Here is a 286,306-nt window from a genome sequence, read left to right as displayed (position 1 = left end):
ATGTTTTGTGTTTTCTACTACAAAACTGCTTCATTAAACCTCTCTGATACATACCCTGAGAGAGAAAGGAATGTATTTATACATACACATATAACATTACTTTAATGTTTTTATTATTATTTTTTGAGATGGAGTCTCACTCTGTTGCCCAAGCTGGAGTCCAGTGGTGTGATCTCGACTCAGTGCAAGGTCCACCTCCCAGATTCTAGCGATTCTCCTGCCTCAGCCCCCTGAGTAACTGGAACTACAGGCACACACCACCAGCTAATTTTGTATTTTTAGTAGAGAAAGGGTTTCACCATGTTGGCCAGGCTGGTCTCAAACCCCTGACCTCAGGTGATCAGCCCTCCTCGGCCTCCCAAAGTTCTGGGATTACAGGCATGAGCCACCACGCCCGGCTCATTAATTTTTTTTGAGACTGGGTCTCACTCTGTTGCCCAGGCTGTAATACAGTGGCATGATCATAGCTCACCTGCAACCTTGAAATCGTGAGCTCAAGTGATCCCCTTGCCTCAGCTGCTGCAGCATGGACTACAGGTGCATGCCACCATACCTGGCTAATTTTTTATTTTTGTAGAGATGGGATCTTGCTGTGTTGGCCAGGCTGGTCTGAACTCCTGGCCTCAAGCAATCCTGCCTCAGCCTCCCAAAGCACTAGGATTACAGGGGTGAGCCATTGTACCTGGCCAATGTTACTTTTAATAGTTTCATAGTATTTAATTATCTTCACTCAATCTCCTGTTGTGAGATCTAAAGTATAGAAGGAGATATACCCAACTATTAAAAGTGCTTATCTCTGTATAGTGGGATATCAGGTGACTTAAAAAATTTTTTTTGTATTTTTAATTTTCTTCAATGAATATCAATTATATAGGTAGTAAGAACAAAGATTGAGTGATATATATATATACATATTTATTATTATTATTATTATTTTAGACAGAGTCTTGCTCTGTCGCCAGGCTGCAGTGCAGTGGCGTGATCTTGGCTCACTGCAACCACCGCCTCCCAGGTTCAAGTGATTAATCCCCCGTCTCAGCCTCCCAAGTAGCTGGGAATATAGGTGCGCACCACCACGCCCCACTAATTTTTTGTATTTTAATAGAGACGGGGTTTCACCATGTTGGCCAGGATGGTCTCGATCTTCTGACCTCATGATCCGCCTGCTTCAGCCTCCCAAAGTGCTGGGATTACAGGCGTGAGCCACCGCGCCCAGCCAAATGATATATTTTTTAAAGGATCAAACAATGTCTTAAATATACATTCATCTCCAACAAGAAGGCTCATGTCACTCCTAATATACTAGCATAGAAGAAGTTTAATAATAAGATTAAACAACTAGATTGCCAGTCAACTGTAACTATAACTTCATTAGAAAGCTACTCACAAGGGACAGTTTCTCCTGGCTACTAAATGGCCATCTTTATTCAGAGATGGCATGATGGTACATAAAACAGACCCTTTCACTAGGCAGTTTGTGACACCAGGCAAGCCACAGTTTCTCTGTGCTTCAATTTTTTTTTTTTTTTTTTGAGACAAGATCTTGCTGTCTTGCCTGGGCTTGAGTGCAGTGGCACAATCATGGCTCACTGCAGCCTCAAACTCACGGGCTCAAGCAATCCTTCCACCTTAGCCTACCAAGTAGCTGACACTATAGGTGTGCACCACCATGCCTGGCTATTTTTCTTATGTTTTGTAAAGATGGGGTGTCACTATGTTGCCAAGGCTGGTAACTCCCCTCAAGTGATCCTTCTGCCTCAGCATCCCAAAGTGTCCAACTGCTTCATATGTGCTTTATATGTGCTTTCAATTTCTTCATATGTAAAATGGGGATAATAATAGTACCTACATACATCTTAGAGTTGTTATGAAGATCAAATGACTTCATAAATGCAAACTATTTAGAACAGAACCTGGCACAAACACTACAAAAGTCATGTGACCCAACTTAAGCCCTGGTTTTTCACTTTAAAATACTAGTTCTTTCCTTTGTATCCTCTCCTTACTGCTGTCACCAAAAACATATTATCTAAGGTCAAAGAGTCTCAAACAGCTTGTGCCAAAAGACCGTAGCAAATTTTCTTTTTTCTTTTGAGACAGAGTCTCTGTCACCCAGGCAATGGAGTGCAATGGTGCGCAATGGTGCAATCTTGGCTCATTGCAACCTCCACCTCCCGGGTTCAAGCGATTCTCCTGCCTCAGCCTCCTGAGTAGCTGGGATTACAGGCCTGAGCCACCACACCCAGCTAATTTTTTTATTTTTAGTAGAGATGGGTTTTCGCCATGTTGGCCAGGCTGGTCTCGAACTCCCGACCTCAGGTAATCCACCTGCCTCAGCCTCCCAAAGTGCTGGGATTACAGGCGTGAGCCACAGCACCTGGCCCCATTCTCCTAATTTTAAAACACCCTGAATTTCAAAGCCAAATATTTTAATTGCTGATTGTGTTAAACTTGTTGGATCTCTTAAAGCTTTTTCCAACCTTTCTACATCTTACTGCTTTTTAGACAGGAATAAAATTATGTCACTAATATTTGCAGTATGGTTAGTAATCGAGAGACAGGAAGTAATAACCCATCAAAACACCATTTCAGATACAATCTTTACCCATTGATTCCTCATTAGAACTCTTGAGGCAAAAATTCAGTGGAGTAACAGCAAGAGTAACTTCCTCTTGACTTGATGTAAAAAGAACAATGGCATCAGCAAGCAATCTATAAAATGTAAAGAACAGTATTAACATTATTTGAAAAACAGAAAGACATACCTTATTAAATGGGACTCAAATCTCTAATCTGGAAATAAATAATTACTTGGCCTGGGTTTAGAAAAATTTACCCAAACTCCTACCTTCTTTCTTATACATAGCTGCTATATTTTCAGCATATTTTAAAATTATAACTTCATTTGAAGGCCAAGAGAATAGCAAAATATATCCTTAGTAAAACACATGAACGCTGCAGTACAAACAAAATTCCAGAATAAAATATCTTTAATTATATGTTTTTGTATGCCCAGTTACTTATGCCCTAGATCATACTGTAAAGGGAGATACTGGAAAGTGAAGCTGTTCAAAAACAACTCAGGTGAATTATGCTGGAGACCTAGACGTGGGGGCAGAGGTTTCTAAGCAGCCTGCTGCCTATATTCTTTCCCTTTGCTCCTTTCCTCAACTGTTACCTGTTGCTTTCAAGGTTCTCTTGACATCCCAAATGCCCTTTTATTCTGGCTCCTTTTTTCAAAAACAGTTTTATTGAGATATAATTCCCATATGACATAATTCACAGATTGAAAATTGTTTGATTTGCATTTCCCTAATGACTAATGATGTTGGGCATCTTTTCAGGTGCTTACTGACATTTTCTTTGAAGAAATTACTATTAAAATCCTTTACTTATTTTTTACAGCTGGGTTGTCTTTTTATTATTGTATTATAAATTCTGCACTCCTTTTGACATTGAGATATTATTAAGATAAAAATAAAATTCTTAGAATTTATGTAATCTTGGTGTTAATCTGATGTTAGACATTGGTTTAACGGTGTTTCTTGATATCAAAATGTCAGGAACACCTACAAAATTCATTTGGGAACTTTTCCAGTGTTAAGCGGGGGCAGTTATACAAGATACCAAATAATTTGATACAAAAAAAATGACAACATGAATGTGCAATTCAAAAAGGAAGGGAGGAAGGAAGGAAGCAAGGAAGCAAGGAAGGAAGGAAGGAAGGAAGGAAGGAAAGGACCAGATGTGGTAGCTCACGCCTGTAATCCCAGTACTTTGGGAGGCTAAGGCAGACGGATCACTTGAACTCAGAAGTTTGTCTCAATCAGCCTAAGCAACATGGCGAAACCCCGTCTCTACAAAAAAATACAAAAATTAGCCAGGCATGGTGGCTTGCACTTGTAGTCCCAGCTACTCGGGAAGCTGAGGCACAAGAATTGTTTGAACCCAGGAGGTGGAGGTTACAGTGAGCCAAGATCACATCACTGCACTCCAGCCTGAGCGACAGAGGGAGACTCTGTCTCAATAATAATAATAATAATAATAATAATAATAATATAAAAACAATATGGATAAAATATCATTTGGCTCACAAAGTAATGTTAATTAATGTTTAATGCTACAGCTGAACTGAAAACTGGATGCACTTTCAAATAACAGGTTTCAAGTTTCAAATTTCAAGACATATATGCCTTACTCATTATCTAGAGGAAAAAACTGTTAATACTTAGGGCCAAAATCATTTCACATAAAAAATGTTAAAATTTCCTCAAGCTCTGTGTTTTAAGATTCAGACAAGAACCATATAAATGCAACTTGATATAGAAAGCCACTGATGGGGTGTTTTTAGAACTTTCTTGGGTCACTAAATTATTATAGCTACCATTAGTTATTATCCACTATTATCTTTAACAAAGTTTCCTCTTGTCCCTGTATGGTGATTTCTCCAAGTCAAATTTCAGCTTAAAAAAAAAAAAATGTACTGGCCGGGCGTGGTGGCTCACGCCTGTAATACCAGCACTTTAGGGGGCCAAGGCAGGTGGATCACGAGGTCAGGAGATCAAGACCATCCTGGCTAACACGGTAAAACCCCCCGTCTCTATTAAAAATACAAAAAAATTAGCCGGGAGTGGTGGTGGGCGCCTGTAGTCCCAGCTACTCGGGAGGCTGAGGCAGGAGACTGGTGTCAACCCGGGAGGCGGAGCTGGCAATGAGCCAAGATCGCGCCACTGCACTCCAGCCTGGGCGACACAGCGAGACTCCATATCAAAAAAAAAAAAAATGTGCTGACTGAAAAGCTCTAGGGCATTGATTCTTCACTCCAAGATCATACTGTATTCAGGTGAAAAAAACTGACAACAGAGAACTCATTACCTTGGTTGAATCATTAGCGTATTAGTACAAACATTCTTGTCAAAAATAACTTGCAAAGGCTGACTTTCTTGAAAACATATATTATGAGTTCTTTTAATACCTTAAAAAGAATAAAGCCACCTCTTAATAATTTTAAGTACAAAACTAACAAATTAAAGAAGTCTTTAAGTTTCACAGCCAAATTAAAGTAATAAAGTAACATTTACTATCTGGCAAGTGCATATACCTTGGAGAAGCACTATTCCTTAATTAAATGTGTTTATCGCTCCCTAGTGGACACCAAGCAATATGTCATACCTTCTGACCAATCAGGCAGGAGAGTTCCCAGATTCCTTTGAAATACAGGAAGTTTCCTTCTTCTCTTTTTTTGTTAATATATTTTTATTGATACATGGTATTTTAAAATATTTACGGGGTACATGTGGCCAGGCACGGTGGTTCATGCCTGTAATCCCAGCACTTTGGGAGGCCAAGGCAGGTGGATCGCTTGAGGCCAGGAGTTCAAAACCAGCCTGATCAACATGGCATAACCCTGTCTCTACTAAAAATACAAAAATCAGTCGGGCATGGTGGTGCATGCCTGTAATCCCAGCTACCTGGGAGGCTGAGGCACAAGAATCACTTGAACCTTGGAAGCAGAGGTTGCCATGAGCCAAGATTGTGCCACTGTACACTCCAGCCTGGGTGACAGAGTGAGACTCTGTCTCAAAAAGAAAAAAAAAAAAAAGGCCAGGCACAGTGGCTCACGCATGTAATCCCAGCACTTTGGGAGGCTGAGGCGGGCGGATCATGAGGTCAGGAGATAGACACAATCCTGGCCAACATGGTGAAACTCCTTCTCTACTAAAATATAAAAAACTAGCCGGGCGTGGTGGCATGCGCCTGTAATCCCAGCTACTTGGGAGGCTGAGGCAGGAGAATCACTTGAACCCAGGAGGTGGAGGTTGCAGTGAGCCGAGATCATGCCACTGCACTCCAGCCTGACAACAGAGCGAGACTCTGTCTCAAAAAAAAAGAAAAAATGTATGGGGTACCTGTGACAGATATTTTGTTACATGCACAGACTGTGTAATTATCAAGCCAGGATATTTGGGGTGTCCATCACCTCAAGTATTTATGATTTCTATGTGTTAAGAACATTTTAAGTCCTCTCTTTTAGCTACGTTGAAACACAGAATACACTGCTGCTAACTTATAGTCACCCTACTCTGCTACCCCACATTAGAACTTATTCCTTCTACCTAACTGTATGTTTGTACCTACTAACCAACCTCTCTTCATACTCACCCACACACCATTACCAGCCTCTGGTATCTACCATTCTACTCTCTACCTCCATGAGATCAACTTTTTAGCATCCACATTGTGAGAACATGCAATACTTGACTTTCCATGCCTGGCTTATTTCACTTAACATAGTGACCTCTAGTTCCATCCATGTTGCTGCAAATGACAAGATTTCATTATTTTTATGGCCAAATAGTATTCCATTGTGTATATATACTGCATTTTCTTTATCCATTAGTCCACTAATAGACACTTAGGTTGATTCCGTAACTTTGCTATTATAAATGGTGCTGCAATAAACACAGGGATGTAGGTATTTCTTTGATATATATTTTTTTCCTTTGGATAAAGACTCAGTAGTGGGATTGCTGGATCATGTGGTACTTCTATTTTTAGTTTTTTAAGAAATCTCCAAAATACAGGTAGTTTCTTAAATTGCGTGTAAAATAGTGATTGCAGACTACAGATCATATCTCTACTACTCTCTTTCAGTACCCTCCATCCAGGACTGATATTTCTAAACAGGACTTTTGACAGATTTCAACATCTGGTTTGTTAATTCTTTTCTTTTCTTTTCTCTCCTCTTCTCTTCTCTCTTCCTTCCTTCCTTCTTCCTTTCTTTCTTTCCTTTTTTTTTTTTTTTTTTTTTTTTTTGACAGGGTCTCAACCTGTTGCCAAGGCTAGACTGTTGTGGTGTGATCTCAACTCACTGCAACCTCCAACTCCTGGGCTCAAGTGATCCTCCCATCTCAACCTCCCCAGTAGCTGGGACTAGAGGCGCACTCTACCACACCTGGCTAATTTTTGTATTTTTGGTAGAGACAAGGTTTCTCCATGTTGCCGAGGCTGAATTATTGTCCTTTTAGAGGAAGAGGAGAGGTAGCAATAATGAGTATGAACCTATGTGCCAGGAACTGTAGCATACATATTACATACATTCTCTCTGATCCTCACAATATCCCTGTGGGGGTAGCTAGGATGGCCTCACTTTCATGTCTGGTGCCTCAACTGGGACAACTGAGATGGCTAAGGCCTCTCACCTATTCTTTAATCCTCCAGAAAGCTATTCCATGCTTGTTCTCATGCTGGTGGAAAGGTTCTTAGGGCAACAGTGGAAGCTGACAGGACTCAGCTCGGAACTCACACAATAACACTTATGGTGCATTCTACCGGTATCAAAGCAAATCTAAGGCCGGGTGAAATTCAAAATGAGGAAACATACTCCAGGTATTGAAGGGAGGGGCTGCAGATAATTGGTGACAATTTTTTTTGTGATCTACCACATAAGGGACTATTTTAGGAGGTGGAACTAGCAGAGAACAAATCAGACAAAAATCTGTCTTCACAGGGCTGACATTTTACAGAGGGGAGCTAGATAGCAAGAAAATAAATGAATAAAACAGTAGGCAAGGGAGCAGGGCATACACCCTGAGGAGGAAACATGCCAGGGCTTCTGAATCATGGAGGATCTTATAGGCCATTCTGAGATCTTTGGCTTTTACCCTGGGTAAAATGGGGAGCTACTGGGAGAGTTTTGAGCACTGAAGTGACATAATATGACCTATTTTAAAGGGATCACTGTGACTGCTGTTTTGAGAAGACACAAAGCTCAAAAGATGACATATTTTACGTATTTAAAAAATATTTTCAAGTTACTTTTGGTGGAATAGGTAATAGATGCACATGGGACAAAATGCAAAAGATATAAAAGAACAGTGAGAGTGAGTCACCCTCCATCCCTGACTCCTGCCACCCTAGAACCTACACAGAAGCAACTACTGCTACCAGTTTCTTAGGTGTTCTTTAGAAATAACCTATGCATATATAAGTGTGTTTATACCTGTATAACAAATAATTGAATCAAGTGAATATTGGTATTGCTGAGGATGTGCAAGCTGAGAAGTGTCTTTTCTTTGTCATCCCCAATGCTCTATTCTTGCTACTTGTTTTCTTCCCTTTTTCTTATAAGCACACACTAGACACCCTCAACCGGTATTTTTTCACACTTCTCCTTCATCTTAGACTGCCATCCCAGGCTGGGCATGGTGGCTCACACCTGTAATTCCAGCACATTAGGAGGCTGAGGCAAGAGGACTGCCTGGCTCAGGAGTTTGAGACCAGCTTCCGAAACACAGTGAGACCTTGTTATCTATTAAAATTTTTTAAAAAATTAGCCAGGTGTGAAAAAAAAATTAGCCAGGTGTGGTGGGCATGGTTGCTCATTCCTGTAATCCCAGCACTTGGGAGGCTGAGGCAAGCAGATCACTTGAGCCCAAGAGTTCAAGACCAGCCTGGGCAACATGGTGAAACCCCATCTCTACAAACAATATAAAAAATTAGGGCCGGGCGTGGTGGCTTATGCCTGTAATTCCAGCACTTTGGAAGGCCAAGGAGGGCAGATCACGAGGTCAGGAGATCGAGATCATCCTGGCTAAGAAGTTGAAACCTGGTCTCTACTAAAAATACAAAAAAAAGTTAGCCGGGCATGGTGGCAGGCGCCTGTAGTCCCAACTACTCGAGAGGCTGAGGCAGGAGAATGGCGTGAACCCAGGAGGCGGAGCTTGCAGTGAGCTGAGATCGCACCACTGCACTCCAGCCTGGGCGACAGAACCAGACTCCGTCTCAAAAAAATTAAAATAAAAAAATTAGCCAGGTATGGTGGCACGCTCCTGTGATCGCAGCTACTCTGGAGGCTGAGGTAGGAGGATCACCTGAGTCTGGGAAGTCAAGGCTGCAGTGAGCCAAGATCACGCCACTGCACTCCATCCTGCTCCATCCTGGGTGACAGAGTGAGACTTTGTTTCAGAAAAAAGAAAAGAAAAGAAAAGAAGCTGCACCCTGGATCAAACCATGGCCGTGGCTCATGCCTGTAATCCCAGCACTCTGGGAGGCCAAGGCAGGAGAATTGCTTGAGCCCAGGAGTTTGAGACCAGCCTGGGCAACATGACAAGACCCTGACTCTACAAAAATTAAGAACAAAAACAAAAACAACCATGCCTGTGACTTAATTTTGAATTTTTTGTTTACATGAGCCAATACTTTATTTTTTAAGCTAGTTTGAGTTGCACCGTCTGTTTTTATTTGTTACTTGTAACCTAAAGCATAGTATCATATAACTACCCTATAAAAACCATTAAATAATTAACCAATCACAAATACTTACTGGACATGATTCAAGTAAGCTACTTGAGAGATACTGAATACCAAGTATTCACTTTCTGTCTAAAATCTAGTTGGAGATAAGGAAAGAGGATAATTATAGTAACAGCAATCACTAACAAGTACTCCCCCTGGGGCAGGTACTGCGGTATGTACTTTACATATGTGATCTCACTTCATCCTCACAATCACCCCGTAACTTGTGGGTAGGCATGATCATCTCCACTTCACAGTAAGGAATGAAGATTCAGAGAGCTTATGCACTGTCCCAAAACTAATAAGAAGTGGAGAAGAATTTACACCCACATCTTTGTGATGTCAAGGCTTGCTATGCTTTTAATCATGCTCTTTGAATCATTCTGCTATTAAATGAACTGAAGTTCAGAGAAGGAAAAAATAATGTTAAATTATTAGTATTTTATAGGAAACAATTTAAAGACTATAAATATATGCTGAAATTAAAATATATTATAATAAATGTAAGATTAAATTAAGAAATACAGCCAGGCGCAGTGGTTCACACCTGCAATCCCAGCACTTTGGGAGGTCAAGGCCGGCAGATCACCTGAGGTCAGGAGTTTCAGACCAGCCTGACCAACATGGTAAAACCCCATCTCTACTAAAAATACAAAATTAGCTGGGCATGGTGGAGCATGCCCGTAATCCTAGCTACTCAGGAGGTTGAGGCAGGAGAATTGCTTGAACCCAGGAGGTAGAGGTTGCAGTGAGCCAAGATCATGCCATTGCACTCCAGCCTGGGCAACAAGAGCGAAACTCCATCTCAAAATGAATATATATATGTATATATATTATACATTATGTATATAATATTATGTATATATGTATACATATTATGTATTATGTATATATTATACATATATATAATATATTATATTTAATACATATATAATATATTTAATACATATATTATATTTAATACACATATTATATATTATATTTAATACATATATTATATATTATATTTAATACATATATTATATATTATATTTAATACATATATTATATATTATATTTAATACATACATTATATATTATATTTAATACATATATTATATATTATATTTAATACATATATTATATATATATAAAATACACATATATATTCAAGCAGCTAGTAAATTTTAGAACAACCAATTGCTTGAATTCATACGGATATTTGAAAAAAATTAGGCTGTATGCAGGCAAAGCTTGTGCCAGTGACAAGTCAAAAAAATAAATAATACCGATCATCTTACAGTACTTCTACAGTGACAGGTAAGATAATACTTCAGGCCAGGTGCAGTGGCTCATGCCTGGCTCAGGCCAGGTGCAGTGTCTCATCCCAGCACTTTGGGAGGCCGAGGCAGGTGGGCAGATCACCTGAGGTCAGGAGTTTGAGATCAGCCTGGCCAACACGGTGAAACCCCGTCTCTACTAAAAATACAAAAATTAGCTGGGCATGACGGCAGGTGCCTGTAATCCCAGCTACTTGGGAGGCTGAGGCGGGAGAACTGCTTGAACCCACGAGGTGGAGCTCGCAGTGAGCTGAGATGGCGGCATTGCACTCCAGCCTTGGCGACAGAGCAAGACTCCATCTCAAAAAAAAAAAAGGATAATACTTCAAACTGCCCTACCACTTAACTACACACACTCTAAGCAATAATGTAACGAGAAATCTTGACATGAAATATCAATGTTCTAAACGTGAAAACTATTGAGAAAAAAACACAGTATTTTAAACCACTTTTAATTATACCTACCATGTCTGTAGAAGAATTGAATAACTACTTTGCATTTATCAGATCTGGTGAATATTCTGCACTTCTCTATATTTCTTTCAAGGGAATTCAGACATCTAAAGATGGGCAAAATTGACTGTAACAGAAATATACATATTAAGCACATACTTAACATGGTTGATTCATTTTAGAAACAAAAGTATATGCATTCATAAATGAACAGACTTGGCCAGGCGTGGTGGCTCACGCCTGTAATCCCAGCACTTTGGGAGGCAGAGGTGGGCGGATCACGAGGTCAGGAGATCGAGACCATCCTGGCTAACACAGTGAAACCCCGTCTCTACTAAAAATACAAAAAATTAGCCAGGCGTGGTGGCGGGCGCCTGTAGTCCCAGCTACTCGGGAGGCTGAGGCAGGAGAATGGCGTGAACCCGGGAGGCAGAGCTTGCAGTGAGCCGAGATTGTGCCACTGCACTCCAGCCTGGGCGACAAAGCGAGACTCCGTCTCAAAAAAAAAATGAACAGACTTGGCCAGGTGCACTGGCTTATGCCTGTAATCCCAGCACTTTGGGAGGCCGAGGTGGGCAGATCACTTGAGGTCAGGAGTTCAAGACCAGCCTGGCCAACATGGCGAAACCCTCATCTCTATTAAAAACAAAAATTAGCCAGGCATGGTGGCACACGCCTATAATCCCAGCTACTTGGGAGGCTGAGGCACGAAAATCACTTGAAACTGGGAGGCGGAGGTTGCAGTGAGCCAAGATTGCACCACTGCACTCCAGACAGAGCGAGACTCTGTCTAAAAAATAATAATAATAATGAACAGATTTGTCCTGAATGCCATTTAAACTATTAAGTATAGAATACAGGTTATGTCCTATATAATGAATATTTCTACAGAATAAGAGAAAACCAGGGCCACTTATATTTACCTTCATTCCCAATTTGCATTTTAAATTCAGTGTTGTGTCAAGTTCATTTTCACTCATTTTCACTAAAGCTGACCATTGATAATGTTGAAAAAACACAGGAGAGAACAGGACACATCCATATGCTGACCGAGAAGAATTCACACATCTTAGAGCAAGCTAGAAAAATAAGATAAAAACTATTTAGGAGAGGTTGCGCATGGTGGCTCCCATGAACCTGTAATCCAAGCACTTTGGGAAGCCAAGGCAGGAGGATGGATGGAAGCCAGGAGTCTGAGACCAGCCTGGCCAACAGAGCAAGACCCCACCTCTGTTTTTTTATTTTAAAAAAATTTAGGAGAAAATAAACTTTCTTTAAATAATAGCTTGATTCAGAAAACGTCATTATGTTTAACATCACAGTTAAATGTGTTCAAATAAGAACATGGGATGTTAATTATGGACTGCCCTATATAGTCTGTATTGAATTTGCATATATATACATATATGTACACCTATAATATATACAGGACATAACCTGTATTCTATACTTGATAGTTTAAATGGCATTCAGGACAAGTCTGTTAATTTATTATACACCTATATATATATACATACATATAGGTGTACATACATGTATATATACATGCATGTATATATAGGTGTATACATATATGTATATTATATTGAATACATATATGTGTTAAATCTAAAAGTTTACATGTTGAAAACATAAAATAGTAAATGCCTACAGGGGCCTTAACTTTCTTTTAATTTCTTTTTTACTTTTTTTCAAAAAACCAGCCTGTTGGCCAGGCTGGAGTGCAATGGTAACATCGCAGCTCACTGCAGCCTCCAAACCCCTGGCCTCAACCAATCCTCCCTCCTCTCAGCCTTCCAAGTAGCTGGGACTACAGGCACACAACACATCACCCGACTAATTTTTAAAATTTTTTTGTAGAGACAGGTAGTGTCTTGCTTTGTTGCTCAGGCTGGTCTCGAACTCCTGGGCTCAAGTGACCCTCCTGTCTCAGCCTCCCAAAGTGCTGGGATTACATTTGTGAACTACCACACCCAGTCATGAGCCTTAACCTTAATGTGTGAAATGGCAAAAGGCAATATATAAGGGAGTTACAGCATATTGGCGGTCTCACAGCTTGTCTAAGGGGGGAAACCATTACTCAGTTTCAGCCAACTACTTCCACTTGGGAATGAATGCAGTCCCAAAACTGTCAGGTCTTCTGAATTTTCAAGAGAAGCAGGAAAAATTTGACTCAATTTTTTTTTTTTTTTTTTTTGGGGACGGAGTCTCACTCTCACTCTGTTGCCCAGGCTGGAGTGTAGTGGCACCATGTTGGCTCACTCACTCACTGCAACCTCCATCTGCTGGATTCAAGCAATTCTCCCACCTCAGCCTCCTGAGTAGCTGGGATTACAGGTGCCCACCACCATGCCAGGCTAATTTTTATATTTTTAGTAGAGAAGGAGTTTCACCATGTGGACCAGGCTAGTCTCAAACTCCTGACCTCAGGTGATCCACCCACCTCGGCCTCCCAAAGTGCTGGGATTACAGGCGTGAGCCATCGCGCCCGGCCTCAATTTTTAAATGTTGGAAATTATTTCAAATTAAAAAAAAAAACAAAAACAGTGCAGGCCAACAAACATTCCTGCAGACCGTAGCTAGTCTCTTAACTACCAGTTTGTGACTTCCAGTTTAAATCATCAAGCTTATCTGCATATTTTCAAATTTACCATGCTCTAAGTGTATTCAGATATGTAAAATAAAGATAAACAGTGAAAGGGATAATTACAATTTCTGGATTTCCTAGTTAACATTCAATCCGGACTGGGATCTTTAAACATCTCCTCTTGCCTTGATACATGATCTGTTAACTTTCTTACTTACACCTTTTTTAGATGGGTCTAGCCAGAACTCGTCACTAATTCGTGATAGAGCTTGAACTGCTTTCCCAAATACTATGGAGAAAAAGAAAGGTGATGCTTATATTCTTTCCCTCTAACAATAAAAACAAATCACAAGACTAGTTCAGCATTCAGAGGACTCAAGAGAAATTCAAAAATAACAGTATCTTACAGACTAATGCTACATTAATACAGTATAATACCCTTGGCAAAATGCCAGACACATAGTCAGGGCTCAATAAATTTGTAGTGTGTGAAATGATAAAATTGACCGAAATTTGTCCTTGTATATGTTTACAGTGTTGCATGGAGCTACTGTGGCAAACCAATTTCCATACTAATGTATTTTACAACTTGATTTAGATAAATGTATTTGACCCCCCAAAAACTGTGAAAACAGTGCATGGAGAAGATAATCTGAAGTGGTTTTAATAGCTTGACAGCCAAGTCACAACAAGTCATGAGAGAGAAATTAGGGGTATCCAACATACATCTCTGATGTTTGAGGGCAGCCAGATTTCCCCACCACAGAACACATTTAGGGCTGGAAAACACACTAGTCTGATCCCGTGTGACACTGTTAATGTTCTTTTTATTTATTTATTTTTTTTTTGAGACAGAGTCTCACTCTGACACTCAGGCTGGAGTGCAGTGGCGCGAGCTCAACTCACTGCAGCCTCAACCTCCCGGGCTCAATCGATCCTCTCGCCTCAGCCTTCCAAGTAGCTTGGGATTACAGGCGCCCACCACTAAACCCGGCTAATTTTTGTATGTTTAGTAGAGACGGAGTTTCATCATGTTGGTCAGGATGGTCTCGAACTCCCGACCTAAGGTGATCCACCTGCTTTGGCCTCCCAAAGTGCTAGGATTACAGGCGTGAGCCACTGCACCTGGCCTAACTTCCATTTTGAAAGCGCCGTTTACAACACTAATAGTTCTTGTACATTCCATCTATTACTGGGCTCTTTACACGCATTTCCATTTCATTGCCTCCAAACAAACTCTGTGACGAAGGTGCTGTCATTACCCCTGTTTCCGTTTTAGAAACTGAGCCCCAAAGAGATTTAGTGACTTTTCCAAGTTCATACATTTTTAAAAATGGTAGAATCTGGGAAAAAAAAAAAAAACAGGTTAATGCTGTTCTCTTGGCACAAAAATACTTTTACTGTCCAAGCATTATTTTTTTCTCTCAACTCTTCCCCATGCAGTCCTCAGCATCCCGAGTTTGTGGCCCGACGGTACAACTCTATTTCCCGGATACCACCCATATTACATCTGCCTCTAAGTAACACGAGATGGATCCTCATCCTCCCCTCAGAAGTTAGCAGGGACTTGAGTGGGTGGGGCTGTGGCCAGGGCGTGCGTCCTCAGTCCTTGCGCATAAAGGCAAAGAGGAAAAATTAGACAATGGTAGGGACGACCTATTAACGTCTGCTTTTCTCTCTGCTAAATGGGAAGACAACAAAGGCCGCTCCACCTTTCACCTGACTGCCGCTCATCACGCACTTCAGCATGGCTGCCATCCGCCCTAAAAAGCAGGCTCGGAAGGCGCGCCTCAGCTCGACGGCCCAGGTGCCCGGATGTTGCCCGCGCTTTTCAAAGCTTCGCGATCTCGTCTCTGCACTCTACCACCCCGCCTCCACAAGTTCCCAAACGGCTTTACGGCGGAGAAGGGTCCGTGCGGGCCTCCGTACGGCAATTTCTGTCTCCCTCTGCTCTCATTGGTTGCGGTTAAGTGGGCGGGTCGCCGAGGAGCCTGAGGAAGAGGGCGGCGACGGTGGTGGTGACTGAGCGGAGCCCGGTGACAGGATGGTGAGGGCTGCAGCTGCGGCGACCAAGGCCTGGCTCTCGGGTGGGGTGCTGCGTTGTTGGGAGCCGTGGGGAGGCCCAGGGCGAGGAATTGGGAAATCCCGGAGGCCTCGGCGTCAGGGCCCAGGCGCTGGCCTGGGAAAGGCCCAGAAGAGGTCTAGGGAAGGAAGGGAGCGGCCACCTCTGGGTGCGGCTGGCCTAGGTCTCGTATCCCGGCCCCAAGGGGCCAGAGGCCATCCAAGGGGTAAAAAGGCCCCTCTAAGCTGCCCGACCTGTCACGAGACACGCACGCCCGAGCCAGGGAAGGCCTTTGGTCCTATACCTCGAATGTTCCGGGGATAGGGACACGGTTCTCCGTTTCCAGACGTTTCCTACTCGTTTCCCGCAAAAAGCACCTCCCGCTGGTTGGGGTGTAGTGGTGGAAGCTGGCCTCTCGGATGCAGAACAGGAAGTAGCGAGCAGAATTTCGTACCCGTTTAAGTTTGCCATCTAGGGAAAGGGAATAAACCACCCTCCTCGCTCCTGAAATAACATCTAGCTGCCATTGAGATGAGCAGGTGTGCTCTCAGAGGGCGGGATTTGGCGCTTGCAATTGCTGGAACTATTTCTTTCCACGGGTTGCTACGCCTCTTTAGGGTAGGATTCCTTAATGATGTGTGAACTCATTGAAACTGTTGGGAAATTTTTGTGAATATACAAATTTTTCTGGGGAGAGTGCCGGTGTTGGAGACTTGCCTAGTCTCCCCCAGCCACCTTCAAGCAATCACCCCTTCACCCCCAGTAGTTTGGTGCCCCTCAGACCTTCCTACATAAAAACTGGGGGCCTCTACTAGAGAGGGCTCAGAGCTGTAATCATATTTTCTTTCTTTCTTTTTGAGATGGAGTCTCGCTCTGTCGCCCAGGCTGGAGTGCAATGCCGCGATCTCGGCTCACTGCAATGCCGCCCGGGTTCAAGCCTCAGCTCCTGCCTCAGCCTCCCGAGTAGCTGGGATTACAGGCGCCCGCCACCAAGCCCGTCTAAATTTTTGTATTTTTAGTAGAGACGGGGTTTCACCATGTTCGTCAGGCTGGTCTCTACCTCCCGACCTCAGGTGATCCACCCGCCTCGGCCTCCCAAAGTGCTGGGGTTACAGGCGTGAGCCACCGCGCCCAGCCTGTAATCATATTTTCAAAGATGCCTTTGACTCTTAAAAAGTCAATTGTTTGGGGCAACCCACTCGGGTCTCCTTCCACCCTGTGTAAGCTTTGTTCTTTCGCTCTTCACAATAAATCTTGCTGCTGCTCAAAAAAAAAAAAAATCAATTGTTTGAAATGGAGCTGTGATTATCTTCATATTTGTGTTGATGGAGGTTGGCTGTAAAGGGACGTCTACCTCTGACAGGCATTTATTGCATTCTTTTTTATTTTTACAAGGAAACCAAAGAAGCTATGCATTTTTAAGATTATTACTATTGCATGACAAACAGCCTTTTCAAGAGGGGGACTTACAGACATGGCAGCCAGAGATTTATGGTGCATGCTTCTTTAAAATCTTTAATCTCACTTTTAATTTTTGCTTCTAAACAGACTCCAATTTAAAGTAATCCATTTACAGTAATTTCGAGACACCTATCCATGGGAGAAGACATAATTACTTGCCATGGTTTCAAAATATTAATGTTTCTCAAGTTGTTTGAGAAGTGATCCCTCTTATTTAGGGTAGTTGTACTGGAACATCATTTTTCATATGAAATAGAACTGGGAAAAATTTAGCATTAGCCAATTCTTTCATGATTAAAAGCATTTTATTTGGCAAAGGATACAGACGTTCAACACTCAGTACAGTGTCCAGAGTCTGTGGGCAGCAAATTCAGGTGTGGGAAAGGTCCAGTTTTACCTGAATAAATGTGTTTGTTTTTATTATTTTGTCTTCACCTTTAGTTGATTTGTTCAGCACTTGATAATGTATTCATGGTGCTGTGTTGCATCAGCTACAAAAAATCACCTAGCCACAGCATAATTTTCCAGCTACTAGAATTTTGAATGTAAGATAATTAAGATCCATATACTTGAATAATTAAACCCTACGAATCCAGAAAATGTTAGCCTTTCAGCTATTACTGATGATAAATTTTCCAGTGTCTTGTAGAAATCTAAATTCATTATTTTATAAAATCTTATAAAAATCTAAACAGAATGGAAAACAGAGATGGAAGTCGATGTACAGAACAAGATTAGGAAAAGTAGGAGAAACTGACAAGACAAATTTATTAAAAAGTGTGCGCGTCATTTTCAAAAATAAAGCAAATATTTATTTTGGTATTGTTTTGAGCACAGCTGATTTTTAACATTTTCTTTCATAACACTCAGAAATCATTAACAATTGTTTGCTCATTTGGTATGGGTTTTTTGTTCTCTTTTTTTTTTTTTGGTTTCTTTTTGTTGCTTTCTTTTAACATTGGTCATGTTTCACCCTTTTTTTTTCATCCCCCCTGTCTGCAATCAACTTCTTCATTCCACTAAGGCTGGGCACAGAGTAAGTTTCTTCACTTAGCTCCTACTAGCAGTGGTGGTTGGGTGGCTGTTTACTGACTGGATTTTTTACCCTTTTAAGGTCTGTTGAAAGGAAGTAACCGAATTCCCATGCTTTGATTGGGTTGGCTCTTTATTTCAATTTAATAAGACTGTCATTTCCAGGATCTTTTGCTTTCTTAAAGGACTCTATCATCTATGTCTATCCCAATTTGTCAAAGTGTGGAATTTGGGCGGGAACATGTTTCAAAGTATGACACATGTTATGTAACACTATTTCCCCATAACTTTGTCATCAGCAGGAAACCAGAGGATTCTGTCCTAGTAAGGATCCCTACTAATTTGAAATGATTGTGTGGTCATTCATACAGTTATATCTTTAGACTGCTAATAGTCTTGAGTCTTGGAGATAATCCACAGTACTTTATAGAATTAGGTCATCAATCATTATAAAGTACCATGTCTTACTAATGTTCTTTCTGGTACATTCAGATTGAACAGCTCATTCATTATTAGTACCAAACATTTCAACCTGTTGTAGACATATACCCTTTTATGAGTTTGGGGTGGTGGTTGTTCTTCTTCTTCTTCTTCTTTTAAATATAGAAATCTATTATTTTTACCTTTTTCTCAAAGCAAGATTCCCATACTAACTATGTACTTCAATCCATATCAGAAGGAATCCCCCTCTAAAATGAAGATTGTTCTATATCCAGGTACTTTTATGTTGATTACCAGTGAGGGTGGAAACTTCATAGTGGTTTTTAGTTTTACAGATGTTTTGTCTACTGAGATCTGCATTGAAACAATTAATATAGGTCATACAACAAATACCTGCTGAAACTAGTCTTTATAAAGAAGAATCTTACTTAACAATTTAAAGTGTGCTAATTTCATAACCTTGTGTTACTTTGAGATTACAAACTATGTCCCGATAACTCTGTGTCCTGGTAACAGTTCCTTTTCTTTGCAATAATTTTAATTTTTGTTGCAAGATGAATCAAGCTTCTTTTGGTAATCATTTTAATTTCACACATTTTGTTTGTTTGATTAATTTTCATTTACAAAGTCTGCAGTGGCAAAACTATTTTGTTTTATCCTATTAGCTATTTAATGTTTTCTTTGATAATACTAAAGAATAGTCATGCCTTTAAAAGCAGTTAAAGGGCATGTACATTTATGCATGCAATATCTGTAAAGGAAAACATTTTGTATAGAATGAAGGTGCTTATACTGATCAACATGAAGAAATTGATTCTGTTGGGCTGGGCGCAGTGGCTCACGCCTATAATCCTAGCAGTTTGGGAGGCCAGGGCAGGTGGGTCACCTGAGGTCAGATGTTGGAGACCAGCCTGGCCAACACGGTGAAACCCTGTCTCTACTAAAAATACAAAAATTAGCTGGGTGTAGTGGAGAGCGCTTGTAATCCCAGCTACTCGGGAGGCTGAGGCAGGAGAACTGCATGAGCCTGGGAGGCAGAGGTTGCAGTGAGCCGAGATTGCACCATTGCACTCCAGCCTGGGCGACGAGAGCAAAATTCCATCTCAAAAAAAAAAAAAAAAAAAATCGATTCTGTTGTCCTTTGGAGGATAGATACTATTTGTTTGTTTGTTTTGAGACAGAGTCTCACTCTGCTGCCCAGGCTGGAGTGCCAGTGGCATCCAGTGCCAGTGCCAGTGCCATCTCAGCTCACTGCAACCTCCGCCTCCTGAGTTCAAGCAATTCTCCTGCCTCAGCCTCCCAAGTAGCTGGGATTACAGGCGCCTGCCACCGTGCCCGGCTAACTTTTGTATTTTTCTTTTTAGTAAAGACAGTGTTTTACCATGTTGGCCAGGCTGGTCTCGAACTCCTGACCTCAAGTATTCTGCCCACCTTGGCCTCCCAAAGTGCTGGGATTACAGGTGTGAGCCACCGCACTCAGCCAGACAGATACTATTTTTAAATGATCTTTCTAACAGTATTCTGTTAAATGGCTAAATTAATGTTGTTTCTCAAATCTTGAAATTTTTAAATTAGGCCAGGCGTGGTGACTCATGCCTGTAATCCTAGCACTTTGGGAGGCGGAGGTGGGTGGATCACCTGAGGTCAGGAGTTCCAGACCAGCCTGGCCAACATGGTGAAACCCTGTCTTTACTAAAAATACAAAAATTAGCTGGGCATGGTGGCACATGCCTGTAGTCCCAGCTACTCGGGAAGCTGAGGCAGGAGAATCATTTGAACTCAGGAGGCGGAGGTTGCAGTGAGCCGAGATCGCACCACTGCACTCCAGCCTGGGCGACAGAGTGAGACTCCGTCTCAAAAAAAAAAAAGAAAAGAAAAGAAAGAAATTTTTAAATTAAAATTTTACAGGATTGGGGTTTATATTCTTTAATATTTAAAAGCAAAATTTACTTTTGTCATCTGAGACTATGTTGCAGCTCTAAACCACCTTATGCTAAATTTATCACTTAGTTGATCTCTTTTTTGTTTTAATGCTCTAATATACATGAAAGATTGTGAAAATGTTTTCTTTTTTTTAAGTTGGGGAACTATACCGAGGATATATGAGCAATTTAATCCAGACCATAAAAATATGACAGTGAGGACTTCTAATAATGAAGGAAAGTGAAGATATCAAAGATTATAATTCAAAAGCACACATTTACCTGATGAAACTGAAGGCTGTTGTATATCTCTGTAACGTACACCTAATAGTTTGAAGTAACAAAAATATCAAATTTTGGCTATTATGCTTGCACATAGTTGTCAGTCTAGTACAGATAAATTACATAATTAACTTTTTTCTCTATTAACAATTTCCTTAAATATTTCTGGGATTAATGTATCATTTCATGTTATAACTGCAGAAATATGAATTACCATATCAGTCTTTAAAAATGCCAAATTCTATAGGGCCCAGTAGTATACTTTACATTTTGTAATTTTTAAAATTCAGTGTATTTACAGGTCTCTAAATGAATCACTTTAGAATGCTTGATTTCACTCTTGGTAAATAGAATGATTACCTGTATTTTATATATGCAACTGTTTACAACCAAAATAAGATTGATTTAGAACAAAGTACATTACCATAAGTATGTCTGTTTAAATTGTCATGATACAATCAATGATGAAACCTATCCCAAAGCTGATGACCTGAAGAAAAATACATACAGATTCAGCTTCTGAGATTAAATAGTCATGATAGGAACCCTATGAATAATTTCTGGGATTCGGGATCTCTTATGAGACTTAAAAGGGGGCTTACAAGAGGAGACTGTTTTGTTTTGATATTGTGTTTAACATTATGCTTTATCTCACCTTGACACTTTAAAGTTGGTGTTGGTATTAGGAGATCTGCACATCCCACACCGGTGCAACAGTTTGCCAGCTAAATTCAAAAAACTCCTGGTGCCAGGAAAAATTCAGCACATTCTCTGCACAGGAAACCTTTGCACCAAAGAGAGTTATGACTATCTCAAGACTCTGGCTGGTGATGTTCATATTGTGAGAGGAGACTTCGATGAGGTGATGTATTTCCCTTTCCCTTCTCAAATATCTCCCTTTCTTGATTATTACTTACATAAGCTTTATCTTTAGACCAGGGTTTCTCAACTGGTAAGGTTTTTTTTTTTTTTCCCTTTTTCTTTTCCAAATGTAAAATTACTATACATCATGCCCCTCCCTTACTATTTGAAAATCACTGATTTAGATCACCTAGTAAACATTAAATACTTATTCTAACTAACTAGATACTGAATAAAAGTGGCTTTGTTACTGTTTTATGCTGTCATTTAATTTATAAAGTTTTTTTTGTTTGTTTTTGTTTTTTTTGAGATGGAGTCTTGCTCTGTCGCCCAGGCTGGAATGCAGTGGCACAATCTTGGCTCCCTGAAACCTCTGCCTCTCAGGTTCAACCGATTCTCCTGCCTAACCTCCCAAGTAACTGAGACTACAGGCGCACACCATCACATCCAGCTATTTTTTTCTTTAGTAGAGATGGCGTTTTGCCGTGTTGGCAAAGCTGGTCTCGAACTCGTGACCTCAGGTGATCCTCCCGCCTTAGCCTCCTAAAGTGCTGGGATTACAGGCATGAGCCACCACACTCAGCCAAGTTTATAAAGTTTTTATTATGAACTTTTCACCGGCGCTACCTCTACTAACTTTATTCCAAGCCACCGTATCATTTTCTTGTATTCCAACTTCCTAATTCTACCCTTGCTCCTTCCAGTTTATTCTCCAACTAGCAACCAGCGTGATCCTTTTTAAGTAAAGTAAGATCACATCACTTCTCTGCTGGCAACCCTCCTGGTAGGCATGAGGGAGTTTTGAAGGAGTGATAGAGCTGCTCTGTATCTTTAGTGTGGCAGTGCTTACACAGCCATGTGCATTTGTCAAAACCCATCATTATACATGAAAAAGTAAGATTTTACTTTGTGTAAATTATGCCTCAATAAACCTGACTTTAAAGAAAAAAAGTAAGGAGTTCTGGGCCGGATACGGTGGCTCACGCCTGTAATCCCAGCACTTTGGGAGGCCTAGGTGGGTGGATCATGAGGTCAGGAGATCAAGACCATCCTGGCTGATACGGTGAAACCCCATCTCTACTAAAAATACAAAAAAATTAGCCAGGTGTGGTGCTGGGCGCCTGTCGTCCCAGCTACTTGGGAGGCTGAGGCAGGAGAATGGTGTGAACCTGGGAGGCGGAGCTAGCAGTGAGCTGAGATTGTGCCACTGCACTCCAGCCTGGGCGACAGAGTGAAACTCTATCTCAAAAAAAAAAAAGTAAGGAGTTCTGGAGTTCCCATTAGTTAATAATGGGATTTTTGGCAGATCACTTCCCCTTTCTGATCCTTAGTAAATATGACTGGAATGGATGATTTTTAAAACCCCTGCCAGTGCCAACATTGTATGGTGTAGCATAATAAACTTGATTCTAGTTTGAAAATTTTATTTTTGGCCGGGTGTGGTGGCTCACGCCTGTAATCCCAGCACTTTGGGAGGCCAAGGCAGGTGGATCACGAGGTCAGGAGATCGAAACCATCCTGGCTAACATGGTGAACCCCCGTCTCTACTAAAAATACAAAAAAAATTAGCTGGGCATGGTGGCGGGCTCCTGTAGTCCCAGCTACTCGGGAAGCTGAGGCAGGAGAATGGCGTGAACCTGGGAGGCAGAGTTTGCAGTGAGCCGAGATTGCGCCACTGCACTCCATCCTGGGAGACAGAGTGAGACTCTGTCTCAAAAAAAAAAAAAAAAAAAATTTATACATATAGTATTTCTGGGAATATAAGATTTTCATCAATTAATCTTGGTTTGTGTTATTTAATGGGGTTCCTTAAACCAAACTGAAGGGGCATACTGTCTTTTTATTGTATTTTAAAAAGAGTTTGGATAAATTTAAAGGTGGCATGGAGGTGAAAGACGGGGAGATGAAAGGACAAACAACCTCTTTGCCTGTTTCATCATCCATAAAGTGGGGATCATAATAGAACCTTCTAGGATTGTTTGTATTAATTAAGTTGATATTTGTAAAACCCCTACAGTAGTGCCTGGCTCATACTAAGTACTATGTAAGTGTTAGCTCTCATTATTTTAAGCTATCTATAAAAGTATTAAGGCTACATTAAGCTATAATTTGAACACACCCTAACTTACATGCCTTAGGTAAAGGAAAATCACAAGTTTGGGGGGAATAATTATTTACAGCATGCGCAAAAGAACCCATATTCTATAGGAATAAACACAATAAAGGGGTTGCATGATAAATTCAATATAAACTTACTCAGTTTATATTGAGTAAGTTATGTTTTAAAATATAGATGCAGCCTTAGAGACCAAGAAGAAATAAAATATTTATAAATGTGGGGTGGGCACAGTGGCTCAGGCCTGTAATCCTAGCGCTTTGGGAGGCCAAGGCAGGTGGATCATTTGAGGTTAGGAGTTTGAAACCAGCCTGGCCAACATGGTTAGACTCCGTCTCTACTAAAAATACAAAAAAATTAGGCGGGCGTGGTGGCGGGTGCCTGTAATCCCAGCTACTTGGGAGGCTGAGACAGGAGAATTGCTTGAACCTGGCAGGTGGAGGTTGCAGTGAGCCAAGATGGTACCACTGCACTCCAGCCTGGTCAACGCAGCAACACTCTGTCTCAAAAAAAAAAAAAATGTATAAATGTGTGTGTTGTGGGGTACTACATCAAAACATCCATAGGAGATTGAATATTTAAGCAAACTGATTTTTTTAAACATCAGTATCTCTAAAATACATATTTTCTTATGTATCTTTCTTATGTTAGAATCTGAATTATCCAGAACAGAAAGTTGTGACTGTTGGACAGTTCAAAATTGGTCTGATCCATGGACATCAAGTTATTCCATGGGGAGATATGGCCAGCTTAGCCCTGTTGCAGAGGCAATTTGATGTGGACATTCTTATCTCGGGACACACACACAAATTTGAAGCATTTGAGCATGAAAATAAATTCTACATTAATCCAGGTTCTGCCACTGGGGCATATAATGCCTTGGAAACGTGAGTAGTATAGAATTTGGGAATTTGGGGGCTTTAGTAAAATAATTGCATGTGTGACATTTCGTAAAAGAAATGTGGCTGGGCACAGTGGCTCATGCCTGTAATACCAGCACTTCGGGAGACCAGGGCAGGTTGCTTGAGCCCAGGAGTTTGAGACCAGCCTAGACAATATGGTGAGACCCTGTCTCTACAAAAAAATTTTAAAAATTAGCTGGGTGTGGTGGTGCATGCCTGTGATCCCAGCTACACAGGAGGCTGAGGTGGGATGATCACTTGAGCCTAGGAGGTTGAGACTGCAGTGAGCCACGTTTGAGGCTCTGTACTCCAGCCAGGGTGACAGAAGGAGACTCAATAAATAAATAAATAAATAAATAAATAAATAAATAAAAAATAAATGTGACTTTTTTTTTTTTGAGACAGAGTCTTGCTCTGTCACCTAGGCTGGAGTGTACTGTTGCAATCTTGGCTCACTGCAACCTCTGTCTCCCGGGTTCAAGTGATTCTTGTGCCTCAGTCTCCCAAGTAGCCGGGATTATAGGTACCCACCACCACGCCTGGCTAATTCTTGTATTTTTAGTAGAGATGGGGTTTCACCATGTTAGCCAGGCTGGTATTGAACTCCTGACCTCAGGTGATCCACCCACCTCAGCCTCCCAAAGTGCTGGGATTACAGGCGTAAGCCACTGTGCCCAGCCACATGTGACCATTTAAATAAATCTAGCCATTTTGGCAATCTTTTGGTAACTGTTCATGTGATATGTAACAGATTTCTCTGAATCCAAATAGTCGTCTTAAATTGAAATTTATAGTGCTGCTGCTTTGTGCTACAAAACACTGACGTTATTTATTTTTTCTTCTAGAAACATTATTCCATCATTTGTGTTGATGGATATCCAGGCTTCTACAGTGGTCACCTATGTGTATCAGCTAATTGGAGATGATGTGAAAGTAGAACGAATCGAATACAAAAAATCTTAAAGCCAGGCCTGTCTTGATGATTTTTGGTTTTTTTTCATTGTCCTGTTGAAATCAAGTAATTAAACATTTAAGAGCCACAAAATTGTATCACTTTTATAATATTTTGCAGTAAAATATAATACCATCTTCTCTGTTAATACATAATTGCTCCAAGCTTCCTGTAAACTATAAGAAAATATTTAGTTTACAGTATATGGATTCTATGAAAAAATGTCCACAACACAGTAATTGGTCACTTGTTAAGAAAAATTTATCCTTGTAAGTATCTTCAAAGTTGATATTTGGAACTTTATTCCAAAAGTAGTGCATGTGGAGAAAGAATCTAGACTTCCTTGTATACATTTTTCTCTTCTCCAGTAATAAACAATTACCTTTCATTTATACTTTCTTGATAACCTGTATTTAATTTTTAAAAAAACATAAAAATGAGGAACCAAGTGAAACTACGGATATAAATATTAAAGTGGACGAGATGACCTTTCAGAGCTCTTCTCTTATATTGTGTCATAATGTTGGACTCAGATTTTATTTGCTAAATAATATACCATGCCGACATTAACAGTGATTCTTCAAACTGTTGCTATTTCCATTTTTCAAGGTTTAATAAAAGTTTTAAAAATACAAGTTTAGGGGCCGGGCACAGTGGCTCACACCCTAATCCCAACACTTTGGGAGGCCGAGGCAGGTGGATCACCTGAGGTCAGGAGTTCAAGACCAGCCTGGCCAACATGGTGAAACCCTGTCTGTACTAAAAATACAAAATTAGTCAGCATGGTGCTACATGCCTGTATTCCCAGCTACTCGGGAGGCTGAGGCAGTAGAATCACTTGAATCCTGGAGTTGGAGGTTGCAGTGAGCCGAGATCACACCATTGCACTCCAGCCTGGTCAACAAGAGCATAACTCCGTCTCAAAAAAAAAAAAAAAATACAAATTTAGCAAGGAAGCATATTAGAGTAATATATAACGTAAAGAATCCTCTTGTTAGTGTAACTACTCCCAACCTAATCTAGTCCGAGAGTCCCAAGTTATTTATGTGGTAATTTCATAAGATAGGGAAAATGTGTATTTACATTTTAAAGTTGTATTCAAATAGCAAATATTTATTGATCACCTACTTTGCAAGTCAGAGCATTATCTCTGTCAAATGCTGTTCTTTATCTGGATATTTCCAAGCTTCACTTAGCCCAATCAAAAAAATACTTGTAGGATATTCTTTTTTTTTGAGACGGAGTCTCGCTCTGTTGCCAGGCTGGAGTGCAGTGGTGTGATCTCGGTTCACTGCAACCTCCGCCTCCCAGGTTCAAGCAATTCTAATTCTCCTGCCTCAGTCTCCCAAGTAGCTGGGACTATAGGCACACACCAACATGCCCAGCTAATTTTTGTATTTTCAGTAGAGACGGGGGTTTCACCATGTTGGTCAGGCTGGTCTCGAACTCCTGACCTCATGATCCACCCTCCTCGGCCTCCCAAAGTGCTGGGATTACAGGCATGAGCCACTGCGCCTGGCGTTTGTAGGATATTCTAATATTGCTGTTTTAGGACTTACTATGAACACAGAAAGAAGAAATACGATGCATTTGTCAGATTTAAAGAAAAGTAATTCAATATTGAATGCAAGAAAAGTTTTAATTGTATCTAGCTAGAAGTACAAGTATATGTTACATGTAAATTTTCTTACATAACTATCATTGGTACATGGAACTACATCAGACCAATTACATTGTTTTAAGTTTCTGAACAAACCAAAATTACTTAATGATTTAATAAATAACAATACCATCCTAAACATACAGGACACAACTCACAACCCCTTACCCTCACCTTTGGCACGAATTCAATACACGAGACAAGACTGTCAAGTTAACATCAGATGTTCTCCCTGTTCTTCAATTGACATTGATTGCATAAACTTATTTAGTAAATCTTCTTCCTTTTTTTCTTCACTCATGTATGATTCAGAATCATCTGAAGAAACTGAAGGAAAAATAAGAATTCACAATTGTCTGTTTTGGAAATAAAGCTCTAAGTACAACTTTCAAAATGACCTGGCTTATTAATAAGCCTGTAGTAAAGACAAATTGCCTGCAATTTTCAAGGCTCTTTGTCACCTCACCCTTCCCCCAAGTTTCTTACTCTTTAAGATACACAATACTGTATTCTAGCCAAGTTACTGTACAGCAAATTCTCTTGTTACTAAGTTTTACCATTGATTTTCAAAATCTTTCGGTTGGGGGAAGTTAAAGTGGTCAGTTACATCTTCAGAATCTCTGCATTTTCATTTAGTTCCTTCTCATCTCTTCTACTGGGGACCACAGGGACTCTCCTCCTACAGTTTCCGCTGACTGTACCTTTTGGAACCTGACTTACCCCTTCTCTCCTGCCCTTTCCCTCATTTCTTGGATAGGCATGGTAACGATATTTACAGCAAAGCTGGCTAACACTGTCATACAGTGATGGGATATCAATTCAGAAGGCCTAACTTCCCTACTTCTGTTTTTTTTTTTTTTTTTTGGAGACTAGAGTGCAGTGGCGCGATCTTGGCTCACTGTAAGCTCCGCCTGCCAGGTTCACGCCATTCTCCTGCCTCAGCCTCCCGAGTAGCTGGGATAACAGGCATGTGCCACCACGCCCGGCTAATTTTGTATTTTTAGTAGAGACAGGGTTTCTCCATGTTGGTCAGGCTGGTCTCGAACTCCTGACCTCAGGTGATCTGCCAGCCTTGGCCTCCCAAAGTGCTGAGATTACAGGCATGAGCCACTGCACCTGGCCAACTTCCCTACTTCTTACCCACCTCCCTACTTCACTATGCTGATAACTAGGAAACTACTTAACATGATTTAACATTATCAGTTCTGCGGAATACTTCTGATCATTCGGTCTGTCTTCCCTTTTTCATTTTGCAGTATTTTGTTCTTGTGGTAGAAGGATCCTTTATGCTGATCCTTCCAAAGTCTGGATTTGTCTGAGTTGCAGCTGTAAAATTTTGATAATATCACCTCCTTGGCTTGCCTCCACTGTTTTGTTGAATATCAAACAAAATGGTATACAGAAGTCCCTCCTTATCCACAGTTTTGCTTTCCAAGGTACAGTATAAGATATTTTGAGAGAGACCACATTCACATAACTTTTATTACAGTATATTGTTATAAAAATTGTTCTATTATTTATTGTTGTTAATCTCTTTATGTGCCTAATTTATAAATTAAAACTTTATCATAGATATGTATTTTTTAGGAAATAACAAAGTATATATAGGGTTCAGTAGTATCCAAGATTTCAGCCACCCACTGGGGGTCTTGGAACATATTCCCCATGGATAAGAAGGGCCTACTATAAGAGATATAGCACTTTGTAAACTAATAGATGCTATACAAAATATGTTCATCCAAAAATAGCACTAACTCATAAAAGAAGTGCTGTTGCTTGAGAAAGTCATGTTTGTGGTTCTGGGTTCTGACGAATTCATTCTCTACTAAGTCTTTGACCTTGATATTGTAAGTATCTTTAGCATTAGAAATACCTTGAATCTTACTCTTTTGAGCAGTATGTTCTTTTTTTCTTTTCTTTTCTTTTTTTTTTTTTTTTGAGATGGAGTCTCACTCTGTCACCCAGGCTGGAGTACAGTGGTGCAATCTCAACTCACTCCAACCTCCGCCTCCCAGGTTCAATCGATTCTTCTGCCTCAGTCTCCCAAGTAGCTGGGATTACAGGCGCCTGCCATCACGCCCAGCTGAGTTTTGTATTTTTAGTAGAGATGGGAGTTTCCCCATGTTGGCCAGGTGAGTCTCGAACTCTTGACCTCAGGTGATCTGCCTGCCTCGGCCTCCCAAAGTGCTGGGATTACAGGCGTGAGCCGTGGCGCCTGGCCCAGTATGTTCTTTTAATTGCAAGCATAAACTATATTTTATGTTTGGTTTTTTATTTGTGACAATAAAAGCAAATCATATTCTAAATTTGTTAATATCTTCATAATAGAAATGAAATTGTATTTGGTTTAGTATTTTTAAGCATAAGATCTTTAAAAATGCATATTGTTAAATTTCCACATTTACCTGTTTGCATGAACAGTTTCCTTGGTCTTCTAAAAATCTTCAGTGACTTACATCTTGTTTTAGATGCATATCCAGTTTTTATCCTATAAGAAAGGGAAGTATCTTAGTTGGAGCCAGCAAAGTGAACAGCTGCCTAGGGCATGTGGAAGACCACACAAATTTGTTTTATTAGCTGCCAACATCACCAAAAAGACCCTTTCAACACCCAGATTCTCCTGTAATTTCTTAACCCTGACATGTAAAGCTGCTGCAGTGGAATTTCAGTACTCATGCTGCTTAATCTTTTTCCTCTCCCTGTTATATAGTATTCCCCTGTGCATAACCAACCATATTCTTCTCCTTTTGAAAGTATTTGCATTATTTTGAGGTTGAGTGGGAATTACATTGAAAAGGGCAGTCATCCATAACTCTATCTGATAAAGAAATTTTTATAATTCCACAAAATATATTCTAAAAGAAGTGGCATATTCTTATCAGTGCAGTAAAGAAAAAGTATGAAAATATCTCTCGGCTAGGCATGGTGGCTCATGCCTGTAATCCCAGCACTTTGGGAGGCCAAGGCAGGCGGATCATCTGAGGTTGGGGGTTCAAGACCAGCCTGACCAACATGGAGAAACCCCGTCTCTATTAAAAATACAAAATTAGCCGGGCATGGTGGCGCATGCCCGTAATCTCAGCTACTCAGGAAGGCTGAGGCAGGAGAATCGCTTGAACCCGGGAAGTGGAGGTTGCGGTGAGCCGAGATCGTGCCAGTGCACTTTAGCCTGGGCAACAAGAGCGAAACTCGGTCTCAAAAAAAAAAAGTATCTCTGCTTTTTAACAGTCCAGCCTATTCTGAATTTAGCAAAGTGAATATATTAGGGAACACAAGCATTAATATCACTTAGCTACCCTTCAAAAGAGATGGGGAAGGCTGGGCACAGTAGCTCACGCCTGTAATCCCAGTGCTTTGGGAGGCGGAGGTGAGAGTACCTTGGCCAACATAGTGAGATGCTTTCTGTACAAACAATTTTTTTTAACTAGCAGGGCATGGTGGTTTGTGCCTTTAGCCATAGCTACTTGGGAGTCTGAGGCAGGAGCATTGCTTGAGCCCAGGAGTTTGAGAATACAGTAAACTATATCACACCACTACACTCCAGCCTGGGTGAGAGAACAAGACCCTGTCTGAGAAAAAAAAAATTAAACTGAGATGCATTCCCCCCCCTTTACACTAAGAAACAGACCCTTCTTTGTTTCTCACTGGCCGCCAAAGGGAATGCTGTATGAGCATTTCAGGTGCAGATGCAGCTGCGATATCAGAAGACCCCGAGTCCTCTCTCTCCAGTTGATGTCGCCATGTAGTGCAAGGGTAATGCTGTTTCTGTGAGTAACGGGAGCTAAGGCGGCTTCTGTGATGAGTGAGGACACCTGTGATACAAATCACCTGTTAAAAGACCCGCTCACTAATTGTAAAAACTAGTGAAAAGACAACTGGAGGTGCACCTGCCTGGCTTTTGTGAGCTGTGCTGAAGTACGTGCATGTACTGCCTCTTCATTAACATCTTCAGATAGTTTGCATTATAGATTTTAGCAATGCTGCACAGGTAACGCTTCTGGCCTGTGGTGAGGTCTGGATGCTAAAAGACAGAATAAGAGGATTTATAGTCTGCATTGTATTATAGGAGTTGGCAATATTCCTTATCTGAAGAGATGAATGTTCAAGAGAGTTGTGCCAACTGTATTTTACTTTAGCAAATTCAACTACGTTAACTTGACAAAAGAGAAAGAAATGGCCAATTAAACAGTGCAAGTGGCTCTGCTTGCCATTCCACTCAGGTGATTCAGATGCCCTTTGAAGTCTGAGAACCCATTGCTCTAGATGAACAAGGAAAGAGTGAATCTGCTGTTCTGTCAAGTGTTACTTGCTATGCGCCTCTCAGGGTGGGCATCTTGCCTTCTCAAAATGATTTTTGAGGTATAACATGGTACCTAAAATCAACCCAATTACTCTACTTAGTCTCAACTGAAGAAACATTCTTTTCCAGCACCAGAAGAATAACTGACTGTGTTGGACATTCTGAGGGATAGTATGTTAGTCTCTAAGTAATTTTGACTTGAGATTTTCATTGCACTTGCTGATTTAGAAGTTAATGTTCACTTAAGATGTATGATTCCACTATATATACAAGATTTACTTTACTGAATACATGGTAAGTTCAAAGAAAATGCAAAATGTTAGAAAAATTTACCCTAATTCACATTGCTTTAGAGATACTTTTAGCAGTTATGATCATTAATGGGATACAGGTAACCATTGTAAAATCCTTATTGCCATTTACTTTTATTTATTTTTCTTTTTTTAAATCCTACTTGCAAGCTAATTACTGCCATTTTCTTTACCTGCTTTCTTCTTAATTTTGTAGTCCTTGAGTAAAATATGTGTGAAGTTGGGTTTCTGTTTTCAAGAAAAGATGGAACTTTTCTTGAGCATCTCTGTGGTTGGGGCATTAAGCTTCCCCTCAGTAAAGATACATTAGATATGAAGTATCATAAAACCCTGAAATAACTCTTATGATAAAGAATGTATAAATCTTTACATTCATTCATGAGTTTACTCAAAGATATTTATTGACTCCTAGACAATTATACTGCATATGCCTTGTCATCTGCAGTATCTCACCCTCTAAGCAGCTGATCTTCACTAAAAAGTTCGGCTCTGAATACAAAGAGTATTGGTATTTAAATATGTCCCTGTTAGCATACCTTGAAAAAGGACGCCTCCATCATTGATTTAGGGAGGTGGATTGTTTGATTTTGGGGAGTTTTCCATAACTCTTGCAGCTTAGCTATGTGTGAGTTCAGTTTGTATCCATCTTTGATTCTATCTGTAGGCAAAGACATCATGTGAATTTCAGAGGCAAAGATCAGTTCAACAAACTGAATTATTAAGATCTAGATATTTAAGCCAGGTGTGGTGGCTCACGCCTGTAATCCCAGCACTTTGGGAGGCCGAGGCGGGTGGATCACGAGGTCAGGAGATCGAGACCACCCTGGCTAACACGGTGAAACCCTGTCTCTACTAGCCGGGCGTGGTGGTGGGCGCCTGTAATCCCAGCTACTCGGGAGGCTGAGGCAGGAGAATGGCGTGAACCCGGGAGGCGGAGCTTGCAGTGAGCCAGGATAGCGCCACTGCAGTCCAGCCTGGGCGAAAGGGTGAGACTCCGTCTAAAAAAAAAAAAAAAGATCTAGATATTTACATGTGTCAGTGATTATCCTGGAGTAGTACTGAATATTTTCACTCAGACTTAAATTTGAAGAGACTGTATGATATGCCATTTGGTTTTAGAGCAAACAACATCAAAGATACTTGTAAATAAATATTTTATGTATATATAATACATTATTTTGAACTCAGCTAAGATGCAAAGTGTTGACAGTAACATTATCATGTCAGAAACATACTAAAGAGAAAATATACACGCAGGATTTGTGCTTTAATGATTTACAGTAATATTTTATTATCATTTAACTTTACTATATAGTTTTTTTTTTTTTTTTTTTTTTGAGACGGAGTCTCGCTGTGTCCCCCAGGCTGGAGTGCAGTAGCGCGATCTCGGCTCACTGCAAGCTCCGCCTCCCCGGTTCATGCCATTCTTCTGTCTCAGTCTCCCGAGTAGCTGGGACTACAGGCACCTGCCACCATGCCCGGCTAATTTTTTGTATTTTTAGTAGAGATGGGGTTTCACCGTGTTAGCCAGGATGGTCTCGATCTCCTGACCTCATGATCCTCCGCCTCAGCCTCCCAAAGTCCTGGGATTACAGGCGTGAGCCACGGCGCCCGGCCTAACTTTAGTATATAGTTTTTTAAATCTTTTTTTAAGAGATGGGATCTCTGACGCCCAGGCTGGAGTGCAGTGGCATAATCATAGCTCACTGCAGCCTCAAACTCCTGGGCTCAAGAGATTCTCCCGCCTCTGCCTCTCAAGTAGCTGGGATTATAGGTGTGAGCCACTGCACTCGGCCTTAAAATTCTATTCTGTATTAGACTAGAGTAACAAATTTTATCCCTTTGGAGATGTAGTATTAACATGAAAGACTGCAGAAATTTATCAAAATTTATTTTTACATAGTTTCAGTTATTTCATTTTTTGTTGTTGATTTTTGTTTGTTTTTGAGATGGGGTCTCACTCTATTGCCCAGGCTAGAGTGCTGGCACAATCTCAGCTCACTGCAACCTCCACCTCCCAGGTTCAAGCGATTCTCCTGCCTCAGCACCCCATGTAGCTGGGATTGCAAGCATGCACTACCAGCTAATTTTTGTATTTTTAGTAGAGATGGGGTTTTACCATGATGGCTAGGCTGGTCCCAAACACCTGACCTCAGGTGATCCGCCTGCGTTGGCCTCCCAAAGTGCTGGGATTACAGGCATGAGCCACCATGCCCAGCATATTTCATTGTTTTAAAAACAGTTGTGGACAGCATAAAAGAATAACCTTTTAGTAAAAAATAAAAGTTGAAACATATTCCCAGAAGAATGGGAACTGGTTTTCAGTTTCAGACATACTGAGACTAGTAATTTAGGGTATAAGCTTCACTAGCAGTTTTGGGAAAAATAGTCTCTGACAATTAAATCATGAAATGCCTCTTTTTTTTTGTTTTTGTTTTTGTTTTTTGAGAAGGAGTCTCGCTCTGTCGCCCAGGCTGGAGTGCAGTGGCACCATCTCGGCTCATTGCAAGCTGCAAGCTCCACCTCCCGGGTTCACGCCATTCTCCTGCCTCAGCCTCCCGAGTAGCTGGGACTACAGGTGCCCGCCACCACGCCCAGCTAGTTTTTGTATTTTTAGTAGAGATGGCGTTTCACTGTGTTAGCCAGGATGGTCTTGATCTCCTGACCTCGTGATCTTCCCGCCTTGGCCTCCCAAAGTGCTGGGGTTACAGGCATGAGCCACCGCACCCGGCCCCGAAATGTCTCTTTTTATAATAATACATCCCTCTTCCCTGCACACTCCCTTCTCCAGGCAACCACTGATGTGCTTTCTATTACCATAGATTCATTTGCATTTTCTTGAGTTTGATATAAATGGGAATACACAGTATTCATTTTTTGTCTGGTTTTTCACTCAACCTAACGATTTTGAGATCCACTCATGTCACATGTAACAAATAGTTCATTTATTTTTATCATTGGGTTATCTTTTTTTTTTTTTTGAGATGGAGTCTTGCTCTGTTGCCCAGACTGGATTGCAGTGGCGCCATTTCGGCTCACTGCAAGCTCCGCCTCCCAGGTTCATGCCATTCTCCTGCCTCAGCCTCCTGAGTAGCTGGGACTACAGGCGCCCGCCACCACGCCTGGCTAATTTTTTGTATTTTTAGTAGAGACGGGGTTTCACCATGTTAGCCAGGATGGTCTCGATCTCCTGAGCTTGTGATCTGACCGTCTCGGCCTCCCAAAGTGCTGGGATTACAGGCGTGAGCCACCGTGCCCGGCCTGTTGGGTTATCTTCTATTGTATATATGTTTACACTGTTATTTGATTATGTACCTGTTGATAGACATTTGGGTGGTTTCCACTTTTTGTCTATTACAAATAAAGCTGGAAAGACACATTTTAAGTTAAAAGTTTGTGGCCGGGTGTGGTGGCCCATGCCTGTAATCCCAGCACTTTGGGAGGCTGAGGCGGGCAGATCACTTGAGGTCAGGAGACCAGCCTGGCCAACATGGCAAAACCCTGTCTCTACTAAAAAATATATAAAAGTTAGCCAGGTGTGGCAGCATACACCTGTAGTCCCAGCTACTCAGGAGGCTGAGGCAGGAGAATCACTTGAACCCAGGAGGTGGAGGTTGCAGTGAGCCGAGATCGCAACACTGCACTCCAGCCTGGGTGACAGAGTGAGACTCTGTCTCAAAAAAAGAAAAAGTGTGTAGTTAGTTGAATTCAATAAGCACATTTTTGTTTCAATATTATTAATAACAGGCTATTTCAGTTTTGTATTAAACTTTAAATTTAGTTATTTCTTCAAGATTTTGGCAAGTTGGATACTACAGGTAAGGACTAACTAGTTGACCAAGAAATGGAAAATCATTTGGAAATTGTATTATGACCCTTGAAACATAACTTATAATCTGTAATAATATGAATGCCAATTTAAGATTTTTAAAAGTTTTTTGTTTTGGAAATCCTTTTTCAAGTTGTAAACAGAGGCTATTTATATAAGAATATGTCTTGTGTCCTTAATAAACAATATTTCTGAGATGCATATTATATTTTGGACCAACACTTAATTTCTCAATAGCTTGATAACATTTCTTTACACAAAATGAAGCACTTAAAAATAAATAGGCTGGGCATGGTGGCTCACGCCTGTAACCCCAGTACCTTGGGAGGCTGAGGCAGGCAGATCACCTGAGGTTGGGAGTCGAGACCAAGCCTGGGCAACATGGTGAAACCTGTCTCTACTAAAAAAGAAAACCACACGCACAAAATACTTAGCCAGGCATGGTCTCACACCTCTGTAATCCCAGCTACTTGGGAGGCTGAGGCAGAAGAATCACTTGAACCTGAGAGGCAGAGGTTGCAGTGAGCTGAGTTACTGCAACTGCACTCCAGCCTGGGTGACAGAGTGAGACTGACTCAAAAGAAAAAGAAAAATAGTATGGCAGTGCCTCGAACATTTAAACATAGAATTGCCATATAATCTAATAATTCCACTTCTGATCCAGCAATTCCAAAAGAACTGAAAGCAGGGACTCAAACAGATTATTTATCCATGCTCATAGCAGCATTACTTCATAATAGCCAAAAAGTGGAAGAAACCCAAGTATCCATCAACAGATGAATATATAAACAAAATGTGGTATATACAAACAATGGAATATTATTTAGCCTTAAAAAAAAAAAGAGAATTCAGACACATGGTACGATATGGATGAACCCTGAAGACATGCTAAGTGAAATAAGCCAGTCATAAAGGACAAATATTGTATGATTTAACTTTTATGAGATACCTAGGAAAATCAAATATATACGGAGTGAAAGAATGGAGGTTGCAAGAGGTCAGGGGAAAGGAGGTATATAGGGAATTAGTGGTTTTTTATTGTTTTTAAATTTTCTTTTAGAGACAAAAAAAAATTAAAGTTAATTTTATGTTGCCCAGGCTGGTCTCAAACTCCTGGGCTCCAGCGATCCTCCAGCCCTAGCCTCCCAAAGTGCTGGGATTACACACACGAGCCACTGCGCCCACCTGAGAGTTAGTGTTTTATAGGTACGGAGTTTTAGTTTGGGAAGATGAAAACTTTCTGGAAATGGATGGTGGTAGTGGTCGGACAACAGTGTGAATATACTTAATGCCACTGAAATGTACACTTAAAAATGATTAAAATGGGCCAGGTGCAGTGGCTCATGCCTATACATCCCAGCACTTTGGGAGGCTGAGGCGGGCAGATCACTTGAGTCCAGGAGTTTGAGACCAGCCTGGCCTACATGGTGAAACCCTTAGGCTGGGTGCGGTGGCTCACGCCTGTAATCCCAGCACTTTGGGAGGCCGAGGCGGGCGGATCACGAGGTCAGGAGATCGAGACCATCCTGGCTAACATGGTGAAACCCTGTCTCTAGAAAAATATAAAAAAATTAGCCAGGCATGGTGGCGGGCGCCTGTAGTCCCAGCTACTCAGGAGGCTGAGGCAGGAGAATGGCGTGAACCCGGGAGGTGGAGCTTGCAGTGAGCCAAGATCGTGTCACTGCACTCCGGACTGGGCAACAGAGTGAGACTCCATCTCAAAAAAAAAAAAAAAAAATTAGCTGGGCATGGTGGGGGTGCACCTGTAATCCCAGCTACTCAGGAGGCTGAGGCAGGAGAATCGCTTGAACTCAGGAGGCAGCAGTTGCAGTGAGCGGAGATCGAGCCATTGCACTCCAGCCTGGGCAACAAGAGCGAAACTCCATCTCAAAAAAAAAAAAAAAGATTAAAATAGTAAATTTTATATTATGTATATTTTACCACAAATAAATAGTTAACCAACCCAAGAACTTTTGAATATACTGCTTGGACTATATGCCCTCAAACAAAAACAACTCTAAGCAAATACTGATCTCTAATTAATTACTAGGCTTTTTTTGTTGTTTTGTTTTTTGTTTTTTTGGTTTTTTTTTAGATGGAGTCTTGCTCTGTCGCCAGGCTGGAGTGCAGTGGCGCGATCTCTGCTCACTGCAACCTCCAACTCCCTGGTTCAAGTGATTCTCCTGCCTCAGTCTCCCAAGTAGCTGGGATTACAGACACGCGCCACCATGCCCAGCTAATTTTTTGTATTTTTAGTAGAGACAGGGTTTCATCATGTTGGCCAGAATGGTCTCAATCTCCTGACCTCATGATCCACCTACCTCAGCCTTCCAAAGTGCTGGAATTACAGGCGTGAGCCACCGCACCCAGCCTACTAGGCTTTTTTTTTTTTTTTTTTTAGAAGCATGTGTTAGCACTTTAGAAACTACTTTTTTATACATCTTAGGACGAAGCAAATAATATATTGTAGTTAATAAGAAGCAGGTCTCACACTTTTGGAGACGAGTTACCTATTAATATGGAAAGAGGAAAGCACAGAATAAACCCTGTTTGTTGGATTGGAATTTGGAGTTAGTAGACATATTGAAATAGATATGTATGGGTATGTATGTGCTCACAGGTAAATGCACACACATTTCTTTCCCAGCACTGTCCTCGGAGAAAGTCTAGAAGCAATGACAATATATTATAAATAAGCACACCTAGCACCCAGATCTTGGTTTCTACGTACTCTTCTCTACTTTAAATATGTAATTTTTTTTTTTTTTTTTGAGACAGAGTCTCGCTCTGTTGCCCAGGCTCACTGCAAGCTCCGCCTCCCAGGTTCACGCCATTCTCCTGCCTCAGCCTCCCGATTAGCTGGGACTACAGGCGCCGGCCACGACGCCCAGCTAATTTTTTGTATTTTTAGTAGAGACGGGGTTTCACCGTGTTAGCCAGGATGGTCTCGATCTCTTAACCTCGTGATCCACCCGCCTCGGCCTCCCAAAGTGCTGGGATTACAGGCGTGAGCCACCGCGCCCGGCCTTAAATATATAAAATTTTAAAAAAAGGGGCTCTATGTTAGTTTCATTTTGCTGCCATAACAACACAACTTTAGCGGCTTAAAACAACACTCACGTATTGTCTCATAGTTCTATAGCTCAAAAGACTGAGTATAACATGAATCCACTGGGTTCTCTGCTTAGAATCTCACAAGGCCAAAATCAAGGCATCGGGGTGCCTGGGCTGGACTGGGGTGCCTGGAGCCTGTAGTGGTTCATTCAGGTTGTTGGCAGAATTCAGTTCCTTACAAAATCAAAGTCCTTATTTCCTTGACATGTGGCTCTCTTCATCTTCAAGCCAACAATGGGCTGTCAAGATCTCTCCTTTCACATCTAACTGCTCCTCTTCCCCACATCTGTCTGACTTCAGCCAGAGAAACTCCTCTGCCTTGGGCTAGGCTGGGCCCACCCAGAAAATTCAAAATAACATCTCTTTTGAGGGTTATAACTTAATTTTACCTGCAAAATTGCTCCTGCCATGTAACATAACATATTTACAGGTTAGAGAGATTACAGTGTGAACATCTTTGGGGACCATGCTGCCTACCACAGGCTCTTTGGAGAAACGGCAGACATCAAGGGTAGAACAGGGACAGTACAACGTTTTGTGCTAAAAGATAAAAGTTTTCAAAGGATAATGGAGACAGAGAACAAGAGCCATCTTTAAAGGGCTCCCACTGGCCAAATCTGGGATAATTTGAGCATCAAAATAAATAACAGATTTAAAGTAAAGTATTTAACCTATTCAATGGTATAAGAATCCATGTGTTGACAATTATATAATAAATATATAAATTGAAAAATGGTAGAGAAAGGGAAGCTCTTCATTAGAAAGCCATCTGAAAAATGTAGAATCAATGATGGAATTAGAAAAAGTCCATATGGCTGGGCACGGGGGCTCACGCCTGTAATCCCAGCACTTTGGGAGGCACGGGTGGGCAGATCACAAGGTCAGGAGATCGAGACCATCTTGGCTAACATGGTGAAACCCCGTCTCTACTAAAAATACAAAAAATTAGCCGGGCATGGTGGCAGGCACCTGTGGTCCCAGCTACTCGGGAGGCTGAGGCAGGAGAATGGCCTCAGCCGGGAGGCGGAGCTTGCAGTGAGCCGAGATTGCGCCACTGCACTCCAGCCTGGGCGACAGAGGGAGACTCCGTCTCAAAAAAAAAAAAAAAGAAAAAGAAAAAGAAAAAGCACATATTTCTAGCCATCTTAATCATAATGGATTTAGTCAAGAATGAATGACAAGACCGGGCACGGTGACTCACGCCTGTAATCCCAGCACTTTGGGAGGCCGAGGCGGGTGGATCACGAGGTCCGGAAATCGACACCATCCTGGCTAACACACAGTAAGACCCCGTCTCTACTAAAAAAATACAAAAAAATTAGGCGTGCGTGGTGGCGGGGGCCTGTGGTCCCAGCTACTCGGGAGGCTGAGGCAGGAGAATGGCATAAACCCGGGAGGCGGAGCTTGCAGTGAGCCGAGATTGCACCACTGCACTCCAGCCTGGGCCACAGAGGGAGACTCTGACTCAAAAAAAAAGAAAAAGCACATATTTCTAGCCATCTTAATCATAATGGATTTAGTCAAGAATGGATGACAAGACTGGGCGCGTTGACTCACGCCTGTAATCCCAGCACTTTGGGAGGCCGAGGCAGGTGGATCACGAGGTCAGGAGATAGACACCATCCTGGCTAACACAGTGAGACCCCGTCTCTACTAAAAAAAATACAAAAAAATTAGGCGAGCGTGGTGGCGGGCGCCTGTAGTCCCAGCTACTCAGGAGGCTGAGGCAGGAGAACGGCGTGAACCCGGGAGGCGGAGCTTGCAGTGAGCCGAGATTGCACCACTGCACTCCAGCCTAGGAGACAGTGCGAGACTCCGTCTCAAAATAAATAAATAAATAAATAAATAAAAGAATGGATGACAAAACTAATGGATGAAAGTTTGAGAAGTAATAGGCTATATACAAAGTCTCAAAGTATATCCCCATATACTTTTACCTTTACAAAGGGTAAGAATCATAACTTTACAGTGGTGAAAGCTGGCAGACATCACCTGAACCAAACGATGACAACATTGTCAGTAACGGACTAATGCACAGCAGGGTTCTCCTGATATGATTAACCAGGACAAACTCAGCACCACTTCTGTGCTATTCCTGCTAGAAGGACATAAGCTGAATCTCATCGGAGGAAACATCAAACAAACCCAAATTTAGGGATATTCTACAAAAGAACAGGCCTGGGCCAGATGTAGTGGCTCACACCTGTAGTCCCAACTACTTGAAGGCTTAGGTGGGAGGATCACCTGAGCCCAGGAGGTTGAGGCTGCAGTGTGCTGTAATTGTGCCACTGCACTCCAGCCTGGGCAACATGGTGAGAACCTGTCTCAAACAAACAAAACCCCACAGGCCTGTATTCTTCAAAAATACCAATGTCGGCAGGGCGCAGTGGCTCACACCTGTAATCCCAGCACTTTGGGAGGATGAGGTGGGCAAATCCTTTAGGTCAGGAGTTTCAGACCAGCCTGGCCAACATGGTGAAACCCTGTCTCTACTAAAAATACAAAAATTAGCCAGGCATGGTGGCATGTGCCTATAATCCCAGCTACTCGAGAGGCTGAGACACAAGAACTGCTTGAACCTGGTGGGGCAGAGGTTGCGGTGAACCAAGATTGTGCAACAACACTCCAGCCTGGGCGACAGAGTGAGACTTCGTCTCAAAAAAAAGAAAAAAGCTAAGAAACATAAAAACATTAGGCCAGGCGCGGTGGCTCACACCTGTAATCCCAGCACTTTGGGAGGCCGAGGCGGGTAGATCACGAGGTCAGGAGATTGAGACCATCCTGGCTAACATGGTGAAACCCCATGTCTACTAAAAAGAAAAAAAATTCAAACAATTAGCGGGGCGTGGTGGCGGGTGACTGTAGTCCCAGCTACCCGGGAGGCTGAGGCAGGAGAATGGCGTGAACCTGGGAGGCAGAGCTTGCTATGAGCCGAGATCGCGCCACTGGACTCCAGCCTGGGTGACAGGGCAAAACTCCGTCTCAAAAAAAAAAAAACATTGACAACTGAATGCTATTCATAAACTTGGATTTTTTTTATTTTTGGCTATAAAGGATATTATTGAAACAATAAACGATATCTCAATAAGGTTTATAGATAACAGTATTTCAAGTTCTTGATTTGGATAATTATTTTGTGAGATAAATAAATGTAGTTAAGATAGGCCAGGCGTGGTGGCTCATGCCTGTAATCCCAGCACTTTGGGAGGCCGAGGTGTTCAGATTGCTTGAGCCCAGGAGTTTGAGACCAGCCTGGGCAACTTGGCAAGACTCCTATCTCTACTAAAAATATAAAAATTAGCTGGGTGTGGTGGCGCATGCCTGTGGTCCCAGCTACTCTGGAGGGTAAGGTGGGAGGATCACTTGAGCCCAGGAGGTGGAGGCTGCAGTGAGCCGATTGTATCCCTGCACTCCTGCCTGGGGGATAGAGTAAAAAATATAGCTAAGATAAATACCCCCACTTTTTTTTTTTTTTTTTTGCCAGGGGTGAAGTCCCAGTTACTTGGGAAGCTGAGGCGAGAGGATCACTTGAGCCAGGGAGGTCGAGGCTACAGTTAGCTGAGATTGCACCACTGCATTCCAGCCTGGGAGACAAAGTGAAACCTTGTCTTATAATAAATAAATAAAGGAAATACATACTTGGAAGTATTTAAGAATAAAGAGGGCCAGGCGCTGTGGCTCATGCCTGCCCAGCACTTTGGGAGGCCAAGGCGGGAGGATAACCTGAGGTCAGGTGTTAAAGACCAGCCTGGCCAACATGGTGAAACCCCGTCTCCACTAAAAATAGAAAAATCAGCCAGGCATGGTGGCATGTGCCTGTAATCCCACCTACTTGGGAGGCTGAGGCATGAGAATCGCTTGAACCTGGGAGACCGAGGTTGCAGTGAGCCAACATTACACCACTGCACTCCAGCCTGGGCGACAGAGTGAGACTCCGTCTCAAAAATAATAATAACAGTAATATCTAGAGTCACTGCCAGTAGTTGGCTATCGTGTTTATTTTAAATAATAGAATGAATCCTTAAGTTCAACCATAGAGGAAGACAATCAAGCACTTGCTGAATACTGGCCCTTTTCCCCTCCAATTATAAATAGCAATACACATTGTTCACTGCAGATTAGTGAAGTAAACTAAGTGTATAAAAAGAAAATAAAAACTTTTAATTCCACAATCTAGTAGTAATTTTTTTTAATTAATTTATTTTTTTTGAGATGGAGTTTCACTCTTCTTGCCCAGGTTGGAGTTCAACGGCGCGATCTCGGCTCACCACAACCTCTGCCTCCCAGGTTCAAGCGATTCTCCTGCCTCAGCCTCCCGAGTAGCTGGGATTATAGGGATGTGCCACCACACCCAGCTGATTTTTTATTTTAGTAGAGACGGGGTTTCTCTATGTTGGTCAGGCTGGTCTCGAATTTCTGACCTCAGGTGATCCGCCCGCCTCAGCCTCCCAAAGTGCTGGGATTACAGGCGTGAGCCACGGCGCCCAGCTTTTTTTTTTTTTTTTTTTTTTTTTTTTTGAGACAGAGTCTCGCTCTGTCGCCCAGGCTCAAGTGCAGTGGCATGATCTTAGCTCACTGCAACCTCCGCCTCCTGAGTTGAAGTGATTCTCCCACCTCAGCCTTCCGAGTAGCTGGGACTACGGACGTGCACCACCACACCTGGCTAATTTTTTTGTATATTTAGCAGAGACGGGGTTTCACCATGTTGGTCAGGCTGGTCTTGAACTCCTGACCTCAGGTGATCCACCTACCTCGGCCTCCCAAAGTGCTGGGATTACAGGTGTGAGCCACCGTGCCCGGCCTAGTAGTAATTATTTTAAAACACTTTGACATATTGCCTTTCAGAGTTTTTACTAGGCATATATTTGTTTAGAAATTTTTCTTTTATATAACTAAGTCAATCTAATATACTGATAATTGTTAATATTTATTTCCCTCCACATCTGGAATATATTACTAATAATTATATTGTTTTGTGTTTCCTTTCTTTTTTACACTGAACTATAATTCAGTAAGAATTTTGGTGAGGAATCTAAATTAATGAACCCAGACTGCAACACGTTTTTTAAATGACCATATTATTTATTTATATATGTATATATGCCCACATATGTCTGTATATTTTTTTCCCAGGTAACTGTAATGACTATATATTTACCAAGGAAAAGCAAAGTGAACCCAGGTTTATGTATCACTGAATTTAAATGAAACATTTAAAACCTATTATAACTACTATACTTAAAATATATATACATACACACACACTCCTACAGTCAGTTAATTCCAGCTCCTCTCCCAAGGGAAAAAAAGCAATTAGTGAGAGACCTTTGGGGGATTGTTTTACCTACTCTCTTAACTCCAGCAGAGAAGAGGTGAATACTTTGAAAGCTCTATTCTTTATTTCAAGTGAGAGGAAAACATCAGCACTGAGAAATATTTTGTATTCTTTGAAGCTATTCAATTTAGAATTTTTTTCTTCTATCCATGTATAAACCCCAGGCTGTGCTCTGTACTTTTCAACCAACATCAGCTATAAATACAGTTCTTTTAGGATTCACTGCTAATTTTAAAAATGCTTGATGTAAAATATACTGTACCAACAGACAAGAAAAACCTCCCTGATTGCTCTTTGAAATCTTAAAGACTAAGTTCACCAAGGATGCTAATACAATCTATTTTTAACTCTATTGTGGGCTGGGTGTGGTGGCTCATGCCTGTAATCCCAGCACTTTGGGAGGCGGAGGCAGGTGGATCACCTGAGGTCAGGAGTTCCAGACCAGCCTGGCCAACATGGCAAAACCCTGTCTCTACTAAAAATAGAAAAATTAGACAGGCATGGTGGCACGCACCTGTAGTCCCAGCTACTCAGGAGGCTGAGGCAGGAGAATCGCTTGAACCCAGGAGGCAGAGGTTGCAGTGAGCCCAGATCGCACTACTGCACTCCAGCCCAGGCAACAGAGTGAGACTCTGTCTCAAAAAAAAAAAGAAAAAAGAAAAAAACTCTATTGTGTAAGTAGTTACAGACAAATAGGCTTCTCAGAACCATGTTACTTATAAGTATTATCTGCTTTATATGCACTACTCACCAGAACCTTTGGAATTCTGGTAACAAGAGTATCCAGCTGATCTGTTGAAAAAATAAAGCATATAAATAATATGTAATAATTACAATGTTACAAGCACTGAACAACATATTTCAATTTTTTTTTTTTTTTTTTTGAGACAGGGTCTCACTTTGTCACCCAGGCTGGAGTGCAGTGGCATGATCTCAGGTCATTGGAACCTCTGCCTCCCAGTTTCAAGTGATTCTCCCACCTCAGCCTCCCAGGTAGCTGGGACTAGCGCTGCTACACCCAGCTAATTTTTGTATTTTTAGTACACACGGTTTCACCATATTGGCCAGGCTGGTCTCAAACTCCTGACCTCAGATGATCTGCCTGCCTCAGCCTCCCAAAGTGGTGGGATTAAAGGTGTGAGCCACTGCACCCAACCAACATATTTCAAATTTTAAAAAAGGATAGTGTTGCATATTATTTTTACTTTTCATGTTTCCATCAGAAATAATGTCTTACAAATTTTTTCCTATAATTCTGGTTAAATCCTAATGGCTCCAAGATTTTTTTCTTTCCGTTTTTAGAGATGGGGTCTCCCTCCTTCACCCAGGCTAGAGTGCAGTGTCGCGATCATAGCTCACCGCAGCCTCAAAATCCTGGGCTCAAACGATCCTCAGCCACCCAAGTAGCCAGGACCACAGGCGTGCACCACAACGCCTGGCTAATTTTTGTACAGATGTGAGCCACCATGCCTATCCTGGGTCTTAATTTTATAGCTTCCTAATCTCATTCCTACAGTGAGCTCAATAAAGTAGTTGGGGCTCCTGGGCTATCCATGTGATTATCTTGCTGTCTTTATTTTTAATGAAGTGATTTGGGTATTGAAAAGACTGTTCTTTTTTTTTTTTTCTTTTTTGAGGTAGAGTCTTGCTCTGTTGCCCAGGCTGGAGTGCAATGGCGTGATCTCCGTTCACTGCAACCTCCGCCTTCCAGGTCCAAGCAATTCTCCCACTTCAGCCTCCCGGTAGCTGGGATTACAGGTGCCCGCCACCACGCCCGGCTAATTTTTCCATCTTTAGTACAGACAAGGTTTCGCCATGTTGGCCAGGCCGGTCTCAAACTCCTGACCTCAACTGATTCGCCCGCCTCAGCCTCCCAAAGTGCTGGGATTACAGGTGTGAGCCACCACGCCATGCCGAAAGACTGTTCTTTGAATAGTAATTAAGGTGTGCTAGAACTAATAAGTTGGTCTGTAATGTTTCTAATTTCGTACAAATTCTTTTTCTTTTCTAAACTTAAGACAAAACAACTGATCCTCATCCTGCAATTTATTCAATGACCAAGAGTTCATGGGCCAGGCGCCAAGTTTATAAAGTTTTTGTTATGAACTTTTCACCGCCGCTTCCTTTGCTATTTTATTCCAAGCCACCATATCGTTTTCTTGTATTCCAACTTCTTAATTCTACGCTTGCTCCTTCTAGTTTATTCTCCAACTAGCAACCAGCGTGATCCTTTTTAAGTAAAGTAAGATCACATCCCTTCTCTGCTGGCAACCCTCCTGTGGCTTCCTTTCTCAAAGGTTGACTTTATAGGGCATGAGGGAGTTTTGAAGGAGTGATAGAGCTGCTCTGTATCTTTAGTGTGGCAGTGCTTACATAGCCATGTGCATTTGTCAAAACCCATCATATTATACATGAAAAAGTAAGACTTTAATTTGTGTAAATTATGCCTCAATAAACCTGACTTTAAAGAAAAACAGTGCTGGGCACGGTGGCTCCCGCCTGTAATCCCAGCACTCTGGGAGGCCGAGGCGGGTGGATCACGAGGTGAGGAAATCGAGACCATCCTGGCTAACACGGTGAAACCCCGTTCTCTACTAAAAATGCAAAAACTTAGCCAGGCGTAGTGGCACGTGCCTGTAGTCCCAGCTACTCAGGAGGCAGGAGAATCGCTTGAACCTGGGAGGCGGAGGTTGCAGTGAGCCAAGATCACACCACTGCACTCCAGCCTGGGTGACAGAGCGAGACTCCGTCTCAAAAAAAAAGAAGAAAAAAAGTAAGGAGTTCCGGAGTTCCCATTAATTAATAATGGGATTTTTGGCAGATTACTTCCCCTTTCAGATTAGTAAATATGACTGGAATTGATGATTTTTAAGACCCCTGCCAGTGCCAACATTGTATCATGTGGCATAATAAACCTGATTCTAGTTTGAAAATTTTATTTTGTATTTCTGGGAATATAAGCTTTTCATAAATTAGTCTTGGTTTGTGTTTTTTAATGGGGTTCCTTAAACCAAACTGAAGGGCATACTGTCTTTTTTTTTAATTGTATTTTTAAGAGTTTGGATAAACTAAAGGAAGCATGGAGATGAACGACAGGCGGAGATAAAAGGAAAGGACAAACAACCTCTTTGTGCCTGTTTTGTCATCCATAAAGTGGGGATCATAATAGAACCTTCTAGGATTACAGGCTCACGCCCATCTCTATTAAATATACAAAAATTAGCCAGGTACGTGGTGGCGCACACCTGTAGTCCCAGCTACTTGGGAGGCTGAGGCAGGAGAATTGCTTGAACCCAGGAGGCGGAGGTTGCAGTTAGCTGAGATCGTGACACTGCACTCCAGCCTGGGTGACAGAGGGAGACTCTGTCTCAATTAAAAAAAAAAAAAAATTCACGTATCTCCTGATACACCAGGATCCTGCAGTCGGCCAAGGACTGTGAAGAACAGAAAAGAAACCCAAGGCTCCATCCCATCTTTAAGAAGTCTTCAGTAGCACCAGAGACAAAATGGACGGCCATGCGGGCGGATCACGAGGTGAGGAGATCGAGACCATCCTGGCTAACACGGTGAAGCCCCGTCTCTACTAAAAATACAAAAAAGTAGCCGGCCGTGGTGGCAGGCGCTTGTAATCCCAGCTACTCCAGAGGCTGAGGGAGGAGAGTGGCGTGAACCCGGGAGGCGGAGCTTGCAGTGAGCTGAGATGGCACCACTGCACTCCAGCCTGGGCAACAGAACGAGATTCTGTCTCAAAAAAAAACAAAAAGGATGGCCATGGGTGCAACAGGGGCCCTGACTGCGGGTTGTACTGAACGGCAAACATATTGCAGTTCTTGCTTTTAGGGAATAAAGTAGGGAGAGGAAGAGGAGGTAGAGTCTCCAGCAGTGACTTCAACAGCTCGCTGTCTTCACTATCTAGGAAATAGGTGTAAAAACCTGCTCAAAACGAAATCGATTTGTGAAAAAAGGAACTTCAGTGTGAAGAAAATGTCAAGATCAAGGCACCTCGGATATTCAGTCATTGGTCTCATTGGCGATTAGAAACCCTCGTTTGAGGTCGGGCGCAATGGTTCACCCTGTAATCCCAGCAATTTGGAAGGCCGAGGCGGGCGGCTCACTTGAGGTCAGGGGTTCGACACAAGCCTAGCCAACATGGTGAAACCACCTCTCTACTAAAAATACAAAAATTAGCCGGGCGTGGTGGCAGGCGCCTGTAATCCCAGCTACTCGGGAGGCTGAGGCAGGAGAATCACTTGAACCTGGGAGGCTGAGGTTGCAGTGAGCTGAGATCGCACCACTGCATTCCAGCCTAGGCAACAGAGCGAGACTGTCTCGCTCTCAAAAAACAAGAAAGAAAAGAAAAAAAAAGAAAAAGAAATCCCCGTTTGACAGGAAGGTGGCTCATGTCACTAGAGGGAAGGAACTCGTTTATGGGCCTGGATGCCCCCAGTTGAACCGGGGGACATCTTCCTCCTCTGTCCCCGCCGCCTCGCCTTTCGGTGGACACACAGTCCTGTGCCAGACAGCAAACGTCCCAGCAGGGCTCGCAGCGCCCCCTCGGGGCAGAGAGATGCACGCGGGCGACTGTCGCAGTCACCTCGTGGCCACTGCACCAAACGCTCCTCCGAAGCTTCCCTCAGAGACCCTCCCTCAACCGCGAGGCAGTCCTCCCCTCTGCCCTCCTGTCCACAACACAACTGCTCCCCGCCTCTCACTTGAGGGCAACGGGGCCAGCCCCCGAGACGAGAGGTCGGCCGCAGCCCTCCTCCACGGGGCTCACGACCCGGGGGCCTCACGACCCGGGGGCCCCACGACCCGGGGGCCCCATGCTGCCACCCTTACCCCGGGGCCCCCAACCTCACCCGCCGCCGCCACCCTCGGTCCCGGCCACTGCGGGCGGCTCTGCAGAAGAGCTACGCTCCGTCCAGTCGGACCCCGGACCCCGGCCGGGCATCTCCGCGGCGCCGAGACCGCGAGCCGTGTGCGGGAGCAGCTGTCCCAGCGTCCCTCCCCCGACAGCACGCGTGCGTCAGGCTGCTGGTATTCCGGAGAGGCGGCTCCGATGCCGGCTTCTCGCCCCTCCGAAGCCGTTCGGACACTGCCCGAACAGCTTCGGGAGAGCGGGGCGGGCAGATCCGCGACCCCGGAGTTACGGTGGGGGAAGGGCAGGAGCGCTGCGGTCGCTGAGCGTTTGCACGTTTGCACCTCTCTGTGGAAGCAGTGCGTCACAGGAGGGAAATATACATGCTCCCCAAAACAAGAGGTGCCTTCCACTTCAGTATTCCAGATCCTCAGCACATTTGCAAATCGCGAGGGTCACCATACAGGTCAAACGTCTGCACGCAAACCAGGGACCGAAGCACGCGGCGCAAGGATGCGGAGCTTTATCTGTTGTACGTTATTACTCAGGTATCCAACCTTAGACAGCATCCCAACGGCCGATTTCCAACAACTACTTCTGCGCACGCGCAAATCGTCTCCCTCACCCCTCCCCTTTTTTCTCAGGACGCGTTTCTCACGGGATTTGGCCCGCGGGCTGCCCCGTAGTAGGAGGTGTGGTAGAACTGGAGCCGTAGAAAGAATGTGGATTGCGATTGGTTCGCACTTCACTTTCCCGGAGCTCAGTGGGCGTCGCGCGAAGACTAAGGGAGTGTGGCGGGCGGCTCCGGGAGCCAACATGCCTCGGTATGCGCAGCTGGTCATGGGCCCCGCGGGCAGCGGGAAGGTGAGGATCTGCGGGGACAAGGAGAGAAAAGTAGGAGTTCGTGGAAGGCGGGAGATTGGGTCCTGAGGGAGTGAGCCGGCGGGTGTGTGTATTGGGAACCCTGAGACCCCACGCAATTCATTTCTGCTGTCTGGCTTCACGTTCTTTTTTGTTGTTGTTTTGAAAGGGAAATAATGGTAGTTGTTAATATTTATTGTATACTTAAGCCCCAGGCAGCAGATGAAACGCCTCGCTTATTTCTACAACAACACTGTGAGAGAGATCTCATTTTTCTCATTTTACAGAAAACGAGACACAGAAAGGTTAATTAAGTTCTTTGCCTAGCAAAAAAATATAAATCCAGTTTTGTCTCAACTCCAGAATCCGGCCCTGTCTCGCTCCCAGGAGGGTAAAGTGGGGTCTCATTAATTACTGTTTCTCAGAACTTGGGACATGGACTTTTGGTATTTAAGGTGCTTTTAGGTGGTACATGGACCCCACATTAAGGAGCATCAGATAATGTATTGGGGAAATTGTTCCCTTTTCATTTCTCTTTCAGTTCTCAGCTTCGCATTTAGGAGAAATTGTGCTCGGTGCTAGTGTGTATCTTCAGCACTTCTTTAATCCCCAAGTCTTTTCAGAGAGCAGTTCTTAGTCTCAGAGCTTTTAATAGGCACCTGTATTTAGCTAAAAATGAGAACATTTAAAGATTTTATATAATTTTATGTCTAATTTCACGTTATGTCAAATATAAGTGGTTTTCAGTTTACAGTAGGGATAAATTTTTTTCTTGTAAACAAATATTAAGGGAATATTAGGAACATTCAAATACAGTGAGAATGGTGAAGTTATGGATCAAATAACATATGTGTGGGAAACATAGCCGGGCGTGGTGGCTCACGTCTGTAATCCTATCACTTTGGGAGATGGAGGTGGACGGATCGCCTGAGCCCAGGAGTTTGGGACCAGCCTGGGCAACACGGCGAAACTCTGTCTCTACAAAAAAATGCAAAAATTAGCCAGGCCTGGTGGCAGGTACCTGTAGTCCCAGCTTCTCGGGAAGCTGAAGTGGGAGGATTACCTGAACCCAGGAGGTTGAGGCTGTGGTGAGTGGTGATCGTGCCACTGCACTCCAGCCTGGGTGACAGAGGTACTGTCGCAAAAAAAAAAAAAGAAGTGTGGAAACACTAGAGTCTGTGGAGGTGTTGTGTGGCCTCAGTCTTTAACAAACACATTGTTCTAAGCTGTTGACTTATTCTGGGTAAAAACATGTACATGTAACTAAGATACCTATGGCCTTTAACTTACCCAGAGTCTGTAGTCTTTTGGGGAAGACAAATAGATGACCTGTCAATTAAGATACAGTGTGATGTGGCCAGGTGTGGTGGCTTAAGCCTGTAATCCTCGCACTTTGGGAGGCTGAGGCCAGCAGATCACTTGAGCCCAGGAGTTCAGGGTCAGCTTGGGCAACATGGTGAAGCCCTGTCTCCACCAAAAATACAAAAATTAGCTGGGCATGGTGGCGAGAGCCTATAGTCCCACCTACTCGGGGGGCTAAGGCTGGAGAATCGCTTGAGCCTTGGTCAAATCTGCAGTGAGCTATGATGGTGCCACTGCACTCCAGCCTGGGTGACAGTGAGACCCTTTGCAAAAAAAAAAAAAAAAAGATACAGCGTGTGATGTATGGAGAGGGTATTCCAGACAGAGACAACAGTATGTGTAAAGGCACTGAGAGGACCCATGATGGATGTTTTTTCTATAGTCTATTTTAATTTTTGGGCTGATTGTGTTAAACAAGTATCTTTATAAGCTTTTGATGCCTACTATCAGAAACATTCCTTGAGTACGTTCTTTATCCCAAGCACTGTTTTGGGCCCTGGGGGTTGTGTGGGGAAAAAAACATGCACACACAAAATCCGTGCCCTTGTGGAGCTTATCTTTAAACATAATAAGTCAATTAGAAACAATTATCAAGTATTTATTATGTACTAGGTATTGTGCTAGTCCCTGTGCTTGGGAAACTGAATAAGACACATCTCTGCCTTTAAACAGAGTATGACACAGACAAGTAGCCTAGAGACTTTTTTTTTTTTTTGAGCCAGGAGTCTTGTTCTGTCATCCAGGCTAGAGTGCAGTGGTGTGATCTCAGCTCACTGCGACCTCTGCCTCCCGGGTTCAAGCGATTCTCCTGCCTCAGCCTCCTGAGTATCTGAGATTACAGGCATACGCCACCATGCCCAGCTAATTTTTGTATTTTTAGTAGAGACGAGGTTTCACCATGTCGGCCAGGCTGGTCTCCAACTCCTGACCTCAGGTGATCCGTCGACCTCAGCCTCCCAAAGTACTGGGATTACAGATGTGAGCCACTGCACCCAGCCCCAGATGTTAACATAGTATGGTAACAACTACATAATGGATAAAGAATTATCTAAACCAAAAGTTACAAACTGATAGCCACCTCCAGACTATTTATTGATCTTGGTGTTCTTTCATCTTGGAATGCTCTTCCCCTTAGGTTGGCAAACTCCTTCTCATATACTCAGATCTCCCCTACTCAGAGACATCATCCCTGACCATCCTACCTAAAGCTTTGTTTGGACTGTACAAGTCCTGGTAGAGACACTGTGTTAGGTGTTACACTATGTAACCAGAACTCTTCCCTTTAAATACCACTTGTCACATTTAGAACAGTAAGGAGCCTTAGTGATTATGGAGGACATCCCAGTTAGAGACAAGAAAATTGAGGGGCGGAGTGGAGAAGTAAATTCCCCAGAGGTACCCATGAGTCTAAGTCAGGTTTGAATCTGCAGCCCAGTCAGGTATGTTTTTCCCTTGTTGTCAGTCAGCCTCTTGGTTGATGAAGGCATAGTTTTGACCTTAGTGGATAGTATTCCAGAGTATGGAAGGTAGCACTACACTACCTGTTGCTTTAACCTCTCATGCCTTGTGACATTACAGAGCACCTACTGTGCCACCATGGTCCAGCACTGTGAAGCCCTCAACCGGTCTGTCCAAGTTGTAAACCTGGATCCAGCAGCAGAACACTTCAGCTACTCCGTGATGGCTGGTAAGTCCTGAGCAAAGGCTCCCCCCACCTTCAGGAACAGTAAGGGCTGGGGAGGCAGTGAGTACTAGCTGCTTAGCACAGATACTTATTAAAGTCTGGATCCCTGGTTTTATGGTAAATAGCATGAGCTTGTCATTTGGTCACATCTGTTCATGGTGATATGTGTGACAGTATCCTTTCTTGGTCTTTGATGTAAGATTTAAAAGTAAATGGGGCTGGGCGCGGAGGCTCATGCCTGTAATTCCAGCACTTTGGGAGGCCGAGGCGGGTGGATCACGAGGTCAGGAATTTGAGACCAGCCTGACCAACATGGTGAAACCCTGTCTCTACTAAAAACACAAAAAAATTAGCTGGGCGTGGTGGCATGTGACTGTAATCCCAGCTACTCAGGAGGCTGAGAAAGGAGAATCGCTTGAACCCAGGAGACAGAGGTTGCAGTGAGCCGAGATTGCGCCACTGCACTCCAGCCTGGGCAACAGAGCGAGACTCCATCTCAAAAAAAAAAAAAAAAAGTAAATGGACACTTCCCTCAGCACCCTTTCATTCTGTCCCTTTTGTCCTTAGTCCTGCTGTAGTGAATCATGTGGTATATTGCTGATCACTATAAGTCAGGAGGCTGGGTTTGTTTTTTTTAATTCTTTTAATTTGTTCATTCAAGTGTCTGTTGAACACCTGTTTTATGCCAGACACCGGAGTTATAGCAGAGAATAATACAGACATTATCCCTGCTCACACCAACCCTTTAGGAAATAGGCAATAAACAACATGATGAACATGTTACAGAATGTGATGACTGCAGACAGGCTCATGAGAAGTACTCATTGGGAGAGGTTGCTTTAGCTAGGATTGTCAGGGAGGATGGTGACTCTGAGGAGGGGATCTTTGAGCCTAGACCTGAAGGATGGTAATATGCTCCTCAGGCTGAGGAAAGTCCTTCCAAAATGAGGGAACATTTAGAGCAATAAATATGCCAAGCTGGGTGCAGGGACATGTGCCTGTAGTCCCAGCTACTTGGGAGGCTGATGTGGGAGGATCACTTGAGCCCAAGAGTTCAAGTCCAGCCTGGGCAACATTGCAAGATCCATCTCTGAAAAATAAAATAAATAAATAAATAGCCTGGAGGTGAGAAATGATTTGGTATTCTCCAGGAAAGCCAAGATGTCAGTGAGCTAAAGCATAATGACTGAAAGAAAGAAGTGGGTAGGGGCTAACAGGACATGAGAAGATGGGATTTTATCCTGTTGTCAGTGGGGTGCCACTAGAGGGTTTTAAGAAGAGGAAAGGATTGACATTTGATACATGTTTTGGGGGTTTTTTGTTTTTTTTGAGACAGGGTCCAGCTCTGTCGCCCAGGCTGGAGTGCAGTGACACAACCTCTGCCTCCTGAGCTCAAGCCATCCTCCCACCTCAGCCTCCCAAGTAGCTGGGACTACAGGTGCGTGCCACCATGCCTGGCTAATTTTTATACTTTTTTTTTTTTTTTTTTTTTTTGTAGAGACAGGGTTTCACCATGCTGCCCAGGCTGGTCTCAAACTCCTGAGCTCAAGCAATCTGCTGGCCTCAGTCTCCCAGAGTGCTGGGATTAGAGGCGTGAGCCACTGCATCCGGCCTTTTTTTGTTTTTGTTGTTGTTGTTGTTTTGTTTTTGAGACAAGGTCTCACTCTGTCACCCAGGCTATAGTATAGTAGCCTGATCACAGCTCATTGCAGTCTCAACCTCCTGGACTCAAGCAATCCTCCTACCTCCCAAGTAGCTGGGACTACAGGCACACACTATCATGCCTGGGTAATTTTTGTATTTTTTGTAGAGGCGGGGTTTCTCCATGTTGCCCAGGCTGGTCTCATTGCCCAGGCTGGTCTCAAACTCCTGGGCTCAAGCGACTCACCCAGCTTGACTTCCGAAAGCGCTGGGATAATAGGCATGGGCCACCGCACTTGGCCTGATTTATGTTTTAAAAAATAACTCAGGTGCTCAGATGAAAAATGGACTCTAGTGGGTTGAGAGTAGAAGTACAATCTGCATGGCTGGGCATGGTGGCTCACGCCTGTAATCCCAGCACTTTGGGAGGCCGAGGCAGGCGGATCACAAGGTCAGGAGATCAAGACCATCCTGGCTAACACGGTGAAACCCCGTCTCTACTAAAAATACAAAAAACTAGCCGGGCATGGTGGCGGGCGCCTGTGGTCCCAGCTACTGGGGAGGCTGAGGCAGGAGAATGGCGTGAACCCGGGAGGCAGAGCTTGCAGTGAGCCGAGATCGCGCCACTGAACTCCAGCCTGGGCGACAGAGCGAGACTCCATCTCAAAAAAAAAAAAAAAAAAAACAAAATTAGCTGGGTGTGGTGACACATGCCTGTAATCCCAGCTACTCTGGAGGCTGAGACAGGGGAATCGCTTGAACCCGGGAGGCAGAGGTTCTGGTGAGCCGAGATCGCACCATTGCACTCCACCCTGGGCAACAAGAGCGAAACTCCATTTTAAAATTAAAAAAAGAAGTACAACCTGCACTGCCGCTGTTGTAGTTAGCCAGGTGTACACCAGGACTAGGGTGGTCACGGTGGAGATGTAAGGAAGCAGACAGATTCAATATATTTTGCAAGTTGAATTAACAGCATTTTGTGGGGGATTGAACCAAGAAGGCATAGCAAAGTAAGGAATCAAGGGTGACTCTTACAGCTTTGTTCAGTGTATGATATAATTTCCTGTGGAGGGAGACAGGTCGTTTTAGGTTTGGGGACGTTCTCTTTGCACTCACTAAGTGCAAAGGGAAACTTCTGATTACTGTTAATGAGTGAGCAGGTTGCGGGGAGGCAGATTGAAGGGAGAGGAGGAGATGTGAAATGCTTTTCTTTGAGAAAAAAGGCATTGTATTACTTTGGAACCATTTGGCTGCAGCAAACAGAAACCACTCTAAGCTAGCTTAGTTAAAAAGAGGACTTAGGATGGGCGCTATGACTCACACCTGTAATCCCAGCACTTTGGGAGGCCAAAGCAGATGGATGGCTTGAACCTAGGAGTTCAAGACCAGCCTGGGAAGCATGGTGAAACCCCATCTCTACAAGTCAATACAAAGATTAGCCTGGCATGCTGGCGGGTGCCTTTATTCCCAGCCACTCAGGAGGCTGAGGTGGGAGGATCACTTGAGCCTACAAGGTCAAGGTTGCAGTGAGCCATGATTATGCCACTGCACTCCAGCCTGGGCAGCGGAGTGAGACCCTGTCTAAAAAGAAAGAAAGCCAGATTGATTGTCCCAATTTGGATCAGTTATCTGTTATTGATTGCTGAGGGAGGGGGTAGGAAGGTGTTGTCAGTATAAATGTGTCTGTGAATGAAGCTCAGTCCTTTGTGAATGGAGAATGTAGGTTTGAGCACAAAAATAAGTAAAAACCTAAGGTAGAAGATTCTATATACTGATTCCCCAAAATTAGTAAGATAACCATACCAGAATTTTTTAAGCCTCTCCTGTTGGTGATTTTTTTTTTTCCTGAGACAGAGTCTCTCTCTGCCGCCCAGGCTGGAGTGCAGTGGTACCATGTCATCTCACTACATCCTCTGCCTCCTGGGTTCAAGTGATTCTCCTGCCTCAGCCTCCCGAGCAGCCAGGATTACAGGCACATGCCAGCACACCTGACTAATTTTTCTATTTTTGTTTGTTTTTGTTTTTGTTTGAGATGGAGTCTTTTTTTTGTTCAATTTTATAACTTTATTTGATGTATTTGACGATCAGTGATTAGTTCTCATCGACATTGACTGTCTGTAGATTTTTGAAAGTGGTGACAGGTACATAGGTAACCAAAGTATATGGCTTATTTGGTGAATCTTCATCCTCATTACGTTTTCTGGACAGCTGCACACAGATTCGGTATGGGACATTCCTTATTCCTTTGGCCCAGACAGCTTTGTTGAGCCTGGTATCAATGCGCACATCTGGAGTTCCCATCTCCTTCATGGCAAATTTCTGAATCTCTTTGAGTGCCCGAGGGGCACGCTTCTTGAAGCCCACTCCATAGATGTGCTGTGAATGTTGATGGTGTATTCTCGGGTTACCACTTCGTTGATGGCAGAATGGCCCTTTTTCTTCTCGCCACCCTTCTTTGCAGGAGCCATTCTGCTGGGTCCAAGTTGGAAAGTGAGATGGAGTCTTGCTCTGTCGCCTGGGCTTGAGAGCAGTGGCGTGATCTTGGCTCACTGCAACCTCCGCCTGCTGGGTTCAAGTGATTCTCCTGCCTCAGCCTCCGGAGTGGCTAGAACTACAGGCGTGCGCCACCATGCCTGCTAATTTTTGTATTTCTAGTAGCGATGGGGCTTCACCATGTTGGCCAGGCTGGTCTCGAACTCCTGATCTCATGATCCCCCCACCTCGGCCTCCCAAAGTGCTGGGATTACAGGCATGAGCCACCATGCCCAGCCTAATTTCTATATTTTTAGCAGAGACAGGTTTCAGCATGTTGGCCAGGCTAGTCTTGAACTCCTGACCTCAAGTGATCTGCCTGCCTCACCCAAAGTGCTGGGATTACAGGCATGAGTCACCGCGCCCAGCCCCTGATGGTGATTTTGATATATTATCTCATAGTTCTCATCCTTCTAACCTAGGATAAGGAAAGTGAGGCTCAAGGAGGTGAAATAGTTTCCTTAGTGTCATTGTGTTAAGAAATGGTAATCTGTTTTCTTTTTTTGGTTTTGTACTTTTTTGGAATAGGTAATACATATTCACATGGTTCATAATGTAAAAGTACTAAAGAGTAAGTATACAGGAAAACATCTTCCTCTCAGCTCTGCATCCCAGCAATCAGCTCCCCTCCCTGGCAGCAGCCAGTGTTACCAGTTTCTGGTGTGTGCTTTCATAGCCTGTGCACATAAAATTCAAGATGTATATGTATTATGTCTATGTAGTGAATTTTTGTCTTTTATTAACACCAATGATAGCATTCTTACACAGTTCTGCACCTTGCATTTTTCACTGAACAATATGCCTAGGAGATTGTATTATTATTAATACTTAAAGAGATTTTCCCCATTTATGGCTGTGTAGTATTCCATTGTCGGGCTGTACAATAATTTATTTGCTCAGTTCTCTATTGATGGACACTGCTACAGGGAAAAGCCATGTACATAAATAATTTCCTGCATATGGGTTTTTTATGTAATTATTAACTTTTATGTTCTATTTCTAGTAAGGATAACAATTTTTGAAGGGACACATATATTCTGGGCCCTATCTGTCCTTTTCAGACATCCGGGAACTGATCGAGGTGGATGATGTAATGGAGGATGATTCTCTGCGATTCGGTCCCAACGGAGGATTGGTATTTTGCATGGAGTACTTTACCAATAATTTTGACTGGCTGGAGAACTGTCTTGGCCATGTAGAGGACGACTATATCCTTTTTGATTGTCCAGGTGAATCAACAATTTGAATGCATTGTCTTCCTTAAAGTCTTGATAGTTCCATCCTTAGTAGGAGAAAGGAGAGTGAGTATTTGTAGCTCTAAACTATACTGCAGTAAAGTACCAAGCTTATTCAATGGCTGTCACTTATTAAGTATATCTCTTGAGGCCGGGCGCAGTGGCTCACGCCTGTAATCCCATCACTTTGGGAGGCCGAGGCAGGTGGATCACGAGGTCAGGAGATCGAGACCATCCTGGCTAACATGGTGAAACCCTGTCTCTACTAAAAATACAAAAAATTAGCCGGGCGTGGTGGCGGGTGCCTGTAGTCCCAGCTGCTTGGGAGGCTGAGGCAAGAGAATGGCGTGAACCCGGGAGGTGGAGCTTGTAGTGAGCCAAGATTGCACCACTACACTCCAGCCTGGGCAACAGAATGAGACTGTCTCAAAAAAAAAAAAAAAAAAAAAAAAAAAAAGTGTATCTATTAAGTGCTTGCTTTGTACGCTGGGAATACCATAGAGCACAGATGGCCATGGTCTCTGGCCTCATGGAGCTCACATTTGGCAGAACTCGAGACAGTACAAACAAAAAGCATCCAAATGATTATTTAATATTCATTTGTCATTGAGTATTCCACAGGAGTAGCACAGATCATCACACAGATAGTGGCGGTTAGAGAGGCATCTGAGGCGGCCTTTCAGCTGGGCTGGAGGCTGAGGGTGAGGAAGGCAGAGGGCACAGCCTGCTGAACACCTCCCAGGAGGAAGGAACAAAGCTGTTTTAAGGCACTGAAAAGGCCAGTGTGGCTGGAGCATAATAAACAAAGAGGCAATTGTCATGAGGTGTGACTGGTAGGAGACAGATAATAGCACATCATGGCTTCTGAAGCCAAATCGTGAATTTTCTTTTTTTTTTTTTTTTTTTTTGAGACTGAGTTTCATTCCTGTCACCCAGGCTGGAGTACGATGGTGCCATCTCGGCTCACTCCAGTCTCCGCTTCCTGGGTTCAAGTGATTCTCCTGTCTCAGTCTCCCAAGTAGCTGGGATTACAGGCACCCACCACCACACCCGGCTATTTTTGTATTTTTAGTAGAGACAGGGTTTCACTGTGTTGGCCAGGCTGGTCTCAAACTCTGGACCTTAGGTGATTCACCTGCCTCAGCCTCCCAAATGCTGGGATTACTGGTGTGAGCCACCGCCTCCAGCCCAAATTGTGAATTTTCAACTTGAGCCTAACCTGGCTTTGACCATTTATGGCCCTCACTTTTTTCCCCTTGCTTTTAATTGACCATACATATACCCACAGAAAAGTATATATGTCATAAGTATACAGCTTGATGAATATTCCCAAACTATAGATATCTTTGTAGCACTTATTTATTTATTTTTGTAGAGATAGGATCTCACTATATTGCTCAGGCTGCTCTCAAAGTCCTGGGCTCAAGCTATCCTCCCACCTTAGCCTCCCAAAGTGCTGGGATTACAGGTGTGTGAACCATGGCATCTGGCCAATAACACTCATATTGATTGGCAGAAAACTAAAGTGTGAAGAACCTCATTTTCTTTCTTTCTTTTTTTTTTATTTTTAAAGACAGAGTCTTACTCTGTCGCCCAGGCTGGAGTGCAGTGGCGTGATCTTGGCTCACTGCAGCCTCCTCCTCCCGGGTTTAAGCAATTCTTGTGCCTCAGCATCCCACAGGCACGCACCACCACGCCTGGCTAAATTTTTTCTATTTTTAGTAGAGATGGGGTTTCACTATGATGGTCAGGCTGGTCTTGAACTCCTGGCCTCAAGTGATCCACCTGCCACAGCCTCCCAAAGTGCTGGGATTACAGGCATGAGCCACCCTGCCCAACCAGAGAACCTCATTTTTTACATAAAACTTAATAGTTAGGGATTCCTATGGTGGCAGTACCTTAGGTTTTATGATTGCTTTGAGAGGCTGTGGGCCCCTTAAAAATGTGTTGGCTTTTATTTTTATCCATCTTATGGGGAAAATTTGTTTCCTCTAACTTGATGATTTAACATACTTGCTATTTCTAAAATTCTTGCAATACTCTTCATGTAGGTCAGATTGAGTTGTACACTCACCTGCCTGTGATGAAACAGCTGGTCCAGCAGCTCGAGCAGTGGGAGTTCCGAGTCTGTGGAGTTTTTCTTGTTGATTCCCAGTTCATGGTGGAGTCATTCAAGGTCTGAAGCTAAATCTCTTACAGATTTTTTTTTTTTTTTTTTTTTTTTTTGTGACAGAGTCTTACTCTGTTGCCCAGGCTGGAGCGCAGTGGCGTGATCTCAGCTCACTGCAACCTCCGCCTCCCAGTTCAAGTGATTCTTGTGCCTCAGCCTCCTGAGTAGCTGGAATTACAGGTATGTGCCATCATGCCTGGCTAATTTTTGTATTTTTAGTAGAGACGGGGTTTTACCATGTTGGCCAGGCTGATCTCGAACTCCTGACCTCAAACATCAAGTGATCCACCTGCCTTGGCCTCCCAAAGTCTCTTAAAGATTTTTAAACTATGAGTTCAAGCAGATGACAGTTCCTTTAATTATTGTGTGATTCTGAACATTTCACAAATGATTCCAGAGTTACTTTATCCCTTTTGTTATTAAATTATGATAACATGTTGTTAATCAAAAATAGTAAATTATTATATCATAGAGATTTAGGAGGAACTGCTTACCAAGAAAAAAACTGAGGTTGCTGGGTGAAGTGGTTCACAGCTATAATCTTAGCACTTTGGGAGGCCAAGGCAGGAGGATTGCTTGAGCCCAGGAGTTTCGGACCTGCTTGGGCAACAGAATGAGACCCTGTCTCTACAAAAAATATAAAAATTAGCTAGACGTTGTGGCACGTGCCTGTAGTCCCAGCTACTTGGGAAGCTGAAGTGGGAGGATCGCTTGAGTACAGGAAGCAGAGGTTGCAGTGAGCCGAGATCGCCAAGATCGCACCATTGCACACCAGCCTGAGTGACAGAGTGAGACTCTGTCTCAAAAAAAAAAAAAGAGGAAGTAGCGGGGGAGAAAAAACTGAAGCAGATGGCTATTTTATAAAATAGTCTATTTTTAATTTTCTGAGGACCTTTTGTCCAGTTTATGAACTACCAAGATCAAATTTTTTATTAATAGCTCTTAAGGAATATTAGATGGGAAAGGAAATTAAAATGCTGTCTAAATTGAAATTTGTGATCACTGTATGTTATCTATATCTTCCCTCACCTTTGGGAACCAAGAATCAAGCATTTGATTCCCAATGATTTGGGAACATTTTTTTCTATATGGCTAGCATTACTTTTAATAAAATATAAATAATTTTGCCTTTTCCACATGTTCTGAACTGGCATTTCTTTTTTTTTTTTTTTTTTTTTTTTTGAGACCGAGTTTTGCCGTTGTTGCCCAGGCTGGAATGTGGTGGTGCAATCTTGGCTCACGGGAACCTCCGCCTCCTGGGTTCAAGTGATTCTCCTGCCTCAGACTCTTGAGTAGCTGGGATTACAGGCACATGCCACCATGCCTGGCTAATTTTGTATTTTTAGTAGAGACAAGGTTTCACCACGTTGGCCAGGCTGGTCTTGAACTCCTGACCTGAGGTGATCTGCCCGCCTCAGCCTCCCCAAGTGTTGGGATTACAGGCATGAGCCACCACATCCAGCTTGCATTTCTTTTATTTAGGCCAGTTCTGTTCCAGTGAGGAATAAAAGACTCTTTATGCAGACCAGGTAACTTTGTTGGCAACAGTCAGTTCATCTTCCCTTTTCTGTTTCCTCCTTCAGTTTATTTCTGGCATCTTGGCAGCCCTGAGTGCCATGATCTCTCTAGAAATTCCGCAAGTCAACATCATGACAAAAATGGATCTGCTGAGTAAAAAAGCAAAAAAGGAAATTGAGAAGTGAGTTCACTGTTCTTCCATTATTATCAGATCTCAATTGCAGAGATGAACCTTCTGTTTTATTTAGATGGGAAGTTTAGCTGGTTTATAAACCTAGTCTCCTGAATTCATCAGTCTTTCTGTCTTTTAAAGATTTTTAGATCCAGACATGTATTCTTTATTAGAAGATTCTACAAGTGACTTAAGAAGCAAAAAATTCAAGAAACTGACTAAAGCTATATGTGGACTGGTAAGCTTTTAAAGTTTGGATTTTTTGGCCAGGTGCAGTGGCTAATGCCTGTAACCCTAGCACTTTGGCAGGCCAAGGCAGCAAGATTGAGTCCAGGAGTTCAAGACCAGCCTGGGCAACATAGTGACACCCTATCTCTAAAAAAATTTTTTTAATTAGGCCAGGCGCAGTGGCTCACCTGTAATCCTAGCACTTTGGGAGGCCAAGGCAGGCTGATCATTTGAGGTCAGGAGTTCAAGACCAAGCCTGGCCAACATGGTGAAACCCTGTCTCTACTAAAAATACAAAAAAAAAATTAGCTGGGCATGGTGGTGTGCGCCTGTAATCCTAGTATTCGGGAGCCTGAGACAGGAGAATCACTTGAACTCGGGAGGCGGAGGTTGCAGTGAGTTGAGATCATGCCACTGCAGTCCAGCCTGGGTGACAGAGTAAGACTTTGTCTCAAAAACAAAAAAAAATTAGGCCAGGCACGGTGACTTACGCCTGTAATCCCAGCTCTTTGGGAGGCCGAGGTGGGTGGATCACCTGAGGTCAGGAGTTTGAGACCAGCCTGGCCAACATGGTGAAACCCCATCTCTACTAAAAAATACAAAAATTAGCCAGGCGTGGTGGTGCATGCCTATAATCCCAGCTATTCGGGAGGCTGAGGCAGGAGAGTTGCTGGAACCCAGGAGGCGGAGGTTGCAGTGAGCCGAGATCTTGTCATTACACTCCAGCCCGGTCCAACAACAGCAAGACTCTGTCTCAAAAAAAAAAAGCCAGGCATGGTGCTGCACGCCTGTAGTCTCAGCTACTGTGGAGGCTGAGGTGGGAGGATCCCTTGAGCCTGGGAGGTCAAGGCTGTAGTGAGCCATGATCAGATCATGTCACTGTGCTCTAGCCTAGGCGGCAGAGAGACCCTATCTCAAAAAAAACAAAAAGGGGGCCAGGTGCGCAGTGACTCACGCCTATAGTCCCAGCACTTTGGGAGGCCAAGGCAGGTGGATCACTTGAGGTCAGGAGTTCAAGACCAGGCTGACAACATGGTGAAACCCCATCTGTACTAAAAATACAAAATTAGCCGGGCATGGTAGGGCACGCCTGTAATCCCAGCTACTCAGGAGGCTGAGGCAGGAGAATTGCTTGAACCTGGAGGTGGAGGTTGAGCAACAAGAGCGAAACTCTGTCTCCCCGAAAAAAAAAAAAAAAGAAAAAAAAAGGATGAAGTTTTTTGGGTTTTTTTCCTAAACACCTGGTCAAGTGTTTGCCTGTGTCCAGTCATTTGCCATATAAAAAGCACAGTTCAACCCTATTTTCTGCAAAGTGGAGGAGGGAAAAGGGCTGTGGGCTGGTCAGTCAGCAGTTTAATTTAGAAGTAGTTATTGGTAGTGGCCAATAAATTAACTAACATCTTATTATTTCAAGCCATTTGGAGAGTTCAGGACTGTTTGTTCTCCTGTGAAATTTCCAGTGGTTGTTGAATTCAGATAAATAGCCGTGAAACAGTGTCTAGTTAAAGTAATAAGCTAACAAGTGTTCTAGCAGATCAGAAGTCAGAAAAATCAATGATTTACTCTCTGTCTAGCTATCCCTTCTCCTCCTCTTCCTGTAAACACATCAGTGTTTTTATTCAGAAGTACAAATGGTTATAAAACTCAAATATAAGTTGAAAATTATGTATTTTGCACAACTTCAGAATGAACTTTTCTTGAAATCCACAACTTGTAGATTGATGACTACAGCATGGTTCGATTTTTACCTTACGATCAGTCAGATGAAGAAAGCATGAACATTGTATTGCAGCATATTGATTTTGCCATTCAATATGGAGAAGACCTAGAATTTAAAGAACCAAAGGTAATTTCTGGTTTGGGGTGTTTGTTAGCTTTTGATAAAAATATTTGCCAGCACTCACTGGACTCTTGCATAATCCAGGCGACTCCTTAAATTAGTTTTTTGTCTTATTAATGACAGTTAACTGGGCTTTTCTGGGTGATCTCTGAAATTAACACTGTACTCCACAAGCAGTATCACTTTTACTCTACTTTTGTTGAGGCAGTATGATGAACCCTGTGTGTACTTAGAGCTTGGGTGTATGTGTAAAGAGGAGGTGAAATTGGGCTGCCCTCACATATGTCATTGAGAAGACTAATGATAGTATCAGCTAAGCATTTTTTTATTTTTTTAGTTTTTATTTTCCTGACCACTAGACTACCAGCGAAGTAAAGCACTATCACAGGAAATTAGCCAAGAATCGTCTTGAATGTAAATTCAAATGAGAAATGCTTCTGAGATAGAAGCACATTAATTTACTACATATCTGGAAAAAAATCTGTCAATCATGCCTTTTCTTACTATTAACAGTTACCTATAAGCAACACCTGGAGCTGGTGCTGGGTAATTAGTTCCACATAGGGTATTACCTGAAAAATATATAAACACATACTAGTTCTGACTGAGGTGAAATGAATATATTTTCTATTTTGTGTTTCCATTGTGTCAGGAACATGAAGATGAGTCTTCCTCTATGTTTGACGAATATTTTCAAGAATGCCAGGATGAATGAAGAGTTTACTAAAAGTAACCATCTAAAGAGCTTGTGGCCAAACCAGCAGAACATTCTTCTCTTCAAAGGATGCAATAGTAGAAAGCTACTTATTTTAATGAAAAAAAGTAAAACTTTGTTCTTTATCAGCCGCATGCCTGAATCAAATTTTTAATTATTTTGAAACTGCTGCTGTTTAAAGTGGAATCTTTTAGTATTATAACAGCATCACTGTAGATTTTGTAAGTCAAAATTGAAATGAATGCACATAGATTTATATATAAATTAGCACCTGAGCTAAGGTTAAGGCTGGTCTAAACTTATTTTCACTTTTTGTATTATTTTTGAGATGCAGGAATTACTGTAACAAAATATGTATGTCCGAAGGGAAAAAGCTGCAAGGATATATATAAGACCACTGCTTATCTGTATCTTCCCATTTTCCTATATTGAAAATGTATATTATTTATATAACTTAAAAAGTAAAAATAACTATGTTTTGAGATATGTATGTGTATATATAAAAGAAACAGAAAGGTTTTTAATGTTTCTTGGACCTAGATAACAAGTACACTGCAGTGTCTAATTTGATTCATTTTAATTAAGCAAAATGTGGCCGAGCGTGGTGGCTCACACCTATAATGCCAGCACTTAGGAGGCCGAGGCAGGTGGATCACCTGAGGTCAGGAGTTCAAGACCAACCTGGCTAACATGGTGAAAGCCTGTCTTTACTAAAAATACAAAAAATTAGCTGGGCGTGGTGGCGCGTGCCTGTAATCCCAGCTACTTGAGAGGCTGAGGTGGGAGAATCCCTTGAATCCAGAAGGTGGAGGTTGCAGTGAGCCAGGATTGCACCATTGCACTCCAGCCTGGGCAACAGAGTGAGACTCCATCTCAAAAAAAAATGTGAGGACCTGTAAGTATCGGTGGTAGCTTATGCCTGGGGGCCAGGCTAGAGGGAAGGGTCGGGTGTCTACCCCATGGTCCACTCAGGGAGGAGCATGATGAGTGGGCAACATGGGGATGTGCTGGGCTGCCTGGGGACTTTGCTGTGGCCCTTAGAGGATAGAGAGTGTGGAAACAGCCTGATCTCCCAGGGTTGCTAATTCTTAGAAACTTATTGTCACAAGGGAGGGGAAGAAAGAAGAGGCAGCTTTTCAGTTGCCCTCTTCCTTGGTCCTCCCTGGTTTAGCTTCTAGAGAGTATGGTATGTGCCTGTGGAGAAAAAGTGAAGGACTCGATTCCAGTGCCTTCCCCACTGGACACTGGGGTTTCAAAGATGAATCTGGCAATTCCAGTCCTCGAGGATTTCACTGTCTCATAGGCAGGGCTGACAGAAATTCAGTAAATTTACACAAATTTACTGAAGTTCCGTGGATGCCAGGCACTGGGGATAGAACAGGGATGCACAGTGCAGGCAGGGCCTTGCTCACGTGGGGCTGCCATGCTGGCCTGTGAGACTGACCATGAGGAAGGAAACCTCGGAGAGAGGATGGAAAGAAAAGCAGAAAAGAAATGGAGAGTGATTATGGGGCTACTTTGGGTTCTTTGTCAAAAAAGACCTTGCCTAAAAGGTGCTATTTGCCCCGTCAGCTGAATGCGAAATCATGTGGGAACATGGGGTCCTATTTCAGGCTGGGAACTGGCAGAAGAAATGGCTCTCAGGCAGCAATGAACTTGACTTTTAACATAAGAAGTTTTCGCTCTCCCTCTCCCTCTCCCTCTCCCTCTCCCCACAGTCTCCCTCTCCCTCTCTTTCCACGGTCTCCCTCTGATGCCGAGCCGAGGCTGGACGGTACTGCTGCCATCTCGGCTCACTGCAACCTCCCTGCCTGATTCTCCTGCCTCAGCCTGCCGAGTGCCTGCGATTGCAGGCGCGCGCCGCCACGCCTGACTGGTTTTCATATTTTTTTGGTGGAGACGGGGTTTCGCTGTGTCGGCCGGGCTGGTCTCCAGCTCCTAACCGCGAGTGATCTGCCAGCCTCGGCCTCCCGAGGTGCCGGGATTGCAGACAGAGTCTCGTTAACTCAGTGCTCAATGGCGCCCAGGCTGGAGTGCAGTGGCGTGATCTCGGCTCGCTACAACCACCTCCCAGCCGCCTGCCTTGGCCTCCCAAAGTGCCGAGATTGCAGCCTCTGCCCGGCCGCCACCCCATCTGGGAAGTGAGGAGCGTCTCTGCCTGGCCGCCCATCGTCTGGGATGTGAGGAGCCCCTCTGCCTGGCTGCCCAGTCTGGAAAGTGAGGAGCGCCTCTTCCCGGCCGCCATCACATCCTGGAAGTGAGGCGCGTCTCTGCCCGGCCGCCCATCGTCTGAGATGTGGGGAGCACCTCTGCCCTGCCGCCCCGTCCGGGATGTGAGGAGCGTCTCTGCCCGGCCGCCCCGTCTGAGAAGTGAGGAGCCCCTCCGCCCGGCAGCCGCCCCGTCTGAGAAGTGAGGAGCCCCTCCGCCCGGCAGCCGCCCTGTCTGAGAAGGGAGGAGCCCCTCCGCCCGGCAGCCGCCCCGTCTGAGAAGTGAGGAGCCCCTCCGCCCGGCAGCCACCCCGTCGGGGAAGTGAGGAGCGTCTCCGCCCGGCAGCCACCTCGTCTGGGAGGGAGGTGAGGGGGCCAGCCCCCCGCCCGACCACCCGCCCTGTCCCGGAGGGAGGTGGGGGGGTCAGCCCCCCGCCCGGCCAGCCGCCCCGTCCGGGAGGTGAGGGGCGCCTCTGCCCGGCCGCCCCTACTGGGAAGTGAGGAGCCCCTCTGCCCGGCCAGCCGCCCCGTCCGGGAGGGAGGTGGGGGGGTCAGCCCCCCGCCCGGCCAGCCGCCCCGTCCGGGAGGTGAGGGGCGCCTCTGCCCGGCCGCCCCTACTGGGAAGTGAGGAGCCCCTCTGCCCGGCCAGCCGCCCCGTCCGGGAGGGAGGTGGGGGGGGTCAGCCCCCCGCGCGGCCAGCCGCCCCGTCCGGGAGGTGAGGGGCGCCTCTGCCCGGCCGCCCCTACTGGGAAGTGAGGAGCCCCTCTGCCCGGCCAGCCGCCCCGTCCGGGAGGGAGGTGGGGGGGTCAGCCCCCCGCCCGGCCAGCCGCCCCATCCGGGAGGGACGTGGAGGGGTCAGCCCCCCCGCCCGGCCAGCCGCCCCGTCCGGGAGGTGAGGGGCGCCTCTGCCCGGCCGCCCCTACTGGGAGGTGAGGAGCCCCTCTGCCCGGCCACCACCCCGTCTGGGAGGTGTACCCAACAGCTCATTGAGAACGGGCCATGATGACAATGGCGGTTTTGTGGAATAGAAAGGGGGGAAAGGTGGGGAAAAGATTGAGAAATCGGATGGTTGCCGTGTCTGTGTAGAAAGAGGTAGACATGGGAGACTTTTCATTTTGTTCTTTACTAAGAAAAATTCTTCTGCCTTGGGATCCTGTTGACCTGTGACCTTACCCCCAACCCTGTGCTCTCTGAAACATGTGCTGTATCCACTCAGAGTTGAATGGATTAAGGGCGGTGCAAGATGTGCTTTGTTAAACAGATGCTTGAAGGCAGCATGCTCGTTAAGAGTCATCACCACTCTCTAATCTCAAGTACCCAGGGACACAAACACTGCGGAAGGCCGCAGGGTCCTCTGCCTAGGAAAACCAGAGAACTTTGTTCACTTGTTTATCTGCTGACCTTACCTCCACTATTGTCCTGTGACCCTGCCAAATCCCCCTCTGCGAGAAACACCCAAGAATGATCAATAAAAAATAAAAAATAAATAAAAAAAATTTAAAAAAAGAATTTTCTAGTAATAAGTTAAAACTCTGGGCTTTCAGTATGCTCCAAGCATGTAAGTTCTAAGCATTTTACATGTAATTCATTTCATCCTCACAAAACTATGAGGTAAATACTGTTACTGCCATTTTCAGGTGAGGAACTGAAGCACAGGCCAGTTAACTTGCTCAAAATTACAGAGCTAGTATGTATTGGAGCTGCGATTCAAACCCGGAGTCCAGTGCCCTTCAGTTTCTCCATTTTTAGATGCAGTGCATTGGGTTCATTCATTCAATCAAATATTGATGTTTCCTACATACCATCACTGTTACAGGCGCAGGTGACAAAACGGACGAAGTGCTGCCTTTTTGGCATTCACAAGCACTAAGAGTAAACTAAATACAAGAATCGTAAGAACTAAGGGAAAAAGCGGGAGAGAAGGATAAGGCATGAGGCTGGAGTTGGGTGAACTGAAAATAGAATGAACGGAGAATGCTTCACAGGAAAGGTGATTTTTTTTTTTTTTTTTTTTTTTGAGAGAGTCACACTGTCATCCCGGCTGGAGTGCAGCGGCGCGATCTTGGCTCACTGCAACCTCTGCCTCCTGGGTTCAAGCGACTCTCCGGCCTCAGCCTCCCGAGTAGCTGGGATGCTACCACGACCAGCTAATTTTTGTATTTTTAGTAGAGACGGGGTTTCACCATCCAGGCTGGTCTCGAACTCCTGACCTCAGGTGATCCACCCGCCTCGGCCTCCCAAAGTGCTGGGATTACAGGCGTGAGCCACTATGCCCGGCCCTGAAAAGGTGACATTTGAAAAAAATACAAAAGAGGTGATTGATCTCAGATTCTGGAACCTAAAGACCCATCTCCATTCTGGGCGCTGCCTCACGCTGCACCCCTCAAGGCCCCTGCCTAGTGCTCTGGCGCCTCCTTCAGATGCGCGGGGCTGCTGCAAGCAGAAGCGGAACTGCAAGGCCGGAAGCTCCACGTCCGCACCCGCCCCTTCCGTTTCGCTTCCGCCTACCCCGCCCAGGCTGCCAGACCGGAAGTGCTCCGCTCTACCTGGATCCTGCTTCTCTGGGTTGAAACCCGGGCGCCGCCAAGATGCCGGTGAGGGTTCGATCCACGGTGTGGGGAGACAGCGGGGATTGCGAAGAGCAGAGAGAAACCGTGTGTGTGCCGAGAGAAGCGGGTGGCGGAAGGCAGAGAGGAAGCTGGGGCCCGAGAAGGAGGGAGGCGAGGGGAGGGGACCGGTTGCTGAAGGATTGGGGCGGCCCGGGGGTGCCAGTCGTGGGAGGCGGGGGCGCGGCAGCAGTGGGCCAAGGGTCCAGGGTGTGTGAGGAGGCCCTCTTCTCTCTCTCCGTCTACTCCTTCCGACTCCGGCAGGGTTCCCAAAGCCTCACTAGAGCGCGAAGCCAAGGGCTGCGCTTTTTATTTTTCATATTTCAAGTCCAGGGGTCTAGCTTCTCCTTTTTCTGTCAGGCCCACTTCCTCCTCCGCCCCGGGGTCAGGCTCCCTCTGCTGTTTGTCATTTGTCAGAACCCACTTCCCGGCAGCGGCGGCCACCCCGGAGCCAGCTGGGTTTAGGGCCCTCACAGACTCGTTCGGCGCCTGACTTCCAAAGATTTCCTTTTTCGTGTGCCATCAGAGTGGGAGTAAAAAATTATGACGGCCTGGTTGTACTTAATTTCTGACAGCCAGTTTGTGGGGTAAATTTATCACCGTCATGGTCTCCATTTTGCAGATTCGGGAAAAGGTGGTTCAGTTATTATGTGATTGTTCACACTTTTTTTGTTGTTTGTTTTTTGAGAGAGTCTCGTTCTGTCGCCCAGGCTGGAGGGCAGTGAGGCGATCTCGGCTCACTACAATCTCCATCACCCTGGTTCAAGCAATTCTCGTGCCTCAGCCTCCCAAGTAGCTGGGATTACAGGCGCGCGCCACCACGCCCAGCTAATTTTTTGCATTTTAGTAGAGACGAGGTTTCACCATGTTGGCCAGGCTGGTCTGGAACTCCAGACCTCAGGTGATCCGCCCCCTCGGTCTCCCAAAGTGCTGGGATTATAAGCGTGAGCCATCGCGCCCAGCCTGCTCACACATTATTTTTAACAAACGTTAACGAGCACCTGCTGCCTGCCAGGCTGTATTTACAGCAGCAAATAAGTTCAACAAATCCCTAATCTTAAAGAATGTACATTCAAATCGGGAGTCGAGACAATAAAAGTGTAGACATAATAAAGGAGATACATACGGTAGTGTCAGGTAGTGACAAATGCTATAAAGAAGCTAGATGGGTAGTCAGGCGCGGTGGCTCACGCCTGTAATCCCAGCACTTTGGGAGGCCTAGGCGGGCGGATCACGAGGTCAGGAGTTCAAGACCAGCCTAGCCAACATGGTGAAACCCCATCTCTACTAAAAATACAAAAATTAGCCAGGCGTGGTGGCGTGTGCCTGTAATCCCAGCTACTTGGGAGGCTGAGGCAGGAGAATCGCTTGAACCCAGGAGGCGGAGGTTGCAGTGAGCCGAGACCGTGCCACTGCACTCGTCTGGCGACAGAGTGAGACTCCGTACCACACCCCCCCCCCCCCCCGGAAAAAAAGAAGCTAGATGGGTAACAAGACAGTTTGGTGAGAGGGAAGGCGGAGGCTGCTTTAGATAAAGCATACCTGTGATGAAAAGGAGCAAGCCATAGTTGCAAATACATTTTTTTTTTTTTTGAGACAGAGTGTGACCCTGTCTCTCAGGCTGCAGTTCAGTGACACAGACTCGGCTCAGGTGATCTTCCCACCTCAACCTCCTGAGCAGCTGGGACTACAGGTGTACGCCACCATGCCCAGCTAAGTTTTTGTGTTTTTAGTAGAGACAGAGTCTCACCATGTTGTCCAGGCTGGTCTCAAACTTCTGGGCTCAAGCAGTCCTCCTGCCTCAGCCTCCCTAAGTGTTGGGATTACAGACATGAGCCACCTCGCTCAGCCTCACAAATGCATATTTTATGAATCCCATAATTACCATTTGACTCCTGAGCTCTGGGGTACACACTTTATAAATTATCCCATCTAATCCTCATAACGACCCTATGAAGTAGGTACCATGATTCCTGTTTTACAGAAGAGGAAACGGAGCCTCAGAGAAGTTAATTTGGACAGGGTTGCCTAGTAATGGTAAAACCAGGTTTTAAGCCAGGACTCTAGGCTGGGTGCAGTGGCTTATGCCTGTAATCCCAACACTTTAGGAGGCCAAGATGAGAGGATCACTTGAGCCCAGGAGTTTGAGACCAACCTGGGCAACATAATGAGACCCTGCCTCTACAAAAATAAAAATAAATTAGCTGGATGTGGTAGTGCATGTCCTCCCAGCCTCTCAAGAGGCTGAGGTGGGAGGATCACCTGGAGCCAGGAGTTTGAGGCTGCAGTGAGCTGTGATCCTGCCACTGTACTCCAGCCTAGGAAACTCTGTCTCCAAAAAAAAAAAAAAAAAAAAAGACTCTAAATCCCTGTACTGGTTCCAATCGCACATAGAGCACCCTGGATTCACTCTGTTGGGTTTTGTTTGTTTGTTTTTTTGGGGGGAGGGGTTTGTTTGTTTGTTTGTTTGTTTTTTTGAGACGGAGTCTTGCTTTGTCGCCAGGCTGGAGTGCAGTGGTGCTATCTCGGCTCACTTTAACCTCTGCCTCCTGGGTTCAAGCGATTCTCATGCCTCAGCCTCCCAAGTAGCTGGGAATACAGGCATGCACTACCACACCCAGCTAATTTTGATATTTTTAGTAGAGATGGGGTTTCACCATGTTGGTCAGGGTGGTCTCGATCTTCTGGCCTGGTGATCTGTCCGCCTCGGCCTCCCAAAGTGTTTGGATTACAGGCGTGAGCCACCCCGCCCATCCCATCCTGTGATTATTTTCTGTCTGTCTTCTCTACTCTTCAAGGACCAGAATTGTACTACTTTGTATATTACTATATCACAGTGTCTTGCACATAGAAGGTGCTTAGCAATCATTTGATGAATGAATGAATATATGAATGGGACCCATGTTGACTTATAAAAAGCCAGACATCTTGTAAAAAGCAGAACTAAGAATCAGCATACAAAATGCTGTCATAAATGTGATTTTTTTATCCCTTCCTTTAACACACACCTACCCACTGAAGGGAATATATATCTTCTCATTTTACAAATTTGGAAACAAGCTAAGAGAAGAAGAATGATGTCTTGGTCAAAAGCATAACGCCATGAAGTGGCAGAGCTGAAAAGATAGTGCTTGGGTCTTGGTTTAGCTGGGGGCTGGGTACCCTGATTTATATGATGTTTGTCTTTCTGTAGTGGAAATACTTTGGCCAGATACCAATGTGATGTCACCGAACGTAGAATTGGAAGAGATGCACAGCAGCACCCCATTATTTAGTATTTCATAATAATAACCTTAAGAACATAGACAATAGTAAAATGTAATTTTTAAAAATTAGGTTATTGCTGGGTGCGGTGGCTCACGCCTGTAATCCCAGCACTTTGGGAGGCCGGGGCGGGTGGATCATGGGGTCAGGAGTTCAAGACCAGCCTGACCAACATGGTGAAACCCTGTCTCTACTAAAAATACAAAAATTAGCTGGGCGTGGTGGCACGCACCTGTAATCCCAGCTACTTGGGAGGCTGGGGCAGGAGAATCGCTTAAACCCAGGAGGCGGAGGTTGCAGTGAGTAGAGATCGCGCCACCGCACTCCATCCTGGGCGACAGGGCAAGACTGTCTCAAAAAAAAAAAATTGGGAAGTAGGCCAAGTGCAGTGCAGTGGCTCACACCTGTAATCCCAGCACTTTGGGAGGCCAAGGCGGGCAGATCACCTGAGGCCGGGAGTTCGAGACCAGCCTGGCCAAAATGGAGAAACATCGTCTCTACCAAAAATACAAAATTAGCTGGGCGTGGTGGCTTATCCCTATAATCCCAGCTACTTGGGAGGCTGAGGCAGGAGAATCACTTGAACCCGGGAGGCGGAGGTTGCAGTGGGCCAAGGTCACGTCATTGCACTCCAGCCTGGGCAACAAGAGCCAAACTCTGTCTCAAAAAAAAAAAAAAATTAGGAAGTAGCCGGGTGTGGTGGCTCACACCTGTAGTCCCAGCCCTTTGGGAGGCCGAGGCAGGAGGAACACTTGAGCTAGGAGTTTGAGACCATCTTAGGCAACATGGTGAGACTCCTTCTCAAAAAAAAAAAAAAGAAGTGATGAATACTTAAGCATCACTGTTTTTAACATTATTTACTTTTTTTTTTTTTTTGAGACAGTCTTGCTCTGTTGCCCAGGCTGGAGTGCAGTGGCACGATCTCAGCTCACTGCAGCCTTCGCCTCCTGGGTTCAAGTGATTCTCCAGCTTAGCCTCCCACGTGGCTGGGACTACAGGCGCACGCCGCCACGCCTGGCTAATTTTTTATATTTTAGTAGAGATGGGGTTTCACTGTGTTGCCCAGGCTGGTTGCAAACTCCTGAGCTCAGGCAATCCGCCTGCCTCAGCCTCCCAAAGTGCTGGGATTACAGGCATGAGCCACCACGCCCAGCCAACATCATTTACTTAATTGTAAGTTTATATAATTTGATTTTTGAGAAGAGCTGTGTTTAACAACCAGCTTGAAAAATGCCTCAAAATTTAACAATTGGTTTTCTTGAGCCAGAAAGAACCAGCCCTCGCACCTCAATGCTGCTATCCCTTCTCCCTCCCCTAATTAATCTTGGGTGGTTTACTCTTTTTTTCCTTTAAGGGAAGGTTGTTTGCCACAGTGACATTTGCTCTTTTTCTGCTTCTGTGTTCTTCCTGGGCTTGCCATTACAGGCTTACCACTCTTCTCTCATGGATCCTGATACCAAACTCATTGGAAACATGGCACTGTTGCCTATCAGAAGTCAATTCAAAGGACCTGCCCCCAGAGAGAGTAAGTCTAAACCCATTATTTTCAAATTTTGGTACGAAATGCCTAACAATCTTCTGAAATGATCAAATCAGGGAAATTCTTAGCTCAGTCTTCTCTCTCAAATTGCCCTTGTACTTTGCTTGGTAGATATTGTGGTCTAGACCTTTCAAGATAGTGGTTATATGTTGCATTTAATAGGAAATTGTATTATTTCTTCTGACTTCTCCAGGAAACTCTTTTGAGAAAATGGAGGAAATGTGCTTAATTCTGGACACTGTTTATCAGTTCTTTCAAACAAATCTAATGCTGTTACGTCTAGAATGCCACATGCCCATCCTTTCTGTCATCAACCTGGAAAACAACAACAACAAATATTTGAACCTCTTCCTCGTCTAAATCTACTTCCTTTATTCATTCTTCAAGATCTTCATTTTTAGCAATACCTCAATCTTAAATCTGAAGTGTACTATGTAACATTACTTACGTCTATTCCCGCTTTTCTGAATTTTATTTCAGAAAGCTGCAATATTTTTCAGACACTGTCTGAGACTCTTCTGATGCTTTCTGAGATGTTCTCCCAACAGTATAATTTGTATTATGTTAGACATGGTTTCCCTGTACCCTGCAAGGGTCTGAACTGAATTCCATTCATGGTTTCCAAGACCATTATTATAATTACCAATTTGGTACTGATCCAGTCCCCATTTCTCTGCCAGACTGTTTGACTTGACCTTTTTTAAACTTAATTTTGTTTTCAACACAATTTGAAAGCTCAGTAAACTTAATGCATATGGTGAGTCACCACAGTCTCTACTTGATTCTGAGGAAAAGGAACAAGGAAGAAGACAGCCTGGGAAAGAAGAAAAATAACATAAAAGAAAATCACAAGGCTGGGTGCGGTGGCTCACACTTGTAATCCCAGCACTTTGGAAGGCCAAGGCAAGTGGATCACTTAAGGTCAGGAGTTCGAGACCAGCCTGGCAAACATGGCGAAACCCCAACTCTACTAAAAATACAAAAATTAGCTAGGCATGGTGGTGGGCACCTGTGATCCCAGCTACTCAGGAGGCTGAGACAGGAGAATCGCTTGAACACAGAGGGTGGAGGTTGCAGTGAGCCAAGATTGCACCACTGCACTCCAGCCTGGGTGACAGAGTGAGACTTCATCTCAAAAAAAAAAAAAAAAAATTTCACTGCAAAGGCCAGGTGTGATGGCTCACACCTGTAATCCCAGCACTTTGAGAGGTCTAGGTGGGTGGATCACCTGAGTTCAGGAGTTCAAGACCAGCCTAACCAACATGGAGAAACCCCATCTCAACTAAAAATACAAACAATCAGCCGGGCATGGTGGCGCATGCCTGTAATCCCAGCTACTTGGGAGACTGAGGCAGGAGAATTGCTTGAACCTGGGAGGTGGAGGTTGCAGTGTGCCGAGATCATGTCATTGCACTCCAGCCTAGGCAACGAGCAAAACTCTGTTTCAAAAGAAAAAAAAAAAAACCTGAATTGGAATGGAGGCCTGTGCTGTGAGCTAAATAACAGTGTTAATCACACTAATTCATTTATATTCAACAAATATCTGTAAAATGCCTTTTATGTGCCAAGTATTCTTCTAGTTTCAGAATCCTTTGGCCTTTGCCCCCTCCTGTCATTGCGTTTAGAAGAACTAGCTGGTTTTTGGAAACAATATTGAGTCCTCCAAGAAAGTTTTCTTTCACAGATAAGAAAACAGATTGCAGCCAGGCATAGTGGCTCATGCCTGTAATCCCAGCACTTTGGGAGGCTGAGGCGGGCAGATTGCCTCAGGTCAGGAGTTTGAGACCAGCCTGGCCAACATGGTGAAACTCTGTCTCTACCAAAAATACCAAAATTAGCTGGCTGTGGTGGCAGGCACCTGTAGTCCCAGCTACGTGGGAGGCTGAGACAGGAGAATCACTTGAACTCAGGAGGCGGAGGTTGCACTGGGCCTAGATTGTGCCATGGCACTCCAGCCTGGGCGACAAAGTGAGACTTGATCTCGAAAAAAATAAATAAATAAAAAATAGGGCGTGGCGCGGTGGCTCACGCCTGTAATCCCAGCACTTTAGCACTTTGGGAGGCCAAGACGGGTGGATCACGAGGTCAGGAGATCGAGACCATCCTGGCTAACACGGTGAAACCCCATCTCTACTAAAAATACAAAAAATTAGCCAAGCGTGGTGGCGGGCTCCTGTAGTCCCAGGTACTCGGGAGGCTGAGGCAGGAGAATGACGTGAACCCAGGAGGCGGAGCTTGCAGTGAGCCAAGATTGCACCACTGCACTTCAGCCTGGGCAACAGAGCGAGACTCCATCTCAAAAAAAAAAAAGTAGATTGCAAGGAACACAAGTGTAGAGTTAGAGTTCTGTTGAAATTCTTCCACAGGGCAATGAGCTGGGATGAAGACAACTGAATTGCAGAGTATGAAAGCTTCAAGATTACTTTGCATTTCTGCTGTGCAAGAACGTTAACAGTCATAGACAAGAAGTATAAGTAACTGTCTCAGCACTGCTGAAACCAGCTGCCAGATATCAAGACCCTGGGATTTTGACCTTTTTAAAATAAGAAGAAGAAAAACAAAAAATTGCCAAACAAATTGTGTCATGAGATCTGTCTTTGTCAAGACAGTATTTCTGGCTTTTGTCCATCTAGAGCTACCTACAACAGCTTGTACAAGTATATTTTAAGTCATAGTTTTCATAAAAAGAAAGATGTGTATCTGAACCTCAACATGTTCTAAATAATTGAGTTTTTTTCTGAAACTATAATATGTAAATTCAAATAAAATTATATTAAATACTTTTTATTTTATTTAATTATATATTTTTTTATTATTACTTTTTTGAGACGGAGTCTCGCTCTGTCACCCAGGCTTGAGTTTGGTGGAATGATCTCAGCTCACTGCAACCTCTGCCTCCTGGGTTCAAGCAATTCTCCTGCCTCAGCCCCCTGAGTAGCTGGGATTACAGGCACATACCACCATGCCCGGTAGTTTTTGTATTTTTAGTAGAGACAGGGTTTCTCCATGTTGGCCAGGCTGGTCTCGAACTCCTGACCTCAGGCAATCCATCCGCCTCGGCCTCCCAAAGTGCTGGGACTACAGGCATGAGCCACTGCGCCCAACTGAATACTTTTTATTTTTAGGAAGCAGTTAAAGTTAGTCTATGTCTCAGTGTTTTTTTATAAATGCATTGAGAGACGTCTTGAATAATGTTCACCAAATGCTAATGGTAGTTATTTCTGGGGAAATGGGAATTAAGGTGACAATTAAAAATTTTTTTTGGCCCGGTGCTGTGGCTTATGCCTGTAATCCTAGCTACTCAGGAGGCAGGAGGATCACTTGAGGCCAGGAGTTTGAGACCAGCCTAGGCAACATAGTGAGACTGCATCTCTAAAAAAAACTTTTTTTTTTTTTGGAGACGGAGTTTCGATCTCGTTGCCCAGGCTGGAGTGCAATGGTGCAATCTTGGCTCACTGCATCCTCCACCCGCGAGTTCAAGCGATTCTCCTGCCTTAGCCTCCCGAATAGCTGGGATTACAGGTGCCTGCCACCATGCTTGGCTAATTTTTTGTATTTTTAGTAGAGGCGCAGTTTCACCATGTTGGCCAGGCTGCTCTCAAACTCCTGACCTCAGGTGATCCACCCGTCTCGGCCTCCCAAAGCGTTGGGATTACAGGCGTGATTCACTGTGCCCAGCCATCTTTAAAAACTTTTCTTTAAAAATTTTATTTAATTTTTAAAGAAAAAAATTAGCCAGGCCTCATGGCGCATGCCTGTAGTCCCGGCTACCTGGGAAGCTGAAGCAGGAGGATCACTTGAGCTCAGGAATTCAAGTCTGTGGTGAGTTATAATTGTACCACTGCACTCCAGCCCGGGTAACAGAGCAAGACCTCTCTCTAAAAAATAAAACTGTTTTGATTGAATTTCATTTTCTAATGAGCATGTATAAGTTTTACAAAAACAATAAAGCTGTAAAAATAAACCATGTACTACTTTTCTATAAATATTTTCTGAAAATCCAAGGGCGGTGGCTCACTCCTGTAATCCCAGCACTTTGGGAGGCTGAGGCAGGCGGATCATGAGGTCAGGAGTTCGAGACCAGCCTGACCAACATGGTGAAACCCCATTTCTACTAAAAATACAAAAATTAGCCAAGCCTGGTGGTACATGCCTATAATCCCAGCTACTTGGGAGGCTGAGGCAGGAGAATCGCTTGAACCCGGGAGGCAAAGTGAGCCGAGATCATGCCATTTCACTCCAGTCTGGGCAACAGAGCAAGACTCGGTCTCAAAAAAAAAAAATTTGGCCGGGCACGGTGGCTTATGCCTGTAATCCCAGCACGTTGGGAGGCCGAGATGGGTGGATCACGAGGTCAGGAGATCAAGACCATCCTGGCTAACACGGTGAAACCCCGTCTTTACTAAAAATACAAAAAATATAGCTGAGCATGGTGGCAGGTGCCTATAGCCCCAGCTACTCGGGAGGCTGAGGCAGGAGAATGCTGTGAACCCGGGAGGCGGAGCTTGCATTGAGCCAAGATCGCGCCACTGCACTCCAGCCTGGGCGACAGAGTGAAACTCTGTCTCAAAAAAAAAAAAACAAAGGCTAGGCACGGTGGCTCATGCCTGTAATCCCAGCACTTTGGGAGGCCGAGATGGGCGGATCACGCGATCAGGAGATCAAGACCATCCTGGCTAACACGGTGAAACCCCATCTCTACTAAAAATACAAAAAATTAGCGGGGTGTGGTGGCAGGTGCCTGTAGCCCCAGCTACTCAGGAGGCTGAGGCAGGAGAATGGCGTGAACCCGGGAGGCGGAGCTTGCAGTGAGCCAAGATCACGCCACTGCACTCCAGCCTGGGTGACAGAGCGAGACTCTGTCTCAAAAAATAATAAATATTTTCTAAAAACTTTGTATTTCAGTAGGATCATCTTATTTTATTCAACTCCGCAACTGTTGACAGTTGTATGTGTTTTCCCTTTATGGCTTTGATAGTTGTTATGTTTTGTATTTGGCTAATGTTCTCTGTGCTCCTTCCCTTGTGTCCTGCTTAGCAAAAGATACAGATATTGTGGATGAAGCCATCTATTACTTCAAGGCCAATGTCTTCTTCAAAAACTATGAAATTAAGGTAAATTACAGAGCTTTTAATATTTAACTTAGTTTTCTCATAGGGATAATACCAACCTTGCTATCCAGATTGCTGTGAGGAGAAAATAAAATGAAATCAGCATGTAATTTTTAAATTCGAGAGCAGTGCTTAATGTTAGCTTTTGTATAAATATTAGTTTCTTTTTTTTTCCTCCAAATTCTATACCAGGGGTTGGCAAACTCTAACCTGAGGGCCACATTTGGCCCACTGCCCCTTTTTATGAATAAACCTTTATTGGAACACAGCCACAACCATTTGTTTCTATATTATCTATAGTTACTTTCACACCAAAACAGCAGAATTGAGTAGTTGTGACAAAGACTGTATGGCCCACAAAACCTAAAAATACTGCCTGCCTTTTACAGAGAAAGTTTGCCAACTCCTTGCTAGAAGTATCTTTATTTATTCAATATTAGTTAAGCAGCACCTACTATGTGCCAGCCTTTTGTTTTGTTTTGAGACGGGGTCTTGCTCCGTCGCCCAGGCTAGAGTGCAGTGGCACAATCACAGCTCACTATACCCTCAACCTCCTGGGCTCAGACAGTCCTCCTGCCTCAGCCTCCCAGGTAGCTGGAACTACAGGCACGCGCCACCACACCCGGCTAATTTTTTGTATTTTTAGTAGAGACGGGGTTTCACAGTGTTAGGCAGGATGGTCTCGATCTCCTGACCTCATGATCCGCTCACCTCAGCCTCTCAGTGTGCTGGGATTACAGGCGTGAGCCACACTCCCGGCCCTAAAATGGAATTTCAACCCCTCCTTGCCAAACTCTGAACTGGAATCAAACAGGTTGTGAATTATTTGTTTGTAGACTCTTGGTGTACAAATTGTAGTCTAAACATTCTGTGATGGTAATAGAATGTTTTCTATATTTCGTGTGGGTTAAGTTTGTAACAGTTATAAATGTTACAATTCTCTGGGCACATTGCTTGAGTTCAGGAGTTCGAGACCAGCCTGGGCAACATGGCGAACCCCCGTCTCTACAAAAAATAGAAAAATTAGTGCATGGTGGCTCACGCCTGTAATCCCAACACTTGGGAGGCTGAGGCGGGTGGATCACATGATGCCAGGAGTTTGAGACCAGCCTAGCCAACAAGGCGAAACCCCATCTCTACCAAAAATACAAAAATTAGCCAGGTGTAGTAGTGCATGCCTGTAATCCCAGCTACTCGGGAGGCTGAAGCACAAGAATTGCTTGAACCCAGGAGGTGATGGTTGCAGTGAGCCGAGATCACACCACTGCACTCAGCCTGGGCGACAGAGCAAGACTGTCTCAAAAAAAACAAAAAACTCTGCCACATTTCATTTGTTCCCAGATACTATATTGTCTTAAAAATAGGGAAATGTGGCTGGGCGCAGTGCCTCCGCCCATAATTTGGGAGGCCGAGGCGGGCGGATCACCTGAGGTCAGGAGCTCGAGACCAGCCTGACCAACATGGGGAAACCCCGTCTCTACTAAAAATACAAAATTAACTGGGCGTGGTGGTGCATGCCTGTAATCCCAGCTACTTGGGAGGCTGAGGCAGGAGAATCACTTGAACCCAGGAGGCAGAGGTTGCGGTGAGCCAATATCACGCCATTGCACTCCAGCCTGGGCAGCAAGAGTGAAACACTCTCAAAAAAAAAAAAAAAAATAGGAAAATGGTGTGGTTTGGGGGTAATTTTTTTGTTGTTTTTTTGTTTTAAGACAGAGTCCCGCTCTGTCACCAGGCTGGAGTGCAATGGCGCGATCTCGGCTCAGTGCAACCCTCGACTCCCGGGTTCAAGCGGTTCTCCTGCCTCAGCCTCCCGAGTAGCTGGGATTACAGGCACGTGCCACCACGCCAAGCTAATTTTTGTATTTTTTAGTAGGGACAGGGTTTCACCATGTTGGCCAGGATGGTCTCGATCTCCTGAGCTCATGATACACCCACCTTGGCCTTCCAAAGTGCTGGGATTACAGGCGTGGGCCACCGCACCCGGCCTTTTTTTTTTTTTTTTAATTCGAGACAGAGTCTTGCTCTGTTGCCCAGGCTGGAGTGCAGTGGTACAGTCTTGACTCATTACAATCTCTGCCTCCTGGGTTCAAGCGATTCTCCGGCCTTAGCCTCCCTAGCAGCTGGGATTACAGGCGCACGCCACCATGACTGGCTAATTTTTGTATTTTTAGTAGAGACGGTGTTTCGCCGTGTTGCCCAGGCTGGTCTCAAACTCCTGGGCTCAAGCAATCCACCCACCTCAGCCTCCCAAAGTGCTGGGATTACAGGCATAAGCCACTGCACCTGGCCTAAATTTGTGTAAAATTTGACCCAAAGTCCATACCACATTTGATCAACATTCATTTGTCTTCTCCACATTTTCTTTTTGGTTAGGTCAAGACATTGAGATTATGGAGTTCTTTGGGAGCAAGTCAAATGTGAAATAGTTGCTTCCTCCTTTAGAGTAATGACTATTTCTGTTCTCGGCAGAGACCCTGAAGGGAAGGGTTTTTAAAAATTAGCCAACCAGCCGGGCGCGGTGGCTCACGCCTGTAATCCCAGCACTTTGGGAGGCCAAGACGGGTGGATCACGAGGTCAGGAGATCGAGACCATCCTGGCTAACACGGTGAAACCCCGTCTCTACTAAAAATACAAAAAAATTAGCCGGGCATGGTGGCGCGCGCCTGTAGTCCCAGCTACGCGGGAGGCTGAGGCAGGAGAATGGCGTGAACCCAGGAGGCGGAGCTTGCAGTGAGTCGAGATCGCACCACTGCACTCCAGCCTGGGCGACAGAGCGAAACTCCGTCTCAAAAAAAAAAAAAAAAAAAAAAAAAAATTAGCCAACCATATGGAGCAGTTCAGGCTTTCCAGGCAGCTTTGTTACTTCTTCCTATACAGTGAGGGGCTGTTGACACAGATCCTTGGGAACCCTGGGGCAAGGGGAGCCGAGAAAAACAAGAGAGAGCAGCCACTCAGCCGAGCATGGTGGCTCATGCCTGTAATCCCAGCACTTTGGGAAGCTGAGGTGGACAGATCACTTGAGGTCAGGAGTTCGAGACCAACCTGGCCAACATGGTGAAACCTCGTCTCTACTAAAAATAGAAAGATTAGCCAGGCATGGTGGCGGGCACCTGTAATCCCAGCTACTCGGGAGGCTGAGGCAGGAGAATTGCTTGAACCTGGGAGGTGGAGGTTGCAGTGAGCTGAGATTGTGCCACTGCACTCCAGCCTGGGCAACAGAGCAAGACTCCGTCTCAAAAAAAAAAAACCAGCTGCACATCTCAGAGTGGGGCTTGTGCCTTCCTCCCAGGGGCAGACGGAAAAGGAGACTGAGGAGACTGTGCATTTGGAGAATGAGAGTTTTGATGTGATAGTGGCTGTCCTACCACTGCATTCAGCAGATAATCAGAAGACAAAGATGGAATTCATACATAGCACATCATTGTTATGTTTTGATAACTGTTTTTAAGTCTTCTTTTTCTCCCTGTAGAATGAAGCTGATAGGACCTTGATATATATAACTCTCTACATTTCTGAATGTCTGAAGAAACTGCAAAAGGTAATTAAACTTGGATGATTGTATATCAGGAAAACAAATTGCTGAGAGGCATTTACCCTCCCAGTCATCTGGGATTTGTTGAGACTTTAAAGACAAGTAGAAAATATTTCCTCTGACTTACAGCATGGACTTAAGAGAAAAATTTGAATTTAGTTTTCTGAACTTGTAGTATAATTGACTGACACAAAGATAAAAGTAGTGGTGTTTTAAGGCTTTGAATATATTTTCTTAAGACAGAAATCTTGACAGAGGAATTCCTTTTAAGCCCTTGACTCAAGGGTTCTTAACCTGGGGTCCAAGGATAGAATTCTTCTTTTCCCTGTAAAATATGTGTGTGTGTGTGTGTGTGTGTGTGTGTGTGTGTGTGTGTGTGTGTATATATATATATATATTTTTTTTTTTCCAGTGCAATTCCAAAAGCCAAGGTGAGAAAGAAATGTATACACTGGGAATCACTAATTTTCCCATTCCTGGAGAGCCTGGTTTTCCACTTAACGCAATTTATGCCAAACCTGCAAACAAACAGGAAGATGGTAAGAACAGGTCTCTATCCTCACTCTGTGACACAAGAAGATTTTCTCCATTTGACTTCCTACCACCCCTCTTTTTCTTGCCTTGATTCATGTACAGATTGAGAGTGAAATCATAGGAAGTACATTATCTTATTAGTCACTCTCACAAACGATTCTTGGCAACAAGGATGACATGCAGAAAATCTTTTGAACAAAAACAAATGTAGTTATAAAACTATCTGGACTGTCATTTCTATTTTGTATCCTGTTCAAATGTATAAAAATGTATTACCACAGTGAGCATCCAGACCTGCAACCAGTACATTTGGGATGTATTTGCAAATACAGTTTTTTTAAAATTGTTCTGTTTTAGAAGTGATGAGAGCCTATTTACAACAGCTAAGGCAAGAGACTGGACTGAGACTTTGTGAGAAAGTTTTCGACCCTCAGAATGATAAACCCAGCAAGGTAAGACCCTCTTCTTGCCTGCTTAATTGGTAAATCACCTTTTATCCGATAGCCACCATTGAACACACTAAGGTCTTCCATTGCAAGAATATTTTTAATTTCTTCATTGCAGTGTTGCTTAACTTCCAGTATATGTCTAGTATGTAATATGAGTTCACTGAATCACACTAAATAATGAATTGCAGGCCGGGCGCAGTGGCTCATGCCTGTAATCCCACCACTTTGGGAGGCCAAGGCGAGTGGATCACTTGCGGTCAGGAGTTCGAGACCAGCCTGGCCAACATGGTGAAACCCCCATCTCTACTGAAAATACAAAAAATTAGCCAGGCGTGATGGTGTGCACCTGTCATCTCAGCTACTCAGGAGGCTGAGACAAGAGAGTCGCTGGAACCCAGGAAGTGGAGGTTGCAGTGAGCCAAGATCATGCCATTACACTCCAGCCTGAATGACAGAGTGAGACTTCGTCTAAAAAGGGTTTATGGCCAGGCGCGGTGGCTCACACCTGTAATCCCAGCACTTTGGGAGGCCAAAGCAGGCGGATCATGAGGTCAGGAGATTGAGACCATCCTGGCTAACATGGTGAAACCCCGTCTCTACTAAAAAATACAAAAAATTAGCCAGGCGTGGTGGCAGGCGCCTGTAGTCCCAGCTACTGGGGAGGCTGAGGCAGGAGAATGGCATGAACCCGGGAGGCGGAGCTTGCAGTAAGCCAAGATCACACCACTGCACTCCAGCACTCCAGCACTCCAGCACTCCAGCCTGGGTGACAGAGCGAGACTCGGTCTCAAAAAAAAAAAAAAAAAAGTTTATAAGAGATTCCAGACTAATGTGAAATTTTATTATTAAATAAATGCAAATTCTATTGTAATTTGACCCCGCTGTTCATTCTGTGTTGTTCTCTCTTGTTAGTGGTGGACTTGCTTTGTGAAGAGACAGTTCATGAACAAGAGTCTTTCAGGACCTGGACAGTGAAGGGAGCCCGGGCAGCCACCGTCTCCAGAGCCCTGGGCAGCATTTTCCAGCAAGATGTACACAATCTTTTGCCTTTATTTCGTAAAGTTTTATACAGAAGAGAGAAGAGCATGTCTTTACTTGAAAAACTCTTGATCAAGAATTTGGGTGGGAGAAAAGAAAGTGGGTTATCAAGGGTGATTTGAAATTTTCTGCAGCATTAAGCTGGCGCTTAATAAGAATAAGTAATAATAAAGAAATTTCTAACATTCCATGTCAGAAAAACTTTATTGCCAGTCTTTGACATTCACTTACAATTTGTTTTGAGATAAAATTCACATTCCATAATGCCCTTTTAAAGTGTACAATTCACTTTTTTTAGTATATACATGAAGTTTTGCAACCATCCCCAGTAAATCCAGAGCATTTTCATCACCCCGGTGTAGTGAACCTGCACTCTTTAGCAGCCACCCCACCCCACATTCCTCCCCAAGCCGCCTGTCCCTCCCACCCCTCCTCCCAGTATTAATCTACTTTCTGTCTCTATGAATATGCTTATTCTGGATAATTCATGTAAATTGAATTTTTTATACAACATGTGGCCTTTTATGTCTAGCTTCTTTGACTTAATGTTTTCTAATTCACCCATGTTAGAGCATATATCAGTGCTTTCTTTTCTCTTTTTCTTTTTTTTTTTTCTCTCTGTGTATATGTACGAAATAAAATATACTAATATGGCCAGGCGCAGTGGATCACGCCTGTAATCCCAGCACTTTGGGAGGCCCAGGCGGGCAGATCACCTGAGGTCGGGAGTTCAAGACTAGCCTGACTAACACGGAGAAACCCGGTCTCTACTAAAAATACAAAAACCAGCCGGGCCAGGTGCGATGGCTCACGCCTGTAATCCCAGCAATTTGGGAGGCCCAGGCAGGCGGCTCACCTGAGGTCAGGAGTTTGAGACCAGCCTGACCAATATGATGAAACAATGTCTCTACTAAAAATACAAAAATTAGCCGGGCATGGTGGCACGCGCCCGTAATCCCAGCTACTCGGGAGGCTGACACAGAAGAATCACTTGAACCCGAGAGGCAGAGGTTGCAGTGAGCCAAGATCGCACCATTGCACTCCAGCTTGGGCAACAAGAGCGAAACTCCATCTCAAAAACAAAAAACAAAAAACTCAGCTGGGCATGGTGGCACATGTCTGTAATCCCAGCTACTCGGGAGGCTGAGGCAGGAGAATAGCTTAAACCTGGGAGGCAGAGGTTACGGTGAGCCGAAGGTTGCGGTAGGCTGAGATCGCGCCATTGCACTCCAGCCTGGGCAACAAGAGTGAAACTTCGTCTCAAAAAAAAAACGGCCGGGCGCGGTAGCTCGCGCCTGTAATCCCAACACTTTGGGAGGCCAAGGCGGACGGATCATAAGGTCAGGAGAATCGAGACCATCCTGGCTAACACAGTGAAACCTCCGTCTCTACTAAAAAAATACAAAAAATTAGCCAGGCGTGGTGGCGAGCGCCTGTAGTGCCAGCTACTCAGGAGGCTGTGGAAGGGGAATGGCGTGAACCTGGGAGGCGGAGCTTGCAGTGAGTGGAGATTGCACCACTGCACTCCAGCCTGGGCAAGAGAGTGAGACTCCATCTCAAAAAAAAAAAAAACAAAAACCAAAAAAAAAACCTAGAGTTTATGGTAGTACTTGAATGATTAGAGTATTTGCATTTTGGTTTTACAGGTGAATATATAATTTTAATATGTGGGTTAAATGCTCTTGAACATCTGTTTAAAGACTTGAATTACAAGCTAGCTAAATACCACAGTTCACACAGCCAAAGGTTTGGATATGTGAAAACTTACTCCATAGATAAACAGAAGGACAGTCCTGAAGCCAAAAGAGTGGTGGTGGTGTGTCATGGGGGGTTTTGTTTGTTTGTTTAATTAAAATTTGTTTGTTTGTTTGTTTGTTTTTGAAACAGGGTATCACTGTTGCCCAGGCTGGAGTGCAGTGGCATGAACACGGCCCACTGCAGCCTCGACCTTTTGGGCTCAAACAATCTTCTCACCTCAGCCTCCCCATTAGCTGGGACTACAGGCACACATCTCCAGGCCCAGCTAATTTTGTATTTTTGGTAGAGACGGAGTATCATTTTTTGTGTGTTTTTTGTTTTGGTTTGGTTTGGTTTTTGCTTTTTTTTTTTTTTTTTTTTGAGACTGAGTTTCTCTCTGTCTCCCAGGCTGGAGTGCAGTGGTGCAATCTTGGCTCACTGGAACCTCCGCCTTCCAGGTTCAAGCTATTCTCCTGCCTCAGCCTCCTGAGTAACTGGGATTACAGGCTTGTGCCACCACGCCTGGCTAATTTTGTATTTTTTGTAGAAACGGGGCTTCACCATATTGGCCAGGCTGGTCTCAAACTCCTGACCTCAAGTGATCCACCCACCTCGGCCTCTTAAAGTCCTGGGATTACAGGTGTGAGTCACAGCGCCCAGCACGACAAGGTTTTGCTGTGTTGTCCAGGCTGGTCTCAAACTCCTGGACTCAAGTGATCCACCCACCTCAGCCTCCCAAACACTGGGATTACAGGTATGAGCCACTGCTTCTGTCCTAAATTAAAATTCTTAACCCAGAATCAGAGTTTTGGTGTTTGGGTTGGAACTTCTGCCACAGGGGTTACAGACATGTCAGAAAGGAGAGAAAGTCACCCTGATTCATTTCAAGATTACAGGTTTGGGGCCAGGCCTGGTGGCGAGAGGTCGAGGCTGCTGTGAGCCATGATCGCACCACTGCACTCCAGCCTGGGCGACAGAGTTGAGACCCTGTCTCAAAAAAGAAAAAAAAATTTTATTTTAAACATATCACCACGTTGGCCAGGCTGGTCTTAAACTTCTGACCTTAAGCGATCCGCCTGCCTTGGCCTCCCAAAGTGCTGGCATAAGCATGAGCCGCCGCGCCCAGCCAAATATATGTATGTATGTATATGTATCTATAGACATATATAGATATCTAGAGATAGATCTATCTCTAGAGATAGATCTAGATATCTATCTAGATAGAGATAGATGTATATCTAGAGATGTATATCTAGAGATAGATCTATATATCTAGATATATATCTAGAGATAGATCTATCGATCTATATATCTAGATATATAGATATAGATCTATATATAGATATGTAGATATATAGATCTATATAGATAGATCTATATATAGATATGTAGATATATAGATCTATATATAGATAGATCTATATATAGATATATAGATCTATATCTATATATCTAGATATATAGATCTACATATCTATAGATATCTATCTATCTATATATCTAGATATCTATCTATAAATATCTATATATCTATATATATAGATAGATATCTAGATATCTGTAGAGATCTATATAGATATATATATTTTTTGAGACGTAGTCTCGCTCTGTCTCCCAGGCTGGAGAGCAGTGGCGCGATCTCGGCTCACTGCAAGCTCCGCCTCGCTCCGCCTTCCGGGTTCACGCCATTCTCCTGCCTCAGCCTGCCGAGTAGCTGGGACTACAGGCGCCCGCCACCACGCCCCCGCTAACTTTTTTGTATTTTTAGTAGAGATGGGGTTTCACCGTGTTAGCCAGGATGGTCTCGATCTCCTGACCTCGTGATCCGCCCGCCTCGGCCCTCCAAAGTGCTGGGATTACAGGCGTGAGCCACCGACACGCGCCCGGCCTTTTTTTTTTTTTTTTTTTTTTTTATTGTGGAACCATCATGATAGAAAACCAGCTTACTCTGGGCCCTGTTCCCAGTTCCATTACTGCCAGCAGGGGGCGCACGGGCCACAGGCGCTGGAACTAGCTTCTGGACCATTTCCCCTTGGGACTTTATCGTGGTAGGTGTTTTGTTTTGTTATATTTTGTTTTTTAATATATGCAAGAGGACAATTTCCAAATGATTTATTATAAATTATACATGAATATAGTCTGAATTTTTTTTTTGATAGAGCCTTGCTCTGTCACCCAGGCTGGATTGCAGTGGCGCAATCTCAGCTCATTGCAACCTGCACCTCCTAGGTTCAAGCGATTCTCCTGCCTCGGCCTCCCAAGTAGCTGGGATTACAGGCGTGCGCCACGATGCCCGGCTAATTTGTGGATTTTTAGTGGAGACAAGGTTACACCATGTTGGCCAGGCTGGTCTGAAACTCCTGACCTCAGGTGATCCACCCGCTTCAGCCTCCCAAAGTGCTAGGATTACAGGCGTGAGCCACCACGCCCGGTTCAATAGTATGAACTTTAAAATACAGCTTTAATTGAAATGTAATGCTGATATTAAAAACAATTATAATGTTGACTTTTTAGAAAAGGTAATTTAGTAATAGTTCTCAGATTTTTATTTTTATTTTCTTCCCCTTCTTTTTTTTTTTTTTTTTTGAGACGGAGTCTCACTCTGTCGCCAAGGCTGGAGTACGGTGGCACCATCTCGGCTCACTGCAAGCTCCGCCTCCCTGGTTCATGCCGTTCTCCTGCCTCAGGCTCCCGAGTAGCTGGGACTACAGGCGCCGGCCACCACGCCCGGCTAATTTTTTGTATTTTTAGTAGAGACGGGGTTTCACCGTGTTAGCCGGGATGGTTTCAATCTCCTGACCTCGTGATCCGCCCGCCTCGGCCTCCCGAAGTGCTGGGATTACAGGTGTGAACCACTGCGCTCGGCCTTTTTTTTTTTTTTTTTTTTTTTAAATAAAGATGGGGTCTCACCATGTTGCCCATACTGATCTCGAACTCCTGGGCTCAAGTGATCCTCCTGCTTCAGCCTCTCAGAGTGCTAGGACTACAGGCATGAGCCACTGCTCCCAGCCTCCAGATTTTATTATTTTTGATCAAGCAACTCAACTTCATATTGTTGAATGCTGGGAAAACACACACACACACACGCACACACTGAAAATAGTTCAGCCGTCCTCTAATTGGGACTCCGAGCCGGGGCTATTTCTCGCGCTGGCGCGGTTCCAAGAAGCATCCCAGCCATCACTCTTTCACCTGCTCCTTAGAGAAGGGAAAATGAGCGAGTCGAGCTCGAAGTCCAGCCAGCCCTTGGCCTCCAAGCAGGAAAAGGAGGGCACTGAGAAGCGGGGCCGGGGCAGGCCGCGCAAGCAGCCTCCGATGAGTCCTGGGACAGCGCTTGTAGGGAGTCAGAAGGAGCCCAGCGAAGTGCCAACACCTAAGAGACCTCGGGGCCGACCAAAGGGAAGCAAAAACAAGAGTGCCGCCAAGACCCGGAAAACCACCATAACTCCAGGAAGGAAACCAAGGGGCAGACCCAAAAAACTGGAGAAGTAGGAAGAGGAGGGCATCTCGCAAGAGTCCTCGGAGGAGGAGCAGCTTCCTTCTGGGACTGGACAGCTTTGCTCCGCTCCCACCGCCCTCGCCCCTTCCGCAGGCCCACCATCACCACCGCCTCTGGCCGCCACCCCCATCTTCCACCTGTGCCCACACCACCACACTACGCAGCACACCAGCCACTGCAGGGCTCCCAATGGGCTGAGTGGGGAGCAGTTTTCCCCTGGCCTCAGTTCCCAGCTCCCCCCGCCCACCCACGCATACACACATGCCCTCCTGGACAAGGCTAGCGTCTCACTTAGCCGCACCCTGCACCTGCTGCGTCCCCACTCCGTTGGTGGTGGGGACATTGCTCTCTGGGCTTTTGGTTTGGGGGCGCCCTCTCTGCTTCACTGTTCCCTCTGGCCTCCCATAGTGGGGCCTGGGAGGGTTCCCCTGGCCTTAAAAGGGGCCCAAGCCCCATCTCATCCTGGCACGCCCTACTCCACTGCCCTGGCAGCAGCAGGTGTGGCCAATGGAGGGGGGTGCTGGCCCCCAGGATTCCCCCAGCCAAACTGTCTTTGTCACCACGTGGGGCTCACACTTTTCATCCTTCCCCACCTTCCCTAGTCCGTGCACTAGGTTGGACAGCCCCCTTCGGCTACAGGAAGGCAGGAGGGGTGAGTCCCCTACTCCCTCTTCACTGTGGCGGCAGCCCCCTTGCCCTCCGCCTGGGATCGAGTACATATTGTGGTGATGGAGATGCAGTCACTTATTGTCCAGGTGAGGCCCATGAGCCCTGTGTCCGCCGCCTGAGGTGGGCTGGGGCTGCTCCCCTAACCCTACTTTGCTTCCGCCACTCAGCCATTTCCCCCTCCTAAGATGGGGCACCAATATCAAGCAGCTCACCCTGCCCGCTCCCAACCCCGCTCCTGCTCTTCCCTGCCCCTCAAGGTTCTGGTTCCATTTTTCCTCTGTTCACAAACTACCTCTGAACAGTTGTGCTGTTTTTTGTTCAATGTTCCATTCTTCCACATCCGTCATTGCTGCTGCTACCAGCGCCAAATATTCATCCTCATTGCCTCCTGTTCTGCCCACGATCCCCTCCCGCAAGATACTCTTTGTGGGGAAGAGGGGCTGGGGCATGGCAGGCTGGGTGACCGACTACCCCAGTCCCAGGGAAGGTGAGGCCCTGCCCCTAGGATGCTGCAGCAGAGTGAGCAAGGGGGCCCGAATCAACCATAAAGGGCGTAGGGGCCACCTCCTCCCCCTGTTCTGTTGGGGAGGGGTAACCATGATTTGTCCCAGCCTGGGGCTCCCCCTCTGGTTTCCTATTTGCAGTTATTTGAATAAAAAAAAATCCTTTTCTGGAAAAAAAAAGAAAGAAAATAGTTCAGCCATCTCTCAATAGGGAATTGGATAACTAAATTATGGTCCATCCATAAAATTAAATATGGTTCAGTTCTACCTATCCTGTCATGGTAAGATATCTTAGAATACATTATTGAGTTTTAAATAAAGTTGAAGACGACCAGGTGAGGTGGCTCACGCCTGTAATCCCAGCACTTTGGGAAGCCGAGGCAGGTGGATCATGAGGTCAGGAGTTCGAGACCAGCCTGGCCAACATAGTGAAACCCCATCTCTACTCAAAATACAAAAAATTAGCCGGACATAGTGGTGGGCACCAGTAATCCCAGCTATTTTGGATGCTGAGGCAGGAGAAACTCTTGGACCTGGGAGGCGGAGGTTGCAGTGAGCCGAGATCAAGCCACTGTACTCCAGCCTGGGTGACAGAGACAGACTCTGTCTCAAAAAAAAGTTGAAGACAGTATTACAGTATGATCCCAATACAATGTTTATTTCACTGTATGTACTCCTGGGAAAACTAGGAGCATGTACAGCAAACTTGAATATCTTGGGGCAGAAGAGAGTACAATACTTAGGCATTCAGAGTAGTATGTATCTGTAATTCAGTAAGATATGTGTTCTCTTAATAACCAGGAGGAAAAAAACTACTTAAAAAAAAAAAGATTGGCTGGACGCGGTGGCTCATGCCTGTAATCCCAGCACCTTGGGAGGCCGAGGCGGGCGGATCACGAGTTCAGGAGATCGAGACCATCTGGCCAACATGGTGAAACCCTGTCTCTAATAAAAATTCAAAAATTAGCTGGGTGTGGTGGCACATGCCTGTAATCCCAGCTACTCGGGAAGCTGAGGCACGAGAATCGCTTCAACCCAGGAGGCGGAGGTTGCAATGAGTTGAGATCGAGCCACTGCACTCCAGCCTGGGTGATAGAGACTCTGTCTCAAAAAAAAAAAAAAAAGTTGAAGACAGTATTATAGTATGATCCCAATACAATGTTTATTTCATTGTATATACTCCTGGAAAAACTAGAAGCATGTACAGCAAACTTAACAATGAATATCTTGGGGCAGGAGAGAGTACAAGACTTGGACATTCAGAGTAAAATATATCTATAATTCAGTAAGATATGTGTTCTCTTAATAACCAGGAGGAAAAAAACTACTTAAAAAAAAAAGATTGGCTGGACCCGGTGGCTCATGCCTGTAATCCCAGCACCTTGGGAGGCCGAGGCGGGCGGATCACGAGGTCAGGAGATCGAGACCATCTTGGCCAACATTGTGAAACCCTGTCTCTAATAAAAATAAAAAAATTAGCTGGGTGTGGTGGCGTATGCCTGTAATCCCAGCTACTCGGGAGGCTGAGGCAGGAGAATTGCTTGAACCCAGGAGGCGGAGGTTGCTGTGAGCCAAGATCGCACCACTGCACTCCAACCTGGCAACAGAGCAAGACTCCGTCACCAAAAAAAAAAAAAAAAAAAAAAGATTGATAGAAAATCAAATCTTGGCCGGGCACAGTAATCCCAGCACTTTGGGAGGCTAAGGCAGGTGGATCATTTGAGGTCAGGAATTCGAAACCAGCCTGGACAACATGGTGAAACCCCATCTCTACTAAAAATAGAAAAATTAGCCAGGCATGGTGGTGCACACCTATAATCCCAGCTACTCGGGGGGCTGAGACAGAAGAATCACTTGAACCCAGAAGGTGGAGGTTACAATGAGCCAAGATTGTGCCACTGCACTCCGGCCTGGGTGACAGAGGGAGACTCCGTCTAAAAAAAAAAAAGAAAAGAAAAGAAAATATTTTATAAAAGCACGTTAGCCCAAAACAGTGTGAGGACGATGGTCATCTTGTTCTTCTTTCTTAAGCATCCTGTTTACATTCATCATTGCCGTATGCCGCTAATTACTGTCATATGTGTGGAAAGATTACAGTACATGGAAATACATGAACAAGATCTATGTGAATTGTTTGATTTGACGTTTTTCTTTTTCCCAAAAGTATTAGTACTGAAGACCTTCATAAAAAGTTTGGTGCTATGTCCAGAAAGGGATGTAATACTATTCCACCAAAAGCCATTTGGTTTGTTTCCCCCTTCATTTTTGTTTATAGATGTTTGGAAGACCATGCCATTAGGAGAGTGTAATTTTAGGGCCACATCTGCTCTGTGTTGATATTGAGATAAATCATCCATCATGATTTTCCACTTTGCTTCAACTCTGCAGCTCCAATTTATAGGTGATCTGGCAGTGCGCTAAGAACTTTACAGTTTTAAATCCTATTTAACTTTTGCAAAAAAAAAAAATACTTTTTGTGGGCCAGGTGCTGTGGCTTATGCCTGTAATCCTAGCACTTTGGGAAGCTGAGGTGGGCAGATCACTTGAGGTCAGGAGTTTGAGACCAGCCTGGCCAATATGGCGAAACCCTGTCTCTACTAAAAATACAAAAATTAGAACTGGGTTTTGTGGCTCACGCTTGTAATCCAGCACTTTGGGAGGCCGAGGTGGGCAGATCACCTGAGGTCAGGAGTTCAAGACCAGCCTAGCCAACGTGGTGAAACCCTGTCTCTACTAAAAATACAAAAATTAGAACTGGGTTTTGTGGCTCACGCTTGTAATCCAGCACTTTGGGAGGCCGAGGTGGGCAGATCACCTGAGGTCAGGAGTTCAAGACCAGCCTAGCCAACGTGGTGAAACCCTGTCTCTACTAAAAATAGAAAAATTAGCTGGGCGTTGTGGCAGGTGTGTGTAATCCCAGCTACTCAGGAGGTTGAGGCAGGAGAATCACTTGTACCCGGGAGGTGGAGCTTGCAGTGAGCTGAGATTCGCCACTGCACTCCAGCCTGGGTAACAGCGAGACTCCATCTCAAAAATAAATAAATAAATAAAAGGCTGGGAGCGGTGGCTCACACCTGTAATCCCAGCACTTTGGGAGGCCGAGGCAGTCGAATCACGAGGTCAGGAGTTAGAGATCAACCTGGCCAACATGGTGAAACCTCGCGTCTACTAAAAATACAAAAATTAGCCAGGTGTGGTGGCGAGTGCCTGTAATCCCAGCTACTCAGGAGGCTGGGGCAGGAGAATTGCTTGAACCCGGGAGGCAGAGGTTGCAGTGAGCTGAGATCGTGCCACTGCGTTCCAGCCTGGGCGACAAGAGCAAGACTCCATCTCAAAAAATAATAATAATAAAATAAATAAAAATTTAAAAATAATAAAATTAAATAAAATTAAAAATTAGCTGGGTGTGATGGCACACACCTGTAATCCCAGCTACTCGGGAAGCTGAGACAAGAGAATCGCTTGAACCTGGGGGGCGGAGGTTGCAGTGAGCCAAGATCTCGCAGCTGCACTCCAGCCTGGGTGACAGAGCAAGACTCTGTCTCAAAAAAAAAAAAAAAAAAAGAAGGCCAGGTACGGTGGCTCATGCCTGTAATCCCAGCACTTTGGGAGGCTGAGGAGGGTGGATCACCTGAGGCCAAGAGTTCGAGACCAGCCTGGCCAACATGGTGAAACCCCGACTCTACTAAAAGTACAACAAATTAGCTGGGCATGCTGGTGGGTTCCTGTAATCCCAGCTACTTGGGAGGCTGAGGCTGAAGAATGGCTTGAATCTGGGAGGCAGAGGTTGCAGTGAGCTGATATCACACCACTGCACTCCAGCCTGGGCGACAGAGGAAGTCTCTGTCTCAAAAACAAAAAAAAAACACAAAAAAACCTTTGTGACAGATGCAAGATTATCCCCTTTTCCAGATGAAGAAGGCGAGGCTACAGAAATTAACTTTTTGAAACTCGCACACCTGGAAGTTGGCTAAATTGGTAATTAAACCTAAATCTGTCAGAATCCAGACCTGGCCCACACAGCCAAAACGTGGTTACTTTGAAAGAGTGTAATTTTCAGTAACCCATTCATGCAACAATATGAGTAGATTGCTCTGTTGGGTGCACTATGCCAGCTATTGAAAGGATGCACAAGAGATGTCAGTGTGGTCTCTGCTCTCTAGGACCATAATGGTCTGATGGGAAATGTGTAGCAAGATAGATATGAAGAAATACTGCAAGGTTCATATGACTGCCCAGTTCAGTAGAAGCCCAGAGAAAAAGAGGCTTTGTTTAAGTCAGTTGGAGAAGATTTAGCAAAGGTGGCTCTCAAACCAACTGAGCTCTGAAGTGAGCCAAATTGGGCAGACTAGATCCAAAAATGGTATACTGGTCCCAGGTAAATGACGTGTTCAAGCCTGGCATGAAGGCAACCTTAGGGTGTAGAATATGATGGGGTGGATGCTGCCCCAGCAGGAGGGAATGCCCCACATTTTTTTGTCTTGAAAGCTAAGACTGGGGGAATGCCTCACATTTTTGAGAGCCAGGGTCGGACTAGGACGTGAAACTTTCTCCTGTCAACAGGGCAAAGGACATCACAGATTGTCCACATTGGCACTTTTCTGCTTTTCCCACCATTCTGAGAACCATTTGCCTGAGCAATCGTCACTTTTTTTATTTCTGAGTTTTTCCACAGTTTCTGTACTCAAGTTTTGTGGGCTTTTTAAAAACAGGCTTGTTGGCCGGGTGCAGTGGCTCACGCCTGTAATCCCATCACTTTAGGAGGTTCGAGGCGAGTGGATCACCTGAGGTCGGGAGTTCAAAACCAGCCTGACCAACATGGAGAAACCCCGTCTCTACTAAAAATACAAAATTAGCCAGGCGTGGTGGCGCATGCCTGTAATTCCAGCTACTCAGGAGGCTGAGGCAGGAGAATCACTTGAACCCAGGAGGTGGAGGTTGCAGTGAGCTGAGATCGCACCATTGCACTCCAGCCTGGGCAACAAGAGCAAAACTCCGTCTCAAAATAAAAAATAATAATAAAATAAAAACAGCCTTGTTGAAAAATAATTCACATACAATTCACTCATATAAAATGTTCAGTGGTGTTTAGCATTTTACACTATTTCCATGTGTAACATAAACTTTGCCATTTTAACTATTTTAAGTGTACAATTCAGTGGCATTAATTCCATTCAAAATGTTGTACAACCATCACCACTATCTATTTTGAAAACTTTTTTATCACCCCAATAGAAACTCTGTCCCCATTAAACCACTCCCCCGCTTCCATTCAGCCCCTGTAAACTCTAATCTACTTGATGTCTGTATGCATTCACCTATCCTGGACATTTCATATAAATGGAATCATGTGAGCTGGGCACAGTGGCTCACGCCTGTAATCCCAGCACCTTGGGAAGCCGAGGCAGGCAGATCACTTGAGAGGTCAGGAGTTTGAGACCAGCCTGGCCAACATGGCAAAGCCCCATTTCTACCAAAAATACAAAAATTATCTGGGCAGGGTAGTGGGCAGCTGTAATCTCAGTTACTCGAGAGGCTGAGGCAGAAGAATCACTTGAACCCAGGAGGTGGAGGTTGCAGTGAGTGAGCTGAGATTGTGCCACTGCACTCCAGCCTGGGTGACAGACGGAGACCTCTGTCTCAAAAAAAAAAAAAAGGAATCTTATGATATTTGTCCTTTTTGTGTTTGGCTTCTTTCACTTAATGTAATGTTTTTGAGATTCAGTCATATTCATCCATGTTGTAGCATGTATCAGAACTCAGAACTTCATTTTTTTTTTTAGACAGTCTCACGCTGTCACTCAGACTGGAGTGCAGTGGTGCAATCTCGGCTCACTGCAACTTCCGCCTCTTGGGTTCAAGTGATTCTCGTGCCTCAGCCACCTGAGTAGTTGGGATTACAGGCACCCACCACCACACTTGGCTAATTGTTGTATTTTTAGTAGAGATGGGGTTTCACCATGTTGGCCAGGCTGGTCTCGAACTCCTGACCTCAGATGATCCGTCTGCCTCAGCCTCCCAAAGTGCTGGGATTAGAGGTGTGAGCCACCGTGTCCAGCCCTTCATTCTATTTTATAGCTGAATAACATTCCCTTGTAGGGACAGACCACATTTTGCTTCTCCATCTGTTCATGGACACTTGGGTTGTTTCCATCTTCCGTGAAGAATGCTGCAATTAACATGGTTATACAAGCTGAGTTCCTGCTTTCAGAGTGCTTTTAAAAAGTCACCCATTTGCTATTTTATCACAAATCCCCTTGAGATTTATCCCTAAACCATTATTTAAGTCTTTTTACTTGTCTGACTATCTCATAAATAAAAATGACCATCTGGACATCTTAGAACCTTCTTTACGGAAAAGAGGGAAAATTGGTTGGGATGCTGGTGGTATTTATTCCCTCCAGTTGTTCAGGGAAATTCTTTGTCCTGAAGTTATTTTTCCACTGAAAGGAAACCTATCACTGCCAGGAGACACTTAAGGGATGTTAAGTAATGTTTCCCTTAGAGCAATTTATAAGTGTTATGTTTTTCCCCTTGTACAAAAGACAGATCTAAGAAAAATGTCTGATGCAGCTGGGAAAAATTTTCATTCTTAGGAAGCTGCTGGACATTTAGAGATGAACTTAAGTGGAGCAGAACATTTATATTTATAAATTGTTCCTCCAATGTATTTGACCCAACACTCCATGGTATCCACATCATTCTGCATCTGTTACGCAGCTGACCTAACGATTCACAGCCAATTACCATCCCAGGACTTCTGTTTCCTCACATAAAATGAAGATAACCTCTAACATGCCCTCCAGCTCCAAAATTATCCTTTCTGAATACGATTCCATGAGGAAGAGGAGGCCTAATCTCCTTGGATATATCTCCTGTGTGTCCCAAGTTGGTTTAACACCATACATGTCCTTTGAATATTATTAAAATCAGTATGATCTGGCCAAGCATGGTGGGTCATGTGTGTAATCCCAGCACTTTGGGAGGCCAAGGCGGGTGGATCACTTTGCTGCGGGATAATTAAGGAATTAGAGAGACCGAGGGGTTGAGGAGGAATTATTTAATTATTAAGGTGCACCAACTCAGTCGGACTAACATCCAAAGGACTGGGCCCTGAACAAAGAGTCAAGTTACCTTTTAAGCATTTCGTGGGGCAGGGGGAGATCTGTGCAGGGGGAAGCATATTACAGAAGCAAGAAACAAAGACAGTTATTTAACTGAGACATGCATTACATTATTTCATACTTTTTAAGGAACAACATGTTTTACAACTTGAGATTATCTGTCTAGTGACCTTGTAGCTGCACAGCTAGAGAAACAGGGTCTTCACAATGCTTGGGAAAGGGAAAGATAAGGCTCACTAGCCACAGAAAGACAGGCAGTTAATTTTAAAGGACTCCAGCTCTTTCTCTTCCTCAAGGGGAATTGGGTTTTCTTATATACAGCTGAGTTTTTGTTTAAACATTTTTTGATTTATTTTAATTCCTGTTTCAGCTTGAGCTCAGTTCAAGACCAGCCTGGCAACATGGTAAAACCCCCGTCTCTACCAAAAAAAATTAGCCAGGCGTGGTGGCAGGTATCTGTATTCCCAGCTTCTTGGAAGGCTGAGGTGGGATTATCTCTTGAGCCCAGAAGGTAGAGGTTGCAGTGAGCTGTGATTGCACCACTGCACTCCAGCCTGGGTGATAGAGCCAGACCTTGTCTCAAAACAAAACAAAACAAAATCAGTATGATCTGAATTACATCATATTAATCGGACCTAACTGTAGAACCTACCCTCTCTTTGATAAATTGATTTTCAAGATGAATATTTTGAAATTTCCAGATTAGCTGGGCATGGTACCACACACCTGTAGTCCCAAGTACTCAGGAGGCAGAGGTGGAAGGATCGCTTGAGCCCAGGAGGTCAAGGCTGCAGTGAGCTATGATTTCGCCACTGCACTCCAGCCTGGGTGACAGAGAGAGACACAACTCTAAATAAATAAATAAAAATTGGGCACAGTGGCTCACACCTGTAATCCAGCACTTCGTGAGGCCAAGGCAGGAGGACAGCTTGAGCCCAGGAGTTTAAGACCAGCCTGGGCAACATAGCAAGACCCCATCTCTACACACACACTCAATTTTTTTAATTAGCTTGGTGTGGCGGTGCATGCCTATAGTCCCAGCTACTTGGGAGGCTGAGGTGGAGGGATCACTTAAGCCTGGGAAGTTGAGGCTACAGTGAGGTATGATTGTGCCACTGCACTCAAGCCTGGGCAACAGAGGGAGACCCTGTCTCAAAAAATAAATAAATAAATAAATAAATAAATAAATAAATAAATAAAATTTCCAGAGGAGGTAGGCCCCCCTTTGCCTCTAATTTTTTCTCTATAAATATTTTTGCTTCATCCATTCTTTGTGTGAGTTTATCAGTTTCACAGGTGTGTTTTAGCTCTATTTCTTTGCAGGAATTATCAACTTTTCTTTTTTTTTTTTTTTGAGATGGAGTCTCACTCTGCCACCCAGGCTGGAGTGCAGTGGTGCGATCTCAGCTCATTGCAACCTCTGCCTCCCGGGTTCAAGCGATTCTTCTGCTCCAGCCTCCCAAGTAGCTGGGACTACAGGCATGCGCCACCACACCCAACTAATTTTTGTAATTTTAGTAGAGATGGAGTTTCACCATATTGGCCAGGCTGGTCTTGAACTCCTGACCTAGTGATCCACCCACCTTGGCCTCCCAAAGTGCTGGGATTACAGACCTGAGCCACTGTGCCCAGTCTCAAATTTTCTTCTACCAGTTAGCCAGTGATACATTCTCCTTCATTCCCATCAGTATATAAAAATGATATTTCTCTGATCAGAAAACAAAAATCCTCTCTTTCACCCACCTGCTGCCAACCATGTCCTCCTTCGCTTTACAACAGGGCTTCTCCACATTGACACTTTGACATTTTGGACTGGCTACTTAAATATATGAATTTAAAAATTTTTTTTTTTCTTTTTGACAGAATCTCCCTCTGTCACCCTGGCTGGAGTGCCATGGTGTAATCTAGACTCACGGAAACCTCCACCTCCGGGTTCAAGTGATTCTCCTGCCTCAGCTTCCCAAGTAGCTGGGATTATAGGTGTGAGCCACCGTGCCTGGCATGAAGGTAAATTTCTCCTCCACTTTGCTCTGGGAGGCTGTCCTATACATTAAAGAATGTTTAGTAGCATCCCTAGTATCTATCTACCCGATGCCAGAAGCAACACCCACCCCACCTCAGATGTCTCCAGACATTGCCCAATGTCCCCTAGGAATACAGTCACCACCCTGCCTCCACCCCAGTTGAGAACCACTTCTCTGCAGCAAAACTCCTCAAAATAATTGGCCAGGCACAGTGGCTCACGCCTGTAATCCCAGCACTTTGGGAGGCCGAGGCAGGCGGATCACCAGGTCAAGAGTTCGAGACCAGCCTGGCCAGCATGGTGAAACCCCGTCTCTACTAAAAATACAAAAATTAGCCAGCCGGGCAGGTGGCATATGCCTGTAATCCCAGCTACTTGGGAGGCTGAGGCAGGAGAATCACTTGAACCCAGGAGGTGGAGGTTGCAGTGAGCCAAGGTCATGCCACTGCACTCCAGCCTGGGCGAAAGGGCAAGATCTCGTCTCAAAAAAAAAAAAAAAAGAATTATTGGCTGGGCAAGGTGGCTCACGCCTGTAATCCCAGCACTGTGGGAGGCCAAGGCAGGCAGATTACCTGAGGTCAAGTGTTCAATACTAGCCTGGCCAACATGGTAAAACCCCTTCTCTACTAAAATACACAAAAATTAGCGGGAGCATGGTGGAGCATGCCTGTAATCCAGCTACTGGGGAGGCTAAGGCAGGAGAATCACTTGAACTTGGGAGGCAGAGGTTGCAGTGAGCCGAGATCATGCCGTTGAACTCTAGCATGGGCAACAGAGCAAGACTCCATCTCAAAATAAAAGAATTATCTATCTGCATTGTCTCACATTTGTCTCCTTCTCTTTACCAAAGCGCCACTGAAAATGTTCTTGTTGACATCATCAGTGACTTTCATGTTGCTAAATGCTATGGCTATTTCTCCATAAGATGCAAAAAATTAGCCGGGCATGGTGGCGGGCGCCTGTAGTCCCAGCTACTCAGGAGGCTGAGGCAGGAGAATGGCATGAACCCGGGAGGTGGAGCTTGCAGTGAGCTGAGATCACACCACTGCAGTCCAGCCTGGGCAACAGAGCGAGACTCCGTCTCAAAAAAAAAAAAAAAAAAGAAAGAAAAGAAAAGAAAAAAGTATAATAGCAAACATTTATATAGTGCTTCTGGAACAGGAATTAAAAGAAATTAAAGAATGTGTAAGCAAAAACTCAGTTGTATGTAAGAAAACCCAATTCCCCCTGAGGAAGAGAAAAAGGTGGAGTCCTTTAAAAATTAACTGCCTGTTTTTCTGTCTGTGGCTAGTGAGCCTTATCTCTCCCTTTCCCAGGCATTGTGAAGACTCTGTTTCTCTAGCTGTGTGGCTGCAAGGTAAGTAGATAGATAAACTCAAGTCGTAAAACATGTTTTTCCTTGAAAAGTAAGAAATGATGTAATGCATGTCTCAACTGAATAACTGTCTTTGTTTCTCACTTCTGTAATATGCTTCCCCCTGCACAGATCTCCCCCTGCCCCATGAAATGCTTAAAAGGTAACTTGACTCTTTGTTAGGGGCTCAGTCCTTTGGATGTTAATCCGACTGGGTTGGTGCACCTAAATAATTAAATAATAAGTATCCTCCTCAACCCCTCGGTCTGATTCCTAAATTAGCCCGCTACACTGCAAGGGACCCAGAGATCACCTCCAGCCCCTCTTTTAACTCTTAGTGGGTTTTTGAGCTGGATCGAAAACGAACTGACACCAGGCAGATTAACAAGAGAAAAGTGTACAAACTTTGTTTCACGTGTACGGGGGGGTCTACACAAAAAAAAGTGAAGTCTGAAGAAGTGGCCAAATAAGATGCTTTATATGTTTTAGACAAAGAGCAATATATTTGAGAAGAAATGACAGGACAAAGAAAATCTGGCTGGGGCAGTACATTTTTCAGGGGAGTCACTAGGAGATAAATGGGGGGAGTGCCAAACTGGTGAAAGTAAAGGTAACTTTGTTAAGTATGTTTATGGAGGTCCATTGTAGCCTTTAGTTTTAAGTCTCTGGAGATAAGGGCTATTTTCTTGCTCTTATATGGAGAGGGTACCTTTTCCAGATAAATCCTCATCACTTGTTACATGCAGGAAAACAGTGGTCAGCTCATTGTTTCTGAAACTTTACTTCCTCTATTTTTTTTTCTTTGGTGACAGAATCTCACTCTGTTACCCAGACTGGAGTGCAGTGACACAATCTCAGCTCACTGCAACCTCCACCTCCCAGGTTCAAGTGATTCTCATGCCTCGGTCTCCTGAGTAGCATGTGCCACCACGCCCAGCTAATTTTTGTATTTTTAGTAGAGAGAGGGTTTTACCATGTTGGCCAGGCTGGTCTTGAACTCCTGGGCTCAAGCGATCAGCCTGCCTCAGCTTCCCAAAGTGCTTGAATTACAGGCGTGAGCCACCGTGCCCAGACTCTCTAATGCTTTTAAACTCAATAATTGATATATTGATTTGGCATATTTGCAGTTTTGGGATTTTTGTTTTATTTATTTATTTATTTTTGAGACGGGGTCTCTCTTTGTCACCCAGGCTGGAGTGCAGTGGTGGGATCATAGCTCACTGCAGCCTCCACTTCCTGGGCTCAAGTGATTCCCCTGCCTCAGTCTCCCTGGTAGCTGGGACTATAGATGAGCACCACCATGTCCGGCTAATTTTTGTGTTTTTTTGTACAGACATGGTCTTGCTATATTGCCTAAGCAGGTCTTGAACTCCTGAGCTCAAGTGATCTGCCTGCCTCGGCCTCCCAAAGTACTGGGATTACAACCACCATGCCCAGCCCAATTTGGCATATTTTGGGATGGCACGTCCTTCACTCCTTCAGTGCTCACAGTGTGCTAGGTGTTGTTCTAAGTGTCTTAGATATGGTGGTACACCTAGCTGATTCAACCTCCAGAGCAGCTCTTTTTTTTTTTTTTTTTTTTTTTTTTGAGACGGAGTCTCGCTCTATTGCCCAGGCTGGAGTGCAGTGGCGCGATCTCGGCTCACTGCAAGCTCCGCCTCCCAGGTTCACGCCATTCTCCTGCCTCTGCCTCTCGAGTAGCTGGGACTACAGGCACACAACACCACGCCCGGCTAATTTTTTGTATTTTTTGTAGAGACCAGGTTTCACTGTGTTAGCCAGGCTGGTCTCGATCTCCTGACCTCCTGATCCGCCCGCCTCGGCCTCCCAAAGTGCTGGGGTTACAGGCATGAGCAACCGCGCCCGGCACGCCCAGCTAATTTTTGTATTTTTAGTAGAGACGGCGTTTCACTATGTTGGCCAGGATGGTCTCCATCTGCTGACTTCGTGATCTGCCCGCCTCAGCCTCCCAAAGTGCTGGGATTACAGGCGTGAGCCACCACACCCAGCCCTATTTTTTTTTTTTCCAGATGGGATCTCCCTGTGTTGCTTAGAGTGGCTCAAACTCCTGGGCTCAGGGATCCTCCTGCCTCAGCCTCCTGAGCCACTGTACATAGCCTATTTTATTATTTTTATTATATTATACATAATTTATTATAGTTTATATTATATATAATATATAATAATATATTATATTATTATATAATATATAATAATATATTATATTATTATATAATATATAATAATATATTATATTATTATATAATATATAATAATATATTATATTATTATATAATATATAATAATATATTATATTATTATATAATATATAATAATATATTATATTATTATATAATATATAATAATATATTATATTATTATATAATATATAATAATATATTATATTATTATATAATATATAATAATATATTATATTATTATATAATATATAATAATATATTATATTATTATATAATATATAATAATATATTATATTATTATATAATATATAATAATATATTATATTATTATATAATATATAATATAAACTATAATAAATTATATAATAATTTATTAATATATATTATATATAATATATATTACATATATAATAATATATTAATAATAATATAATAAATTATATAATATATATTATATACATAATATATATAATATATATTATATACATAATATATATAATATATATTATATACATAATATATATAATATATATTATATACATAATATATATAATATATATTATATACATAATATATATTATATATTATATATTATATATTATATATTATATATATTATAATATATAAAATATAATATATATAATATATATAATATAATATATATTATATATAATAATATAATATATATAATATATATAATAATATAATATATAATAAATTATATTATTATATAATATATTGTATATTATTATATAATATTATAGTTTATATAATATATAATATATAATATATAATATTATAGTTTATATATTATATATTATATATATTATAATATATATTATATAATATATAATATATATTATAATATATATTATATAATATATAATATATATTATAATATATATTATATATTATATAATATATATTATATAATATATAATATTATATTATATATTATATAATATATATTATATAATATATAATATTATATTATATATTATAATATATTATATTATATATTATATATTATATTGCCTGCCTGGGCAGTATGGCAAGAGCAATCTAATATATATTAATATAAATAATATATATTATATAATATTATATTTATTTATTTATTTATCTGAGACAGAATCTTGCTCTGTTGCCCAGGCTGGAGTGCAGTGGCACAATCTTGGCTCACTGCCACTTCCACCTCCTGGGTTCAGGCAATTCTCCTGCCTCAGCCTCCCAAGTAGCTGGGATTACAGTTGTCTGTCACCACACCCGGCTAATTTTTGTATTTTTAGTAGAGACAGGGTTTCACCATGTTGGCCAGGCTCGTCTTGAACTCCTGATGGCAGGTGATCCACCTGTCTCAGCCTCCCAAAGTGCTGGGATTACAGGCATGAGCCACCCCGTCTGGCCTGTTTTTTTTTTTTTTTTTTTTGAGATGGAGTCTTGCTCTGTTGCCCAGGCTAGAGTGAGCAGTGGTGCAACCTACCCCTCTCTAACCTATGCCCTGGGGTGGATCACTTCTACCATGCTGCCCTTAATAGCTTCCCACCATGAATTAATTTAATCTTTACAACAATCCCATTAAATAGGTGCTGTTATATCTCCCCCGTTTCACAGAAGGGGTGACTAAGGTTCCAGAAAATTAAGTGACTTTTAAATTAAGATAATAAATGGCAAAAATGAGATTTAAACCCAGGCAGTCTAGTGCCTATTTCTATGCTTTTAATGGCTCCCCAGTGCCATTTATGAAGGACAATGTAAAGAATACCTGTATCAGCCGGGTGCAGTGGCTCACGCCTGTAATCCCAGAACTTTGGGAGGCTGAGGTGGGCGGATCACGAGGTCAGATCAAGACCATCCTGGCTAACACAGTGAAACCCCATCTCTACTAAAAATACAAAAAATCACCTGGGCATGGTGGCCCTCACCTGTAGTCTCAGCTACTCAGAAGGCTGAGGCAGGAGAATCGCTTGAACCTGGGAGGCGGAGGTTGCAGTGAGCCGAGATGGCGCCACTGCACTCCAGCCTGGGTGACAGAGTGAGACTCTGTCTCCAAAAAAAAAAAAGAATACCTGTATCTTCATCATTTAACTTTTTTAGCTCTTACATTTTGCCACAGTTGAAGCTCCCGTAGATCCTTTTCCCATCTCATTCCCTATTCTCGTTTTCTAGATGTAACCTTCAATTTGATTTTGGTGGGCATCTTCACGATTAACTTTTAAATACTTTTCCTAAATATGTATGTATCCAAAAACAATGTATAACATTCTGTATGTTTTCAAACTTTATTTAAATGGTATCATAGAGTGATACAATTCTACAACTTGCTTTAGTCATTCAATATACTTTTTTACATTTATCCATGTTAACATTAAAACATGTGTTAGGGTTCACTTATGTTTTAAATGCTGCATAGCAGTTCCTTGCATAAATGTAGCAAAATGTATCCATTCTTCTGCTAATGTATAAACAATATGTTTCAAGGCTTTGGTCTTCTATACATAGAAAGTTCTTGTTATTTTCATTTTGGCCAACGTTTAAAAATTGGAATACTTGGCCAGGCACAGTGGCTCATGCCTGTAATCCCAGCACTTTGGGAGGCGGAGGTGGGTGGATCACCTGAGCTCAGGAGTTTGAGACCAGCCTGGCCAACATGGTGAAACCCGGTCTCTACCAAAAATACAAAAATTAGCTGGATGTGGTGGCGCATGCCTGTAGTCCCAGCTACTTGGGAGGCTGAGGCAGGAGAATCCCTTCAACCCAGGAGGCAGAGGTTGCAGTAAGCCAAGATCGTGCCACTGCACTCCAGCCTGGGTGACAGAGTGAAACTGTTTCAAAAAAAAAAAAAAAATTGGAATACTTCAAATTTTAAAATCCAGGTTTATAACTATGAATTATTTTGAAAAGTCAAATGATACAGAAAATTCCCAGCTGCCTGGGACTAATATACTGAAATTAAGTTGCAGCTGCCCCTGTAGAGAGGGCATACTCCAGTTTGTTACAACTTCCCTGCTCCTCCCAATGTGCTGAGTGGTGATGTCAATTGCCATTTATCAAGATGACAATGTTATACATTGTTTTTGGATATATACATATTTAGAAAAAGTATATAAGGCTGGGCGTGGTGCCTTACAGCTGTAATCCCAGCACTTCGGGAGGCTGAGGTGGGCAGATCACCTGATGTCGGGAGTTCAAGACCAGCCTGGCCATCAGGGCGAAACTTCATCTCTACTAAAAATACAAAAATTAGCTGTGCATGGTGGCGCGTGCCTGTAATCTCAGCTACTTGGGAGGCTGAGGCAAGAGAATCGCTTGAACCCAGGAGGCAGCGTTTGCAGTGAGCCAAAATCGCGCCATTGCACTCCAGCCTGCGCAAGAAGAATGAAACTCCACCTCAGAAAAAAAAAAAAAAAAAAAGAAAAGAAAAAGTATTTAAAAGTTCACAGAAGGCCGGGCGCAGTGGCTAACACCTGTAATCCTAGCACTTTAGAAGGCCGAGGCTGGCAGATCACCTGAGGTCAAGAGTTCAAGACCAGACTAGCCAACACAGCAAAACCCTGTCTCTACTAAAAATACAAAAATAAGTCAGGCATGATGGTGCATGCCTTTAATCCCAGCTACTTGGGAGGCTGAGGCAGAATAGCTTGAACCTGGGAGGCGGAGGTTGTGGTGAGCAGAGATCCTACCACTGCACTCCAGCTTGGGGGACACAGTGAGACTCTGTCCCAAAAAAAAAAAAAAGTTTGGCTGGGCATGGTTGCTCACGCCTGTAATCCCAGCACTTTGAGAGGCCGAGGCAGGCGGATCACCTGAGGTCAGGAGTTGGAGACCAGCCTGACCAACATGGAGAAACCCTGTCTCTACTAAAAATACAAAATTAGCTGGGCATGGTTGTCAGGCCTCTGAGCCCAAGCCTGCATGTATACATCCAGATGGCCTGAAGTAACTGAAGAATCACAAAAGAAGTGAAAATGGCCAGTTCCTGCCTTAACTGATGACATTACCTTGTGAAATTCCTTCTCCCGGCTCAGAAGCTCCCCCACTGAGCACCTTGCAACCCCCGCCCCTGCCCACCAGAGAACAACCCCCTTTGACTGTAATTTTCCTTTACCTACACAAATCCTATAAAACAGCCCCACCCCTATCTCCCTTTGCTGACTCTCTTTTGGGACTCAGCCTGCCTGCACCCAGGTGAAATAAACAGCCTTGTTGCTCACACAAAGCCTGTTTGGTGGTCTCTTCACATGGACGTGCATGACATTTGGTGCTGAAACCCGGGACAAGAGGACTCCTTTGGGAGACCGGTCCCCTGTCCTCACCCTCACTCCATGAGGAGATCCACTTATGACCTCAGGTCCTCAGACCAACCAGCCCAAAGAACATCTCATGAATTTCAAATCGGGTAAACAGTCTTTTCACTCTCTTCTCCAGCCTCTCTTGCTACCCTTCAATCTCCCTCCGTTGCTACCCAATCTCCCTGTCCTTCCAATTCCAGTTCTTTTTCCTCTCTAGTAGAGACAAAGGAGACACATTTTATCCATAGACCCAAAACTCTGGCGCCGGTCATGGACTCGGGAAGACAGTCTTCCCTTGGTGTTTAATCACTGTGGGGATGCCTGCCTGATTATTCACCCACAGTCCATTGGTGTCTGATCACTGTGGGGACGCCTGCTTGGTCATTCACCCACATTCCCTTGGTGGCAAGTCAATTGTGGAGACGCCTGCTTTGGCTGCTCACCACCCCCTTCTCCATGTCTCTACCTTTCTCTTTAAACTTACCTCCTTCACTATGAGCAAACTTCCGCCCTCCATTCCCCCATCTTCTCCTTTAGCCTGTGTTCTTAAAAACTTAAAATCTCTTCAACTCTCACCTGACCTAAAACCTAAGCGTCTTATTTTCTTCTGCAACACCACTTGGCCCCAATACAAACTTTATAATGGTTCTAAATAGCCAGAAAATGGCACTTTTGATTTCTCCATTTTACAAGACCTGGATGATTTTTGTCGAAAAATGGACGAATGGTCTGAGGTGCCTGACGTCCAGGCATTCTTTTACACATCGATCCCTCCCTAGTCTCTGTTCCCAATGCGACTCATCCCAAATCCTCCTTCTTTCCCTCTCGCCTGTCCCTTCAGTCCCAACCCCAAGCGTTGCTGAGTCTTTTGAATCTTCCTTTTCTACAGACCCATCTGACCTCTCCTCCCCAGGCTGCTCCTCGCCAGGCCGAGCCAGTTCCCAATTCTTCCTCAGCCTCGGCTCCCCCACCCTATAATCCTTTTATCGCCTCTCCTCCTCACACCCGGTCCGGCTTGCAGTTTCGTTCCACAACTAGCCCTCCCCAACCTGCCCAACAATTTCCTCTTAAAAAGGTGGCTGGAGCTAAAGGCATAGTCAAGGTTAACGCTCCTATTTCTTTATCCGACCTTTCCCAAATCGGTTAGCGTTTAGGCTCTTTTTCATCAAATATAAAAACCCAGCCCAGTCCATGGCCCGTTTGGCAACAACCCTTAGACACTTTACCATCCTAGACCCAGAAGGGCCAGAAGGCTGTCTTATTCTCAATACACATTTTATTACCCAACCCACTCCCGACATTAAAAAAAAGCTCCAGAAATTAGACTGTGGCCCTCAAACCCCACAACAGGACTTAATTAACGTCACCTTCAAGGTGTACAATAATAGAGGCAGCCAAGTAGCAACGTATTTCTGAGTTGTAATTCCTTGCCTCCACCGTGAGACAAACCCCAGCCACATCTCCAGTACACAAGAACTTCCAAACGCCTGAACCGCAGAGGCCAGGCATTCCTCCAGGACTGCCTGTCATGCGCGTCCATGTGAAGAGACCACCAAACAGGCTTTGTGTGATCAACAAGTCTGTTTATTTCACCTGGGTGCAGGCAGGCTGAGTCCGAAAAGAGAGTCAGCTAAAGGTGGTGGGATTATCATTAGTTCTTATAGGTTTGGGATAGGCATAGAAAGTATATTCTTAAGGGAGGGGGAGAATATTACAAAGTACCTTCTTAAGGGCAGGGTAGACTATATCATATCAGTTAGGGTGGGGCAGGAACAAATCACAATGGTGTATCGTTATCAGTTAAGTCTATTTTTACCTCTTTTGTGGATCTTCAATTGCTTCAGGCCATCTGGATGTATACGTGCAGGCCACAGGGGATATGATGGCTTAGCTTGGGCTCAGAGGCCTGACACCACCTACCCCAGGATCTTGCTTCAAGTGCTGGAAATCTGGCCACTGGGCCAAGGAATGCCCGCAGCCCAGGATTCCTCCTAAGCCACGTCCCATCTGTGCGGGACCCCACTGGCAATTGGACTGTCCAACCCAGCAGCCACTCCCAGACCCCCTGGAACTCTGGCCCAAGGCTCTCTGACTGACTCCTTCCCAGATCTTCTCTGCTTAGTGGCTGAAGACTGACACTGCCCGATCATCTCGGAAGCCTCCAGGACCATCACAGACGCTTTGGGTAACTCTTACAGTGGAAGGTAAGTCCGTCCCCTTCTTAATCAATACGGAGGCTACCCACTCCACATTACCTTCTTTTCAAGGGCATGTTTCCCTTGACTCCATAACTGTTGTGGATATTGACGGCCAGGCTTCTAAACCTCTTAAAACTTCCCAACTCTAATGCCAACTTGGACAACATTCTTTTATGCACTCTTTTTTAGTTATCCCCACCTGACCAGCTCCCTTATTAGGTTGAGACATTTTAACTAAATTATCTGCTTCCCTGATTATTCCTAGGCTACAGCCACACCTCATTACTGCCCTTTTCCCCAGTTCAAAGACTCCTTCACATCCTCCCCTTGTATCTCCCCACCCTAATCCACGAGTATATGACACCTCTACTCCCTCCTTGGAGACCAATCATGCACCCCTTACCCTCCCATTAAAACCTAATCACCCTTAGCCCCCCATGCTTTAAAAGGATTAAAGCCCGTTATCACTTGCCTGTTACAGCATGGCCTTTTAAAGCCTATAAACTCTCCTTACAATTCCCCCGTTTTATCTGTCCAAAAACCAGACAAGTCTTACAGGTTAGTTCAGGATCTGTGCCTTATCAACCAAATTGTCTTGCCTATTCAACCCATGGTGCCAAAGCCATATACTCTTCTATCCTCAATACCTCCCTCCACAACCCCTCCATAACCCATTATTCTGTTCTGGATCTCAAACATGCTTTCTTTACTATTCCTTTGCACACTTCATCACAGTCTCTCTTCACTTTCACTTGGACTGACCCTGACACCCATTAGGCTCAGCAAACTACCTGGGCTGTACTGCCACAAGGCTTCACAGACAGCTCCCATTACTTTAGTCAAGCCCAAATTTCTTCCTCATCCATTACCTATCTTGGCATAACTCTTTGTGAAAACACACATGCTCTCCCTGCTGATTGTGTCCGGCTAATCTCCCAAACCCCAATCCCTTCTACAAAACAACAACTCCTTTCCTTCCTATGCATTGTTAGGTACTTCCACTTTTGGATACCTAGTTTTACCATCCTGACTAAAACGTTATATAAACTCACAAAAGCAAACCTTGCTGACTCCATAGATCCTAAATTTTTTCGCCACTCCTCTTTCTGTTCCTTAAAAACAGCCCTAGAAGCTGCTCCCACACTAGCTCTCCCTAACTCATCCCAACCCTTTTCATTACACACAGCCAAAGTACAGGGCTGTGTGGTCAAAATTCTTGCACAAGAGCTGGGACCGCACCCTGTAGCCTTTCTGTCCAAACAACTTGACCTTACTGTTTTAGGCTAGCCCCCACATTATTCCGGATACCACACCTGACCCCCATCACTGTATCTCTCTGATCCACCTGACATTCACTCCATTTCCCCATATTTCCTTCTTTCCTGTTCCTCACCCTGATCACACTTGGTTTATTGATGGCAGTTCCACCAGGCCTAATTGCCACTCACCAGCAAAGGCAGGCTATGCTATAGTATCTTCCACATCTATCATTGAGGCTACTGCTCTGACCCCCTGCACTACCGCTCAGCAAGCTGAACTAATTGCCTTAACTCAGGCCCTCACTCTTGCAAAGGGACTACGCGTCAATATTTATACTGACTCTAAATATGCCTTCCATATCCTACACCACCATGCTGTTATATGGGCTGAAAGAGGTTTCCTCACTACTCAAGGGTCCTCTGTCATTAATGCCTCTTTAATAAAAACTCTTTTCAAGGCCGCTTTACTTCCAAAGGAAGCTGGAGTCATTCACTGCAAGGGCCATCAAAAGGCATCAGATCCCATCGCTCAGGGCAACGCTTAGGCTGATAAGGTAGCTAAAGAAGCAGCTTAGCCTTCCAACTTCTGTCCCTCACGGCCAATTTTTCTCCTTCTCATCTGGTCACTCCCACCTACTCCCCCACTGAAACTTCTACCTATCAATCTCTTCCCACACAAGACAAATGGTTCTTGGACCAAAGAAAATATCTTCTTCCAGCCTCACAGGCCCATTCTATTCTGTCGTCATTTCATAACCTCTTCCATGTAGGTTACAAGCTGCTAGCCCTCCTCTTAGAACCTCTCATTTCCTTTCCATTGAGGAAATCTATCCTCAAGGAAATCACTTCTCAGTGTTCCATCTGCTATTCTACTACTCCTCAGGGATTGTTCAGGCCCCCTCCCTTCCCTACACATCAAGCTCGGGGATTTGCCCCTGCCCAGGACTGGCAAATTGACCTTACTCACACGCCCCAAGTCAGGAAACTAAAAAACCTCTTGGTCTGGGTAGACACTTTCACTGGATGGGTAGAGGCCTTTCCCACAGGGTCTGAGAAGGCCACCGCAGTCATTTCTTCCCTTCTGTCAGACATAATTCCTCGGTTTGGCCTTCCCATCTCTATACAGTCTGATAACGGACCGGCCTTTACTAGTCAAATCACCGAAGCAGTTTCTCAGGCTCTTGGTATTCAGTGAAAACTTCATACCCCTTACTATCCTCAATCTTCAGGAAAGGTAGAATGGACTAATGGTTTTTTAAAAACACACCTCACCAAGCTCAGCCTCCAACTTAAAAAGGACTCTGTCAAGGATAGAGCCCCAAAACTCACCAACCAAGCAAGTAATTATGCTGAACCCCCTTGAGCACTCTCTAATTGGATGTCCTGAGTCCTCCCAATTCTTAGTTATTTAATACCTGTTTTTCTCCTTCTCTTAATTCAGACCTTGTGTCTTTCATTTAGTTTCTCAATTCATACAAAACTGCATCCAGGCCATCACCAATCATTCTATACAACAAATGCTCCTTTTAACAACCCAACAATATTGTCCCTTACCACAAAATCTTCTTTCAGCTTAATCTCTCCCACTCTAGGTTCCCACACACCACCCCCAATCCCACTTGAAGCAGCCCTGAAAAACATCGCCCATTATCTCTCCATACCACCCCCAAAAATTTTCGCTGCCGCAACACTTTACAACTATTTCGTTTTATTCTTCTTGTTAACGTAAGAAGACAGGAATGTCAGGCCTCTGAACCCAAGCCTGCACGTGTACATCCAGATGGCCTGAAGTAACTGAAGAATCACAAAAGAAGTGAAAAGGGCCGGTTCCTGCCTTAACTGACCCCTGACCTAGCAACTGATGTTATCTATAGATTATAGAAAGACATTGTGAAACTTCCCGGTCTGTTTCACTCTGACCACCGGTGCATGTCATGTACCCCCTACTTAATCAATCACGACTCTCTCACGCGGACCCCCTTAGAATTGTGAGCCCTTAAAAGGGACAGGAATTGCTCACTCGGGGAGCTCGGCTCTTGAGACAGGAGCCTTGCTGATGCTCCCAGCCGAATATACTCCTTCCTTCTTTAACTTGGTGTCTGAGGAGTTTTGCCTATGGCTCGTGCTGCTACCATCCCGCCTGCACCCAGGTGAAACAAACAGGCTTGTTGCTCACACAAAGGCTGTTTGGTGGTCTCTTCACACGGACGCACATGACAGTGGTGGCAGGCGCCTGTAATCCCAGCTACTCGGGAAGCTGAGGCAGGGAGAATTCCTTGAACCCGGGTGACAGAGGTTGCAGTGAGCTGAGATTTTGCACTCCAGCCTGGGCGACAAGAGCAAAACTCCGTCTCAAAAAAAAAAAAAAAAAAGAAAAGTTCACAGTGATGATGTCCACCAAAATCAAATAGAAGGTCTCACACATCCAGGAAACTAGAGTAGGGGATGAGATGGGAAAAGGATCTACAGGAGCTTCAACTGTGACAAAATGTTAAGAGCTGAAAAAGTTGACTGATGAAGATACACTGTGATTTTTTCAGAGCGTTTTTTTTGCATCTATTACTGTAAAAATCAAATGAAAACAAAATCTAGACCAAAACGACTGTCTCCTTCAAGAAAGGAGCGATAGGCTAGATCTGAGAGGATGATTGTGGAGAATATTCGGACTCTGACTCAACGACCTAAACTGCCTCATTGGCTCAGTTACCTCCCTGGTCCCTGTATACATTTGAGTTTGCGATCCAACATAATTAACCAGTCGATCTGATTCCAAGTCAACCATTTAACAACCTGAGCACAAAATTTAAGCAGGCAGTTTCTTCCCTTGTGGGAAGGGAATGACAACTTCAACTTTATGGATTGTTGTGAGCGTCCAATAACTTCTGTAAAACTTTCCTAAAACGTTAAGTGTGCCAGACACATGCTGGTTTATATGGGTATCAGCTAATTCCTGGATCCAGCCTTTATTTACACGGATCTAGGGAATAATTTTACATGGGGAAATATGCCCCTCGAACCAAGGAGTTCCTCCAGGGCCGAAGCCTGACTTGGCAGGAACACAAAACACCTGAGGAGGGGCGCGGCGGCCCTAGCCTGGTGCGCATGCGCCACTGTAAAGGCCGTTAGGTCTGTCCCTGGCGCCCGATTAGAATATTTAATTCCAGTTGGAGCGTTTTTCCTCACCTTACTGTATTTTATTTCGGTAAATACCCACACATTTTAATTTCTGAGAGGCACAAATTCCTCTCAGACTCATTCAAATTGACCGAGTAGTCTTATAAGGTGCCTTTTGTCTCATTGTAAATCCTCAGTAAAGTTTGCAGTTTAGGATGATAACGTGATTTTTGCGTAAAAATAACAACTCATTTCACCTGTAAAGGACCACGACAGGAGCAGGGACTCGAGTTTCTTTTTATTCGGGCACTTCAGTAGTTACCTCTTGCTTGGGGGTGGTGCCGCGTGTGGACCCGATGGACCCCGGCGACGCCGCCATTTTGGAGTCTTCCCTAAGGATCGTCTACCGGCTTTTCGAGTCAGTGCTGCCGCCGCTGCCCGCGGCTTTGCAGAGCAGGATGAATGTGATAGACCACGTGCGGGACATGGCGGCCGCGGGGCTGCACTCCAACGTGCGGCTCCTCAGCAGCTTGTTACTTACAATGAGTAATAACAACCCGTGAGTTGAGGCGGGTAGCTGCCTGGGGCTGAGGAGAAAGCGGAGGCGGTTTGGGAGCGGGGGCTCAGGGCACGTGGGAACAGGCGGGAAGGAGCGGCCGCCAGCGCCAGCGGAGGCTCCGGGGTCTGCGAGGGCGTCCTGGAGCGGAGCAGACTTGGGAGCGCAAGTTGGGTTCACTGGGTGCCGGCGTCAAGTCCCCGCGGGGATGTGGCCAGCGGCGGCTTGGAGACATAGAAGGCAGAGGCTCTGAGGACGACCCAGGCGAGGGTTTCCTGAGGCACCTGTCGCGGGGCAGCGCGACTGTCACATCGCTAGGCTGAATCCTTCCCTCTCGGCTCCTTCCAGAAGAACGTTTTTTTCTCTCGCTGCAGCTCAGGGACCCAGCCTCCTGGTTTTTATGCGCTAGCCCCCGCATCTGAGATTGGTCCCCCCGTTAAGTGTATCAGGAGGGTCCACTTTCTCGCCTTGGGAAACCACTGAAAACGGGGCAGGGCGCGGTGGCTCACGCCTCTAATACGAGCCCTTTGGGAGGCCGAGGCGGGAGGATCGCTTGAGCCCAGGAGTTCAAGACCAACCTGGGCAACATAGGGAGACCCTGCCTCTACGAAAAGTAAAAATTAAATAATTAGCCGGGCGTGATGGTGCGTGCCTGCGGTCCCAGCTACTCGGGAGGCTGAGGCAGGAGGATCGCTTGAACCCAGGAGGTCGAGGCTGCAATGAGCCGTGATCGCATCACTGTCCTTTACCGTGGGCGACAGAACGACAGCCTGTCTCAAAAAAAGGAAACGGGAGACTCCGTTAATGGGTGGGCGTGGCGCCTTTCTTGTTTCCTTGAAGCACTGAGCTGATTCCATCCTTGAGTGCATGTCCCTCTCCTGCTTAAAATCCTTTATTGGCCGGGCGCAGTGGCTCATGCCTGTAATCCCAGCACTTTGGGAGGCCGAGGCGGGCGGATCACGAGGTCGGGAGATCGAGATCATCCTGGCTAACACAGTGAAACCCCGTCTCTGCTAAAAAAATACCAAAAAAATTTAGCCAGGCGTGGTGGCGGGCGCCTGTAGTCCCAGCTACTCGGGAGGCTGAGGCAGGATAATAGCGTGAACCCGGGAGGCGGAGCTTGCAGTGAGCCGAAATAGCACCACTGCACTCCAGCCTGGGCGACAGAGCGAGACTCCGTCTCAAAAAAAAAAAAAAAAAAAATCCTTTATTGCACTTATGAAAATTCTTTCCCATGGCCTCTGAAGGCAAATATCTGCCCTCCACTCTCTGCGACTTCATCTCATTACTCTGTTCACTGCTCTCTAGCCTCCCTGGCTATTCTATCTGTTATTTGTTTTTATTTGTTTGTTTATTTTTTTTTTTGAGACAGCCTCTGTCGCCCATGCTGGAGTTCAGTGGCGCAGTCTTGGCTCACTGCAGCCTCCGCTTCCTGGGTTCAAGCGATCCTCCTGCCTCAGCCAACCAAGTAGCTGGGATTACAGGCGAGCGCCACACGCCCAGCTAATTTTTGTAATTTTAGTAGAAACGGAGTTTCACTATATTGACCAGTCTGGTCTTTTTTTTTTTTTTTGAGACGGAGTCTTGCTCTACACGATCTTGGCTCACTGCAAGCTCCGCCTTCCGGGTTCACGCCATTATCCTGCCTCAGCCTCCCGAGTAGCTGGGACTACAGGCGCCCGCCACCGCACCCAGCTAATTTTTTTGTATTTTTAGTAGAGACGGGGTTTCACGGTGGTCTCGATCTCATGACCTCGTGATCCGCCCGCCTTGGCCTCCCAAAGTGCTGGGATTACAGGTGTGAGCCACCTCGCCCAGCCGACCAGTCTGGTCTTCAACTCCTGACCTCTGGTGATCCCGCCGCCTCGGCCTCCCAAAGTTTAAGGATTACAGGCGTGAACCATCGCTTCTGGCCTCTTTGTGTTATTTGAATGCACCAAGCGTGTTCTCTACTCTGGGCCCTTGTACTTGCTGTTCCTGCTGCGACGATCCTCATTTCAGCGTTGCCTCCTCCTTCAGGTTTTAGCCTGGATATCTCTCCTAAAGAGCCTTCTCTGACTCCCAGGACTGTCGGGTACTCCCACTTTTCTACCCTTCACGTCACACACCAATTGAAAGCGCAGTGGCTGTGCGCCATAAGCACTCACATGCTTATTGAGCGTGTTGAGGAAGTGAGTACAACCTCAGGGAGGTGAAATACCCTTGTCCAAGTTCACACATCCAATAAATGGAGGAGTACGATGCCTGGACCTGGTCTTCTCTGACTGGAGAGTCTCCATTCTGAGCCACCAGTCTGCTACCTCCAAATGGCGTTATAATGGAAACTTCTACTCTGTAGATGTATTAGTGTTTGGCCTGCTGTAGAAGCTGGTCTAGGTCAGAAGGGAAAAGTCCTTTAAGTGCTTACAATGCAGCTGCTGCTGCCCATTGGATTTTCATTAGTGCACTTTGGTGTTTTGTTTTGTTTTGCTTTTCAGACAGAGTCTTGCTTTGTTGCCCAGGCTGGAGTGCAGTGGTGCGATCTTGGCTCACTACAGCCTCCACCTCCCAGGCTCAAGCGATCCTCCCACCTCAGCCTTCTGAGTAGCAGGGATTACAGATTCGAACCACCACGCCCAGCTACTTTTTTTTTTTTTTTTTTTAATAGAGATGGGGTTTCATCATGTTGGCCAGGCTTGTCTGGAACTCCTGACCTCAAGTGATCCCCATGACTTAGGCCTCCCAAAGTGCTTGGATTGCAGGCGTGAGCCACCGAGCCCAGCCTCATTAATGTGCTTTGGACCTTACTAGTGAGACCCATCATTTTGCCACCATCCACTTCATGTTGACAGGAGCCCTGGTCTCTGTCAGCCTTATGTGTTTATTCTGGAGCCTTTCACTTGGTTCTGAGTGATTTGCCAAAGCATACAGTTTCCACGTTTGGAGATTTAGGCCCTAGTTACTCTTAGTTCTTAAAGATGTTACAGGATAGTTTGAAACAGTTTTAATTCTCTGGCTAGACGAAGTTTAGCCCATGCTTTTTCATATTGGGTTAGATTGGCAGTTTCCTAGCTTCAGGACATGTTTAAGTTCTGACCTTCATGATTTATACTTTAAAATTTCTTGTGGAATAGGAATAGACACTGTTAAATTCAAACAGTGGAGAAGGGGCATGCAGATCAGTATCTTTACCTGAGTCTTGAACCTCACCCCAACATTTCCTTTTTCCAGAGGCAATAACTATTTTTTCGTGTGTCATTACAGAGATAACTTATGCATGTGTAAGTAGACATGTATGTTATATGCATATCTGAATGCTTTCTGTGGATGTAATCATACTTTTGTATCTAAGCATCAAATGGTTATTTCTTACTACATACGTAGAATCACAGAGTTTGAAGAGAACTTAAGTCATCTAGACTATACTCTTTTTTTGTTGTTTTTTTCTGTTTTTCTGGGGAGACTGAGTCTCGCTCTGTCGCCAGGGCTGGAGTGCAGTGGCGTGATCTCGGCTCACTGCAACCTCCGCCTGCTGGGTTCAAGCAGTTCTCCCTCAGCCTTCCAAGTAGCTGGGATTACAGGCGCCCACCACCACGCCTGGCTAATTTTCGTATTTTTAGTAGAGACGAGGTTTCAACATGTTGGCCAGGCTGGTCAAACTCCTGACCTCAGGTGATCCTCCCTCCTTGGCCTCCCAAAGTGCTGTGATTACAGGCGTGAGCCACTGCGCCCAGCTCCCCTTTTTTTTTTTTTGTCTGAGACAGAGTCTCTCTCTCTTGTCACCCAGGCTGGAGTGCAGTGGTGGGATCTTGGCTCACTGCAACCTCCACCTCCCAGGTTCAAGCGATTCTCCTGCCTCAGCCTCTAAGTAGCTAGGATTATAGGCATAAGCCACTGCACATGGCCACAATAATGCAATTCTGTGGGTTTTAGTGTATTTACAAAATTGTATGATCATCACCATAATCTAACTCCAGAAGGTTTTCATTATCCCAACAAAAAGAAACCCTGTGTCTATTCGTAATCACTCTCCAATTGTCCCTTCCTCCCCCAAACACTAATGTATGATACCTGTTTTTTTTTTTTTTTTTTTAAGAGACAAGATCTCACTATGTTGATCAGACTCTAGGCTCAAGCAGTCTTCCCACCTCAACCTCCCAAAGTGTTGGGATTACAGGTGTGAGCCACTGTGCCTAGCTTGTTGAGAAATTAACTATCTACAGAATTATTCGACTCGGCTGGGCTCAGTGGCTCACGCCTGTAATCCCAGCACTTTGGGAGGCTGAGGTGGGTGGATCATGAGGTCAGGAGTTTGAGACCAGCCATGGCCAACATGGCGAAACCCCGTCTCTACTAAAAATACAAAAATTAGCTGGGCGAGATGGCAGGCGCCTATAATCCTAGCTACTCGGGAGGCTGAGGCAGGAGAATTGCTTGAACCCGGGAGGCGGGGGTCGTAGTGAGCCGAGATTGTGCCACTGCATTCTAGCCTGGGCGACAGAGTAAGACTCCTTCTCAAAAAAAAAAAAAAAAAAAAAAAGAATTATTCAGCTCACTCTGTTCTTTCATATAAGCAACTATAACTTTGTTTTTCTTGTTTTTGTTTTTGTTTTTGTTTTTGGAGATGGAGTTTGGCTCTTGTTGCCCAGGCTGGAGTGCAATGGCACACTATCTCAGCTCACCGCAACCTCTGCCTCCCAGATTCAAGTGATTCTCCTGCCTCAGCCTCCCGAATAGCTGGGATTACAGGCATGTGCCACCACGCCAGGCTAATTTTGTATTTTTAGTAGAGACAGGGTTTCTCCATGTTGGTCAGGTCCTGAACTTAGGTGATCCACCCACCTTGGCCTCACAAAGTGCTGGGATTACAACAGGCATGAGCCACCATGCCCGGCCTGCTATAGCTTTTACTTGTCAAAGGAAAACAGTAAACTTCTTCCTCTTATTTGGGAAGGAGTGGAATTGGAGGTTGAAAATATGAGTTCCTCATTAGGAATGGTGGTCAACTTCTAGGCAGTTATAATTCTTGACTGTAATACTCAAGGTTAAACAGTTTTAAAACATTGGTTCCTTTACACTGTCCTGAAATCCCTGAGACTCCAGGAGGTAAGAATTCTAGTGCTAGTGAAGTTTACTTTTTTTTTTTCTGAGACAGGGTTTCATTCCCTGTTGCCCAGGCTGGTGTACAATGGCATGATCTTGGCCCACTGCAACTTCTGTCTCCTGGGCTCAAGCGATTGTCCTGTCTTAGCCTCCTAAGTAGCTGGGATTACAGGCATGCACCATCATGCCTGGCTAATTTTTGTATTTTCTTTTTTTTTTTGAGACAGAGTTTCACTTGTCACCCAGGCTGGAGTGCAGTGGCACGATCTTGGCTCACCGCAACCTCTGCCTCCTGGGTTCAAGTCATTCTTCTGCCTCAGCCTCCCAAGTAGCTGGGATTACAGGCACTCGCCACCGCAGCTGGCTAATTTTTGTATTTTTACTAGAGACGGGGTTTCACCTTATTGGCCAGGCTAGTCTCAAACTTCCAGCCTTCAGTGATCTGCCTGCCTCGGCCTCCCATAGTGCTCGGATTACAGGTGCAAGCTACTGAGCTCAGCCTAAATAAACTTTTATGAAGGCCAATCCTCTTGCTATCCCATTGGCTTTCCCGATCTTTTTTTTTTTTTTTTTTTAAAGACAGAGTTTCACTCTTGTCGCCCAGGCTGGAGTGTAGTGGCGCAATCTCGGCTCACAGCAACCTCTGCCTCCCGGGTTCAAGCGATTCTCCTGTCTCAACCTCCCGAGTAGGTGGGATTACAGGCATGCGCCACCACACCCGTCTAATTTTGTATTTTTAGTAGAGACGGTTTCACCATGTTGGTTAGGCTAGTCTTAAACTCCTGACCTCAGGTGATCCGCCTGCCTTGGTGTCCCAAAGTGCTGGGATTACAGGCATGAGCCACCACGCCCAGCCCCCCATTCTCCTTTTATAGTGGCATTTTCTTTAGTTTTTAGTTTTTTTTTTTTTTTTTTTTTGAGACGAGATCTCGCTCTGTCGCCAGGCTGGAGTGCGAGTGCAGTGGCGCAATCTCGGCTAACTATAACCTCAACCTCCTGGGTTAAAGCAATTCTCCTGCCTCAGCTTCCCGAGTAGCTGGGACTACAGGCGCCTGCCACCACTCCCAGCTAATTTTTGTATTTTTAGTAGAGCTGGGGTTTCACCGTGTTGGCCAGGATGATCTCGATCTCGTGATCTTGTGATCTGCCCGCCTCAGCCTCCCAAAGTGGTGGGGTTACGGGCGTGAGCCACCACGCCTGGCCTTTCTTTAGTATTTGAAGAGCTTTCAGGTTTTTTCAAACTTCTTTTTGTGCATTGGTTTTTTGTTGTTGTTGTTGAGACGGAGTCTGGCTCTGTCGCCCAGGCTGGAGTGCAGTGGCATGATCTCGGCTCACTACAAGCCTCCTGGGTTCATGCCAGTCTCCTGCCTCAGCCTCCCAAGTAGCTGGGACTACAGGCGCCTGCCACCACGCCTGGCTAATTTTTTGTATTTTTTAGTAGAGATGGGGTTTCACCGCGTTAGCCAGGATGGTCTCGATCTCCTGACCTCGAGATCCGCCCCCCTCAGCCTCCCAAAGTGCTGGGATTACAGGCGTAAGCCACCGCGCCCAGCCTGTGCAGCCTGTTTTTAAAAAGGATTCAAAGTGTTGAGGTTTCTCTGTACTTCATCTTAATATGAGAGTATGGATAGATATATCTCAGACTGTTAAAAGGGCCTGGTGGCCAGGCATGATGGCTCACGCCTGTAATCCCAGCACTTTGGGAGGCTGACGCAGGTAGATCACTTGAGGTCGGGAGTTTGAGACCAGCCTGGCTAACATGGCGAAACCCCATGTCTACTAAAAAAAAACAAAAATTAGCTGGGCGTGGTGCCATGCGCCTGTAATCTCAGCTACTCGGGAGGCTGAGGAAGGAGAATCACTTGAACCCGGGAGGTGGAGGTTGCAGTGAGCCGAGATCGTGCCACTGCACTCCAGCCTGGGTGACAGAGTGAGAATCTATTTCAAAAAAAAAAAAGAAGCTGGGGGAGCTTGGATTGAAAGGGAGGAAAAGATGTATTACATTTTCTCTTGTTTTCTAGTGAGTTATTCTCCCCACCTCAGAAGTACCAGCTTTTGGTGTATCATGCAGATTCTCTCTTTCATGATAAGGAATATCGGAATGCTGTGAGTAAGTATACCATGGCTTTACAGCAGAAGAAAGCGCTAAGTAAAACTTCAAAAGTGAGACCTTCAACTGGAAATTCTGCATCTACTCCACAAAGTCAGGTAATTGGAGATAGAATTGTGATTTTTTTTTTTTTTTTTGAGAAAGACTCCAAGAATTTAGAACAGGGTCCCCAGGCCCCAGTGCCTGGTCTGTTAGGAACCAGGCTGCACAGCAGGAGGTGGGTGGAGGTCTAGTGAATATTACTGCCTGAGCTCCGCCTCCTGTCAGATCAGCTGCAGCATTAGATTCTTATAGGAACACAAACCCTATTGTGAACTACACATGCTAGGATCTAGGTTGTGTGTTCCTTATTATAATCTGACTAATGCCTGATGATCTGAGGTGGAACAGTTTCATCCTGAAACCACCCCCTCACCCCCCATCTGTGGAAAAATTGTCTTTCATGAAACTGGTCCCTGGTGCCAAAAAGGTTGGGGACCGCTGATTTAGATGATAGCTGATTAGATGTAGAAGATGAGGCCAGAAGCTGGGCACAGTGGCTCACGCCTGTAATCCCAGCACTTTGGGAGGCCTAGGCGGGCGGATCACGAGGTCAGGAGATTGAAACCATCCTGGCTAACACGGTGAAACCCCGTCTCTACTAAAAATACAAAAAATTAGCCGGGCATGGTGGCGGATGCCTGTAGTCCCAGCTACTTGGGAGGCTGAGGCAGGAGACACCATCCTGGGTGACAGAACAAGACTCTGTCTCAAAAAAAAAAAAAGAAAAAAAAAAGAAGATGAGGCCAGGCACAGTGGCTCACACCTGTAATCCAAGCACTTCCAGAGGCGGAGGTAGGAGGACTTGAGGTCAGGAGTTTGAGACTAGCCTTGGCAACATAGTGAGACCCCTGTCTTTACAAAACTGGGCATGGTGGCACACACCTGTAGTCCTAGCTACTCAGAAGGCCAAGGTGGGAGGATCGCTTGAGACTAGGAGTCTAAGACTGCAGTAAATCATGTTTGCACCACTGCATTGCAGCCTGGGCAACAGAGCGAGACCCTGTCTCAAAAAAAAAAAAAAAGAAAAAGAAAAAAGAATTGCTGGGTCATATGATAACTCTGTTTAACGTTTTGAAGAACTGTCATATTGTTGGAATAACGTTTCAAAGAAATATTTCCATTGTCTTTTAGTGTCTTCCATCTGAAATTGAAGTGAAATACAAAATGGCTGAATGTTATACAATGCTAAAACAAGATAAAGATGCCATTGCTATACTTGATGGGATCCCTTCAAGACAAAGAACTCCCAAAGTAAGTTGAATGTTTATGTGTTTTTCTCCTCAGCTCTCCTAACCCTGCTCCCTCTCTCCATGTTTTCTCATGCATTAAGGAGTCCGTGTGAACATTTTATCCATGATTCTAATTCTCATTTTCTTCCTCTTCATGGAGTGGGGGTGGGGGACCCTGAAAATCCAGCTGATGAAAATGATAGCTGGAGAATACTACACATGCTTATTCTTTGTTTTTTCTTATTTTTTATGTTTAACTTAATTTAATATTTTTTGAGACAGAGTCTCACTGTCACCCAGGCTACAGTACAGTGTTGTGATCCTGGCTCACTGCAGCTTCAACCTCCCAGGCTTAAGCAATCCTCCCACCTCAGCCTCCCAAATAGCTGGGATTACAGTTGCATGCTGCCACACCCAGCTAATTTTTTTTTTTTTTTTTGAGATGGAGTTTCACTCTTGTTGCCCAGGCTGGAGTGCAATAGCATGGGGGCTCACTGCAACCTCCATCTCCCAAGTACAAGTGATTCTCCTGCCTCAGCCTCCCGAGTAGCTGGGATTATAGGCGCCTGCCACCACGCCAGGCTAATTTTTTTGTATTTTTAGTAGAGATGGGGTTTTGCCATGTTGGCCAGGCTGGTCTTGAACTCCTGACCTCAGGTGATCCGCCCACCTCGGCCTCCCAAAGTGTTGGGATTACAGGCGGGAGCCACCGCACCTGGCCAATTTTTTTTATTTTTGATAGAGACAAGGTTCCACTGTGTTGCCCATGTTGGTCTCAAACTCCTGGGCTCAAACTGTCCTCCCACTTTGGCCTCCCAAAGTGCTGGGATTACAGGTGTGAGATGCCACTCCAAGCCTATTTTTTATTTTTGTTTTGTTTTTTTTGTTTTGAGACAGAGTCTTGCTCTTGTTGCCCAGGCTGGAGTGCAGTGGTGCGATCTCGGCTCATTGCAACCACCATCTCCCGGGTTCAAGTGATTCTCCTGCCTCAGCCTCCTGAGTAGCTGGGACTACAGGCACCCACCACCACGCCCAGCTAATTTTTGTGTTTTTGGTAGAGACAGTGTTTCACCATATTGGCCAGGCTGGTCTTGGACTCCTGACTTTGTGATTCGCCTGCCACGGCCTCCCAAAGTGCTAGGATTACAGGCGTGAGCCACCATGTCCGGCTTTTTTTTTTTTTTTTTGAGAGGGAGTTTTGCTCTTGGTGCCTAGGCTGGAGTGCAATGGTGCAATTTCAGCTCACTGCAACCTCTGCCTCCCGGGTTCAAGCAGTTCTCCTGCCTCAGTCTCCCAAATAGCTGGGATTACAGGCATGCGCCACCATGCCCAACTAATTTTGTAATTTTTGTAGAGACGGGGTTTCTCCATGTTGGTCAGGCTGGTTTTGAACTCCCGACTTCAGGTGATCCACCCACCTCGGCCTCACAGAGTGCTGGGGTTTACAAGTGGGAGCCACCATGCCCGGCCAATTTTTTTTTTTTTTTCTTTTTTTTAAATAGAGATGGTCTCCACTATTTGCCCAGGTTGGTCCCAAACTTCTGGGCTCAAGTTGTCCTCCCACCTTAGCCTCCCAAATTGCTGGGATTACAGGCAGGAGCCACTGCACCTGGCCTCCTCGTGTTTGTTTTTGTTTTTAAGTGAAAGTGAGTTTATTAATAAAATAAACGAATAAAGAATGGCTACTCCATAGGCAGAGAAGCCTTTGATATTTCTTATTATAGGAAATAATGATTTATTTGCAAAACACTTCCAGGTGGCAAAAATACTTTTTTAGAACTTCATTTTTTGCCTTCCATAGGTGTACACATTTGATAATGGGGGTGGTTTTATTCCTTTGTTTTCAAAACTAATACTGTAAGATTCTTTTATCCTTATTTATGTGTAGAATATGTCTTTGTGTTTGATTTGGCAGCATATTATAGTGAAGAAAACACCTTTAACTAAAATCAAAAGATCTGGTGTCGGCTGGGCATGGTGGCTCATGCCTGTAATCCCAGCACTTTGGGAGGCCGAGGTGGGTGAATCATCTGAGGTCGGGAGTTCGAGACCAGCTTGACCAACATGGAGTAACCCTGTCTCTACTAAAAATATAAAATTAGCCGGGTGTGGTGGCGCATGCCTGTAATCTCAGCTACTCCGGAGGCTGAGGCAGGAGAATCGCTTGAACCCAGGAGGCAGAGGTTGCGGTGAGCCGACGTGGTGCCATTGCACTCCAGCCTGGGCAACAAGAGTGAAACTCCATCTCAAAAAAAACAAACAAACAAACAAAAAGATCTGGTGTCTAGTTTGAGTTTAGGTGCATACAAGCTGTGTGCAGTGTGAACTTGGGCAAGTTACCAATTTGTGAGCTTTACTACTTTTTTATTTATAAAATGAGAAGAATAGTATTTTTTCTGTTACTTTTATAAATACCAAATAAATTCATGAATGTGAGAGTATATCAGTATTTAATATTCTAATAATACTGTCATGTCTCCTGCCTTGCTCATTTTATTGAAAAACTGTTTTGTGCAACTTGTGCTTAACAATAAGGAATTTTATAGGTAAAATGACAGGTGCATCCTCCTGCCTTTAAAAGATACGAAATCTAAGCAGTAGGGGCCTGGTGTATTTTAGTTAGTGCTGCTTCATTCAAGTCTTGCTGAACTTTAAAAGTAACCAAACTTGATGAGAACATGTTTAAGCACCTCCTCATATTAAGGTATTATTTACTATTTTCTGAGTTTTTGAAGCTATTTCTTCAGTATGATGGTGGCTGCTATTAAAAACACTTGAAAGTTTATTATGAATTAACCTCTCTCATCATAAGCCTGGATGCTGTATACTAAATCCTGTTCTGGTAACCTATGAAAGTCTTCTCTTACTCTAAGAATAATCTTGTTGCACAGATGAAGAATGTCTGCTGCAATACTCAAGGTATCTTCCTTTTGTAAGAAGCCTTTTTTTTTTTTTTTGAGGTGGAGTCTTGCTGTGTTGCCAGGCTGGAGTGCAGTGGCACAATCTTGGCTCACTGCAACCTCCACCTCCCGGGTTCAAGCGATTCCCCTACCTCAGCCTCCCGAGTAGCTGGGACTACAGGCATGTGCCACCACGCCCGGCTACTGTTTTGCATTTTAGTGGAGATGGGGTTTCACCATGTTGGCCAGGATGGTCTCGATCTGACCTTAGGTGATCCGCCTGCCTTGGCCTCCCAAAGTGCTGGGATTACAGGCGTGAGCCACCACGCCCGGCCAAGAAGCCATTTTAATTATAAACTTTGAAGGATACTATTCCTTACTTTATTAGAAATATACCATAATCTCCTTCATAATGACCTGTGGATATTTGTAGGACTTTTTTTTTGAAAATAGTAATGGCAAAGCATCTCAGTTTTATAGCATCCACTGCTTGATTTTCATTGCCATCATTCTTAGAGCACCTGTATGAGTCTGCATTTGTCAGCAGTACATATCCTTCATTCTGTAGTGCTCTTACAGCTAGGAGCAAAGGTGTGTGCCTCAAACATAAACCTATAACATTTACAGTTTTTCTTTCTTGTCCGTTAGGGAGTTAACTGGCTTCTCCGTCTATATAAAGGACAAGGAAGTGAGTCAAAATGTGTCTAAATGAATGTCTGTTAATATATGGTAAACATCGCCACATATTCCCTCACATTTTAAAGGAAAATTCCAGTGTTAGATTATTAAATCTTGGTAAATCTTCACCTTTTAAGAGTAAACATACCAACATAGAATTTCTTACTCAGTTTTTAGAAAATGATGACTGCTTGTGTTTATAACTGGTGGAATGTGGCTTTATGATGTTTTTAAGTGAGGATCTATTTTTAAAATAGTTGACTTTTTTTTGTTTGTTTGTTTGAGATGGAGTCTCTCTCTGTTGCCCAGGCTGGAGTGCAATGGCATGATCTCAGCTCACTGCAACCTCCGCCTCCTGGGTTCAAGCGATTCTCCTGTCTCAACCTCCTGAGTAGCTGGGACTACAGGCGCGTACCACTGCACCTGCCTAATTTTTTGTATTTTAGTAGAGACGGGGTTTCACCATGTTGGCCAGGCTGGTCTCGATCTCCTGACCTCATGATCCACCCACCTTGGCCTCCCAAAGTGCTAGGATTAGAGGTGTGAGCCACTGCGCCCAGCCAATAATTGACTTTTTCATTAGGTATTACTCAAAACTCATTCTTTTAAAGTGACAGTCAAGTAGCTTAAAGGAAATTTTGATATTTGTTGAGACAGATAGTCCATCAGTCAGTTTGTTAATATAACCAGCAGTCAAGAAAGGATCTTAAATTTAACTTTTTATTCTTTACAAGTATTGACATCAATCCTGGAGTTTTCCTTTTAAGTATTTTTCTCTGCATTTTCAAAATAGTAGCCTAATATGAAAAATCTGAGGCCAAGTAAAAAATAGTTTTATTTTTAGTATTTCATTATTCCATTGTTTGAATTAGTGTGAATCAATGCTATATTAGATTGTTTTATATAATGTAGGTCTATAATTGGAACAGATGTTCTTTATCTTTAGAACCACTCTTTCTAGTAAATATCTGGCATACCAAGCCACAGTTAAATCGAAGAGATTGGGGGTTGACCTTTTTTCTTTTGTGCCCTCACATTGACTGCTTCCTTAGGTTAATGATCTAGCAAATACTGTTGTGTTTAAAATCTACTAATTTTGCCAGACACGGTGGCTCACGCCTGTAATCCCAGCACTTTGGGAGGCCGAGGTGGTTGGATCACCTGAGGTCAGGAGTTCGAGACCAGCCTGGCCAACGTGGTGAAACACCATCTCTGCTAAAAATACAAAAAAAAAAATTAGCTGGGCGTGGTGGCGGGTGCTTGTAATCCCAGCTACTCAGGAGGCTGAGGCAGGAGAATCACTTGAACCCAGGAGGCAGAGGTTGCAGTGAGCTGAGATCGCACCATTGCACTCTAGCCTGGGTGACAAGAGTGAAACTCCGTCTCAAAAAAAAAAATCTAATTTTAAATTGGAATATTGTGTTTATCTGTGTACTATTAGGAAGGTCTTTTATCACTTGCCTATAACTTCTACATTCTTAGGAACTTTTAGATTTTCTGTTTTTTTTTTTGTTTTTGTGGGGTTTTTTTTGTTGTTTTTTGAGACGGAGTCTCGCTCTGTCTCCCAGTCTGGAGTGCAGTGGCACGATCTCGGCTCACTGCAAGCTCCGCCTTCCGGGTTCACGTTATTCTCCTGCCTCATCCTCCCCAGTAGCTGGGACTACAGGCGCCTGCCACCACGCCTGGCTAATTTTTTGTATTTTTTAGTAGAGACGGGGTTTCACCATGTTAGCCGGGATGGTCTCGATCTCCTGACCTTGTGATCCACCCACCTCGGCCTCCCAAAGTGCTGGGATTACAGGCATGAGCCACTGCGCCCGGCCAGAACTTTTAGATTTTCTCATTTCCCAGTTGCATGTTAGGTAGGATTATTTTAATTTAGCTTTACAAAGTTACATATTTAAATTACGCTAAAATGCAGCTGTCTGCACTCTCTGGATTTAAATAGTGTAGCTGATTTTTGTAGCATTACTTTAGTGAGTTAGTACCTACGGGCCAAAGCCTTAAGTGTTAGAAAGGCTAGAGTCTAGCCACAAGTCGAATTGTCAAAGAAAAGCCAAGTATTATGCTTCTTTATCTGTCTTTCTGTATCATTTCCTTATTAGGAAAAACTGAGCTGATCCTTCTTAACTAGCTATGTCAAGAGTTTCTCACTTTCTTATGTGAGATAGTTCATCTTCTGTTTTAAGATCAAGAAAGAATCAAGTTAACTAGCGTTCTCTACCATTTCTTAAATGAATGTTATTCCAGTTTCCAGAGGGCAGCGTCTTTTGTTCAGATATTACTGGGCCTTGTGGGAAGGTAATGTGACTTTCCTCTTAGGGATGGGAGGAGCTAGGGAAAGGAAGGGTAGTAATTTCTTTTCTTTTTTTTTTTTTTTTTTTTAAGATGGAGTCTCACTCTGTAGCCCAGGCTGGAGTGCAGTGGCGTGATGTCGGTTCACTGCAAGGTCCGCCTCCCGGTTTCACACCATTCTCCTGCCTCAGCCTCCCGAGTAGCTGGGACTACAGGCTCCCGCCACCACGCCCAGCTAATTTTTTTGTATTTTTTAGTAGAGACGGGGTTTCACTGTGTTAGCCGGGATGGTCTTGATCTCCTGACCTCGTGATCCACCCACCTCGGCCTCTCAAAGTGCTGGGATTACAGGCGTGAGCCACCACACCTGGCCAATTTCTTCTTTCTTTTGAAGAATGGGGTCAGTCTGCCTTTATTTGCACAGGGTTTGGGTAGATTTTCCAGTAAAAAGTAAATAACTGGTAATGAAAATTAGGACTTTTTCATGGTGAGAGATTTTCTTTGCAATATACACTTATTTTACTATCTGTTATTTGTGTTTGTACAGATAAACATGATGCTGGCAAACCTGTACAAGAAGGCTGGTCAGGAGCGCCCTTCAGTCACCAGCTATAAGGAGGTGCTGAGGCAGTGCCCATTAGCCCTTGATGCCATTCTAGGTAGAGATATTTCCTGCCTGTTTTCATGGCATGTTTACTGTCAAAGATAGTAGTTCTCAATCTTGCCTGTACATTAGAATAACTTTATTTTTTTAAAAGTTCCCCTCCAGAGAGTGATTTAGTAGGATTCCTGTTGTCACATATTCAATCAAGAAATACTTAATTATGGTTTTTGGCCGGGCATGGTGGCTTACACCTGTAATTCTAGCACCTTGGGAGGCTGAGGTGGGTGGATTGCCTGAGCTCAGCAGGTCGAGACCAGCCTGGGCAACATGGCACAACCCCGTCTCTACTAAAAATACAAAAATTAGCCAGGCATGGTGGCGCGTGCCTGTAGTCCCAGCTTCTCGGAAGGCTGGGGCATGAGTATCGCTTGAACCCAGGAGGCAGAGGTTGCAGTGAGCTGAGATTGTGCCACTGCATTCCAGCCCAGGGGGACAGAACAAGACTCTGTCTCAAAAAGAAAAGAAATACTAAATTATGGTTTTTCTCTCATGCATCGCTCAGAATAGGGAAGCGGTTGCCTTTTAGCCAAGGGAAGATGTAGCCCGTTGCTCCTTGCATGTGGAAGAGAGATATCTTGCCTTACTTTCTTTCTTTCTTCTGCTTTCTGTTGGTTTAGGCTTGTTGTCCCTTTCTGTAAAAGGGGCAGAGGTGGCATCCATGACAATGAATGTGATCCAAACCGTGCCTAACTTGGACTGGCTCTCTGTGTGGATCAAAGCATATGCTTTTGTGCACACTGGTGACAACTCAAGAGCAATCAATACCATCTGGTGAGAGCCACAAAGTTAATTCAGTGTTCTTGAGGCCCTTTGCTTGTCTGGAAGTCTGATGTATCTGAAGTAGCAAAAAGAAAAATGAGATGCTTTGCTGTTGGTGCTGCAGCCAGTCTCTGGGATGTGTTAGTCTTTTATACTGAATGGTCCCAAATGTAATCATGTAATCATCTCTGTTGGAGACCTGTAAAAATAGAAATCTGACTGAGTTTAGCTCTGTGCCTGCACAGGTAGTAACCCTTGCAAAGCAAAGCAGGCTACCTTGGTGTGTCATTCTTTTTTTTTTTTTTTTTTTTTTTTTGAGACAAGTTCTCTGTCTCTCTGTCTCTCTCTCTCTCTCTCTCTCTCTCTCTCTCTCTCTCTCTCTCTCTCTCTCTCTCCCTCTCTCTCCCTCTCTCTCCCTCTCTCTCCCTCTCTCTCTCTCTCTCTCTCTCTCTCTCTCTCTCTCTCTCTCTCCCTCTCTCTCCCTCTCTCTCCCTCTCTCTCTCGTCTCTCTCTCTCTCTCTCTCTCTCTCCCCCCCCCCCCCCCCCCCCCAGGCTAGAGTGCAGTGGTGCAGTCACAGCTCAGTGTAGCCTTGACCTGTCAATCTTCCGGGCTCAAACCATCCTCCTGCTCAGCCTCCTGAGTATCTGGGACTACAGGCGCATGCCACCACACCCAGCTAATTTTTGTATGTTTTTGTAGAGATGGGATTTCACCATGTTGCTCAAGCTGGTCTTGAATTCCTGGGCTCAAGTGATTCTCCCACGTGGGCCTCCCAAAGTGCTGGGATTATAGACGTGAGCCACCATGCCTGGCTTTGGTGTATCATTCTTCAGCCTGGAAGAAAATCATTTTGCACTCACCAGAAGCTTAGTTTATTGCAGCGTCTAACCTAGCTTGCCTGCTTAGGACTAGGGATTTTCTTTATATTCAGATAAAGTTCAAGGACAAGAAGAGACTTGGGCTTGTGTTATGCAAAGTCATTTACTTGAGTAATAAATAGGTGTCACTTGTGAATGACATTACCTTTAACACCATGTAGCGTATGTTGTGTTCTGAAGAACTGCAACCACAAAGTTATTTGTTGGTACTGAGAGATTTCTGCTTTATTCTTTGTTTTTTCTATCCTGTCCTATATAACATTTTTTAAAGTCATAAGCTTAAAGTTTTTTATTACAAAGAATTTTATATTTATGCAAAAGAAAATAGTATCTGTATGACCAATCATCCAGATTCAGCAACTAAGAGGATTTATAATAGATTTAAAGGTTCAATGTTTAATAAATATCTTAAAGTTCACTAGAGAAAAAATCCTTATTGCGAGATAACGTGGACCTATTGGGAAGCTTGGCAGATCTGTACTTCAGAGCTGGAGACAATAAAAACTCTGTCCTCAAGTTTGAACAGGCACAGATGTTGGATCCTTATCTGATAAAAGGTAAGTAATTCTTGGGGCAGGAAGACAGTGGCTGTTGTTGGGGGGGATCAGAGATAATAGGGAGAATATGCAGCATTAATACTCGATACCAAGTTTCATAGAAATGGTGTATAAAACTTATACTAGTCTTTTACTTTTTTTAGGTCATGACACATGTCTCTAACACTTAGGTAATACCATTTGAGCAGCTGTTTTTGCTTCAATTCAAGTGTCTTCTCCCCACAGATCATTATTTGGCTTTTTTTCTTTTGAGGGGGTCATAGCTACTCCTTATGACTTATAAATTTATGGTGTGCCTGACTGAGAATTTGGATGGCATCCCTAAAACCATAATATCCTTTTAGGGAATTTTGTTTTGCCATGTCCTTAGTATAATTAAAAAGGAATAAGAAAGGGATAAGGTGATTAAAGGCAGTAATTAGGCGTGAACAACAGAAAAATCACTGATCTTGAAAAAGACTGCAGGTGAAGGGTAATCTTCACAGGGACCTCCAACAGATGGCAGTTTGGACACTGGCAGTGAGTTCTCAGGAATAGTGGGAAATAAGGTCAGATAGATATGCTGTCTATATGTAAAGGTCCAAAAAAGGCCATCAGAAAAACAGGGCCTTGTGACAATAAACAGTCTTATGAGCTCTTAAGCCAGGGGAATGATGGAGCTGGGAAGGGGCCATCCCAAGCATTTAGATAAGGAAGCAGATCTAGAAGGATGGATTTGTTTGCACAAGATCTCCCCTCGCCTCAAGTGCTTATTCCTCTTCTCCAAGCTGCCTGCACCCATGATGAAAATGATGTTTTAGAAATACTAGTCTGGCAACAGCTGGCAGCTTGGAATGGCAATGGCAGCTTGGAATCTCAGACCCAGGCCCAGGGACTAGCAGGAGCATTGCAGTAATCTTGGCTTGAGAGGAATTTTCATGGGAATCTGAAGGGATAGCAAGGGATGGAAGAGAATGGTGGCAAGAGATGGGTAACAGAGAGCATAGGTCCCTTTTTATAGAATGTGGGTGAGAATAAAGCGGGGGCTGCGGAGGGGCAGTGATTTTTTATTTGTTTGAGACAGAGTTTCACTCTTGTCGCCCAGGCAGGAGTGCAGTGGCACAATCTTTGCTCACTGCAACCTCCGCCTCCTGGTTAAAGTGACTCTCCCACCTCAGCCTCCCGAGTAGCTGGGATTATAGGCGCCCGCCACCACACCCAACTAATTTTTGTATTTTTTTAGAAGAGACGGGGGTTTCACCATGTTAGCCAGGCTGGTCTGCAACTCCTGACCTTAGGTAATCCACCCGCCTCAGTCTCCCTAAGTGTTGGGATTACAGGCCTGAGCCACTGCACCCAGCCTGAGGCAGTGATCTTTAATGAACTGCATTCTGGATAGAACTACGAGCTTTTTTCTGGAATAGGCCAACTTTTTCTGAGACTGATTGGCTTTTCAGCAGTGTATTTCTGATGGTCTAGAACTCTGGGAAGAGAGACCTTAGTTGATACCTTTTTTGGGCCTTTTCTGGTTGGGTTAGGGTAGCTGTGTATCACACCACAGGATAGAAGGACAAGCACTTCCTGAAAATAGCAGGCTTTCAAATTGTGAGGTAGGTTGTTCTGCTCCTTTGGTTTTTTTTGTTGTTGTTGTTGTTGTTTTTTTTTTTGTGAGACAGAGTCTCACAGGCTGGAGTGCAGTGGTGCGATCTCGGCTCACTGCAACCTCCACCTCCTGGTTTAAGCAATTTTCTGCCTCAGCCTCTTGAGTAGCTGGGATTACAGGTGTGTGCCACCACGCCTGGCTAGTTTTTGTATTTTTAGTAGAGATGGGGTTTCACTATCTTGGCCAGGCTAGTCTTGAACTCCCACCTCGGCCTCCCAAAGTGCTGGGATTATAAGCGTGAGTCACCCTGCCCGGCCTCCTTTGGTTTTGGTTTTGTTTTTGTTGTTAGAGACAGGGTCTCACTCTGTCACTCAGGCGGGAGTGGCACAAACATAGCTCACTGCAGCCTTGACCTCCTGGGCTCAAGCAATCCTCCTGCCTTAGCCCCCTGAGTAGCTGGGACCACAGGCATGTGCCACTGTGCTTGGCTAATTTTTTTTTCTTTCTATTTTATTTTATTTTATGTTTTAGACATAGTCTTACTCTGTTGCCCAGGCTGGAGTGCAGTGGTGCAATCTCGGCTCACTGCAACATCCGCCCTCTGAGTTCAAGGAATTCTCCTGCCTCAGCCTCCCGAGTAGCTGGTATTACAGGCGCCTGCCACTGTGCCTGGCTAATTTTTTGTATTTTTAGTAGAGACGGGGTTTCACCATCTTGGCCAGGCTGGTCTTGAACTCCTGACCTCGTGATCCACCTGCCTCAGCCTCCCAAAGTGCTGGGATTACAGGCATGAGCCACCGTGCCTGGCCCTTCTTTTTTCTTTTTCTTTTTTTTTTTTTTTTTTGAGACGGAGTCTCACTCTGTAGCCAAGGCTAGAGTGCAGTGGCACGATCTCGGCTCACTGCAACCTCCGCCTCCCTGATTCAAGCGATTCTCCTGCCTCAGCCTCCTGAGTAGCTGGGATTACAGGCACACGCCACCATGCCCAGCTAATTTTTGTATTTTTAGTAGAGATGGGGTTTCACCTGTTAGCCTAGTCTCGAACTCCTGACCTCGTGATCTGCCCTCCTTGGCCTCCCAAAGTGCTGGGTTTACAGGCATGAACCACTGCACCTGGCCACTTGGCTGATATTTTAAAATTTCTTTAGAGACAGGGTCTCACCATATTGCCCAGGCTGGTCTTGAACTCCTGGGCCCAGGTGATCCTCCTGCCTCTGCCACCCAGAGTGCCAGGATTACAGGTGTGAGCCACCATGCCCAGCTGGGTTTTGCGTTTTCTTTTTTTTTTTTTTTTTTTGAGACGGAGTCTCATTCTGTCACCCAGGCAGTGCAGTGGCATGATCTCGGCTCACTGCAACCTCTGTGTCTCCCTGGTTCAAGTGATCCTCCTGCCTCAGCCTCCCAAGTAGCTGGGATTACAGGCACGTGCCACTATGCCCGGCTAATTTTTTGTATTTTCAGTAGAGATGAGGTTTCACCGTGTTAGCCAGGATGGTCTCGATCTCCTGACCTCGTGATCCACCTGCCTCGGCTTCTTAAAGTGCTGGAATTACAGGTGTGAGTCACTGCGCCCAACCTGGGTTTTGCATTTTAATAGTCACTTTGTAGGAAACTGGAAATAGTAGTTGGAGGAGCCTGTGATGGTGGAAAGGGCTTAGCCCCTACAGGAGCTGGGGCCTCAGCATGGGGTCTGATGTTGGGTGCTACTCCTGTATGTGGGACCACTGCTTCTCTTCTTAAAACACCTCTTCTCACTGTGTCCTTCTCTTCTAGGAATGGATGTATATGGCTACCTACTGGCACGAGAAGGGCGGCTGGAGGATGTTGAGAGCCTTGGATGCCGCCTTTTCAATATCTCTGATCAGCATGCAGAACCGTGGGTGGTTTCTGGGTATGATTATGCATTCTCTTTTCTCCCCAGTTGTCAGTAGATTAAGAGATTATGTTTGCTCCTGAAGAGAATATAAATTGAAAGCACAGGTTTAAGAGGTAATCACCTGGCCAGGCATGGTGGCTCATGCCTGTAATCTCAACACTTTGGGAGACTGAGACAGGTGGATTGCTTGAACCCAGGAGGCAGAGGTTGCAGTGAGCCAAGATCGTGCCACTGCACTCCAGGTGGGCGGCAGAGTGAGATTTTGTCTCAAAAATAAATAAATAAAAATAAAAAGAGGTAATTACTTGAGGCCAGGAATTTGAGACCAGCATGGGCAATGTAGCAAGACCCTGTCTCTACAAATATATATATATATGTATATGTATATTTTTTAAAAGGATAATCAGCCCTGGATTCAAATCATGGTTTATGACTCTGGATGCATTATTTACCTATCTAGGTCTGTATTCTCATTTGGAAAATGAGCTAATAACCTCTCCTTCTAGGGTTAAGCATTAACTGAGTTGGTGAATGCATTGTGCTTAGTACTGAGCCATCAGTGATGGGGCCAGAAGATGCTCCTTTTTTATTAACCTGGCTTTACAAATTCTCTGAATGCCTCTCTGCTAATAACTAATATCCAGATCATAGGTTCTTTTTCATAATTTTTCCCTTCCATATCAAGATTTCCCCTTAAAAATAAATAGTGGATTTTTTGGTTTGTTTTGCTTTTCTACTAATATCTTAGGTTAAAACTATAAGTGTTGTTTGGAATAAGGATTATGTTCAGGGCCTTCAATATGATTTTTGGATCAAGTTTCTTTGTAGTCTTCTCTTGGATAACTTCTGGGGTTTTTGTGTTTTTTTTTTTTTTCCTCCAGCTGTCACAGCTTCTATAGCAAACGCTACTCCCGGGCCCTCTATTTAGGAGCCAAGGCCATTCAGCTGAACAGTAATAGTGTTCAAGCTTTGCTACTTAAGGGAGCAGCACTTAGGAACATGGGCAGAGTCCAAGAAGCAATAATCCACTTTCGGGAGGCCATACGGCTCGCACCTTGTCGCTTAGATTGTTATGAAGGTAAGACAGAAAACATAGGTGAATGGTGTGAATCCGTGGGTGTGGCAGCAGCCCTCAGATGGAAGGTTTCATTAGGCCAGCACTTCCCAAACTCTTGTTAGAATAATCTGGGGAAGCTGGCCGGACGTGGTGGCTCACACCTGTAATCTCAGCACTTTGGGAGGCCGAGACGGGCAGATCATGAGGTCAAGAGATTGAGACCATCCTGGCCAACGTGGTGAAACCCCGTCTCTACTAAAAATACAAAAATTAGCTGGGCATGGTGGCTCACACCTGTAGTCCCAGCTACTTGGGAGGCTGAAGCAGGATAATCACTTGAACCTGGGAGGCGGAGGTTGCAGTGAGCCAAGATTGCGCCACTGCACTCCAGCTTGGCAACAGAGCGAGACTCCATCTATTAAAACAACAACAACAACAAAAAAAACCATCATCCAGGGAAGCTTTTCAATATTCTGACGTTGGGTCTCTCCAGTGTAGATGGAAATACATGGAATTGGGAATAGACATTGATATTTTTGGAGGTCCCCAGGGGTTACCAATATGCAGACAGGTTTGGGAACCACTGCATTAGGCATTTTACATTTATTTAGGGCTTTCACTGGATTTGTCACCCCGTACTTTCAGAATCCATTTTTTCTGATTCTTTTTTTTTCTGGTTTTTGGTGAGGGGATAGTTGGGATGGGGTTTTTTTTTTTTTTGTCCCCCCACCCCTCGCCCCCGACCAGTGTGGCATACTCATTAATATGAATCTCTCTGTGTCAGACACCATGCAAGATCACTTAGTTTGCCTATTTTTTTTCTCTTATTCCTCTTTTTTTTGAGACAGAGTCTCGCTTTGTTGCCCAGGCTGGAGTGCAGTGGCATGATCTCGGCTCACTGCAAGCTCCACCTCCCGGGTTAATGCCATTCTCCTGCCTCAACCTCCCCAGTAGCTAGGATTACACCTGGCTAATTTTTTGTATTTTTAGTAGAGACAGCATTTCACCATGCTAGCCAGGATGGTCTCAATCTCCTGACCTCGTGATCCGCCCGCCTCGGCCTCCCAAAGTGCTAGGATTACAGGCGTGAGCCACCGTGCCTGGGCCCTGTTTTTTGTTTTTTGTTTTTTTTTGAGACAGAGTCTCGCCCTGTCACCCAGGCTGGAGTGCAATGGCATGATCTTGGCTCATTGCAACCTCCACCTTCCGGGTTCAAACCATTCTCCTGCCTCAACCTCCCAAGTAGCTGGGATTACAGGCGCCCACCACCACACCCAGCTAATTTTTGTATTTTTTAGTGAGATGGAGTTTCACCATGTTGGCCAGGCTGGTCTCGAACTCCTGACCTCGTGAGCTGCCTGCCTTGGCCTCCCAAAGTGCTGGGAATACAGGCATGAGCCACCACAACCGGCCTATTTTTTAAATTTTTATTTGAGATAGAGTCTCACTCTGTCACCCAGGCTGGAGTGTAGTGGTGCAATCTCAGCTCACTGCAACCTCCACTTGCCGGGTTTAAGTGATTCTCCTGCTTCAGCCTCCTGAGTAGCTGGGATTACAGGCATACACCACCACACCCAGCTCATTTTTGTATTTTTAGTAGAGATGGGGTTTCGCCATGTTAGCCAGGCTGGTCCCGAACTCCTGGGCTTAAGTGATCTGCCCAATTCAGCCTCCTAAAGTGCTGGGATTACAGGCGTGAACCACTGTACATGGCCTGTTAGGCCTATTCTTTTTCGTGGCCATCTTACCTTGGGCCAGAGTTAGTACTCGGGATAACTCCACATCCATATGATAGTGTTGGCTGTGGGAGTGGGTCTGTTCATTGTGACCTCCAGAGTGGGCACAATCAGGGTCCAACTTTGTTTTGTTATGTAATATTTTAAGTTCATGTGAATTGACCCTGGGAGTTCAAAGGAGCTGTGCCAGTTTCAGCAACGTTTGGTGACTCAGTCACAGACATTAAAATAGATCTTACAAGATGCAGTTCCTCCAAAACATATTTTTATAAGCATTTAAAAATAAACCTAGGAGTCTAGGAGTGATTTGCTCTTAACAGAAAGATGAGTTCAAATTTGAGAAATAAAATTTGAATGTTGGGAAAGAGAACAAATCTGCTTATGTAGCCAGAGAGCTATGCCTCTGGATTTGTTGGGGGGGAAAGAGTATTGTCTTTGTTCTGAAAGAAGCTCCAGCAAACCAACCATTGATTTCAGATTAACTTCTTGATCCTGAAACTGTAACTTCCCTGTCTTCCCAGCTGCTGTTAATCATGTTAATTCCATTATACTGCATGCCTATTTCACCAGAGCTCAGGGATGCGGTTGAATAGCCCGTCCTATAATATTTGGACAGCGGATGTTTCCCAGTTGGCCAGTGAGGCTTCTTAAGCTGCCATTTGGAGATTTGGGTCAGGGCAACTCTGACTACACCCTTTGATGTTTCTTACAGTTTCCAGTTGGAGCTTCCTTCTTTTGCTGGTAGAGATTTAGGTTAGGCAAGTGCATTCTGTTTTCTTCTGAAGTTCCAGTGGGGCTTTAGCAGGGAAGTAAAACTATTCAGTAAGTAATTGCAAACAACTGTATGTGGAATCCAACATGTTGCCCTTAAGAGTTAGGTAATTGGCTGGGTATGGTGGCTCATGCCTGTAATCCTAGCACTTTGGGAGGCTGAGGCGGGTGGATCACCTGACGTCAGGAGTTCGAGACCAGCCTAGCCAGCATGGTGAAATACCATCTCTACTAAAAATAGAAAAAAATTTAGCCAGGCATGGTGGTGCACGCCTGTAGTCCCAGCTACTTGGGAGGCTGAGGCAGGAGAATCGCTTGAACCCAGGAGACATGGGTTGCAGTGAGCTGAGATGTCACCACTGCCCTCCAGCCTGGGTGACAGAGCAAGACTCCATTTCAAAAAAAAAGAGTTAGGTAATTTCTGGTTAAGTAACCATAGTGTGTGGAAGGGTGTGCATGAATGTTATAAATGCTGCTAGGGTGGAGGAGTATGCAGAGAAAATCTGCCAAGGATTGTGTGGGTTTGGGGTTTTAAGCTGTTTTTTTGTTTTGATGAGCGCTTTGTGCCAAAAAGTTATTCCTCTGTTCTCCTCAACTTATTGGCATGAAGAGTTGAGAGTTGACTCTTCTCAAGGTGGCCTCCTCATAGGGCGTCTCGCTGTGGGTGTGGAAAGAGGCAAGGGCTGCCAGTTGCAGTCTGTTTGGTACATCTGGTAAGTACTGTTCATCTCGTTTAAGGAAGCCCTCAGCAAGTGCCTTTTGAGACAGCTGTTACGTTTCAAATAAAAGAGTCTTTCTCCCTAGGTTGCTTGACAATAAGTCCTTTATTTGTCAAACTGTAAATTCACTTTAAGACTCTAGGAGCCAGGCCAGGCACGGTGGCTTACGCCTGTAATCCTAATACTTTGGGAGGCTGAGCTGGGCGGATCACCTGAGGTCAGGAGTTCAAGAGCAGCCTGACCAACAGGGAGAAACCCTGTCTCTACTAAAAATATAAAACTAGCCGGGTGTGGTGGTGCATGCCTGTAATCCCAGCTACTCGGGAGGCTGAGACAGGAGAATCGCTTGAACCCGGGAGGCGGAGATTGCAGTGAGCCGAGATGGCGCCATTGCACTCCAGCCTGGGCAACAAGAGCGAAACTCCGTCGCAAAAAAAATAAATAATAAAATAAAGACCCTAGGAGTCTTCCATCTTAAACCTAGCCCTACAGGTGACCGAATGCAGCTGGAGAATAACTGCTTGTTAAGAGGCAGCAAAACCTTGGGTTTTGTTGGGAACATCATCTCTCACTACTTTGATCTCTTGGCCATATGACAGACTAATCATTAGTGTCGCATTTATTCTTCCAGTGGTCAGATGGGGTGCTCACATGCTGCAGGTTCCTTACATGTGCTTGTTTCCTTCCCTAAACTGAAGGTGCCTTTGAAGGCAGTCTTTTTCTACATCAAGTGTTCTGGGGAAGAGCACTTCTTAGCTATTCCATCAACACTCTTGCCAGTCTAATCTCACCATCAGTTTCCCGTGGCCTGCCCTTTGTCTGAAACTTTGAAGGTTAGCAATTTGGAGAGCTGTCAGAGTGGAAGCATGGGTTGGAATGGTAATGGCATTGAATGTCTTCACGTGTTTTACTTTTTTCAGGTCTTATCGAATGTTACTTAGCCTCCAACAGTATTCGAGAAGCAATGGTAATGGCTAACAACGTTTACAAAACTCTGGGAGCAAATGCACAGACCCTTACCCTTTTAGCCACCGTTTGTCTTGAAGACCCAGTGACACAGGAGAAAGCCAAAACATTATTAGATAAAGCCCTGACCCAAAGGCCAGATTACATTAAGGCTGTGGTGAAAAAAGCAGAACTACTTAGTAAGTGTGTCTTATTTTCTGCCCTATTCATCATTAATTTTTATAAAACCTGACCTCAGTTGGAGCCCCTTGTCCCAGCTAGTTACAGATGACTAGACAGGTGTGTGCCTTTTGCAGCAGGTCTGAGCCTGCTTGGATTGGTTTATATTTAGCCCAGCCAAACGTAGCTGGCTTAGACCTGCTTGGCTTGGTTCCAACCACCTATAATTGGTTGGTATCTATTCGGCTCACTAATTTTTTTTTTTTTTTTTTTGAGACGGCGTCTTGCTCTGTCACCCAGGCTGGAGTGCAGTGGTGCGATCTCAGCTCACTGCAACCTCCGCCTCCTGGGTTCAAGCTATTCTTCTGCCTCAGCCTCCTGAGTAGCTGGGACTACAGGTGTGCACCACCATGCCCAGCTAATTTTTTTATTTTTTATTATTATTTTTTTTTATAGTAGAGATGGGGTTTCACCATATTGGCCAGGCCGGTTTCGAAATCCTGACCTTGTGATCTACCCGCCTCGGCCTCCCAAAGTGGTGGGATTATAGGCGTGAGCCACCGTGCCCAGCCTCAGCTCACTGTTATCTGGTTTGAGTTGTCCTGAATTAGTTGGAGCTGAATATAACTAACTGATTTTAGCCATTTTGAGTGGAGCTATCTGGATGATTTTATGACTTCCCGTTTGGCCCTGTTTTTTTTTTTTTTTCATTCCTGATTTATGATAAACTCATAATTTGGTTCATTGAATTTGGGCTAGTTGGCAAATAAAAGCAGTTTGGCTTTTTAAAGTTAAGAGCCCATTTAAAACATTATAATTCAAACTGCAAATTTCTTTCTTTTTTTTTTTTTTTTTTTTTGAGACGGAGTCTCGCTCTGTTGCCCAGGCTGGAGTGTAGTGGCACAATCACAGCTCACTGCAAGCTCCGCCTCCCGGGTTCAGGCCATTCTCCTGCCTCAGCCTCCCGAGTAGCTGGGACTCCAGGCGCCTGCCACCAAGCCCGGCTAATTTTTTGTATTTTTAGTAGAGACGGGGTTTCACTGTGTTAGCCAGGATGGAAAATTTCTTAACTGAATAGGGCTTCAGGTGTATTTGCCCTCGCTTTGTGTTGCACCAGTGTTCTCTTGAGGATGTCTGCAAAGAGATTGTCAGAATGGTAGTTGTGGTTTTTTTGTACGTGACTTAAGTGAGGGTCTTTTTTATTCCCCCAGGCAGAGAACAGAAATATGAAGATGGAATTGCTTTGCTGAGGAACGCACTGGCTAATCAGAGTGACTGTGTCCTGCATCGGATCCTAGGAGATTTCCTTGTAGCTGTCAATGAGTATCAGGAGGCAATGGACCAGTATAGTATAGCACTAAGGTAGGCACTAGCCTCCCTTGGGGGAAGGCCACTGAGGAGGGTAGAGGAGGCAGTGAGCTGTGTCACAGGAGTTATGGAAACGCACACACACTTTGTGTCCATGGTTGAAAGCAGAATAATAATAGTAATGGTAGAAGAGTTATTTGTGAATTCATGACTTCTAAAAATTTTTTCTTAAAATATATTAACAACATTAGAGAACTGTTTCACTCATAACCATCCCACACCACTATAACATCTGTGTTCATTTGTATAGCTCATCTTCTGTCCTTGCCCACACACACATATTTTTATAGGGTTGTACCTAGTATATATTTTATATTCTTCTTTTTCAAATCAAAGTATTGTAAGTACTTTCCCATGTTTCTATCTACTGTAGTCGTTAAGAACTTGAGGTCTGAAGTTTTGAATACTACCTTCACCACCTGTGATCTTGGGCAAGTTACTAACACATTTCCTTGTCTATATCTAGCTACCTTATTAGATATTAAATGATCGAATGAGGGTTAAATGATTATTTCATGTAAAGCTCTTAGCCCTGTGCCTGGTACATAGTAAATGCTAAATAAATAGTGGTGTTCTTACTGTTTAATACAGAAGTGGTTTCTTTGAGGGTTGTCTGTGTGTCTGTAAGGTTATGGTGAAGGGCTGTCTTTAATAGAGTCTGATCACATTCAATTGTTCAGCACACAGTTGAGCACCACTTGTGTGCCTAGCATCTCAGTGACAACTGGAGATGCTATGTTTCGGGAGCTGTCAGTCTCAGACATGCAGACTGGCCATACCATGTGCTAAGGGCTTTCATAGTAGTCTGTAGAAGGGAAGGTGGGAGTCCAGAGGGCAGGATCCCTGGGTATGGGTGAGAGCTTCAGAGTACAGGATGTGGAAGGCTTCAACCAGGAGACGAGGAGATGTTACAGATCGGTCCGCATTTATATCGGTAGAAACGGTGCCAACATGGGTTTTAGCTGCTTTTTAGAATCTCAGAAGCAAGTGAGAAAATAAAATATCAGACTTCCATTAGAGGTGGGGTTTGCTAGGCGTGGGACGCCTGCTGGCTTGGGTGATGGTCACTAAGGCAAGAGGAAAGATTGCTTAGGAGGCAAATAAATGAATGTTCTAGAGGCTCTGAACTTTGGGGGTGGGGGTGGCGTATGTACTGACACTCAGCTGCTAAATGTGAATGCTTGGGTAGGGGTAGCCTTGGGTCCTGGGGTCTGACCTAGGTGTTTACAAGTCTGTTCCATGGTACAGCGTGATGTTTTTGGTTGGCTCCTGAAATGCTGCTGTGTTTAATTACATCATAAGAACATGGGACACCTATACTCAGAGAAATTCCTATTTTTTATAACCCTGTAGCTCAAAAACCCAGCTTTCTGGGAATTCCATTTGAATTTACCTGGTAATGTTTGTTTGCCACTTTTTCATTTGTGTTATCTGGTAGCCGCCTCTAGCAGAATGCTAGGGGTAATAGGTATGAAAAAGTTTAAGAAATTTGTGGAAAAAACTCAAATTGAGAACTCTAAAAATTAGGAAGAGACTCCTTTTTGCACTTCTGGTGGTGGACTCCCTCAACCCAGCCTTGGAAGCCTGAGTTGTTTGGAGAGGCCAGGCTTTAGCACATTCTTTGGGACTGTGTGGTCATTTCACTGCCGGGCCAGGGAGATGACGAATCAGCCAGCAAGAGCAAGGCAGAGATTCAGGCCTCTCCTTTGTTTTGTTGTCCCCTAGTTTGGACCCCAATGACCAGAAGTCTCTAGAGGGGATGCAGAAGATGGAGAAGGAGGAGAGTCCCACGGATGCCACTCAGGAGGAGGATGTGGACGACATGGAAGGGAGTGGGGAAGAAGGGGACCTGGAGGGCAGCGACAGTGAGGCGGCCCAGTGGGCTGACCAGGAGCAGTGGTTCGGCATGCAGTGAGGGGGCGGCAGCTCCATGGCCGCAGTGGCCTGCCCTGCTCTGAGCACTTCCGTGGACTGAAGGAACCGTAGGAGCCTGCTCTCAGGAGGACAATGATTCAGCATGTGATTGCAGCAGGGGTCTCTGCCCCCTCGCTCCCAATTCCTAGTCGTGACTTCATTTCTAAAACAGAGCCTGACCAACCTTCCATGTATCTCCATCCTCCCCTGCTCCAGCCAGGGAGGACTGAGGGAGTGCCCCGAGACCCACACACATGTTGGGGCTTCTGGGCCAAGAGTACTTTTTATATAACTAATTTCTAAATCCAGAAGCTCAAGGAATAGACAGTGTTCTGTGACATGGATTGGTTTGAAGGAGTTACCCACCATCCCAGCACGATAGTGTCATCTCCCAAGTTGGATGGCAGCACAATCTGGCCCTAGGAAGCTTCGTGTTCCCAGAAGTCATTGTCCTGGGCTATCCAGATGTCCCTAGTAAATCTTGCTTCCTTCTGCAATGTTAGTAATGCCTTAAGCTGACAGTTGCTATTTTGCAGAACAGTTTTCCTCTTTGCTTAGCTAGTAACTTGCCTCTGAGCCTGGGCTGATCTGAGAAACAGGTGTGACAAGAGCATGAACCAGAGGTGCACCTGGGGCAGTTCCCTAATAAAACTGGTTTGTACAGTCATGGTGTTGGGGTGATCAGAATGGAAGCCCTTTTCAAAATAGACTCTTAGTATTTTTGTCTTATTCAGAATGCATTGATTCAGCCCCAGAATTATTTGCCAGAAATAGACTTTCTTCCCCTAGTGTTGGGAGCCAGGAGGGTTGGAAAGCTCAGGAACCCTGAGCTGGTTCATCTGTTTGCATATTGGGTAGGTAAATTTCCCTGGAGCCTGAGAGTCTTTGGCCAGATTTCAGCTGCGTCTGCCTGGCTCTTTTGCTGCAGCTGTGAGGTTGGGGTCTGGTTCCAGCAGTCTGTCACTGGTCAGCCTGAGTATCACACCCTGAGCTCTGGGGCTCGGAGTTTCTTCCCACACCCTCTCCCTTGTGTCTTAAGTTGCGATGGCTCTGAGTATACAATTAATCGGAGGTGAGGGGTGGGTGTCACAGCTAATCCCAAATTCAAAAATTAGTCCAAGGTGCTGCAAAATATAAATTTGATGTCAGTAGAAAGTCGTATCCTAAAATGTAAAAACTGTAAGTGTACAGTAGTTAATGAGCTCAGAACATCTGATAACTGCAATTTAAAATGGGCAAAAAGTTTCTATGAGTCTTTCAGTCTAAGACCCAAAGCCTGCGCAACATCACTTGATCTGAGCCACTTCTAAAGAGACATATAAGGCTAGGCGTGCTCACACCTGTAATCACAGCACTTTGGGAGGCCGAGGCGGGTGGATCACTTGAGGCCAGGAGTTTGAGACCAGCCTGGCCAACATGGTGAAACCCCCGCTCTGTTAAAAATACAAAAATTAACCGGGCATGGTGGTACACACCTATAATCCCAGCTACTCAATATTCAGGAGGCTGAGGCAGGAGAATCAGTTGAACCCAGGAGGTGGAGGTTGCAGTGAGCCAGGATCTGCACTGCACTCCAGCCTGGGCGACAGAGACAGTGTTTAAAAAAAAATAAAGCCCCACAGATAGTTGGGGTCACACCAGGTGAGTGTGCGGCCAGTAGAAGAAGCTGCCTGCCCCTTGGCCTAGGCATGCTCTCCAGGATGCAGCCTCACTTCATGGGCTTCCTCAGCTCCATGACCTGTCATACTGTGATGAGAGAGAGGCGATGCCTCTTTTCCTTTCCCCTGACTCCAGGAGGAAGCCCAGCCCCACCACGCAATCTCATCTCTGCATGGCAGGCTCACCACCGCACTCACATCCACTGGATCAGGGTCCCAGAGCCCAGGCCCCATGCATTACCCTCAGCTGGCACCCTCCCACCATCCCCTTCCTTGACATGCCCCTCAGTCCTGCTGAGAGCCCCTGTGCTCTCCAGGCTCCTCCAGCCCAGCACCTGCTAGGGCGGATCCTCATTCCCTGCAGCTCCAGCCCCAGGGTGACAGCCAGGTTGGAAGAGGCGGCTGAAGGTGTGAAACCACCTCACACGGGCTTGAGAAAACATTTGGTCGACATCAAAGAGTGGTGCTCAGAGGGTGCTGAAGCTGTCGCTTGGCACTGCCACTATCACTCTTTCACAAACCCAAAACCTCAAGGGCAGGGAGCTCCAGGAGGCAGGGACAGAACCAGGCTGCTCAGCCCTGTGGCTCTCCTGCAGAGCCACCTGCCTGGAGACTAGGCACCTGACCAAGGACAGCCCCCAAATGCCCAGTCACCACAAGTTCTTTCTGGGTTCTGGAGTCCCACACAGCCAGTATGGGGGTGTTTTAAACAGTCATTTCTCCACCTTCCAGATTGTTCAGAGACTACCTGGGTCTAAAAAGACCCCCCTCCCCCTCAGAACCCATGGGCTGCTGGGGCAGTTAGCTATGCAGCCCCTGCTGCCTCCTGGGGTGAGGACTAAATGAGTCCGTGCGGCGTTCAGCACGTCACCCTTTGCGACATCCTCACGGGGGAATGCCAGGTGGCCAGGCCTCCCTGGGGAGCTGGGGGTGGTTCTGCACTTCTGGAGCCCTCTCGTCTCTGAAGGACCCTCAGCCAAGCAGGGAGGCAGGCTCTGGAGTCGAGGTGAGCCTTGCCCTTCAGCGGAACCTCCCATTTTTCACTTTTCAACCCCTGCTGAGCTCCAGGGACCTGGTAGGTATGTACCCTACTCATGGCTGATGGCAGGAGCTCTCCCTGCAACCACAGCTGGGGGCCACACTCCTGCCTCTGAATTCCAAAAAATGAGGCCGGCTTTTGCCCAAATCTGCAATCCCCAAACTAGAGCATGCATCTCAGCGATGCAGGTTCCCAGGCCCAGCACCAAACTTTTATTGGAATCCAGAGGCCTGGCCCAGGCCCAGTGGTCTGCAGCTTTCACTTCCCACCCTGACTTCCTATTCTATGCAGATGTTCCCTGGAAAAGTATTGAGAAACCTGCGAGAGTGGAGCTCGAAGTTCCCAACAGCTGCAGGCCTGACCCCAGAGGGCCCTTGGGAGTTAACTCTGCAGCTGACCGTGGGTGGGAGGAACCGGCCTCCAAAGGCCTCACCTGTGGCTTCCTGCGTTCCCAGCCCTACACTGGCTTACCTGTGGCAGGCCAGGGCCTGCGCGGAGCTGCTTCCCAGAGCTTAGGTGAGCTGTCCCCGTGAGCAGCTCTCTGGGGTTGTGCTCAGGCCTGCGTTCCCTTCTGACGACAGGCAGTGAGTCCAGACTCCACATGAACCTCACCTCGTCCTCCAGGCACGGCTGTGGCCAGGTCACCGGGAAGCCCTGCGCTGGGAGGGGCCATTGAGGTAAGTGCCTTACTAAGGTTTTCCACTTTCTGCAGGAGCCTCCCTGCCCCAGGGCAGCAGGAGGGGCCTCAGTTGCCACCTCCCGTCTTGGGGTGCAGTGCAGGTCTGCCGTCTAGACCCCTCCAGGCCTGGGTAAACAGCACCCCCGCCCGGGCCACCACCAGCCTGGTCCAGAGTGTAGGGTTTTCTCAGATTGCTGTGGAAGGTCATTGGCAGCACAGCACACGGCACCAACAAGGTCAGGAACAAACCAAGAAGCCCACAGTGCAGCCTCCACAGCAGCCATGAAAAGAAAACATGAATTTTAAAGTAACAGTGCCACTGTGCACTGCTGGTGGGAATGTAAGGTGGCACAACCACTGTGGAGAACAGTCTGGCGATTCAGAAATTCAAACAGTACTACTACCCTAGGATCCAGTGTTCCACCTCCGGGTGTACACCTAAAGAAGTGAAAGCCGGAATGCCAAAAGATTGCACATCCATGTCCACGCAGCACTGTCCACAGCAGCAAAAGGTGGAAACAACCCACGTGTCCTTAGATGAGTAGATAAACCAAGGTGCGTCTTTCGGTACAATGGAATATTACTCAGCCTTGTAAAGGCAAGTGACACATGCTACAACATGGAGGAACTTTGAGGACATTATTCTAAGTGGTAGAAGCCAATCACAAAAGGACAAATGCTGTATGACTCCATGAATCTTGAGGTGTGCCTGGCACAGTCAGATTCATAAAGACAGAAAGTAGATTAGAGGCTGCCAGGAACTGGGGGGAAGGAATGACTTAGTTTCTAATAGGGACAAAGTTTCTGCTTAGAATGCTTAACAAGTTCTGGATATGGTGCGGATGGTTGCACATTTTATGTTATATATGTTTTATGACAATTAAGAAATGACCTGTAAGCCTGCCATCTGGATAACCCCAGTAAACACATCTTAATTTATGTGAAATATGGTGTGTATTTGTAATATATATGTGTTACCTAAAGTTACACATGGTTTAAAAAATTCAGGCCAGGTGCAGTGGCTCACATCTGTAATCCCAGCACTTTGGGAGGTCGAGGTGGGCAGATCATTTGAGCTCAGGAGTTCAAGGTCACCCTGGGCAACATAGACCCCATGTCTACAAAAAAATTTTTAAATTAGCTGGGCATGGTGGTGTGTCCCTATGGTCCCAGCTTCAACGCACACGGGAGCTACTCAGGAGGCTGAGGTGGGAGGATTGCTTGAGCCCAGAAGGTGGAGGTTGCAATGAGCTGTGGTTGCATCACTGTACTCCAGCCTGGGTAACACAGTGACACCCTCTCAAAAAAAAAAAAAAAATTAAACCATGAAAGGCATAAAATTAGAAATACATCTACTTCCCAATCCACTGAATTTATTGTCTCTCCCCAAAATAAGTTTCTGGTTCTACTTTTGTAAAAATAGTTTTGTGCTTTTCCTTAACTATATATATTATAAAAAATATTCTGCCAGGCACGGTGGCTCATGCCTGTAATCCCAGCACTTTGAGAGGCCAAGGCTGGTGGGTCACCTGAGGTCAGGAGATCTAGACCATCCTGGCTAACATGGTGAAACCCCGTCTCTACTAAAAATACAAAAATTAGCCAGGCGTGGGTGGTGGTCGCCTGTAGTTTCAGCTACTTGGGAGGGTGGGGCAGGAGAATCGTTTGAACCCAGGAGGTGGAGGTTGCAGTGAACCGAGCGAGATTGTGCCACTTCACTTCAGCTGGGGCGACAGAGACCCCGTATGAAAAAAAAAATACGAGGCCGTGCTGTGCATAGGGACATTCTGTGCAGCGTCAGTGCACCCCTTAATCATCAGTACTGCAGAATCCATTCTGCAGAAGGAACAATTTCCGCAACCCTTCTGCTACTGGTGGACACTTGTTTTCCAGTCTTGAACATAATTATTTCAGTCTGTGCTGTCATGAACATATTTTGCCATAATATTCCAAGGATATGCAGAAGTCAAGTTCCTTGCAGTGAAATTCCTGGGTCTCAGATTGTGTGCATTGACATGTCTCATGGGTGCTGCCCGATTACCCTCCAACAATAACAGGTGCGAGTGCCTGTTTGCCTGCCCCTCATCAGCACTACTATCATTAAGTGCTTTCATTTGGTTTTTATTGTTTTTACCAACCTCAGATTTGATCAGTACTCCCTTGCTTTTATTTGCCTTAGCTGCTATTCTTTTTTCTTTCTTCCTTCCTTTTTTTTTTTTTTTTTTTTTGAGACGGAGTTTCACTCTCCGTCTGGCACATGATTACAGGCATATGCCACCATGCCCGGCTGATTTTGTATTTTTAGTAGAGACGGGGTTTCTCCATGTTGGTCAGGCTGGTCTCGAACTCCTGATCTCATGATCTGGCCACCTTGGCCTCCCAAAGTGCTAGGATTACAGGTGTGAGCCATGGCGCCTGGCCCCAGCTGCTATTTTGTGAGTGCTCCTCTGAGACAGGCCACGAGGCATGGCCTTTGCCTACATTACCACATCTCAGCCTCACCCCCTGAAGTTGGAGAGGTAGAATTGGCCGCTTTCACAGATGAGTGCACTGAGTCTCAGATGGACACATTAGCTGTTTTCGTCTGTCCAGAGCCTCCTGCCCTGGAGTTTCAGTATGGTCTTAACGGATCTCTCTGCAATTGTATCATATATTCTGTTCCAGAGAAAACAGCCACACTAAGCCCGCCTCACCGTCTGTTGCTGCAGGCCTCAGCCTTGCTGTGTCTAAAGGCTGCAGACAGTCTGGCAAGGACAGCGCGTCACGACACAGCTCTCGCTGGCCACTTAAATCTTCCAGTGTTTCTCTCTTTATAAACAACCCTCTGGTGACCTCCTTTGTGCTATTTTTTTTCCTTCTTTGGGTAAATTCTCAGCAGGGGGATTTTGGAGTGAGAGTATAATCTTTTTTGGAACTTTCAAGGGACCTGGCTGGCTTGTCCTCTCTGCGTGGCAAACACATATGCCCAGGTTGGCCCGGCAGCCACCCTGTCTACCCAGGGAGCCCCTCCGTGGGCTTCAGGTTAGGGGCAAACCAGGAGCTCTGCAGTCTCTTGAGCGTCTACTCCGCTTCCTCTTGCTGGAGCTAGGAGCTTGTGCTCTCTGCGGTCCTCTCAGGCCTCCCCCTTAGCTTTCTCCTGGCTGTGGGATTTGGGGGTCCCTCCCCCTCGCCTGGCTCTGCAGTTGGGGTATTTCCTGGACTGAGGTCAGTTCCTCCCCTGTTGAGGGCTGAGGGAGACTGTGCTTGATGAGGTTTTGTGTGTGTCGGGGTCGGGAGGGTGCTGGCTGCTTGTATCATCCCTGAGTCCCCCTCCTTCAGTGCCGCCTCAGAAGTACCCACCCTCCCCACTAGGAGGGCTGAGGCCTGGGGGAGGGCCTCTCTCCACCCTCGGGAAGCCTCTGTCTCTGCCTCTGCCTCATGGCCTGTCACTGGCTGTGTGGCTGTGGGCAGCTCCCTTGGGTTCTCTGTGCCTCCATGTTCCTTTGGTATAAGACTCAGAGAGTTGGGTCTTCCACTCTCGTCAGGTGGGGGCATAACATGAAAGGGGCCTTGTAGCAGGGGTGGCAGCACTTGGAGCCCTCGGAGGGGTGTATGGGTGGGGAGCAGCCTCTGAGGGCTAAACCTTGGTCCTTGTCAGGCCAGCATCCCTGAGGATGGTAACCTTGCCTTCTGCCCTGTGGGCTAGGACCCCTTTGGCACTAGATCAGTGGATTTGACCTGAACCCCTAAGTGCTGGGCCTGGTCTTGCGTAAGCAAGAGGCCCAGGGAAGTTATTTTTTTCATGTTTGGGTCATCCTCTACCCATGACCTAGTCAGCTGGCCCCTCGGCCCACGGGCCCATCTTCCCTATCAGTCTCCATGGGGCAACAGAGGTTTGGTCTAGGAATTGAGTAGGAACCACAGCCAGCAGGGGTCTGTCCTTCAGACAAGGTGGCTCACAGACTGAAGCCCCAGCCTTGAGGGGCCCAAACGAGCTGACCCCAGGACCCCTGCAGGCCCAGGCCACTCCCCATATCTGTGCTGCTGCTTTTTGGTGAAGCCTACTAGTGTGACAGGAAGGGACAGAGGTGACCTCGTGTACATCCCCCTACTGGAGCTTGTTCCAGAATGCTGGGCATATACACAAGCCACGCAGTGACCTGGGGGCAGCTTCTGTCCTCCTGGGGGAGGCCAGGGAGGGGCCCTCTCTGAGTCAAGGCTGTGTGGAGACCCCTGAGCAGATCTGGGAGAGTGGTCCCTGTGCATAATGAACCTCCAGTGAGCCCAGGCCAAGAGCCTGCCTGGGGCCTGGCAGGGATTTCTTGATTATTTTAATAAAAATGGGACATTGGTGAAATACAGCATACATACAGAAGCATGTGAAAGCATAGTAGAAGTGTTTACAAAACCACAGGAAAAATGTGTACACAACCACCCAGGTCACAAAATAGAACATTTCCAGGACCCCCACACGCCTGTGCACCAGGCTGATCCCACCTGGCCCTACTCCTCCTCTAGCCCCACTCCTGCCAGAAGTACCCATGAGTGAATTTTGTTTTATTACTTCTTTTATTTTGTGACCCTGAAAGTCTTTTGAAGCTTGGGTAAATAACAACCTCATTTTTCTTATCTGTAAAATAATACCATTATTCCCTTGTTTCATTTTTATTTTTACCACATTTTTATCCTAAACAACACTTTTTTTTTTTTTCTTTTGTGGCAGAATCTTGCTCTGTCACCCAGGCTGGAGTACGGTGGTTTGATCTTGGCTCGCTGCAACCTCTGCCTCCCAGATTCAAGCAATTCTCCTGCCTTAGTCTCCCAAGTAGCTGGGATTACAGGCGCCCACCCCACCATGGCAAGAAAATTTTTTTTTTTTTTTTGAGATGGAGTTTTGCTCTGTCGCCCAGGCTGGAGTGCAGTGGCGCAATCTCGGCTCACTGCAAGCTCCGCCTCCCAGGTTCACACCATTCTCCTGCCTCAGCCTCCCGAGTAGCTGGGACTACAGGCGCCCGCCACCACGCCTGGCTAATTTTTTGTATTTTTCATAGAGATGGGGTTTCACCGTGTTAGCCAGGATGGTCTCGATCTCCTGACCTCATGATCCGCCCGCCTCGGCCTCCCAGAGTACTGGGATTACAGGTGTGAGCCACCATGCCCAGCCTTTTTTTTTTTTTTTTTTTTTTTTTGAGCCAGAGTCTCAGTCTCCCACCCAGGTTGGAGTGTGTAGTGGCGTGATTTTGGCTCACTGCAACCTCTGCCTCCTGGGTTCAAGCAATCCTCCCACCTCAGCCTCCCAAGTAGCTGGGATTACAGGTGTGCACCACCATGCCCAGCTAATTTTTTTTATTTTTTGTATTTTTAGTAGAGACAGGGTTCTACAATGTTGGCCAGGCTGGTCTCAAACTCCTGACCTCATGATCTGCCCACCTTGGCTTCCCAAAGTGCTGGGATTACAGGCATGAGCCACCATGCCCGGCAATTATTTATTTATTTGCTTGTTTTGAACTTTGAATGTTGTATGTTGTTCCATGATATCATTTATTTATTTATTTATGTATTTATTTATTTATTTATGAGATGGAGTCTAGCTTTGTCACCCAGGCTGGAATACAGTAGGGCAATCTTGGCTCACTGCAAACGCCACCTCCTGGGTTCAAGTGATTCTCCTGCCTCAACCTCACAAGTAGCTGGGATCACAGGCATATGCCACCACACCAGGCTAATTTTTGTATTGTTAGTAGAGATGGGGTTTCAACATGCTGGCCAGGCTGGTCTCAAACTCCTGGCCTTAAGTGATCTGCCCACCTCAACCTCCCAAAGTGCTGGGATTACAGGCGTGAGCCACCGCTCCCAGCCCCTAATTTTTTTTTCTTTTTATTAAAAAAAAAAAATCTAGGCTGGGCACAGTGACTCACGTCTGTAATCCCAGCACTTTGGGAGGCCAAGGCGGGCGGATCATGAGGTCAGGAGATCGAGACCATCCTGGCTAACATGGTGAAACCCCGTCTCTACTAAAAATACAAAAAAATTGGCTGGGCGTGGTGGCGGGCGCCTGTAGTCCCAGCTACTCAGGAGGCTGAGGCAGGAGAATGGAGTGAACCTGGGAGGCGGAGCTTGCAGTGAGCCGAGATCGTGCCACTGCACTCCAGCCTGGGTGACAGAGCGAGACTCCATCTTAAAAAAAAAAAAAAAAAAAAAATGTAACAGATGGGGTCTCACTATGTTGAGCAGGCTGGTTTCAAACTCCTGGCCTCAAGCAGTCCTCCATCTCAGCCTCCCAAAGTACTAGCATTACAGGCATGAGCCACCACACCTGGCCTAATGTTTTGTATTTTTTGTAGAGATGGGGTTTAACATGTTGCCCAGGCTGGTCTCGAACTCGTGAGCTCAACCAATCTGCTTGCCTTGGCTTCCCAAAGTGATGGGATTATAGGTGTGAGCCACTGTGCCCGACCTGGACTATTTTTAATAGACTATTTTTAGAACAGTTTTAGATTTGCAGAAAAATTGGGTGGATAGCACAGAAAGTAACCACATGTTCCCCCCCTCCACACGTAGTTTCCCCTATTGTTAATATCTTACAGTACCATGGAACATTTATCACAATTAATGAGCCAACATTGATACTTTTTTTTTTTTTTTTGAGATGGAGTCTTGCCCTGTCGTCACCCAGGCTGGAGTGCAATGGCACAATCTCGGCTCACTGCAAGCTCCGCTTCCTGGGTTCAAACAATTCTTCTGCCTCAGCCTCCCACGTAGCTGGGATTATAAGTGCCCGCCACCACGCCCAGCTAATTTTTTGTATTTTTAGTAGAGACAGGGTTTCACCCTGTTGGCCAGGTTGGTCTTGAACTCCTCACCCTGTGATCCGCCTGCCTCGGGCCTCCCAAAGTGTTGGGATTACAGGCGTGAGCCACCGTGCCCAGCCGATACATTATTATTAACTAAAGTCCATGGTTTATTCAGATTTGCTTTTTTTTTTTTTTTTTTGAGATGGAGTCTCGCTCTGTCACTCAGGCTGGAGTGCAGTGGTGTGATCTCGGTTCACTGCAACCTCTACCTCCTGGGTTCAAGTGATTCTCCTGCCTCAGCCTCTCCCCACCACCTTCAGTTAATGTTTTGTGTTTATAGTAGAGTCAGGGTTTTGCTGTGTTGGCCAGGCTGGTCTCGAACTCCTGACCTCAGGTGATCTACCTGTCTCGGCCTCCCAAAGTGTTGGGATTACAGGCATAAGCCACCACACCTGGCCCAGATTTACTCAGTTTTTTTCCTAATGTCCTTTTTCTGTTTCAGAATCTCATCTAATATTCCACATTACATAGTCATCATGTCTCCTTAGGCTCCTCATGGCTATCAGTTTCTCACACTTGTTTTTACTAACTTTGTCAGTTTTGAGGAGTACTCGTCAAGGGTTTTGTAGGGTGCCTTATTCAGTTTTCATTGCAATATAAGAATCTGCGTGGATATAAGGTGTCCATTTTATTCTGTTGATGGACATTTTTTTTCTAACTTTTTGTTTCAAACTGCTTCTGCTATGTATTTTATTTTTACAGAAATATATAATGTACAAATCAACATGCTCACCTGCAGCACTTTGTTCCATTTCCTCACTAACTGGGTATTATCAATCTTTAATTTTCTCCAACACACTGTGTGTGAGATGACATAGTTACTGTAATTTAGATTTTCCTGTTTTGTAATAATATTGAACAATATTTTATATATTTAGTAACGATTTTGCAGAGGAATGATTTCCTCTTCTCTGAAATTCCTGTTGTTTTGCCTACTTTTCTGTTGGATTATCTTGTTCTCATTAATTCATAGTCATTCTTTGTATATTCTAGATACAATTTCGAACATGAGTTGGCAATATCTTCTTCCAGTTTATGGCTTGTCATTCTCTGTAGTATCTTTTGGTTAACAGAGGGTCTTAATTTTAATATAGTTGAATCTTTTTCTTTATGGTTGTGCTTTACAATTCTTTTTCTTTTTGAGATGGAGTCTCACTCTGTCCCCCAGGCTGGAGTGCAGTGGCGCGATCTCTGCCCACTGCAACCTCAGCCTCCCGAGTAGCTGGAACTACAGGCGTGTGCCACCACGCCTGGCTAATTTTTTTTTTTTTTTTTTTTTTTTTTTTTTTTTTTTTTAGTAGAGACGGGGTTTCACCGTGTTAGCCAGGATGGTCTTGATCTCCTGATCTCGTGATCCACTCACCTCGGCCTCCCAAAGTGCTGGGATTACAAGCGTGAGCCACCGTGCCCGGCCCGTGTTTTACAATTCTTAAGAAATCCTTCCTTACTCAAGGTCAAAATGTACTCTCTATGGTGTGATGTAGGGATCCAATTTTATTGGTTTTTAGTATTATTTTTTGAGACAGAGTCTCACTGTGTTGCCCAGGCTGGAGTACAGTGGCGTGATCTCAGCTCACTTCAATCTCCTCCTCTCAGGTTCAAATGTTTCTCCTACCTCAGCCTCCCGAGTAGCTGGGATTACAGGCATGCTCCACCACACCCAGCTAATTTTTTTGTATTTTTAGTAGTGATGGGATTTCGCTATGTTGTCCAGGCTGGTCACAAGCTCCTGCCTTCAAGTGATCTGCCCACCTCAGCCTGCCAGTGCTGGGATTATAGGCATGAGCCATTAACCCTGGCCTATATATATATCCTTTTAAGATTCACACATAATAAGTCAGAGCAGTTTTCTTTTTTTCTTTCTAAATAGACTAGACAGCAATTTTCAAAAAGGGAAATTATGAAATTTCCCCACCCTGCCTGCCTTCTAGTTGCCTCTCTAGAAGGAACCATAGTTACTAAGTAGTTTCTCATGTATTTTTCCAGAAATAATTTGAAATCACATAAGTGGATATGCATATGCCACCCCCCTTTTGTATTTGCACAGTTCATCAGCAGAGTTTATAAAAAGTAAAGTCTTTTTTTTTTTTGAGTCTTGCTCTGTTGCCCAGGCTGGAATGCAGTGGTGCACTCTCGGCTCACTGCAACTTCTGCCTCCTGGTTTCAAGCGATTCTCCTGCCTCAGCCTCCCAAGTAGCTGAGATTACAGGTGCCTGTCACCACGCCAGACAAATTTTTGTAGTTTTAGTAGAGACGGGGTTTCACCATGCTAGCCATGCTGGTCTTGAACTCCTGACCTCAGATAATCCACCCGCCTTGGCCTCCCAAAGTGCTGGGATTACAGGCTTGAGCCACCGTACCCAGCCAAAACTCTCATTTTTTTTTTCTTTTTTTGTTTTTGAGACAGTGTCTTACTCTGTCACCCAGGTTGGAGTACAGTGGCATGATCACAGCTCACTGCAGCCTCAACCTCCTGGGCTCAAACCATCCTCCCACCTCAGCCTCCCACTTAGCTGGGACAACAGGCACGTGCCTGCACATCTGGCTAATTAAAAAATTTTTTTTTTTGCCAGGCACAGTGGCGTGTGCCTGTAGTCCCAGCTACTTGAGAGGCTGAGGTGCAAGGATCGCTTGAGCCCCAGAGTTCTGGGCTGCAGTGCACTATGCCAATCGGGTGTTTGTGCTAAGTTCGGCATCAAGATGGTGACCTCCAGGGAGTGGGGGGCCACCAGGTTGCCTAAGGAGGGGTGAACTGGCCCAGGTCAGAAACGGAGCAGGTCAGAACTCCTGTGCTGATCGGTGGTGGGATCATGCCTGTGAATAACCACTGCACTACAGCCTGGGCAACATAGCGAGACCCTGTAATTAAAAAAAAAAACTGTGGCCAGGCATGGTGGCTTACGCCTGTAATCCCAGCACTTTGGGAGGCTGAGGTGGGCAGATCATGAGGTCAGGAGTTCAAAACCAGCCTGATCAACATGATGAAACCCCGTCTCTACTAAAAGTACAAAAATTAGCCGGGCGTGGTGGCGCGTGCCTGTAATCCCAGCTACTCAGGAGGCTGAGGCAGGAGAATTGCTTGAACCCCAAAGGTGGAGGTTACAGTGAGCTGAGATTGCGCCACTGCACTCCAGGCTGGGCGACAGAGCAAGACTCTGTCTCAAAAAAAAAAAAAAAAAAAAAAAAGGCTGAGGCGGGTGGGTCACCTGAGGTCAGGAGTTTGATACTAGCCTGGCCAACATAGTGAAGCGCCCCGTCTCTACTGAAAATACAAAAAATTAGCTGGGCATGGTGATGTAAACCTGTAATCCCAGCTACTCGGGAGGCTGAAGCAGGAGAATTGCATGAACCTGGGAGATGGAGTTTGCAGTGAGCCGAGATTGTGCCATGAGACACTGTGCCTGGTTAAGTCCCAGTTTTCAATAGAATCTGTTTCTTAAACAGGTTATGATTGATAAATATAAAAAAAAATGTTAAAGTTTGTACATTCTTAGTCACAAATCAAGGCATTTTGAGTAATTTCCAAACTTAAAAAACACATTTTTATGATTTCTACTTATTTATTTTCTTGAGACAGGGTCTCACTCTTGTGCAAGCTGGAGTGCAGTGGCGTGATCGTGGCTCACTTCAGCATCAACCTCCCAGGCTCAAGTGATCCTCCTGCCTCAGCCTCCCTAGTAGCTGGGACTACAGGCACACGTCACCACACTCGGCTAATTTTTTTTTTTTAGATGGAGACTTGCTCTGTCGCCCAGTAATTTCCAAACTTACAAAATACATTTTTATGATTGCTACTTATGTGCACCACACCTAGCTAATTTTTGTATTTTTAGTAGAGATGGGGTTTCACCATGTTGATCAGGCTTGTCTCGAACTCCTGACCTCGTGATCTGCCCACCTCAGCCTCCCAAAGTGCTGGGATTATAGGCATCAGCTACTGTGTCCGGCCTTGGCTAATTTTTTGTAGCAACAAGGTTCTCACTATGTTACTCAGGCTGGTCTCGAACTCCTGGGCTCAAGTGATCCTTCTGCCTTGGCCTCCCAAATTACTGGGATTACAGGTGTGAGCTGCTGCACCCAGCCTCTACTTATTTTGATGGAAAAACATCCAATTTAAACTTTACCAACACTCACTGGCTGACTACTGGACATGTTTTTCTCTCCTCCCCCTGCAGGGAGTCCTGTCAGAAGTACAGATTGCTAGGCTGGGCACGGTGGCTCACGCTTGTAATCCCAGCACTTTGGGAGGCCGAGGCGGATGGATCACGAAGTCAGGAGATCGAGGCCATCCTGGCTAACACAGTGAAACCTGTCTCTACTAAAAATACAGAAAAAAAAATTAGCTGGGCGTGGTGGCGGGTGCCTGTAGTCCCAACTACTTGGGAGGCTGAGGCAGGAGAATAGCGTGAACCTGGAAGGCGGAGCTTGCAGTGAGCTAAGATCATGCCACTGCACTCCAGCCTGGGCGACAGTGCGAGACTCTGTCTCAAAAAAAAAAAAAAAGTACAGATTGCTTTCCAAAATAGGAATGTCTCAGCCATGCTAAAATCATTCTCTTGTAATAGAGGAACAGGAATAACATATTTAGTATATTCTTAAAATGTTGTTATTGATTATATTTGGGGTTGGAATCTATCATCTTATCCTTGCTATTCTGTAATTTTAGGTTCCTTTTTTTCCTTCAGCCAGCTTGCTAGTCTGGCCTGTGTTTCTGTTCCTTTAGTGGTTATCCTAGGAATTGCAATGTATTTATTTAACATATCCACACCTAAAGTTAACTGATGTCTTTACTGTCTGTCCTCTTGGATGGCAAAAGCTCTCAGATCATTTAAATTCTGTTTACACCCACCCCATCTGGAGTTTCCCTTAGTGTGGGTCTGCTGATGAAGAACTGTTTCTTTCTTTCTTTTCTCTTTCTTTTTTTTTTTTTTTTTTTGAGACAGGGTCTCACTGTGTTGCTCAGGCTGGAGTGGTATGATCTCGGCTCACCACAACCTCCATCTTCCAGGCTCAAGTGATTCTCCTGCCTCAGACTCCTGAGTAGCTGGGATTACAGATGTGCACCACTACCGCCCAGCTAGTTTTTGTATTTTTAGTAGAGATGGGGTTTCACCATGTTGGGCCAGGCTGGTCTCAAACTCTTGACCTCAAATGGTCCTCCCACCTTGGCCTCTGAAAGTGCTGGGATTACAGGCATGAGCCACTGCGCCTGGCCTGAAGAACTCTGTTTTTGCCTAAAAATATCTTTATTTCACCCTGAATACTATATGCTTAAATACTACATACTCTCTCCAGGTTGCCATTAATCGCCTTCAGCACATGAAGCTGCCATCCCGTTGGTTTCTGGCTTTCATTGTTGCTGTTGTAATGTCAGTCTCCTTTGAAGATGATATTTACCTCTGCCCCGTCCCCCACTGCTCTTAAGATTTTCTTTGGTTTTCTGCAGTTTATTACTAGGGCTGAAATGATTGACTTCTCTCTTTTTTTTTTTTTTTTTTTGAGATAGGATCTGGCTCTGTCACTCAGGCTGGGAAGTGCGGTGGTGCAATCTCAGCTCACTGCAACCTCCGCCTCCCAGACTCAAGACATCCTCCCGCCTCAGCCTCCAAAGTAGCTGGGAATGCGGAATATAGGAATGTACTACCATGCCCACCTAATTTTTGTTTTTGTTTTTTTCGGTAGAGATGGTTTTTTGTTCTGTTTCCCAGGTTGGTTTCAAAGTACTGGGCTCAAGCAGCCCTCCCACCTTGGCCTCCCAAAGTGCTGAGATTACGTATGTGAACCACCGTACCCAGCCTGGATTTCCTTTTAGTTATCCTATATCCTGGACTTAAGCGATCCTCCCATCTCAGCCTCCCAAGTAGCTGCACAGGCATGGGCCACCACACCCAGTAAAAAAAATTTTTTTAATTAGCCAGATGTGACAGCATGTGCTTATGGTCCAGGCTGGAGTGCAGTGGTATGCTCATGGCCACTGCAGCTTCCACCTTCTGGCCTCAAGTGATCTTCCTGCCTCAGCTTCCCAAGTAGCCGAGATTGTTCCATACTCCTGGGCTCAAGTGATCCTCCAGCTTCAGTCTCACAAAGTGCTGAAATTACAGGCGTGAGCCACTGTGCCTGGCCCTCTTTTGAAGGTAGTGAAATGTATATTTGACTTTGTCGCTTTTCTCAGTCTGTCTTCTAGGTATCTTACCTTTCCTGCATGTTTTCTAGCCTTTTCTCCCCACCCTCACCTTCTGCTGCATTCTAATTAATTTATTCTCATCAACTGTTTCATTATTATTATTATTTTTTGAGACAGAGTTTCGCTCTTGTTGCTCAGGCTGGAGTGCAATAGCACGATCTCGTTTCACTGCAACCTCTACTTCCCGGGTTCAAGTGATTCTCCTGCCTCAGCCTCCCAAGTAGCTGGGATTACAGGCTGCTGCCACCAGGCTGGGCTAATTTTGTATTTTCAGTAGAGACAGGGTTTCTCCGTGTTGGTCAGGCTGGTCTCAAACTCCCGACCTCAGGTGATCTGCCTGCCTTGGCCTCCCAAAGTGCTGGGATTACAGGCGTGAGCCACCGCGCCCAGCCTCATTCATTATTTTGCTGTGTCAATTTTGATGCCACATCCAACCATGAAGTTGTTTTGTTTTTTTTGCGACAGGCAGGGTCTTGCTGTGTTCAGGCTAGAGTCCAGTGGTGCAGTCAGCTCACTGTAACCTCAAACTCCTGTGCCCACATGATCCTCACGCCTCGGGCCCCTCAGTAGCTGGGACTACAGGCATGTGCTACTATGCCAGGATAATTTTTAATTTTTATTTATTTATTTTTTTGAGACGGAGTCTCAATCGCCCAGCCAGGCTGGAGTGCAGTGGCGCAATCTCTGCTCACTGCAGCCTCCGCCCCCCAGGTTCGAACTATTCTCCTGCCTCAGCCTCCCAAGTAGCTGGGTTTACAGGTGCCTGCCACTTCACCTGGCTATTTTTTTTTTTTTTGTATTTTTAGTAAACACGGAGTCTCCCCATCTTGGCCAGGCTGGTCTTGAACTGCTGACCTCGCGATCCACCCTCCTCAGCTTCCCAAAGTGCTGGGATTACAGTCATGAGCCACCTTGCCTGGCCAATTTTTAAATTTTTTGCCGATTTGAGGTCTCACTATATTGTCCAGGCTGGCCAACCTTTTTTTTATTCTTTTTTTTGGTGAGACGGAGTCTCCCTCTGTTGCCCAGGCTGGGGTGCAGTGGTGCAATCTCGGCTCACTGCAAGCCCCACCTCCCGGGTTCACGCCATCCTCCTGCCTCAGCCTCCCGAGTAGCTGGGACTACAGGCGCCCGCCACCATGCCTGGCTAATTTCTTTTTTTTTTTTTTTTTTTGTATTTTTAGTAGAGATGGGGTTTCACCATGTTAGCCAGGATGATCTCAATCTCCTGACCTCATGATCCGCCTGCCTTGGCCTCGCAGTGCTGGGATTACAGGCGTGAGCCACCACGCCCGGCCTTTTTTTTTTTTTTTTTTTTTTTTTTTTTTTTTTTTTTTGAGACAGTCTCTCTCTCTCTGTTGCCCAGCCGAGAATGCAGTGGCTTGATCTCGGCTCACTGCAACCTCCACCTCCCAGGTTCAAGCGATTCTCCTGCCTCAGCCTCCTGAGTAGCTGGGATTACAGGCATGCACCATCATGCCCAGGTAATTTTTTTGTATTTTTAGTAGAGATGGGGTTTCACCATGTTGATCAGGCTGGTCTTGAACTCCTGACCTCAAGTGATCCAACTACCTTGGCCTCCCAAAGTGCTGGGATTACAGGTGTGAGCCACTGCACCTGGCCCCATTCGTTTTTACATTCTGATGATTATACTTTTCTCACTTTCCTGGTTTGATGATGTCAACAGTTTTGAGGAATACCAGTCAGGGATTTTTCGTTTGGGGATTGGTCAGGTGTTTTCTGATGATTAGACTGAGGTTGTGTATTTTGAGAGGAAGACCACAAAGGTAAAATGCCATTTTCATCACTTCAGATCAAGGGCCCATGCTTTCAAGATGACGCCCCCTGGCTGAGGTAGCATGTCAGGTCTCCACAGTGACGGGCACTTTCCCATCCCTACCGTATGTACTCTTTGGAACATTGCACAGCCCACAGAGGAGGTGAGGCTCCACCTCCTGAGGCAGTGTCCATGTAAATTACTTGGAATTCTGCATGGAAGATTTGTAGTCACCCCCATTTATTTATTTGTTTATGTCAGCGTGGACTTGTGGATATTTATACTTTGGATTCTAGTCCAATACTGCTTTATTTTGTTGCTCACATTCTTTGGCTGTTGTGGCTTTTTCAATTGGCTCCTGTGTTCCTTTCACATAACCACATCTTTGATTGCTGTTTTTGAGCCCTTCCTTTCTGGTGCTTTGGTATTCTTCAGGCACGTACTGTACGTTTTCTGTCCCATCTCTAGAATCAGCCATTTCTCCAAGGAGCCCTTTTTTACTGGAGAATGGCATTAGAAACCTAACACTGGAAGCCAAGTGTGTTCATTGCCTTCTGAGCTGACAGTACAAGGAAATGCATGTGTGTAGTGACCAGTGTATATACACATCACAGTCAGCAGTTTTTCTTTTTTCCTTTTCTTGAAACAGGCTCTCGCTGCGTCGTGCAGGGTGGAGTGCACTGGTGTGATCTTGTCCTGCTGGGTTCAGGTGATCCTCCTGCCTCAGCCTCCAGAGTAGCTGGGACCACAGGCAGGCACCACCATGCCTGGCTAATTTTTAAAATTTTTTGTAGATGTTGGGTCTCACTGTGTTGCCCAGGCTGGTCTCAAACTGCTGGGCTCCTCATCCTCCTGCCTCAGCCTCCTAAAGTGCTGAGATTATAGGCGTGAGTCACTGTGCCTCGCCACTATCAGTGTTTCTATATGAAACCATCCGTACATATGAAGCTAAACATGACTTCATCCTGATATCTCCGGCTCTAATTCATTACCACATGGATTATTCTAGCTTCCTCCCCTTGCTTATCTTAGCTTCTCCCCTTGCTTCCTCTGCTTCCTCCCACTCCAACAGAGAGACCTGGCTTCCACCATCTGCCATCTATATGCAGCATTTTGTTATTCTCAGCAACTGTCATTACTAGAAACTGTTAACTTCCTTCTGTTTTTAAAAAATGGTAGATTATAATACAAACTGCTCTGTAATTGAATATTTCCCTGGGCAGACAACGTATATCAGACATCATTCCTTGCTCGTACACACGTGTACCTTGTCTTTTTCAAAGGCTGCACGGTATTCCATGGTTTTAATGCTCTCTACCTTATTCAGTTCTTGCCTCTTGATGAACATCAGCTTATTTCCACTCTTCTGCTACAAGAGTGCAGTAGGGATTATACTTTTTGAACATATGGGAGGATTTCAGGAAAGTGAAGTTCTTGATCAAAGGATATAGATATTTAAAAATCTGAGAGCTGTGTGTGGTAGCTTATGCTTGTAATCCCAGCGACTAGGGGAGCTGACATGGGAGGGTCACTAGAGGCCAGGAGTTCAAGACCAGCCTGGGCAAGTAGCAAGATCCCATTTCTACCAAAAATTATAAAATTTGCCAGGTGTGGTAGTGTGCACTTATAGTCTTAGCTACTCAAGAGGCTGAGGCAGGAGGATCGCTTGAACCCAGGAGGTTGAGGCTGCAGCAAGCCATGATGGCACCGTTGCACCCCAGCCTGGGACACTGTCACTTCCCACCCTCCCCAAAAATGAAAATCTGACACGCAAACAGGCATAATGAACACCTCCATCTATACTTTCCTTACTGATAGGTAAAGCTGTATCTGCCTTTCCTCGTCTCCACCCCTCTCCCTCACTGAATTAACCACTATCGATTTGGGCTTTCACAGCCTCTGGCTGATGTCCACAAACTCATTACCAATCTGTTTGGTACTAGTCCACGTTGATGTACACTCTGGTGTACACACTTTCTCTCCTCAGCCAGCCTGGCCCGTGGGCCACGTTTAGAGGATATGAGGCGGTATTGTGCATATTGATATGTTGCTGCACTTGGCTTCACTGTTCAGGATTTATTTAGGTTGATAACGTAGTTCTAGCTTATTTCATAGCTGAGCATCATCTGAATATGACTGAATGTACTCACCCATTTTCCTGCTGGTGGTTTCATTTTTCTCCAAAAACTCTGCTGTGGCTCTTCCCCATGTGTGAGATTCTCTAGGAGTGGACCTGCTTGGGGCGGGGGTGGGGGTAAGGGTGTTGAGAACACCTCTAGGCTGAGTGGTTTCGGTCATTCCCTAGAGTTCATCCTCGCAAGCTGCTCCATCCTTGGCATCAGAAGACCCACTTCTCGAGACGTTACCTCGTGATTTTAATTTGCCAGTGGAGTTGAGCATCTTTTCACATGAGGTATTTGTTTTCTCTCGTTTATACCATTTAACCATGTTTCTTTTGGGGGTATAGTTGCATTTTCCAAGTATTTTGATCCATTTGCAATTTATTGGGTGTAAGGGATACAGCTTTTTCTCAAGATGACCCCCCACATAATAATCCAACTATTACCTACCTACTAAGCTGGAACACCACCCTTCTGAAGTGATGCACTGAATTACCATAGCTTTAAGAGGTTTGGTGTGCTTCCTTGGTTTTTGTCTGCCTGATGTTTGTTAGGATTGGCCTAAGGCCACCATTGGTATTCTCATATATCAGTATGAATTATATGTCACTCCCATTCAGCTGTCAATTTTCCCTGAATCATTAAACATTTCTAACTAGGAACAAGATAGTTCCTGTTTAGGAACATTGACCCAGTATGACCCCTGATTGCTTTTTGTTCATTCCAAGGCATTTTTTCCTTCTCGTGCCCGATTGTACTGACTAGCACCTCTAGAACAGTGTTTGGTAGTGGGCAAGAGTGGACTTGGAATGCAACTCTAAAGCGTTAACACTTTTGGTTTCTAATAATAAATGGTACATAGGAATAATTTTTAGAAAATGGATGTTAAATTTTATCAAATTTTTTTTTCTCCATCAGCAGAACTGATCAGTAGAGTCTCGCTGTGTCGCCTAGGCTGGAATGCAGTGGCACATTCACGCCATTCATTCTCCTGCCTCAGCCTCCTGAGTAGCTGGGACTACAGGCACCTGCCACCATGCCCAGCTAATTTTTTGTATTTTCGTTTTTTTTTTTTTTTTTTTTGAGACAGAGTCTTGCTCTGTCACCCAGGCTGGAGTGCAATGGCGCGATCTCGGCTCACTGCAAGCTCCGCCTCCTGGGTTCATGCCGTTCTCCTGCCTCAGCCTCCTGAGTAGCTGGGACTATAGGCGCCCACCACCACGCCCGGCTAATTTTTTGAATTTTTTAGTAGAGACGGGGTTTCACCATGTTAGCCAGGATGGTCTCAATCTCCTGACCTCATGATTCGCCCGCCTCGGCCTCCCAAAGTGCTGGGATTACAGGCGTGAGCCACTGCACCTGGCAATTTTTTTTAGTAGAGACGGGGTTTCACCGTGTTAGCCAGGATGGTCTCAATCTCCTACCTTGTGATCTGCCTGCCTCGGCCTCCCAAAGTGCTGGGATTGCAGGCGTGAGCCACCGTGCCTACCCAGAACTGATAGTTTTAAAAATTAGATTTATAGAATCATCCAGCTATCCTTGTATCCTGGTATTTTTTAAAGTGATAAAGAATCATCTTAGGGAATGTGCAAAAACCAAAAGCCCAATCCCAAACCCGTCACTGCCAAATAAGCACTAAAGTAACCAGCAAATGAATTCCAACAGCTGCTTCAGTTCTGTTCACCTCTCCATCCCATACCTATCAACAACGGGGAATGTGGAAGTTTTGGATCTGAACAGCCTAAGAAACATCTCTCCATTGCTAGTCTCCAGATCTTTCCAGGCTGCCAACAATGGAGAGCGCGGAGTCTTGGCTTTCTTCACTACACTGATGAGTGAGGCCTTGTGTGTTTAAGACCCCACTGGTAACACACACTCAGCTTCCCCCATCCTTAAAGGGTAGGGAGCCAGGGTGGGCTTCACATGGGCGGACCTGCTACCAGTCAGCCTGTCTACTGTGAAGTCGAGTCCAGGAGGTTCCTTCCCCTCTAGTCACACGGCCACCCTGCCCAGACTGAGCCTCCCCTGCTTCCCCGTAGAGGGGCAGGCCCGGGTGCGGAGTGGAGGCCCTTGGTGCCCATCAGTCCCCCTCCCACAGGAGAACAGTCACCACCACACTGAGAATTTATCATAGAATAGATTTATTTACCTGAAACCATGTCTGTGCGATGCTCATTGTTACCAGCACAGAAAGAAACAAACTGATTTCTATTTACAGTCTAAAGTCAAACATGCGCAGTGATAAATTGACATTTAGCATTTTATTAAGATAAATGCATCACAATATTTGTATTGCACCAACATCTGTCTACTGCTTCTGATTTCATTAAATAAGTTACATTTAATACAGTGCGAAATAGCTGTCTGCACACTCAGAAAGTAACTGAAAATGAACTGGAGGCCTACATTTTAACCATTCAACACCTGTAGTGTTTTTAATGAATTTATAAATAAGCAAACTGTACAGGGCCAATTAAAAAGTAGCATGTTCCAATGTCACTGGAGAGGGATCTGGCTACTTACAACCGAAGGCATGCATTACAATTGAATACTGTACATTTATATAAGCTATGACATTTTGCAGAGAAATGTGGCGACTTGGCTGACGGCTTCCAAGTTCTTAGATAAGGTTACAGAGCCTCATTCCTCTTGCAGCAAAGAAACCAAACTTCTCTGGAGAGGCTTTCTGATTAAGCTAAATTGTACATCTGTAATCATTATTTTGATTTAAAAGCTAACAACCCCATTGGTAATACACATTTCCTCCACATAACACAAAGTGAGTTGGGAACTTTTTTACTTTTCTTTTTCCCCAACATCAATCATGCACAGGGTTGGTAGATGTGTTGCTAAAAACGCACATGCACGCAACCGAACACCCTTACATTTCTGCAAAATGGTTTAGGAAGCGGTTACTCCAGTATTGCTGAAAAGGAAAGAGAGAGGAAATCAGCTTCATGAAATACAGAGAGGAAACGTTAGAATACCTATTTAAATAGATGAAGATCAACAGCGACAGATGAAAAGAAACATTCAGCTTGATCTTTTCAAGGTTTCAAGACCAGCATTTCTGATTTACTGTCCCTGAGGTGCCGCCCACACAGGGTAGCATCTAGAAGCACTGGCTCAGTGACACAGACTCCTCGTGTCGTCTGGCTACAGAATAAAGGCTCTGGAGGAAAACCCCACGAGGCAGACACAATCGTTGCAGCTGTGAAAGCAGCAAGACAGGCAAGAGGACAAGGTCTTGGTTAGTGGTGCAGAGGATGAGGTTGATGGAGAAGTGAGCAGCCAGTAGCAGCACAGCCTTCCTGTCCCTGCCCTGTGGGCACCCGGCTTCTGGCTGCTCGCCTGCCTTGCCTAGCCCTGGAGAGGAAACTCCTCCGCATCATTCTCCTCAGTAAAGGAGGGTGAAGCCTACCCTTCTTGCTAACTGCAGCGGGTGTTTGGACAAATTTGGTGGTTATAGTCACAGGGCAACTGGCTGGCTCTGCTCACAGGCACTGCAGACGTGGTATGCTCTGGCCCTGGACAGTGGCTAGATGCTTGGTAGACACTGAGCTAATCTTGTGGTCTCAGGTCTTAGGTCCGCCCACCTCAGTCAGGGCTGAAGCTCCAGTCCGAGGGGATGTGGGAGCAGCTGTTGTGAGGGAAGTTGGCCAGATGCCCTGCTTGCCTGGGAGCTCACTGAGCTCAAGGGACAGCTTCCTCCAGAATGGATCATCTGCATTCTGCAGAGTGGTGTCCCAGTTAGGGTATGTATGATTGTTGGTCTTCTGGGCAAAGCTCAGAGAGGCCAAGGGAGGCACGGGGTGGCAACAAGTGACACTGATGGCTGGGCCTTCAGCCACCTGCCCATCAGTAAAGAATGTGGAAATAAGTTTCAGGCCAAGAGCCGCCTGACAGGCACATTGCGGGGCTAGGCAGCTGCTGCCTCACTGTTAGGTGAGGGCCTGAGGCCAGGGATGTGCCGAGACCACGGTGCTGGACCTGGTCTTTATGGGTTGACCTAACTGAGGAGGAGATGCTGAAGTGTTTTCACCCAGCAAAGCCTTCAGTGAAATGGAGCAAGTGGCCCTGCTCAAAACAGCAGTAGGCCTAACACACTCTCAGCTGTCTGGACCAAGGGAAGTGGGTCCCTCCATGGGCTCCTCTGTGGGCTGGAGGGGTCTGAAGCTGAGAAACCATGAAGCTAACTAGGGGCTGTGCGACAGCAGGCCACACACTACTCAACTTTTTTTGTAAAGGCCACTAAGTCAAGGAACTGAGTCAGGAAAAGCTGTGAGTTTTGTTTGCACGGAATAGCAATAGTGCAGCACTCAAGTCAGTTTGCAGCCCAGAGATGCACTCCTTGCATTTGGCCCATTCAACTCATTTCTTGTTACACCTCATGATGCTCAAACTGGCAAAATTTACCCCCTGCCCCAAATGTTCCCTGCTGGGCAAAGCAGCCTCCCTTCCCGAGAGCCACAGCTGCCTGCAAGCAGCCTTGGAGGCTTCACAGTAAGGCTGATTTTTTTTGGCAGGGCCTCACTCTGTTGCCCAGGCTGGTTTGAGCACCTGGGCTCAAGCAATCCTTCTGCTGTGGCCTCCAAAGGGCTGAGACTGACTTACAGACATGAGCCACCACGCCCAACCACGGACTGTGCTTTTAAGAGTCGGTCTCCAGGTTCCACCTCCATCCCTTGAACGTGGGCCCTCTGAACTCAGCAGCACCTTGTCCTGCTTGATGCCTCCTAACCCTCCCCAAACTCCAACCATCTGCATTACATCTACTGGCCATCCCAGTAACCAGAGCCTAAGTACATTTTTAAGAATATAGTCGAGGCCTCACACCCTGGCTAAGGAGTAAGCTGGTTTTTGGGCTGTGCAGAGCCACGTCCTACTAACTGTGCTTTAACATCCCCTGCAGAGCTAAGTCTTAGCCACAAAGGACAAGACCAAGCAAGCGGGGGTGGGGGAGTGGGGAAATGGCCTATTTAAGATGAACCTATCGATACCCAGAGTTCACTGGTTCAGTTACTTGCTTTCACTAGTTTTTAGCTTTTTAATAAATAAGTAGCAATGTTCTGGGATGACTCCTGGCAGCTGCGAACCCTCATTTTAGCAATACAGTCTTCACAGCTCCTTCAGCCTGTTGGTCTGGCTGAAATGCCTCTCTCCCCACTCTGGCTTTTGTCTGGCTTGGGCCCTCCTGGTCATCTTGTCCTAGGCAGCCTGTGGAGGTCTATGAAAGCCACACCTCCAGCCAGCTGATGCCGCGCCCGAGTCACATGGCAGGTGCCACAGGCAACCCCGGTGCTCACAGGGCATCAGGGAGCACAGCAGCGTCTGCCATGGAGGCGGCTTGTAAGTTAGTGACATACAGTTATCTCACTTGGTGGCAGTCACCTTTAGGCTAAAGCATCCAAATCCCAGGAAGAAAATACTCACGTTAGTTGATGGATGTTGGAAGGCATTGGAGGAAAACACCACAGTTAGGACTGTTAATGACTTACACACTGTTGGTGAGACTCATCTCGAACATGCGCAAACATTGATCGTAGTAACGGTGGTGGTGGTTAGTGCCATATTCAAATAAAAATAGTTCTATACAATATGTTCATTTGGTCATGTGCTATTTACAGATTTTACAAAACACACACATACACACACATACACACTTGCCCTTATGTTCTCTATACCAGGCCAGCAGAAACTTGCATAAAATGTACATCACAGATGACAATTAGTGCCTGTACATTAAGAATACAATTCCTATGACTACCTACACAGCAGAGCAGGAGCCTTCTTCCCCTCAAGCAGAGTACAACTAAAGTTCTGAGCTAAGAACTGGAGAGAAAGTTGGACATGTCTGTTAGTCCCAGGTAAGCCACTTAAGAGTTAAAGACAAGACAGTTATTTTTCTCTGTCCATTTAAAATGTTTTATTTTTTTAAAACTAGATGACGTGCCACTGAAATAGGCAATGTTGGCAAAACAATGTCTGTTACAATAAAATACATTAGACATTTAAATAAATAACCTTAAAAACTACGTGAAGGGACATAAACCCAGTCGATTGAATCTGGAACAATGTTTTCTGCACAAGCGAGTACAGGCATACCTCTCGTTAAAACTGATGTAAACAGAACGAACCATCACAATCCTAAAGAAGAAGCCAAGCGGGGCGGGGGTAAGGTGGGGAGAGGTGGGGGTGGGGTGGGGTGAACGGAGGCCAAAGTGGGTGAGGGAAGTAGCAAACCAAAACAATACTGACTGAGGTAGCAAGACTCCGCTCAGTGCAGAAAAATTGGCTTATGAATAAAAATTAGACTGTGATATCAAATTAAATCCAGATCATCATGCAAAAGACACAATACATGCTATTTAGTTTTAGGAAAAAACCCACACACATTCATTTCCTAAAATCTGCTGCCAATTAATTTGCTGACAATGTCTGCTGGCTCAACTATTTTTTTTATACAAGGATGAGTATTAAACAGAACACTGTACATGCTTTTTCATCTACAAAAAAATATTTGCATAAAATAGTGTTAGTTCTCTGTACATGTCAATGGACACTTTAATTATGTGTATAAAAAAGGAAAATCTTGCCCCACTGGAGTCAGAAAAAGCAAAACAAAATCTAGAGTATGAAACCTCCATCACCAGCCAGTATGTTCATGTGAAAATTCAGCAGAAATAGACAGTTGCTTTAAACAATAAAAAAATTGATTAAGTTAAACATCTTCTTTATGGAAAACTGTCAGTCAAGACCAGAACATATCGCTAAAGTTAGTGTCTGTGCTATAGACCCAGATCACCAGGGGCATTATGAGCAGCACAAATGGCCAGGAAATCCCATCGGTGCATGCCGAGAACGAGCAGGATTTGGTGGCAGGCTGCACACACTCTTTACCAGGTTCCAGGTAGTTGCGGGCCACAAACTTGAGCGTCTCGTCCATGAGAATCACAGGCAAGGAGATTTTCAGCACCATCAGCCACTGGGTCACATTCAGCGGTGTGATCTGGAAGATGAGCTGACACAGAGAAGATGTGTCACGCCTCCAGCCTCCCCTGGAAGGAGGTGGCTGGTCCCCAGCCCAAGCCCCACCCAACCACTTACTGGCAAGGGTTCGACATAGAGGATCAGGAAGTGGAGTGACATGGACAGGCAGATGGAGCCCACGAGCCAGATGTTCTCCCAGGGGGGCATCCTCAGCAAGGACTGGTTTTCGGACAAGCTGCAGAGCAAGGAGAGGTGGGGAAACGCACCCCCAAGGCAAGGCACGTGTCACAGTGGCAGTAAGACCCTGTTGGACTACACTTCAGTAAGGCGGCTGTTAATGTGGCACCATCCGCTGACCTACCTCCACTTTCTACAGTGGCAAAGTTGAAGAGAATGTCCTAATGCAGGACAAACTGTGAATTCTGTATCTATGTTTTGGCATAGCAGACCCCATCTTAGTGGGTTCAAAGCTGTTCCCAATTACCCTGGAGACTTGGGCTATTTAGAAATTTCCATTTTTGTCACGGGCTTAATTGGATGGTACCATTTGTCTGTGTGAAAGGGTGAGATTCCTTCCCTGTGGGTGCTGGCATACAGGGGTACCAAAGTTCCTATTTTTGGCCCCCACGGTTTCTTTTAAGGAAGAGCTCCTAAGAAACACAGGGCTAAGCACTCCCACTACTTCCTGGAGGTGACGACAGCTCATGCTTTTAAAACTGGTATTGCCTGTTCTCCTTTCTTTTGGGAAGGGAAGAACTGTCCTGTGATGATCCTCAATCAACCGTGACTACACACAATTCCCCAGTGCCCTGGCAGTCAGCATGCTCGCCTCAGCCTGCCGTCAAGGTGCACTAACCTGTTGAGGGCGTTACACATTTCTATAGTTACTAGAACAGAGAGCGCCATTGTCATCGGGTATGGGGATTCAAAGATTGCACAATCCACGCCTTCAAAGTCCGGGTTGTCCTCTTTACACTGTAGGAAATGACTCTGCAAGAAAATCCAATCAAATTCCTATCAGCCCAGTATATTTCCCAAGTCCAGGCTCCAACCCCATACCAAGCCTAGCACAGACCAGCCTGAATGCAGAGCCAGCCAAGAGGTTTACCCCAATTTCTCGGAGAAGCCCTGGTCCTTCAGAATCATCTTAGGTGTAACTGTTTATCGTTTGAGTCTTAAGATGATTTGATAGATACCGAAACCACAGAAAGGTCAAGGCCTCCCCAACACTTCTCATGTAAGGTACAGAAAGAAAGGTGACTGAGTACCAGCTGGTAGAAGGACACTCTTGGACCACCGTCAGCAGCAATGAACCACCATGCAGCAGCACCCACGGTAGCAGCGCCGACGTAACCTGGGAACAAACACAGTGATGCTGATGCACTTGCCTCTGCAGGGCTCGCTGCCACCGAGGCCATGAAGGCCAATCCCCACAAGGACGAAGATCAAAGACATGGGACAGTGATGGTAACCGGGGCCTGTGGTGCTACCACCACCTGCTCACGCCTGGTAGCCAGAGCAACTAGACCCTGGTTTCTGAAGGACAGGGGTGGTTCTAGAACAGAAGAACTGGATAACTTTTCCTCCAGAATGTGTGAGAAAAAGCACTTGCTCCATCCTGTGCCAGCCTTTCCCCTTGCCGTGCCTTCTCCCCTCAGTGGGTAGTACTTCAAGGCTGCAAGTGTGTGTGTACTCCATGTAAGGCTGCACAGTTTGAGGGACTAGATTACACCAGGACTTTTGGACAAACTATTGCTGCCTAGTTGTACACAGATTTATTTGCTCCATTAGAGGCCCAGCAGCAGCTTTCTAGGGAAATGCTGTCAGGAGCTAGGGTGGAACACTGAGCAGCATGGCCCTGCCCTCAGCAGCTTCTGGGATTCCCCCCAGTATTAGCTTTGAGTTCAGGAAGTTTATTGCAAAGAAGCAACAAGGTGCAGCAGAGAATACACAGAATTCAGACGAGGCAAGTATCCCCATGTGGTAGCATCAAAAACAACAAGTGCATATACCCACTAACCCACGAATTACAATGGAGCATGAAGGCCGCTGGCTGCAAGGATGAGGCACTACACATGTCCGGATATGGAAGGATTTGACAAGCAGGAAGAAGGCAAGACAAGGGTCAACATGCAGGTGTGCACAGCATGCTGGAATCTCTCCGGAAGGGCACAGGGTACATGAGCACCTCAACGCCAGAGGGAAGTGACTGGCCCAAACCCTTTCCATTCTATGCCATTGTGTGCTTTTTGAATTTGAAGTCATGTGACTATATTATGAAAACACAATGCCTTCCTATGGGATCCCAGGGAAGTGATTTCACCTCACTTTCCCAATCTATGAAATGGGGAAGAACCCGGGGTGAGGAAGATGAGGGCTAAAGAGATGATTTATATATAAAAGGGACCAGCCACTGCGCAGCCCTTCTCTTATGGAAACAGGGACTAAATTTTATATCTTGGTGACAATTATCTATTTAAATCCCACCTATGAACTCTTGGAAGGCAGAACCTAGCGTGAATCATTCCTATCCCTTTGCACACAGGGCTAAATCTGAAAACCCTGATGTTTAATTGCTCATTCACAAAAGCCCAAGTAAGGGCAGGATGCTAAAACTGGAACTGTGAAAGGACTTTAGTAAATTGGGTGTATAGTTCATCGAACTGTAAGAGGGCATCTCTGTCTTTTGCTACCCTATACAGGGATAGAAGAAAAAATACGCTTTTAAGGGATGAATTTACAAAATTTCAGCTCACAAACATTTTGTTTAAAAATCAGTAATATAAAAAAATTGTACTCACAGCCAATAGCCAAGTAACGGAAAAAGAGCCACCCGCTGATCAATGGTTCCTTTGGGTTCCGGGGAGGTTTATTCATGATGTCCAGATCAGGAGGGTTGAACCCCAGTGCAGTGGCAGGCAGGCCATCTGTCACCAGATTGACCCAGAGCAGCTGAACAGGAATCAAAGCCTCGGGAAATCCAAGGGCTGCTGTCAGGAAAATACTGTTTCCAATCAAGAAGAGAAGACAAAGAGAGCCCAAATGACTTCTGGCCACTATTTAAAGAGCATCATCACCCCGCCCTCCTCCAGAAAAATAAATGACAACAACTTCAGGTAATCTGTAAAATACTTACACCCAATTTTGAATTAAAGCTCAATTTTACTTAGTTTATTACTTAAATTCAGATGACTGAGGCCAGGTGCGGTGGCTTATGCCTGTAATCCCAGCACTTTGGGAAGCCAAGGTGGGCAGACTGGCTGAGCTCAGCAGTTAAGAGACCAGCCTGGGCAACATGGTGAAACCTCATTTCTACTAAAACACAAAAAAATGGCAGGGAGTGGTGGCGCATGCCTGTAATCCCAGCTGTTCGGGAGGCTTGAACCCAGGAGGTGGAGGGGACAGTGAGCTGAGATCGTGCCACTGCCTGAAGCCTGGGCGACAGCGAGACTCTCTCAAAAAAATAAATAAAAATAAAAAAATTATTAAGCTGACAGAGATAAAGCCAACTTTTGGAGGGCAAGAATTCCACGTGACTACCTGGTTAATGTTAGCTCAGTTTCATGTTAAAGAGGATTCTTTGAACACTGGGGCAGCTGCAGACAACCCTCCCGAGGGCCAAAGCACCACTGCTTCCATAAGGCATTTCTGTCTTGCCCACTCCCCTCTTCCAACTCAGGCATAAAGACCAAAGCTGCTGCAATCTGGAGAGCAAACTGCAAGAACTGGGCTCCATGACCCATTTAGATAAAGGCGTACAGTAAGTGATGCTGTCACAGAGACCTACCAGACAACTTCCCCGACATTGGACGAGATGAGGTAGCGAATGAACTGTTTCATGTTGTTGTAGATTGCCCGCCCCTCCTCAACGGCAGCCACAATGGTGGAGAAGTTGTCATCTGCCAGGACCATCTCAGAGGCGGTTTTAGCCACCGCAGTGCCAGAGCCCATAGCAATGCCAATCTCGGCTTTCTTCAGAGCAGGAGCATCGTTCACGCCATCGCCAGTCTGAAAGGGAAAGCAATGGTTGGGTCAGCCAACTGGCATGCCACATTCATACCCCTAGGCAAAAGCCCACTGAATGGGAAGCAGGAGGAAAATGAATAGAGCCGTAGGTCTCTTGGCAAAGAGTTTTAGAATTTTTGTTTCATAAGTTGGTGTCACAAAACACATTTTACCTAGGAAATGTAAAATTACCAAATAAGTTTACCAAAGTGGGACAAAGGGGACTTCAAATTTATCTGTATTATCTTACTAAAAACAAAAGCACAACCTATGTGGCAGTCAAGAGGAAGCACCTGTATCCACATGGATAAATTTCAAGTAGAAAGATGCAGATTGCAAAAATATGCAAATTTTTATTTTTCTGAGATGGAGTCCCGCTCTGTCGCCCAGGCTGTAGTGCAGTGGCGCAGTCTCGGCTCACTGCACGCCTCCTGGGTTCAAGCGATTCTCCTGCCTCAGTCTCCCGAGTAGCTGGGATTACAGGCGCCCACCACCACACCCAACAATTTTTTGTATTTTTAGTACAGACGGGGTTTCACCATGTTGGCCAGGCTGGTCTTGAACTCCCGACCCTAAGTGATTCACCTGCCTCGGCCTCCCAAGTGTTGGGGTTACAGGCATGAGCCACTGCACTTGGCCAAAAAATATGCCTTCAAAAGCATGCAAAAATAATACTGTCTACAGACACAAAAACAGCACTCCCATGTTTTTAATATTTTTGCTAAATTCCAACTTCAGTTACCTCTGGGGGAGAGGAGAGTACACTTATAGTATGTTTCAAAACTAAGATTTTTTTTTAAAAGAGAAGAAAGTAAATTTAACATAATGTATCTGGGTGAAAATCAGGTGAGGGGAAGAATACTGGAAATGCTTCATCAATAGCCAGCTCTTAAAGAACATCCAACTTAAAAGCAGGGTGATCCAAACAACTGACTGATTACATCCTCAATTTTCAGAAAACTTACAATAAAAACACGTCTCATTTAAAAAAGAGACTAGATCACCAGATTGTTCCTCTGGGACTGATCTGGAAGGCCCTTCTGGGTTTTAAACGACTCTAGGATCTTCCCTGCAAGTAGCACACAACATGCCCAACCACTGATTCACCGAATTCTAGAGAAAAGACCCAAATCATGACAAATTCCAAATTAGGGAGCTATGACAAAAAAATTCAGTGGTCAAAATTAGAGGCTACTATGTGCTTGTGTAGCCTGAGTCACCTGTACATGTTCAAACATGCTCACCATAGCTGTAATCTCATCAAAAGACTGAAGAAATTCTACGATTTTAGACTTGTGGGAGGGTTCAACTCGAGCAAAACAGCGGGCGTTCAGGCAGGCGTCTCGCTGGGCGGAGGGGTTGAGTTCATCAAACTCCCGGCCTGTGAAAGCTTTTGACGTCACGTCCTCATCCTGCCTGAAGATGCCGATGCGGCGACAGATGGCCACAGCAGTGCCCTTGTTGTCCCCAGTGATCATGATGACCCGGATGCCTGCTTGCCGGCACAGCTTCACGGAGGAGGCCACCTCGATTCTCGGAGGATCCAGCATGCCCACGCAGCCAACGAAGGTCAGATTGGTCTAAAATAAGAGCATCACTTTAAATAAAAGTGGCAAGTTCTAGTTTTTGTCCCCTAGTTTGAAAAATGCCCAGTTAAACATTGAGACAGGTTTCTGCATTTTTTTTTTTTTTTTTTGAGGCGGAGTTTTGCTCTTGTTGCCCAGGCTGGAGTGCCATGGCGCAATCTCAGCTCACTGCGACCTCCGCCTCCCAGGTTCAAGAGACTCTTCTGCCTCAGCCTCCAGGGTAGCTGGGACTACAGGTATGTGCCACCACACCTGGCTAATTTTGTATTTTTAGTAGAGATGTGGTTTCTCCACGTTGGTCAGGCTGGTCTCAAACCCCCAACCCCAGGTGATCCGCTAGCCTCGGCCTCCCAAAGTGCTGAGATTACAGGCATTTGAGCCACCGTGCCTGGCGGTTTCTGCATTTTCTTATGAGAAAAAAAATACCACTACACCCGTTATCAAACCATTCTTTAACTCTTGTGCTATTCTGAGCCCACAGTACCAAAGCTTCTTCATTTTGTTCATAGCTTTAGGATGTCACATCCTTGATATAAAAGAATTCTACTCTGAGTAGAAAAGTGGAAGCAATCTCCAACTTGGATCTTTTGACCTTCAGTAACTAATGAATATTCTAGAAATATCACCAATTTAAAAAAAATCATGATTTAGATGAGCTGCAAAATCGGGTTTACAAGCTTAAGCTCATCTTGATTATTCTACTTTGAAAATATTCTACTTTGAAAATAACACTTTTATGAAATTATTAACTATGTATGTTTGAAGCAGCAATCTAAATTTTAAGGGTGACACAGCTGGCAGGCAGAAAAACAAATAACCACACCTCTTTCTTGGCAAAAGTGAGAACTGTTTGACCTTTTGCTTGAAGGAGTACTGTTTAAACACAATGAATCGTGCAGGGTGTGGACAAAGAAACTTTTCATTAGCTAACCTCATATTTAATAAAGTTGGCAGAGTCCTCAAGGTGCATTTCTTCTCTTCTCAGTGGGTTGTCATGAGTGGCCAGGGCCAGGCATCGCAGTGTGTCGCTGCCACTACCCCACTCTCGAATGACAGACATGATCTTCTGTTTGACTCCAGAGGTCATAGGAACCTTAGTACTTCCAACTCGAATGTGGGTGCACCTGTCAATGACACCTTCAGGAGCACCCTGGAAATGTTACAGATTTAGATAAACAATTTTGTTTTATTGGTTCACGGGGATCTTAACCCTGGTAAGAACATCTCAATTGCAATCTGCCATACTTGCCTTCACAAACATCTTGCTCATTGACGTCCTGCTTGGTTTATTTGGTGTACAGTAAACCGACATTGACTTTCTGTCACGCGAAAACTCTAGAGTGAATTCCTTTTTCATCAGCTGTTTAATGACCTACAAAGGGAACAAATATGGATACTACTGGGTGGCAATTTCTGAACTTTTTTACCTAACGAACAGTAAGCACCTATTACATGACAGATGCTAGGAATATAGCAATAAACAAAACAGACAAGTTTTTGCCCTCATGAAACTTGTCCCCTATTTTGGGAGAGACAGACTAAGATGCAAAAGTAACACAAGTGCTATAGAGAAAAAGGGAAGGGGGATAGAAAATTTGCATACATACATATCATACTGTTACATAAAGTGGCCAGAAGGCGGTGACATTTGAATAAAGATGGCCCCACGGGGCCTGAAAAGATGTGTGTGAACCCAGTGGGTGGTGGTGAAGACCCACCAGGCAGAGAATGGAAGTGCAACCTGGCAAGTCCTGGAATGGTAAAGGAGTGCCAACGTGGCTGGAATAGAGTTTACATGAGCAAAAGGTGAGACAGGTAATGGCAGAGGATGGTAGAAGCAGGTCATTAAGACCTCAAAAGTCATTATGGGGCATTTGGCTTTTAAGACAAGTAAAACAGAAGACAACGGAGGGTCTCAAGCTCTAGTTGTCAAGAATTGGCTGAAGGTGGTCGGGTGCAGTGGATCACCTGAGGTCAGCAGTTCATGACCAGCCTGGCCAACATGGTGAAACCCTGTCTACAAAAATTAGCTAGGTGTGGTGGCAGGCACCTGTAATCCCAGCTACTCAGGAGGCCGAGGCAGGAGAACTGCTTAAAGCCAGGGGGGCAGAGATTGCAGAGATGAGATTGCGCCACTTCACTCCACCCTGGACGAAAGAGCAAACTCCGTCTCAAAAAACAAAAGCATTGGCTGAAGGGAGACAAGGAATACCATTCAGTATAATGACACTGACTTAAACTAGGGAACGTTGGAGGTGAAGAGATGGCCCCAAGCAGAGCTGTCCACCAGAACTCTGTGAAAGATGGCAATGCTCTGTGGCCACTGTTCATGTGGCTGTCTCATGATGGATAAGCACGTGATGGATAAGCACTTTAAGTGAATATGGCTAGGGCATCTAAGGAAGTGTTTTTAGGTATTCTAAGTAGTTTTGTTTTGTTTTGTTTGTTTTAAGTATTCTAAGTAGTTTTAGATAGCTAGTGGCTACTGATTATAGTAATGAGACCAGAAGAGATCATGGGAGTAACTATAGACAGAAATGGCTGAGGACTATGGAGCCTTCACCTCCTGGTGCTTTGTGAAAGACCCAGCTACAAAGACCTCGAATGAGAGGACAGGGAGGGAGAGCAAGTATGGGATCGTGGAAGCCAAGTGAAGAAGTGCTTCAAAGAGGGAGCGAGTGACAGCACCAACAAAATAGGTAAGACGAGGACTGAGAATAAACCTTTGGCTTTATATCGTTACCTACAACTAAAGATACCCCTTTCTCATCCAGTTTTTGTACTTTTCTTGCCTATTACACAGACCAGGAATGCCAGTATAATACTGCATAGAAATGGTGAGAATTCTGTTATGTCAGCATGGTCTCTGTGTAAACACACTGTCAGCGTTAAAGACATGCTTTTATAGTCTTAGTTTGGTGTGATAGATGGGTTTCATCATATGCACCTACTGAGGTGACCTTATTGTTTTTTCCACCTTAATTTGGTTAATGTGGTGAGTTAATTATATTTGCTCCCACTGACACACATTTAAAAATCATCATAGAAATCCCCAAGAACATCAGCTTCTAACCTAGGAAGCTACGGGAGAACTGAAGGCTGATGAACTGACTAGATGGGGCTCAGGGCCCTGCAGCGATCCTGCTGGCCTGCCAGCCACTGAACCGTCTCAGGCAGCAAAGGAATGGGTATGAGTGCTACGCTGGATTCTGTACCATCTCAATCACACGTGTGTTTAGTTTCAATTAAGCATTTGCGCCAATGGCACTGGGATGACTAAAGGAACACGCAATGATTCTGAGGAAGGCGTGGACCTACCCAGGTAAGAGGTCTTGGGCTGGGAGTGGGGGAGGGAAATCCCTTTCAGTACTAGGCTGGCCAAGAACCACGGACCTCACCAAACGAGCCATGGGGCCAAAACGCTGGACCTGCTCTCTCTGCTTCTAAACTACACATGGGTTACTGCTGTCTCAAGTGGGAAGGGAGGCAAAGAGCTTGTGTTTGGAACTCCTTAGTGAATGAGCAGCATGACAGCTGTTTCCGATCCCTTGGCCAAGGGATGTGAAAAAGATGGGACAAGGGAGCTCTGGAGCAGGGAGACACAAGGATGACAGCATTGCCCGTACTTGTGTGGTCACTGGCTAGTGAGCCAGTGCTGGTTCAGCCCCATTACATGACTTGTTTCCCATCACTCAGCAGGAGTAGTCAGAGGTCTAGAATCAAACGACTCAAACCCTCAATCTGTGAAGCTGTTTTCAGGCTGCCTCAGATTTTTAGTTACACCAACTAATAGATCACAGGCAGCGTGGCTCTGCCAGGATCCACCTCCTTGCTTACTGGCAGAGTGAATAAGCCTGGACTGCTTCGGGTTCATGGAAGACACATGGGTAGAGGAAAGAAGCCAAAGGAGTGGTCCAAGGCCTTCATGGCTTTGAGACTGCTATTTGTGAATTGTGCATCAGTTTACTGAAAAGGAATCTGTATTTCAGCTGAGACAGTCTCAATTCCAGTGTGAGTTTTCTCAGGACAGTATAAAGGAGACAAAATGCTGCCTCACACTAACCGGAAGACCACGCCACACAGGTCATGGAAGGGCTCGGTGTCCCTAACTGCAGGCTGGACACGATGGTCTAGAACTTTTCACCCTGAGATTTTGTGTGGTCACTAAAATGCCTGATATTTGAGGTTATTAAGAAAACAGGTATACTGCTCCCTCCCAACTCAGGCTGTACTACCCCCCCAATGACACAATGCTTCCTCATTTGCCCTTATTATCCAGGAAGGGATGAAAGGGTTTATGACACACAAAAAGCATTAAACGTGGTGACAACTAATCATTTTGCTAAATGAGGCTTGCCTTTATACAGCTGTGTATGACAACTAGAAAAGGCTGAGTTTTACCTCTCTCCTCCCCCAGACCTGTTCCTTCAGGCATGCAGAACCTCTCCCCTTCCCATCGCTCCTTATTCTACCAGGGAACCCTAAGTTACAACAATGTCCTATAAAGAGGCTGCAAAAGTACTGACTGGCAGCCCCATGGTGATGACAGACAGGTAGGTCTGATGCTAAAAAGAGGTATGTTCAGCAGAACCCAATTCCATAGGAATCCAAGCTCCACAGCTAGGAGACAGTGGGCACTGAGGATGAGGCTGTTTGTAGGCAAATGGTCTGGTGGACCTATTAGAGGACCATGTGGCTGTGCAGACCCTGGACTGCAGATAGAGGGTATTCACTCTAAGATAGTGTAGGAGGGCTCTTGCCCAACAAGCAATCAGCCTGTCTGCCATATAAAAGGAGCAGCTGCTGCTGCTGCCACACAGCTCAGGAATGATGTTTCCTGGGTGGTGGTTTGTGGGGGCAGGAACCAGACATAGACTTTGAGAGCCTGACTTACGTCCCTAAGCTCCTTCTGCTCCTCCTTGGCTGCTTTGAGGGCATCACACTCCTTCCTCCAATACAACCAGCTTCCGCAGTTCCCATTCTTGAGCTGCTTCTGTAGCTTGCTTCTTCTCTCCCACCTGTCCTTGGCACCCACGTGACTAACTGACCCACACAGACTTTGTGTATTGCAACATCTTATCTGCATATCACTTCTCACCCAAGCAATCATCTACCACTTTGGCCAGGGTAAGATAAAGGGAGTTATCCTTCAAGTTTAGCCACTTCAGGCCTTAATTTTTTTTTGAGATGGGGTCTGACTCTGTTGCCCAGGCTGAAGTGCAGTGATGCTGCAACCTAAACTCTAGGCCTCAAGTGACTCTCCCGCCTCAGCTTCCCAAAGTGTTGGGATTACAGGTGTGAGCCACTGCGCCTGGTCCACTTCAAGTTCTTAAGCTGAGCCAAGTGACAGGCAGGGGGACCAGTCTTTTGAGGAGACCCAGGTGCTAGAGACTCAATGGATGGCCATTGTTCACCAGCAGCCGTTGCAAAGTGTTTCTACTGAGGTCTAGGCTCCCCGGGCTTGTGAGGCCACAGAAATCTACGGGCAGTACTGCAGGACAGGTCCAGTATGGTGGTCTTGGCAGGAGGGAGCAGCAGCTCTTTGAGAGGAACCTCACTCAGGTCCAACTCCCTGTGGAGACTCCCCATCCTTGCTACTGGCCCTTGTCATAGTGATGCTGGTCGAATGAGCCCTGTCTCAAAGACTCTGACAGGCAGAAAAAGGCTCAGAGGCCACTTATTTGTTCAGTGTATACATGGACAATGTCGGTGCCCTCTGCCACTGCCACTGCCACCACCACCACCACATTGACCTTTGGTATTTGGTTATGCTGGTCTCATCAAATGAGTTAAGAAATGTTTGATGTCCCTCTCCCTCTCCCCATGGTCTCCCTCTCCCTCTCTTTCCATGGTCTCCCTCTGATGCCGAGCCGAAGCTGGACGGTACTGCTGCCATCTCGGCTCACTGCAACCTCCCTGCCTGATTCTCCTGCCTCAGCCTGCCAAGTGCCTGCGATTGCAGGCGCGCGCCGCCACGCCTGACTGGTTTTCGTATTTTTCTGGTGGAGACGGGGTTTCGCTGTGTCGGCGGGGCTGGTCTCCAGCTCCTAACCGCGAGTGATCTGCCAGCCTCGGCCTCCCGAGGTGCCGGGATTGCAGACAGAGTCTCGTTAACTCAGTGCTCAATGGCGCCCAGGCTGGAGTGCAGTGGCGTGATCTCGGCTCGCTACAACCACCTCCCAGCCGCCTGCCTTGGCCTCCCAAAGTGCCGAGATTGCAGCCTCTGCCCGGCCGCCACCCCGTCAGGGAAGTGAGGAGCGTCTCTGCCTGGCCGCCCATCGTCTGGGACGTGAGGAGCCCCTCTGCCTGGCTGCCCAGTCTGGAAAGTGAGGAGCGTCTCTGCCCGGCCGCCATCCCATCTAGGAAGTGAGGAGCGCCTCTTCCTGGCCGCCATCACATCCTGGAAGTGAGGAGCGTCTCTGCCCGGCCGCCCATCGTCTGAGATGTGGGGAGCACCTCTGCCCTGCCGCCCCGTCCGGGATGTGAGGAGCGTCTCTGCCCGGCCGCCCCGTCTGAGAAGTGAGGAGACCCTCTGCCTCGCAACCGCCCCGTCTGAGAAGTGAGGAGCCCCTCCGCCCAGCAGCCACCCCGTCTGGGAAGTGAGGAGCATCTCCGCCCGGCAGCCACCTCGTCCGGGAGGGAGGTGGGGGGATCAGCCCCCCGCCCGGCCAGCCGCCCTGTCCGGGAGGTGAGGGGCGCCTCTGCCCGGCCGCCCCTACAGGGAAGTGAGGAGCCCCTCTGCCCGGCCAGCCGCCCCGTCCGGGAGGGAGGTGGGGGGTCAGCCCCCCGCCCGGCCAGCCGCCCCGTCTGGGAGGGAGGTGGGGGGTCAGCCCCCCGCCCGGCCAGCCGCCCCGTCCGGGAGGGAGGTGGGGGGGGTTAGCCCCCCGCCTGGCCAGCCGCCCCGTCCGGGAGGTGAGGGGCGCCTCTGCCCGGCCGCCCCTACTGGAAGTGAGGAGCCCCTCTGCCTGGCCAGCCGCCCCGTCCGGGAGGGAGGTGGGGGGGTCAGCCCCCGCCCGGCCAGCCGCCCCGTCCGGGAGGGAGGTGGGGGGATCAGCCCCCTGTCCGGCCAGCCGCCCTGTCCGGGAGGTGAGGGGTGCCTCTGCCCCCCCGCCCGGCCAGCCGCCCCGTCCAGGAGGGAGGTGGGGGGTCAGCCCCCCGCCCGGCCAGCCGCCCCGTCCAGGAGGGAGGTGGGGGGTCAGCCCCCTGCCCGGCCAGCCGCCCCGTCCGGGAGGTGAGGGGCGCCTCTGCCTGGCCGCCCCTACTGGGAAGTGAGGAGCCCCTCTGCCCGGCCACCACCCCGTCTGGGAGGTGTACCCAGCAGCTCATTGAGAACGGGCCATGATGACAATGGCGATTTTGTGGAATAGAAAGGGGGGAAAGGTGGGGAAAAGATTGAGAAATCGGATGGTTGCCGTGTCTGTGTAGAAGGAGGTGGACATGGGAGACTTTTCATTTTGTTCTGTACTAAGAAAAATTCTTCTGCCTTGGGATCCTGTTGATCTGTGACCTTACCCCCAACCCTGTGCTCTCTGAAACATGTGCTGTATCCACTCAGGGTTGAATGGATTAAGGGCGGTGCAAGATGTGCTTTGTTAAACAGATGCTTGAAAGCAGCATGCTCGTTAAGAGTCATCACCACTCCCTAATCTCAAGTACCCAGGGACACAAACACTGCGGAAGGCCGCAGGGCCCTCTGCCTAGGAAAACCAGAGACCTTTGTTCACTTGTTTGTCTGCTGACCTTCCCTTCACTATTGTCCTATGACCCTGCCAAATCCCCCTCTGTGAGAAACACCCAAGAATGATCAATAAAAAATAAAAAATAAAAATAAAGAAAGAAAGAAAGAAATGTTTGATGCCCAGGCGCGGTGGCTCATGCCTGTAATCCCAGCACTTTGGGAGGCCAAGGTGGGCGGATCACCTGAGGTCAGGAGTTCGAGACCAGCCTGGCTAGCATGGTGAAACCCCTTTCTACTAAAAATACAAAAAATTAGCCGGGCGTGGTGGCGTGTGCCTGTAATCCCAGCTACTAGGGAGGCTAAGGCAGGAGAATCGCTTGAACCCGGGAGGTGGAGGTTGCAGTGAGCCAAGATCGTGCCATGGCACTCCAATCTGGTGACAGAGAGAGACTCTGTCTCAAAAAAAAAAAAAAAAGTTTAATTGAACAGGAAAAGAAAGTGTGGTAGCTGACAGGGGAAATAAGGTCAAAGGAAAGTTTCAAGATAGAAAGACACTATTATTTCCCCCTATGCTGAAGAACATCTAGTAGAGATGGAAATCAATAATGCAGCAAAGATGTTGGGAGGAGGTGGCTTCTGCTAGGAGCAAGAACACTGTTCACAGCACTATGGGAGAAGGCAGCCCCTGTGGGCACAGAGGGTTGCTCAAGGAAATTAGCTATTGATTGCTTTTATTTTCTTGGTCAAATACACAGGAAGAGCATCTTACCTGAGAGTGAATATGGGGAAGGAAATACTGTAAGTTTGAGGAGATAAGGTATAATTAGTTTTCTAAGAGAGTAGGACAGTGCAGACACTAAGTATATATAGTACGACTGATAAGCAGCATGAACAATAAACCAGGTTCAAATACTCACTGAGTTGCAGGCATTTGCACGTTCTATTTTAGAAAGACCCTTCAATTCGGTATCAAATACATTCATCTTCTCTACTAGGCAAGTGAGAGCAGTCTCTGTAGCTTCTCCAACTTTTTCATACACACCCTTTGCCTGTATTGGTTAAAGGCACAGAAAGTAAAAAAAAAGGGAGAAGTACACAGATAAACTTATCTTTAATATTTTTTTTCCACAAAAGCACACAATCTGTCCTCTATTACAACATTGTAAGGCCATTTTTATCCTCCTCTGAAACAGGTGACCCAGATAATTAAAAACATACTCAAAGTACAGGTGTGCATGTGATCTTATTCTAATAAGTAGGTTTTTCATTTCCCTTAAATATAAGATGACATCAAACACAGTATTTATTATTTCACCCAAACATAAGAAGCCACTGATCACACTATTAATTCAAAGAGTGCCTTCACATAATAATGTAATTCCATGTCACTGCTTATCATTCTGAAGAGTTCACATTCTGTCCCTGACAGGGACTAGCTTACCTTTGAGACAGAAACTATATCCTTTGCTTTCAGGAAAGCATTTTCTATCCTGGGTTTTATTCACTTATAGTAAGTATGCTATCAACAGATAAGAACATCACAGATACTACAACTTTAAGTTAACTAACTGCAATGCTCAGTCACAGAGGATATGTGAAAGGCTCTCGGCTTTCTTTGGTGAGGTCATGCTGGCCCCACCATAAGGTTCTGAATGGAAGGGGGAAACAAAATCAGGCACCCTTGACTTTCAAAAGGGAGGAAGGCAGGCTAGACTTTCATTCCACCCACCCCACCCTTGAACTAGGAATAGCCATTTCTTCTAATTTATGAAGAGACTTACCTCATTGTAATCCAGAGCAGAGTCATTACAAAGAGCACAAATTGTTGCTAATTCTACCAGACCATCATACTGGTGACATTTCACTGGTTTGTCATCTTTATGCCTGCCCAAAGAGAAAACACTCTTAGAGCAGGGTATGGTCGCCACTATTGATTCCTCCCGCCCCCTGCCCCCCGCAATTGTTTAATAATGAAAACAGAATTTCTGGGACAACATACTGGAAAAAATTCCAAACGATTTGATGCCAGAGCCAATATTAGACAAAAACAAAAGAGAATGCATCTCTGATATCAGAAATCAATCAGTAAAAAGACCAGAAATTCTTAATTCAATTCTTCCACCACTGGCATCAGTGAATAACAAACACAAATCCCTCTTGAAAGTTTGGAGCCCAGAAGATGCAAAAAGATGACTGGATTGTAACCTTTGGTTCATCTTTCAAAGTTTTTGTTTTAAAAACATTTACTAGTTTAGTAATAAGTGTTGACTTGAGCCACATTCAGAAAGCTGTCTTAACTTTGTAGACATGCTGCAAATCAATACAAATACTAAATTGCCACACCAGATCCTTTAAATGAGGAGGAGGGTTACTCACACTTCTCCAATAGGTGCATAAGTTGATCCAGTTATGGTAAACTCATTAAGGGAACAAGTATCACCTTCCACTCTGTCCAGAATGAACATCTGTAGGGGGAGAGCGCATCAGAGTATTTAAAAGGGATTTTAAAAAAATACTACACAAATAAACTACCTTTGTTAGCTTAGGACAAAGGCAAACAACCTCTTTCATTTACAAAAACAACTTTAATAAAACTCACTGAGGCTCACTCAGCATCAGCAGTACTGTCCCTTACCCTAACTAGCTTAATTATATTAGACTGCTTCGCCCATCACACCCCCGACCAATCGAACAGTATGAAAAACAGCATCACTGAGGTGCTGAATGAATGAGCAGCAGTGGCACCAAAGACACAACAACCCACACAAAACCCAAGTTATGAGGACTCCTGGTCAGCAAAAGGTCAGTTCCAGAGACAAGTTACTCTTTAGATTGCTCAGAATCCCAAATTTCAAATGGCTGGCTGTGAGAGTGGTATTAGGTAGTCCTGCCTTAGAGCTAAGCACAAAAGCTTGGGAAGAATAAACTCACATTTCAGAGTTGCATAAACATTTCCCGAGTAAAATAAGACAAACTGCTTCTCTGCTCCTTCCCACTTATTTTTATTGTGGCAATAGCTCATGTTCTATGAAGCTGCATAACTATATGTATACAGTAAGGAGCCCGCAGAGCTGAATGAATTGATGTTCCCTAGACAATACAGATGGAAGCATGCTTAGGAAAGGATTAATTTTATTTTTTAAAGCGACATAAGCTATTTTCTTAAAGATAATTTTTCCACTGCTTGATTTGCATTCACAAATTATAATTCAGAAGCCCAGTTTGGAAAAGTAAGATTTAGGCTTGTGTTTTCATTGCAAATGAAAACTTGTAAAACCTCCTCTAAAAAGAAAAAATTACAGAAAGTGATGTCAAAACTATATTTTCTCGTGCTTTCTCTGAAATATGAGCAATTAATAATCTGATCAAATCATTCTCTAAGGGGAATTTAAAAAATGTAAAACTCAAGCTAAACAGGCTACATTGAGCTGGGCACGGTGGCTCACGCCTATAATCCCAGCACTTTGAGAGGCCAAGGTGGGTAGATCATGAGGTCAGGAGCTCAAGATCAGCCTGGCAAAGATGGTGAAACCCGTCTCTACTAAAAATTTAACAAATTAGCCGGGCGTGGTGGTGGGCACCTGTAATCCCAGCTACTCGGGAGGTTGAGGGAGAGAAGTGCTTGAACCCAGGAGGCAGAGGTTGCAGTGGGCTGAGATTGCGCCACTGCACTCTAGCCTGGGCGACAGAGCAAAACTCCGTAATAATAGCAACAACAAAGCTCTGTTGTGTTTTAAAAACACATCTTTTCAGAGCAATTCATCTCACATTCAATAAGGAAATTAGTTAATCTTTATTTTAAAATAACTTTTTTTTTTTTTTTTTGAGGTGGAGTTTCACTCTGTCGCCTAGGCTGGATGGACTGCAATGGCACGACTCGGCTCACTGCAACCTCCGCCTCCCGGGTTCAAGTGATTCTCCTGCCTCAGCCTCCCAAATAGCTGAAATTATAGCCGCCTGCCAACATGCCCAGCTAATTTTTGTAATATTAGTAGAGACGAGGTTTCACCATGTTGGTCAGGCTGGTCTCGAACTCCTGACCTCAGGTGATCCGCCCGCCTCGGCCTCCCAAAGTGCTGAAATAACAGGCGTGAACCACTGTGCCCAGCCAAAAATGTGAAATTCTTTGAGTCTATACCAAAGCCCAAAATATTCTAAAAGACATTCAGAATCGAATCTACATTAGCTAAATCTAAATGTACTTAGACATTTTTGACTGTGAGCAAGTCAACCATTTAGGATATGCAGGATGAAAATCTTCCTAAGTCAAGGGCAGTTATGCAATACCACTGCAAGAAGCCTCCTGCAGAATACCAATTAGCACCAGCTTCCTGTTGTGAGGTAGAGCTTCACTCAGAACAGGCAGGCTTTTTCTTCATTATAAGAAAACATTTTAAGCCAAGCCATTCAAGGGAGAAAAGAACAAAAAAAAATTTATAGTGAACTGGGAAACTGAAATTTTAAAAATTACAATTTTACACATGGCTTACTTTCACGGACATAAAGACTATTCTGAGGAATTAAAGCTTTCAGGCTAAGTGAGACACAAAATAGTAAATAAGAAAATTCCCTTTCTCTTCCTGAAACAACCAGTATGACAAAACTGACTTTTAGCCAATTCATCCAACCTTTTGGTTCCAAAAAATAAGAACTTAAGTAGCTCAAACACCTTAATATCCTAGAGAAACCTAAGACAAACCTAGAAGCTTTCCACTTTGTAAGTTGGAACACCCCAGTTCTGTCAATTCTAAATGTGGGTTTGGACTTCACAAGGAGCTTGCGGGGGACGGAGAACCTGTATCTAAAAAATCATCATGAACTTAAAATTGGCAAGATAAAAATTCACAGGGCTTAACTGATTATAAAACAATTTCCGATGTTAAAAATAATTATCTAAAACCTGACGAAAAGGCCAAGATAACTACATCCTTTCAATATCATACAGAAGCATTAGTTAACAAGCCCATTCTAGGAAAATGTAACACTGTGTTATTAAATAAATGCTCATGTTATATGAGGTTTCCCTGTAAGACATCAGTTTTGTAATCTAACCTAGCAATCCCTATTCTAATATTCTAATATTGAACACTTTCTCAAATACAGATTCCCTTGCTAATTAATGAGCCGAATAAAATATGTGACATATGTCTACTCTGTATGAGTCATGTGTACCTTCTGGAATAGACTTGTACCAAGTTGTTTAAGCAAAACCTAAGGAAAGTGAATTATACAAAATAATCCAGCTGTATAATTATTGCATTATTTATTCAGTTGTTACTTTTCTAACAGCAGGTTTAAATTATTTATTTTATCAAATGATGGTCAAAAAATATAGGATGGCCGGGCGCGGGGGCTCACGCCTATAATCCCAGCACTTTGGGAGGCCAAAAGCGGGTGGATCACTTGAGGTCAGGAGTTCAAGACCAGCCTGACCAACATGGAGAAACCCTATCTCTACTAAAAATATAAAAAATTAGCCGGGCGTGGGGGCGCATGCCTGTAATCCCAGCTACTTGGGAGGCTGAAGCAGGAGAACTGCTTGAACCCAGAAGGCGGAGGTTGTAGTGAGCTGAGATCGGGCCATTGCACTACAGCCTGGGCAACAAGAGCGAAACTCCATCTCAAAACAAGAACAAACAAACAAACAAAAATATATATGATGAATACACAGAATAAAGCAAGTTAAAAGCAATTTTAGTCAGCCCTCTGTACCTGTGGGTTCCACATCCATGGTCAACTAAACAGCAGATGGAAAAAATAACTGCATCTGTACTGAACATGTACATTTTTTTCTTGTCATTATTCCCTAAACAACACAGGTTAACTATCCCTAAACAAAACAGTTTAACTATTTACATATCATTTATAATATTACGTTAGGTATTGTAAGTAATCTGGAGATGTTTTCAAGTATACTGGAGGATGAACAAGGTTATATGCAAGTACTGAACCATTTCATTTCAGAGACTTGAGCATCTGCAGAGTTTGGTATCTGAGGGAGGTCCTGGAACCAATCTCCAATGAATACAGAGAGATGACTATCTACTTTTTGAGAAAAAGCATGCTTCATTCAACATGTGATAGAAAAACCAATTAGGACTTCAGGTAGGGAGGTTAACTAGCAGCTTTCTCTAGAACTTGTCTGTTAACATACACCTAGAGACAGAGGATCAAGAAAATTAGGAGGCTGAGTGTGGTGGTTCATGCTTGTAATCCCAGCTCTTTGGGAGGCCAAGGCAGGAGGATCACTTGAGCCCAGGAATTCAAGACCAGCCTGGTGACATAGTGAGAACCTGCCTCTACAAAAAAAAAAATAAAAAACTAGTGGGGCATGGTGGCATGCACTTGTGGTTGCAGCTACTTGTGAGGCTGGGGTGGGAGGACTTGAGCCTGGGAGGTTGAGGCTGTAAGTGAGCCACAGCTGTGTCACTGCACACTAGCCTGGGCAACAGAATGAGACCTTGTCTTTTTTCTTTTCTTTTCTTTGAGATGGAGTCTTGCTTGTCGCCCAGAATTGAGAGCAGTGGTGTGATCTTGGCTCACTGCAACCTCCGCTGCCCAGGTTCAAGCAATTCTCCTGTCTCAGCCTCTCGAGTAGCTGGGACTACAGGTGCACGCCACCACACTCAGCTAATTTTTGTCTTTTCAGTAGAGACAGGGTTTCACCATATTGGTCAGGTTGGTCTCAAACTTCTGACCTCAGGTGATCCACCCGCCTCGGCCTCTCAAAGTGCTGGGATTACAGGCGTGAGGCACTGCGCCCAGGCTTTTTTTTTTTAATTAAAGGAAAATATAATTTCTCTAATTCTCTTACATCTAATACAAGTATATCAGCCATACAGATATCCTGTATTTTGTGAAAGTTTTAGGAATTAAATGATTAGATCCTCTCAAATATTAGAAATTAAGCTCAGGCTATACATACAGCCCACAGAAATGTATGAAATTACAAATCAAAAGTTTTGATGGCATGAAGGCATACTGGTAGGATGAACAAAGAACCACGACACGGAATATTCTAAATTACTCCTCTTACCCTGCAGACTGACATCTGGTTTGTTGTAAGTGTACCAGTCTTGTCCGAGCAGATAACAGAAGTACAACCAAGGGTTTCCACAGACGGGAGGCTTCGAACAATGGCATTTTTCTTTGCCATTCTGCGAGTTCCAAGAGCCAAGCAGGTGGTGATGACTGCAGGCAGACCTTCAGGAATGGCTGCTACAGCCAGGGCCACTGCAATTTTAAAGTAGTAAATAGCACCTCTGATCCAGGACCCTCCATGAACCGGGTCATTGAAGTGCCCAATATTTATGATCCAGACTGCAATGCAAATAAGGGAGATGACTTTGGAAAGCTGTTCCCCAAATTCATCTAGTTTTTGCTGAAGGGGTGTTCTCTCCTGTTCTGTTGCCACCATTTCATCCCGGATCTTGCCAATTTCGGTGTTAACTCCAGTTGCTACCACCACTCCCATAGCTTTCCCAGCAGCAATGTTTGTACCCTAGGACAGAAGTAGAGAACTGGTCACAAGATGAATACCACATCCCAACTTAAATACCGACGCTGGTTTTTGACTAGGGCACCCAGATTCTCTACACATTCTACTAGGTCTTCCACTGGCTACTGTTCAAGCAACCAGCCATACAACTGTGACAACAAGCAATGCTCCATGTGCTACTTACTTATGCCAGGCAGCTCTGTACTGACCCACCTAGATTTCTATTTGAGCCCGGCTTGCAGACCATCTTCAAGCAGTGCTCTTAACCCCTCTGTGTTCCCAATTTTTCAAACTCACATAGTTCAACTCTAAGCATTCTCCACTTCTGGCTCCAACAACTCAAGGCCCCTACTTTTCTCACTGTAATAGGAACGGCAACTAGCCCCATGGGCTATCTTGACAACCCCTACTCATGTGACAGGGTCCAAAAACCAAAGAAATCAAGTGTGAGCAGTCTCTCCCATGCCACTTTAATTCCTAGTGTTATAAGAGAAGGACATGGCTTCATTATTTTCAGGGTACCTCTATTTACTTACTATGGGTAGTAGTCAGGTTCTCATACAAACCCACAAATGTCCCCAACTTAAAATCATTTCCTCACTATTCAAAGAATTTTTCACATCAATAGAAAAAGTGAAATAGTAAAATGAACATTCATATACTTTGCACCTAGACTCACCATTATTAATGGTTTGCCATGTTTGCTTTCTCTCTCTCTCTAAACACGCACCTTTTTATTGTGAACCACATACAAATAGCAGCTGTCATCTACATCATTTTGAAAATACCCTTTATTGGCTAAGGCTTTTCCAAACAAATCTACTTTTCAACTATGTTTGCAGGTAAGAGTTCGAAGATGTATAAGCTAGTCATTATTTTTTGGTCCCCCAAAACTTGCCAATTAAAAGACATCTAAGTCACACGTTATGTTACTGCCATATTCTGATACCTAAGACTGACCATGAAAAGTGTGATTATCCTTTAGAATGATAGCCAGTGATGGTTGGCAGTGAGAAACATAACATTTGATTAGGCTTTGGAAATGTCTGTAAATAAAAACACATTTCATAAAGTACTTACAGAAAACAGCATGTTCTTTTTATCTTGGTTGACAGCTCGTGGGTCAGGGACGGGATCAGTGTGCTTGATGACAGAGACAGATTCACCTAAGCGGGTTGTGAGACAGAAAAAACAGATCTCTGCGACCCACACCAAGAACCTAGAACCTCTCATTCATGCCCACCCATTACCACTCTTGGGATACTGTCAGTGTGAGAAAAGGTTGGCAAAAGGCCCAATTCATTCAAAGGAGGTAAGCTGGGAAAATTTAGTAATGGAAATTAATAGCAGAACAAAGGGTGTCAGGATAAAAATCAACACAATTCCAAAATAAAAAAGTGAATTTTCAAGTAGAATCCCCATTGATTATTTTCTGGAGTAACTATTCAAATTAATTTATTTTTCAGTAATCATTTTATACTCTGATACTGTGACTGTATTATTTACATATATTTGTTGTATACATTAATAAATACTTTAACATATATACTGATACTTTTTTTTTCGAGACAGAGGTCTTGCTCTATCACCCGGGCTGGTGCAATGGCACCATCACAACTCACTACAGCCTCAACTTCCTGGGCTCAAGCGATCTTCCCAACTTGGCTTCCTGAATAGCTGGGATTACAGGCACCCAATACCACGCCGGGTTAATTTTTTTGGTATTTTTTTGTAGAGATGACGTTTTACCATGTTGCCCAGGGTGGTCTCCAACTCGTGGACTCAAACAATTTGCTCATCTTGTCCTCCTCAAAGTGCTGGAATTACAGGTGTGGGCCACCACATCTGGCTATACTCTGGAGTAGCAATTAGCAAGGGTACTGGAAAGATCGCATGGTAAATAAAGAACTACTTTTTTTTTTTTGAGACAGAGTCTTTCTTTGTTGCCCAGGCTGGAGTCCAGTGGCACAATCTCGGCTTACTGAAACCTCTGTCTCCCGGGCAATTTTCCAGCCTCAGCCTCCCAAGTAGCTGGGATTACAGGCATGTGCCACCATGCCCAGCTAATTTTTGTATTTTTAGTAGAGACGGGTTTTGCTATGTTGGCCAAGGCTGGTCTCAAACTCCTGACCTCAGGTGATCCACCCACCTCGGCCTCCCAAAGTGCTGGGATTACAGGCATGAGACACCGTGCCCGGCTGATTTCAATTTAAAAATCACGTCATAGATATATAATTAGGGTCAATCTGAGTAAAATATGTCTCTAAATGTTACTTTAAGTTACAGGTAGCAAACTTCACTCTCAATATTTGACCAAAAAAATTGGTCCCACAAGTTAGCCAAAAACTACATTATGATTTCTTAATGAAAGAAAGATAATATTCGAGAACCTCTATGAAGTTAAAATTTTTTTTTAAAACTTTTAAAGTTTTTTATTATAGGCTGGGTGTGATGACTTATGTCTGTAATCCCAGCACTTTGGGGGTTTGAGGCAGGCGATCACTTCTGGTCAGGAGATCACTTCAGGTCAGGAGGTCAAGACCAGCCTGGACAACATGGCAAAACCCTATCTCTACTAAAAATACAATTAGCCAGGTGTGGTGGTGCGTGCCTGTAATCCCAGCTACTAGGGAGGCTGAGGCATGAGAATTACTTGAACCCCGGAAGCAGAGGTTGCACTGAGCTGAGATCGCGCCACTGGGCCACAGAGTGCAACTCTGTCTTTAAAAAAAAAAAAAAAGATTTTCATTATAGAGACTATAATTGCTCTCTCAAACTCCTGGCCACAAGTGATCCTACTGCCGCAGCCTCCCAAAGTCCTGAAATTACAGGCATGAGCCACCGTGACCAGCCTAAAAAGTTTTTAAATGCCTGTAATCCCAGCACTTTGGGAGGCCAAGGCAGGCGGATCATGAGATCAGGAGTTCGAGACCAGCCTGACCAACACAGTGAAACCCCGTCTCTACTAAAAATACAAAAATAAGCTGGGCATGGTGGCGCACGCCTATAATCCCAGACACTCAGGTGGCTGAGGCAGGAGAATAGCTTGAATCCAGGAGGCAGACGTTGCAGTGAGCTGAGATCACAGCACTACACTATAGCCTGGGCAACAGAGCGAGACTCCGCCTCAAAAAAAAAAAAAAAAAGTTTTAAAATGGCAACTATGTCTTTAGGGCACACTATGAGAATTTCACACATATAACCCAACCATTTCCCCAACATTTTATGGCTTAATTGGCCTCCAGCTTGTTGTTGCTAATGAGAATTTTAATAAGTAAGCTATTTATAAAGAAACAATACCAAAAAAAATAGAGCCCAGGTTACTCACATAACTGTCTCCATGACATTAGTTGCTTTTCAAAATTGATAATCAGATAAATCTGGAGAGCCTTTAGACTTTATATTTACTCACTATTTAATCCAAGTTAGCATTGTATTTAAAGTTAATTCTTCTGACAAACTTACTTCCAGTTAGTATGAACCCTCCACCCTAGATTGTGCTTTTATCACACAAAAACGGGAAAATGTTTCAAACAATTGTGCAAATTCCAAGTAGTACAATTTTCATCTCTTATGGGGGCTAACTTTTGTTAATTGTGTATTTGGATATTGTAAAGATTGATACAACATTAGCACTCCTCCAATGAAAAAAATTACAGCACTGGAGTCTATTTTTCTTGCCTGGAAAAAGGACATCGAATAAGTAATTTGCTTTCCACAAAACAGACAACAATTCAACCTTAAGATTTACCTATGGTAACGAACAAATTACAACTTTTTTTTTTTTTTTTTTTTGGAGACAGTCTTGCTCTGTCCCCCAGGCTGGAGTGCAGAGGCACAAGCATGGCTCACTGTAGCCTTGACCCGGGCACAAGTGATCTTTTCACCCAGCCTCCTAAGTAGCTGGGATTACAGGCCTGGCTAATTTTTGTATTTTTTGTAGATACGGGGTTTTGCCATGTTGCCCAGGCCGGTCTTTAACTCCTGGGCTCAAGCCATCTGCCCGCCTCAGTCTCCCAAAGTGTTGGAATTACATGCGTGAGCCACCGTGCCCAGCCATTTTGTTTTGTTTTTAAATCATGCCTTTAAAACCATATCGGCAGCCAGGTGCAGTGGTTCACGCCTGTAATCCCAGCACTTTGGGAGGCCGAGGCAGGTGGATTACCTGAGGTCAGAAATTCAAGACCAGCCTGACCAACAAGGTAAAACCCCATCTCTAATAAAAATACAAAAATTAGCTGGGCATGGTGGCAGGAGCCTGTAGTCCCAGCTACTTGGGAGGCTGAGACAGGAGAACTGCCTGAACCTGAGAGGCGGAGGCTGCAGTGAGCCGCAATCACGCCACTGCACTCCAGCCTGGGCAATGGAGCGAGACTAAAGCACTAAGAAATAAGTATCTTAGAGAGGATTAAGATGGGATACCATAAAGGGACAGTGAGGCAAGAGCCAACTCTATTGGCATGGGCTATGTGAAGGTCTTCAGAAATTCAATGACCTAATATATCATATTTACCTGTGAGAATTGACTGGTCAACTCTTAGTGTGGTAGATTTGATGGAAGTTAACCTTATATCAGCAGGAACTTTGTCACCAACTAATTAGGAGAAAAAAAAGGCAGCTGAAATGAGCAACTTTTAAAACTATGTTATCTAAAGATGAATTTGTCTCCAAATCAATTTTTAAAGAAAATAAATGATCTGCATATAACACAAATACATAAAATTCAGTTAAAGCAAGCAAAGTGATCAACCTATCTTGGAGTCATAAAAAACTTTAGATGGATTCAAGATTTGAATTAGGAAGGAAGAGAATGAGGCTTAAGGAAACCTAACTACATTATTCTAAGAAGTTTTGCTCTGTATCTTCAGACAGGCCTTCAAGCTTTCACTTTAAAGAATACTTTCCTAGTTAGCAATAAGTAAAAGTCTTAATACATATATACAAGGCACAGCAAAGAGAATAAAGTTGTATATGCCATGATTCATTCCATCAAAAAAGCTAAATTATTGTGAACAGGAAGCAAATGGCCCCCTTTAAAAAGATATTCAATTAACGAAACACATGGCAAATGCAAAATAAAACTACACAGTAACACCACTTTTTTTTTTTGAGACAGGGCCTTGCTCTGTCACCCAGGATGTAGAGATCAGTGGGGCAATCACAGCTCACTGCACCCTTGACCTCCCACTTCAGCTTCCCAAGCAGAAGGACTACAGGTGCACACCACCTGGGAAACAAAGCTAGTCTCCATCTCAAAAAGTAAAATAAAATAAAATGTTTATTTCCAAGTTAGTCTTAGCTCTTTCACTGTTTCAAACCCTTTTGATATGCTCGTATAACATGTAATTAATTCATACTAAAATGACAACTTCCAATGGTATAAAGAAAACACCTCTGGGAAGGTGTAGCAAACTAGTAACACTGCACAGCTGGGGCATATATCCTTTGATACTTTTTGAAATATCAATTAATGGGAGGCTGAGGCAGGAGAATGGCGTGAACCCGGGAGGCGGAGCTTGCTGTGAGCTGAGATTGCGCCACTGCACTCCAGCCTGGGCGACAGAGCAAGACTCCGTCTCATAAAAAAAAAGAAATATCAATTAAATGAATAATAAACCTCTTGCATAACCTGAAGATCTTTAAGTCAACTGAATCTTCTTTCCTAGGCCAACAAGTTCCTTTAATAGCTCTTAAAAGGCCCAAATCTCAGCCCCTTTCCTTGATGTGTGTACAAAGTGAAATTCCACAACATAGCCCAAGTAACAGACAAAGCCATGCACCTTGAGAATAGTGCCCAGCCCTCTGCTGGTATTCAAATACTGCTGAATGGGTGGCACAATCACACAAAGCAGCTGGACATTAAAACAGCTGTCTGTTAATCCCAACACTTTGGGAGGCTGAGGCGGGAGGATCACTCGAAGCCAGGAGTTTGAGACCAGTCTGGCCAACATGGCGAAAACCTGTCTCTACTAAAAATATAAAAAATTAGCCGGGAGGAATGGTAGTGTGCCTGTAGTCTCAGCTACTCAAGACGGTTGCAGTGAGCCGAGTTCACACCACTACATTCCAGCTTTGGAGACACAGCGAGACTTTGTCTCAAAACAACAACAATAACAACAAAACAGCTGTCCGTGATTTTCTGAAAGATAATTAACGTGGTTTTGTTAAGTCTTACGCAAGGGCAGCTACAAATTACATAAGCAAATTCTCCCATACTTGCAGATGGCATTTTAAAATCAAATCATTTTTCAGACTTACTCCCTATACTGAATTGCATGTTACCAGTCATATACAAAATGGCAAAATAGCACTCCTGTCCAAGAAGTAAACATTGAATTTCTTATTTTTTATTTTCTTTTCAGAGACAGAGTCTTGCTCTGTCGCCCAGACTGGAGTGCAGTGGCATGATCTCAGCTCACTGCAACCTCCACCTCCCGGGTTCAAGTGATTCCCCTGCGCCTCCCGAGCAACCGGGACTACAGGCGTGCGCCACCACAACCAGCCTAATTTTTGTATTTTTAGTAGAGATAGGGTTTCACTATGTTAGCCAGACTGATCTCAAACTCCTGACCTCAGGCAATCCACCTGCCTTGGCCTCCCAAAATGCTGAGATTACAGGCGTGAGCCACTGCACCCGGCCAACACTGAACTTCTTAAACCTTCAAATTAGTTCTGATTTTTCTCTACTTCGGAGCTTAAGCTCAGGGAGAATATGGTTTACTTTTTAAATTTGAGTGCATATAAACAATGTTATAGCCTAAGTAAGCAATGTGGTCACAAGGCGGCACAGAGTTTGTCAATATATAATCTCAAGAGGCAAAGATCACCCTTGCATTTGACTGCAGGGACACACAAGCTAAGGTGAAATTCCTGCTGGAAATGCTTATGCAATGAACAGCAATATTCAGACTGAATCAACGAGAACCTTTCATTTTAATATAATTCTGCTCTAACTACATTGAAGAGAGTACATCTAACAGATGATTTACGACAACAAAGTAACTATATTCTAAACTTTAGTGGTCTTTAACAGCTAACACGCCCTATACTGCACTATTTCTGCCTGTCATGATTAACCTGATCCTACATGCCCTCAAACATTTCAAAAAGAGGACAAGTTCAATGATGAATATTATGACCCTAAATGGAAAATTTATTTCCAAATGTTCCTTTGGTGTCTGAGGATTTGATTTACGTCAATGTCATGATCCTATGGAGTAGAAGACTTCTGTCCAATATGAGATAGCAGTCGTCAATCTATAAGCACTATTTTATTTCTGCATTGTAACTGCTGAACAGACTTAAACAATTCAATATATAAACCCTAGCTCATACTCTCATATACTTGACAAATTTTAAAAGGCCAACAAATCTAATATTTAAATTGAGTACAACCTACAAGAGGATACAAAAGCAATGTTTTGACATGTGTTCTGCTGTGTTTCAGTGGAAGCTCAGAGGATTTGAAATAAATAGAAAATGTATTTTTCAGGTAAGAAATACCAAGGTTAAATTTCCTGGGTAACACTGCCAACATATTACAGGTTGAGTATCCCTTACCCAAAATGTTTGGAAACAGTATTTTAAAATTAAAATTTGGGGTGTTTGATTTATATTCTTACTGTTGAACATCCCTACACAAAAAACTCAAAATCTGAAATGCTCCAGTAAGTATTTCCCTTGAGCATCATATGTTGGTGCTTAAAAAGTTTCTGATCTTTGAGCTTTTCAGATTAGGGATATCCAATCGTTATCTAACAGTATTAGGTAGGACCAATACTAAATATATATATTTAGTATATATACACACTGTATTTAGTAATGGTCCTACCTAACATTAATAGATACACTTACAGGACCAACAGGTAGTACAGGACTATAGGTCTTACCTATTGGTCCTATAGTATAAATACACAATATGTGTAGTATAGATTTATTATGTATAGTATTAATATATACTATATATTATGTATAAGAAAGATTATATTTATACTGGCATTATAAGGAAACCAACATGTACTCTTTCCCTTTATAAAGGTCTACTAAAATATATGAAAGGTGTTTCTTTGCTGTGCAGAAACTGTATTGATACACATTTAACTTTTGGCCAAATACTGAGGAATACCTTAAATGTCAAATGCTAGAGGAACGAATGTCAAATGCCTGGGAAACCCTTAAATACTGACCACAGCTGTTCTAAACGTTTCCATCTTACAACTTCCATTCTAATCAAGTGGCAATTAAATATTTAGAAACGACAAGAAGAGTTATCTGGAGGTCTTTTACAGATTCTTTAAGAGTATGATTAAATGCATTTGGAGTGGGGTCTAGGAATCCACTTTTTTTTTTTTTTTTTTCATTTTTTATTCTTACAGACAGGGTCTCACTCTGTCACCCAGGCTGGAGTATACTGGCGTGATCACGGTGAACTACAGCCTTGAACTCCTGGGCTCAAGTCATCTTCCCACCTCAGCCTCCCAAGTAGCTAGGACTACTGGCATGTGCCATTGCACCAGGTTAATTTTAAAATTAAGAATCCATATTTTTAAAAAGGTTTTACAAATACACTAGAAAAATTAATGCAAGAGAAAAAATGCAATAGCTAGAGTCATGGATCCTATGAACAGCTTTTCTGTTGTGCTGTTTCTCATCTATCAGGCACACCAACTCGAAGCTAAAAAGCTCCAAAGCCTCCCAACACTTGGGAAACGTGCTACCTTAGAGTTTCTATGTTTAATTGGCTTCTATTAGAAACTGATCTTTGTAGAAAGATATTGAAGAAACATAAATCCAAAAAACCTGCCATAGACTGGGCACGGTGGCTTACGCCTGTAATCCCAGAACTTTGGGAAGCTGAGACAGGCAGATCACCTGAGGTCAGGAGTTCAAGACCAGCCTGGCCAAGATGGTGAAACCCCATCTCTACTAAAAATACAAAAATTAGCCGGGTGTGGTGGTGGGTGCCTGCAATCCCAGCTACTTGGGAGGCTAAAGCAAGACTATCGCTTGAGCCCCGGAGGCGGAGGTTGCAGTGAGCCGAAGTTGCGCCACTCCAGCCTGGGTGAAAGGGCGAGACTCCATCTCAAAAACAAACCAACGAACCTGCCATATTCTAGTATTTTCTTAGCTAGAGGGACCATCACATCATCTTGACCAACCAATGTCCTCTTCATTTTATGCACAGGAACTCAGGCTAAGAAGTAAAAGTAGCCTTCTCTAAGGAAGCTCAATTAATGAAAACCTTTGTTTAACTTGCTGTGTGACTGTTACGTTCCTTTTGTTGATATCAGAGTCAATTTAGGGTTGACTCTATTAGGAAAACAGGTTCTTAGAGTTAAAAGGTTCATGAAAGTAAAGGTCCACCGAATACTTTTCCAGTGAAGACACAACAATTTCCCTTTGTCTGGAGAGGCTTCTGTGAACTTCAGACAAAGGATTTTGTGCATGAAGAGCAGGCTAGGCTGTTCCGATGATCACATCCTGTAACATTTCCCTGGTGAGGCATGTCAATGCCCTTAGGGCAAGTGGTAGTGGAAAATTCTTACTCTTGCCAAAGGGATGCTCTGCAATTTTTTCTTCCAAATGTTTTTCTCTGACTCTTTGGGTGGAGGCAGGTATAATAAAAGAATAAACTCTGAATTACCTTCCATTTAACATCTGACACCTTTCAAATTCAGCTCTTGAAAATCCACAGCTCTTTAATTTGCTATTACAATAAAGATTTCCAATCAGAACAAAATCCTCACAGTATACTTGCACAAGAGTTCAAGTAAGAGTTCATTAAATTATCAGTTTGCCACATTTTAGAACTCCATGCAAACGTTTATAAGCCATGATACTTAAACATTATTTGTACCACTTATGTCAAATATAAATACTGATGGTTAAAACTACCATTATTCAAGCCGGGCATGGTGGCTCACGCCTGTAATCCCAGCACTTTGGGAGGCCAAGGCGGACGAAGCACTTGAGGTCAGGAGTTTGAGACCAGCCTGGCCAACATGGTGAAACTCCGTCTCTACTAAAAATATAAAAATTAGCCCAGCATGGTGGCAGGCACCTATAATTGTAGCTACTTGGAGGCTGAGGTTGCAGTGAGCTGAGATTGCGCCACTGCACTCCAGCCGGGGTGACACAGTGAGACTCCATCTCAAAAAAACCCAAACAAACCAAAAATCAGCATTATTTTTTTAAAAAATCCTTTTTATTAATCAATTGTATTATGCATTTTAAAAACCTAATTTATTGTGGCAAACACCAGTTATTAAAATCTTTTATAAGAAAAACACTATGTAAGACCAGAAATTACCTTCTAAATGCCACTGTTGTTTTTGAATCTAAATGGCTCCTAGGAAACGCAAGGCATAACAGATTTATCTTAAACTACTTAAACATTTAACTGTGACTCAAAATTTTCACCGTGTTTCCAATTTGAGTCATAAATTTTGTAGTTTAGCAGAGACTGAATGAAATTCTTCATTTGAGAAGCTCTACTTGACTACTTTAAACTACTTCCAGGCCTCACGGTGAACAGGGAAGGAACATTACACAATACCATATTATACTACTGTGGTTTGCTCCCAATCTGTTTCTTAGACAGTACTGTCTTTAAAATGGCAAATGTGATCTCCTCCTGTTTTAAAATCTTTCAACAGCTTCTTTGGCATCCCAACCCGGGCTTATAACAGCCTCCATGACCCAAGTGCTGTTTGCCTGTCACCCTCTCACCTCCCTCTGAGCATCACACACTATGCTCTTCAGTTCCTCTAACTTGTTTCTGGGCCTTCACATACCCTTTCTTCTCCCATAAATACTAAGGCTTTCCTCTAACTCCCAGATTAGGCTGGCATCCCTCACTGTGTGCCCACAGAGCATCCTGTCCTTTCCTTACACTTGCATGGTCTTCATGAATCTTCCCCACTAAAACCAAAAGCTCCATAAAGGCAGAGTCACTCAGACATCACTGATTTCCTAGCCCTACCACTATACCTGGCACACAGTGGGTGTCAAATAAAATATCTGTCAATGAATAAAGCACTTGGCACACATATTTCCTTTAGTATACATGTAGCAAAAGACTTCTAATTACAAAGTTGAAGAACATCACGAAGCTAGAAACAATAAAAAATCAGGGTCCAAAGAGATAACAGCTTTGGTTAAGCTAAATGAGGTTCAATAATGGTAGTTGCTTAAATTCTACGTTTAGACTAAAACCAAAATAATCTATGCCAGTAAAAGTCTAGAAATGTAGGAATGGGGGGATGGGAAGAACACCTAAGAAAGACTGTGGTTTTAGCTGGTAGAGTAATTAAGACTGCCAAAGAAGTTTCCATAGACTGTCAGAAGACAAAAAATGTCTAGAATGACAACCAGACTCCATTTACATAACTGGATTCAATCTGGGTACCAAAGAGAACTACCAAGATGGTAAAGCGTTTGAAACAAATGCTAAGACTAACTTGGAAATAAACATTTTATTTTATTTTACTTTTTGAGATGGAGACTAGCTTTGTTGCCCAGGCTAGAGTGCAGTGGCATGATCTCGGCTCGCTGTAACCTCCACCTCCCAGGTTCAGGCGATTTTCCTGCCTCAGCCTCCCGAGTAGCTGGGATTACAGGTGCCCACCACCACACCCAGCTAATTTTGTTTGTTTGAGATGGAGTCTTGCTCTGTCACCCAGGCTGGAGCGCAGTGGTGTGATCTCAGCTCACTGCAACCCCCGCCTCCTGGGTTCAAGCAATTCTCCTGCCTCCCTCCCAAATACCTGGGACTACAGACATGTGCCGATGCGGCTGGCTAACTTTTGTATTTTTAGTAGAGATGGGGTTTCACCACGTTGGCCAGGCTGGTCTCGAACTCCCAACCTCAAGTGATCCACCCACCTAGGCCTCCCAAAGTGCTGGGATTACAGGCGTGAGCCACCGCACCCGGCCAAAAATAAAAATTTTAGGATACGCTATACTGCTAACATTTGACAGTCCTAGTACTGCCACAAACTGCCACATGCTCCTGGATAAGTTACAAACTGAGTTTTAGTCTTCTCATCCCCTAAAATAAGGTTTCATAAGCTCCCCTTCAGATCTAAACTGGTGATAAATCAGATTTCTATGTGGCTCCAAATTAAAAAGCTAACATACAGAACAGACAAAATATAGTTTAGCTCATAAGGAATATTTTATAATGAACTGACTAAAAAAATGACATTGATCATTAAGCAAGCAAGTTTCCAGTTACTAGAGTTATGGGGGTAGAAAGGTAACCAATTCATTAGATGTTGCAAAGGCAACCATGCACTAAGCAATGTTAGAGTACTCCAGCCTACCTACCAACAGAGATTTTTATCACAAAAGAAAAATGCACGTTTAAAAGGTCAAACACCATTCTTCTTCCCCTCTTTCAACAGATATATATACAGTTAACAGTATATTGCCGGTCGCGGTGGCTCACGCCTGTAATCCCAGCACTTTGGAAGGCTGAGGCAGGCGGATCACAAGGTCAGGAGATTGAGATCATCCTGGCTACCATGGTGAAACCCCGTCTCTACTAAAAATACAAAAAATTAGCCGGGCATGGTGGCGAGTGCCTGTGGTCCCAGCTACTCGGGAGGCTGAGGCAGGAGAATGGCATGAACCCAGGAGGCGGAGCTTGCAGTGAGCTGAGATCACGCCACTGCACTCCAGCCTGGGCGACAGAGCGAGACTCCATTTCCAAAAAAAAAAAAAGTATATCTTCTGGATTTTCTGGACATCTCTTTATGTACAACATTCACTAAAACATCACTAAAACAATATTAGACCTTTTATATTTATACATACCTGTCTCATTTTAAAAAGTGGCTGTATAGTAATAATAAGCAATGAAATTTTGAGACTATTATTTCTAGACCAGGTACTGCTGGAACAGCTTCACAGGCTACTAATTCAATCTTCACAACTCTAAGGAGGGATCTATTATCTTTACTCCCTCCCTGTTTATAGATGAGGAAAATGAGACACTAAAAGGTACTTGTTCAAGGCCACAGTATTTCACAACCATACCATGAACTAAATGAATCATCCTCTATTTTTATGGCTATCTAGTTATTTCTAACATTCCCTTTTACGGTGTTACAGGGTTAACAGCTTTGTCTGTATCTTTTACTTTTGCATACAAATGTATACTCCCACCAAGTTTATGTCCCTCCTGTTTCCCCATTCTCTCAATCTTGTATTTTTCTGGCACTGATAATGCCAAGCCCTTTGTTTTACTTTTTTTTTTTTTTTCTTTTTTTGAGACAGAGTTTCACTCTTGCTGCCCAGGCTGGAGTGCAATGGCACGATATCAGCTCAGCGCAAACTCTGCCTCCTGGGTTCAAGTGATTCTCTTGCCTCAGCCTCCCAAGTAGTTGGGATTACAGGCAAGTGCTACCATGCCCAGCTAATTTTGAATTTTTAGTAGAGACAGCGTTTCTCCATGTTGGTCAGGCTAGTCTCGAACTCCTGACCTCAGGTGATCTGCCCGCCTCGGCCTCCAAAGTGCTGGGATTACAGGCATGAGCCACTGCACCCGGCCACCGGCCACCAAGCCCTTGGTTTTCAAAAGTTCCATTATCGGCTGGGCACAGTGGCTCATGCCTGTAATCCCAACACTTTGGGAGGCTGAGGGTGGGTGGATCTCTTGAGGTCAGGAGTTCAAGACCAGCCTGGCCAACACGGTGAAACCCCGTCTCTACTAAAAAAAAATACAAAATAGCCAGGTGGGGTGGTGCACACCTGTAATTCCAGCTAATGGGAAAGCTGAGGCAGAAGAATCGCTTGAACACAGGAGGCGGAGGTTCCAGTGGTCCGAGATTGCACCACTGCTCTCCAGCTTGGGTGACAGAGCCGAGACTTTGTCTCAAAAAAAAAAAAAAAAAAAAAAAAAAGTTCCATTATCTTTTAATATAAAAGTTGGTCATAGTTAAATCTGCCCATCTAGGTGGTTTGGTGTTAATGCTTCGGAAAGGTGGTTCCCATGGCCAGCAGCGGTGGCTCACACCTGTAATCCCAGCACTTTGGGAGGCCAAGGCAGATGAAGCACTTGAGGTCAGGAGTTTGAGACCAGCCTGGCCAACACGGTGAAACCCCATCTCTACTAAAATATACAAAAAATTAGCCGGACATTGTGGTGGGTGCCTGTAGTCACAGCTAACGGGGAGGCTGAGGCAGGAGAATGGCGTGAACCCAGGAGGCGGAGCTTGCAGTGAGCCAAGATCATTCCACTGCACTCCAGCCTGGGCGACAGAGCGACTCCGTATCAAAAAAAAAAAAAAAAAAAAAGGAAAGGTGGTTCCCAAACCACATGGTTTCTTCTCCTTTTTCCAAAATCTTCATCTCAGTAGCAAGAATGAAAAGGTTGGCACTTCCTGGTACTGTGACTACCACTGAATCATGGGGAGTAGAGAGGAGGTGATTACAGGAAATCAGGAAGGAAATGCCAGCCCCATGAAATCAGGTCAGGCTTCAAGATCAACTGGCCTATCATGGTCTGATGGTTGAGGAGAACTCTCATTTCTCACAGTTCTTAATGTCTTAGCTATTCTGACAGTGCTCAGGGGCCCTCAAACTCAAAAACTCGCTGCTTCTAATTCATCTATGCTGATTTTTGTTTTAGACTATTTTGCTCTTCTGCTTATCCGTTTTCTAGAGTAATAATTTACACCTTGGCTTTGGAAACAGAGGTATAGCTTCCAGGATTTACAGAACAACTAATGCAATTTTTCTTTTTTGTTTTGTTTTCTTTTTTTTTTTTTTTTGCAACAGAGTCTCGCTCTGTCCCTCAGGCTGGAATGCAGTTGTGCAATCTAGGCTCATTGCAGCTTCCATCTCCTGGGTTTAGGCGATTCTCGTGCCTCAGCCACCCAAGTAGCTAGGATTACAGGCACCCACCACCACACCCGGGTAATTTTTGTATTTTTAGTGAAGATGGGATTTCACAGTGTTGGCCAGGCTGGTCTCGAACTCCTGGGCTCAAATGATCCGCCTGCCTTGGCCTCCTAAATTGCTGGGATTACAGGCATGAGCCACCATGCACAGCCTGTACTTCAGTTTTTAAAACTAAATAGCTAGAATCCTGAGGTGGACTTTCTGAGGACAAATGAACCTCCTGAAGTTGCACACAAGATTTTCAATGTATGTTTTTGGGGAAGAAAGTCCATAAATTTCATTAATTCTCAAAGGGATTGTGATCTAGAAATGATTAAGATCTGCTCTAGAGCCTTGCTACTCAAATTATTGACCTGGGAGCTTATTAGAAATGCAGAACAATCAGGCCCCATTTCAGACTGAACGAATCAAAACATACATTTTAACAACATCCCCAGGTAATTCCTGCAAACATCAAGTTAGAGAAACATTGATCTAATCAGTGTGCAAAATCTTAAGGCTCTCCACCTCCCGAACTTTTTTTGGGAGACAGAGTTTTACTCTGTCTCACTCTGTCACCCAGGCTGGAGCGTACACTGGCACAATCTGAGCTCACTGCAGCCTTGACCTCCCAGGCTCAAGTGATCCTCCCACCTCAGCCTCCCGAGAAGCAGGGACTACAGGAGCACGCCACCATGCCCAGCAAATTTTCATTTTTTTATTTTTTTAGAGACGGGATCTTTCCATGTTGCCCAGGCTGGTCTCAAACTCCTGAGCTCAAGTGAACCTTGTCTCAGCCTCCCAAAGTGCTGGCGTGAGCCATGGCGCCCAGCCTCACTGTGCAAGTTTTTAAAACTTTTTTTGTAAAGACAAGGTCTCAATATGTTGCCCAGGCTGGTCTCAAACTCCTGGGCTCAAGTGATCCTCCTGCCATGGCCTCCCAAAATGCTAGGATTGCAGGGATAAGCCACTGCACTCAGCCAACACCTTTTTTTTTTTTTTTAAACAATTCTCTTTTCATATTTTACAAAAGACTTTGGTACAGAGATTGTTGTGGCCCACAAAGCCCAAAATATTAGCTGGACGCTATAGCTCACACTTATAATCCCAGTGTATTTTTTTTTTTTTTTTTTTTTGAGATGGAGTCTCGCTCTGTCCCCCAGGCTGGAGTGCAGTGGCGCGATCTTGGCTCACTGCAACCTCTGCCCCCTGGGTTCAAGTAATTCTCCTGCCTCGGCCTACCGAGTAGCTGGGATTACAGGTGCCTGCCACTGCACCCGGCTAATTTTTGTATTTTTAGTAGAGACAGGGGTTTCACCATCTTGGCCAGGCTGGTCTTGAACTCCTGACCTTGTGATCTACCCGCCTCCGCCTCCCAAAGACCTGGGATTACAGGCTAAGGCAGGAGGATCACTTGAGGCCAGGAGTTCAAGACCAGCCTGAGTGACACAGTGAGACCTCATGTCTATAAACAAACGAACCAACCAACCAACCCACAAAGATAGTATGCCAACTCCTCTGCTCTACAGCAGACTGACTACTCTGTTTTGTGTTAAAGAGCATTTAATGTTTGCTAAATGTTTAAAGCCAGTCAATTCCAACCCCAACAGCTTTCTAAAAGCAAAAAAAAAGTCCACATGGACTCATGGCCATACTATCTAAATCACACTTTTTAGAGCAAGAACGCTCCTTAAAACAGTACTCCAATTACCTAATTCTGCAGAGGTTAATGTACATAGTCCAATGTCATGCAGAACTAGGATCATAATCCAGGTTCTTATATGAATCCAGTCATCTATTTCACAACTCTGCCTTTTACTCAACTGCTTCAAAAGCAGTTTATACCTGCTACTAAATCTCAGTACTGCATGTTAACTGTCTGAAGTAAAAGTTTCCTTCCTTTAAATTGAAAGTTTTCTTCCTTTAAATTGCTGTCAAGTTTAAGAATTATTCTTTTTATTCCCGAGTAAATCTTGAAATTGCTGGCACCCTGTTGGCTATTAAGTCTTCCTTTTAGGAAATAAAATTATCAATTTCTGTACAAGTGCTAAAGCAAATGCAATTTTATGTTAAGATTGTGTTGCTTCCACTACTTACATAATCTTAAAAGATGATTCGCTCCAGAGTATATACTATAAGACAGAAGTCATCTGAGGATATTTATTTCCTGGTGCTATTCATCAACCCTGGGTTACCAAGATACATAAAGTTTGTTTTAAACAACCCTGAAAACAGTGTTCTTGAGAAGTCAATAAATAACCCCTGCAGCATATACTAGAAGCCCCAAAATTCTAAAACTAAGACTTCTAGCTGGGAATGGTGGCTCATGCCTGTAATCCCAGCACTTTGGGAGGCCAAGGGAAGAGGATCCCTTGAGCCCAGGAGTTTGAGACTAGCCTGGGTAATACAGGGAGACCTTGTCTCAAAAAAACACCCCACAAAACCATGGCCGGGCACGGTGGTTCATGCCTGTAATCCCAACACTTTGGGAGACGAAGGGAAGTAGATCACTTGAGGTCAGGAGTTCGAGACCAGCCTGGCCAACATGGTAAAATCCCGTCTCTACTTTAAAAAAAAAAAAGGAAAAAGAAAAAAAGAAAACAGAAATGACTTAGGCTATTATAGCTTGATTCACTTTCATAATGTCAGCAGATAATACAGAAAGCTTAAAAACAATGATGTTCATTTCTCATAAGATTATGTACAACTTCACTACTTTTGGTTTCCATCCATCCGGAGAAATATTTTCTTGCCTTAAGATAATGTAGAATTACTGTGGCTTCTTAAGAGGTGAACATGTGGGTCACTTTCTCTTTTTTTTTTTTGAGTCAGGGTCTCACTCTGTTGCCCACGCTGGAGTGCAGTGGCTTAATTTCAGCTCACTTGCCACAGCCACGACCTCCTGGGCTCAGGTGATCCTCCCACCTCAGCTTTTCAAGTAGTTGGGACTACAGGTGCACACCATCACGCCTAGCTAATTTTTGTATTTTTTGTAGGGATGGGGTTTTACTATGTTGCCCAGGCTGGTCTCAAACTCCTGGACTCAAGTGATCTGTATGCCCTGGCCTCCCCCAAAAGTGCTGAGATTACAGGCATGAGCCACTGAGCACAGCCTATGTGTGGGTTATTTTCTCCATGTTTTTATTTGCCATATCAATTTCATTTGGCTCTTGTGTTCTAGATACTTAAGACTCACATTAGCATTTGCTATGTATGCTTACCCAGTTTCTCTTTGGAATGATTAGCTGGTATAGCAACATATAAAATTTAGTTTCCTAGCTGGGCATGGTGGCTCACACCTGTAATTCCAGCACTTTGGGAGGCTGAGGCGGGCGGATCATTTGAGGCCAGGAGTTCGAGACCAGCCTGGCCAACATGGTGAAACCCTGTCTCTACTAAAAATATAAAAATTAGCCGGGTGTGGTGGCGGGCACTTGTAATCCCTGCTACTAGGGAGGCTGAGGCAGGAGAATCGCTTGAACCCAGGAGGCGGAGGTTGCAGTGAGCTGAGATCACGCCCTTGCACTCCTGCCTGGGCGACAGAGTGAGATTCCATCTCAAAAAAAAAAAAAAAAAAATTAGTTTCCTTAAACTCTCTCTCCATATCTCCCTCAAAAAACCACCTATTCCAGCTTAGTCTTTGAAAAGTTCAGCCAGAACCATCCTACGAGATATCTTCCAAAAGCTGACAAAGAATTTTAAAGTCAGGAGATGACCCTTACATTCCAAACAGTGACTACAAAAAGGTCTGTTCCTTTCTGCAAATATCAAAATCGTTAAGTCAGTACTTTTTTATTTTCGGCTTCGAATTAGTTTACAACACTCTCCAGTTTTCCAACACATCTGAAAGACCCCTTCACATCCAATTTCATAACGTAAATGAAAATATAAAAGTCACCATGTCTAAAAGCACAATTTATGCCATTTAATCTTTCAGGCTATGCAAATAGTACTTCGACTGACAAGAAAAAATTCAGAATTAAAGTTCACTCTATAGTTTTCACAAAACTGAATTATCAGGCTAAATGCTAGATTGCACAGTCAATTTGATTACTAATTCTAAAAGAGGTGGAAGTTTAAAAGGCTCAACATGTATAGTCTTAATAAAATAAATACCTATTTATCTGGCCCAGGTTATACAGTCACGGTATGCTTTTCCAAAATGTTCCATATAATAGTTGCAAATGCCTTAGAATTATATCTTCCCCAATTCAATGACCTGCTGGTCCTAGTAACCCAGAAAACTATCATTTCTGATTTGCATATAAGTTTACAAACACCATGAAAGGTCACCAGAGTATACTGACAACCTAAATATTACAGCTGTAACTAGGCTTCCTCAACATGATAAAGGGCACCCGCCTATGAGACCCACACCTATGTCACACTTCACTGTGAAGGACTGGATGCTTTCCCCTACGATCAGTAAGACAAGGATGTCTGTTCTTGGTACTTCAACGTTGTATTGGAGATTCTAACCAGGGCAATTAGGCAAGAAATAAAGGGCATCCAGACTGGAAAGAAGTAAAAACATTTTCATTTGCAAATGCATGATCTTGTATACAGAAAATCTTCAGGAACCCATAAAAACTATTAAAACTAACTAATGAGTTCAGCAAGATTGCAAACTACAAGATCAATACGTAAAAAACTATTTCTACACGCTAGCAAAGAACAATCTGAAAATGAAATTGAAAAAAGAATTCCTAACTCAAGGCAAATTAAAGACTTAAATGTAAGGCCTCAAACTGTAAATATCCTAGAAGAAAACCTAGGAAATACTCTTCTCAACACTGCCCTAAGCAAAGAATTCATGACTAAGCCTCAAAAGCAAATGCAACAAATAACTTGACAATTGGGACCTAGTTAAACGAAAGAGTTTCTGCACAGCAGAAGAAATCTATCAACAGAGTAAACTGACAACCTACAGAATGGGAGAAAATAATTGCAAACTATGCACTCAACAAAGGACTAATATCCACAATCTATAAGGAACTTAAATCCACACACACACACACACACACACACAATCACTGTTGAAAAGTGGGCAAAGGGTATGGAAAGACACTTCTCAAAAGACAACAATCAAGTAGTCAACAAACATAGGAAAAAATGCTCAACATCACTAGTAGAGAGATGCAAATCAAAACCACAATGAGATGTCATCTCACACCAGTCAGAGTGACTATTATTGCTGGGCACGGTGGCTCACGCTTGTAATCCCAGCACTTTGGGAAGCTGAGGTGGGAGGATCACTGGAGCCCAGGAATTCAAGACTAGCCAGGGCAACATAGTAAGACCTCATCTCTACGAAAACATTTAAAAATGAGCCTGTCATAGTGGTGTGTGCCTACAGTCCCAGCTAACTTGGAAGGCTCAGGTGGGAGGGTCACTAGAGCCTGGAAAGCCATGGCTGCAATGAGCTATAATCATGCCACTGCGTTCCAGCCTGGGCAACAGACTGAGATGCTGACTCAAAAAAAAATAAAAAAAAAAAAGGGGGGGGGGAGGCAGGGGGGAACACTTACACACTGCTGGCAAGAATGTAAACTAGTTCAGCCCCCGTGGAAAGCTGTTTGGAGATTTCTCAAGAAACTAAAAACAGAATGACTATTCAACCCAGCGATCCCATTACTGGGTATATATCCCAAGAAAAAGAAATTGTGGCCGGGCGTGGTGGCTCACACCTGTAATCTCAGCACTTTTGGAGGCCAAGGTGGGTGAATCACTTGAGCCCAGGAATTCGAGACCAGCCGGGGCAACATGGTGAGACCTTGTCTGTACAAAAAATACACAAATTAGTTGGGCGTGGTGGGCATCTGTAGTTCCAGCTACAAGGAGGCTGAGGTGGGAGGATGGCCTGAACTCACAAGGAGGCTGAAGTGGGAGGATGGCTTGAGCTCGGGAGGTGGAGGTTGCACTGAGCCAAAATCGTACCATTGCATTCCAGCCTGGGCGACAGAGTGAGACCCTATCTCAAAAATAAATGTGGTATATATACACCATGTGATACTACGCAGCCATGCAAAAGAATGAAATCATGTCCTTTCCAGCAAAATCGATGCAGCCAGAGACTATTATCCTAAGTGAGTTAACCCAGAAAACCAAATACTGTCTGTTCTCACTTGTAAGTAGGAGCTAAACACTGAGTACACATAGCCATTAAGATGGGAACAATAAACACTGGACACTCCAAAAAGTGGGAGGGAAAGAGGGGCAAGGGCTAAAAAACTATCCGTGAAGTACTATACTCATCATCTATACTCATCATCTGGATGACAGGATCAGTAGAAGCCCAAACCTCAACATCACACATTATATCCACATAACAAACCTGCACATGTACCTTGAATCTAAAAATTTTAATTAAAAATAAATATCACTAGGCCGGGCGCGGTGGCTCACGCCTGTAATCCCAGTACTTTGGGAGGCCAAGGCGGGCGGATCACGAGGTCAGGAGATCGAGACCATCCTGGCTAACATGGTGAAACCCTGTCTCTACTAAAAATACAAAAACATTAGCCGGGCATGGTGGCAGGCGCCTGTGGTCCCAGCTACTGGGGAGGCTGAGGCAGGAGAATGGCGTGAACCCGAGAGGCGGAGCTTGCAGCGAGCAGAGATCGTGCCACTGCACTCCAGCCTGTCATAGCGGTAAAAGAGCGAGACTCTGTCTCAAAAATAAATAAATAAATAAATATCACCAATAGGCCAATTTCAAGTTACAAAAAATTATTCCAATTACAAATATTTCCCCCCGCCAAAAATGCAATAACAAAAGAAGCACAAGACTTGAACACTGACAACCAGTGTTGAAAGAAATGACAGACCTTAAATAAAAAAAAAAAAAAAACAGAAAGACATCCCTATGCTCATGGATCCAAAGACTTGATATTACGACCATATTTCCCAAACTCATCTATAGATACAACACAATTCTTACTGAAAATACCAGCTTGCTTTTTGCAGAAATTGACAAGCAACTCTTAAAAATTTACATGTAAATGTAAGGAACCCAGAATGCCCAAAATTATCTTGAACAAAGTTACACTCCCAAGTTCCCAATTTCAAAAAATACAAAACGACAGCTAGCTATCAAGACAGTATGGTGCTGACCTAAAGACAGAGATCAATGGAGTAAGAATAGAGAGTCTAGAAATACATCCTTGCCTTTGTAAATTAACTTTTCACAAAGGTTGCAGGACAAATTAGTGAAGAAATCTTTTCAACAAATGGTGCTGAGACAACTAAATATCCACATACAAAAGAAAGCAGCTGGATCTCCTACCTCACACCATAGTTTTTGCTGTTGTTGCTGTTTTTAAAGAGGCAAGGTCTTGCTTTGTTGCCTAGGGTGGAGGACAGTGGCAGGATCATAGTAGCTCACTGCAGCCTCCACTCTTGGGCTCAAGTCATCTTTGTACCTCTGCCTCCTGAGTAGTGAGACTACAGGCCTGTACCACCTTGCCTGGCTAATTTAAAAGTGTTTTTTTCCTAGGCTGGGCATGGTGGCTCTTGCCTATAATCGCAGCACTTTGAGAGGCCGAGGCAGGCGGATCATTTGAAGTCAGGAGTTCAAGACCAGCCTGGCCAAAATGGTGAAACCCCGTCTCTGCTAAGAATACAAAAATTAGCTGAGTGTGGCGGCGTGCACCTGTAATCCCAGCTACTCGGGAGACTGAGGCGGGAGAATCGCTTGAACCCAGGAGGCGGAGGTTGCACTGAGCCGAGATCATGCCACTCGCTGCACTCCAGCCTGGACAACAGAGCAAGACTCCGTCTCAAAAAAGAAAAAAAAAAGTGGTTTTTCCTGCCTCAGCCTCCCAAAGTGCTGGGATCATATAGGTATGAGCCACGACGCCTGGATCATATATACTGGCTAATATATAAAGTCTTTGTGACCTTCAATTGGCAACAGTTTCTTAGACATCACACCAAAAGCACAAGCAACAACAATGTGTAAGTGGACTTCATCATATTAAAAACTTGTATGTTACAAAGTATGCCATCAAGAAAGTGAAAAAAAGGAATCCCTATAGAATGGGGAAAAAATTTTGCTAATCACACCTCATAAGGCAGGATATGTAAAGAATTCTTATACCTCAACATTAAAAACACAAATAACCCAATTTAAACAGACATTTCTCCAAAGAAAACACACCGATGGACAATAGCCACATGAAAAGATGCCCAACATCATTAAGAAATTAGGGAAATGCACGTCAAAACCACAATGATACTCACTTCCTGGGTAAAACTTTAAAACGACAGACAATGACATGTCTTGACAAGGATGTAGAGAAACTGGAACTTGTATACATTGTTGGTGGGAATGTAGAACAATATCACCACCATTCTGAAAGACAGTTTGGTAGCTGCTCAAAATGTTAAGTATAGAGTCACTATAGGCCCCATAATTCCATGCTTAGGTACAAACCTAACAGAGAGAAAATGTTATGTTCACACAAAAATTAGTACAAGCATGTATGTACAAGTTATAGCACTATTCATTACTCATAATAGACCAAGACTGGAAACAACCCAAATGTCCATCAACTAATAAACATTATTCAGCAATAAGGAATGAAATACATGCTATATTCATGAACGAAATGTAACACTACGCTAAGAGAAAGCCAGTCACAAAGATTGACTCCATTTATATGCAATATCCAGAAAAACAGACAGTAATCCACAAAACAGATAATAAACTGTGGTTGTCAGGAACTGGTGGGAGGAAAACAGGGCAACAACTGCTAATGGGTATGGGTTTTTCTGAGGGTGATGAAAATGTTCTGGAATTAAGATAATAATGAGGATCACACAGACCTTGAATATACTAATAATCTGGCATTCAATAATTGTATTGAAGGCCAGGTGCAGTGGCTCACGCCTGTAATCCCAGCACTCTGGGAGGCTGAGGCAGGTGGATCGCTTGAGGCCAGAAATTCAAGACTTGCCGGGCCAACATGGCCAAACTCTGCCTCTACTAAAAATACAAAAATATTAGCCAGGCGTGGCTGGGCGCGGTGGCTCATGCCTGTAATCAATCCCAGCACTTTGGGAGGCCGAGGAGGATGGATCACGAGGTCAGGGGCTTGAGACCATCCTGGCCAACATGGTGAAACCCCGTCTCTACTAAAAAATACAAAAATTAGCTGGGCGTGGTGGTACGTGCCTGTAATCTCAGCTACTCGGGAGGCTGAGGCAGGAGAATCGCTTGAACCAGGGAGTCGGAGGTTGCAGTGAGCCAAGATCATGCCACTGCACTCCAGCCTGGCAACAGAGCGAGACTCGTCTCAAAACAAACAAACAAACAAACAAACAAACAAACAAACAAACAAACAACCAAAAAGCAAGCAAGCCAGGCATAATGGCCCACGCCTGTAATCCCAGCTACTCGGGAGACTGAAGCAGGAGAATCACTTGAAACTGGGAGGTACACAGGTTGCAGTGAGCCGAGATCACACCACTGCACTAGAGCCTGGGTGACAGAACAAGACTCAGTCTCTATAATATTATAATAATAATTGTATTGAACACACACATACACTTCAACTGTCTGTTCTGCACAGCAACTATGTTTACATTAGCTGAGTCTATCATATACTTCTGATTTCAAATTTCATTCATAGAGAACTTACGATAACGTTACAACAGTCAATATGACAGTTCTGTCCTTAAGGTGCTCACTGCCTAGTAGTATGACAACAGTATTTAATAAAATGCCCACATACATTCTAAACCTAGATGTCTGTTCTGCATTACTCAGTTTAAAAGGTCACAATTTAAGACGAAAGCAAGCAGCACTTAAGAGCCCAATGTCTCACACAGCTGGGCTTAACTAAAATAATAATAATAGGCCAGGCACGGTGGCTCACGCCTGTAATCCCAGCACTTTGGGAGGCCGAGGTGAGTGGGTTACGAGGCCAGGAGTTTGAGACCAGCCTGGCCAATATGGCAAAACCCCATATCTACTACAACTACAAAAATTAGCTGGGTGTGGTGATGCACGCTGGTGAGCCCAGCTAATTGGGAGGCTGAGGCACAAGAATCACTTGAACAGGCAGGCAGAGGTTGCAGTGAACCGAGATCATGCTACTGCATTCCAGCCTGCACAGCAGAGTGAGACCCTGTCTCAAAATAGTAATAGTAGTAATAATGATAATAATAATAATAGTAATAAAAATAAAAATTAAAGAAAAACAGAGCCCAATGTCAAAGCAATATATACGCTTTTTAGCAATTACCATACTGTGGGGGAAGAGCTGGGGCAAAAAAAGTGGTAAATAACTACCAGAATCAGCACTATCTATGAAGGATTCAGAAACAGGTGAAAGGAAAATGGATTTAAATTTGTACTCCACTTGATAGCAGTAGTATATTCACCTAAGGGATTTAAACTCAGGTTTTTTTTGAATATTAAATTCATTGTCTTTTGAATATTCAAATAAAGGGAATGGTTGCCAGGGGCCAGAGAAGAGGGGAACTGGAAGTCAGTGTTTAAGGTGTACATTTCAGTTAGGGAAGATAAAGTTCTGGATGGTGACAGTCCCAAAACAATGTGAATGTACTTAATGCCACAGAACTGCACGCTTAAAAATGGTTAAAACTGATAAGTTTATAATATGTATACTTTACCACAATATAAATAAGGAAAATCCCATTAGACTGAAAATCTTAAGTCACATACACTATAGATCAAACATTATTTGTCCTTTCTAAACTATCAAATGCAACAACAAAACTATATTACAATATAGAGAATGAAATTTCAGTGTGAGAAAGCGAGATAGGTCAGGGTAATAATCAAAGCTTCACCACTATGAGATCTGTGCATTGAGCAAATTAATAAACTCTATAAAATTTGCCTAACCTTCCAAAAAAAGGTGACTTTGGTGGTACTGAAAACTGAAAAAAAGGCCTGGATGTCTGCAACATGAAGGAGCAGCACAAGATGAAATCACAGAAGAAAGCAGGAGGTACATACACACGATGCAAGTTTATCAGGTCAGAGAATTTTGTATTTTAAGTGCAATGGGGAAGTCCCTTAAAGGTTTTTTAGCAGATGAATAAGTAACACAACCTTTAAGAAACCACTCTGGCACTTGTGTGGAGAATGGACTGGAGGAAGACAACAAAGGAAGCCAGAGCCTAGTTAGGAGATGATGACAGCTGCGGTGTGAGATGATGGCTAGACTAGTGTGCTGACCGAGGAAACGGAGTTCACGAACTTGGGTGTGTTCTGGAGACAGAATCAGTGGCCTTACGGACAAATCAGAGGATAAGAGAGGGGGGAAAAAATCAAGATGACTTCCAAGTTTCTCACAGTTAATTAGGTTAGAGTGTCTTACAAAAGACGGGAAGGACTGGCAAGAATCAGGATTCAGAGATACAGAGAAACCAAAATCACCAACTGAAGAGAAGTTGGCTTTTGTCTCTTTCTTCAAAAAGGATGGTGCTTTGAGGTATCACGGTTGTAGTTTCCTCTGAAGCTGTCTACCATTGCCATCTACTGATGCAAACTAAGGATAAAGGCTTTGGGGGTAATTTCTCTAAGGCTTCAAGTAGACTCAACACACTAAAACAGCCCAACAAGGCAGAGCACAGTGGCTCACACCTGTAAATCCCAGAACTTTGGGAGGCCAAGGCAGGAGGATCACTTGAGGCCAGGAGTTTGAGACCAGCCTAGGCAACATAGCTAGACTCTGTCTCTATTTTTTTAAAAAAATAAACGAGAAGAAGCTGGAGAAACTGTAAGCATAAAATCAAACAGAATCTCATACACATATTTAGGTGATGTCATCTACAACCTCACCCACCACATATATTTGTGGAAAAACAATCTCCTTTCCAATGTTTCCTTCTGTAGGTAGTGGAGTACCATCATCACACCGAGTCACGTTAACTAGAAATCTTGCCACTATCTTTGATTTACACACTCTCCTATCTATTATCAAAATCTGTTGCTTTGAGCCAGGTACAGTGGCTCACACCTGTAATTACAACACTTTGGAAGGCCAAGGAAGGAGGAGGAGGATCGCTTGAGCCCAGAAGTTCAAGACCAGACTGGACAACAAAGCAAGACCCCATCTTTACTTAAAAAAAAAAAAAAAAAAAAAAAGGCCGGGCATGGTGGCTCACACCTGTAAGTAATCCCAGCACTTTGGGAGGCTGAGGCGGGAGGATCATGAGGTCAGGAGATCAAGACCATCCTGGCTAACACAGTGAAACCCCGTCTCTACTAAAAATACAAAAAATTAGCTGGGAGTGTTGGTGGGCACCTGCAGTCACAGCTACTGGGGAGGCTGAGGCAGGAGAATGGCGTAAACCGAGGTGAAGCTTGCAGTGGGCCGCAATTGTGCCACTGCACTCCAGCCTGGGCCACAGTTCGAGATTCCGTCTTTAAAAAAAAAAAAAAAAAAAAGCTGGGCATGGTGTCATGTGCCTGTATTACCAGCTACTCAGGAGGCTGAGGCAGGAGGACCCCCTTGAAGCCAAGGAGTTCGAGGTCGCAGTGATCACACTACTCCACTGTAGCCTGGACAAGAGAGCAAGCCCCTGTCTCCAAGTTAAAAAAAAAAAGAGAGAGCGAGAAAGAAGGAAAAGAGGGAGGACAGAGGGAGGGGAGGGGAGGGGAGGGAAAGGGGGAGGAAGGAAGGAAGGACAGACGGACGGACAGACTGATGGAAGGAGCTGCTTTAGGCCGGGCGTGGTGGCTCACTCCTGTAATCCCAGCACTTTGGGAGGCTGAGGCGGGCGGACCACCTGAGGTCGGGAGTTCGAGATCAGCCTGACCAACATAAAGAAACCCCATATCTACTAAACATACAAAATTAGCTGGGCATGATGGCGCATGCCTGTAATCCCAGCTACTTGGGAGGCTGAGGCAGGACTGCCTGAGCCCAGGAGTTTGAGAGACAAGCCTGAGCAACATGGCAAGACCCATCTCTACAAAAAAATACAAAACTGGCTGGGCGCGGTGGCTCACACCTGTAATCCCAGCACTTTGGGAGGCCGAGGTGGGTGGATCATGAGGTCAGGAGATCGAGACCATCCTGGCTAACACGGTGAAACCCCGTCTCTACTAAAAATACAAAAAATTAGCCGGGCGTGGTGGCGGGCGCCTGTAGTCCCAGCTACTCAGGAGGCTGAGGCAGGAGAATGGCGTGAACCCAGGAGGTGGGGCTTGCAGTGAACCGAGACTGCGCCACTGCACTCCAGCCTGGGCGACAGAGGAAGACTCCGTCTCAAAAAAAAATACAAAACTTAGCCAGGTACGTGGTGGCTCATGCCTGTGATCCCAGTTTTTCAGGAGACTGAGGTTGGAGAATCACTTGAGCCCAGGAGGTCAATGCTGCAGTGAGCCGTGATGGCGCCATTGCACTCTAGCCTGGGCAACAAGAGCGAAACTCCATCTCAAAACAAAACAAAACAAATCTGCTGTTTTGTAACTAAGTCAGAGGCTCACTCTTGGAACTACTCATGATCAGAACTCTGTACCCAATGGAGATTCAGAGTTAATATTCTAGGTTGAGACCTGCCAAAAACTTTTTTAAAAAGAGTGCCCCCAGATGATTGTGATGTGCACTCCTGCTTAAGAGCCACTATTCATGAACTCAAAAATCTTTCCTTCATTATTCTTAATGTTACTGTCCTCATTATCTCTTGCCTAGACTACTAAAATAGCCTCCCTATATCTTTAGCCTTCCCCATTCTGACCTATTTTCTTCATCACCATCAGAATTCCCTAAGTCAAATATTTTTTGCTATTAAAAAAAATGTGGGCCAGGCGCAGTGGGCTCACGCCTGTAATCCCAGCATTTTGGGAGGCTGAGGCAGGACTGCCTGAGCCCAGGAGTTTGAGAGACCAGCCTGGGAAACAGGGCAAGACCCATCTCTACAAAAAAATACAAAACTTAGCTAGGAGCTTGGTTGCTCATGCCTGTGATCCCAGTTATTCAGGAGGCTGAGGTGGGAGAATCACTTGAGCCTAGGAGGTCAACGCTGCAGTGAGCCGTGATGGTGCCACTGCACTCCAGCCTGGGTGACAGATTGAGACCCTGTCTTCCCCTCATCAAAAAAAGTGATAACTGGTAAATTCTGAATAAGATCTTACATACTATTGCATCAATTTCCTAATTCTGATAATCATACTGAGGTTATATAAGAGAACATCCTTGATACTATAAAACAAATGTTATTTAGGAGTTAAAGGGGCATCATGTCTGCAATATACCCTTCAACAGTTCATACAAAAATGTGTGTATACAGAGTGAAAAAATAATACATCTGTGATAGTATAACATTTGTGTCAAAACAGAAAATTTGTTTTTTTGAGATGGAGTCTGGGGCTCTGTCGCCCAGGCTGCAGCGAAATGGCACAACCTCAGCTCACTGCAACCTCTGCCTCCTGGGTTTAAGAGATTCTCCTGCCTCAGCTTCCCGAGGAGCTCGGACTACAGGTGGGAGCCACCATGCCCAGCTGATTTCTGTATTTTCAGTAGAGACAGGGTTTCACCATTTTGGCCAGGATGGTTTCGATCTCTTGACCTCGTGATCCGCCCACCTCAGCCTCCCAAAGTGCTGGGATTATAGGCATGAGCCACCACGCCTGGCCAAAACAGGAAGTTTTAAAAAATCCAATAGCCAAGACATTTCATTCTGAGTTGTACTCTTCTTAACGCTATATTTAAGGAAGCTGTTAAATCATTTACACACACCATTTACACACAAACACTACACAGTCCCAAATAATCGACTTACTGGCATATATGTAACACTATCCTTTTTTTCTGGAGGAACAACAAAAATTTCTGGATGAGAGAATAGGACAAGGCAATTTCCTTTCAGAGGCCAAAGTTGTAGAGCATGGATTAAGGAATGCAGCTCTTTCAATTCATTAAAATGAGTAAGACAATAAAGACAAAGCACACCCTTCCCAAGTCAATATAAAAGCATATTACTACGAGATAATTCACAAATAGCAACAAAGTAAATAGTATACTTATCTCAGAAGGGTATGAAAAGCCAGATAATCTGAATAATAGTATGCAATGACTCTCTAAGTGAAATAGCCAAAACAAACAACCCACCTAGACTATCCTGGTTGGTCCCAGGGGTGTTGTGATTTTGGACTGTCAGAAATATGGCTGCTGGGCACACCTGTAATCCCAGCACTTTGGGACGCTAAGGCAGGATCACTTGAGCTCAGGAGTTTGAGACTAGCCTGAGCAACATGCAAAACTCCCTCTCTACAAAAAATATAAAAATTAGGCGAGTGTAATGGCATGCACCTGTGGTACCAGCTATTTGGGGGGCAAAGTGGGAGGATCGCTTGAGCTTGGGAGGTGGAGGTTGCAGTGAGCTGAGATCATGCCACTGCGCTCCAGCCTGGGTAACAGAGTGAGACGCCCATCTCAAAAAACAAAACAAAACAAAACAAAAAAACAGCACTAATCTAGAGCAGTGAGGATACTGGCCCTTGGAGGTCTGTGGAGCATTCTGGACTCACAGTGGATTCATGGACTCTTTGAAGCTATCTCTGGAATTCAGGCAGAGACTCCTGGCTCAGTGTAACACATAAGTATTTTTAAGCATACTGTTTTTTTTTTTTTTTTTTTTTGAGATGAAGTCTCACTCTGTCATCAAGATGGAGTGCAGTGGTGCGATCTCAGCTCACCGCAACCTCCGCCTCCCAGGTTCAAGTGATTCTTCCTGCTGCAGCCTCACAAGTGGCTGGGACTACAGGCACACACCATCATGCCCGGCTAATTTTTGCATTTTTAGTAGAGATGAGGTTTCATGTTGGCCAGGGTGGTCTCAATCTCTTGACCTCGTGATCTGCCTGCCTCGGCATCCCAAAGTGCTGGGATTACAGGCGTGAGCTACCAAGCCTGGCCAAGCATAGCTTTCAGAGTCAAGAAATTACCCTTGACCGTGAACTTTGGTGCCACGAAACAAAATAGGAAAAATTGTGTCATCATTAGCCAGTATTCTAACAAATTGCTCACTATAACTAACTGTCAAATCAACATTAGGTTTTACCTCTCTAGCACTCGTGTTCTACAATGTATTTAAACAAGTAGAATTCAAAATACCTTGTTTAAAAACAAAAACCAAAAGCCTTATCAATGACAGGAAGGGAGGTGCTAAAACATTTCAAAATAATTTTAGAGAATATAGGATTTGTATGAATGGCAATAAAATGTGTTAATTGATACATGAAAACAATTATTTTAAATATAATTATGAGCCTTGAGAAAAGGACTACATTCAGAAATACTATCTAGAATAAAAGAAAAATGACAAACTCAACTCACCAGCAATTTCTACAATATCACCAGGAACTATGTCTTTAGCTTTAATCCGCTGTACACTCTTTCTGTCCTGTCGATACACTTTGCCCATTTCAGGCTCATATTCCTTAAGGGCTTCGATGGCATTTTCAGCATTTCTTTCCTGTATAAAAGAAAACAGAAGAGTAGTAAAGACCTGCCTGACACTGCAATTATTTCTAACCCAAGGAATAAAATGTTAGAGGTCTAATCTTTAAAAAAAAGGAAGCCCACTAGTAACATTTGTACTAAACAATTCACATCTAAGGCAACAGACACAAGGACATTTATTAATTTGTATTAAAAACGAAACGTAAGTACCCTCAATTAAGCTAAGGGGATAAAACAATGAGGAAAAGCAATTACAGACTCTGCTGTCCCTAAGACTGTAAAACACAGCTTTCACCTTTAGCCAAATCCCCCTGCCATTTAAAATCAATTCTGTCTCATGAGAGGCAGTACAGCTTAATAGTCTGGGCTCAGGAGGCTGAGGCAGAAGAATCGCTTGAACCCGAGAGGCGGAGGCTGCAGTGAGAAGAGATCCTGCCACTGCACTCCAGCCTGGGCAACAGAAAGAGACTATGTCAAAAAAAAAAAAAAAAAAAAAAAACCCAACCCAACCCAACTCTGGGCTAAGCTGCCCAGGTTTAATACAGGCTCTTAACAGCTATGTCACTGTAGAGAGGTTACACAACACATAAGTTTACTGTCTATAAAATGACAACACTAACAGTTCCTACCTCAAGGTTTGTGAGGATAAGAAGTCATATGTAACATGCTTAGATTGTGTTTGGGCACACAGTAAATGCTATGAGTGATGAGTATCTCTCACAAATTCTAAGAACTATCCCTCCAGTTGTAAAGACCAATGAATGGCTGGACTCTCATCATAGCACTGCCAGTCCCAAGCTATATATTTCTCATGACATCGTATATGAACTATCAACCGTTAGAAGTCACAGTAATTTTCTTCCCGATTTCAGAATGGAAGTTGTAGAATCAAACCAGCCTAAAGAGAATCAAATGACACAAAGATGAAAGCTGGTAACACGTGTACCTCAGTTTTGATGTATATACCCCAGAAAAAGTATAAAAAAACCTTAATTGGGAAATTCATGATAATTTCGATCTCATATCAGACATTCTTACCCTTCAAGATCATGTTGGGTGGAATTTAACTGGACTGCTCAAGGTTAAACAAATATCCCATGAGCACTGTATTTTGCATATGCTTAAATTATCAGCTGAGCACAGTAGCTCATGCCTGTAATCCCAGCACTTTTGGGAGGCTGAGGTAAGAGGATCGCTTGAGCCCAAGAGTTCCAGACCAACCTGGGCTGAACATAACGAGACAGTGTCTCTATGAAAAATGCAAAAATTATCCTGACGTGGTGCCATACACCTGTAGTCTCAGCTGCTCAGGAGGCTGAGGTGGGAGGATCACTAAGCCTGCGAGGCAGAGATTGGAGTGAGCTGTGATTATGACACTGCACTCCAGCCTGGGCAAGAGTGAAGCTGTCTTGGGGGAAAAAAAAGATAAATTATCTCTGACCCTGAGAACAAAGATGACAATTACAATCAATGAAAAGGCTGGGCATGGTGGCTCACGCCTGTAATCCCGGCACTTTGGGAGGCTGAGATGGGCGGATCGCCTGAGGTTGGGAGTGCGAGACCAGCCTGGCCAACGTGGTGAAACTGTCTCTACTAAAAATACAAAAAATTAACCAGGCGTGGTGGTGCACACCTGTAATCCCAGCTACTTGGGAGACTGAGGTGGGAGAATCTCTTGAGTCCGGGAGGCGGAGGCTGCAGTGGGCCAAGATCGTGCCACTGCACTCCAGCCTGGATGACAGAGTGAGACTCCGTCTTAAAAAAAAGAAAGCCCTCCTTGATGACACTGGTCAGAAATAAAAGACTATGCCCCCCATACTACCTTATACTGTCATTATAATTTTCCTTACTTTCAGAAGGCCACAACCCTCTATTGCTGCTCATACCACTCAGTATACTAAAGACTTAAGAATGTTCTTTTTTTTAAAAACTCGAATCTTTTTTTTCTGAGACGAAGTCTAGCTCTGTCGCCCAGGCTCGAGTGCAGTGGCATGATCTCAGCTCACTGCAAACTCCGCCCCCTAGGTTCAAGCCCTGCCTCAGCCTCCCAAGTAGCTGGGGGCGCATGCTACCATACCCAGCTAACTTTCTGTATTTTTAGTAGCGACGGGGACTTGCCATGTTGGCCAGGCTGGTCTCAACCTCCTGACCTTAACTGATCCACCCGCCTCAGCTTCCCAAACTGCTGATACTACAGGCATGAGCTACCATGCCCTGACCAAATATAATTTTTTTGAGAAAAACATAAGAAGGCCAGGCGCAGTGGCTCACACTTGTAATCCCAGCACTTTGGGAGGCCGAGGCAGGCGGATCACAAGGTCAGGAGATCGAGACCATCCTGGCTAACACGGTGAAACCCCGTCTCTATTAAAAGTACAAAAAATTAGCTGGGCGTGGTGGTGGGCACCTGTAATCCCAGCTATTCAGGAGGCTGAGACAGGAGAATGGCGTGAGCCCGGGAGGCGGAGCTTGCAGTAAGCCAAGATCATGCCACTGCACTCCAGCCTGGGTGACAGAGTGAGACTCTGTCTCAAAAAAACAAAAAAACAACAGCCAGGCATGGTGACAGGCACCTATAATCCCAGCTACTCGGGAAGCTGAGGCAAGAGAATTGCTCAAACCCACAAGACGGAGGTTGCAGTGAGCCGAAATCACACCACTGCACTCCAGCCTGGGCAACAGAGCAAGACTCCATCTTAAAAAAAAATATATATATATATATAATATATATGTTAATAATATATATAATAAATATATATAATATATATAATAAATATATAATATATTATATATAATATATAACATATAATATATATAATATAATAATATATATATGGCACAATTACAAATTTCTAAGTAGGCCATCTTTCTATGAACCTACCACATAAAGATCGTTAACATTTATTGGTAAAGATTAGAAGTTTACAATTTCAACAGGACTAAGTATGTTTATAAGATGTGTCGGGCATGGTGGCTCACGCATGTAATCCTAGCACTTTGGGAGGCCAAGGCAGGGGGAATCATCTGAGGTCAGGAGTTTGAGACCAGCCTGACCAATAAAATGAAACCCCATCTCTATTCAAAATAAATAAGTTAGCTAGGCATGGTGGCACATGCCTGTAATCCCAGCTACCCGGGAGGGTGAGACAGGAGAATTGCTTGATCCCGGGAAGTGGAGGTTGCAGTGAGCCAAGACTGCACCATTGCACTCCAGCCTGGGCAACAAGAGTGAAAGTCGGTCAAAACAAAAAAAAAAAGGCCGGGAGTGGTGGCTCACACCTGTAATCCCAGCACTTTGGGAGGCCGAGGTGGGTGGATCACGAGGTCAGGGGTTTGAGACCAGCCTGATGGTGAAACCCCATCTCTACTAAAAATACAAAACTTAGCTGGGTGTGGTGTCAGGTACCTGTAATCCCAGCTACTCAAGGAGGCTGAGGCAGAATTGCTTGAACCTGGGAGGCGGAGGTTGCAGTGAGCCGAGATCGTGCCACTGCACTCCTGCCTGGGCGACAGAGAGTCGGTCTCAAAACAAAAACAAAAAAAAGGTCTACTTCAGTCCTCAAAGGGGTGATTATATCGTCAAATACCTAAAAGATCAACACTTAACATGAATTTTAAGTCTCAGAGTCTGTAGTAAGCACTGAAGGGGAAACAATTGTTACAGCTAAACCTACCAAAAAAACCCAAGGAGAATAAAAATGACATGTAGCTTTTAAAGTTTGTCACAGGAAGCAACTAGGAGACATAAAGATAGATAATGGTTCTCACATTCTCATTTCCTTAAGCAGCTTCTCTCACCCATTTTAATTCCTTGCTACCGTAAAGAATGAACAATGTTTTTTTTGAGACAGTGTTGCTCCTTTGCCCAGACTGGAGTGCAGTGTTACGATCATGGCTCACTACAGTCTTGACCTCCTGGGTTCAAGCAACCCTCCCACCTCAGCCTCCTGAGTAGCTGAGACTACAGGCTGGTGCCACCACACTTGGCAAAGAATGAGCAATCTTAACTGCAAAGTTTATATGCATTAAGGTCAAAAATTTGCAATTAATTAAATTAATAGGCCGGGCATGATGGCTCACGTCTGTAATCCCAGTACTTTGGGAGGCTGAGGAGGGCGGATCACTTGAGGTCAAGAGCTCAAGGCCAGCCTGGCCAACATGGTGAAACCCTGTCTCTACCAAAAAATACAAAAATGAGCTGGGCGTGGTGGTGCGTGCCTGTAGTACCAGCTACTTGGGAGGCTGAGGCACGAGAACCACTTGAACCTGGGAGGAAGAGGTTGCAGTGAGCCGAGACAACACCATTGCACTCCAGCCTGGGCAACAGAGTGAGACTGTGTCAGAAAACATTAATTAATTAATGGAATAAAGGGAAAATACATGTAAACTTCCCGCAAACATATTTTTACTCAACACATCAGGAAAAACAGATAACAGAAAGATTAATACAGCCTAATCACTTACATAACTTATTGAAATTTTGCAGTACAGGAATTTTTGCTTACCTGCCATACACCCACAATTGCATTGGCTACTAATATGAGTAAAATTACAAAAGGTTCTACAAAGGCTGTAATTGTTTCTTCACCTTCTTCAAACCAAGCCAAAACCTAGAAAAGAAATGGCACGTTAGAATGTGTCTTTTTAGGCTTAATGTCACTTTTTTAAAAAGTGGCTAGCACTGGCCGAGCATGGTGGCTCAGGCCTGTAATCCCAGCACTTTGGGAGGCCAAGGCAGGCGATCACCTGAGGTCAAGAGTTCCAGACCAACCTGCCCAACATGGCGAAACCCCATCTCTACTAAAAATACAAAAAATTAGCCGGACATGGTGGTAGGTGCCTGTAATCCCAGCTACTCAGGAGGCTGAGGCAAGAGAATCACTTGAACCTGGGGAGGCGAAGGTTGCAGTGAGCCGTGAGTGTACTGCATGCCATTGCACTCCAGCCTGGGCAGCAAGAGCGAAAACTCAAAAAAAAAAAAAAAAAAAAAAAAAATGGCTAGCACTAAAGGGATTATGATAGACAAAATCTATTTTCTTTCTCTAGAAACAAACGGTAGAAAATGCAATTATATAAACAACTGGCTATGTCTTGCTCATAAGAATTCTTGAAAGTCAAAACTATACTTCAGCGGGGCACAATGGCTCACACCTGTAATCCCAACACTTTGGGAGGCTGAGGCGGGCAGATCACCTGAGGTCAGGAGTTCCAGACCAGCCTGGCCGACATGGCGAAACCCCGTCTCTACTAAAAATACAAAAAAATTACCTGGGCATGGTGATGCGTGTCAGTAATCCCACCTACTGGGGAGGCTGAGGCAAGAGAATCACTTGTAACTAGGAGGCGGAGGTGGCAGCGAGCCGAGATCGTGCCACTGCACTCCAGTCTGGGCAACAGAGCAAGACTCGGTCTCAAAGCAAAAAAAAAAGCCGGGTGCGATGGCTCTCACCTGTAATTCCAGCACTTTGGGAGGCCAAGGCGGGGGGATCACCTGAGGTCTGGAGCTCGAGACCAGCCTGACCAACACGAAGAAACCCTATCTCTACTAAAATTACAAAATTAGCGGTGTGTGGTGGTGCATGCCTGTAATCCCAGCTACTCAGGAGGCTGAGGCAGGAGAATCGCTTGAACCCGGGAGGCAGAGGTTGCGGTGAGTCAAGATCGCACCATTGCACTCCAGCCTGGGCAACAAAAGCAAAACTCAAAAAACAAACAAAAAACTATACTTCATGGCTGGGCGTGGTGGTTCAAATCTGTAATCCCAGCACTTTGGGAGGCCGAGGCAGGTAGATCGCCTGAGGTCAGGAATTCGAGACCAGCCTGGCTAACACGGTGAAACCACCTCTACTAGAAACACAAAAAATTAGCCAGGTGCGGTGGCGCACACCTGCAGTCCTAGCTAGTTGGGAAGCTGACGCAGGAGAATCGCTTGAACCTGGGAGGCAAAGGTTGCAGTGAGCTGAGATAGCACCACTGCACACCAGCCTGGGCGTTAGAGCAAGACTCAGTCTCAAAAAAACAACTATACTTCTTAAAAATACCTTATCTTTTGATGTAATAATTCCATTTTAGAATCCAAATAAAATCTGGGGAGAGGGAATAAATTCCATTCATTTTATATGTATCTATTTAGAAAAAATAAAACTTCAATTCTTGATTAAAGTAAAAGGTGATCATCTAACAGTCATGTTCATTTGGTTATTATTCATATCAAGTAATATCCATGTGACATAAATCCACAGTATAAACAACTTGATCACTGACTTAAATTTTAGAGCATATATAAACTGTTTAATTCTAGGCCGGGAACAGTGGCTCATGCCTATAATCCCGGCACTTTGGGAGGCCAAGGCAGGAGGATCGTTTCATGCCAGGAGCTTGAGACCAGCCTGGGCAACATAGTGAGACCCTCATCTCTATAAAAAAAACAAAAAAACAGTTAATTCCCTGTTTCTTTTCAGTGGTACTACTGAAGGCTGTTTCAGAACTGCAAAGCTGTTGGGAGATCCGAAGTGTATTTTGTAGGTTATCTTCCATATGACATTTATACAGCAACACAGCACTTCAGAGATAACCTAAGTCCAAAAATGTAACTGGTCACAGAACACTGCCCCAAGAAAATGGGGCAGAGGTTTAAACTTTTAGCTCATACAACTATAAACTTGTTAAGATTTAAAAACTACAAAGTAAGAGTCACACTGCACTTCCCAATCCAACAACTATAAACGTGGTAAAAAGAGAGAACTCACCACAATGAATACTAAGAATAATGAATATGGTAAAGAGTGGTCTATGTGGTTAAAAATTTAAAAACCTCTTTTTGTGGAAACTTACCAATCCAGAAACAGTGTTAACCACATCTAATGATTTAATCTTGGAGGTCGAATTTTTTTAAATTAAAAAATTGCTTAAAATGTTTGCATATTTCATAATAAAATCTTCTTTAAAAGATCTACTTAGTAAATCATGAAAACACTCCTCCAAATGATTTATGGCAATAATGAATCCAAATGACTCATTAGAAGAAGGCATGAATAAGAAATATCTGTTTGAGCAGGACAAAAAGAAAAATAAAAACAGGAGGCACCAGGACCACCAAGTCCTGACAGATGCCAATCACCACCAACGTCCAGTGAGCTAGGGCAAACAGACAACCAGAAAGAGTATGATAAATGTTACTGTATGCTTTCAACAGGGCGTTCTAGTGTTAAGGCCAGGAATAACGCCAGAATGAAAACTTCTCTAGGAAGTTATAAATTTTGATAGATGCAGGATCACAGCTGCTCTGATACTAGACTTTCAAACATTTGCCAAGGAGAGCATATCAGAAACAAGAAACTTTAATTAGCTCTTGGGGGAGAAAAATCGCTCAACTTGAAGAGTAACTATGACCTTTCCAAAAGGTCAGTGAGGCATTAGCAACTGTAAGATAAGCTTCACACCTTGTTAAAGTGGGTATGAATTTCCCTCTTGGCAGTAAAGCCTGGGGAACAAACTTAAAGCAACATCCCCTGATAGCTAGAGCAAAGGGAAAGACAATGGCAAGCAGTGATGGGACCATCAGAGCAAACCTCTACTTTAAAATACTACAGCCCAAAATGAAGAACAACCACATCAGATCATGTCGGGCAGTCCTTCACAGTTCTGATCTATTGGTAAGAAAACCTCTTGCCTTGTGTAAGGAGAAAGAGGACTGACAAAAGAAGCCATGAGACTGGGAGGGAGATGGGGTAAGAGAAAGGGGAGGAAAACTGGATGAGTGACATTACTGAAATGCAAGATCCCTTACTGCAGTATTATATAGTACTATAGTTAATGTGAGTTCATAATTATGGTTTGCCAGAAGTTATACAAAGTATACTTATACAAGGAACTGGGAAAATGTTTCTAAAAATTTTGACAACAGGTTGAATATAAAGAATTATCTGTTTCAAGCCAGGAGCAGTGGCTCACACCTGTAATCACAGCACTTTGGGAGGCTGAGGTGGGCAGATCACCTGAGGTCAGGAGTTCAAGACCAGCCTGACCAACATGGCGAAACCCCATCTCTACTAAAATACAAAAAATTAGCCGAGTGTGGTGGTGGACGCCTGTAATCCCAGCTACTGGGGAAGCTGAGACAGGAGAATCGCTTGACCCCGGGAGGCAGAGGTTACAGCAAGCTGAGATCGCGCCATTGCACTCCAGCCTGGCTGACAAGAGCAAAACTCCATCTCAAGGAAAAAAAAAAAAAAAAAAGAATTATCTGTTTCAGCTGGGTGAGGTGGCTCATGCCTATAATCCTAACGCTTTGGGAAAATCTCTTAAGGCCAGGAATTGGAGACAAGCTTGAGTAACCTAGTGAGACCCTATCTGTATAAAAAAAAAATTTTTTTTAATTAGTTGGGCATGGCAGGGCATACCTGTAGTCCTGACTACTCGGGAAGATTGCTTGAAACCAGGAGTTTGAGGTTATAATGAGCTATGATGGTGCCACTACTACATTCCAGCCTAGGTGACAGAGTGAGACTTTGTCTCAAAAAAAAAAAAAAAAAAAAAAAAAGGGCAAAGCATGATGGCTCACACCTATAGTCCCAGCTACTTGGGAGGCTCAAGAATCAGGCTTCAGCCCAGGTGTCTGAGGCTGCAGTGAGCTATAATCGCACCACTGCATTCACCCACTGGGCGACAGGAGACCCTATCTCCAGGAAAATTGAAAATTTTAAACAGTGTGTAAAAAAGATTATCTGGGCTGGGTGAGGTGGCTCATGTCTGTAATCCCAGCACTTTGGGAAGCTGAGGCAGGCGGATCACCTAAGGCCAGGAGCTGGAGACCAGCCTGGTCAACATGGAGAAACCCCGTCTCTACTAAAAATACAAAAAATTACCCGGGCGTGGTGGCGCATGCCTGTAATCCCAGCTACTCGGGAGGCTGAGGCAGGAGAATCACTTGAAGCTGGGAGGTGGAGGTTGCAGTGAGCCAAGATCGCGCCACTGCACTCCAATCTGGGCGACAGAGCGGGACTCCGTCTCAAAAAAAAGACAGCGAAAAGGTAACAAGCTTCATGAACAGCAGCAAAGAAAAGTAAAAGAGAAGACCACTGCCCCATAGTTTTGGACATAAACAGTGTTTCTTCTTCCCTTTGCTTTGTGCTAAATACAATAACACCTGTCTTCTGGGACTTACATTATCAAACAAGTTCAATGCTTCAAATGTGCCAGTATTATTCAAAGTAACCACTTGCTAATGAACACTCAACTACATTAAACTGTTAAAAATAGAGTAGGGATAGAGTATCTCCCAATTATTATCCACAAGATTAATCTCTGTGCAGCACTGAAATACTGTACAGCACTCTGTACTGTATTATACTTCTGATAAGTATAATAAAGTAAAAAAAATTTTTTTTTTTTGAGATGGAGTCTCACTTTGTCATTCAGGCTGGAGTGCAGTGGCGCAATCTCGACTCACTGCAACATCCGCCTCCCGGGTTCAAGCGATTCTCCTGCCTCAGCCTCCTGAGTTGCTGGGATTACAGGCACCCACCACCACGCCTGGCTAATTTTTGTATTTTTAGTACAGGTGGGGTTTCACCATGTTGGCCAGGCTGGTCTCGAACTCCTGACCTCAAATGATCCACCCACCTCGGCCTCCCAAAGTGCTGGGATTACAGGCATGGAGCCACTCACTGCACCCGGCCAAATAAAGCAAATTTTAATCCAAGGTAAAAAGCACGTTCTGCTGTAAACTGGGAGACAGTCATGATATTGTGACTCAGATATCTATACACTGTGATAATAGGAAGAACTCTTAGTATCATAAAAAGAAAACGAAAGAAAAAAGTGCTTAAAAAGATCATAAGCACATTTTGCTCCTAGTATTCTCAGAAACTTGCACTGTGCCTTTGGGCCCTCAAACAATTGCTCAATAAATGAAGAAATTTACATCGTTTTTTTTTTTTTGAAAAAAAGAGGAAATGGAAATTAAACATTTTGAGAATGATACATAGAATTACCAATAAACGTTACGATAATTTCTGGGGGAGGAAACAATTCTTTCAGTCATTAATAAAACGGAAAAAAAAGCATGAATTAGAACTCGTTCCCTTCTGATCCAGATATAAAGCTATGTAAAAACATTCAATGCTTTCAGGCGTGAGAAAACAATCTTTTTAAAAAGTACTCTATTAAATCTGCCTTTCAAATCATTATTTTAAGAAAAGCTCTGAATAAACTAGTTAAACCAATCAGTAATTTGCCCTTCTTATCCCATTTTTAAAATCAAAAATTAAAAGATACAGAAGAAAATTAAAATCACTGCAAATCCAGTATCAAATACTTTGAGTATTCTCTTCTGAGAAATTACAGTAAAAAGATCTCATGTATTTTCAGAAAATTCTACTGAAACAAACTCACCCAAGTTTTTGTGACATCAAAAGCACTAACTTAGGCCGGGTGCAGTGGTTCATGCCTGTAATCCCAGCACTTTGGGAGGCTGAAGCAGGCGATAACCTGAGGTCAGGAGTTCGAGACCAGCCTGGCCAACAAAGGTAAACCCCGTCTCTACTAAAAATACAAAAATTAGCCGGGCGTGGTGGTGGACATCTGCAATCCCAGCTACTCAGGAGGCTGAGGCAGGAGAATCACTTGAACCCAGGAGGTGGAGGTTGCAGTGAGCCAAGATTGCGCCACTGCGCTCCAGCCCGGGCAACAAGAGTGAGACTCCATCTACATTAAAAAAAAAAAAAAAAAAAAAGCACTAACTCTAAAAAATAAGGTGTGCTTTTCAAGGGGGTCTAGTAGGAAGAAAAGAGACACACACATGCAAATTGTCAAACATAACCTAAAGGTTGAGAAGTACCACAGTCTAGAAAGTTTTATTAGCATTTTAGGGTCAAACTAAGTAGCTGACATGGGAAACGACGGTGGAAGGTAGAGAAACCTATGCAAATTATTACCATATTAATTATGACTTTATGATTTAGACAGATGGGAGACCAACATGGCCCTAATGCCCACCTCCTTCAGATCTTTTCGCAAATGTCACCTTCCTCAAGAACTTTCCGGACCACCCAATTTGAAAACTGTTCCCCCTTTCACATACTCTGATATCCAAACCCCCTTGCTTTATTTTTCTCAGCAGTATTATCCTCCAGGTAAGGGTCTCTGTCTGTTTTATTCACTACTGTATCCCCAGTGTCTGTGACAGGTGCTCAACAAATATCTTAACAAAGCAGGAAAAGAGAAGAAAGGGCAGGCATTCCAGTTAAGCAACCATACGATGTGTTACATTTAGAGCAAAGCTGGTAATCAAGAAGAGAATGAAAAGATAGAGTGAATGATAGAGGGGGGTCTTGAGTGTCAAATTAAGCAATTTCTAATGTTCATATGCACTGGAAGATGAAGCTTATTTCTTTCAATCCAAGTGACCGTTTCAAAAAAACACTTTGGCCAATATTACAAATTAAACTAGATCCCTACAGGTCACAAGCATAGCTTCCTATTCTATGCCACAGCAAAATATTAACTATAGTTAACAGTTTACTACTTAGTTTGATATTTGAAGTAAATCACTAATATTCTTTTTAATTTGAGCATGACTTGATGACGCATGATGTATATAAGAATCGCCTAGTCACTTCTCCAAAAAAATCTGAATATTCTACCATGTTTTTTCTGTTACATCAATAGGAATAAACTGACACAAAAAGAGAGTCAGTGCTCTTTCTTCTAAAAGATACAGACAGGAGGAATGAAACGCTAAAGACAATGCAGCGGCAGTACCCAACCCCACATGAAGAAAATCAACACAACAGGTCTTATATCTGCAATTCCTTGATCAAACAAACCAAAGCAAATTAATTCTATAGAAGTACTCCCTAAGCACTTATTCTTTTGCTATTTACCAACTCATAAAATAAAAATGTAACAGTTCATTTCCTGAGCAGTAACTCCACAGTTACCAAAAAGGAGCTCAAATTTCAACTCCAAAATATAGCTCTATAATGCTCCAAAAAGCCAAGGTCCTACCTTATAAAAAAAATTAAAGCATTTATTTAAAAACCTGCTTGAAATGCTTACAAACTACAAGCCTCTAATTACTTCAAAGTAAAAAATAAACAAAACCCACACACATCATTAATTTAAAATGCTAATACAAAGTCACTCAAACTGGCCACTCAAAAAACAGACCCAGTGCAACCCCAATAGTAACACCAGTGGCATGGTTTCCCACACTGCTTCAACTTGTAACACAGAGAATTCAGTAAAAATGTATTTTGCTTCTGGCTTGTAGTCAGCTGATTAACTTTTAAGAAGTTCCCAATGACCTTATCGGACCCCATTATTTAACTGCCAACGCTATTATGTACCCTTAACAAATCTTACACTACCTCCAAATGTATCATTTATTTTGCCCCATGACAATGTACTGATAAACTATAGTTAATCGGGTCTACTCATTTCCCTTAATTGGTAAAACAGCAGCCGTTTTCTGGGGGAAAATTTTTTAATCAATCAAGAAGAAACATTTTATCAGAGGTACATTGTGATTGACTCAGAATGCTGAATGGTTTGCTATGTAAGTCCCCATTTTAGTCAATGAAAACCACAGAAAAGGTTCTTGGGGACTGAATTATTAATGGCTACACAATACTTGGCTAATATGGCATAATAAAGTCTCATAGCAGGATTTATGTAAAAATTATTCCAAAAATTTATTTACTGCTGCCACTACCTACTTAAAAGATAGGTATAAATTTAATCTTTTCCTCATCTGAACTAAATAAATGCCCACTGCTTTGTTTATTTCGTTCTCAAAATAGCCCTCTATGGTATGGTTCTCACAAAGACTGAGGCTGATCCCTGGGACCTGCATACATATATGTACAAGAACTGAAACCGTGAAGTTTTGTCAATTTTGTTTTAACTAGAAAGAAGTACTGCACTGGGTGAATTTCACTTATCGTGGTTTTTGTAAGAATAACGTAATTCAAGAATAAAAGGCATCTCATGCTATTAGAATTAGGAACATCTGTGTCCTATTCCTGACCATTTTTAGGAAAACTAGCAAGCAATCTACTGCCCAAGAAAAAAAAATGCAACAAAAAATTAATACCGAACATTTAAAAAAAAGTTAAAAACCTAGAAATATACTTGCCACCCCAACACCCTTTTTCTGCTGTAGTTCTTTGCATTTCACTAGTTTCTTAGCAACCATATAGCACTCAAGTGGGTAAGCACACACAGAACAAGAAAAAACACCATGCTGGTTTTTTTCCTTTAAGATCTAGAACCAACTGTACTAAACCTTGTTCTTTCAACCTAAGAATCACTTAAGACAGGGGTCCAATTTAGATAAATATACCACCCTAAAGGTCAGTGACCAAATTTGGTCAACAAGGGTGCCATCACAGCCGTCATCATTCTTGTCACCGTCAGGAACAACTGTCACCTTGCCATTACCAGGAAGGGAAAGCAACTGGAATATTCTTTTGTAAGTTCTATTTACAGACTACAAAGAGTCCAACATCATCTTAGTATGATCTTACAACACGATAACAATGGAAGAACTCAAAACATTAAAGGCTTCCCAGAAAAGAACTTTTTGATATTAAAAGCTGATAAACCACAAGAATTTCTAAGACCATGCCACACTCTGGGACAACTCCTAACCACACTGTAAATGTCAGGCATCTATTTTCTGAATACCAATGGCTTCAAGTGTTTTGTTTTGTAATTTTAAAATGCCCAGATTGTTTTTAAACATGGAGACACAGCTTGTAACTCCAAATATGTTTTCACCCAATGGACATCATTTGTTTTCTGATTTATCTATGGAATACTTTCAGCTTTTTGGGGGAAAGAAAATAAATTTTTTTATACTTACAAAAGATATACATGCTGCCAGTAATAAAATCCTAACTAGCAAGTCTTCAAACTGCTCAATCACAAGTTCCAGCAAGGTTTTTCCTGTAAGAAACAAACACATGTGTTTTAACTGTCATCCTACCATCAGCACACCAACAGAGGAAAAAAACAGCAACAGCATGTTAAGATTACCTTCTTCAGCCGGTAACTCTGTAGAATGCAGAAGTTCGTCAAGCAATGTGTCAAGAGGGAGGTTAAAAAAAAAAGAGAGAGACATTTTAGCACTTCGTCTTTCTAAAAAGAACTGCTACAATTCTAAGCATCAATATCTTTAAAACACAGACCTAGCTATAGGAATATCCGATTTTTTTAGCAGAGGGCATACCACGAAGATATCTCAAGGAAGCATGCACTCTTTGTCATCAATGGCCTGAGGTCTAGCCCTAAGCGTGAAATCACTTCGGGCTCCTGAACCTAGGAGTGGTTTCAGCGATGTCATCACTTCTGCCAGATGTGTAACTTTGGGTAGGACAAAAACGGTCAGAGGCCTTCCAACGACCTCGACGCCTCATAAATCGGCAGGGGACGAGAAAACGTCTTGCCGGGCTCAACCCAGCTGCAGAAGCCTCGTCCCTCCCTCCACCGGGCCGGCTGCTGCTGGAGAGAAGCCTCCAAGCCTTGCGCGCCGAAAAGGTCGAGGGCCCGAGACGCGAAGAGGTCCAGGGAAGGCAAGGCGAGGACCGCAACCCCTTTCTCCCCCGCGTGGCCGGCGCGCCGGCCCGACCCTCCGCCCGCAGCTGTCGGCGGGCGCGGAGCCGAAGCCCACGAGGTGGAGCCCGGTCAGCCATCTTCCCTGGCTCTCCCGGCCGCGCCGGGCCCCTGCAGCGGAGCGCCCTGCACCTACCGTTGGAGCCCCATCTCTCCTTAAGCTTCTTGACCTGCTCCAGGCTCAGCCCCGTACTCTCGTTGACGCCGAAGTGGCCCAGCACCTCCTCCACCGTCTTTGTGTGCGCGTTCTCCATGGCTTCGGGGGCCCGGCCGGCCTCGCCTCCCGTCCCCGCGGCCTCCTCGCCTCCGCCTCGCACTCCGGCCGCGGGCTCGTGCCACCCCGGGAGCCCAGGCGCGGACGGGCTCTCCCCTCCTCCTCTTGCGGCCGCTTCCGCCTCGCCGGGCGCTGAATCACCCCGCGCCCCCTCCCCCAGACAACCGCCCCTCGCGCGGCCCCGAGCTCCGCAGGGCGGGTGGGGGGCTCCTGACCCACCCTCCCTCCCCTCGCCAGAAGGGAGGACCTCCCTCGCCCTCAGCCGCCCGCCGGGAGGGCAGGCCGCGGCCCCCGAGCCCCCTCCCCGCTCTCTTGAGGCGATCAGAGGCCCCGCCCGGGCCGGAGGAGGGGGCGCCCGGCAGACCACTGAGGGCGGAACGCGGCGAGGGAGGCGAGCCGGCGGGGCGGTGCGCGGCGCGCTCGCCCGGGTCCCTCAGCGCCGCACGCCCGACAGCGGCGGAGGAAACTGCGGCGAAGGAGAAGGAGGTGGCGTCGGGGACGGCTCCGCGGCGGCTGCTCTAATAGCATTTATCGGCCGCTGCCTCCCGTCTCGCCGCCGCCGCGGCATGTGGACGCCGCTCATTGGCCGAGAGCGCCCAGCGCGGCGCGGGCGGCGCGGCCCCGCCCCCTCCCCCCGGCTCCCTCCTCCCGCGCGCCTGGCGCCCACGCTGCCGCGCAGGCCCCGCCCCCTCCCGCGCTCCGCCCCTAGGAACCCGGATCGAGGCCGCGCGCGCCGCGGCCGCGGGGCTGGCGGAGGGGGAGCTGGGTACCTTCTTCTGTGCCTGCGGTTCTCTGACCCACCCACCTGCAGACGCAGGGTGGGGCGCTCACAGTGGGCTCGCTGCTTTGGGGCCGGTGGGCGGATGGTTGGAAGGCGAGGCCGAGGAGCTGGGAGCGCGGTCCACGCGGGGCGTCCTCGAGGCGCGCTCGGGCTGATGTCCTTGGCTCGCCTCCTCGCCCTCGGTCGCCCGGGCTGCGCTCTGCATCCTAATCTGGTTCCTTCAGAGCCCCCCTCAGAAACCAAGGGGAGGAATTCCGCAGTTCACTTCCCACACAACCCAAATCCTTCATCTGTCGCCTCGGGAACACCGCATCCTACACCCCCTGCCGCCAGCTCCTTCGCACGCCAGCCCCGATTCTTCCCCAGCGGGTTCTGGGCCCTGACGAGGGAACCCCCCTCGCGGGGGGGAGGGAGAAGAGTTGATTTTATTATTAATAGCTGACGCAGCGCTTGATAGGTGTCTGCAGGGCAGTCACAGGTCACGCCGCTGGAGCTGCCACACAGCAGCTAGACTTGGGCTAGGAGGTGCTTCGCTGTGGCTTTCAGATGAAGGCCATTTCATAGACTCACTTCCCTCGACAGGAGAAAAGGGGTCTTGAATCCAAAGCCTGCTCTTAAACCACAGATGATTTGCTCTGCTCGGGAGGACAAAGCGCAGGTCACAGCAAGATAAAGGGAATTTTGCCAATATAAAGAAGCTACATTACTTAACAAGGGGATGGGAAATTGCATGGAATTCATGAACAAAACATGAACATATTCTCTTCACAAAGAAGAGCAGCTTTCTTCACGGAGTAGGTTGCAGAATGAAGCATTTAGTCCACTTTTGTGTTTAACAACGCACCATCCACATGAGCAAAAGCAGAGCAGAAAAATCACCTCAGTTGTCTCAAGTGGCTGGGCTTCAGGACTTAAGATAAATTCCTTCAGCAGATGCAAATTACAGTGCATCACCAGCTGAAAAAATCAGGCATATCATGTCATTTAATTATTTCCAAGGAGTGGACGTTGGCATGTAGTTTTGATTGATACTTGGAAAAGAACCAACAAAACCCTACACGAAACAAACAAAAAATTATACCATATGGCAACGCACTGAGAGAAGCCAGGTGGAAACTGGTTAGGTCACAGGATCAGAGCCGCTTCAAGAGGGGCACGTGAGTGCACGGTGGGAGTGTGGTCATGGAGGGCTGGCTGTTGTTGCCCTCTGAGACCAGCTCTGCACCATTTCCTACCAATTCTTCTCCCTTACCTCCTCTGTCTCTTTCAGGACCGATAGAAGCACTGCAGGCAGGAGAAGGATGGTTTACCTTTCTCAGCCTGGAAATTAGCTTAGGCATTTGATGTTGAATATTCTGTGCCACTGTCACTGCTTGGGGTTGTAAGCACCTCTGGTGCAATTATGAGCTTCTGGAGGAGTTCCTGACCTCAGCCTTTGTATGGAATGCTCTTCCCACAGATCTTCTTCACTTGTGTCGTTCTCTTTCCATTCAGATCGCAGCTTACATGTCCCCTCCTCAGAGATGTCTTTGCTGTCTAAAGTGGCTACCCAGACACAGTGGCTCACGTCTGTAATCCCAGCATTTTGGGAGGCTGAGGCAGGAGGATCCCTTGAGCCCAGGAGTTTGAGACCAGCCTGGGCAATATAGCGAGACTCCATCTCTACTAAAAAAAAAAAAGAAAAAAATTAGCTGGGCGTGGTGGCCTGAACCTTTAGTCCCAGCTACTCAGGAGGCTAAAGAGGGAGGATCGCTTGAACCCAGGAGGTCAAGAGTGCAGTGATCTGTGATCACGCCACTGCACTCCAGCCTGAGCAACAACAGAGTGAGACCTTGTCTCAAAAAAAAAAATTAAATAATAAATAAATAAATAAAAAAGTGGCTACTCTCGGCAATTCACCTTCCATCACATTTTTCAGTTTTCTTTTCTTCTTCTTTTTTTTCCTTTGAGACAGAGTCTCTCTCTGTCACCCAGGCTGGAGGACAGCAGCACAATCCCAGCTCACCACAACCTCGGCCTCCTGGGTTCAAGCAGTTATTGTGCCTCCGCCTCCCAAGTAGCTGGGACTACAGGTGCACGCCACCATGCCTGCCTAATTTTTGTATTTTTAGTAGAGATGGGGTTTCACCATGTTGGCCAGGCTGGCTTCGAACTGACCTCAGGTAATCTGCCTGCCTTGGCCTCCCAAAGTGCTGGGATTACAGGCATGAGCCACTGTGCCCGGTCAGTTTTCTTCACAGTGCTTACTTGTGATGTTGTATTTTGGTTTAGCTGTTAACTGCCTACTGTCTCATGGAGCTCTAGGACAGAAGCTCCATAAGAACAGGGCCTGTCCATCTTGTCCATCCTCAGTACAAAGAACAGTCCCTAGTCTATGCTCCTCATTTATTAAATGCCTGCTGTTTGAATGAATGAATTAGTCCCACCATCCCTAGCCCATAAGTGACTTGCAAAGGGCCTCCCCCATAGGAAGGCCTCAGCAAATTTTCAGTGAACTCAAGTTCATTGATTTCCAATTTGTGAAATAAACTAGAGGGCCTCTCTGAACTACCTGCCTCATGAGAATGACTGTGAAGTGTAGTCAGTTTAAAACAAACAGACAAAAACAAAGCTAGACAGCATTACAGGTTTCTTAGAAAGAAGGAAGGTTCAAGTTCACATTGGTACTGTTACCACGTTGCCATTGCCCTCCTAGACTGTTCTCTGCAAGCTTTCTATTTACTGGAGGCTGGAATACTCTCTTAAGCTGAAACAGTGTGATTTTAAGCCCAGAATTGGCCCCCTTAGACATCATCATAACAATTATGCTCTTGGTTCCTCAACCTGCTGGTGTCTCTGAAAGCTGTTGTTGATGGGTTGCCAAAATTTATCAGAAACGCAGTCTCCCAAAGGCAGAAATATCTAGTTTCTCTCATGTAGAAATAAACTTGTGCTTAATTTATTTTATGCATCGTGTTGTACTTGCTTCTTGTTAAGAAGGGTTTTTAAAAGTAAGAATAGGTTTTAGAAATACTCTATTTTTCAGCAAGGATTGCAGGTACATTCAATCGAGGACAGGGAGAGAAAACAGAAACTGTGATTCAGAAAGATGGATGATTTGATTAAAGAACTTCAAAGGCATTAATAAAGGAGGACATTAGCTGCTAAAAGGCAAGCTGGTTTAAAAAGCAAGTTAGACAGAAATGGACAGTGGAAATAAGTGACTTGTAAAAGAGGCCCCAGCCAACTTCCCAATGCTCTACAGCTCCCTGTAAAGCAGTGGAGATTGTAAAAGGCAGTCCTTTCTGTATTTGGACAGCTCTAATCATTAAAGCAGTCTCATTCTAGGCTGGATTCACCTCCCATTGGCTAACTTCATCTATACATTGGATCTTGTTTAGCTCTCTGGAACCATTCCAAATGAATTTCATCCATCTTTGGTGTGAGATCCCTTTGAGTATTTCAAGCTATCTACTGTGTTAAAAAGTCTCTTCTCAGCCGGGCGCGGCGGCTCACGCCTGTAATCCCAGCACTTTGGGAGGCCAAGGCGGGCAGATCACAAGGTCAGGAGTTCGAGACCAGCCTGGCCAACATGGTGAAACCCCATCTCTACTAAAAAAAAAAAAAATACAAAAATTAGCCAGGCATGGTGGCATGCGCCTGTAATCCCAGCTACTCTGGAGGCTGAGGCGGAAGAATTGCTTGAACCCGGGAGGCAGAGGTTGCAGTGAGCCGAGATTGTGCCACTGCACTCTGGCCTGGGTGACAAAGCAAGACTACATCTAGGGAAAAAAAAAAGTCTCTTCCCAGCTTCTTCCTAGATCATGAGTTTGTAATCCCTCAGCAACTTTGTCATCCAGTTCTAGAGGTACCCAGTACTGAATACAAAAGTCTGGGCATGGGGCCAGGTGAGGTGGCTCACACCTATAATCCCAACACTTTGGGGGGCCAAGGCGGGTGGACCACATGAGGTCAAGAGTTTGAGACCAGCCTGGCCAACATGGTGAAGCCCCGTCTCTGCTAAAAATACAAAAATTAGTTGGGTGTGGTGGCATGCTCCTGTAATAGCAACTGCACTCCAGCCTGGGCGACACAGCAAGACTCCATCTCAAAAAAAAAAAAAAAGTCTGGGCATGGTCTTGCAGAGGAGTTATCATGCCCACCTTTGTGCTGGATCTTTTCCCCTGCACACTGTAGATTTGTGCTAACAGTCAACTCAAAAGAGAGTCCTTTCTATATAAACTACAGTCGGTATATCTCATTGTGCACTTGCACTGTTGATAGTTTTTAACCCAGGCACTGAACTTCTGCGTATACTTGAATGTTCTCATGCTCTAGACCCATGTTTAGGGTCTGTTCTAGTCTTTTGAGATCTTCATTTTCAAGTACTTTAGCTATATGTCCCAGCTTCAGGTTACATACAAATTTGATAAGCATGACTTCTATGTCTCTATCCGGTAGAACTTCTAGACACTCATTCCAGATTGAAAATAACCAATCAAATGTGTTTAATTGTTCAACTATTATAAAAATCAACTTGACTACAGTGTCCAAAATCAGTAAAGTGAAAATCTTATAAGGCACTCCCTGCCTCCTTATCTTCTATAATACTTTATTACACAGTGTTGGAACAGATCATTTTTCTTTTGGTTGAGTGCCTGATGTAGTCAGCTTGACCTAAGGGTCATGTTATATGAAAACATCCATTTATGTACCAAAATCAGAACTGGCACAGTCAGATGCTTTCACTGAGACACCAATGAGAACTAAGGCCGTTCAACCAAGTCACATCTGTCATCTCTTATTCTGGGGCACATACTTGTTGAGTAGAATGATGAGAATTGCCTGCATTATTTAAGTTGTCATATAAAGTCACTTAAGATGATTAGGCAGACATTAGTCTACCACCCGCCTTTCTCTACTTTGTCCATAAGAAGTTAATGAGAGGACTGGCCGGGCGTGGTGGCTTATGTCTGTAATCCCAGCACATTGTGAGGCCAAGGCGGGTGGATCATCTGAGGTCAGGAGTTCAAAACCAGCCTGGCCAACATGGTGAAACCCCATCTCTACTAAAAATACAAAAATTAGGCAGGCATGGTGGCAGGTGCCTGTAATCCCAGCTACTCAAGAGGCAGAGGCAGGGAGAATGGCTTGAACCCAGGAGGTGGAGGTTGCAGTCAGCCAAGATTGTGACACTGCACCCCAACCTGGGTGACAGAGTGAGACTATGTCTCAAAAAAAAAAAAAAAAAAAGGCTGGGCGCAGTGGTTCACGCCGGTAATCCCAGCACTGTGGGAGGCCAAGGCAGGCAGAGCATGAGGTCAAGAGTTCGAGACCAGCCTGACCAACATGGTGAAACCCCGTCTCTACTAAAAATACAAAAATTAGCCAGGCGTGATGGCACGCGCCTATAATCCCAGCTACTGGGGAGGCTGGGGCAGGAGAATCGCTTGAATCCGGGAGGCAGAGGTTGCAGTGAGCCGAGATCATACCACTGCACTCCAGCCTGGGTGACAGGGTGAGACTCCATCTCAAAAAAAAAGAGGAAGATTCAGAGACATTGTCCGTAACAGGCTCCAAATCCACACTCTAGTGCTCTTTTCACAGAAATGCATCCACTTTGGCATGGCTTGTGTTACTGAACACACACCAGCACCTAGTGACCACCACTTTTTCTACATGCCCATGAACTATAACTTCAATATCTGAGAATTTGTCAAACTTAACACAATGTCTTTTCCAGAATCTGCCTTCCCTGTACACTGCACGATTATAAGCATTCTTTAGACAGCCGAGGGTTAAAAATCCAACTCACTATTTTATGCTTATAAAAAAGGGACTTATAGGGAATAGACTCCAAATTTAGAACAGCTTGATCCAGGTGCTCAAAGTCACTGAGAATCTCTCTCCACCTCTTAGCTCTGCCTCTTTCCTTATTTATTTATTTATTTATTTTGAGTTTCCCTCTTGTTGCCCAAGCTGGAGTGCAATGGCACGATCTCAGCTTACTGCAACCTCCGCCTCCGGGGTTCAAGTGACTCTCCTGCCTCAGCATTCCAGGTAGCTGGGATTACAGGCGTGCACCACTACACCCAGCTAATTTTTTTTATTTTTAGTAGAAACGGGGTTTCACCATGTTAGCCACGCTGGTCTTGAACTCCTGACTTCAAGTGATCCACCCACCTCGGCCTCCAAAAGTGCTGGGATTACAGGCATGAGCCACTGCGCCTGGCCTCCTTTTGGTTTTTGTTTTGTTTTGTTTTTTTGTTTTTTTTTGTTTTGTTTTGTTTTGAGACAGAGTCTTGCTCTGTCGCCCAGGTTGGAGTGCAGTGGCGTGATCTCGGCTTATGCAACCTCCACCTCCTGGGTTCAAGCGATTCTCCTGCCTCAGCCTCCTGAGCAGCTGGGATTATAGGCATGCATCACCATGCCCGGCTAATTTTTGTATTTTTAGTAGAGACGGGGTTTCACCATGTTGGCCAGGCTGGTGATGAACTCCTGACCTCAGGTGACTCGCCCACCTCAGCCTCCCAAAGTGCTGGGATTACAGGTGTGAGCCACCGCGCCCAGCTTTTCCTTTGCTTTTTACTCTCAGGCAGCCTCTCTCCAGGTGGTGGCAGACATGGTTCCAGCATGTCCAGTTTCTAATTCTCCAGTTTAGTGCTTTTGGAGCACTAAGCTGGAGAGAAAGGCCTAAGATTTTCTCTGGGATTTGTGCACACCCCTGGGAGCAAAGACTATGGTCAGTGCCATCTGAACTGCACGAACTGAGAGGGAAAGAAGTAGTTCCCTACAGTGGTGGTTTTCGCACGCATGCCTCAGCATCACCTGGAGGGCTTCTGAAAACACCTTTTGCTGGGGCCTACCTCCAGAATGCTCAATTCAGTAGATCTGGGATGGACCCAAGAATTTGCATTTCTGAGTTCCCCGGTGATGTTGATGCTGCTAGTTCAGGACACACATGCTGGAAAACAAAGCCTCAAAGGAAAATTCTGCTGCTGTTATCAGAAGAGCTGCAAATGTTAGATCTGCCAAACAACAAATGTTCACTGCACTGAGGAAAGTCAAAGATCTCACTGGTCTGGAGGAAGCAGAGGTAACTACCACAGGGCTGGGTGTGGTGGCTCACTCCTATAATCCCAGCACTTTGGGAGGCTGAGGTGGGCAGATCATTTGAGGCCAGGAGTTGAAAACCAGCTTGGTCAACATAGCAAAACCCCATCTCTACTAAAAATACAAAAATTAGTTGAGCGTGGTGGCGTGCGCCTATAATCACAGCTGCTCGGATGGGTGAGTGAGGAGAATCGCTTGAACCCAGGAGGCAGAGGTTGCAGTGAGCCGAGATTGCACCACTGCACTCCAGCCTGGTGACAGAGCGAGACACTGCCTCAAAAAAAAAAAAAAAGATGCAACTAGCACACAATACTGAAAACCCTGTTTGGAGATGCCCTACATTCTTCCACTGTAGTTTATTTGCAGTGTCGTCTGCTACACATCCACCAAGACGTCTCCTCCAATTCCAAGCTCCTGACACAATGACTCATTATCCCTTCCTTGGGACCTCTCCTCAGGCTGTTCCTTCTGCTTGGATCTGCCTGGTGAACCTCTATCACCCTTCAAGATGAAGGCTCAAATTCCATCTCATCTCGGAAGTCTTGCATGATAGCAGCCTTCTCCAACACTTCCATCATCAGCGCCCCAGAAGTCTCAAATTGCACTTTGTTTGTTTTAGACAAGGTCTCACTCTGTCACCCAGGCTGGAGTGTAGTGGCACAATCTCGGCTCACTGCAACCTCCACCTCCCAAGTTCAAGTGATTCTCCCGCCTCAGCCTCCTGAGTAGCAGGGATTACAGGTGTGCACTAACATGCCTGGCTAGTTTTTGTAGTTTTAGTAGAGACGGGGTTTCACCATGTTGGCCAGGCTGGTCTTGAACTTCTGACCTCAAGTGATTCGCCCACCTCAGCCTCCCAAAGTGCTGGGATTACAGGCCTAAGCCACCTGTGCCTGGCCTCAAACAGCACTTTATATCACTCGAGTATAGTAACCTGGGTTTTCCTTCCCCTTCTCTGGTTGGTCGTTTTCAACCTCCTTTTCTGTGCCTCCCCCTCTTCTACTTAACTTTATTCTTTTTCTTTTTGAGACGGGGTCTCGCTCTTTTGCCCTAGAGTACAGTGGCACCATCATGGCTCACTGCAATCTCAACCTCTCAGGCTCAAGCGATCCTCCCACCTCAGCCTCCCGAGTAGCTGGGACTACAGGCATGTGCCGCCATACCCTGCTAAATTGTTTTATTTTTTGTAGAGATGGGGGGGTCTTGCCATGTTGCCCAGACTGGTCTTGAACTCCTCCTGGGCTTAAGTGATCTTCCCACCTCGGCTTCCCAAAGTGCTGGGATTATAGATGTGAGCCACTGTGTCCAGACTCTTCTACTTAACTTTAAACCTGGAGTGTCCCAGGGCTTAGGACCCGGCAGTCTTCCTATCTGTAATCTTTCCTTAGTCCCACTGCTTTAAACTCCACCTACATAATGGGTTTGTTTGTTTGTTTGTTTGTTTGAGACAGGGTCTCACTCTGTCACCCAGGCTGGAGTGCAGTGGCGCGATCTCGGCTCACTGCAACCTCACCTCCTATGTTCAAGCTATTCTCCTGCCTCAGCCTCACAAGTAGCTGGGATTACAGGCATGCACCACCATGCCTGACTAAATTTTGTATTTTTTGGTAGAGATGGGATTTCACTGTGTTGGCCAGGCTGGTCTTGAACGCATGACCTCAAATGATCCACCTGCCTCGGCCTCCCAAAGTGCTGTGATTACAAGCGTGAGCCACCGCGCCGGCCCACCTACATATTGTTGACTACACATTTGTATGTCCAGATGCATATACTCAGCTGCTGATCTGACATCTCCACTTGACTGGGTCATGGACTCGCATTTGAGAATGACAGGAGGAGGGCCAGGAATAATACAGAGTCCTTTGAAAATTTAGAGCCAAGAAGAGCAGCATTTTGGGCAGAAGGAATAGCAAATGGGCAAATGCACATATGAGTAATACTCCTTCCTTCATGGCACTTAATCACCCTAAGTCACTTGTTTATTGTCTGTCCTCTTCCACCAGACTATAAACTCCAGGAGAATGGAAATTGTCAGAGGCGTGTGAACCAGAGCAACTCCATCTTGAATAGGAGCTGGGTAAAATGAGGCTGAGACCTACTGGGCTGCATTCCCAGATGGCTAAGACATTCTAGGTCACAGGATGAGACAGGAGATTGGCACAAGCTACAGGTCATAAAGACCTTGCTGATAAAACAGGTTGCAGTAAAGAGGTGGCCAAAACCCACCAAATCTAGGATGGCGATGAGAGTGACCTCTGGTCGTCCTCACTGCTACACTCCCACCAGCGCCACGACAGTTTACAAATGCCATGACATCAGGAAGTTACCCTACATGGTCTAAAAAGGAGAGGCATGAATAATCCACCCCTTGTTTAGCATATCATCAAGAAATAACCATAAAAATGGGCAATCAGCAGCCCTCGGGGCTGCTCTGTCTATGGAGCAGCCATTCTTTTATTCCTTTACTTTCCTAATAAAGTTGCTTTCACTTTACTCTGTGGACTCGACCTGAATTCTATTACTCTTTTGGGGTCTGGATCGGGACCCTTTCCTGTAATAGAATCATATGCACTTAGAAGGCATGCAGTCAAAACTTCTTGAATAAATGCATGATAATTATTTGCAATGAGGACCTTGAGTCCTTCCTTATCTATTTTGTGCCCCCAGCGACCAGTGTAGTGCCAGGCACATAGCAGATGCTCAGTGAATATCTACCAAATTAATTAGTGAAGACCTTTGCTTCCTTTGCAATTACTGCTCTGAAGAAAAAAAAAATCTTGCCATCTTAAAAAAAAGAAAGAAAAGAAACCCATATAGCAGCGCCAAACAAAGTACTGTGGAATGGTTCTCAAAACCATAGCTCCCTGATGGGATAATGTAGTTTAAATATAGCAGCTATTTTTCCCTCTAGTTGGTTTGTTCTTTGATTTTTGTGGAAAGATTTCAAAAGTTCTCCTCCATTGCCCTCCTTCCTCACCCCCCAAGGTGCTTAGACTTTAAATGGTGAAATACTTAAAATGCAGAGATGGCCTGGCCTCCTGAGCCTGGTAGAAGAAAGAAGAGTGATTAAATGCAATTTTAATTTTATAGGATGAGTTCTCTGATTCTCCCTTCCCTGCCGGGTGCCAGGGTGTTGCTCTCACAGTAGTGGTAGCAGCCCCAAGCAGGTTGAGTTTCAGTCTGGCAGAAATCCAAGGACAGTGCACACAGCAGATAGGGTTGCTGTGGGCAAATTCCTAGAATAGGATCTTTGTTCCCAAGCTGACCAACTTGCTCCCTTGATGTCCCACAATAGAAAAAAAAAGGGGGGGGGGTGTTGGTGGAGGCATGTTTAGGTCTCCCATTGTGATCCTGCTGTAGTTACCTGATAGTTCACAAAAGATCCCAGGAGGTTGGCTGCCCTCCCAAGTTACCTTGTGATTCTCTCCTGATTTCAAATAGGGGGAGGGAGGAGGACACCATGTATCCTAAGAGAAGCTTGTCTGACATGCCTGATCCGTTCCATCTGGGAAGATGCATCATGAACCCCATCTGGCTCCAGCAGTCTGGCTAAGGCTGAGGCTGAGGCAGCCGTGGGCTCCCAGCACACCCCCACTAGCTCCATCCCTCTCAAGCCCGCTTATCCTTCATCTTCCCCTGAAAGAAACAGATCACAGCTTCTGTCATTTGCAAGACCTCCCCTGACTCCCTATGCCCTGGCCTTTTCTGCAATCGCCTCTGCTTCTTCTCCAACTGTGGCTTCTCTGATCTCCCAGCCCTCTGCAGATGCCGTGTTGATTGGAAGCCCTCTGCAGATGGCAGGGCCCCTGTGAAAATCCAGTTCTTTCACCTGATCCTCCTGCACCACCCAGAGTACGTCCTGATTTGGGAGACAGATACACCTATTGTAAGGTCCTGTCCCGTGTCTTGCAAGCTGGAGTCTAGAGATACTGGACAATCGTTCCCGTTCTGTTAGCTGCTTCCGATCTCAACCGGTAGAGCCATGGCCTCTTTGGCCTTCAACCTTAACATTTAAATCTTCTCACGGGGGTCCAATCTGCATGGATGGGGGATGGGTGGAGTCTAAGAAAGCAGAGGCTTGGCTGGAGATGTTTGCAAACATTAGACGTTTCTCTTCCATGACTCATCGGAAGACAGCAGTCCTCCCTCTTCCTGGAATGCAGCAAACCCATGGCCAACTCCTACCCCCACCCCATCCCCAAAATAAAACAACCCACACCTAGAGCTCTGTCCTCAGAAATCAGATTTCCCTCAAACATCTGACATGGCAACTTGGGGGCAGGGAGCATTCTGAGACCACAGAACAGCCTCTAAGAGGATTCTCTGACCTGAGGGGAGAGAGGGGGCTGCAGTCATAGCGCATGTGTCATTAGGATGGGTCTTTTCCAGAAAGCGCCTTCACCCTCCTGTCCTCCCCCAACCGTTCTTCTTAGTAGCCTCCCAGTATAAAACTAGGGGTAGACAACCGACCATTCCAGCAAGGCTTGATTTCATTGGTACATAAAAGGGTTCTAGAAAAAAAATAGGCTGGTGCAGATAAAAAGGAAGGAAGGAGGCAGGGTGCGGTGGATTATACCTGTAATCCCAGCACTTTGGGAGACTGAGGCGGGCGGATCACCTGAGGTAAAGTGCAGTTTGAGACCAGCCTGGTCAACATGGTGAAACCTGTGTCTACTAAAAATACAAAAATTAACTGGGCATGGTGGCATGCGCCTGTAATCCCAGCTACTTGGGAGGCTGAGGCAGGAGAATCCCTTAAACTCGGGAGGCGGAGGTTGCAGTGAGCAGAGATCATGCCACTGCACTCCAGGCTGGGTGACAGAGACTCTGCCTCAAAAAAAAAAAAAAAAAAGGAAGGAAGGAGGCCGGGTGTGGTGGCTCACACCTGTAATCCCAGCACTTTGGGAGGCTGAGGTGGGCAGATCACTTGAGATCAGGACTTTGAGATGAGAGTGGCAAACATGGTGAAACCCTCTCTCTACTAAAAATACAAAAATTAGCTGGGTGTGGTGGCGCTCACCTGTAGTCCCAGCTTCTTGGGGGGCTGAGGCAGGAGAATTGCTTGAGCCTGGGAGGTGGAGGTGGCAATAAGCTGAGATCGCTCCACTGCACTCCAACCTGGGTGACACAACGAGACTCGGTCTCAAAAAATAAAAATAAATAAATAAATAAATCAAAAGAAGGAAGGGACAAAAAGGAAGACACCATTTAATAGACATGCATTTGCCATGCGTGCAATGTGCTGGGACCTTTTCACATGTTGTCTTAGTGCATCCTTAGGACAAGCCTGTCTGGTACGTATCATTATCATTCCTATTTTTCCAGGTACTGAAAGTTGATTCTCAGAGAGGTTAAGTCACACAAATTAGAAATCACTATTCAATAAACATCTTTGGGAATAGAAGATTATTTGTAGGGAGAAGAATTAGCTTGGATCTATTTCTAACACCATGAAATGCAATCCGGCTGGGCGCTGTGGCTCATGCCTGTAATCCCAGAACTTTGGGAGGCTGAGGTGGGTGGATCACCTGAGGTCAGGAATTTGAGACCAGCCTGGCCAACATAGTGAAGCCCCGTCTCTACTAAAAATACAAAAACTAGCCAGGCAGGCATGGTGGCAGGTGCCTGTAGAGGCAGGAGAATCGCTTGAACCCGGGAGGCAGAGGTTGCAGTGAGCTGAGATCGCACCATTGCTTGGGCAGCAAGAGCGAAACTCTGTCTCAAAAAAGAAAAGAAAAGAAATGCAATACATTTCATATTGGAAAGAGTGTTAAACATTTTTTAAAAAGTCTGTAAAACAATGAAAAGAAGCAACAAAAGTATATAGGTGTGGAGGTCAAATTGGGTGGATCACTTGAGGTCAGGAGTTTGAGACCAGCCTGGCCAACATGGCGAAACCCCGTCTCTACTAAAAATACAAAAATTAGCAGGGCTTGGTGGCACATGCCCATAATCCCAGCTACTCGGGAGGCTGAGGCAGAGAATCATTTGAACCTGGGAGGTGGAGGTTGCAGTGAGCCAAGATCACGGCACTACACTCCAGCCTGGGTGACAGAGCAAGACTCCATTTCAAAAAAAAAAAAAGTAGATAGGTGAGGAGGGGAGAGAAAACTTCTAAGTACTTCAGGTATAGAAACATTTTAAATTTGCATAATAAAATGTTATAAAACAAATGGAGGGAATGTATGCATGGGGTTTTAGAAAGAAACTAGACGACTCCTGGAAAACCTTTTAATGCTAGGAATCTGTGATTCTCTGACTGTGCAGAAGCACTCAGAGACCCACAAAGATTTTTATTATTGCAAATATCTCCTCAGCTGGTTCTTGGACCAGTTTAATTTCCTGATCCCAGATCTGTCCCTACTCCCCACTGTGGCAAGGGGAGAGAGGATCATTCTGAGTCACGAAATGCAGCCCTGTCCAGGGTGGGGAAGGGACAGCTGCTTAATTTGCAGCACATGTTGCTGAGAAAAGTGGCAAAGCAGAGTTCCCCTTCCACTGAAAGCTGCACAAGGAGGCTTCCGCCAGCTGAATGCAGTGACCTGAGCTGGAATTCTGCCAGGACAGTGGGATTAACTTCCCAAGTGCTGGCCAAAAAGGGCCCCGGGATTTTTATTTTTATTCATTTTCCATTACAACTGCACAGCAACGCAAACAAGCCCCACAACAACGTGAGCCACCAAGAGTCATTTTCCTTTGCTGGGTGCCATGTCAATACCACACATCTTGCTGACCTCATTTTACCGAAGTTTTAAGATGGGGAGCTTGATTACTTACTTCCCTGCTGACGATAATGGGAGAAAGGCATTGTGATTGCCCAATTAAAGCTGTATGCTTTAAAGGCGAAATAAAGCAACACATGCACACGGAGTCCACTGTACCCAGGGATAATAATTTAATGGGAAGTCAGTGGAAATCCAAGAAAATATAGGTCTAGCTCCCCAAGTCCCCTAAGATCAGGGGCCCAGAGGCACAGGGATTGGAGGAAATCTGACCACAGGCAATTAAATGTCAATTAAAAAGGGGGTCCAGTGGGGAGGGAAGGTAAAGGGCTTAGTGCATTAGAACCAGGCTCCAGGCTAATGAGACTCCTCAGAGAGGGCTTTGCACATCTTAGACAGGGGGTGTGTGTTAACTTGTGATTTTCCCTGTTTTTCCAGTCACATGATTCAATATTATCACAGTCTTCAAAACATCACCTTTTGGAAAACGTGGAGAGACAAATTCAGAGAATTGCAGGCACCAGGTAATACTGTATGCTCTTAGGCAAGCTACTTAATCTGTGTCCCTATTTCCTCAATTATAAAGAGTGGATAATTGAATCTACCTCATGTAGTTTTCGTGTGAGTTACATGAGAGACTGTGCATGTGATGTGCCTTGCACGTGCCTGGCAGCACTAGTAGAGAGACATTGCAGGCACCTTCATCTTAGGCTGATCTTAAGGCCCAGCCCTCCTAAAACGTAAACCATTTGATTTAATCTTGTAACAACAAACATATCCATTAACATTATGGAAGATACAGAGACATTATTGAAGGTATAGAGGCTTCAAATTTCCGCCACCCCCGTTTTTAAAACTAAGACACATTTCAGGCACAGAAAAAAGTACAATAATAATATAATAAACACTCATCTATGCACCATTTAGAAATAAAACATTATTGTTAGAACTGAAGTTCCTTGTATGTTCCTTGAAACTCATTCTCGACCTTTCTTTCCCAGTGGTAACCTCTATCCTGAACTTGGGGTTTATCATTCTCATGCATATTCTTGTATTTTTACTATAGATAAGTATATCCACAAACAATAATGGGCTAGGCGTGGTGACTCACACCTGTAATCCCAGCACTTTGGGAGGCCGAGGTGGGTGGATCACACGAGGTCAGCAGTTCGAGACCAGCCTGGCCAACATGGTGAGACCCCCATCTCTACCAAAAAAAATCAAAAATTAGCTAAGTGTGGTGGCGCTTGCATGTAATCTCAGCTAGTCGGAAGACTGAGGCAGAATTGCTTGAATCTGGGAGGTGGAGGTTGCAGTGAGCCGAGATAGTGCCACTGCACTCCAGCCTGGGCGACAGAGCGAGAGTCTGTCTCAAAACAAACAAAAACAAAACAAAACAATGCAAACTGTATTATCTGGTATTTTTCATAGTTTACACAAAACTTACGAATTTTGTACATATCTGGCATTTTGTTTTGTTTTACTCACTATTACGGTTTTTAAAATTTTTATTTATTTATTTATTTTTTTTGAGATAGAGTCTTCTCTATCACCCATGAGCAATCTCTGTTCACTGCAACCTCTGCCCCTCAGGCTCAAGCAATCGCCTCAGCCTCCCGAGTAGCTGGGATTACAGGCATGCGCCACCACATCTGGCTAATTTTTGCATTTTTTTGTAGAGATGGGGCTTCTCCATGTTGCTCAGGCTGGTCTCGAACTCCTGAGCTCAAGTGATCTGCCTGCTTCGACCTCCCAAATTACTGGGATTACAGGCATGAGCCACTGCGCCTGGCCTGGGGTTTTTTTTTTTGTAGGTTTATTCATATAAAGCTAAAAATACAAGTGCAGATACATGTAACTCTAGTGACTTCCATTTTTTTGCTTTATAGTTACATATATATTTAAAATAAACAAGTAAAAGGACAGAGAAAAAGCTGAAATTCTCATTGTTTCCTTCCCTCTGCAGTCTGTCTTTTAACTAGTTTACAGTGTTTCCCAGAGAAAATCAAAGATGAAATTTCACTTTATCTTTCTTCTCCAAAAGACTCAGCTTTGTTTTTTTTCCCCGTTTCCAAAATGGATAAAGCTTCTTTTATGGCTGTTAAATTTTATGCTACAGGTACCTGTAAATTGCCTGTCTGCTCTGCACTGTGGAGAATTTATCTTTACATGATAATCAGGTCCCAGGCTCTCTTTCCTACCGTGAAGGCTGTTCCCATGTTGAAGACAGTGAAGGCTGGCATTGCCATGGGGTCTGGCACTGCAGGGATACTGGCTGATGACCATTTCTCAATTGTCAGTTTTTTTTTGTTTTGTTTTGAAACAGGGTCTTGCTCTGTCACCCAGTCTGGAGTGCAGTGGCGTGATCATGGCTCACTGCAGCCTCGAACTCCGGGGCTCAAGCAATTGTCTCACCTCAGCCTCCTGAGTAGCTGGGACCACAGGTGCACAGCACCATGCCCAGCTAAATTTTTAAAATATTTTGTAGAATGGCAGCGTTGTGGGGGTCTCTCTATATTGCCCAGGCTGGTCTTGAACTCTTGCGCTCAAGTGATCCTCTCATCTTGGCCTCTCAAGGTGCTGGAATTACAGATTTGAGTCATCATGCCTGGCCTCAACTGTCAGACTTTTTTTTTTTTTTGAGATGGAGTCTCACTGTGTCACCCAGGCTGGAGTGCAGTGGCGCGATCTCGGCTCACTGAAACCTCCACCTCCCGGGTTTAAACAAGTCTCCTGCCTCAGCCTCCCAAGTAGCTGGGATTACAGGTGTGCAACACCACACCTGGCTAATTTTTGTGTTTTTAGTAGGGACGAGGTTTCATGTTGGCCAGGCTGGTCTTGAACTCCTGACCTCAGGTGATCTGCCCGCCTCGGCTTCCCAAAGCACTGAGATTACAGGCATGAGCCACAGCACCTGGCTAATTGTCAGACTTTTGATAGAGCTTTAATATTAAAAGAGAATTGAGTAAAACCTGCAGGTCAGCAGAAATTTTTCACTCAGCCACTCCTCTTCCCGAAACCCCATTTGGAGTATTTCTGTTACCTTAAAGATAGAATGGTATGAATGCCCAGACATTCATACCACCTTTCCTTTTTTTTTTTTTTTGAGACCGAGTCTCACTCTGACGCCCAGGATGGAGTGCTGTGGTGCAATCTCAGCTCACTGCAACCTCCGCCTCCCAGGTTCAAGCAATTCTCCTGCCTCAGCCTCCCAAGTAGCTGGGATTACAGGCACCGCCACCAAGCCCACCTAATTTTTGTATTTTTAGTAGAGACGGGGTTTCACCATGTTGGCCAGGCTGGTCTCGAACTCCTGACCTCAAGTGATCCGCCCACCTCGGCCTCCCAAAGTGCTGGGATTACAGGTGTGAGCCACTGCACCCAGTCAACTGTCAGACTTTTGATAGAGCTTTAATATTAAAAGAGAATTTAGTAAAACCTGCAGGTCAGCAGAAATTTTTCACTCAGCCACCCCTCTCCCAGATTCCCCATTTAAAATATTTCTGTTATCTTAAAGATAGAATGATGTGAATGCCCAGACATCTACATATCACCTTTCCTTTTGGTTTTTGCTCTGAGCTACCTCAATCATTCTAAAGCTTTAAGTTTGCTTGGGAATTACTGTATAGGGCTGCCGTTCACACTAGATCATGTATATTGTATTTTGTTGGCAATTTAAGGTACTTTCAAAGGTTGTTTGACTACAGTTAATTTTCACCTTACTCATATATGATGTAATTCCTTTGGAATAAGTTTTCAGTAAATACTAGTTACTAATTTTGTCATTATTATTGGAGAGTTGAAGTGCATAACTGATTTGCAAAAGTTCTGAAGAACAAAATCCGTTTGGGGTATCATGGAAAATGGCCAATATGTGTGAAGATGGTGCTTCGAGATTTTCAGATAATCTGTTCCAGGTGGACCAGGTGGACTGGTGAGGTTTGGCAGGGGAGCCTGCCGAGCCACGCATGTGGGGTACACCTGCACAACAAACAGGCTTCCACCCCAAGATTCATTACCGAGCCAGCCCTTGGCACATGTGTAATTCGATTCACCTCCTTTTTTCTTTTGTGGTCAAAAACGTAGCATAAAATTTACTATCTTAACCATGTTTAAGTGTACAGTAGTACAGTAGTGTTAACTATACGCACCTGGCGCAACTGATCTCTGGAACTTTTCCATCTTGCAAAATTGAAACTGTACATCCATTGAACAACTCCCCATTGCCCCCTCCCTTGGGTCCCTGGCAACCACCATACTACTTTGTTTCTAAGAGTCTGACTACTTTACATACCTTACATAAGTGGAATCATGCAGTATCTGTATTTGTTCTTTTGTGATTATCTTACTTCACTTAGCCAAATGTCCTTAAGGTTTATCCATGTTTTAGCAGATGACAGGATTTCTTTCTTTTAGGATGAATAGTAATTTTTTTTTTTTTTTTTTTTGAGACCGAGTCTCAGTCTGTCGCTCAGGCTGGAGTGCAGTGGTGCAATTATAGCTCACTGCTGCCTTGACCTCCTAGGCTCAAGCGATCTTATTGAAGCCTCTCACCTCCTGGGCTCAAGCGATCTTCTTATCGAAGCCTCTCAAGTAGCTGGGACTAAAGGCATGCGCCATCATGCCCAGCTAATTTTTAAAAATTTTGTGTAGAGACAGGGTCTCACCATGTTACCCAGGCAGGTCTTGAATTCCTGGGCTCAAGCGATCCTCCTGCCTCGGCTTCCCAAAGTGCTAGGATTACAGATGTGAGCCACCTGTGCTTGGCCATTATTTTTCACTTCCTAAAATTGGGAAGCATTGCTACTTGTTATTTTCCTCCTCTTTCTTCCAAGGAGGGAGATGTAACTGTCAGAAGGAATCTATCGACCTCATTCTGTCATTCTGTTCTTGAGGCCACTGAAGGGGATAAAACCGGCTCTTAGAGGCCCAAGTGCATGGAATCTAAACCTTTGGTGGAAACTTCTCAGTGCTCCTGCTCCTCAGGGTTACCTGCTCTAAGCGTTTAATATCACTGAGCTTTAAAAGGGAAAGGCCCCGAGTCATGCAGGATTCAATTTCCAAGTCACAGAAGGATGAGTGTTTGCTCAGATCTTCCCTCTATGCCCCATTTAAGACCAGAAAGTTTCAGTCTTTTCTTTTTTCTTCTTTTTTGAGACAGGGCCTTGCTCTGTCACTCAGGCTGGAGTGCTGTGGTACGATCTCGCTCATTGCAACCTCCACCTCCCAGGCTCAAGAGATACTCCCACCTCAGACTCCCAAGTATACAAAAAATATGAGAACCTAGCCAGGTGTGGTAGTGGACACCTGTGGTCCCAGCTACTCGGAAGGTTGAGGTGAGAGGATGGCTTGAGCCCAGGAGGTCAAGGCTGCAGTGAGCCGTGCACTCTAGCCTGGGTGACAGAGTGACACCCTGTCTCAAAAAAAGAAATAAAGAAACATGGTCAGGCTGGAACCTGTATCAATTATATCAATTAACTAACCTATCTTGAATTAGCCTTGGAAAAATGAGGTGTCATCCCTAAAGGGGGTTCATGATGAACCTAATTTTCCTCTCTGGAGCCTAAGGCTCTACCAAAAAGACACCCAGTTGGATAATTTGGGAATAGGGAAAGATAATAGCATCTGACTCCACAGGAAGGTAATGACAAATTTATTGGGTCTTTTTTTGTCCTTAATTTCCCCCCATTTTGGTTTATCCTGTACACAGCCTGCCAATTTTTTTTTTTTGAGACAAGAGTTTCGCTCTCGTTGCCCAGGCTGGAGTGCAATGGCGCTATCTCCGGCTAACCGCAACCTCCGCCTCCTGGGTTCAAGCAATTCTCCTGCCTCAGCCTCCCGAGCAGCTGGGATTACAGACATGTGCCACCACACCTGGCTAATTTTGTATTTTTAGTAGAGACAGGGTTTCTCCATGTTGGTCAGGGTGGTCTCCAACTCCCAACCTCAGGTGATCTGCCCACCTCGGCCTCCCATTGCACCTGGCTTTTTTTTTTTTTTTTTTTTTTTTTTTGAGACTGTGTCTCACTCTGTCGTCCAGGCTGGAGTGCAGTGGTGCGATCTCGGCTCACTGTAACTGGCTCTGACTGTAACTGGGCTTTCTAAGTTTGTTTCCCTGTGTGTCCTTGCCACATGATTTTGGCTGTATCCAAGTGTTATCTTTCTGTTATTTATACACCTATTTTATATATATATATATATATATATATATATATATATATTTTTTTTTTTTTTTTTTTTTTTTTGAGACTGGATCTTGCTCTGTTGCTCAGGCTGGAGTGCAGTGGTGCAATCATGGCTCACTGTAGCCTCTACCTCCCGGGCTCAAGCAATCCTCCCACCTCAGCCTCCCAAGTAGCTGGGACTACAGATGCACACCACCACACCTGGCTAATTTTTGCTAATTTTTCATAGAGACAGGGTCTTGCCAAGTTGTTCAGGCTGGTCTTGAACTCCTGGCCTCAAGTGATCCTCCTGCCTTGGCCTCCCAAAGTGCTGGGATTACAGGCATGAGCCACCTTGCCCTGTCCTAAGTAAGTATATTTTATTTATTTGTACATATTTTTTGAGACAGAGTCTTGCTCTGTCCCCAGGCTGGGATGCAATGGCATGATCTTGGCTCACTGCAACCTCTACCTCCCAGGTTCAAGCAATTCTCCTGCCTCAGCCTTCTGGGTAGGCTGGGATTACAGGTGAGCACCACCACACCCAGCTAATTTTTGTATTTTTAGTAGAGACGAGGTTTCGACATGTTGGCCAGGCTGGTCTCGAATTCATGACCTCAGGTGATCCACCAGGCTCAGCCTCCCAAAGTATTGGGATTACAGGTGTGAGCCACCATGCCCGGCCATAAATATATTTTAAAAGGAAATATTTAATTATGAAAAAAAGAAAACCAGGATTACTTGCCGTGTGTAGAAAATTGTGAAAATAAATAAATAAATGCATAAATACGGTGAAAATGTTCTTATTTATAAATATTGCCCAACACTGGTGACTACCAGCTTCTTCTCATTTTGCTAAAAAAGGGAGGTTATCTACAAGTTTAGAGATGTTAAAAAAGTCAAGCCAGCACCAAACTGGGACTTTCTCTCAGTTAATCAGAAGGGCTGAGAGAGGGTTTAAACAGGAGTTGTCTTTTCCTTTCTCAATGCAGTGTTATCTTAACACCAAGCTCCTGTATCTCCAACAGTCACCGAGTGTGCCATCTTCTCACAGACCTCTAGTAGCAGGATTTCACGTTTTGGAAAACACTGTTGATCCCATTCTTGCTTTCCTCTGTCCTTTCTGATTGGTACTTGTGATGGTCAGTTTTGTGTGTCAACTTGGCTAAGCTATAGTCTCCAGTTATTCAATCAAATGCTACTCTAGTTGTTGCTGTGTAGGTATTTTGTAGATATGATTAACATTCATAATCAGTTGATGTTAGGCTGGGCACAGTGGCTCACACCTGTAATCCCAGCACTTTGGGAGGCCGAGGCAGGAAGATCGCTTGAGCCCAGGAGTTGGAGACCAACCTGAGCAACATGGTGAAACCCCATTCTACAAAAAATACAAGAATTAGCCAGGTGTGGTGGTGCGCACCTGTAATCCCAGCTACTCAGGAGGCTGAGGTGGAAGGATCATTTGAGGCCAGGAGATTGAGGCTGCAGTGAGACATGATTGTGCCACTGCACTCCAGCCTAAGTGACAGGGCAAGACCTTGTCTAAAAAAAAATAATAAAAAGTTGACTTTAAGTTAATGATTTGAGACGTCCTGGGTGGGCCTGATTCAATCAGTTAAATGACTTTAAGAACAAGGCTGAGGCTTCCCCAAAGAAGAAATCCCCCCTGTGAACGGCAGCTTCAGGTCCTGGCTGAGTTTCGAGTCTGCCCTTCCTAATGGCCTGCCCCAAGGATTTAGAATTTTCCTAGCCAGCCCCTACAATCACATAAGCCAATTCTTTGCAGTAAATCTCTTGCCACATAGCTCCATCTCCTACTGGTTCTGTTTCTCTGGTGAAAGCCCTGCCTGGTGGGTACCCTATGCACGTGTTCCGTAGCAGCTAGAACGATCTGGCAATTCCCAAATGCGCCAGCTGCCTTCCCACCTCTGTGGTGTTGCCTGTTTCTCATCCCCTCGAGGGAATATCCGCTTCTGCGAGGCCACCATTCATGTCTTACATCTTGCCTTCAAGGCTCACCTCAAGGGGTTGTCTCTGTGAAGCCTTCCTGGGGGCCTTGGGTCTGTTGTAGCCCGCCTCTAAATTCAACAGCACCGTGGGTGCTCACTCACGTGGCCTGCAGCCCACGTTTATCTGGTTCTGACCCTAAAAGGGCTTCTACATCTCTGTTTCTCTAATCCTAGCTGCTTCTCTACCCGGCAAATGTCCTTGGATGCTTGTCTTTTTTTTTTTTTTTTTTTTTTTTTGAGACGGAGTTTCACTCATGTAGCCCAGGCTGGAGTGCAATGGTGTAATCTCGGATCAGTGCAACCTCCACCTCCCGGGTTCAAGCAATTCTCCTGCCTCAACCTCCTGAGTAGCTGAGATTACAGGCATGTGCCACCACGCCCATCTAATTTTTGTATTTTTAGTAGAGATGGGGTTTCACCAAGTTGATTAGGCTGGTCTGGAACCCCTGACCTCGTGATCCACGCGCCTCGGCTTCCCAAAGTGCTCGGATTACAGGCGTGAGTCACCGCACCCGGCTGATGCTTTGAGGCCACTGAAGCTCTGTCAGCAAAAGTGGAGGGCCACCTTTAGCTTCCTGCTGCACCTCATCATTCCTGTCCCTTCAAATGGCCAACCTTCTCATGGAGTGGAACACCCACCCCACCTTGGGCTGGGACATCCCACAAGAATGGAAGGGGGCCTCTTGAAAGGGGACTCAGTAGAGGACAGAGTTGAAAACACGATCCTGCTGTAAGACACTCAGGAGTCATGTCCAGGGGCTGAGGAAAGGTTCTCCTGTCCATTCCTGAGGCTGGGCTTCCACCTTCTCCATTTGCCCAACCTGCAGGGATTTGAAGTCCCCTCTGCCTCCACTCAGGGAAGACCTGATAGAACTGAATGTCCAGGCCGGGCGAGGTGGCTCATGCCTGTAATCCCAGCACTTTAGAAGGCTGAGGTGGGTGGATCACCTGAGGCCAGGAGTTCAAGACCTGCCTAGCCAACAATGTGAAACCTTGTGTCTACTAAAAATACAAAAATTAGCCAGGTGTGGTGCACGCCTGTAATCCCAGCTACTTGGGAGGCTGAGGGACGAGAATAGCTTGAACCCAAGAGGCGGAGGCTGCAGTGAGCTGAGATCACACCACTGCATTCCAGCCTGGGTGACAGAACTGAATGTCCAGTATGTGGGCCAAAGATCCAAGAGAAAGAAAAATCTTAAGTGGAGGAAGCAGGGAAACTGGAGCGAGTTTGGCCCTGGAGAGAGTCCCTAGAAGCGAGTTTGGCCCTGGAGAGAGTCCCTGGAGAGAAGCCTTACAGCTGGGGCCAGCAGTGAGGGTGCAGTGACTAACTGGCCAGCACCTGCTTCTCCTCAGCTCGGGGACTACACCTTCTGCCCTCCTGATGCTCCAGGCACACAAAGGTGATTGTGTAGCCTCCTGGAGATGAAAGTGCATTCCTCGCTGGCTCCAAGGACTCCAGGGCTCCTCAGTCAGGGGAGCCCAGTCAGAAGCTCAGCAGGGAAGGCCATGCCTCCTCTGCCACAAGCCTCACGGGAAAGCGAGTTTCTTCTTCTGGCCCCCGTCCCACTCTCACCTCCCCTGAGGAAAAAAGGAATGTAAGTGTCCTGAGAAGAGAAAGCAGAGGGCATGGGCCGGCTGGCTTGGTCTGGTACTTCCTGAATAAAACTGTACTATCTTCAGGACAGCTTGACAGTGCACATTTGAGCTTCTGTTTAAGGGAAATCTCAATCTCTGACCTTTCCTCTGAGATGGGGCAATTCTGCAAGAGCCACACAGTGTGGTTGCGGCTGAGAGGGAGGAACGAGGGGCCACAGGGACACAGTCCTCATTAAGACTGAGGTTCTGCGGGAAATGCTGAATCTGAAAACATTCTTCCCCTCCATGATGCACCCTTAAAGTAGCTTCATCCAGACTGAAACTCAAGGCTGGGCATGGTAGCTCATCCCTGTAATCCCAGCACTTTGCGAGACCGAGGTGGGTGGATCACCTGAGGTCAGGAGTTCAAGACCAGCCTGGCCAACATGGCAAAATCCCATCTCTAGTAAAAATACAAAAATTAGCTGGGTGTGGTGGTGAGCACCTGTAGTCCCAGCTACTCGGGAGGCTGAGGCAGGAGAATTGCTTGAACCTGGGAGGTGGAGGCTGCAGTGAGCCAAGATCATGCCACTGTACTCCAACCTGGGTGACAGGGCGAGACTCCATCTCAAAAGAAAAAAAACAAAGAAACTAAAAATCAACACACACACACACACACACACACACACACACACACATAAGTGCTAACAGGAATGATGACACTGCTCTCTGTGATAATTATTCATGGATTTACAACTGCCTAATATTAACATGCATGAAAGAAAAATTCAACCTCACTAGTAATCAAGAAAAGGTAAATCAACTCAAAGGGATAGTATTCCCACCTATCAAACGGAATTGTTTTTAAAGAGGGCCTTCTCTTCCGCCTGCTGGTGGGATTGCATGCTGGCTTTCTGGAAAGTCACTTGATAACACGTAATGATACTTTAAAAAGAATGACTCAGTAATTTCGCTGTAGGAATGATTCTAAAGAAATGACAAGCCGGGCGTGGTGGCTCATGCCTGTAATCCCAGCATTTTGGGAGGCTGAGGCGGGTGGATCACCTGAGGTCGGGAGTTCGAGACCAGCTTGACCAACATGGAGAAACTCCATCTCTACTAAAAATACAAAATTAGCTGGGTGTGGTGGCGCATGCCTGTAATCCCAGCTACTTGGGAGGCTGAGGCAGGAGAATCACTTGAACCCGGGAGGCGGAGGTTGCTGTGAGCCGAGATCGTGCCATTGCACTCCAGCCTGGGCAGCAAGAAGAAAACTCAGTCTCAAAACAAAAGATAAGAGATAAGAGATGTGAACAAAGATGTTTTATGCAAAGATGCTCATTACTTCATGATCATAGCAAAAGAAAAAAACCTTAAATGTCCAACAACCTTAACGGTTCATCACAGTAAGTCCATACTGGAGAATATTACGGAGTCATTAAAAATGGCCACTGGGGCTGGCCAGGCACAGTGGTTCATGCCTATAATCCCAGCATTTTGGGAGGCCAAGGTGGGAGGATTGCTTGAACCCAGGAGTTTGAGACTAGTCTAGGCAACATGGTGAGACTCTGTCTCTACAAAAAAAATTAAATTTCCGAGCATGGTAGCACACATCTGTAGTCCCAGCCACTCAGGAGGCTAAGAGTGAGAGGATTGTTTGAGCCCAGGAGCTTGAGGCTGCAGTGAGCCGTGACTGCACCACTGCACTTTAGCCTGGGCAGAGCAAGACATTGTCTCAAAAAAAAAAAAAAAAAGTCATTGGGCCAGGTGTGCTGGCTCACACCTGTAATCTCAGCACTTGAGAGACTGAGGCGGGAGATCACTTGAAGCCAGGAGATCTACCTTGGAGGGTTGCTGTGAGAATCACATGTGATAATCTATGTAAACTGCTTAGCAGAGAGTTCCTGGTTTACTATACAACTAGGTAAGGCCGGGCGTGGTGGTTCATGCCTGTAATCCTAGCACTTTGGGAGGCTGAGGTGGGCAGATTGCTTGAGGCCAGGAGTTCAATACCACCCTGGGCAACATGGCAAAACCCTGTCTCTGCAAAAGTACAAAAATTATCTGGGTGTAGTGGTGTGTGTCTGTAGTCCCAGCTACTCGGGAGGCTGAGGCAGGAGGATCACTTGAACCCAGGAGGTTGAGGCTCCAATGAGCTGTGACCATGCCACTACACTTGACCCTGTCTCAAAACCAAAAAAAAAAAAAAGACTAGATAAATATGAGCAATGATTATTTAATAATGGACATGTGGCCAGGCATGGTGACTCACGCCTGTAATCCCAGCACTTTGAGAAGCCAAGGCAGGTGGATCACCTGAGGTCAGCAGTTCGACACCAGTCTGGCCAACATGGTGAAACCGTCTCTACTAAAAAATATAAAAATTAGCTGGGCGTGGTGGCGGATGCCTGTAATCCTAGCTACTTGGGAGGCTGAGGCAGGAGAATCACTTGAACCTGGGAGGCGGAGGTTGCAGTGACCTGAGATTGAGCCAGTGCACTCTAGTTGGGCGACAAGAGCGAAACTCCGTCTCAAAAAAAAAAAAAGAAAGAAAGAAATGGACATGTATAGTTTTTTATAATGAAAAAAATTCCAGTTCATGCTTTCTTTTTTTTTTTTTGAGACAGAGTCTCACTCAGTCACCCAGGCCGGAGTGCAGTGGCATGATCTCAGCTCACTGCAACCTCCACCTCCCCAGTTCAAGTGATTCTTGTGCCTCAGCCTACCAAGTAGGTGGAATTAAAGGCGTGTGCCACCACACCCAGGTAATTTTTTTTTTGAGACAGAGTTTCATTTTGTTGCCCAGGCTGGAGTGCAGTGCCACAGTCTTGGCTCACTGCAACTCTGCCTCTTAGGTATAAGCGATTCTCCTGCCTCAGCCTACCAAGTAGCTGGAACTACAGGCACATGCCACCACGCCTGGCTAATTTTTTTGGTTTTTGTTTGAGACGAGTCTCGCTCTGTCACCCAGGCTGGAGTGCGGTGGTGCAATCTCAGCTCGCTGCAAGCTCCGCCTCCCGGGTTCATGCCATTCTCCTGCCTCAGCCTCCTGAGTAGCTGGAACTACAGGCGCCTGCCACCACGCCTGGCTAATTTTTTGTATTTTTAGTAGAGATGGGGTTTCGCCATGTTGTCCAGGCTGGTCTTGAACTCCTGACCTCAGGTGATCCGCCCGCCTTGGCCTCCCAAAGTGCTGGGATTACAAAGATGAGCTACTGTGCCCAGCCCTTGTAATTCATGCGATTTTAAAATAACATTTCAGAAGAATTTTTGATGAACTGGAACACAAAAATAATAAATAGAAAAGCAAGATACAAACAATATGTGTGCGTATAACCCCATCTTCCAACCTACACACATATGCATAAAGATATGTGTGCATTTCAAAAACAAAGAGATTGTTTTGCCCCAAATACTACCAGTAGTTAAACTGTAGATTATGAATGATTCTTCTCCTTTATTCTTTAATGTATTTTCAAAGATTTCTAAAATAAGCACTATTCTGGTTTTTCAAAAGTAAAACTTTAAAAAAGATCTAGAATCTGCTGTCGGGAGAACACACAGAGGGAAACTGTGACCTCCAGACGTCAGCAGCCCGGCTGCTGGTGTCATGCTCCACAGAAAGCCGAGTCACCCCTTTGGGGCCAGGGTGTCCTGTGAAATATATAGACCAGGGTCAGGCCAGCTCACGAGGCCCAGTGGCCTCGGCAGACCTTTCCGGGGAGTGGGCACTCTGCCACCCCGGCCCATATCTTAATGAGATAATGTATGTGAAAGCACTTTGCCAAAGAGAAAACTCTATCCAGATAGGTGATTGCACGGCTTATTCTGGAGAAAGTAGGCTCTCAGAGCATATTCTATTAAGGAATTTCACACTCTATCTCCTCCTCCAAACTCTTCTCTTTTTCTCCCTCCCCTGAACAGAAATATATTTAGCAACCCTATCTAAATCCTCTTCTTTCCCTTAATTTGATTAAGGAGGAAGGGGAACAAGGGATGGAATGGGGGGTGAGGGGAGCGGGGTGGCTGAGCTGCGGGGAAAGATTAGAGGAGCTGCATGTGTATCTCCGGCCGAGCGATGGCTGAGTGTGGACAGGACGAGGGCCTCCTGGTACTTAGTGCAGAGGCACAGAGGACAGAGGGAGGGGACACAGTCAATCACGGAACACGCTTCTCTGGGAGAATGAGGACCGAATCAGGGAGGGTCCAGCTTCTGGGACTAACTTGGGGAATGGGAGCCATTTCCTATGGGAGGCACTGGATTCTGAGTCTCCTCTGCTTTCCTGGCGCCTTGGGTCCTCAGAGCCTCAACAAGTGCCAGGAGGGCTGAGCGCGGTGGCTCACGCCTGTAATCCCAGCACTTTGGGAGGCCGAGGCAGGCAGATCACGAGGTCAGAAGATCGAGACCATCCTGGCTAACACGGTGAAACTCCGTCTCCACTAAAAATACAAAAAATTAGCCGGGCGTGGTGGCCGACGCCTGTAGTCCCAGCTACTCGGGAGGCTGAGGCAGGAGAATGGCGTGAACCCGGGAGGTGGAGCTTGCAGTGAGCCCAGATCCCACCACTGCACTCCAGCCCGGGCGACAGAGCAAGACTCTGTCTCAAAAAAAAAAAAAAAAAAAAAAAATCCCAGGAGGCTGCATGCGCTGAGCTCTTGCTATGTGTTTGGTACTTTCACATATTCACATAGATCAGTGAATGTATTCTTTCTTTTCTTTTTTCTTTTTTTTTTTTTTGAGACAGGGTCTCACTCTGTTGCCCAGGCTGTAGTGTCACAATCACTGCTCAGCCTCCCAAGTAGCTGGGACCATAGGTACACACCATCACACTCAACTAATTTTTTTTTTTTTTTTTAGTAGGGATGAGGTCTTGCTATGTTGCCCAGACTGGTTTTGAACTCCTGGACTCAAGCCCACCTTGGCTGCCCAAAGTGCTGAAATTACAGGTGTAGGCCACCACACTCGGCCGGAATTTATTCTTTTTTTTTTTTTTGAGACAGAGTCTTGCTCTGTTGCTGAGGCTGGAGTGCAGAGGCACAATCTTGGCTCACTGCAACCCTCTGCCTCCTGGGTTCAAGCGATCCTTCTGCCTCAGCCTCCCGAGTAGCTGGGATTACAGGCACTCACTACCATGCCCAGCTAATTTTTGTACTTTTTTAGAGATGGGGTTTCACCACGTTGCCTAGGCTGCTCTCAAACTCCTGGACTCAAGCGATCCCCCTGCCTCAGCTCCTCAAAGTACTGGGACTACAGGTATGAGCCAATGTGCTCAGCCTGAATTTCTTCTTGTTTGTTTGTTTGTTTTGTTTTGTTTTGAGGCAGGGTCTCGCTCTGTCACCCAGGCTGGAGTGCTGTGGCACAATCTTGGCTCACTGAAGCCCCCGCCTCCTGGGTTCAAGCAATTATTCCACCTCAGTCTCCCAAGTAGCTGGGATTACAGACATGTGCCACCACACCTGGCTAATTTTTGTATTTTTAGTAGAGACGGGGTTTCTCCATGTTGGCCAGGCTCGTCTCAAACTCCTGACCTCAAGTGATCCAATAGCCTTAGCCTCCCAAAGTGCTGGGATTACAGGCATGAGCCACTGTGATTGGCTGGCCTGAGTTTATTCTTATGAAGTAATTTGTCTTTACCCACGAAGCTGATGCTGAGAGATTGTTTTGCCCAAAAGAATACAGTTGTTAATGTGTGGGGAAAACAGGATTGCAGTCCAGTTCTGCCTGATTCCACTGCTCTCCCTGGCAAATATTATCCTCCAGAGAAAATAACAGCAGCCAACGCTGACTTAGCCCTACTCGCCAGGCACTGCTATGTGCCTTAAAATACGGTATCTCATTAAATCCTCACAGTGCCCCTATGAGGTAGATACTATTATTTTTATTTTTTTCAGACGGAGTCTCGCTCTGTTGCCCAGACTGGAGTGTAATGGCGCAATCTCGGCTCACTGCAACCTCTGCCTCCCGGGTTCAACTGATTCTCCTGCCTCAGCCTCCAGAGTAGCTGGGATTACAGGTGCGGGCCACCATGCCCAGCTAATTTTTGTATTTTTAGTAGAGACAGGGTTTCACCATGTTGGTCAGCCTGGTCTCGAACTCCTGACCTCGTGATCCACCCACCTCGGCCTCCCAAAGTGCTGGGATTACAGGCATGAGCCACCGCCCCCAGGCGAGGTAGATACTATTAATAACCACATTTTACAGATGAGGAGCCTGAGGCATACAGTAAGACATTTACATTACAGAGCTGGGAAATGGCAAGAGATAGGGACTTGGAGAGCCTGTGAGAGTGGAGAAATGTTGGGTATAAGGCATGCAAAATGAGCAGGCCCCTCTGTTTTATGTGTGTCTCTTCTGATGGTCTGGTTGCTCCGCAAGGACAGGGACCTTGTCTTGTTTATCCTGTATTGCCAACCTGAGCACAATGCCTGGAACAGAAGGAATGTTTGCTGCAAGAACTAGTGGTACCTGATAAACTTGGCTAAGCAATTGTCTCCACTGGGGGCCAACTTGGTGAGGATTAAGTGAGATTTATTTGTCTAGGGATTTCCAAGTCTAAAATGTCATGCTACTGGGCTTTGGAAAAGGCTCCATTGGCACTGGGGATCCCTGCAGGAGGCTTCAAAGGTGACCAGGACCTTGACAATGGGCAGGCCCAGGGAGATGCAGGGAGACGGCTCCAGCTCCCCTTGTGGGGTTGGATTCAGACCAAGGTGACAATGGGTGGGGGGGGATCTGGCACTGTCCCCACTGTCCCCTTCCACAGGGACATCTCCAAACTCCAGGGGATAAAACACTATAGGAGATGGAGGGAGTGAGCAGGTGGGTAGGAAGTGTGCCACCCAGGCAGCTCATAGAGACAGGAGAGAGAGAAGGTGGGAGATTGGTGTTTGAATTAACAGGAACCCTAAGACTTTTCTAGAAGTAGATTTGAAAGAATAAAGGGCAGGAATTTGTTTTCTTTTAGAAAAGAGGACTCCTCCAGGAAGGGTCGTCCAGCTTCAGCAAAAGTCTCTCATTGACTAATAAGGCCCTCACTGCCTTGTAGTCTCCTATGCCTCAGGGTAAGGATTCAAGCTTCTCTCCCTTTTATACCCGGTGAGGAAGGCTACCAAGGGGCAGAGAACAGAAACAGCCACCAAGTTCCTGGGCCAAGTCCAGGGCTTCGTGGACTGTATTCAGAGAGCTGCGGCTTTTCTCTACCACTTGCAACAGCTCTTGGTGTCTTTATGTGAGCTGCTTATTAACCAGAGGATATCAGGACACTGGGAGGGCAGAGCTGGTGCTGGTTGCCAGTGAGAGTAATTCAGAAACACAGAGTGGGGCAGAGCTGATGTGTGCAGCCGATGTGACGGACAGAGGTGCCTGGCGGGGTGGAACAGGCTCTGGGCACCGTGCAGGAGCAGCAGACTGGAGGGGCCTGTGGCCTATGGGGATGGCCAGGAAAGGCAGGGTCCCCTACCAACACTGCAGGCCATCCCCAGGACGAAGGCATGGCGAAGGGCACTGATGGCAACTGGAGGCCACCTGTTGGAATGGGACACGGCACTGGACTGACACTCCCCTCTCACAGTCACACATGGAGGGAGCCGTTTCCACCTTATGGAAACTCCTCTATCATCCTCCTTTTCCAAAGAGACTGCTTTTCCAGAAAAGGCCCTGAGTAAAAGATTCAAATTCCAGACATCCTCTTCCCTCTCTTCCATAAGCTGCTGATGATAGTCCCCGTCTACAGAGTCAGCGCTGATGGGCTTCATCTGCCAGCTGACCCCTCAGGGTCAAACCAAGGAAGCAGAACACCCATGGGCCCTGAGATGGTTCCTGACACCAGGCCACAGAGCGGCTTCCTGCTGTGTCTAAAGAAACACGGATTAGCCATGCTTTGGCCGGGCTGCAGTGCTATGTGTCTTAGGTTTCAAGCTGGTACCAGCTGCACTGAGGGGAAATGGTTGGGGAAGTTCTCCCGTTTGGCTTCTTTCCACATGGAGGACGGCAAAAGGAAGAGGGAGCTTAGAGCTGCTATGCTGGTACTGATGCCTTAAAAATGATGATATAAACACAGCCACAGGAGTCAGCCTGTGAGTCCCTGATGGGGACCAGAGGAGAAATGTCCTGACTTACCCTTCAGCCCACACTCTGCAAACAGAAGTGACCCAGCCCTCATCTATCACCTCAAAAGCTAAACAACTTCCTCAGACAGCCCCATGGAATATAAATCAGGAGGGCCCTAGCTTCTAAGAAACCGGTACACAACTACAGCCCTCAGAAATACTTATCCTCATCTTCTTTCTTCCTCTCCTTTCAGAATAGGGTGCTAGCAAGTCTTATCTGCAGATGAGGCCAGGCAAGGTGGCTCATGTTTGTAGTCCCAGCACTTTGGGAGGCTGAGGTGGGTGGATCACTTGAGGCCAGGAGTTTGAGACCAGCCTGGTCAACATGGTGAAACCCTGTCTCCACTAAAACTACAAAAATTAGCCAGGCGTGGTGGTGCACGCCTGTAATCGCAGCTACTCAGGAGGCTGAGCAAGGAGAATCGCTTGAACCCGGGAGGTGGAGTTTGTAGCGAGCTGAGATTGTGCCACTGCCCTCCAGCCTGGGCAACAGAGTGAGATTCCATCTCAAATGAATAAACAAACAAACACACAAAATAACTGCAGATGAATGTAGGAGGTCACCTTAAGCATGTTACTCAAATTCTCTGAGCATGGGTCCTCATCTGTATCTATCTCATGGGTTTGAGGTGGGAGGTAAATGAGATCATTCATTCAGTTCTTAGTATAGTACTACCTTGATAAATATCATCATTTCAGCAGCTGAAGGCCATTCTCAGGTATAAAGAAGGAAAAACAACACTTCTATACTAATCCCAAACAAGAAGGCTATGGGCCAGGGCTTCAGTGATTCATGATGTCCAAGCCTTCTTGCTCCTGCTCTCTCTCACGCCAAGTCTGTGCCAGACCTGGTTGCACTTGGCAACCTCAGCGCCTCCAACTTGTTTGAATTCTCACAGAGAATCCCAATGGGTACTCCGACCTGCTGGCGCAGAGACAAATTCAAACACACTGGGGTGGCAGTGAAATGTAGTATAAGAAATAGTCACAAGGAATGTTCAAGCTCTCAGAATGCCTGCAGAGCTGGGGTTTACACAGAGGGCCCCACTTTTCCAGACAGGCAGGGTAGCGAGCTTACAAATTATTTCCTTTCATGCATACTTTCATGATAGCATCATAACACATGCAATAAACACGTTTGGCTCCCTACTGAACAGGTACAGACACGACAGCTTTTCTGTTTTAAAGCTCCTGAATGCCAAAGCCTTCTCCGCTGCTCTGATGCCCCAAACTTCCCTGCCTGGGAATTGGATCTGGGGTAATGAGTGACCCAGCAGGCAGAGATGACAGATTCCTGCCTAATGTAGCAATGCTGGGACAACCTGGAGTATCTGGAGTGGCGGGCAGGCACAGGCAGGATGGGAGAGGCAGCCGTGAGTACACCAACCTTTGTCCCTGTTTGCTCTGGGAGAGGGCAGGCCCTGCCAATGCTGCTCTCCTCTCCTGGTGCCTCTGCCTGGGGCTCTTGGCTAGTCAAACCTCCCCGGGGACCTGAGACGACCTGACCCTGGTGGGTGGCAAGCCGAGACCTCTTCAGGCAGTCAAAGGGTGCTCTGGCACCTCTGACATGACACAGCAGCTGTGGGGCTTGGAGGCCTGCGTGCTCCTGCCCCCTGAGGAAGCCTCTTTCCTTCTGGCTCCTTCCCAGTGGAAAGCTTATCATTAACTAGCCGCCCAGAAAATGATGACCTACCCCAGGGCACTCCTTGGTTCAATCCACTACAGGGTCCGAGGGAAACACAGAATGACAGTGCAGAGCCTGAGCTGGGCAGTGTTGCGTGCCTTCCTCTTGCCAGCCTTTGTCCTCTGGGGCAGGGGAACACTCCTTTTTTAGCCTTGCTTACTGCCATATAAGTGGGTGTCTTGAGGAACCTGTGTGTTCTTTCTTCTGGCAAGGCTGCCCAGTTCTCTGGTTCCCCAGGTTAGGTACAAACAGGGTGACAGAGATACACGTCTGGTGGGGAGGTGGGGACACTCTGGCTCTTGCGTGAGAAATCCTCCTGCTTGCTCTCTCTCTCTCTCTCTCTCTCTCTCTTTTTTTCCTGGATGACGCTGCTGGGGCTTGAAGCAGGTTGATCCTGAAAAGCAACTTTTCTTGAGAAAAGTCTGAGGGTTTTCTCTTTTCCTAGGAAGCTAGGCCCTGGCCCCCTGGCCCCTTCACCTTATGGAGGGCACTCCCTCTGCCAGGTCCCTCCCAGCTGGCAGAAGCGCTTACAAAGGTCAGAGAAAAGCATCCTTCCCTTTCGCAAATAAACAAACCCAATCCATGTGCTGGAGGACTTAGAGTATATTAATAGCCAGATATTTTGTTTTCCTATTCTGGTGCTTATCCCCTTCCACTAGGATGAAAGATAAGAGAACACAAAATGTTCTCCATCAGCTACCCTTCTCCCCTCCCCCAGGGAGAGGCAAGCCAGGGGAGTGCGCTCTTCTGTTTAAAGCCATTCCTGATGGAGGAACCCTGAGAAAATAGACTTAAAAGTTTATATTCAGTCTCTCTTGGCTACTGTTGCTGCTCAGCAAAGAAACTCTATATTGTTTAAACCCTCCAGGCGAACGGGTTGCAAGGCAACCTTCAAACAATAGAAAATACCCCAAACTAAAAATAAAGGCATTAAGAGATGGAAAGCATGGTGGTGCTTTGGTGAAGTGATTCCAGAATTGGGGCAAGGGAGAAGGTCGTTGATCAGGCTGCTTGTGTGTGACATCAGCCCGTTTGCCTGCTCTCATCCTTATCAATTGAGTTTCTTATAATCCAGACATATGGGGTCCCGCTTCTTTTTATTTCTGGACTCTCAGTCCTCTCACTGGTCATCAACTGCTTTGGGCGGGAGGGTGTCAAAGGCCTGTAAGGTTGGGTGCCTCCTGTCCTCAGGAAACTTCCTAATCAATGCACTTATCCCACTGGCTCCCAGCTGACAAGGAACAGCACTTCCATTCCTGAGAAATCCTTAAAAACCCAAGGACAGACAGGGCTGGGGCCCAACTTAATCATAAGGTTCTTAGAGGAAGAAGGCAGGAGGGTCAGAGTTGGGGAGGACACGTGAGGACAGAAACACGCTGGAGCGACGGGCTTTGAAGACGAGGAAGAGGCCACAAGCCAAGGAATATGGGCAGCCCCTAGAAGCTGGGAAAGAAAAGGAAATGGCTTCTCCTCTAGAGCCTCCAGAAGGAACACGGCCAAGCCAGCACCTTGATTTTAGCCTTGTTGAGACCCACTTTGCACTTCTGGCCTCCAGAAATGGAAGATCATGCATTCATGTTGTTTTAAGCTACTGGATTTGTGGTGATTTGTTACAGCAGGAGATTAATACAATCATGAAAAGGAGAACCCGAGGAACTTTCATAAGGACAAGGAGTTGACAGTGAGTTCCTGGGCACTGCAGGCAGGTGACTGGGAAGCCTGGTGCTGCCCTGGCCCTGGCCCTCAGTGACTGCTGCTCTCTGGCTGTGCGCTCTTTGCCACAGATGGAGGCCAGCAGGGGGCACTGAGCCAGCAGGGCTGCCTTTAAACAATCAAACACACATCAATACAAAGGCTGGGGCTTTGCCCACGGAGAGGGCAGGCTGATGGGTGTATTATCCAATAGGCAGACCTGAGCAGGGGGGACGTTTTCACCCATGACCCTTGGTCCACCCCAATCAGTGTCACTCAAAGAGAGATCAGACTGGAAAGGGAAACTGGAAGAAAGAAAAATACATCACCTCCACCCCCTACTCCAGGTTGCTGTCCAGAAATTACTGAAGATTCCCTTGGACTTCTCTGGAAGGAGACATGTAAGAGACTTCAAGGCAGGTTGTGAGCAAGTTTGCCTTCTCTCTGTCTATTCTCTGATTAAATGTCTTCTAAGGACATTTTCTTCTCTGGTATAAGAGAGCCTAGGAAATCCTACCCCCCCCCCCAAAAAAAAAAAAGGTGAAGACCAATAATTTACTCTGTTCTCATGACATTTCTCATGACAAGAACCATCAGTCCCATTATATAATTTGGGACCCTGAATTACAGAGAGGGCAAGCAACACGGACATGGCCACACAGCCAACCAGAGTGATTCACTCAAAGCAAAACGCAGCTCTCCCGGCGCCTGCACTGGTACTGCCCTCTGTGTGCTCACGCTTAGTCTCAGGCTCTGGCTAACCGGGTCAGTAGGGCGTGGCCTCTGGGTAGGTGGTCCTAGTGGAATGCAGAGATAGAAAACCATTAAACCTGTCATCACAGGCCAAGCTACTGACGCCTCAGTGGGAAGATTTTCCAGACCAGAGCTCTGAATTGCTCTGGGGTGTGTGTGTCAGTTTGGAAGGTAATCAGGGGAGGAGGGAAGGTCCTAAATAACAGCCAAGTCAAGGTATTTGCACTCTACTTTGCATAAATAAACCCACAAAGAGCTTTCATTTTTTTCTAGCATCAATACAAATCTTTTTCTAGCTTTTTTCTTATTCATCTGCCCTGTTTCTCCCTCCCTTTATCATTCTTCTGAGACCGCCTGGAATCTACCTTTAGGAGCAAAGCTAAAAGATTCTCCAAACTCACTGCCAGCGGATTGAAGTGGCTTATGCCGAACAGCTGCTGAACCTTCAGGACCAGCTCTATGAGGGCCCACGGCTCGGCATGAACGCCAGCAGCTCCATACACTGTGGGCGATCTCCACTGCCCTTTCAGGCAGAGAGACTTCTGCAGAGCCACCCTCATTTCTTTCTTTCTTTTTTTTTTTGAGACAGAGTTTCTCTCTGTTGACCAGGCCAGAGCGCAGAGGCGTGATCGCGGCTCACTGCAACCTCTGCCTCCTGGGTTCCAGCGATTCTCCTGCCTCAGCCTCCCAAGTAGCTGGAACTACAGGCGTGTGCCACCATACCTGGTTGATTTTGTATTTTTAGTAGAGATGGGGTTTCTTTCTTCTTTTTTTTTTTGAAATGGAGTCTCACTCTGTTGCCCAGGCTGGAGTGCAGTGGTGCGATCTTGACTCACCACAACCTCTGCCTCCTGGTTTCAAGTGATTCTCCTGCCTCAGCCTCCCGAGTAGCTGGGATTACAGGTGTGCACCACCACACCTGGCTAATTTTTGTATTTTTAGTAGAGACAGAGTTTCGCCATGTTGGTCAGGCTGGTTTCAAACTCTTGATCTCAGGTGATCCACCCGCCTCGGCCTCCCAAAGTGCTGGGATTATACGCGTGAGCCACTGCGCCTGGCCAGATGGGGTTTCACCATGTTGGCCAGGCTGGTCTTTAACTCCTGACCTCAAGTGATCCACCCTCCTCGGCCTCCTAAAGTGCTGGGATTAGAGATGTGAGCCACCATGTCCAGCCAACCTTCATTTCTTGCCACCCAAATTTTGTGACTCTCAAAGACTATGAAAGGATGCCTCTGTTTTCCTTAAGATATAGAGAGGGAAATGGAGTGATTTGGTTTCAAATGATATTGTCAGGTCTTAAGTATTTTAAAAGTATAACAAGCCTGGGTAACATAGTGGGGCCCCATCTCTACAAAAAATTTAAAAAATGAGCTGGGCATGGTGGCGTGTCCCTGTAGTCCCAGCTACTCAGGCTGTGGTGGAAGGATCACTTGAACCCAGGAGTTTGAGGCTGCAGAGAGCCATGATCACGCCACTGAACTCCAGCCTGGGTGACAGAGCGAGACCCTGTTTCAAAAAAGAAAAGTGTGTAGCTGAGGCGACTGTGAGCTTTCAACCACTGGGGACCTTCTGCCCATCCTACATGATAACTGCTGCTCTTGCATCACCACAGCCAGCGCACCTCCTCCACCGTGGGCAATCTGAGAAAACTGCACAACACTCAACTGTCCTCTAATTAGACTAAAGAATGAGTATCAACAAATGGGGAAATGGTCTGCAAGATACTGACACAAGGAGAAACCCCCCCGCCCAAGAATTTGGCAGTACTTATGTAGCATTACACAGACAAGAACAGAGACACAGTCTCCTGGCCAGTTAGCTGGCCACACAGAACTGTACTTACACAGGTAGAAGTCAAGATACCCTTAGAGTCTGCAGCTGCTTTCCAGGCTCCCATAAGAGCTCCTGATTAGCATCTGGGTCTCCTGGATCCCTTGATAACAGAAAAACAGGTAGTTTGGGGGCCAGAGAAATATTCTAGGTCCTAGGATCCAGTTTCCAGATCTTCAAAATTTTTTTATTGTAAAAATATGCATAATAGGCCAGGCGTGGTGTCTCATGCCTGTAATCCCAGCACTTTGGGAGGCCAAGGCAGGCAGATCACATGAGGTCAGGAGTTCGAGACCAGCCTGACCAACATGGAGACACCCCGTCTCTACTAAAAATGCAAAACTAGTCGGGAGTGGTGGTGCATGCCTGTAACCCCAGCTACTCAGGAGGCTGAGGCAGGAGAATCACTTGAACCTAGGAGGTGGAGGTTGCGGTGAGCCAAGATCGCGCCATTGCACTCCAGCCTGGGCAACAAGAGTGAAACTCTGTCTCAAAAAAAAAAAAACATAATATAAAATTACCATTTAAAATGTAAGTTCAGTGGCATTAAGTACATTCACACTGTTGCGCTACTATAACCACCATCCTAGATAGTACAAAACTTTTTTTTTTTTTTTGAGATGGAGCCTTACTGTGTTGCCCAAGTTGGAGTGCAGTGGTGTGATCTCGGCTCACTGCAACCTCCACCTCCCGGGTTCAAGTGATTCTCCTGCCTCAGCCTCCTGAGCAGTTGGGATTATAGACACCCGTCACCACTCCTGGTTAACTTTTTGTATTTTTAGTAGAGACGGGGTTTCACCATGTTGGCCAGGCTGGTCTTGAATTCCTGGCCTCAAGTAATCTACCCACCTTGGCCTCACAAAGTGCTGGGATTACAGGTGAGAGCCAGTGTGCCCGGCCCTAGATAGTATAAAACTTTTTTAGTGTGTGTGTGAGACATGGCCTCTTTCTGTCACCCAGGCTGGAGTGCAGTGGCACCATCATGGCTCACTGACCTCCCAGGCTCAAGCGATCCTCCCACGATAGCTTCCCAAGTAGCTGGGACTACAGGGGTGTGCCACCATGCCTATTTATTTTTTTTAAATTGTTGTTTTCTGTAGAGACAAGAACTCACCATATTGCCAGGACTGGTCTCGAACTCCTGGGCTCAAGTGATCCGCCCGTCTCAGCCTCCCAAAGTGCTGGGATTACAGGAGTGAGCCACCACACCCAGCCAGTGCAAAACTTCTATTAACTAGACTCTGTGAAGACCACAGCAAGGTGATTTCGTTGAAAAGGCTCTGCCTGAACATCTTTCATGGTATCTCAAACTATGATATCCCTAAGAAAGGTACCAAAAAATCCTTTTGGCCTCAAAGAGAGTAGCAACAAACCCACTCATGTGCCAACTCCCCATTCCATTTTCTTTTCAGGCTCCACCGTCCCCACCACTTAGCAGTGACTTCAGAGCCAATCCAAATCTGAAGAGGAGCTTCATCAGCTCCTCTTAGTATCCAAATCTGCCCCCACCCCTGCTCATCCCTTTCAGTTTATCTGGGTAATTGCATGTTTTCATACATAAATGAAAAGCAACAATTGCAAGGCTGAGGAGTAAAGGTGGTATGGGCAGGTTCCATAACAGAGAGGTTTCCAGAGAATGACAAAATGGGGGAAGACTCCCTGGTCTGGAAGAAATGTGAAGCTGTAAGGAAATAGCTTGAGAGAGGACTGTTGGGGGAAACGCAAGAGAGCACAGAGGGATGGAGGTGTGAGTGGAAATGGGTGGTGAGACCTATACGTTATTGATTCCAAAATCTTTATTTATCTTTATCTCTAGCCCTGACCTCTCTCTGGAATGCCAGACTCATAAATGTAGCTCCTACCTGACAATTCCTCTTGGATGTCTAACGGGTACTTAACATGGACAAAGCAGAACTCTTCATTTGACCTGCCCTACCTAAGTCTGCTTCTCCCTTAATCTTTTCTAACTCAATTCATGAAAAAATCTGAAAGTCATCGCTGATAGCCCTTTCTGTGACTCCCCCCAACCCTGCAGAAAGTCTTATTGACTCTATTTCCACAAAAAACACCATGTAGCTGTCCACTTCTCTCTATTTCTACTTCAATTGTCCTAGTCTAAGCCATCATCATCTAACATCTCTCTACAATGATCTCCTCAACTGACCTGCCTACTTCCATTCTACAACCCCTACTCCATCCATTTTCTACTCAAAGTTAGTGATCTTTTAAAATTCAGATCAGTTCATGTCACCTTCCTTGCTTAATAGCTTTCAAGGTCTTCTCAGTATTTTAAGAATAAAATACAGGCTGGGCATGGTGGCTCATGCCTGTAATTCCAGTACTTTGGGAGGCCCAGGCAGTTGGCTCACGTGAGGTCAGGAGTTCAAGACCAGCCTAGCCAACATGGTGAAACTCTGTCTCTACTAAAAATACAAAAATTAGCTGGCGTGGTGGTGCATGCCTGTAATCTCAGCTATGCGGGAGGCTGAGGCAGGAGAATCACTTGAACCTGGGAGGCGGAGGTTGCAATGAGCTGAGATCACACCACTGCACTCCAGCCTGGGCGACAGAGTGAGACTTCTTCTCAAAAAATAAATAAATAAATAAATAAATAAATAAATAAAAATAAAATCCAATTTCCTTATCCTAGCTACAAAGCTCTCCATAAGCTGGACTCTGCACATTTTTCCTACCTGACTTATTATTATTATTATTATTTTGAGACAGAGTTTCGCTCTTGTTCTCCAGGCTGGAGTGCAATGGCAGGATCTCAGCTCACTGCAACCTCTACCTCCCGAGTTCAAGCAATTCTCCTGCCCCAGCCTCCCAAGTAGCTGGGATTACAGGTGCCCTCCAGCATGCTGAGCGGCTTTCTACCTCACTTTATATCATTTTTCCCTGACTCTGCCATGGCCACACTGGCCATCCTGCTGGTTCTCAAACACAAAGAACTTCTTCCTACCTTGTGGATTCTGTATGAGTTAATAGCATGTTATGTCTGGAATGCTTCTCTCACATATCTGTCTATGGATGGCTCCTTCTTATCATACCTCAGCTTAAAGGACACATCTTCAGAGAAACTTGCCCTATGCATCTCATCTAAAGTGGGCAAGATGTTAATTTACTACTATGTGATATTTTCTGGCTTATTTAATTTTTTGTGTCTTACCCCATAGAATATAAACTCCATAAGAGAAGGACTTTGTCTTTTCCATAAGGGATCCCCAGTGCCTAAAATAGTGTTTGGCATAGAACAGGTGTTCCATAAAGAAAGTTGGATGAATAAGTAAAAAATTATGATCATTCTATGCAATAAATGATCGAAAGGAACAAAGCAAAGATAAAAAGTAAGGTAGGAAACTAGACAAAGACATAAGAAAACTACAGACCAATGTATCTTATACATTGAAGTAAAATACCCTCATGAAAATATTAGCAAACTGAGGCCCGGCGTTGTGGCTCACACCTGTAGTCTCAGCACTTTGGGAGGCCAAGGTGGGTGAATCACTTGAGGTCGGAAGTTAGAGACCAGCCTGGGCAACATGGCAAAACCCCATCTTGTCCTAAAAATACAAAAATTAGCCGGGCGTGGTGGTGTGCGTCTGTAATCCCAGCTACTCGGGAAGCTGAGGAAGGAGATCACTTGAATCTGGGAGGTGGAGGGTGCAGTAAGCTGAGATTGTGCCACTGTACTCCAGCCTGGGTGACAGAGTGAGACTCCATCTCAAACAAAACAAAACAAAACAAAAATAAAACAAAAAACAAAAAAAAAACCTAGCAACTGAACCCAGCACATATAAAAGCGATAATACACCATAACCAAGTGGGATTTATCCTAGGAATGAAAGGTTGGTTTAACACTTGAAAGCCAATTAATATATACAACATAATAATAGAATAAAAGACAAGACCCATCTATGATCTTCTCAATAGATGCAGAAAAAACACCGAACAAAACGCAGCACCCTTTTATGATAAAGACACTCAACAAACTAGGAATAGAAGGGAACTTCCTCAATCTGATAAAAGGCATCCACTTAAAACCCACAGCTAAAATAATACTTAATGGTGAGAGACTGAATACTGTCTCCTGAAGATCAGGAACAAGACAAGGATGTCCACTGTCATCACTTCTATTCAACATTGTACTGGAAGTTCTAGCTAAGGCAATTAGGCAAGAAAAAGAAATGGCATCTAGACTGGAAAGGAAAAAGTAAAACTCTATTTGCAGATGGTGTAATCTTGTATATAGAAATAGTATTGTATATAGAAATAGTATTTTCTATATTAAAAAACTGTTAGAACAAATAAATGAATTCAGCAAGATTGCAAGATACAAGATCAATATACAAAATCCATTTTTTGTTCATTAGCAGTGCTAATCTGAAAATGAAATTAAGGGAATAATTTATAGTAGCATCAAAGGGAATAAAATGCTTAGAAATAAATTTAACAAAATAAATATAAGACTTGAAAACTGAAAACTATAAAAATTGTCAAAAATAAATGCAAGGGCTGGGCGCGGTGGCCCACGCCTGTAATCACAGCACTTTGGGAAGCCGAGGCGGGCGGATCATGAGGTCAGGAGATCGAGACCATCCTTGCTAACACAATGAAACCCAGTCTCTATTAAAAATACAAAAAATTAGCTGGGTGTGGTGGCGGGCACCTGTAATCCCAGCTACTTGGGAGGCTGAGGCAGGAGAATTGCATGAACCCGGGAGGCGGAGCTTGCAGTGAGCCAAGATTGCGCCACTGCACCCCAGCCTGGGCAACAGAGCGAGACTCTGTCTCAAAAAATAAATAAATAAATAAATGAAAGAAGACCTAAAGTTGGGCGTGCTGGCTCACACCTGTAATCCCAGCACTTTGGGAGGCTGAGGTGGGTGGATCACCTGAGGTCAGGAGTTTGAGACCAGCCTGATCGACGTGGAGAAACCCCGTCTCTACTTAAAATACAAAATTAGCTGGGCATGGTGGTGAATGCCTGTAATCCCAGCTACTTGAGAGGTTGAGGCAGGAGAATTGCTTGAACCTGGGAGGTGGAGGTTGTGGTGAGCCGAGATTGCGCCATTGCACTCTAGCCTGGGCAACAAGAGTAAAACTCCATCTCAAAAAAAAAAAAAAAAGAAGATCTAAATAAATGGAAAGACATCCTATGTTAATGGATTGGAAGACAGTACTGTTAAGATGACAACATTCCCCAAACTGACCTATAGATTCAATTCATCCCTAACATTTTGCAGAAACTGACCAGCTGCTCTTAAAATTCATGTGGAAATGCACAGGACCCAGAATAGAAAAAATAAAAAAATCCTGAGAAAGAAGAACAAAGTTGGAAGACTGAAACTTTCCCAATTTCAAAACTTACTCCAAAGCGAAGGTAATCAAGACAGTGTGGTACTGCCATAAGGATAGAGATATATACATCAATGGAAAAGAATGGGAAGTTCAGAAATAAACTCTCACAATTTTTCCTTTTTTTTTGAGACGAAGTCTTACTCTGTCACCCAGGCTGGAGTGTAGTGGCCTGATGTCAGCTCACTGCACCCTCTGCCTCCTGGGTTCAAGTGATTCTCCTGCCTCAGCCTCCCAAGTAACTGGGATTACAGGTGCGTGCCACTGTGCCTGGCTAATTTTTGTATTTTTAGTAGAGACAGGGTTTTGCCATGTTAACCAGGCTGGTCTCGAACTCCTGACCTCGGGTGATCCGCCTGCCTCAGCCTCCCAAAGTGTTGGGATTACAGGCATGAGCCACTGCACCCGGCCAAAAATTTATATTTTTTAATAAAACTAGATATATATTTTTAAAAGTAGGCGAAGGAGGCTGGGCATGGTGGCTTACACCTGTAATCCCAGCACTTTGGGAGGCTGAGGTGGGTGAATCACCTGAGGCCAGAAGTTCAAGACCAGCCTGGCCAACATGGTGAACTCCATCTCTACTAAAAATATAAAATTAGCCACGTGTGGTGGTGCGCACCTGTAGTCCCAGCTGCTCGGGAGGCTGTAGCATGAGAATTGCTTGAACCCAGAAGGCAGAGGTTGCAGTGAGCCGAGACTGCGCCAGTGCACTCCAGCCTGGGCGACAGAGCAAGACTCTGTCTCCAAAAAAAAAAAAAAGCACGCAACGGACTTAAATAGACATGTTGCCAAAGAAGATATTTAAATGGCCAATAAACACATGAAAATCAGCCATTAGGGAAATGCAAATCAAAACCACAGTGAACTACTACTTCACATCTATTAGGTTGGCTGTAATAGAAAAAATGGGGGCTAGGTGTGATGGCTCATGCCTGTAATCCCAGTACTTTGGGAGGCTGATGCAGAAGGACTGCTTGAGCCCGGGAGTTCAAGACCAGCCTGGGCAACATAGCAAAACTCTGTCTCTACAAAAGATTAAAAAATTAGATGAGTGTGGTGGCATGTGCCTGTGGTCTCAGCTACATGGGATGCTAAGGCAGGAGGACTGCTTGAGCCCAGGAGGTCAAGGCTGCCATAAGCCCTGTTTGTGCCACTACACTCAAGCCTGGGTGACAGAGCAAGACTTTGTCTCAAAAACAAACAGTCCAGGCATGGTGGCTCATGCCTGTAATCCCAGCACTTTGGGAGGCCAAGACAGGCGGATCACCTGAGGTCAGGGGTTCGAGACCAGCCTGGCCAACATGGTAAAACCCTATCTTTAATAAAAATACGAAAATTAGCCAGGTGTGGTGGCGTGCGCCTGTAGTCCCAGCTACTAAGGAGGCTGAGAGAGGGGAATTGCTTGAACCTGGGAGGCAGAGGTTGCAGTGACCCAAGATCATGCTACTGCACTCTAGCCTGGGGAACAAGAGCGAAACTCCATCTCAAAAAATAAAATAAAAACAAAAAACAAAACAAACAAACAAACAAAAAAATCCCAGCTACTCAGGAGGCTGAGGCAGGAGAATCGCTTAAACCCAGGAGGCTGGCTGGGCGTGGTGGCTCATGCCTTAATCCCAGCACTTGGGGAGGCCGAGGCAGGTGGATCATCTGAGGTCAGGTGTTCAAGATCAGCCTGACCAACATGGAGAAACCCTGTCTCTACTAAAAATACAAAATTAACCAGGCATGGTGGTGCATGCCTGTAATGCCAGCTACTCAGGAGGCTGAGGCAGGAGAATTGCTTGAACCCGGGAGGTGGAGGTTGGGGTGAGCCGAGATCATGCCACTGCACTCCAGCCTGGGCAACAAGAGTGAAACTCCGTCTCAAAAAAAAAAAAAAAAAAAAACCCAGAAAACAAACAAAAAACCCAGGAAGCGGAGGTTGCAGTGAGACAAGATGGCATCATTGCACTTCAGCCTGGGCGAGAGTGAGACTCCATTTCAAAAACAAACAAACAAATAAACAAATAAATAGACAGATAGATAGATGGACAATAACAAGGATTGGTGATGGATGTGGAGAAATTGGAAACTTCATACTTTGCTGTTGGGAATATAAAATGATATAATCGCTTTGAAAAAGTTTTTACAGTTCCTTAAAAAGTTACTATATGGAGTTACCATATGACCCATTAATTCCACTCTGTCATGTGGAATTAATCCAAGAACTGAAAACATGTCCACACAAAAACTTGTACATGAATGTTCACAGCAGCATTATACATAAGAGCCAAAAAGTGGAAACCACCCAAATGTCAACAGATGAATGAATAAACAAAATGCAGTATATCTCTGCAATGGAATATTATTCAATCATAAAAAGGAATAAAGTAGGAAGGAAATTCTGACACATCCTACACATGGATGACACAGATAGCAGTGTTCTTGAGGACATCATGCCAAGTGAAATAAGCCAGTCACAAAAAGACAAATACTGCATAATTCCACTTATAGGAAATATCTAGAGTAGTCAAATTCATAGAGATAGAAAGTAGAATGGCAGATGCCAGAGGCTGGAAGGAAAGAAAAATGGGGAGTTGTTATTTCACGGGTCTAGAGTTTCAGTTTTGCAAGATGAAAAGCATTCTGGAGATCCGTTGTACAACAATGTGCATAGTTTACTCTATGTCACACATAAAAATGGTTAAATGGTAAATTTATGTTCTGTTTTTTTAACCACAATTTAAAATTAAAAAATTTTTTACAAGCACAGTGTTGAGTAAAAAATCTTAATAAAAATTCATTTTTATCATGCTATTAAAGTATAACTGACATGGAAAGAATTTTCAAATTTGATAAAGAAACTTGCTGGCTGTGTTTGCCTTTATTTTTTACTCTTCTTAGAGTAATGAAAACAGACCACTTGGTTTAACTTTGATTATTTTTACTTCCCGGTTCCTGCCTGATTATGCAATTCTTTTGGTTACAAATAGAGAGCGGAAAGTTTATGTGCCAGTCTATTATGTTTATGTCATTACACGAAAGAAGACTGATAAATGTTTCTATTTATATCAAG

The 286,306-nt window shown here is 45.0% G+C and overlaps 8 protein-coding genes, 1 non-coding gene and 2 pseudogenes across 24 annotated transcripts in view; 7 read left to right on the top strand and 4 right to left on the bottom strand.

Annotated features, from left to right (window-relative positions):
- RAD9B (RAD9 checkpoint clamp component B) overlaps positions 1–15,511 on the bottom strand; it is a 47,119-nt gene extending 31,608 nt beyond the window's left edge. For 3 of the 7 annotated variants that reach the window (XM_055359029.2, XM_055359033.2, XM_055359031.2), the window contains exons 1-6: positions 15,369–15,511; positions 13,875–13,945; positions 11,993–12,148; positions 11,082–11,196; positions 4,876–4,975; positions 2,606–2,712 (exon numbers count right to left, since the gene is read on the bottom strand). In XM_055359029.2, coding sequence (XP_055215004.1) covers positions 2,606–2,712; positions 4,876–4,975; positions 11,082–11,196; positions 11,993–12,148; positions 13,875–13,945; positions 15,369–15,414 — 595 coding nt within the window. In that variant the 5' untranslated portion in view covers positions 15,415–15,511. Of the gene's footprint in view, positions 1–2,605; positions 2,713–4,875; positions 4,976–11,081; positions 11,197–11,992; positions 12,149–13,874; positions 13,946–14,781; positions 15,000–15,164 lie in introns of all 7 variants that reach the window. The other 4 variants (XM_055359032.2, XM_019038472.4, XM_055359030.2 and 1 more) reach the window with 3 other exon arrangements.
- Positions 15,512–15,588: 77 nt separating this feature from the next.
- VPS29 (VPS29 retromer complex component) lies at positions 15,589–26,181 on the top strand. Of its 3 annotated transcripts, none has more exons than XM_019038475.3 (5): positions 15,620–15,703; positions 18,204–18,215; positions 21,527–21,718; positions 24,485–24,720; positions 25,581–26,181. In XM_019038475.3, exons 1-5 carry the CDS (start codon positions 15,701–15,703, stop codon positions 25,696–25,698), a joined length of 561 nt encoding a protein of 186 aa, XP_018894020.1. In that variant the 5' UTR covers positions 15,620–15,700; the 3' UTR covers positions 25,699–26,181. The 3 variants fall into 3 exon arrangements, with proteins under 3 accessions (XP_018894023.1, XP_018894020.1, XP_018894024.1); XM_019038479.3 differs by lacking the exon at positions 15,620–15,703 and adding an exon at positions 16,250–16,336; XM_019038478.4 differs by lacking the exon at positions 18,204–18,215 and having other exon boundaries at positions 15,589–15,703.
- LOC115930326 (small nucleolar RNA SNORD50) lies at positions 21,313–21,382 on the top strand. Its single transcript, XR_004066965.1, has one exon. It is a non-coding gene; the product is annotated as a small nucleolar RNA SNORD50 (small nucleolar RNA).
- Positions 26,182–27,307: 1,126 nt separating the features above from the next.
- FAM216A (family with sequence similarity 216 member A) lies at positions 27,308–49,237 on the bottom strand. Its single transcript, XM_055359034.2, has 7 exons — positions 49,096–49,237; positions 44,988–45,028; positions 32,495–32,616; positions 31,239–31,368; positions 30,976–31,159; positions 29,753–29,835; positions 27,308–27,674 (listed from the first exon to the last, which is right to left on the bottom strand). The coding sequence occupies exons 1-7, from the start codon at positions 49,185–49,187 to the stop codon at positions 27,556–27,558; spliced, it is 771 nt and encodes a 256-aa protein (XP_055215009.1). The 5' UTR covers positions 49,188–49,237; the 3' UTR covers positions 27,308–27,555.
- A 58-nt stretch (positions 49,238–49,295) lies between these two features.
- GPN3 (GPN-loop GTPase 3) lies at positions 49,296–65,599 on the top strand. 4 transcript variants are annotated; one of them, XM_004053883.5, is made up of 9 exons: positions 49,296–49,642; positions 49,739–49,958; positions 52,896–53,004; positions 58,236–58,403; positions 60,461–60,585; positions 62,163–62,278; positions 62,411–62,507; positions 64,215–64,343; positions 64,990–65,599. In XM_004053883.5, the coding sequence occupies exons 1-9, from the start codon at positions 49,296–49,298 to the stop codon at positions 65,050–65,052; spliced, it is 1,374 nt and encodes a 457-aa protein (XP_004053931.3). In that variant the 3' UTR covers positions 65,053–65,599. The 4 variants fall into 4 exon arrangements, with proteins under 4 accessions (XP_004053931.3, XP_055215001.1, XP_018894014.1 ...); XM_055359026.2 differs by having other exon boundaries at positions 49,739–49,988; XM_019038469.3 differs by having other exon boundaries at positions 49,478–49,626.
- On the bottom strand, positions 56,734–57,144 carry LOC101141706 (large ribosomal subunit protein eL31-like; annotated as a pseudogene).
- A 4,140-nt stretch (positions 65,600–69,739) lies between the features above and the next one.
- Positions 69,740–85,528, top strand: ARPC3 (actin related protein 2/3 complex subunit 3). The gene is made up of 7 exons (XM_004053885.5): positions 69,740–69,854; positions 74,556–74,655; positions 79,708–79,784; positions 83,255–83,323; positions 83,730–83,856; positions 84,209–84,303; positions 85,213–85,528. The coding sequence occupies exons 1-7, from the start codon at positions 69,849–69,851 to the stop codon at positions 85,273–85,275; spliced, it is 537 nt and encodes a 178-aa protein (XP_004053933.1). The 5' UTR covers positions 69,740–69,848; the 3' UTR covers positions 85,276–85,528.
- A 3,452-nt stretch (positions 85,529–88,980) lies between these two features.
- On the top strand, positions 88,981–90,694 carry LOC101142088 (high mobility group protein HMG-I/HMG-Y-like). Its single transcript, XM_063694307.1, has 2 exons — positions 88,981–89,123; positions 90,279–90,694. The coding sequence occupies exon 2, from the start codon at positions 90,289–90,291 to the stop codon at positions 90,565–90,567; it is 279 nt and encodes a 92-aa protein (XP_063550377.1). The 5' UTR covers positions 88,981–89,123; positions 90,279–90,288; the 3' UTR covers positions 90,568–90,694.
- A 24,640-nt stretch (positions 90,695–115,334) lies between these two features.
- On the top strand, positions 115,335–145,877 carry ANAPC7 (anaphase promoting complex subunit 7). Of its 4 annotated transcripts, none has more exons than XM_031000821.2 (11): positions 115,335–115,870; positions 122,971–123,157; positions 124,233–124,352; positions 130,751–130,862; positions 131,485–131,638; positions 132,920–133,062; positions 136,418–136,535; positions 137,402–137,598; positions 141,724–141,948; positions 143,140–143,290; positions 145,022–145,877. In XM_031000821.2, the coding sequence occupies exons 1-11, from the start codon at positions 115,668–115,670 to the stop codon at positions 145,209–145,211; spliced, it is 1,800 nt and encodes a 599-aa protein (XP_030856681.1). In that variant the 5' UTR covers positions 115,335–115,667; the 3' UTR covers positions 145,212–145,877. The 4 variants fall into 4 exon arrangements, with proteins under 4 accessions (XP_030856681.1, XP_055214999.1, XP_063550374.1 ...); XM_055359024.2 differs by lacking the exon at positions 115,335–115,870 and adding an exon at positions 117,681–117,941; XM_063694304.1 differs by lacking the exon at positions 115,335–115,870 and adding an exon at positions 118,021–118,038.
- On the top strand, positions 145,676–149,506 carry LOC101144177 (uncharacterized; annotated as a pseudogene).
- Positions 149,507–167,624: 18,118 nt separating this feature from the next.
- Positions 167,625–240,035, bottom strand: ATP2A2 (ATPase sarcoplasmic/endoplasmic reticulum Ca2+ transporting 2). Of its 2 annotated transcripts, XM_004053882.5 has the most exons (21): positions 239,338–240,035; positions 238,626–238,643; positions 238,453–238,535; positions 229,091–229,195; positions 224,460–224,598; positions 197,771–197,851; positions 194,338–194,423; positions 192,796–193,260; positions 188,136–188,224; positions 187,541–187,643; positions 186,677–186,808; positions 179,331–179,453; positions 179,013–179,231; positions 177,740–178,075; positions 176,278–176,498; positions 175,292–175,494; positions 173,759–173,844; positions 173,347–173,480; positions 172,608–172,725; positions 172,401–172,521; positions 167,625–168,426 (listed from the first exon to the last, which is right to left on the bottom strand). In XM_004053882.5, exons 1-21 carry the CDS (start codon positions 239,453–239,455, stop codon positions 168,413–168,415), a joined length of 2,994 nt encoding a protein of 997 aa, XP_004053930.1. In that variant the 5' UTR covers positions 239,456–240,035; the 3' UTR covers positions 167,625–168,412. The 2 variants fall into 2 exon arrangements, with proteins under 2 accessions (XP_004053930.1, XP_018894320.1); XM_019038775.4 differs by lacking the exon at positions 167,625–168,426 and having other exon boundaries at positions 171,399–172,521.
- Positions 240,036–286,306: the final 46,271 nt, after the last annotated feature.

This window comes from Gorilla gorilla, chromosome 10 (genome assembly GCF_029281585.2).
Source record: "Gorilla gorilla gorilla isolate KB3781 chromosome 10, NHGRI_mGorGor1-v2.1_pri, whole genome shotgun sequence".
Classification (NCBI taxonomy): domain Eukaryota; kingdom Metazoa; phylum Chordata; class Mammalia; order Primates; family Hominidae; genus Gorilla; species Gorilla gorilla.
This window is presented reverse-complemented; position numbering and strand designations above follow the sequence as displayed.

Excerpts from the sequence above, each read along its gene's own strand:
- LOC101142088 (XM_063694307.1), top strand. The coding sequence starts at position 90,289 with ATGAGCGAGTCGAGCTCGAAGTCCAGCCAGCCCTTGGCCTCCAAGCAG.
- VPS29 (XM_019038479.3), top strand. The coding sequence starts at position 16,250 with ATGAGCAGGTGTGCTCTCAGAGGGCGGGATTTGGCGCTTGCAATTGCT. Across the intron at positions 21,719-24,484 it reads TGAGAGGAGACTTCGATGAG|AATCTGAATTATCCAGAACA; the intron begins GTGATGTATTTC and ends TTCTTATGTTAG. Across the intron at positions 24,721-25,580 it reads GCATATAATGCCTTGGAAAC|AAACATTATTCCATCATTTG; the intron begins GTGAGTAGTATA and ends TTTTTCTTCTAG.
- ANAPC7 (XM_031000821.2), top strand. The coding sequence starts at position 115,668 with ATGGACCCCGGCGACGCCGCCATTTTGGAGTCTTCCCTAAGGATCGTC. Across the intron at positions 123,158-124,232 it reads CATCTACTCCACAAAGTCAG|TGTCTTCCATCTGAAATTGA; the intron begins GTAATTGGAGAT and ends ATTGTCTTTTAG. Across the intron at positions 137,599-141,723 it reads TCGCTTAGATTGTTATGAAG|GTCTTATCGAATGTTACTTA; the intron begins GTAAGACAGAAA and ends TACTTTTTTCAG.
- FAM216A (XM_055359034.2), bottom strand. The coding sequence starts at position 49,187 with ATGCCCGGCCGGGGTCCGGGGTCCGACTGGACGGAGCGTAGCTCTTCT. Across the intron at positions 31,369-32,494 it reads TGGAGGCGTCCTTTTTCAAG|CATCCAGACCTCACCACAGG; the intron begins GTATGCTAACAG and ends TCTGTCTTTTAG. Across the intron at positions 29,836-30,975 it reads CCAGTGAGAAACAAAGAAGG|GATAAAAACTGGATATGCAT; the intron begins GTCTGTTTCTTA and ends CCTTTCTTATAG.
- ARPC3 (XM_004053885.5), top strand. Across the intron at positions 79,785-83,254 it reads TCAAAAACTATGAAATTAAG|AATGAAGCTGATAGGACCTT; the intron begins GTAAATTACAGA and ends TTCTCCCTGTAG. Across the intron at positions 84,304-85,212 it reads AGAATGATAAACCCAGCAAG|TGGTGGACTTGCTTTGTGAA; the intron begins GTAAGACCCTCT and ends CTCTCTTGTTAG.
- ATP2A2 (XM_019038775.4), bottom strand. The coding sequence starts at position 239,455 with ATGGAGAACGCGCACACAAAGACGGTGGAGGAGGTGCTGGGCCACTTC. Across the intron at positions 229,196-238,452 it reads TGGCAGCATGTATATCTTTT|GTTTTGGCTTGGTTTGAAGA; the intron begins GTAAGTATAAAA and ends TTTCTTTTCTAG. Across the intron at positions 172,726-173,346 it reads ATGTGTAACGCCCTCAACAG|CTTGTCCGAAAACCAGTCCT; the intron begins GTTAGTGCACCT and ends CTTGCTCTGCAG.
- GPN3 (XM_055359026.2), top strand. The coding sequence starts at position 49,296 with ATGCCGGCTTCTCGCCCCTCCGAAGCCGTTCGGACACTGCCCGAACAG. Across the intron at positions 49,989-52,895 it reads GCGGGGACAAGGAGAGAAAA|AGCACCTACTGTGCCACCAT; the intron begins GTAGGAGTTCGT and ends GTGACATTACAG. Across the intron at positions 58,404-60,460 it reads TATCCTTTTTGATTGTCCAG|GTCAGATTGAGTTGTACACT; the intron begins GTGAATCAACAA and ends CTCTTCATGTAG.